At 35.7% G+C, this 282,258-nt stretch overlaps 32 protein-coding genes, 3 long non-coding RNA genes and 7 pseudogenes across 45 annotated transcripts in view; 18 read left to right on the top strand and 24 right to left on the bottom strand.

The window, feature by feature from the left end:
* The window catches only part of LOC132189723 (uncharacterized), a 7,681-nt gene extending 1,588 nt beyond the window's left edge, over positions 1–6,093 (top strand). Inside the window, exon 2 of the mRNA XM_059604501.2 lies at positions 2,769–6,093. Coding sequence (XP_059460484.2) covers positions 3,074–5,851 — 2,778 coding nt within the window. The 5' untranslated portion in view covers positions 2,769–3,073 and the 3' untranslated portion in view covers positions 5,852–6,093. The remainder of the gene's footprint in view (positions 1–2,768) is intronic.
* Positions 6,094–16,256: 10,163 nt separating this feature from the next.
* Positions 16,257–20,166, top strand: LOC132189808 (C2 calcium/lipid-binding plant phosphoribosyltransferase family protein). Its single transcript, XM_059604603.2, has 2 exons — positions 16,257–17,455; positions 17,555–20,166. Exons 1-2 carry the CDS (start codon positions 16,620–16,622, stop codon positions 19,821–19,823), a joined length of 3,105 nt encoding a protein of 1,034 aa, XP_059460586.2. The 5' UTR covers positions 16,257–16,619; the 3' UTR covers positions 19,824–20,166.
* A 226-nt stretch (positions 20,167–20,392) lies between these two features.
* LOC132189809 (Methylthiotransferase) lies at positions 20,393–28,786 on the bottom strand. 3 transcript variants are annotated; one of them, XM_059604604.2, is made up of 11 exons: positions 28,610–28,786; positions 28,476–28,514; positions 25,495–25,586; positions 24,984–25,233; positions 24,777–24,896; positions 24,627–24,702; positions 24,080–24,288; positions 23,757–23,865; positions 22,633–22,725; positions 22,131–22,291; positions 20,393–21,077 (listed from the first exon to the last, which is right to left on the bottom strand). In XM_059604604.2, the coding sequence occupies exons 1-11, from the start codon at positions 28,754–28,756 to the stop codon at positions 20,520–20,522; spliced, it is 1,854 nt and encodes a 617-aa protein (XP_059460587.2). In that variant the 5' UTR covers positions 28,757–28,786; the 3' UTR covers positions 20,393–20,519. The 3 variants fall into 3 exon arrangements, with proteins under 3 accessions (XP_059460587.2, XP_088375530.1, XP_088375531.1); XM_088519404.1 differs by lacking the exon at positions 24,777–24,896; XM_088519405.1 differs by lacking the exons at positions 28,476–28,514; positions 28,610–28,786 and having other exon boundaries at positions 24,984–25,225; positions 25,495–25,585.
* Positions 28,787–30,403: 1,617 nt separating this feature from the next.
* On the bottom strand, positions 30,404–50,841 carry ATSAC1 (Phosphoinositide phosphatase family protein). 2 transcript variants are annotated; one of them, XM_059603765.2, is made up of 17 exons: positions 50,431–50,841; positions 49,459–49,663; positions 49,200–49,365; positions 47,988–48,210; positions 46,474–46,550; positions 44,931–44,963; positions 39,300–39,487; positions 39,084–39,181; positions 38,276–38,409; positions 38,019–38,153; positions 35,693–36,077; positions 35,411–35,532; positions 34,977–35,087; positions 34,531–34,743; positions 33,476–33,667; positions 32,081–32,192; positions 30,404–30,825 (listed from the first exon to the last, which is right to left on the bottom strand). In XM_059603765.2, the coding sequence occupies exons 1-17, from the start codon at positions 50,572–50,574 to the stop codon at positions 30,580–30,582; spliced, it is 2,784 nt and encodes a 927-aa protein (XP_059459748.2). In that variant the 5' UTR covers positions 50,575–50,841; the 3' UTR covers positions 30,404–30,579. The 2 variants fall into 2 exon arrangements, with proteins under 2 accessions (XP_059459748.2, XP_059459750.2); XM_059603767.2 differs by lacking the exon at positions 44,931–44,963.
* Positions 50,842–51,675: 834 nt separating this feature from the next.
* LOC132190335 (SSUH2-like protein) lies at positions 51,676–53,263 on the top strand. The gene is made up of 4 exons (XM_059605291.2): positions 51,676–51,990; positions 52,674–52,733; positions 52,937–52,983; positions 53,104–53,263. The coding sequence occupies exons 1-4, from the start codon at positions 51,823–51,825 to the stop codon at positions 53,189–53,191; spliced, it is 363 nt and encodes a 120-aa protein (XP_059461274.1). The 5' UTR covers positions 51,676–51,822; the 3' UTR covers positions 53,192–53,263.
* Positions 53,264–53,636: 373 nt separating this feature from the next.
* On the bottom strand, positions 53,637–55,197 carry LOC132189444 (RING-H2 finger protein ATL57-like). Its single transcript, XM_059604183.2, has 3 exons — positions 54,987–55,197; positions 54,789–54,874; positions 53,637–53,859 (listed from the first exon to the last, which is right to left on the bottom strand). Exons 1-3 carry the CDS (start codon positions 55,182–55,184, stop codon positions 53,637–53,639), a joined length of 507 nt encoding a protein of 168 aa, XP_059460166.2. The 5' UTR covers positions 55,185–55,197.
* A 6,951-nt stretch (positions 55,198–62,148) lies between these two features.
* LOC148583542 (proteinase inhibitor PSI-1.2 pseudogene) lies at positions 62,149–62,718 on the bottom strand (annotated as a pseudogene).
* An 11,614-nt stretch (positions 62,719–74,332) lies between these two features.
* On the bottom strand, positions 74,333–75,029 carry LOC132190491 (proteinase inhibitor PSI-1.2). Its single transcript, XM_059605498.2, has 2 exons — positions 74,941–75,029; positions 74,333–74,718 (listed from the first exon to the last, which is right to left on the bottom strand). Exons 1-2 carry the CDS (start codon positions 74,984–74,986, stop codon positions 74,519–74,521), a joined length of 246 nt encoding a protein of 81 aa, XP_059461481.1. The 5' UTR covers positions 74,987–75,029; the 3' UTR covers positions 74,333–74,518.
* Positions 75,030–81,115: 6,086 nt separating this feature from the next.
* LOC148583541 (uncharacterized) lies at positions 81,116–81,493 on the bottom strand. The gene is made up of 2 exons (XM_088510423.1): positions 81,445–81,493; positions 81,116–81,321 (listed from the first exon to the last, which is right to left on the bottom strand). The coding sequence occupies exons 1-2, from the start codon at positions 81,491–81,493 to the stop codon at positions 81,116–81,118; spliced, it is 255 nt and encodes an 84-aa protein (XP_088366549.1).
* A 6,121-nt stretch (positions 81,494–87,614) lies between these two features.
* On the bottom strand, positions 87,615–88,275 carry LOC148583540 (proteinase inhibitor PSI-1.2-like). The gene is made up of 2 exons (XM_088510668.1): positions 88,204–88,275; positions 87,615–87,928 (listed from the first exon to the last, which is right to left on the bottom strand). Exons 1-2 carry the CDS (start codon positions 88,247–88,249, stop codon positions 87,732–87,734), a joined length of 243 nt encoding a protein of 80 aa, XP_088366794.1. The 5' UTR covers positions 88,250–88,275; the 3' UTR covers positions 87,615–87,731.
* A 392-nt stretch (positions 88,276–88,667) lies between these two features.
* On the bottom strand, positions 88,668–89,793 carry LOC132190613 (uncharacterized). The gene is made up of 2 exons (XR_009441151.2): positions 89,706–89,793; positions 88,668–89,068 (listed from the first exon to the last, which is right to left on the bottom strand). It is a non-coding gene; the product is annotated as an uncharacterized LOC132190613 (long non-coding RNA).
* A 2,283-nt stretch (positions 89,794–92,076) lies between these two features.
* Positions 92,077–93,023, top strand: LOC132190639 (V-type proton ATPase subunit G1-like). The gene is made up of 3 exons (XM_059605680.2): positions 92,077–92,164; positions 92,476–92,576; positions 92,880–93,023. Exons 1-3 carry the CDS (start codon positions 92,077–92,079, stop codon positions 93,021–93,023), a joined length of 333 nt encoding a protein of 110 aa, XP_059461663.2.
* A 2,078-nt stretch (positions 93,024–95,101) lies between these two features.
* Positions 95,102–97,588, top strand: LOC132189762 (uncharacterized). The gene is made up of 2 exons (XM_059604547.2): positions 95,102–96,481; positions 96,564–97,588. Exons 1-2 carry the CDS (start codon positions 95,140–95,142, stop codon positions 97,478–97,480), a joined length of 2,259 nt encoding a protein of 752 aa, XP_059460530.2. The 5' UTR covers positions 95,102–95,139; the 3' UTR covers positions 97,481–97,588.
* Positions 97,589–98,556: 968 nt separating this feature from the next.
* Positions 98,557–108,507, top strand: RANBPM (SPla/RYanodine receptor (SPRY) domain-containing protein). 2 transcript variants are annotated; one of them, XM_059603687.2, is made up of 10 exons: positions 98,557–99,150; positions 100,675–100,821; positions 101,039–101,125; positions 102,749–102,794; positions 103,961–104,037; positions 104,805–104,967; positions 106,004–106,072; positions 107,276–107,329; positions 107,744–107,830; positions 107,965–108,507. In XM_059603687.2, exons 1-10 carry the CDS (start codon positions 98,756–98,758, stop codon positions 108,244–108,246), a joined length of 1,407 nt encoding a protein of 468 aa, XP_059459670.2. In that variant the 5' UTR covers positions 98,557–98,755; the 3' UTR covers positions 108,247–108,507. The 2 variants fall into 2 exon arrangements, with proteins under 2 accessions (XP_059459670.2, XP_059459669.2); XM_059603686.2 differs by having other exon boundaries at positions 107,276–107,335.
* Positions 103,071–117,196, bottom strand: LOC132189437 (glucan endo-1,3-beta-glucosidase 6-like; annotated as a pseudogene). The gene is made up of 6 exons (XR_015909078.1): positions 116,911–117,196; positions 116,571–116,607; positions 114,016–114,530; positions 113,605–113,920; positions 112,816–113,569; positions 103,071–103,646 (listed from the first exon to the last, which is right to left on the bottom strand). The product of XR_015909078.1 is annotated as a glucan endo-1,3-beta-glucosidase 6-like (transcript).
* LOC132189438 (glucan endo-1,3-beta-glucosidase 6 pseudogene) lies at positions 111,567–112,811 on the top strand (annotated as a pseudogene).
* A 10,720-nt stretch (positions 117,197–127,916) lies between the features above and the next one.
* Positions 127,917–130,244, bottom strand: LOC148583539 (uncharacterized; annotated as a pseudogene).
* Positions 130,245–144,631: 14,387 nt separating this feature from the next.
* On the bottom strand, positions 144,632–147,347 carry LOC132190706 (large ribosomal subunit protein eL15z). Its single transcript, XM_059605750.2, has 4 exons — positions 147,236–147,347; positions 146,863–147,029; positions 145,458–145,655; positions 144,632–145,123 (listed from the first exon to the last, which is right to left on the bottom strand). Exons 1-4 carry the CDS (start codon positions 147,237–147,239, stop codon positions 144,878–144,880), a joined length of 615 nt encoding a protein of 204 aa, XP_059461733.1. The 5' UTR covers positions 147,240–147,347; the 3' UTR covers positions 144,632–144,877.
* Positions 147,348–148,761: 1,414 nt separating this feature from the next.
* Positions 148,762–154,446, top strand: LOC132189900 (uncharacterized). 6 transcript variants are annotated; one of them, XM_059604733.2, is made up of 5 exons: positions 148,762–149,378; positions 152,035–152,233; positions 152,793–152,886; positions 153,269–153,310; positions 153,841–154,446. In XM_059604733.2, the coding sequence occupies exons 1-5, from the start codon at positions 148,936–148,938 to the stop codon at positions 154,128–154,130; spliced, it is 1,068 nt and encodes a 355-aa protein (XP_059460716.2). In that variant the 5' UTR covers positions 148,762–148,935; the 3' UTR covers positions 154,131–154,446. The 6 variants fall into 6 exon arrangements, with proteins under 6 accessions (XP_059460716.2, XP_088366782.1, XP_088366783.1 ...); XM_088510656.1 differs by having other exon boundaries at positions 148,764–149,378; positions 152,017–152,233; positions 153,847–154,446; XM_059604732.2 differs by having other exon boundaries at positions 148,765–149,378; positions 152,017–152,233.
* Positions 154,447–154,830: 384 nt separating this feature from the next.
* LOC132190193 (uncharacterized) lies at positions 154,831–159,942 on the bottom strand. The gene is made up of 9 exons (XM_059605105.2): positions 159,829–159,942; positions 159,657–159,715; positions 159,447–159,507; positions 158,489–158,528; positions 157,486–157,724; positions 157,328–157,391; positions 156,449–156,540; positions 156,118–156,354; positions 154,831–155,214 (listed from the first exon to the last, which is right to left on the bottom strand). The coding sequence occupies exons 1-9, from the start codon at positions 159,862–159,864 to the stop codon at positions 155,062–155,064; spliced, it is 981 nt and encodes a 326-aa protein (XP_059461088.2). The 5' UTR covers positions 159,865–159,942; the 3' UTR covers positions 154,831–155,061.
* Positions 159,943–164,801: 4,859 nt separating this feature from the next.
* LOC132189073 (splicing factor-like protein) lies at positions 164,802–168,815 on the bottom strand. Its single transcript, XM_059603575.2, has 2 exons — positions 166,356–168,815; positions 164,802–165,147 (listed from the first exon to the last, which is right to left on the bottom strand). The coding sequence occupies exon 1, from the start codon at positions 168,730–168,732 to the stop codon at positions 166,387–166,389; it is 2,346 nt and encodes a 781-aa protein (XP_059459558.2). The 5' UTR covers positions 168,733–168,815; the 3' UTR covers positions 164,802–165,147; positions 166,356–166,386.
* A 2,686-nt stretch (positions 168,816–171,501) lies between these two features.
* ATG3 (autophagy 3 (APG3)) lies at positions 171,502–177,260 on the bottom strand. Its single transcript, XM_059604608.2, has 10 exons — positions 177,062–177,260; positions 176,905–176,975; positions 176,659–176,775; positions 176,415–176,581; positions 175,879–175,964; positions 175,625–175,676; positions 174,326–174,391; positions 173,511–173,638; positions 172,940–173,042; positions 171,502–171,801 (listed from the first exon to the last, which is right to left on the bottom strand). Exons 1-9 carry the CDS (start codon positions 177,220–177,222, stop codon positions 172,946–172,948), a joined length of 945 nt encoding a protein of 314 aa, XP_059460591.2. The 5' UTR covers positions 177,223–177,260; the 3' UTR covers positions 171,502–171,801; positions 172,940–172,945.
* Positions 177,261–177,910: 650 nt separating this feature from the next.
* LOC132190038 (GroES-like zinc-binding alcohol dehydrogenase family protein) lies at positions 177,911–182,186 on the bottom strand. The gene is made up of 5 exons (XM_059604916.2): positions 181,915–182,186; positions 181,635–181,776; positions 180,632–180,858; positions 179,589–179,846; positions 177,911–178,463 (listed from the first exon to the last, which is right to left on the bottom strand). The coding sequence occupies exons 1-5, from the start codon at positions 182,140–182,142 to the stop codon at positions 178,158–178,160; spliced, it is 1,161 nt and encodes a 386-aa protein (XP_059460899.2). The 5' UTR covers positions 182,143–182,186; the 3' UTR covers positions 177,911–178,157.
* A 3,477-nt stretch (positions 182,187–185,663) lies between these two features.
* LOC132189434 (expansin-B18-like) lies at positions 185,664–188,008 on the bottom strand. The gene is made up of 4 exons (XM_059604177.2): positions 187,843–188,008; positions 187,638–187,750; positions 187,321–187,514; positions 185,664–185,991 (listed from the first exon to the last, which is right to left on the bottom strand). Exons 1-4 carry the CDS (start codon positions 188,000–188,002, stop codon positions 185,664–185,666), a joined length of 795 nt encoding a protein of 264 aa, XP_059460160.2. The 5' UTR covers positions 188,003–188,008.
* Positions 188,009–190,749: 2,741 nt separating this feature from the next.
* Positions 190,750–192,825, bottom strand: LOC132189431 (putative expansin-B2). Its single transcript, XM_059604172.2, has 4 exons — positions 192,645–192,825; positions 192,448–192,560; positions 191,830–192,023; positions 190,750–191,114 (listed from the first exon to the last, which is right to left on the bottom strand). Exons 1-4 carry the CDS (start codon positions 192,823–192,825, stop codon positions 190,778–190,780), a joined length of 825 nt encoding a protein of 274 aa, XP_059460155.2. The 3' UTR covers positions 190,750–190,777.
* A 3,522-nt stretch (positions 192,826–196,347) lies between these two features.
* Positions 196,348–198,717, top strand: LOC132190141 (hexose carrier protein HEX6-like). The gene is made up of 3 exons (XM_059605039.2): positions 196,348–196,477; positions 197,233–197,555; positions 197,641–198,717. The coding sequence occupies exons 1-3, from the start codon at positions 196,348–196,350 to the stop codon at positions 198,715–198,717; spliced, it is 1,530 nt and encodes a 509-aa protein (XP_059461022.2).
* A 1,468-nt stretch (positions 198,718–200,185) lies between these two features.
* Positions 200,186–201,469, top strand: LOC148583538 (putative F-box protein At4g22165; annotated as a pseudogene).
* Positions 201,470–202,247: 778 nt separating this feature from the next.
* On the top strand, positions 202,248–204,820 carry LOC132189738 (hexose carrier protein HEX6). The gene is made up of 3 exons (XM_059604519.2): positions 202,248–202,591; positions 203,259–203,581; positions 203,667–204,820. The coding sequence occupies exons 1-3, from the start codon at positions 202,462–202,464 to the stop codon at positions 204,741–204,743; spliced, it is 1,530 nt and encodes a 509-aa protein (XP_059460502.2). The 5' UTR covers positions 202,248–202,461; the 3' UTR covers positions 204,744–204,820.
* A 2,124-nt stretch (positions 204,821–206,944) lies between these two features.
* On the top strand, positions 206,945–208,867 carry LOC132189432 (WAT1-related protein At4g30420-like). The gene is made up of 7 exons (XM_059604173.2): positions 206,945–207,123; positions 207,224–207,292; positions 207,419–207,535; positions 207,780–208,011; positions 208,086–208,244; positions 208,344–208,495; positions 208,618–208,867. Exons 1-7 carry the CDS (start codon positions 206,945–206,947, stop codon positions 208,865–208,867), a joined length of 1,158 nt encoding a protein of 385 aa, XP_059460156.2.
* Positions 208,868–210,248: 1,381 nt separating this feature from the next.
* On the top strand, positions 210,249–212,416 carry LOC132190614 (WAT1-related protein At4g30420-like). Its single transcript, XM_088510422.1, has 7 exons — positions 210,249–210,430; positions 210,505–210,573; positions 210,663–210,779; positions 211,385–211,613; positions 211,678–211,836; positions 211,932–212,080; positions 212,179–212,416. The coding sequence occupies exons 1-7, from the start codon at positions 210,249–210,251 to the stop codon at positions 212,414–212,416; spliced, it is 1,143 nt and encodes a 380-aa protein (XP_088366548.1).
* Positions 212,417–215,485: 3,069 nt separating this feature from the next.
* LOC132190189 (tetraspanin-8) lies at positions 215,486–218,694 on the bottom strand. Its single transcript, XM_059605100.2, has 2 exons — positions 218,116–218,694; positions 215,486–215,997 (listed from the first exon to the last, which is right to left on the bottom strand). Exons 1-2 carry the CDS (start codon positions 218,620–218,622, stop codon positions 215,698–215,700), a joined length of 807 nt encoding a protein of 268 aa, XP_059461083.2. The 5' UTR covers positions 218,623–218,694; the 3' UTR covers positions 215,486–215,697.
* Positions 218,695–219,773: 1,079 nt separating this feature from the next.
* Positions 219,774–220,973, top strand: LOC148583537 (uncharacterized). Its single transcript, XR_015909130.1, has 2 exons — positions 219,774–220,149; positions 220,658–220,973. It is a non-coding gene; the product is annotated as an uncharacterized LOC148583537 (long non-coding RNA).
* A 105-nt stretch (positions 220,974–221,078) lies between these two features.
* Positions 221,079–222,177, bottom strand: LOC148583536 (uncharacterized). Its single transcript, XR_015909131.1, has 2 exons — positions 222,083–222,177; positions 221,079–221,394 (listed from the first exon to the last, which is right to left on the bottom strand). It is a non-coding gene; the product is annotated as an uncharacterized LOC148583536 (long non-coding RNA).
* Positions 222,178–232,772: 10,595 nt separating this feature from the next.
* On the bottom strand, positions 232,773–233,210 carry LOC148583535 (EG45-like domain containing protein pseudogene; annotated as a pseudogene).
* A 5,939-nt stretch (positions 233,211–239,149) lies between these two features.
* Positions 239,150–239,932, bottom strand: LOC148583534 (EG45-like domain containing protein pseudogene; annotated as a pseudogene).
* A 3,246-nt stretch (positions 239,933–243,178) lies between these two features.
* LOC132190715 (cytochrome c oxidase subunit 6b-2) lies at positions 243,179–246,260 on the bottom strand. The gene is made up of 4 exons (XM_059605766.2): positions 246,153–246,260; positions 244,968–245,056; positions 244,779–244,860; positions 243,179–243,451 (listed from the first exon to the last, which is right to left on the bottom strand). Exons 1-4 carry the CDS (start codon positions 246,159–246,161, stop codon positions 243,398–243,400), a joined length of 234 nt encoding a protein of 77 aa, XP_059461749.1. The 5' UTR covers positions 246,162–246,260; the 3' UTR covers positions 243,179–243,397.
* Positions 246,261–247,642: 1,382 nt separating this feature from the next.
* Positions 247,643–248,638, top strand: TET15 (tetraspanin15). Its single transcript, XM_088510421.1, has 2 exons — positions 247,643–248,248; positions 248,339–248,638. The coding sequence occupies exons 1-2, from the start codon at positions 247,643–247,645 to the stop codon at positions 248,636–248,638; spliced, it is 906 nt and encodes a 301-aa protein (XP_088366547.1).
* Positions 248,639–249,316: 678 nt separating this feature from the next.
* LOC132189662 (protein FLX-like 4) lies at positions 249,317–254,684 on the bottom strand. The gene is made up of 4 exons (XM_059604423.2): positions 254,514–254,684; positions 250,658–251,211; positions 249,858–250,000; positions 249,317–249,762 (listed from the first exon to the last, which is right to left on the bottom strand). The coding sequence occupies exons 2-4, from the start codon at positions 251,209–251,211 to the stop codon at positions 249,536–249,538; spliced, it is 924 nt and encodes a 307-aa protein (XP_059460406.1). The 5' UTR covers positions 254,514–254,684; the 3' UTR covers positions 249,317–249,535.
* Positions 254,685–255,461: 777 nt separating this feature from the next.
* Positions 255,462–256,220, top strand: LOC148583533 (uncharacterized). The gene is made up of 2 exons (XM_088510639.1): positions 255,462–255,621; positions 255,823–256,220. Exons 1-2 carry the CDS (start codon positions 255,462–255,464, stop codon positions 256,218–256,220), a joined length of 558 nt encoding a protein of 185 aa, XP_088366765.1.
* Positions 256,221–258,607: 2,387 nt separating this feature from the next.
* Positions 258,608–259,297, top strand: LOC132190451 (uncharacterized). The gene has a single exon (XM_059605439.2). The coding sequence runs from the start codon at positions 258,650–258,652 to the stop codon at positions 259,115–259,117; it is 468 nt and encodes a 155-aa protein (XP_059461422.2). The 5' UTR covers positions 258,608–258,649; the 3' UTR covers positions 259,118–259,297.
* Positions 259,298–271,149: 11,852 nt separating this feature from the next.
* GAE1 (UDP-D-glucuronate 4-epimerase 1) lies at positions 271,150–273,505 on the top strand. Its single transcript, XM_059605148.2, has one exon. It carries the CDS (start codon positions 271,485–271,487, stop codon positions 272,778–272,780), a length of 1,296 nt encoding a protein of 431 aa, XP_059461131.1. The 5' UTR covers positions 271,150–271,484; the 3' UTR covers positions 272,781–273,505.
* Positions 273,506–276,018: 2,513 nt separating this feature from the next.
* On the bottom strand, positions 276,019–276,564 carry LOC148583532 (uncharacterized). The gene has a single exon (XM_088510420.1). The coding sequence runs from the start codon at positions 276,562–276,564 to the stop codon at positions 276,019–276,021; it is 546 nt and encodes a 181-aa protein (XP_088366546.1).
* Between the last annotated feature and the right edge of the window lie 5,694 nt (positions 276,565–282,258).

Genomic DNA, 282,258 nt, shown 5'->3' with positions numbered 1-282,258 from the left:
CCCCATCTTTTTTTCCACAACAATTTAAAATATCTTCTACTGTGTCAAACAGATTGAGTTATAATGGGACATATCTGTATGGTCATCTCTATGTCGTGCCATACAGTGTCTTAGTTGGCCTCTAAGTTGTGTCTCTCTTTGTCTGACACATATGTGGTATGATAAGGCAAAATATACCATATTAAGTTGTAAGTCTTTTGCCCGTTCCCCTAGTGAGTTTATAGTTGCTGGGTGTCTTGTTGAGCTGGTGCCTGAGCGGAAAGCTTAGGTAGGCTTGTATAACATCAAACCAAGGTTTAAAACTATAACCAAACTTCTTGACTTATACTGCTGCTCCTTGATTTTTTTATTATTCTAGAATTTTTAAAGATTGCATGGTTGCTTGGTTGTTCTTTTAATCATTTATTGATGGTAGCTATCATGTAAATGAAGGTCCAAAAGTTCTAGGAGTGCAAACTAGCATTGCTATTTCCAATAATTGTTTTAATCCTTTGTGGTTACTATGGAATGATGTGAACCAGTAGTTATTATTATTTCTAGCATATTGGCTCTACAAAGTTCTGTTTTTAAGCAGTTAGGTTTGAAACATTATTATTATTTTGTGCGTTTGATGTTTTCTTGTCAATTATGTGAAAATGACTTGACCCGTCCTGACCCGATCCGCATAATCTGTTTAATTAACAAAATTTTCAATCATTGAGTGTGAAAATGCCATTTTATACAAATATATTGGCACAATAATTCCCAATTATTGAATATGAAAATGAATTACATTACCCAAGTTATATCGTTACAACTAGGGATGAGACTGAGGGTATTTTTTTTTTTGTATTAGACTTTAGGGTTTTAGTTTTTTAATAATGGTAATACAAAAACATGTTTTAATTTATACGGGTTATGCGGGTCACTCGTGGGTGCAGTGAGTTGACCCGAAATTGACCCATTTATTAATCGTATCTAATCGGGTCGATCTAGCTTGACCTGATTTCTATTTTACTAAATCCTAGCCCGCTTATTTCACGTTGGATTTATGTCGAGTTCGTAGATCGTGTCAAAAATTGTCTGTCTTAAGTTCCTATATATTGATATGAAAGCAGCGCTTGATTTGAAATTGTAGGGAACCTTGATTTTACAATCCAAAATTTAAAAGATAAATATTCAACTTGGAGGGCTCGATAGATGGGAGTTCTAGATAGATTAAGACCTATGCAGAGGACAAAACTAACATTTTGATAATTTCATAAATTATACTTTATGTTAACCTTGTTTTGATGAAATCTAATTGGATCATGACTAGTGATACTATACTTTACCAAATAGCTGAGTTCCATATTTTCTCTCCTAATAATTTTGTCACACAAAATCGACTTTAACATTCTATTTAATTGATGGGTTGACAACCATGTCAATCTGCCACAAAATCATATGTATTATCTTTTGCTGCATAAAGTTTTAATAAATGAACCACAAGTTCAGTGATTGACTCCATTTGGTGGTGGTCTTACCCTATTGCTTTCCTAAAATTATATTTAGACCATCTACTATGTAAATTTGATGCTAATATTTGTTTATAATCACATTTGTTAATGAAGGCTAGGAAAATTACCAGAGCTTGGAAGGTTTATATATCTTAATCTGAAGTTAATATGTTGTAAGCTAAATTAATGGATTACGTTCATGTGTGTGCATCCGGATGTTGAATAGTCTTTGCCTATACATCACACTGATGAATTGTAAAATAGTCCTTTTCCTTTTTGGGTAAGATGAACTATTAAGGTACAAAATGTTCAGTGTGAATATATCACTCGTTTGAAGTCTGCATGTCTTGTATGACCTAATCATGGAAGTTTCTAAGAAATGTATTATATACATGCATGTCTTTCTCAACATACCTTTTGAGTTTACATCTATTAAGAAATATGTAAATGTGTAAATTGTTGACAGATTTAATAAGAAATCAGCTTTCTAGCATTTCAGATCCCAGAATGGTTGCTTTTGCCTTTCAGACTTCTTGATTAGGATTTTTGTCAAATCAGACCTCCAATATTTAATTTTGGGTCACGGGAAAGGAAAAGTTGTGGATGTTATGCTGGTTAAGACGGGTGTGGAAGTTAGAATTTCTTATGTTGCTAAGACTGGTAAATACAACTCAAGCACCACCTCCATGAGATTTGATCCCTTGATATCGCCCTTCACCCTTGTTTGTGGGAGGAGGAGATGCTATTTGGTGCAGAGGCTGTCAGTAAAAGTGAAACAAAGGCCACATATATATAGCTTTTTTTCGCCCCTTTTTTCCCCAGCTGAACATTGAGCATCATTGTATGAAGGTTGGTTCCTGGAGCTAATATTCTGATTAATGAAGAATTTGGCCAAAATGGTCTAGCAAGAAACTATGACGTGTTTTGACCCAAAACTTTCTTTACAACTTCAGTTCATTAAATTGATCCTTATTCCAGTCATCAATCAACACGTTATTTGCAAACAGCTTGTATGACATATATTAAGGATGAAATGAAGGTCTTTTGTGTAGAGTGATCTTTTCTCTTACCATACCTATTAAAATGAAGTCTTTTGGCATGGTTAGTGCTGCTAAATGGCAATTTTGGTTTCATTGTTGCTTAGATACTGAGCTAAAAGTGCCCTGTGGGCCATAATTTTTAACTAGCCTCTTGCCTTAAAGTCTTAGTATCTATATTCTTTCGCATCTCTGGCATTAGTTCCATAAAGTTTTAAGTAAGATAACTTACCTATAATAAATGCTCTTGCAGGAGATAGAATTGTCCATAGCTGGCTCGGTATTTGATTTACTAAAACTTGAAAATGTCATGCTGTGGTGTTCCGGTGTCTCTAATGACTGATGGGCTTGCTGATCTCTCTAGTATGCAAAGATGGTCCATGATACTGCAGAATCGTGTCCTTGTTAATAATTAGTAAAGCAGTTCGCCACTTGTCATTCTTCATGGTATATCTGTAGCTTTGTTTCTTAAAGAATTTGGAGGCTTTTGGTGGATTGAACCTTCTATACAGGTTATTCCAATGAGCGGATAAGCATCCCCTTACTTCTTTGAAGTTGATGATCTCAAAATACTTCAAGGCCCATATCAAAGTATCTATGGACCAGCATGATCTAAAAGCAAGTGGAATGGCGAAGAGAACAAATCATTTAGGGGAGGCAAATAGCTTATCTGATTGTTTTGGAACATGTACTGATGGAAATGCTGGACTTCAAAAACAAGATCATGAATCTGACCATGAAACAAGTGGTTGCAGAGCTGATAAACTGCCAGAAACGGCGAGGAATTATCTAACTTCTTCCACTGATTGTACTGCAGAAAATATGGATGTTTTGAGACAGTCTCCTGTTATTTCCACAATGAAAGAGTCAATACTCAGGAAAGAACATTGTGCTGAAGGTGCTTCTGCAGTAATATCCTGTTGTAATGGACTTGAAGGCCAGGGGAATCCAAAGCAGGGTGAAGTATCTGCACTTTCCCCGGAAGGGAATGCTTCTACAAAGAACATCTCCATGAAGAGTGATATTAGCTCAGACAGTGGACAACGTCTTGACAAAGAAAATAATGAGTTAGTCGATGGGAGAATAACTGGGTATTGGTCAAACGCTGGTGAAAGTGGATTGAAGTCTGTGATGCAGGCATCTTTCCATGATAAACCGTACAAAACTGAGTCTTCATCTTCAAACTCAACACATATAACTCTTCCAGCTTCTTCAAATGACAGCTGCCAGGTAACATCAGTGGATGTTAAAGCATGTACGAATAGCAAAACTAGTGCCATGGACACTTCCACTTGTACCGATTTCAAGAGTAATCTCGAAGAGCCTGCAGTCCGAATTTTAGCAGTGGGTATGGCATCACAAGCTTCCAAAGATGTGCTAGATTCTACCATCTTTCATCCTGGAAAACAACAAAATGCCTTTAAGGTTTCAGAAATTGTTAATGTCAGATCAAAGGATAGCTATAGGGTGCTGGGAATGATTTCGGACCATAACTCTCTTACTGTGGAAGATATTGATCTCCAAAATCCAAACCTCTTTAAGAAGAAAGTCACAGAAGATTCTAATCATGATAAAGCGCAGCCCTGTTATGTGCTGGATGATGCCCTGGAGGTGGCTCGGAGAGTTGCAAGAGAAGTGGAGAGAGAAGTTGGTACGTATAGGGAGGTTTCAGGAAGCTCCTCTTCTGTACATGAGAAAAATGATGAGGCAGTTCGTATGAGCTCTGTTGATTCTGCAGATTCAAATAAAAGAGACTGCTTAACAGAGACTGGAAGTGAAATTCGGTTTTGCAGTGAACAAGACAACTCTGATAGTTTTTGTTCTATCAAAGAGGTGGTGGATCTTGAAACGTCAGCAAGAAATGAAGGATTGTACTTGGAAGTCAAACAGCCATCACATGGCATGGATCCTAGTATGATGAATGTATCCAACGATTGTCTTCATCATCAAGAATCATCTTATGTACCTCCAAAACCTGAGGATGTAGCTGCCAGTGACCTGACTACTCATATCTTTGGATTTGATCTTAATAAAAATATATTGGCCAGTGAAGATGGATGCCCCGAACATTCAGTCTATGAAACTATATCTCATCATGCAAAAACTGTGATAAAGCCAGTACCTGTTCTGGCTAAATCCAAAATTCCTTTTTCCTTACCTATGCTCCAATCGAAGTGTGAAGAGGAAATAGGTGGCTGGAGGAGATCTGCTGCTAGTGCTTTCAGACAAATTTCTCTTTCCAAGAGTTGCAATAGGAATAAGTCATCATCCCCCAATGATAACAATGACTGCTCAAAACAATCACAGGTTAAAGGCATTGACCTCAATGTTGCTGCTGCAGGAGTTGATTTTGACATGGAATTGCTTCCAGACAAATGCGTCCAGGAACAGTCTAGTTTAGCTTCTGAAGAGTCTTCTATGGAAGTCAGTTCTAGACGAGCAAGGATGTTCCATATTGATCTCAATTTTGCGAGTGAAAATGATGATGGCTATCGTCAATTGTCTCCACCAGCTTCATTATCAGGATACTCTGTTAGGGATTTTGATTTAAATGACAACCCAATATCTGTGGATGCAAGCATTGATGCTCACCAGCCAGGTCAAGGCACACAAGCATTACGAAACGGTGCATTAGATGATGATCCTGCAGTTTCATTTATGGGCATTGCAAAGCAACCAGACTCGAGAAATGTTGGCACTGGGTATTTGACAGGTTTTAGTTCTTTCCATGGCTTTCCCCACGGTAATGCCAAATCCCTTCAGGTGGCTGCATCCAATGTGCTTCCCTCAAATGAACAAATGCAGATGATACATCCACTGCATCACAAGTTGAGTTATACAGCACCACCCCCAGCACCATCTCATGCCTTCCTCTATAATAATGGATTCTGCATTGACCCCAACAGCCACTCCTCAACTGTATACCCTCCTAGTTTCCTGCCCTACATAACAGATCCACGTGGAACCACTGTCATCCCTCAAGTTTTAGGTTCAGGTGCTCCGCATATCATGAGCGTTCCTGGTGGAATGGGTGCTCTTTCTGCCTTCTCGGGTGGCCGACATATGATGAGTTTTCCTGGTGGATCAGGCCCTAGTGACATTGCATTCATGAGGCCCAGTTTTGACCTAAATGGCATTGCTGCTACTTCAGAGAATGGAAGCAGAGTAGACAACGCCAGACCACTGTTTTTTCCTGTAAGCAATTCGACCCTTGAAGAACCAGTCAAGTCTTTTCAACAAGTTGCTTTCCCTGCCACATCCATGAAAAGGAGGGAACCAGATGGGGGATGGGATTCTCATCAGCTTAGCCATAGACAGGTGACTTCTTGGCAGTAGGTTTTGACAGGCTTCCATCACCTGATGCTTCATAGTGCGCTCTTAAGCTGAAGAATACTTATTATTTGCTACTGTAGTTCATTGTTTAACCTGACTACGGTAGTTACATGGAGTCAGACAGGCTTCCACAAATATGATTTGAGAATATAAGTTTTTGTCTATTATTCTTTGCCCTTTCTAATTTGATTGTCATTTTATCTATATGCAATTTCGGTTGTACAAAGGGCTTCTGTACATATCAACTATTTATTTAGCAAATAAGGAAATCAGTGTTATCATATAGTTACTAGACATATCACAATTCCTAAATGAGTGTTTTGCATGCACCTAGTTAACACTCTTTATGTTAATATTAGTTTTATCTTTTTTTCTCAATATTTTTGCAGTCATTTTGTCTGTTGAATTGTTTTTTTTTTTTAAAAGAGAACCACTGCCTATATCCCCATACGATAGCTGATAAGTAGACTGAATAATAACAAAAAAAGTTATATGTATAATGCAGAAGATAAGTAACAAGCTGTTAGCTAGTGCTTACCTCAAACAACTCTAAAATATGACCAACTCAACCTCAAAGAATATGTTAGCTCGAGTATTATTTACTCATTAAAAAATAAATAAATAAATCGATATAGTGGGTTTATTGCAACTTTTGAAGTATGAAAACAAAATTACCCTTAACTTAAGAATGACTATATTTCATTTTCAGAAAGTTTTTCATAGAGTGGGTTGTGATTTTGAAAGTCCAAGGGAATATCTTTAGCGTTTTTATATGCAGAAAATCATTTAGACAATGCATCTTGAGACACAGTTGCTTGTTTTAGGGTGTGATGGTCTATACTTTGAGGAGAGGAGATGCTTATAACTTTGAAGGTTCTATGGAATGCCCCTCTTTCCCCCTTCTCTTGTAAATAAATACATGACAGGGAAAGTTAAACATTAATCAGGCAAGGCATGATAATAAAGTGCTGTGAGCCTTAAGAATATGCTTAAAGAGTTAAGAAGAGATGCCATTATGAGGAAATTTTGGTGAATTTGGCTTATGGAGCCCCATAGCATCACTTATAGAGAAGGACAATTTGTGGTATGCATGCGTGAAGATTCTTATTGGTCCTGCTTAGTTGTGCTTTTGTTTGTATCTGAAAAATAGTCGGTTGTAGTTTGTTTTCTTGAGCATTTTGAGTGCAGCTACTGGTTTATAGTGTTTGACCTTTTAGACAGCTGAAGGCATTTTTCTTTAGGTAATTCATTCCTCCAAGACAAGACAGAAAACGGAAAGGCAAAAACAAAATAGAAAAAAAAGGGTTCTCACTAGACTGTACACAAACCAAGATAACTTTGAACTGAAATGTCACTAACAAAGGGAAGAAGAATGTGGATTGGCAGAAAAAAATATCTAGCCAATGCCTTGTGGCTTTGACAAGTAGAAAAAATATTTAGATAGCTGAAATCAGAGAGCAATACGATTTTATAATATCTCATTCCAAATGAAAAAACTAATTCATATATTATGCAAGGAATCGTAGGATATGACAGCTTAGTGTTGGGTTCTTTTGGACAATATTATCTGTTATGTACAATATATTAATATTTGTTGCATGTCGGAACAAATTTCATTGTCATAAATATAACTGTTGCATGTCACTTTCTTTAATAATTTCATGCATGCTCAATAGCTGTAACTTTCTTGCTAATACATACTTTGGACCACTCTTGGTGGTGCCAAAAGGACATCCATTGCATCTATATGCACATCAGGAGTGCATATGCAAGTAAGTACGTGCACATGCATATATGAACTATGGTACATGCATATATGAACTTGTGTACCATAGGAGAGTACTGAAGCAGCTTTTGAATGAATTATTAAGCTGATTTCTGATCATCACCTCTGTCACTTGCAAATCTTCCACCATTAGATTTTCCAAGCAAACTTAATATTTGAATCGTTTTGCTGCAGGAAGCTACTTAAGCTGTTGTGATGTCCAGGGAGTTGGAAGCTATTCAACAATTCCGTAAACCCTTTGGCGTTCAATGCCCATAGCTGAAATTGCAGAATTACGTAGATAAGGGTATCAATTTTTTGTTAGAATATTAATTAAATAATTAAATTTGCAGTTTCTTTTGTGTTCAAAGCACCATATCATAACAGAAGTCTTAAATTCAAACCTTAATTGTATTGTTTATCCTTAATTTCAGTAAAGTATCTCCTTAACTTTAGACTCCAAACTGCCCTTGTATATACCATCTGTGGTGGTAGTTTAATGACCTTAAGAAAATTTTCAAAGTAGTCAATCGTGTACTAGAGTGAGAGTTTGACTCTCGGAATGAGAATCTTTTTAGTATTAGTTGCCTTGAGGCCCATTGATATCTTAATAGAACCGAATAAGATTATGGCTCAGTCGAACTTAAGGGAGAGCCTGCAATTTTCACTGTCTAACCTCTCATGTGCAGTCCCCAGTAAATAAATACTATTATAGTCACGTTCAGATAAAATAATCACAATTAGTCTCTTTTGCTTGCAAGGCTTACAAAAAAAAAAAAAAAAAAAAAAAAAGGAGGTGCCCTCGTATATGAAAGAGTAGGTAGGTTGTCCACTGGAGGGCTGTTTGGCAAGCCTTTAAACATCCGGCAGGTCAAAACTACTAAGTTTTGAACAGAAGAAAGTAGTTGGAAAATTTTATAAGAGTGATAGCTACCTATGCCAACTAATTTAAAGTCCTTCATTGTTTCAACTCACGTGATACGTATCTCCTATCCATTTATTGGTGGAGAGCTTTATACAAAGCCACCTACATTTATTATTAACCTATTCATATCCCATATTATCTTGAACTTCTTTCATAAACAAACCCTCTCTTCTCCCGACCATACGCGTCCCTTCAAATTGTAGAATTTAAAATTACGACCTTTGAATTATTTTACATTTTAAAAAGACTCTAAAATAATTTAAAAACTCTCAATTTCATTCCTTAAATTTTTAATTTGATGTAATTTATCCCCTCTGCCACTTTTTAAACGTTAAAAGTGATAAAATAATCATTATAATCCTGATTTTTTTATAAAATTCTAAATTTACCTTTAATTTCAAATTATTTATTAAAAAAAAAAAACCACCAGGTGAGCCACGGTTGAGCCACGTTGTGACCCTTTTTTTCAATTTTTTTTTTTAAAATGAAAATCGAATGATAATTTTATCTTTTTAAGGTTTCCATTAGGGTTTAACAGCAAAAATTGATGGAGAGAGGTAAATTGTATCAAATTGAAAGTTCGATGGGTGAAATTGAGAGTTTTTAAAATTTGAGGGTCTTCTCAAAACGCGCGATAGTTCATAATAGATCCTTTGTGAAGTTTATTCTTAAAATTAAATAAAATTTAAGCTTTTTTTTTATTATTATCAAATGACTCAAAAATGCTATATATTAAAAAGGGAAATTTAGTTGTTTTCCTAGTCTTAAGTAAAAAAAAAAAAAAAATGACTCTTATTTTTCTCACCTAATTTTTAAAAAATAATATCACTTACAGAACCAAAAAAACACATAGCATTTTCTTATTAAAAATATAGTATGTTACTGAGTCATTAAAATTTAAGACTTTCTCCCCTTTCACCAACCACAACCCCTACCTTCACTGCCACCAAACCGAGGATATAATTGCTAGTTGAGCAAGGTTCAGGCCTTTACATAAATTATAAATATACAATATTTGAATGGAAAAGCTCAGGTACCAAAAGACTACTGTTTTTGTAAATTAATTATGCGTATGTGTCAGTGTCACCGTATTGTGTGGTGACCTGTGCAGCTATACTGTACGGTTCCACACAAGGACCTCCTCTATTCTTGACTCACTGCTGCAGCATGTTACTTTTCTTTTCTTTTTTTTTTAATTTTTTTTTTTTTTTAGAGATAAAACAAGAGAACAACTAACAACAACAAAAGGGCTGGACAATCTAACATTAAGCCTTAAAATGACCCCATCATAATGAGTAAACAGAAAATAATAATAATAATAATAATAATAATAAAAAAAAAAAAAAAAAAAAAGGGCAATGCATCAAATAAATGACGCGAGCTTATGCTTTCTTAGTACGAAAACCAAGAAAATTGACCACCAATTAAGATGGCTTGTAAAAAGAACCGTTGCAACACACCCAAAATATAGCCACAAAAAAAACACTGATGAAGAACGATTCAAAGCCTTTGGTAGGAGAATCCAATACAGAGACACAACAAAAAACAACAAAAAACAAAACCTAGAACAAACTAGACACAAGTTGCATCGAACGATAGAGGTGCATCGGAGGCGGAGCACTTGAGGTGCAGCACCTGAGAGGGTGGCGCGTGGGCTGCACGCGCCTGCGAGTGAGATCCACTCGCTGGCGCGTGGACGTCGTATGGGGGCGGTTCTTGTGGCAGACAGAAGCGGCGACACCCAGGAACACGATCGAGAGGTGCGTGTATGGCAATGACTTCCTGAAAAGCATAGATCTAATTTTGAAAAAATCAAACCCAAAATTTCCAAGAAGGGAGCTGATTCGTCGTTGGGAGATGCCGATGACGCCGGTGAACGGTGGATTTACAGTGAAGGAATAAGCGATGCGATTATTGGAAGAAGAAAAAACAACTAAAGTGTAAGATAGGGCCTCCGAAAAGATAGATAGGGCCTCCGAAGAGATGGGTTTGGCCTCAAAAGAGGCGAGAAGAATAGGAAGAGGACAAGGAAGAGGAAGAGGAAGAGGGCGGGAGGGGGAGAAGGAGGAGGAAGGAGCCAAGGCTCCCTCCTCTCATAAGGGCCGTAGGAGGAAAACCATGGGTTTTTGAGGAGAGAGAACATAGAGAAAAGGACGGAGAAATAACGTGAGGCATTAGAAACTACACAAATGAATTCAGAAAATTTTTTAAAATAACATGGTAGACTGTAAGTGACATTTAAAAAAAAAAAAAAAAATTGTATTTTTTTAATTTAAAAACTTTTGGCACGTTAGTTTAGAAATTTTTTTAAATTCATTTGTTTGGCTCTCTAGCACTTCTCTCAATCCACGCATGTTATATTAATTATTTGTTATTTCTTTATACTTATTAAATATATATTTTTTCTTTATTATTATTTTTCGCAAACCGATCATGCTCGTTACCGTCCCGCTGTGTACTCTTCGCCACCTCCTGATCTTTTTCTAACTCTCGGGCTTTCCCTCTTCTAATTATCTTTCTTTTTCTACCTCTCACCGCTCGTTTGAAGCTTGCCTTTGAGACCCCATTCATCCCCAACATAATTTAGAGATGGTAGAATGATTACACCATAATCTTACTACCAAACATCATCATCAAAGAAGTATATTAGCTGCTATATGATGCTAATCATCACAAGTTTTAGTAAATTTGATGGCCACTAGATCTTGAAAATATTGTATAAAATTCAGTACATGAAAACATATGTACCAAAGCTACTAAATCTTTCTTCCTTTAGTATATTCCATTGGTAAAGGCACCATCTTTAGAAAAAAAAAAAAAGGGTAAAGAATAAGAAGATGAGAAGCCAAAAGCTGCCATGTGCTCTTGCATGTGGATGTGGGCATGGTGCTTACAAACAAAATACTATGGAGAAGCAAAACACTTTCTGGATTCCATTTCATACTCTTCCATCTTTGTTTTCGTTTTTCTATTATTCTTCTTGCTATATTATTATTATGTCGTTGATAGGGTGCCTCAAATGTCAAATGTGGTCCGGTTGTGTTGGATTCACTAATTCCATCCACTTAGTCCTTAGATTATTAATTTATTATTACTACTATTATTATTCTAATTGAACACCCACCTCAATCATTGGTTCAATGAAAAATTGAAGAGGGACTTAAAAAAGAAGAAAGAAAAAGAAAAAAAAAAAAAAACAGTTAAAAATCTGGTTCCGGATCCAAATCATTACAAATTGAGATCTCTTGCAATCCTTAAGCAATTACAAGGCTTGCAATTCGCTCAATTTTTTTTTTTTTTTTTTTTTTAACATGTTCACCCAAGAGGGGAAGGAGAATTCGAATTAGTGACCTCCGCTTCATAAGGCGTGATTTCCAGCCGATTGAACTATCATCTTAATTAGCCATTCGTTTCCAATGAATATTTAGAAATGAGCCACATCATCAAGAGCCAAAAATACCAACCAAATATATATATCACTCAATCGTTTTGAGGTGGTTTGACTGCATCCAAAACATGATTTTGAGGGTGGTCCAGCCATTCTCAACCTATTTTGGGGGTAGTCGACCACTCACAATATCCTAGGGTGGACAGACTGCCCCAAAAGCATATTTTGAAAATAGAATCCACAAAAGTTTGTTTGGGGTTAGTCTAGCAACCATTTCCTATTTTGAGGGTAATCAAACCACTGCACCGCGGCAGTCCAGCCACCACTAACATATTTTGGGGTGGTCCATTTAGCCTTAACTTTCAAAGCCTTTTCTTTCTCTCACTTCCTTATAACGTTGCTCCAACTTGTTTCAGAGTGGTCAACAATTCTTTTGAGGTGGTCAACCACTCTCTCGGGCTTTTAACTTCCAAATCATTTTTTGTTTTTTCTCCTCCTCTTTATTTCATGACTTAATTCATTGTGAATTGCATCCCCTACAGTTCTTAAGAAGCAAAAGAGACCTCAATCTGAAGCATAAGTACTTCTTTAAATTATTGTACTTGAGTTGTTGATTTACTTTTATTTTTCTTTACCAAATCATAGAAGCACCTTTAATCAACTTTACCAGCCTCACTAAAAATTAATTAAAACTAAACTTTGATTTTTATAATTAGCAAAAGTAGAATGTGTACGAAACTCTGGTGAATCAATGCATCGGGATCACTGATTCACTGTGGATACGTAATAACGTACTCCATACGTAAAGTGGGTAGACAACATTATTTGAAGTTGGAATTGTTTGTTTCTTTTGTTTATCATGGTCAATGGTCATCCTATATCGTCTATACATATCTAATATAAATCCTATGAATCTCATGTGATCCAGAAAATTATATATAATAGTTTTTTTTTTTTTTTTAATTCCAAGCACAGTAATAAATGTGGGATATGGATTTTTTACAATTGGCTATCTAAAAGGTACTTATTCGGACAGGTGAGCCCTATACTTCCAATTACTTGGGGTAAGTTCCTAAGTGGCTCTATGATCCGTTTTATATGAAGTTGACCTCAAAAGTAAAAAAAATTTCAATGAAATTTACTTTTTTATTTTTATTTTATTTTTTGAACAAAAATAAGATAGGGCAGGAAGACCAATTATGACTATCCTACTTGAGTGTGACCATAATAGTACTTATTCATTGGGAGCTGCACAAGAGGGGCTTAGACGGTGAAAACCACAGGTGCTCCCTCAAAACTTAATTCAGCCTCACTAAGGTATCAATAAAAACTAAGTTGGTTAATACTAATCATGCATATTTGGAGATTCTCTATTGCGGAGATTTAAACTACGCCTTAGTACATGCCTAATCACTTTGAGGATTTTTTTGGGCCATTGAACCATCAACACCAAAAACATACATAATTGCATGGATTTTTCAAATTTAAAATAAAAAATTGAAGTTAAATCCATTTCCAACAAGGCCATTTTTCCAAATCCTGTCTCGAAACTTCTTAAAATATCAGTGAGCTACAACTATTAGACCTTTAACAATGAGACTTTTTGTTTGGAAGCAGATCTAGTATCTACCTGATAACTACAAGAGATTGGACAAAAAGTACTTGGGACCTAACATTCATTTGAAGCTTCTAGTTGCAAGGTGTTGAAGACTTTTCCGACCCATAGTAAATGCAAATTAAAGCTAAATCTTAAGAAAGCTATCTTTCAACCGAGTCGCCCAAGGCTTCCTTGAACGGGTGAATTTTATGACGAATGATATAAACCAACTTTTTTATTCAACATAAGTTTAATTTTTACCTTAATTTTTATTTAAAAATAAATAAAATAAAAAATAGAAAAAATGTCTGAAACAATTCTATTTATTTTTGGTTTTTTTTTTAAAATGAAAAATGGTATTTTTCTTCATAATAATGACATTTTCTTATTTTATTTTATTTTAAATAAAAAATAAGGTAAAAATTGGACTTATGTTGGACAAAAAAAGTTAAGCATTTAGCATTTGTGAATTTTATAGGGTTTCTCTTACATCTGTTGTTTATATTGTCATTTGTTGTTGGGATTTGAAAGTTTATACATTTTAAAATCTGATAGAGTGGATCCGGCTTACATGCTGTTAGTTTAATCAACGGTTAAGATTGAATCTTAAAGTTGACTTACTTTTATAAGCATTTAATAGGAGAGAGAAAATAAAAAGACATTTTGAGAAATTCAATCTTGACCGTTGATTAAATTACAGCATACAATAACAGCATGTAAGCCAAATCCGGACAGAGTTTTCCTCTAAACTGAATTTGAGGAACTTCATTAAACTCAATCTATAAAAATAACATGTGTCATTTAAATATGTGAGATGCACATATTTTTTTACAACAGGGACAAAGTTGAAATAAATAATATTAAAAACTTATGTACATCTCACATGTTATTAAAAAAATGGACACGTGTCATTTTTATAGACTAAGTTAAAAAAAAGTCTTCAAACCCAATTTGGAGTAAAATTTTGCCTTTTAAAACCATGTCAATTTAATAGACTAAATTAAAATAATTTATCTTTTAACTCAATTTTTTTTTTAATAAAAAAAAATTATCCATAAAGTAATATAAATTGAGAGGGTAAAAAGAGAAAAAGGTAACAAAGATCCTAAAATATCATCATCCAATACTCCAAAAGGTTGAAGACCAATCACGGAAGCCATGAAAACAACTCTCTCCCGCTCCACTCAGTGCCCTCCTTGCCCCACCGCATATTCGCCAAAATATTTTTGGACCATGCAGTGAAATTACTAAAATACTCTTCTGCCCTACCACCAGGTCCACCACCACTGAAGATCTTTAAATTCTCCATTTTTTTGTTGCATAAAGCTTATCATAATAAAGTTGGTCTACAGGATTTATATTTATTATCGTATAATTATTAACAAAAGTGGAAGATTTAATTAATGTTTTAAAATATTTTTCATTCCCTCTAATTATAGGTGGTGGTGTATAAGATTTTTAATAAGACTAAAAGATAATTTAACTAAATATCAAAATAAATATTCTTAGTTTTCAGAATTGGATATTTATGATGTTATATTTTAAAAAGAAATATTAATTTTTTAATTGATGTGAAATAGTAATAAGATTTCTACAAATAATTCTTTTGAGTGGGAAGTTTCAGTCATCCACATCCATTGATCCTAGTCATCAGATGACAGACATGATTGACAATAAGAAAGTAAGAAACAATGGATGGCAGCCAGCCATTCTACATTTGTACTGCTCTGTCGACTTGTGGGGTTTTATTATGCTTAATTCAAGTGCACTTAAACCAAGATAATTGTGATTAAGAAAATAATTGGACTACTATAATTTCTTTTACAAAATCATTAGATAATTTCTTTAACGACCCACAAACCCAACTAGACTTAAATTAAATTTGACACGTGAACACGAATTAGCATATGTTTAATAATCACGGGGTGCATTAGTACAGGCAATTAGGAGGCTACATGAGAGGTTTCTTAACTCTATACAGAGAAGATGGTTCCAGTGTTCCACAGCCACATGGGGCAACTTTTGAAAAAGTCAGGGGACCTTTGGACTTATCTTCAAAAGGTACCTTAAAAAATAATGCAAACAAACAAACAGAGAAACGAATTAAAGGAGAAAAAGGTGGAAGAAAGAGAGCCAGAGGTTTCCTCAGAGTTAAGGAGCCTCTCATCAGGCATACTTCCCAAGACAAAACCTTAGCTCTGAAGATATTTGCTAATTTTGTAAAACCAAGTAATTCTACATATTACAGGAAAAAAGAAAAAAGAAAAACATATTTTCTCCCTTCTTTTTTGGTTATATTAAAAAAAAAAAAACGAAACTTTGAGAAAATCCAGCAATCTGGTTACCTTTTGTCATGGTATAAAGTACATCCAAGTGAGGTCACAACACCCATGATTCAAACATTTGGGCTGGCTGATTTTTCACATAGGTTGGAGTTGAAAGAAAACTGTGGCCAAGCTTAAAGGGATGATTTTCCTGGTTTACAGAGATTTGTAGATTCTTCTTTATCTCTGGTTGGCAAAAAGGAAATTATCAAAATTGCTGACCTTTTAGACCAAAGAATAGACAACATTCACAGCAGTATTATTAATGAATCTGCCCACTTCTTGAAAGGGGTAGATCCTACTAAAAGTAAACATTGCTTTTGGATAAAAAAAAAAAAAACTATGCTTTTTCATGAATGAAGATGAAGTGATCTCTTTAACCCCTTCAAGATTAATACTTTTGCATACAATTCTCGCGTACCTAAACATTTTATCATCACTATCAACCCAACCATACGTCATAATTTCTCTCTGTAATAAACACAGATGTACTCTGCAGAATCTCTCCCCATCAGAGCCATATGAGTCATTGGGCCACCTCACGACACACCACCAAACAACATATGTTTCTGTCTTCATACTCCAAATGACAGCCATCTCATTATCTCCACCACCGCCTACCGCCATTTCTGTCTTCTTCTTCTTCTTCTTCTGCTTCACGCCTACTCTTTCAACACCCACCTTTCTTTTCACCCTCCTCCTCCTCTTTAGCTCAAAATACAGTACCACTCCACTGTGAAGCTACCAAGGAGACCGCCATTATATCACCAACATGGCAAAACTGGTGGTGGAGGTTCACGATGCAAGTGACCTGATGCCTAAAGACGGCCAAGGCTCCGCCAGCCCCTTTGTGGAAATAGATTTGGATGAGCAGAAACAACGCACGCAAACCAAGCAGAAAGATCTCAACCCTTACTGGAACGAGAAGCTGGTCTTCAATCTCAACGACAGCGGGGAGCTCCACCACAAGACCATCGAGGTGGTGGTATACAACGACCGAAAAGGCGGCGGCCACAAGAACTTCCTCGGCCGTGTCAGAATCTCCGGCGACTCCATCCTTTGGTCGGAGTCCGAAGCCACCGTCCAGCGCTACCCGCTTGACAAACGCGGCCTCTTTTCTCATATCAAAGGCGATATTGGGCTCAGAATTTACATTATCAATGACTCTTCTTCTGCTTCTGCTTCTGCTTATATTCCTCCTCCACCACCACAAGCTAGCGGGGTTGAAGAGATGGGCCACACACCCTTGCAAGAGATTAACACTAACAACCTCGAAGAACAAATGGAGGAAATTAGCAGGGTCGAGGAGAAGAATTCGAAGAAGAAGAAGAAAAAGGAAAAAGAAGTCAGAACCTTTCACTCTCTAGGAACCGCTCCTCATCCTCCTCATTCTCATTCTCATTCTCATCCTCAGCCTCCACAACCTTCAATGTTCCCTGGCTTCGGATTTGAGAAGGAAAAGGCAGCTGCAATGGAAACCAGGACCGATTTCGCACGAGCTCAAGCCGGCCCGGCGGCAACTATCATGCAAATGCAGGCATTTCCGACGAGGCCGATCCCGGAGTTCGGGTTGGTGGAGACCCGTCCTCCGCTGGCAGCACTGCAGAGGTACTGATAAATCACCACTTTATCACCACTTATATTAAATAATTTGAGCGGCGGATAGGAAACGATGAATTTATCCATATAATTTTTATATTGTAACAGAAACAGAGGAGTTGGGAATTACAAGACATCGAGCACATATGATCTTGTGGAGGCGATGCATTTCTTGTATGTAAATGTTGTGAAGGCCAGAGATCTTCCTGTCATGGACGTCACAGGAAGCCTTGATCCCTACGTGGAAGTGAAGCTTGGGAACTACAAAGGCATTACGAATCACTTGGAGAAGAACCAACACCCTGTGTGGAAGCAAGTTTTTGCATTTGCTAGAGAAAGGATGCAATCCAATTTGCTGGAAGTGACTGTGAAGGATAAGGATACGCTTACAAAAGATGATTTTGTTGGGAGAGTTAATTTCGATCTGATGGAGGTTCCTCACCGGGTGCCGCCGGATAGTCCTCTGGCTCCTCAGTGGTACAAATTGGAAGACAAGAAGGGAGACAAGACAAGAGGGGAGGTTATGCTTGCGGTTTGGATGGGAACGCAGGCTGATGAGTCGTTTCCTGAGGCATGGCATTCGGATGCTCACAACGTTAGTCATAAAAACCTCTCCAATACTCGTTCACAGGTTTACTTTTCTCCCAAGCTATTCTACCTTAGAGTTGGAGTAATTGAAGCTCAGGATCTTATTCCATCCGACAAAAGCAGAGCACCGGAAACATTTGTGAAGGTACAGCTTGGTGGTCAGATGAAATTTACAAAGACTTCCAGAATGCGGCAAAACCCGACTTGGGAGGAAGAGTTGATGTTTGTGGCATCGGAGCCTTTCGAAGATTTCATAGCCATAACGGTTATCGACAGAATAGCACCTAACAAGGATGAGAACTTAGGCATGGTGTTTATCCAGCTTAGAGAAATCCCACAAAGGCTTCACGAGTCCACCAAGCCCCCAGATCCCCGCTGGCTTAATCTCCATAGGCCATCTGTGGCAGCTGAAGAGGAGACGGAGAAGAAGAAGGAGAAGTTCACAAGCAAAATCCACCTTCGCCTCTGCTTTGAAGCGGGTTACCATGTTCTCGACGAGTCGACGCATTTCAGCAGCGATCTGCAGCCGTCGGGGAATCACCTCAGAAAACCGAAGATTGGGATTCTTGAAGTTGGGATTTTGAGTGCCCAGAATCTGCTTCCGATGAAGGCAAAGGATGGGAGGACTACTGATGCTTACTGTGTGGCCAAGTATGGGAACAAGTGGATTCGAACCAGAACGCTACTCAACACGCTGTCTCCTCGCTGGAACGAGCAGTATACTTGGGAAGTTCATGACCCATGTACTGTAATCACCATTGCTGTCTTCGACAATCACCACACTAACGGAAAAGATGATGATTCAAAGGATCAAAGGATTGGGAAGGTGAGAGTTCGACTGTCGACTTTAGAAACTGAAAAGGTTTATACCCACTTCTACCCATTGTTGGTTCTCACACCATCTGGTTTGAAGAAACATGGGGAGCTTCATTTGGCATTGAGGTTTACTTGTATTGCTTGGGTTAATATGGTGGCTCAATATTCAAGGCCTCTGCTTCCAAAAATGCATTATGTTCATCCCATACCTGTCATGCACATTGACAGGCTCCGCCACACGGCGATACAAATTGTGGCGGAGAGGCTAAAACGAGCGGAGCCACCGCTCAGGCGTGAAACTGTGGAGTACATGCTTGATGTGGATTACCATATGTGGAGTCTCAGGAAAAGCAAGGCCAATTTTTTGCGCATAATGTCACTTCTTTCTGGGTTTACTACTGTTTGTAAATGGCTCACCGACATATGTTACTGGAGAAACCCGATCACCACATGTCTCGTGCATGTCCTGTTCTTGATATTGGTTTGCTACCCAGAACTGATATTGCCCACGATTTTCCTATACCTGTTTGTGATCGGGGTATGGAACTACCGGTTCCGGCCGAGGCAACCGCCTCACATGGATGCTCGAATTTCACAGGCCGAATTTGCAAACCCAGATGAGCTGGATGAGGAATTCGACTCATTCCCATCATCTAAACCTCCGGAGTTTGTGAGGGTGAGGTATGACAGGCTGCGAATTGTGGCGGGTAAGGTGCAGACGGTGATAGGAGATTTGGCAACACATGGGGAAAGGGCTCAAGCTATACTAAGCTGGAGAGATCCAAGAGCTACGGCAATCATCATCATCTTCTCGTTGATCTGGGCCATGTTCATTTACATTACTCCATTCCAAGTAATTGCAGTGCTGGTTGGGCTCTTCTTGCTTCGGCATCCCCGGTTCAGAAACAGGATGCCTTCTGCACCTGTGAATTTCTTCAAGAGATTGCCAAGCAAGTCAGATATGCTACTATGAGATAGATGGATGTTACTACCAGTTTATCATTCATTTAGTTATGCCTTTCGCTTTTGGAACACAAAAAAGAAGAAGATTGTTCAGTAAATAAACCCCACCAAATTCATAGCAGCAGCATAAGACAGGATAGGAAAAGCAACAATGTTGCTCTTTTCCCTGCTACCCCCCACCAACACAAGAATTCTACTTTTTCCTGGATATGTAACGTTCTAGCATCCATCGATGTAATCTATGGAACCAATCATTCTTTTTGGCTCTATTTCTATTTTCTGTTTAGCGAATGAGTAATCAGTTGGTGTAATTACTTATTACTTAGTAAGCAATATCATCTTCTAGAACTGTATCTATGGCGCCCAGTCTCGAGCAGCTTTTACAACCAAATATTAATTGCTGTAGTTCGAAGAAGATTTCAAGTGAAAGAGGATAATTTCATGGTCCAAATTAGATTTTATAAATCTATATGTTGCTACAAGGTGAATAATGAAACAAAATCTCAACCGTTCTCAAGGAGACGACAGAAAAAGCATCCAAGAGTATGGTACGATTAATCAACTTACACGCATCAGAACTATCCATGGTAAAAATCATATAACAGAATTGACTTCCAAAAAAATCATTGAAAGAAAAGAATGATCAACTTTTTGGCAATCTTTCTTTGATGCTCCCAAAGAAAGGGACAAATACAATCTACATTCTTTAGTTGGATGACAGAGTCCTCACTCCAAGATGAATCAGTAAAGCCATGATTGTAAAGAAACTCGCAAGCATTCCACCCAGAAGAGCCTTATCGACAACACCCCACTCACCCATGCTTCCTCGGGCCCATTCTTGCTTTTTCTTGGATCCTGACGCAATTTCACCCTCCACTCTTTTGGTCAAATGGTTCTTCCGCTTCCTTAGCAACCATCCGATCAGATTTCTGCTATGTGGGTCTTCCGGAAACGTGGGATTCCTTGAAGCAGCACTTTCCTCTAAGGTAGTCTCTGCTCCACAGCTTTCTGGTCCACACGAAGCACAAGCTTCTGGCTCTCTAGTACATGCACATTCATTAGGGTCAGAGCAAGGAGAACATTTATCCTGGCTAGAAATATCCTTTCTTGAAGCTGATTTAACATTCATGGGGTTGATGGTCTCGATCACTTCTCCAAAGACTGACCACCTTCCCACAGATGTTACCTTCACAATAGCTGAAGTTCCCAGCATACTTTCTGGAGCAATCACTAGCACCTGCACGTACCCCTTGGTATGTCCAACCTTAGCAATGAAGGAAAATCCAGTTAGAAAAAGAAATATCAGGTAGTACACTGACACATTATAATGGATGTAGAAAATGCACTCCAGGTCAAAAGTATATAGCGCTGCTTCAAGGGCCTTTTTGTTTTCATCAAAGTAAATTGCAAGAGAATCATGACTACATTGCATTTTTTTTTCCCCAAATCTAATTTAATTGAATTGGTTAAGGTGATCAATAGAAGGCAACATATCAATCACCCATCAGCTTTACTTTTGTTGGGGAGGGGATGAGATTGCTGCAAATAATGTTTCTCCTAGGCAAGAGGACATCAGAATTTGGTTTCAAATTTCAGACAAAAGTCGGCATTGGCGTCGTGAACCATTTAGATTTTCCGACTTCTTCTGACCTAAGCCAACTTTTATTTTTTAAATAATTATAAAATGACATTGTTTTGATTAAAGTCCAAAACAGCATCATTTTGAAGAAGTCATACTCGTTCAATACCCTACTTGGCTACGCTTGCACCGTTTTGAGTCCTATCTCTTTCCCTCTCTAAGTTCTATTGAATCTTCTTGAGCAACGAGCTCTCTAAAACCTTCCTCTTTGACGAAGACGACACTGGCCAAAATGAAGAGATCGTTGTCATCTTTGTCTTTGACCCCGGCCAACTCCAACTATTCCGACTGACTTCAATTTTTTCGAGGCAGCTTGGAAATCACCTCAGTCGGAGGTGATGTCAGAGGTTTTCTGACTATTCCGGCTCCGGCAAAGGCGGAGGCGGAGGCGGAAGCTGAAAGGGGCATTTCCAACTCCATCAGAGTCAGTGCCCACCCTTAGTTGCAACATTTGTTTTATTCTTCATGCAAGCTGGTGCAAATTGAGTTCAAGACAAAATTGCGTTTTCAAAAACACTAGCAAAAACAAAGATTAACATGCCCCTCCGCACAAAACCTATGATCAAGTTTTGTGCCAATAGAAACGTAAGCTGAAACCAGTCTAACCCCACAGCAGTACAAAATGCACATATGGAATCCAGAAGCGCCAAAAATTTAAACACGTGTCCACAATCTTACCAAGTGAATTCCATCGGTTGCAATTTCAGTTATCCATATTCTTTCTATTCTGCCCTCCATTCCATCATATGGCATGAAAGCTTCAAAAACAGAGGTCAACTCACGGCTTCGTTTCTTCACGAGAGTACTTGGGACTTTTTTCATCCTTGCAGCAGGTGTCCCTATATTTAGAATGAAGATAAAATACAGAAAATGGTTACAAAATATCTCTAAATTGCTAACTACTTTAAGAATCAGAGTTCTAATCTTCACATTCAAACAAGTGGTTAATTGAATAATAATAATAATAATAATAATAATAATAATAGTAATAAAAAGGCTGTAAAATGCCTATGACATCAGGCTGTCAGGCAACGCATCGCCTCACTCCCACATGAACAAAGTAAGTACATATTATCTATAAGTTTTGTAATCATGAAAGTCTTAGTTACAAATACAATACCAGATTTTATTATTCTGCTTTAAACAATAAAAGTTATGTACAATGTCATGAACAGCATACCTGGTCGAGGATAAAACTGAGATATATGAACTTGAGGCAACTTGTACTCCTTAATAAGGCTAATTGTTTGAGCAAAGTCCTCATCTGTTTCACCTGAAAGAAGCCCAACAAATGAGTACTAGTTCCTTAAGCACAATCTAAGTAAACCCTACAATGTTCATTGATGAGTAAAGCATCATTAAATCCTAAAAAGTTTCCCAAAATCCATATTCTAAATAATATCATGTATAATCATTATAAGGAATTCCCACAATGACAATACTTTCATATTTCTCTGACAAGTACGGATATCCCAGTATATCAGTTGTTGTCGTTCAAGGAGTTCCAGCTTGATCAATAAATTGGCTAGTTGCTTCCTCAATGGCATATAATGCCATCATTATCAAAATGTTCTTACAGTAAGGTTGTGTTTGTTTTGGCATAAAATGTTTTCTAGATAACATTTTCTCCATTTTATAATGTTTCGTATGGACGGAAAATACTTATTAACAAAAAATGATTTGATCAACAACAAATTTGCTGCTATAAGAGAGAAAATGGCTTACACCTCTCAAGAGACAACCATTTTCGGAAGTTGTCTTCCCCTCAGAGGAACCCAACTGCCTCCCCCCACAAGAATATATATATATATATTCCCCGTCGCAGGCCCCCTTCCCTGTTTATGATGTGTTTTTCTTTTTCTCTCTTCTTCTTCTTCTTCTTCTTTTTATTTTTTATTTTTTATTTTTTATTTTTATTATTATTTTTTTTGTAATGAATTGTTAGTTGTGACATTTGGCATTATCCAACAATTTTGAGTGGTTCCTAGTTGTATTGGGAAAATATCTTTCATACCAATCAAACGATCAAAAACAGTTTTGATACTATTTTCAAGATAACAACAAACAACGAAAAATCAGTGAATTTTCCCAAAAATATTTTCAACTAAAACATTTTTCATTTTATGCCAAAACAAATATAGCCTAAATGCATAAGAAAATTATGATTTGGAGTACACAATCAACTCATTCTACTTCAGCAGTACCATGTAAGTTAGAAACATTAAAAAAAATAAAAAATAAAAAAATCAACATGCAAATGTAAATAAAAGGACCATGACATGGCAACCATGGTCACATACTAACCAGGAAATCCACATATGATATCAGTTGCTATTTGCATCCCAGGAACAAGCTCAGTCAAGGTATCAACCACAGTCCTAAACTCACTCACAGTATATTCACGATTCATCGCCTGAGAAAATACGAGTGGTGAGTAATCATTTGGATAAAAAAGCAACATGTACTGGAAATCTAGTCATCAATAGTTGACGAACCTCACCTTTATAACATTAATTTTTTGAAGGAAAAAGGGAGAAAAAAACAAAAACAAAAAAAAGGTGAAACATAATCAACAAGAAGAAACTGTGCCAATTTTCTTGAAGAAAGATACTTCTGTTAGAACTTACACTCAAAACAGCATCACTCCCTGATTGAACTGGTACATGTAGAAACGAGTATACACATGGATGACGCAAAACCTCTGCTATCTCTTTCAAGTGCTCAAGAATAAAAGGAGGGTTTGTCATCCCAATCCGAAGCATTGTGCTTGCATCAGGAGGAAGCTCAGAAACAATAGCATTTAACAAAGTTGGAAGATTGACCCCAATGTCACGACCTAGAAAATTTTCAGGAGACCATTGTTATTCAACAACACAATGTAAAGTGATGTCTTAATTTTTCTTTTAATTTGGTAGTCATTTGTCTGCCTCAGACCTAATAAAGATTCTTCTGCAGCCCTGGAGCACTACAACTCAAGCTAGGTAACCTTTGTTCCACTTAAACGGGTAGGATTAGGTAACATAAAAACTACTTTATCTAAGATAATTAAAAAGGTGTTTCTAAGAACTTCAATATTATCTTCATGAAAAGAATCTGCAGAAACAGAACTTCACATCGGCAAGTACTTTAACACAGTAACACAAACATGATGAGAGAAAGATCACAGTTATTTACCATAAGCTCCAGTATCTTCACTGCTCAACCATATCTCCTTAACTCCATCAGCTATTACAGATTTTACACGGCCGACCTGCAACATTAAAATTCTGGTAAAATAACCACCTAATTCAAGTAAATGATAAATACTTATGTCATGATACTTACGAGGCTATCAGTCGTGTAGCTACCTAAATGACCACGAGCATGCTTTGTCTTGCAATAAGTGCAAGCACCTAAACAACCAACATTAATTGGAAGAATCTCAACAAATTTGTTCTTTCTCACCTGTTTTGAAAATTAAGTTAAATACTCCATCCCTCTAAGCCAAATCATGGTAATTGCGGAAACAGATCCAAGGTCTATGATTTGCACCTTTGGGAGGTCAAGCGCTGGCAATGTCTTGCGGTTCAAAAGCCGCACCTCATGACCTTTAAGGGTCTCTTCCACAACTTCAACCACACGGTCAATTTGCTGGACTCCAACTATACTGACCCCTTCTAGCTCTTTCAAGTCTCGACTTCCTTGTGGCACACACCCAGCGACCACTAGGGGCTTTTTTGCACTTTTGCATTTCACTATTAAAGTATCCATGGCAGACTGACTTGGGGATTTAACTGTGCATCTGCATCAGTCAGTACATATCAATATTTTGGTAGTTCCAACTAAAGTTGATGATTAATGCTAGAATCTCAGAAAACAATCAATTCATACAAATATTCCTACTTTAGTGGAAACCATTATCCATTTTCTCTCAAATAACACCATTAATTAACATTTGCTTCATATGGTATTTGATTGGCATTCAAGTACAAAACAGGAATGCATATACACGTGTGTATATATGTTGCATGTCTGCATGTAGGGGGAAGAAAATGATGCTCACGTATTTATCAGCCACAGGTCTGCACTTTCAGGATTGTCACTGATCGAATAACCAAATGCTGACAGCTGACCAGCCATGTATTCACTATCACTCTGAAATAATGCAAAAAAGGAAGGAATAGATTAATAAGAATGAAAAAGAACTCCTTGAAGAACCATTGATGAATGAAATAAATGCAGGTGATACCAGCTTTGATCTTATTAGATATCATTACTCTTGGTGCATGTGTATATATTTGCATGAGGATATCTTTATATATATATACATACACTCATAGTGGAGACTTTGGTTCACAAAGGGCAAGATTAAAAGATAAAAGTTAAAAAAAAAATGATTAAATTTTTTAAAAATATATAGATAATGAAATAAATAAACAATTCAACAAAATTGCAATTATATATTTCATAGAAGATTAAAGGATCTAGTGGTAGATCTGCTAAATCTACCTCGATAAAGCTTGTTTAGGATTCAATTGTAACTCAATATAATCATCAATCTCCATAACCTCAGCTAACTACAACTATATATGTGCGTGTGTGTGTGTGCGTAAAAAAGGATATCAATTAACTACTGGAGCTCAACCATATAAAAAGTTTGGATAACAAATAAGTTCAACAAAATCTGGAAGAACACAGCAAACTGGAGTCAAAGATAGCTAAGTTTTTCTTAAGTCACACCTGTCATTAGAGATTCAGGCTTGGATCGCCTCAGTACTATTACTAGATATAAACCATGAATTGTAAATCTAATTGATGGAAACTCTCAAGGAAAAAAAAAAAAAAAAAGCCAAATCTGATTTAAAATAAAAAAATAATTCATACACAAAAACATCCAATCTGCAAGAAATAAGATGGGATATCAATGGCACCTCAATGCAAACCCCAAACTACTTTCCAAAATGACATTGTAAACTTTAAAAATGAGTCTAAAAATGTGGAGGTTGGCTCTATTGTATTTACTGTGGTGTATTTGAAGAGAACGGAATGCAAGAAGCTTTGAATATCGTGAGGCTGTGATGTTAGAATTGAAGAAGATGTTCCAATCCCTTTATACTTGGAGAGTAGCATGGAATAGTTGGTCTGTTTCTAATTTTTCTAAGTTTTATTATTCTTTTTCTACACTTTAGGGTTATTTTGTATACTTCTTCTGTACTAAGGTTACGATTCTCTGGGCTTTTAATAAATTTGCATTACTTATAAATAAAGAATGAGAGTATAGAAAGCTTGACCAACAATCATGAAGAAGAGCAAAGACGAGAAACCCCTCTTACACTGCTAAAAACCCAAATGAGATATTCTAATAACACACTACTTGAGATCCCCAAAAAAAAAAAAAAAAAAAAAAAACGCTATGATTATTATCAGTCGGTGCAACCCCATCAAGAAAGATATAGAAGCCTAAAACTTACTACCCAAAATACCTTCACCAAACCTATCCTACATATAACTAGGACAACCATAATTTTGAGTTTAACATAAATGCATTCATTTGCAAAACCCAAAGTTTGTCCCCATGATTTTTCTTTATTTTTTTTTTTTTTAAAAAAACACTATAGTTTGATTGGAGACAAAATAGATTTTGAACCACTAACTGTGGCCCTATATCTTTTTCCTCCACAAACCCCCGACAAAGAAATGTAGCCATCGGCAAAATCCATAAGTTCTCCATATACATTAAACTCTTCCATGACGGCCATCAAACCCCCTTCAACTACACACTAACATCTATTAAGTAATGGAATGTTGAAAACATTCACTAGTAGAAGACAAACCAACAATCAAGTCAAGAACTGTTTCTAAAACTTCCTATACCCATCCAAAGGGTTCTAAACTAATTCTCCAAGTCACCTGATAGCTTACAAGATTCTATACACACTGCAGTATTGGAACATGGGGTGGTTTCTGCGAAGAATGTTTCAGAATAAGTCAAGATTACTGATCCACTGAATTTCTAATATTTTATATCTTCTTCACAGTATGGATGGCACTTTGTCTACAATTAGCTTTGCAAGTTACCACGAGAAAAGAATTATGTTAATTATCTTTTCTGATACTCAAATTGTGACAATATTTGCACCAAATATTCTCCTACATTTTTTTTCATCCATTTGGAGTTATTGGGCTCTATTCTTAATCTGTTTGGTGTTGATTGGGTTATACCTAAACGGATGAGCGATTTTGTGGTAAGTTCGAGAGGTCAAGTAGGGCGTGGTAGTATTATGGAAGTATGGAGGTTGGCTCCATTATGTATAATGTGGTGCCTATGAAGAGAACGGAATGCTCGGAGCTTTGAAGATGTAGCAACTTCGATGCTAGCACTGTGGAGGATCATGTTCAACACTTTATATACTTGGATATCGGCATATCATAGCTTGCTTGTTTCTAGTTTTGCAAATTCTTTGAACCTTTGTTCATCTTTTTCCACCGATTAGGAGGTTCTCTTGTATACTTCCAGTGTACGAGGGTTGTGCCCCTTTGCACTTATTTAATAATATTGAATTACTTATAAAAAGAAAAAAGAAATGCAAATTTGTTTAGAAGAGAACAAATTTTTAGCATTTCTCTCTTCCTTTCCCACATTTTTTTAAAATCACCTAAAGCCATCAGATTCCATTAACTTCTTTAGAGTTAAAATAACCCATTTCCCAGATCATGCTCTGTTTTTCATTTTGCAACTCATAACGAAGCCAAAACTTTCCTTAGTAATTAGCATCGAGCTCCTTTATATTGAATTAAAATCCTTTTCCTGATTCTCAACCACCCAAACAATTCCCTCTCAACCTCTCAAATTCAAAACTTGTGAACACAAAATTATCTGAAACAGCAATCTCTCCAACATGAAGGTCCTATATGATGTAATTAGATTATAGAATCAGGCAAATGGTTGCACTAAAAGATGCACTGGAAGAAAGCATCTGATAAAGTAAATCGATATCTTCATTTAGATAGAAACCAAAGCAAAAAGAAAAAAACAAAACTTGCCTGGTTGTGTGAGCACCCAAAGGTCTTAATATATATTGTCTGCAAAAATAACAGTAAGAAAACAATAAAATAAATAGAAAGAAAGTTATAGAAAAACAGAACATAAGGAGAAGGCGAGAGAGAGAGAGAGAGACCTGAGTGCCAGGGATTTTTGGAGAGGGAGAGGTTTGAGAGAGCTTATTGCTCTTCTTCTTCTTGAGGTTTACTCCAACAGCAGTCAATGGCAGTCGAAACCCAGGAGGAGCACCAGTTCCCACTACCAAATCTTCTATGTCTTCCATGGGAGAGAGAAAGAGAGAGAGAGAGAGAGAGAGAGAAACGCAGAAGCCTATTCTCCTGCTTATTGTTTAGGCTTTATATGCATTCATATGGACTTGGGCTTGGTCGGTCCGGGCCTCAATCCGGTCTGTCAAAGTTGGAATTCGATCCAAATCCGATTCGTTTTAATCAAATTTGAAACCGAACGTTATCAATCAAACAGAATAATGAGATTAGGCATGTGAAAAATTTGGGGAAGCACTTTGTCAGAAACAAAGAATTCACCGGCTAACGACAATAAAAAAAATTATTTTATTCAAAATTAAAGTTAAGGACGAGCAGAGGCATCAATTTAAAAACTTTGCTTTAATCAAGAGTAAAGTAGTAGAGATTTTTTTTTTTTTAATATATATATATTTTTTAATAATCTTTCATTCTTATGTAAAAGAGCAACCAACTCTTTTGTAAGAATTATTGAATGTAAAATATTTTTTTATTTAAAATAATTATGTACATGACCAAAATGTTAAAATAATTTAGACCTTAAGAAATATACCTCCCCTTAATATTAATATTTTTCTTTTGAGTAATGCTATTTTTCATATCAGTTAACATATGTATTTTAAATGGCTTTCCATACTAGTAACTTAAAACGCGCCACATCACCCAATGTGTGAAAATGAATATGATAAATAAGTATGGAGAATAACATTACTCTTTTCTTTTTGGGAAATGCTAGACATCCCAAGACTTCATTCCCAAAAGTTGTTCCCAAATGATGTGTCACCAACTCATGAGATTGTGACACATCATTTGGAAATTAATTTTTGAAAGAAAAATTTAAAATGTGTAGCACTCCTCTTTCTTTTTTATGTTTAGTACAAGAAAAAAATAAGGGTGTGCCACATCATTTTTTTTTTTTCTCATTTAAGAAAAAAAAGCTTTAACCTAATAATTAAAAGCACTAATAAAATATAACTTGTTATCGTTAATGTTTAGAGGATTTTTCATTTCATCTCCAAAGTGATACCATTTTTTTTTTTTTTTTTTGACATGTACACACAAGGAGATGAAAAGAAATAAGTAGATTCGAACTATTGACCACTAATTCATGAGCGTGATTCACAACCGATTAAACTATTCCTTAAAGACTAAAGTGATGCCATTAATAGATGACAAAGTTAGTGAAATAAAATGAAATTCTACATGTTTTAATGGCAATCTTCTCTATAATTAATGAGTAAATCTAAAAACTTAACTCTCGTACAACTGAGCTGATATTAAGTGTTAATTTATGAGCCTTTTAAAGGTTAATCTAATAGTTTATGAACACTCCACATCAACCCACATATACAAAAGTTGTATAAGAGTTGAGTTTTATAGTATTATTCCAGTGTAAAAGGCAAATCAGATCTAGAGTATACAAATATTACTTGTCTACTAAGTCCAATAAAATAAAAGGAAAATATATATGCTAATATTTCGACTTTGAACCTCAAGTTTCTAATAACTTAACATCCTAGTTTACTAAGATGTAAATCTAAGACCTCCGTCTATTTTTCTCACAACTAAATAATAAAAATAACACTCACAAAAAAATAAAAATAAAATAATAATAATAATAATAATAATAATAATAACAAAAATAACATGAAAATACAATTACACAATACAAAGAAATTATATTTTCTCATCTCACATGAATAAGAAAACATCAACATGTTTCCATGCAGTCATATAATCAAATACGAGTATCATTTTCTTACAACTGACAAACATATTCACTAATTCAACACAAGTGAATTAAGAACATTAATAAAAATATATGTACACCGGATGGTTCTTTTCAGATTCTCTGCACCTTCTCTTCCCCAACTATCCATCTTGTCAACCAGCTCGGATCTTGGGTAAAGGATTTACATGAAGAAGGGATGATTCCAAGATCAGCACCAATTTGATCGTACTCCTTGAGAGCTGCTGTCATCTCTGCTTCAACGGCACCATCTACAATCTCAACCGTGCCCATGCATAGAGCATCAGCATAGTGCTTCTCCCTCTCAGCATCATTTTCGAAAGGTTCCATCGCAGGACCCTGCAGGTTTAAAAATGTATAAGAAAATTATGCCAATTAGATGAAATGTACTCACAACATGGACAGATATGAGACTGAATTGAATTGAATCGAATCTTCATATTCTCTACCGGCTGATGTGACGTGTTTTAAGTGATTTTTTTTTTTAAGTGACTGACATGAAAAACCATTTAAAACATATCACATCAACCGGTGTGATAAATGAGTGTGAAGAATAGCATTTACTCTTATTAGGCACCTCAAATTTGATATTTAGGTAGCAAACATGCCTCCAGTATATGGCATAAGCATCTTGTTCACCAGTAGATGCTTTTAGGTAGGAAGATATCAACTTAAGTAAAAGCTAATAATTTTTGACATGACATACGAACTTAACACAAAATTAGTGGATTAAAGTTTAATAAATTGGTCAATCTTGGATCAACCCGCTTAACCCATAAGTGACTTGTTTGACCCATATAATTATAAAATCAAAAAATTTTTTTTTTCTCAAAAAAAAAAAAAAAAAAAAAAAAAAACCCTAAGAAGTTGGCGGATGGAACAGGTTATTCATTTACTTGATTTAGTTTTCAAATAACAAGTCAAATGGGTCTTGTTTGAGTCAACCCAATACAACCTGTTTTATCAAACAAATACAACCCATTTATTAAACAAATCGTACCGTGTCAAAATTGAGGGACCTGCCATGTTTAATTAAATGGGTCGTGTCAAATTAACCATTAACAAGTTGGCGGTTCAAACCGGTCAACACAAACCTGACATGCCAACTCTGACTGACAGCCCTCTGCAAAGTTAACACTAGTAAAAATTGAACTTTGAAGTAAATACCAGCCAACCATTTATAAAGCCCTGTAAAACTAGAAGGATCAGGAGGCAGCCGCATGACTTTCAACTTGTGCTTACAACTGTCTAAAATTACATCTCGGAAAACACACTCCAAGATTTTTGCAAACTACAGGTGCCATCTTCTCAACATTTTGGAAAAAAGATAATGCTAAATTGCTTGCCTTTTATTCTTTCAACAGTAATTTAAAAAAGAAATAACCAATAAAAAATTGAGAACTTGACACGCATGAAAAATGTTTGAAATTCTGTTTCTCTATGATACAGTCGGAGATAATATAAAAATTCATATCATCACTGTTTGTAGAATGAATTAGAGCACCTCCATTTTGTTAAAAGTAAATTGGCTTGAATATTATAAGAGACACGTGACCAAAAGATAAAATTGCCGGAAAGGCCTAAATATTATTACCTGACATAACGCGGCATAATGCTTATATATCTGACTGTTTTCATCTTGATCACCAAGCAGTGTACCACCATACCAACCGTTGGCTTCATCAACTGACGTCACTGCAAGGTACCTTGAAATCAAGAACACAATAAATGCATTAACCATGAACTTGACAAAATGCAGATGAATAACAACTCCTTTTTAACAAACTGACAGAAAAACACTGGCAAAGAAAAAATAATAAATCAATTTTGAAATAAATTTTGTCATTTTAAAATGCATCTTCTATTTCAAAATTATATAAGCTAAATTTTGTCATTTTAAGCTAAATTTACTGAAAAGCTTAACCAAATCCAACTCTATCCAGTTCTGCCGTAGTCTCAACATGCTTAAACCTTGTTTTGTTTCGGTTCAGGTCAAGTTGGTCAAATTTCTAAATGATAACATCATTTTAGTATTGTCCTTACAAAAATAGCATAGCATGGCAATGACCCTTGGACCAAATGGCATCTCCTCTCCACATAAATAAGGAATGGAGGGTGAGATTATAGGTTCAATCCCACGCAGGTTAATATCATGCACGCCCTTCTTAGTTTCCTTTAACACAAGTGTGCAAATTGAACATGCCTCTGGCTGTGTCTTACAAAATCAGGAATCAAAGTGAGCTTACAAGTACTAGGAATGTTTTAAGGAACTTCTTAATTAATTATTACATAGATCAGGATTATCAAACATTGAAACCAAAATAAATAAATGAATGACTACACTGTATCTTTTAATGATATGAATGCAAAAAATGTAATAGAATATGAGATATAGTTTCCCTAATTTTGTAGTCTCATTTGTTAGGACAATTGGTGATTTAACATGGTATTAGAATAAAAATTCTGAGTTCTAACCTTAACTCCAAAGTTTACCCTCAATTTCAGTTAAATATTTTACATGTTGAACCTCACTTGTTGAAACGAAGTTTGAGTTCACATATGTGCAAGAGTGCTAGAATATTAATTAAATTGTTAAATTTACCCATTCCTAAGCTTTTGGGACAATTTTTTGATTATTGAACACCTTTAGCATAAAACAGTAGATAATTCACTATATTTTGTGAAGATAGATTGAACTTAGACAATTCTAAACACAAAAAGAAGAAACTGAATTACAATGTGTTCATTTGCTCAACAGCTCCAAGTGAAGCCTGCCATAGTATACCATTAATTATAGGGGATTTGCAGGAAAACAAGGTCTCCGATGTAGCAACCAAAAGTTGCAGACTTCTAAAACAATTTGGGAAAATTAAAAACTTAAAAACAAAACAAAGCAAAAAATTAAAAAAAAGAAGAAGCTTGCACTCATAGAACAAGAAAATGCATTTTCTATGAAAAAAGAGAAAATGCATTTTCTAGAGAGATATACCTCTGAAAGATATCCTCTTCATTGATATCGCTAGCAGAAGAAAGCCAATTTAGGTCACAAAAACTATCAACTCTTCTGTCATCCTGAGATCCTCCAATTGCAATTTCCTGTGAAGTTACTTTGGGAGCAGAGCCATTTTCTTCATACTTCCTCTGGCCAAAAAGCCAATTTGGGCTTTTGAGCTGTATTTCACTGAACAAAATTTACTAAGATTCAGTGAAGACACCTACGTTACTGAGGATACAGACTCTCTTTCCGCACCATTAACACCGCACAACCCATTGTGATGTGAAAACATTTAAAGGGGGTGAAAAAAAAGAGCCAATTATTTCAACTTTTCGAAACTCAGAGAGTGACAGAGCGGGAGTGAGAACCGAGAGGACATACATCAATACTGGCACAATCCTGTGTAATTACATGTTCTTTACTGTAATAAAATGAGATAATAATTGCGTGTAATGAACTTTAATTAGTTTAAACAAAACTGGAAGCTGAAAGGTATAAAGAAAAGGAAGATCTTTCCACTTGTCCATGTAACATTAAATTCAAACAAGCATTTTAAAAAAAAAGTAGCATAGTCAATAATATGGAGGCGGCAAAAAAATTTAACCAAGGAAAAATGAAAGGAGACAAGTGCATGACTTTCTTGGGTAAAACAAACGGGTCAATGACATGAAACAGCACAAATTGCATGCAAACAACGGACTTGGAAAAATAATAGACTGCGTGATAAGCAAGAAATTTGATTTAACTAATGAAGCATAATCGAAGCTCAATCAACAACTATGATACTCAGACAAACTACAAATATTTCTAATACAAAAAATCAGGAAACAGTTGCAAGTATTTGAGTATTGTAGATATATGGCAGCAGAAGTACAGAACAGAAACATCAGCAGTAAATGAGAAGCATGAGAGAGAGAGAGAGAGAGATGAGTGTGCAAGTACTTGGCATGCAAGCAAACAATTTAAGAGTTGAAGGTGAACAATCATAGAAGGTAAACATAGGATATAAATCATCAAAAGAGAGCTGCTAAAGCCAAGGAAATAATTACGCTGCATCAGGTGCCACACTGGAATTTCCTATACCAGCACCATGTCTTTGATACGGTTCACCATAGAGTCTTACATCCTTTATTACACTAGATGTTCTCTCTATCAATTTATCAAATGCTGTCAACTTCATCCTTGAGAAGTCTTCCCTCCAAGCCGGAATAGGGGCAAGAGTAACTCCAACTCCCGCAAGAGGCTTGGCATCAGATTGTGGACTGCAAAATCAAAAAAAATATTCATCAAAGAAAAAGTAAAAAAATAAAATAAAAATAAAAAAGACTGGAGGAGGAACACATAAATAAGAACCTTAACATCTATGGAGAATGAACCCAGAAAAAGAAAAAAAAATTGGATGTACGATGTTTGCATGTGCACAGGCATACAAGTGTACACGTGGGTGTAAATGCGTGTATGCAGCAGCTTGTAGAGGGAGAACATGGATATTTACCAGTGAAATAGGAAAAGGTCATCTCCAATCCCAGATACATGGAGATAGTAATCCGAATCTAGCTCCCAAATAGCAGGTTTCCCTTCTCTTGGTTGGAAGTAACCCAAAAATCTGGCAAGCACACCAAACGATGATAATTTGAGAAGATGATGTTAAAGAACCAAAAAAAAAAAAAAGGAACAAAATATGAAACAAAACAATCTTTTTTTGGGTCAAAAAAACAAAAGAATGTTAGATAAACTAGGAATTTAAAAATGCCAGTGTCAGCAAAACTAAAGCAACCCAGCTTTCCAAAGATACTGGGTTATTATAAGCAAAGCTAGTAGCTACAGAATGACAATTCAAAACTTCAGAAATCTCATTAGTCGGAAAAAAAGGGAAAAATAGTATTCCAAAAAAATAAGAAAGAAAGTATAACAGGGAGAATTAAGTACAAATTTATAGCATCCTGCTTTTCACCATCAGTGTAAGTATTGCTGTAGTAGCGCTTGATAGACTTCAAAAACTCTCTAGATTGAGTGGTAGCTTTCCACTTTCCTTGCCTCTCTGTAAACACCTGATGCTCATAATAAAGCAGCGATTCACAAAGTCAAAACCAAAGCAGATGAAGTAATATCAAGTTAGTTAACAAAAATGAACAAACAGATGCACAAATTAATGGCATATAGTGATAGACAAAAATCATACAAACTATGATAATGTAGGATATAACTTACTGTGTTGTGAGCTTCAGACCCACCATACTGCTGGGCAAGAGCATCCCCCATGCTCTGATACATATCCATTAGAGATGCAGCCATGGTACTATCAGGGTCCACTTTAGGCACATCTGTTAAACCCATTGCACGGAGCTGGCGGCCCAAAGCTGCAAGGCCATAGGCATACTGGGCAACGTTTGTGCGATCCAAGCAGTCAATGCAGTTAGTGCGCAGAACTCCACTTTGAAATCGTGGCCCTTCACCGCCAGAATTATCTTTTCCATTTTGTTGACTAAAATCAATCTCTCTGTCACGATTAACTAAAGAATTTAGATTTTCATTACTGCTTCCAATCCTAGCAAGATCCCCTGAATTAGTTGTCAGATCTCTAATTGAAGCATCCCTGTAAGAAATGAAAATGAGCTATATAGAGAACACCTGAAGCCTAAACAAAAATAATTTAACAATAGATCATCATCAAATTTATTATTTCAAAAGAAATCTTCAATGTTAAGCCCCAGTGTTGAAAAAGTACCACTAGGTGCCATGAATGTGAGATTTCACAAGGCTATGTATTTAGAATGATGGAAATACCAAAATACCCTTGTATTAAGAAGGGTCACTCAACTAAAATCACATTCACATATTCATGAATTTATAAACGGTCAATAAATTGCTGTCACAGAACTTGTTACAAAAGAACAAAAAAACATCATAGGATCAATAACACTAACAAATTCAATGGTGGTTAGGCTCTGTTTGTTTCAACGTAAAATCTTTTCTAGAAAATGTTTTCTTTATTTTCTGGTGTTTGATACGACTGAAAAATCATAGTCAAACTGAAAATATTTTCGGTTGACCAAAAAAACCTTCTTTAATTTTTGTAAAATGGTTTTTCTTTTTTAAAACCGTAAACCATTTTCCAAGTTTGATCTTCTTCTTACACGCAGTCTCTTGTGGTTCATTCTCTGCTGCCACCAGAGTTTGCTGGAATCTGCCACCACCTGCCGGAGTTCACCGGAAACCGCTACTAGAGGTTGTTGGAACCACTGCCAATTGCCACCACTGGAGTTCACAAAAAACCGCTGTTGGAGGTCACCAGCCATTTTCCACTGTTGGAGGTTGCCAACCATTTTCCGTACAAGCCAAACACCGAAAAATGCTTTCAGTGAAATTTGGTTAAAAATATTTTCCAACAGAAAATATTTTACGTCGAAACAAACGGAGCCTTATCTATCATTTTTGTTGCACAATAATCGTTCAGTCTTTTTTCATTGTCAGTAATAATGCATTCAATCTACAGAAATTTCTTGGAATGCCTTCAACACCACGAAGTAAGATACTCTAACACCTGATATTACCATCATCAATGTTTTCAAAGTTCTCAATAATTTGTGTGGGCACATAACATAATAGATTTCATTATAGATGATGTTGGGAGTTCAGTGAAGAACTTAATGTCAATTTTAATAGGAGAAAATATACTTTACCCTCCTGAAGTATGCTCACTTTTGTGTTTTGGCCTCAAATGTTTAAAAAGTGACATTTGACCCCACAAATTATTAAACAGTGACAAGTTGGCACCTTTGTCAACTTTTTTGTCTTTTTGGACGGAATAGAAGTCATGTGCGTCACACGAGACTTTTTAGCACCTATACTCCCAAAATGCCTTGGGGGTTAAAGTGTTAAAAAAATAAAAAGGGGGATGGCCGAGCCACCACCCTTGTTCCATTTTTTTTTAATTAATTTTTTTATTTATAGTTTTTATATATTGACAATTTTTTTTTCTTTTATTATTATTATTATTATTATTATTATTATATTATGGGTGACACGTCATAATTTGATTGGTGTTGATGTAGCATTAAACAGTTTACGTAAAAAAATTAGACGGAAATTGGGTGTGTAAATCTATTTGTTGTTTTTGCATACCACAAAGAGCTTATGGTAAATTAGTGTAACCACAAAGACTGATTTTACATTTTTCCCAAACTTATATATTATACAAGACATCATTGACAGTGGAGCAAATATGATATGCCAAACCTCATTCTAAATGAATCACGAAGGTAATTTTGGCACCCTAAACAAGAGAAACTCCACTTCAAGAGTCTAGCTTTATCATATTTTTTATGTTTTAAAATCTTAAATCCTAAGACTTGATCATTTGCACAAATGTTCCTCAAAAAGCAAAATAACATGGTAATTTCAATTTTTTTAATCTATCCAATTCTACTTTGTAACCAAAAACTAAGACAGAAGGTCGGACAGACTTTTGCTATCATAAGAACACCTTAAATTCTTGAGTGGATATAGATCAATAAGTTTAGTAAAAAATACAGACCTTCCTGTGCTTGTCCGACTAATGTTTTTGCCCCTCCTCTTAGCAATGGTAGGTTTACCACTATAGTAAAAACCAGTCAAATCAAGTGCCTCACTTGCCACAGCACCTAAAACTGCCAAAACATTGGCAGACTTGCTTTGGAAACAGCAGAATAACAGAATGATTAGCTCAACATAAAAAATCATACAAAAATAAAATAAAATGAAAGAGAGGGAGCAAGACAAAGAGGGAAGAAAAAGAAGAAGCAACCTACTTACCTCTTCGCAAACTTGTGAAAGTCCCAATGAATAAATTTAAGATGGTTTTCTTCTGAAAGAATCTGGTTGAGATACCCAACCGCATTTGCGAACTCACGCCTAAGCATCATTTCTCTTGGCCTTTTTTCAACAGTCTGCATTTGAACATTTAAGTTAGTTCCAAGAATATTAGAAGTGAAACTCGAACTAAATAGCGAGTGATTCAAAAATAAAACGCTGAAAGCATATATATCAATGTTTGTATATATGGGCATTAAAAAGCAGAAGATAAATTCATAAATTTGTTAGATATTACAATTAAATCTGGAGAAAGTTTTCATTATTCCTAAATATTGGCGATAGCCACTTCCCAGAGAGAGAGAGACCCACACAGATAATCAAAAACATACGAATAATGACCCTTGAGCACCCAAAAACGTCATCGTAATTGTACATTACGTCCACATCAACAAATGTCATTTTAATCCCAAACATTAACTCTACAGTGATGCAAACATGCAACAACAGCATGTTGGAAAGAAAGTGATAAGGAGTGTGCCAATTCTTGAAGTTTCTATAAAGAAATTGATACAAGAAACTTTACAGGGAGAAAAAGAAGTAGCAGATTGCACTAGGCATTAAATCTAACATCAGATAAATGGAAGCAAGATCCCAATTTAAATTCTTTTTTTCACCCCTCTTTTTCTTGGCCCAATGTGAAAATAATTCAGTACTACTAACAAAGCCCCACACAAGAAGAATCCAATATCATGTAATCGGAAACTATAGTTTTTCTAATGGCAGCCATGAAAATGAATTTGAAGATGACCTTAATTAAATTAAGCACTATAATTGGATTGCCATATCTCCGTGCCAGGTCTTCAAAATGTAATCTTGTTGCCTCATATGTGGGGTCATATCTCTGTACTGAAGTCAAAAAGACAACATTCACTCTATGTACATGAAGCTAAAAGTATAACACCCATAAAACTCAACAAAAGATCAGCAACAAAGCAAATTAAATTCGTAAAATAGATACTCTTACATATTATATCCGGTTTAGGACTAAATCTTGAAGCTTCTTGTGACCAGAAAAGAGGAATCGAACCACGCATCTGCACAACAGAACTCATCCTTCCCTTGCATGACCCAGTTTCCTCATCAATGACAATCTGCTCTGTCTCAACATCATTTGCAACCCTTCCGCGATCATTAACTCCCCTTTTCAAATAACTGCAATTTATGAAAACCACTAAAATAATTGAAGCAATGACACGAAATCACTATAACATTTCCTACATACACACAGAGACAAACAAGTTCTCTGTATTATGAAACTGAACAGATATTTCCTAAAATTGAAATTAGTACTCTATACAAGGAAACTCAATAGAAAAGGAAACTATTCTTTTTCTCATCAGCTTCAATCAACCAAAACTAAAGGTAGTATGTGTGAAGAGTTTATGTTTCTAGATCCCTCTCTGGTTCTCAGGACTACTCCATCTTATCTGTGTGCTTTTCAGTTGTAAAAAAATTAAAAGGCAAATTCTTGTTCTATAACTCACTCCAATTTGCAATTCGGTATCTTAAAAAATTCAAAAAAACAAAATAGTCAACAAAAACTAATTGATGCAGTTATTGAAGATGGCTTTGTTGCTGTTTCGTGTGCTACTTTCCAATTTATACAAACTCGAGTTTAGTGGAAACACATGCAACATCAAATTAAGATAATAAAATAGTTTTAAAGTCTAATCATAAGTAGTCAACAGTTGAAACAGTTTTTAATTTGGCTCAATGGTTTAGTAGTCATAAGTAGCTCTTTTTTGGTGCTTTTTAATAGTGTGGCAGAACCATAAATTCCCACAAATCTTGTGCCAGTACTTTTAGGGTATTTTCTTAATTATGCCTATCCTAGAGTTTTCCATTGATATTAGGATTGTTTTGCTTGAATGCTAAGTAGTTATGTGTTTATTAAGTATTTTACGTATTGAGGAGTCCAAGTCCTAGCCCTAGTAAGATAAATAAAACTGAAGAGTCTTTATAAATACGCTTCAATTTACTCAAAGAAATCAGAGTTTGAGTGTTAAGGCAAGATTGTCAAGCATGTTCTCCCTCCTTTTTCTGCATTATCCCCATTCATGGGATACTGTTACACAGCCAAAGAACAGCCTTTAAGCCTCTCTTTCCCTCCATCTTTACAACCCAAAACCATATTTCTCCGATATCTTTTAAGACCCTTAAAAACTGAAGTTTCCCTTTCCTTTAGTCACTTGATGAGCACCATACCTTAAAGCACTGTGCATTTGTCTAAAAACTTAAGCTAATAGAAATGATGAATTTAATCATTTATACATCATTCTAACATTACCCATCGCGTATAGACCCAAACACCAACTCAACAAGTGAGGTCCAACATACTAGGAAAGTTTGAATCCTATCTTGCCTGGCTAGAGTAGAAACAAAGCTTGAACTTAGGATCACTTGTTCCAATACTATGATAAAATACCACTTTAGCAGAGCTTAAGATATAGCAACTAATGAATTTAATTACTTAATTAATAGTCTGATAATCCCTATATTGTTGCTACTAGAATTTTGTTCTCTTCAACAAATAGCCCTCAATTTTCCTAACTTAACTTAAAAATTAAAAAAATTAAAATTTTTTTTTAAAAAAAGTGAAACCCAGTTGCTCTCTTTTTTATATCCAAACTTATCTAACATAGAGTCGATTGTGAGCAAGCTTCCAAATCAGTTCTACATCACTTAATCACAACTTCTAATGATTAAGGATAAGTTCTCCTTGCAGCTTGTCCATAAAATAAAAAAATAAAAACAAAACAAAAACAAATAAAAAAAACTCATGAAAACAATGTACTGGTAACACTTTTCATAAACACAAAAAATAAAAAAATAAAAAATAAAAAGATAACAGTCCCATCAAATAAGAAGAACACAAACAATGAGCGCAATGAGAAACAATTGCCTTAGAAGTCCCAGACCAAACTACAAAAGATTGAAAAAATTCATACAAAAGGAAAGGTTGCCACATAAGAGTTGAGAAAACAACGTTTTTAAATTAATTATTCTACCCGTAAAGAAAGTTAAATAGGTATATTTGGGGAGAAAAAGAGAGAGATGATTTGATTTTGCACTTTGATGAAAGAATCAAGATTAAAAACTTTTTAACTTTTTTTTTTTTTTAATAAGTAATCAAGATATCATTAAAAGTGTAATGCACCCCATGTACACTAACACAAGAAATATACAACCTAACTAGCAGGCGCAAAAAGAACAAGAAAATCACCAAAGAAGAAACATAAGCAGAAAAATAAAGACTTAATTTCCATCAAAGTACTCATACGATCCTCAAAACTTTTTTTTTTTTTTTTATAAATAAGTGATTCATTAAAAAGCGCAGAGGGGCACAACCCTATTACACAGGAAGCATACAAAGAAAGGCCCTACTCAAAACTTCTATAATTCATTTCCCTCCAAAGACAGTAAAAAAGACACGAAGGCACTATTTTCTACACAGCAACACACTGAGTGCCACTGGAAGTCCACCAACAAGCATACAAATCCCAAGACAACCCAAATCAACTGAGAAAAACATTCCAAATGGCACAAACAACCTCAAAATGAAGAAGGAGATGGTCTACAGACTCCTCATTCCTTTTGTACATACAACACCTATCAACTACAATGATGTGTCGTTTCCAGAGATTATCCATAGTAAAGATCTTTCCAAGGGCCACCAACCACATAAAAAAGGCCACCCTCAATGGAACATTAATCCGCCAAACACTCTTCCAAGGGAAACGTAACCCATCATGACAACCCAAGAAGGATTTAACGCCAAATAACCCTTTTTTGAAAGGGACCCACCACAACTTGTCTTCCCCTTCCCGTCTCATTCTCGCTAGATACAACGTCCGGAAGATCAAAGCAAAAGCATCCACCTCTCAATCATGAGTCACTCTAGCGAGGCTCACATTCCATTGAATGGAACCTCTTAGAAATTCCACATGAAGAGTTCAAGTTTCATCTGGTCAGTTGGAACAAGGTCTATTCTCCGATCTCTGAGGGAGGTTTAGGAATCCAGAGTTTGTGTTTGATGAATTAAGCTTTGTTGGGGAAATGGTTCTGGAGATTTGCTCATGAGAAAGAGGCTTGGTGGAGAAAGATCCTGGTGGCAAAGTATGGTGCGGTTTGGGGTGGTTGGTGTTCTAGGGAACCCAGTGGATCGCATGGGGTAGGGTTATGGAAGCACATTTGTAGGGGGTGGAAGTTGTTCCAATGCCACAATAGATTTGACCCTGGTCTTGGGTCCAATATCAGGTTTTGGGATGATATCTGGTGTGGTGACATGTCTCTCAAGGATGCTTTTCCTGGACTTTTCCATATCGCCACCAATAAGGATGTGTCTATTGCAAATAACAGGGAGTGTCTAAATGGTTTTGTACAGTGGAATGTTACCTTCATTCGTAGGGTTCATGATTGGGAAGTGGAGGTCTTTGCCTCTTTTTACGCGCTCTTGTACTCGCATACGATGCCTGGGGAAGGGGAGGATAGGATGTGGTAGATCTCTTCACATAAAAGAAAATTCGAGGTAAGATCTTTTTAAAGGATCCTTGCCTCTAAAGATCTCATCCCTTTCCCTTGGAAAAGTATTTGGCGCACTAAGGTTCCTTCGAGAGTGGCTTTTTTTGCTTGGACGGCCGCACTTGGAAAGACTCTAACCTTGAATAATGTTCGGAAGAGAGGTATTGTTGTGATAAACCGTTGTTGCATTAGTGAATCGGATGGGGAGTCAGTTGATCATCTCTTTCTTCATTGTGGGGTTGTGCGTATCTTGTGGAATGCCATCTTCACTCGGTTTGGCTTGTGTTGGGTTATGCCTGGTAACATCAAGGAATTGTATGCTACTTGTTGGGCGGGTGGCAAATCTCGTAGTGCTGTTCTATGGAAGATGGTTCTTTTTTGCCTCATGTGGTGCATTTGGAATGAGAGAAATGCTAGATGTTTCAAGGACTCGTCTAGGAACATTGAGGACCTTATCCACTTCTTCTAGTACACTCTTTTCACTTGGACTGCTGGCTGGCTAGCACCCTTAGTGATCAGCTTCCCTGATTTTCTTTTTATGTTCTCTTCTTCTTTTTCTTCTTCTTAGTCGCTCTCTTGTATACTTCCTGTGTACTAGCGTTACACCCTTCTGCGCTTTTGATTTATCCATCTTCACTTCTCAAAAAAAAGAAATTCCACATGAGCCGCAACAGAAGCATCCTTTGTGCATGCAATACCAAATAAAATTGGAAATGCATCCTTAAAGGCAAGATCCCCACACCAAAGATCATACCAGAATCTAATATTTGAGCCATCTTCTACCTCAAATCTGATTTGACTACAAAACTTCCCCCAAACTCCTAATAATAAAAAAATCCCTCAAGCTGAGTCACTCATTGCCTCTCATTTTTCTATAACTTCCTGTGACTTGTTTTCTCTCCTATCCCTCCTCTAGCGATGGAGCGTGTAGGCACATTCCGCTAGTCACCAACTTCACTTCTTCTTCTAAACCCCTCTCTTGTGATTTCCTAAGCTTTTTCCCTTTCCTCAATCTGTTTTTTCCAATCCTTCCTTTCCTAGAGGTGGTGTGTGGAGGCACGTCCCGCTAGGTTTAAGCTTCAGGTCGTTGTCACTTGTCGTATGAGTTGGAGTTGGAGTTGGAGTTGGGCTGTCTCGGAGATGGATCTTTTGTCTTTGAGAGTTGTTGTGGCACATCTTGGTGCATGCTCTTCTCTTTGATGTTGAGTGAGCGGAGATGGAGAGATGCTTCTTTGTGGAGGCCAAAACGTTTGAGTTCTCGGTGGTGGAAGGGTCTTCGGTGTTCCGGCTAGAGGAAAGGAGGAAGGAATTTTCCAATGTCGTGTTATTGAGCACACTGTACTGCGTGGTTGACGTCGACAGGGGAAGAGTTGCTGCGAAGTGATGGTGCTAAGGAGTTCACCAGATATTTTTGTGAGGGTCTGAAGTTGTACACTAGCCGAAGCGATGGAAATAGGTTCTGGCCGATACTTGGAGATGACGGTCTTCGTGATGGGTGGTCAAAGAAGGCTAGTTTTGATTCCTGAGGGTTGCAAAGGGTGGGGATGCAACTGATTTGCCTCCGAGTTGAGGAAGGTGAAGACTTTTTTTGATTATGGGTTGGGTTTCGCCATTGTGGCGATGTATTCTGGGAATACCTCTGGGGCAGAGAAGAAGACTGGGTCTGGGTTGGGTTTAGTCTTAAGGAATGATTTGCATTCAAGGGGATTCGAACCTTAGACCTGATGGAAACGCCACCAAAACCAAGGCCCTTACCACTTGAGTCAACCCCTTGAGGTTGACTTTTTAAAATCAAAATAGAAACTGCATAAACCACAATCCGTGAAAAGAGAAGGAAAGAGCATACAGGGATCAATTGGGGAGTGAGAGAGAGAGAGAGTAGTAAAAATAAAAAAGAAAGAAGAACAAAAATTAAATTCCATTTGGAAAAACATAAGAAACAACAACACATTCTCTAAAAAAAAACCTTTGAAATTCTTATTGGAAAGGGGGAAAAACGAATCTCCTGCTATAATTCTGCCACAAAGGGTTACTGCAAGAAAGGAATCCAATGTGCAGAGAGAGAAAGTCTAACCTGGTTTGTTGCTCCTCCTCCTTCAGTCCTTCCCTGAACAAACCACAAGAGATAAACGCCTATGGGGGTAAAAGTTCATATAAACTATTTACGGTATCCAATAATTTGTGGATCACACACGCACACCCACCCATATACTCATATTGTTAATAGCTACATACATAGCCAAACACCCAATATCCAATTGCGACCTATAGAAGTAAGTAGGTGCCTCAACATCCAGTAAATCACCTGCATCTTAGTTTTGGCAGTTCAGTGCCTTAACTTTCTATTGGGTAAATTGCCTAACCCATAGGTATTGAACAGAGTTATAAATTTCAAAAATACCAATAAAAGGCTGATTTGAACCTCCAGTGTCCACCCTAGCTCATATAAAATTAAAATATAGAAGAACAGAACACCAATGGAGACTAACTGACCTCACAAAAGGCCATAACATTGGAGGAGCAACTTTTAAGCGGGGGAATTTCGTTTCTTAGGATTAAGTACTTTTGATCCTTGAAGTACTACAACAATCATAATTGGTTCCTCAAAGTTTAAATATGAGCAATTAGATCCTTCCAGTTTTTTAAAGCATGTCAATGTCACCTGGTCGTTAATAGGTGTTACTGTCATGGTAGAATTTGATAATGTTGCATGTTTTCTGTCAACTTGACCAATAAATAGATGACATAGCATGCACAAGATCAGAACGTGTGAGCCACATATCCACTTTACAATTATTTACTAATTAATCATTTAAATCAGAAGGCTTAATCATTATACAATTAAATTATCATATTTCTGCCTAATGTAAAATAATATAACCAGAGTTTGTTAGTTGAAATACCCAACAGGTACATGGCTTATCCTTGACAGCACAGGGAAAACCATCTTTCCTTTCAATGCAAATACATTTTAAGCCTTCTCACATTCAGGAGTTCAGTAGGTACTAAAGATTTCCTAAGCTTCAAATGCATATGTTACATGAATGTCATTCATGCACACAAATGCATACATCAGCACCTTCCTAGCAAAAAATATACCAATAACTAAGAATAAGTGACTGCACAAACTCTCCCAATTATTTACCTGATGAATAGTACCATATTACCATTGTATTTATGATGTGAATTGTCAAACACAACAGCACAACAAGGTTATTTCGTAGGTTTCCAAGCACATGTGATGCAATTTGAGACTCTTAAGTTGCTTCTGATGTATTTCCAGAGTTGATCCAGGCTTTAACTGAACCAGAGCAACAATTTTTATTTTTTGTGATCTCTAAACTAATTATAAGCTGGAAGAAAAAGGCTACAGGTTAAAAGAGCATCTAAGGTGATACTCAAAGCAGCTAATTGAATGGAGTTTGAACCAAGAACAGAAGAAATTAAAGGGAAGGTCTACAAGGTCTGGAAACTAGAAAACTAATGTATGTAATCAATTTTCTTTCAGATCTAATGTTTTGGATACAATTTCAGTCAACTTGTTAAATAAAAGCTATTTTTTATAAGAACTTGTTAAATAAAAGATATAAGATGAACCAGTTCAGTCTAAAACATACCGTGTCCCTGCAAAATGACGAGAGCGTCTTGAAACCAGAGAAACACCAAAGTCCCTCCCAAAAATTGATAGCCTCATCTGCCACCATCAAGTTCAAAAGAGTTGAGGGAAGTACTAAATACACGTTATGCTCAATTAAATTGAATTACAGGACAATAGGATGAAGCAATCATGTACTATGATTGAATTCTAGAAGGGGGTGAAATAGTGGAAAAGGGCAGAATCACCTTTAAAAGATAAGTTCTGCTTCCATTAAATAATATTTCAGAAGGTATTTACAGCTGAAGGATATAGCATACCTAGTCACTCATAATCACTAAAAACAAAAGGCAGTGGTAACAGTAAAAAAAATGAAATTACATAAAAATGAAACTATGTTGCATACCATATGCCATGTACAAGATTGTACACATTGTGTCACACACCAAGATGCTATGTTACTATCTAATGTTACCATCTGCACATCGCTTTTGCTATCACTAAACTATCTAATGTTACTATCTGCACATCGCTTTTGCCATCACTAAACTATCTAATGTCACTATCTGCAGATCACTTTTGCCATCACTAAACTAATTGCACCATTAATCCCTCAATTGATCTCAGTTACAAAACTTTGCAATTTGTAAACCAGCAGTAGATGCAAGCAGAAATAGAAGCATGGATTTAAGTTCAAGGGGTCAAAGGGAATTTTTGTAATTCTGAAAACTGCTGAGCAGCTGACTTATGATGGCTATGATGATGAGGAAGAGAATGTTGATATTTACCCAGTACAAGGAATCTTTGGCAATACCACAAGTCATGACTGCATTGAGAGTATAGGAGGAAGATTGGAAGCGGCATAATATTTTCCAAACATGAGTTCTTTGTGGTAGGAAGGTGTGTGATGTTGTTCTCGATAGGAGTAGCAGTGAGAACATTATTTCCAAAGAGGCAGCCAAAAAGTTGAAATTGCCTCTTGAAAAGCATCTCATCCTTTCAACATTGTGTGGCTTCCAAAGGTAATGAAGTGCTGGTCACATCTCATTGTTTAGTCAATTTTTCCTTGGGTGACAATGTTGATAGTGAAGCTGTGGTGATATTGTACCTATGGATGCATGTCACATTCTATTGGGTAGATCATGGTTATATGACAATGACATGATCCACCGCACTAGAGCCAACACATTCATTCCGAAGGGGTAACAAAAACTATACATTGCATCATCCTCTTAGGGAAGATGACACTAGTTCCTCTAAATACAATAAGGTTAATGGCTTCTTGACTGCTGCAAAGTTTGAAGCTGAGAGTCAAGATATGGGAGTTATGTATGCACTGGTTTGCAAGGTTGAAAAGGATAAGGAGCTTGCAGATTCATTAGAATCAAATGTTTAACATATATCCAGACAACACCCAAATGGACAACAGGATCTTATGTGTAAACTTCAAGTATGGTATATAAATTTCAAATTTACATGTGATGAAGTGTAAACCATTAAAATACAAAGAGATAATAAAGAGAAAGTCTCTCATACCTGTTTAAAATGCCCATGAACTAATGCTATAGTCCAGATAGTGTTATTGCATCTTGATCTAATTGATTGTGTCAGATAAGCATTCCACACAAATATATTGTCATATGGCATCCCTTCATCACCCATTGACAGCACATTTTTTTGCAAACTTTGCATTATTGGATACGTATAGCTATAGAAAAAATCTTTGGTGAGATCAACACTAGACAAAAGCTTTTTGTACCTGCATTAGAGGAAACATTTCAAAATAAGTACAACTACAATGTGCTTTTACAAACCCATTGGCGGGTGGGCACCAGGGATTTAGTTTAGACTATCAAAAAACAGAAAGATTTTTCAATAATATTCAACAATATTAAAAAATATATATATTCTAAAAATTATTGGATATTTCTTTTAAGTCCATCAAGTCCCAACATAGGTAGAGTCAGCTCAGTAGTTTCTACGACCCAAATGGTTTATAACATATAAACACATAGCTTCACGCATATTTAGAATGCCCAGCCACAACATTCAATGCAGGTCTGTTACGGTTTCTACACCTAGTCACATATTAATTCAAATAAATTCCTCCAAGTAATATATTAAAAGACTACACAGCTCTTGATTCCAGATACTTCCTAAAGGTTATCCTGAATAGAAACAGGCTCGCCAAAAATTAGAAAGTAACTCAATGTATTTATTGTGGAAAATTTCAGCCAATCAGTTGTGGGGTCATTTGCAAAGACTATGTCTTTCCTGTGTCTAGCCAACAGGGATAGGTAAATCTCCCTAAGAAATAAATGAACTAGCTATAGTATTGGATGGAACTTCATCCTGTTAAATTCCTCAGTTTTTTTTTTTTTTTTTTTTGGCAGCGGAAGGGGTTAAGTGTATTTTCTTTTTTGGTAAGTTCCCTAAGCCAAAGATGATTGATTGTCATTCACTAACCAAAACAAGTGCCACAGATCCAAGTGTGCAGTCTGAGAAAACTGACGGTGGCAGACATCTCCTCTTTTCCCCCTAACTAAGAGAACCTTCACTAATATGGTGGCCAAAGAATTAATGTCACCATAAACATTATGCCCCATGACAATCTACTAAGTCGTTGCATAATAATCTATTCGACAAGAATTACGCAAGGGCTATATCTACAATTTATGGAACTACTTCATCTAGATACACAAATAACAAAAGTTTGATGAAAAAATTGTATAAGAAAAAAACAATTACCTTAGCTCTGTTTTAGAGTGTGCTACATCAGTTTGAACTGAGACATGAGGGATCGTAATTAATTGGCTCTCCTCTATACTGTAAATTGCGTGACCACATAGACATCCAATTTGCCGACGCTTAGTGACCAGAATCAAATAATACGACTCCAGAAACTTAATGCAACCTAAAACCATAAGAAGCATATATATATTACTATTTTGGTACAACCCCCAAGTGTTGGAACACCCATATGGGCATAAAATTGTAATACTCTTACCTGCAATACCAAAAACCTTTGCTACAGGGGTTAGCCCCCCGGTGGCACGATTGCCTTCATCAATGCGCTGAAGCAAGTTCTTGATTTCCTTCGGAGAATACACCACTGGGTCTTCACTGATATTGAGATCAGATGGCTCACTACGGTCAATCTTCAACACCCGGAAGAGCTTCTTATTACGATCGCTCCCAATCAAATAAAATCTCTGATTATAGAACCCAATACCCAATTGTCAAAAGAATAAAAGAATAATATAATAAGAGTAATGCTAAAAACTACATTTTTATCCTACAATATTGATGTGACACTTCCAACTAAATTTTGGTTTTTTTTTTTTTGTTTTACCAATGACTGATCAAAGGATTGGTTGGTACTGCTACATTAGCATTGTGAGATCTAAACGTACTTCTTAACATTACACATAGAACAAGAGTAATGCTAGAAACTATATTTTTATCTCACAACTATCCCATAATGCAGATTCAGACATGTAATTTCATATTCTCACATCTCAAACAATCAAAAACTAATAAATTCAAGATGATCCAGACATGTAATTTCATATTTTCATATCCCAAACAATTAAAAACTAATAAATTCAAGATTCTCTGTTCCTTTTTCTTTCCTTTTCCAAAATTCTCTAGGCAACCAAACGAGCTCAAGTTTAAGAACGGAATTTCCATGGCTCAGGTTTTAAAAATTCTGAATTAGAACCTCTATTAGACGCAACTAATTTTTTTTCCTAGGGTTCAATAAACGTATAGATCTCCGAGACCTCACTTAATCTTATTCGGCGAATAAAAAACTAAATTCTCCGTTATGTAGGTTTAAGAAAGAAACGGAACTCTCGTATACCATATTAATTTGTCCGGTCCCAAACATTCAATAGAAACAGAAAAGAAGTAAAAATTTTAAAGTCTTTCCTTAGAATTCAACTATTTTCTCGCATTTTCCCAGCAATCAAACAGTTACCTGTCTGGTTTCGTAGAGTCTGAACTTCTCGAGAGAGTAGGAGCTGGGATCGACTTCGGGGTCGTTGGCAGGGTGCACTTTGGCGGAGGACGGAACGTAAGGCGGGATGTTGGAGTTGGGCTTCGAATTCTCGGATTTCGCCATGGAAATTGGAATTGGAATTGGAATTGGAATTATGAAAACTCTATACAAATAGAATAAGCTTCTGGTGGGTTTGGCCTGGGCATCCGATTTGGTTTGGGGTTTGAATTTCTGGTGGAAGAATGGGGCTGTTTGGGTAGTTCAGGCGGTTATACAAGACTCCACTAAACAACATTCTTTTTCAATAGCTTGGTTTATAATGATTTTAATATTGTGAAAGCATCATGCAGAACATTGTGCCGAGTTGCGAAAGCACTACAAAATAATGAATTATTTACTCTTGCGACTTGAATGAATAAATGAATATAAAGAGATTGGAAAATACTTATTGGAGTTCAAAGCATCTCTGCCAAAGGTTATTATTTTAGCTATTGAAAATACTTTTTCTTTTTCTTTTTTTTTTTTTTCATTTTAGTTACTATTTTTTTATTACATATTTCAGCAGAATATTTATTTTGACTCTCTACTATAATTAAATAATATTTTTTAGTATTGTTTTTATTTTAGAGAAAAAAAAAAAAAAATCTTACAAGTTGTTATAGTGACACCGTAGCAGATTTTAAGAAAACTTTTATTTTAAAGTATTTGCTAAAGCTCCAAAAAGAGTTATACTAGCTAAATTTTAACAAAAAATCTATTTCAAAGTGACTTTTGGAGATACTCTTAGGGATGTACATGCAAAATACATATGCAGTTATTTGCAATATCCTCATTCACAAAATAAGTATATCAATTATTTTAGGGCTCTAAGAGGACTCAAGCCGTATCCGCTACTAAAATCTTGAGTATTCATTAGTTTATTCATTGATAACATTGTTATTTATTATGAGAGTTGCGATATTTACTGTTGAAAGAGTCCTTTCAGCAATAAATATTGCTAAAAATTGTTTATGTAATTAAATAAAATATTAGTGGATGAGTTCACAGAGATATTTTCAAAAGTATCAATAAATAAAAAAAATGCAGCGATTTAATTAAGGAGCAATTTCAGATATTTCAAAGTATTAAACTTTTGCCAGGCAACTAGATTTGTGTCCCTATCCAATTGGGTACACGTGTTAATGAGAGGGAGAGAGAGAGAGAGTAGTGGCTCTGCCTTGAGCATTTGTGGGTGTCACGAGCTCACTGTTATCCGATCCACTCATTCCAACTTCATACTTCTAAAGGAGAAGAAGCAAAGCCACCGACCATAATAATTGTTGAAGCTAGCTAGCTAGATAGGTGAAAAGATTATCATAAAATTGTGTTTCAATGGCTGAGCTCTCTTTGTGTTGCAATCGCTTGACTCCTCCAGCATTGCCACCACATCTGCTGCATCCTCAGTTTACTCCAAGAATACCGATCATAGGCGGCATAGAGCAAACACGGAGAACAACAACAGCTTGTGCTTCAAAATCTGGAGGATTTTCGATTGGTTCGGTAAAATCTTTCTATTTATTGCTCTTATTTATTTACCCTTAACTTAATTATATATTTAAGCTTTTAAGTTGAGTGATATAAGATGTTGTGGTTATCTTCGCTACCTTATAACCATAATACATGTTAAGGTGGTGTTCTATTTATAAAGAGATAAATATTACAAGAGTTTAAGTTTGAGAGAAACTCAAATACATAAGACTCATCAAAATACATAGTGATTATCAATCACAAGATATAGCTATCTATCTTATCTATACATGAGAGTTCAAATACAAAGATCACAAGATAATTATCTATCCTTATTAGGTTGTTTATCTTCATGTTCACGTGATATGTGAGTGGAGTTGAATACGTCTCCAACAAGTGATATAAGTTTCGTTTCAATATATTATAGTCTCTCTAAAAGACACCAAATTATCAGTCTCTCTATCAACTCTTTTATGAGAGAATTTTTATTATTATTATTTGTTTTTATGAAAAATATCTTAAACAACTTCAGGGAGCTTGATTGACTGGGGATTATAAAAATTTGTATGAACACAAGGGAATAGGACCTACAAAGCAAGAGATTAATCTTCAAGCCTTTCTTAATTGCTAGTGCTGGTATGTTGCATATATATATATTTGAACTTAGATGATGTATATATATTTACATTCTTTTTCTTTTTCCAAACGTTCTGCAGCTTTTGAAAAGTTGTGAAACATGTAGAGGAAAAGGTGCTATAGAATGTCCAGGATGCAAGGTACATAATTCATTTTATAAAGCAATTTATACTTTATATATAATTAATTTCTAAAAGATTGAAAGCTTAAACTAATAAAAAATTTAATTATTTAATTAATATTCTAACCGTTAACGCATATACTGATATAATGAATTATATACTTCATTCTCATATTTTTGTAGTTTTCTGAAACTAAAACAATTTCTCATATATATATATAGGGCACAGGAAGAAATAAAAAGAATGGAAATATTTTTGAGCGGTGGAAGTAAGTTGATTTCTATTATTTTTGAAGAAACTTCTTTGCTTATCTATGAATTTGAAGAATATATATGTCATCTGCAAATTTTTCTGGTGTAAATTAGTTTTTATCGTGCATTGCTTTTAGATGTTTTGATTGCCAAGGATTCGGGCTAAAGAGTTGCCCCAGCTGTGGGCAAGGTGGGCTGACGCCAGAGCAAAGAGGAGAGAGATAATACTACATGCACAAAGTAATTAAGAATTTTGTAATTATTTAAAATGTTGAACATATATAAACTTCTTGTATACTGAAAATTTTTAGTAATTAGTACATTGTATTTGTATATTGTACTTATTAATTAATTAAAAATCTATGTATGTTTGATGAGACTACCATAACATTAAAATATTAAGTACTGTTATATACTCGACTTCTTATCTTATTTTCTTTTTATAATTAGGCTGATATGAGCTTTTGAATCGTCCTTTATTAAAAAAATATTCAAGAACTAATTAAAGGTAGGAAGAGATAAGTTTGTGTACGTAACATTGTCAAATTATAAAAAGAAGAAAAATTAAACAAGATAATCCACCAGTATGCTTCAGAGCTTAATTGAATTAATTAACAATTAGATAGCTTTTGTTTCTTCACAAGCTCTTGAACTCTCTTCAAGAGATGTTCTACTGCTGGCTAGTATCTAGGTGGTGATGATCAACATCATCAATTGGCTCAAGCCTCAATTCTGGAGTTTCCATGGAAGAGAGGAGGGAGAGGCGGCAGAGTGGGCAGGTGGTGTGGGTGGTGAGCCAGCGACCAATGCAGTCGACGTGAAAGATATGACCACATTCTGGTATTTCTTGAAGCTTATCATCTTCTTGGTAGTTTCCAAGGCATACTGAGCATCTGCAACATAAAGAGGGTTCCAAAATAGACAGGAGGGGAAGTTAAATATAAGCTCTATTGTTTTTACTGTGTACAACCATGATGAATAATATGAAATCGAAAAGAGAGATTAAGAGCGAGTCGAGACACAGATTTAACGTAATTTAGCAATGTGCCTACGTCCACAGAAAGTGTGGCTGTATTTTTCTATTAATGATTCATGGTTACAACATAACATATACATACATATATATATAAGGAAAATCCTAATTGTACGGACGTCTCCCACTCTGTCAACACCGCTTCGCTCCATTTACTATGCTCCGTCTACTTGGCCAACCACTGGTGTTCTAATATGAATCACTAGTTCCAACATCTACTATCTCACTCCTTAATGCAAGGAAAAAGATCACACCCTTGTATAGGACAACATGAAGCATTTCTCTCATTTCAATGATATTGAGACATGTTTTACTTCGGACAAAACAAAACAGAAACAATCTACGGAACTACCATGAGATGAACATTCTCTAGAACTATCAGATGGATGAGTAATGCTAAAAGGATGATTTTGTGTCATCTCAAATATGACATGACGTTTAAAATTACTATTGAATTTGAGATACTTATGATTAGATTTTGATATATTGGTGATTTTAAAAGACACGTCACATTTAGTAGGACACAAAGTGAATTCTAGTCCGCATTCTAGCATTAGATAGAGATATGTGTTTGTTCGAATGAGATATTTGGCAACTGTTAAATTCAAACTCTCTCTTAATAGGTAAGATCTAACACACATAATATTTAATTGAAATGAGAGGTAAATAACAGAGACAGAGTTTAAACTCACGACCTTTACTCTAATACCATGTTAAACTGATCAAAAGAGATGAATTGAATCACCTATGAGACATAAGGAAAAGTAACAGTAGTGTAAGTGTACTCACTGTGGATCTCTTGAATTGAAGCTGTCCTTTAATGCAGCAGCGGGTAGCATTGCTGCCATATCTTTCCTCAAGCCGAATTCAGGGGGCTGAATCACAAACAGATCGAAAAGATGTAAAGAAAGGCACACTCAAAATGGATAAGATATATAACTTTTTGAAAGCTAGAAAAACATGATAATATTAATTAATTAATCCTACGTTTGACATGTCATTATTGTTCTCTGTAGATGCTCTCCTTGCCCGAAGGCCTCCTCCACGACGAAGATAGAAAACGTAGAATAAGAGGAGAATGATAGCAGCAATGGAAACAGGTATGAGGACAATAAGAGCTTGGTATTGCTTCTCTATAGTTACAGATCTTGAAGTTGAAGATGGGACTGAATCAATCTGAGGCATCTCCAATTGTGCTCCGAAGACAGCTTAAATTTTATAGACAAAAAAAGAAACACAAAGATGAGAAATTAAATCAACTTTGTAGGAGAAAATAACCAGATCACATGAAGAGAAAGAGAGAGAGAGAGAGGGGCACAGACATTATTAATCACTCTACTATATAAAGAATGAGATCATATAAAATATTTTTAAGACTATGTTATAATGAAAGTATAAAATATATAACTAATTAGTTATATATAAAATAAATATAATGAAAGAGCTCTTTATGTTACTTCATATTTGTTTTTGTTTTTGTTTTGTTTTTTTTTTTTTTTTTTTGAAAAAATATAAAATTAGTCATTGTGGTTTACCTGATTTACAATTAGATCATAATTGTGATATTAAAATGAACTCAAAGGTCATTAAGAATGCGAAAAAAAAAAAATTAGTCTTTATAGTCAAATTTCATTCACTAATTTAATAGATTCCGTTAATATAACGCTGGCCTAAATAGAACATGAATCACAATTTTATTGGCTCTAATATTTTATGTTATCTGAATCTGTGAATTGAGTCAGTGAATGAAATTTGAGTGGAGGGACTAAATTGTTTTTTTTGGCATACTTCATAAACTTTTTAGTTTATTTTGATATCAAATAGAGTTAATTGCAAATTTTCAGGGACTAATTTTGCATTTTTTTTTTTCTTTTTGCAAGACAAATATATTAACAATCTAATTACAAAATACTGTTAAAAACACAAAAATAATTATCTCATTTATGTTAATAATTTTTCAAATAAAAAATAAAAAAGTACTCCCAAAACAAATATTTGATTAACAAACATACCCTAAATATATTTGCTGTACGACGTAAATATTTTAAAGTTTTTAAGACCCACTTGCTTTAAGTTATTTCTTCTTGTCAAAATCATAATCTTCAGTAAGATATGTTGATGATTAATATATAATTAGGAGCCTAATCTTGGTGGCTTTTTGGTACAATGGAACGATTGTTAAGAATTAAACTTCATAAAATGATGCAAGCAATTTAAAATTACATGAGTGCATCTCCAGCCAATAAATGATCAAATTAGAGTTTACATATGATCAAGAGCTTAAAGCAAAGCGTCTTCTGGTGTAATTGGAGAGAATATTTACTCCTTGTCTCTAACTTTTGGTGCAGTGAAAGAGCTCTCTCTTTGTAATTTATTTTGGTCTTAGTTGATCAGTAATCACACTTCTTAATCTTTTGATGAAGGGGTCCAAAACTCCTCCAGTCGCAGAAAAAACACAGAGACAAGTTATGAGTAAACACTAATCAGCCGCTCTAAAAATATATATATATATATATATATTTTCAGTTCCGATTCATTCAATCACAAGTTGTGGCTTTGTTCATTAAAAACAGTTGTGTTATTTAGTAGACAGCTATACAGCCTATACGACTGTTTGCGATATAATTATGATGATGTGCCAGTGAAAATAACTAATTATTTTTTATTTTTTACAAGTACTAATCTAATGACTGATTTTTACTCGCACATGTGCCAGTAATTTGATGTACATCATCAAATTATATGATAGTTGTATAACAATTTATTAAATATATAAAATTACTCAAAATATAAACACTAACAAACAACCAAAAAGCACATAACACTTTTTTCACATTTATATCACGTCAAACACTTTTCAAACAAAAAACCAAAAAACACTCCCTAAAACATATTAACAAACACGCCTATCAATGTATTTACATGGTTCCAACAAGCACAATATTTATGTTCAAGGTCCAGGGTTAGCCCATAAAAGAAGCTTCAATCAAAGACGATCATTAGTGGTTCAGTTGCCTAAAAAAATTCTCAAACTAATTGAAGATGTACTAAAGTGAGAGTTTGACTCCCGAAATGAGAATTCTCAATCTTATTAGTATTAATTGTCTTAAGTTTCATTGATGCCCTGATACTATGGTTTAGTCGGACTTGAAGGAACTCCTGTGGTTTCCACCATTTAAATCTCCCTGTAGGGTTCTAAATCCCAACGGACTAGAAAGTAGAATAGCTACAATTAATTTCATTTTTGCTTAAAAAAAAAAAGAAAAAAGAAATCAAAGACAAGCCCATAAAGACGACACAATCAAATCTTGGACAATATAACACCCAGCCATCACCAAATCTTTCACCATTTATTGGCCAACCACCATTTATTGGCCAACTAAATCATCCACAAGCAATTTACTGTTTATCTTTCTATGATTTTGATTTGGAATTGTGTGTGTTTTTAATTGTTTGAAAGGTATATGATTTTATATTCAAACCCACCCTCTTCTAGGAGAGTTTATATTCAAACCTAATAGTTCAGTTACCAAAAACTCAAAGGTTATTAGTTTTTTGGTGAGTGACCTATAAAATAAAAGTTCATATAAAAAGAAAAAAAGAAAAAATATACTTAAACTCCCGGAATTACCGGCCAATTTAAAAAGAGCCATGCGAATTGATAGGTGCAACACTTAAATACATCAAACTATAATTTTATGGCAAAAATATCACTAGCTCTATTAGTGTTGACTGTTAAATTAGATGGAAAACTGGTTATGTGCCTTGCATATGACCGATTTGACTAAAATATTTTGAAAATCACTTTGACCATTGAAAAATCATATTTACCATTTAGAATTATCAAAATTAACCTTTAAAAAATATATATATCGAAGATAGGGGTGGCGTAACCACCCAAATTTTCTTTTGGAAAAATTAAAATAAATCTCTAACTCAAAGCACTATTTTAAATAACAACTAATTAAAGTTCAGCATAAGTTTTTTGGCAAATTTGAAATGAGTCTTTAGGTTGAATTTCCGGAAAATTTTAACATTCATTGGTACCACTTCATATTGGTACCACTTCATATATATATATATATATATGAAATAAAAAATAAAATCTTAAAAAATAAAAATTGAAAAAGGCAAGGGGAACTCGCCCCTTGTGGGGCACTGCTAGGGGTGGTGGGTGCCCCCAACGAGTTCCCAAGGTGGGAGTGGCCTATAAGCCACCCCAGTGGGGGGGGGGGGGGTCAACTCTATCGAAGTGGCATTTTTGCTCTTTTCATTTATATGTTGGTCCTAATTATTGCTTCTTCTTTTTTCTGCCTATTTCGCCTAATGGATTGGTTTTCATTGGTTTACAGGCACAACACGAGAAAGGTTCAAGTTGTACGTTCAACTCCTTTTGTGGCCCGAATATAATTCTTTAAGAGTAATGCTATCATTATCTGTATGCAAATAAGTAGAATCCATATCAGTGTTACTAGGCCCAGATCTGATCACCCCACTCATCTGACACTCAACTTTGTCAAAAGATCAACAGATCATCTAATAATAATTAAACAAAAATTGATCGACTTAGATTTGTACTATCAAAAATTTTTGTTGAACTACCCCCACGGGCTCTTGATGCAAGTGTTGCGCTACTTTCATGAGTCATTTCGAAACTCGGTGGTGAGAAGGGTTCTCCATGAGCCTATTAAAACTTTCAATCCAACTGTTAAATATATTGGAGAGCGGAAGAATGAGAGAGAAGAGAGAGAGCGGAAGAATATAATGTACTACATTGTATTAAAAATGATATTGATGTGATTACAGAGTCCTCTATTTATAGAAAGGCTATGAGTAATAAGCAAGAAACCCTATATTAATTAAGGTAATGAATAAACTCTAATAAGAAAATTAATAAACCTTAGAGAATAATATAAAATATTATAACATCCTCCTCAAACTCAAGGTGTAACCTTGAATTTAGGATAAAAGAAAGGGAAAGAAGGAAGAATTCGCCAAAAACAAAAATGCCAGAGTGACGCCATAAAAGTTGCTTGAGCCATGCATTTGAGCTAGAGCATGGTTCACTTGGTAGTAGTTTGACTTGAAAACTATATATTAGTAATGGACTAGCTTGCTTGGTCGACTGAGCGGAGAGAAAATGACTAGTTGAAAGAGCTATTATGGCCCGAAACCCTTGAACTATCTCGCCTGGTTAGCTGAACTAAGAGAAAAGGGCCGGTTGAGGGGACTAATCATGCCTAAAAACCTATGGATTGTTGAAAGGATCGGTCTGACCAGCAAATTCTGACTAGTAATGGATCGATAGCCTGGGTAGAGGTTGCAGTGACCAGTGATGGCGGCAGTTGGGAAGGCATAAGTGGGTCAGTAGAAATGGGATTCTTTGGCCCAAAAACCCGTGGATCGAATGAAAGATTAGTCTGACCTGAGAGTACCCACCACAAGAAGATTGAACCGGGTTGAATTGTGCCGAAAAAGGCTGTGGAACCAAATTTAACAATGCATGAACCAACTTGAACCGCATAAAACAAACGCCTTAACTTGGTGAAGAATCTCATCCTGCGCCATATAATGATGCTAAAAGCAAAAATAGACCACAAATATGAAATCAGGACGAAAAATTGAGTAGGAAACACCTGGTCAACTATGAGAGTAGTCAAAGTCAATAGTCAACACTAAAAAGTCAAGTCTGACAAGGTTCTGATGTGTCACTAGGGCTGACATGGCTTTAGGTCTGACGTGGCGATCTCTTTGAGTGACACGTGGTTGCAGCAAGGGGAGCTTCGTGCGTGTAATGCAAGCACGGCAGAAGAGGCTGCCCTGGGTGCGTATGAATCACGCACTGATGGCTAAGAGGTGAGTGAGGGCACAGTAGGTCTCAAACAGTGGCGTTCGCGGTGGATTTGGAATCGCTGGAGGAAGAGTTATTGAACAGAGGTCCTGCTGACGAGATTGGATGATGGTGGCGGCCTGTGGCTGAAGCGGCAGTGGCGAAACGACAGTGACTTTGGGCGGCGCATGGAGGTGCGTCAGGAATGTTATGGCGACGTTCTGCGTGGATATGAGGCGACCAATGGCAAATCTATGGAACGGTCCAACAACTTGGCTGATCGAGTAGACATGGCAGTGTGTGGACAACACGGCCGCAGCTTTGGGCGGCGCCCAAAGTCACTGTCATTCCGCCATTGCTGCTTAGTGACTTAATAGAGCGTGCTTAAACAATCTTGAGCTAGAGTTTTTGTTAAAGTGTCCAACAGATTAGAGAAATGTTAGAGAAATTGAGATGAGAAAAAGAGAAGAAATAACACACATTGGATTAATGTGATTGCACGCATAAAGCACAACAGGGTAAATCTTTATTGTACAACATACGACCAAATCGCTTCAGGGTTCAAATAGGAAATGATATGATAGTACTGTGGAAGTACAAGTACAAAATATAGGCAATACAAAAACAAATAGGATAATACGACAGTACAATTAATTGTCTTTATGTAACAACACACAGACAACTTTTATGTTGCAAACCAACCAAATATGAATAGTATAAAACATGTCCATATCCATCGATCCCTTCGATCAAGTGGTAGTACAGATTGGAGATCCAGAAGCAGTGTAAATGGTGCAGCCCCTTGGAGCATAGCAACAATTGCATGGCGGACTAAGTTGCTTAGCAGTAGTACTGGCCGGAGATGGGCAGTTCATATACCCTCCTTCATTTGCTATGCATGGATAAACTGGGCATATTGTTCTTGCGCTCACAATTGTTGGATTGACGCTCAGTAGAATTGCACCTACTCAGCAAATCATCATCTCGACAAAAATTGAATAGGAGTAGGAGTTTACTGCACAAAATGAGAAGATATATTGCACCAACTTTGTTGCCTGTAGCCATATTAATTTCCTCTATAATTTTCAGGTGTTAACATTGCATACTTATAGTACTCCTTGGAAGAAATTAAAAATTAAAAGTTGGTATATATATATATTCAACTCTTCAACATCAGGTATGGAATCATCCAACACATGGTTTGCATGCACCAAAGTCAACTTTGCAAGATGCTTTTGAACACTAATTAATTATGGCAATGGTCAACATGTTAGAAGCCAGCAATGGAGGAATATATATCCAAGTTCCTCATTTGCTAATAAATCTCCAACTTAAAAAAGCAGATGCTGTTTTTCATTGAAATCGATTGGAGTACTCTATTTGATATATATATACTTGTTAGTTAATTAGTCTATGTATGTGATTAAGATTTTTAGTTTTCAAACAGCTTATCACTTAATTTTCTGGTTCTTTTGCTTCTCTAAGAGTTTTGTTAATATGCTTTATTTGTCTTATTATCTTTTTCGTCATCCGTTTTTATTCTCTCTTTACTTTTCTATTTTATCCAGACTCTTCAAGATTGATTGAATGAACCCGTACTTTTTTTTGCTAGAGTGTAAAACATATTCATAATCTCATATACTGAAACGTTTAGCTTAATTACATTTTCCTTGCTTTACTTTATTTTTACTTTCCATTTTATTATTTTGCTAACCGTATTCGATCTCCCACTAATTTACACTGGGTTGTTAAACATATTCACGCACGTAACGAAAGATTGCTAGTCGTATTCCCACCCTGAGCACTTAACGATAGGTTGCTAATGGGGTGAAATGATATAGATTGTGGTGTTCTAATCCTAAAAGGAAAATCAAGCGGACATGTTGACTTAAGCCATTTCCAGCTCTCATGTTCAAGCATATTATTTGGACTTGATTGGTGTTTGCACTTTATGATTACCCTTATGGGTGTTAGATGAGTTTTGAATGGTTTTCTTACTACTCTTAATTTGTACTCCTTCTCCTCCTCCTGATAGTGAAATTAGTCTTGATTGTCTCCTTCAAATATTCACTATCTGCATCACATCTCCTTCAAACAAACTTTCTGACTAAATTCTACAGCAAAACATAATGAGACAAATAGAGTAATATACGAAACCACACTATAAATCACAGCATCATCCATTGGATCCACTGTATTTTCAAATATACTATTATAACAAACATATTTATTGTATTATAACATATATAGAGACAATGAATTAAGTCTCTATTGTTTTATTTAATTAGATATTATTATCATCTGTCAACTCCCCCTGCTTCAAGCCGCAGTGCAGATTAAACTTCCATCAGCCCGGTAAAGGCGGCAGCCCTTTCCAGCCAAGCAGCAATTGCAGTTTTTATACGTAGGCTCAAGGGGTTCATTGCCCGAAGATGGGCAGGTAATATACGCTATATCCACATAGCAAAATTGTGGGCATATTTTCGCGCTCGCAGTTTCTGGATTGAAGCTCAGTAGAATTGCACCTGGTCATCAATATGTTGAAGAAGATAACATTTGAGAAACTTTTATATGAAATTGAAGTAAATAACTTGAAAAGATAGATTTTTGTAAAAGAAATTATATATTGTTTTTTTCTTATAACACGTTTTCATTCTCAATCCCTTTCATTTGTTTTTGATTTTTTCAAAAAAAATAAAAAATAAAAATAAAAATTTTAACAAATAACTCAAAATTACTTTCATTTCTTTGTCGCATGCATCAAAAGAAAAAAAAAAAAAAAACACAAAATTAAGAAACAGACGGAAGAGAATATAACTGAAGAGGAGTGGAAGCTTGATTACCACACAAAAGGAGAAGATGTATTGCACCAACTTTGTTGCCAGACATATTTCCTGTCTACAAATTTTGAGGTGTTAACATTGCATATTTATAGAACTCCTTGAAAGAAAGTTAGAAATAAAAATAAAAATAAAAATAAACAGGTTTGTACATTCAATATTATGAGCTGCAACATCTATCAAGGTGTGGAACAAATTTTGGCTTAAAGAGCGACTAGGATTGCGACACACGGTGTTTTAAAGAGTGAACAAATTTTGGGCATTTAAAACGTAGGGATTTTATTTGTAATGCATTTAATTGTCTTAATGAAGAATACAAAAGGTTTCTAAATTCTTTGTCTCTATGTAATTTTATTTTGAAAAATGCTAGAATCTAATAAAACCCTCATATTTTGTCCATCAAAATCCTAGGTGGCAAAGGGCACATGACCCAAGTTGATGGCAAATAATACTTTGTATTTCTCTGTGGCATTTTAAAGAGTGAACAAATTTTGGGCATTTAAAACGTAGAAATTTTATTTGTAATGCGGTTAATTATCTTAATTAAGAATACAAAAGGTTTTCAAATTCTCTTTGTCTTTATTTAATTTTCTTTTTATATTCTCTTGATTTCTGTTTATATATCAATGTGAGATAATTAAAACGTAAGGATTTTATTTGAAATATATTTAATTGTTCTAGCATTTCTCTTTTCTTTTTATATTCTCTTGATTTCTGTTTATATATCAATGTGAGACAATTAAAACATTTTATTTGAAACATATTTAATGAAGAAAACAAAAGGTTCCCAAATTTTCTATTTCTCTTTCTCTTGTTCTTTTTATCTTCTCTTGCTTTTTGTTTATATCATCAATGTGAGACAATTAAGACGTAGGATTTTATTTGGAATGCATTTAATTGATGTCTTAATGAAAAAACAAAAGGTTCCCAAATTCGGAAACGAATCCTCTCCATTTCAAAATCCTTCAATTTCCTTCATTTAGTGCATTTTGAAGGGTAGTATTATCCAAAAGTTTTAATGATGGTAGTGTATTAAATGCAATACCCTTCAAAATACACAAAATAGAGGAAATTGAGGGATTTTGAAATGGAGAGAATCATTTTCCCCCAAAAATTCTTTCTTTATCTCTCTCTGTGGCGTTTTAAAGAGTGAACAAATTTTGGGCATTTAAAACATAGGAGTTTTATTTGTAATACAGTTAATTATCTTAATGAAGAATACGAAAGGTTTTCAAATTCTCTCTATCTTTATTTAATTTTCTTTTTATATTCTCTTGATTTCTGTTTATATATCAATGTAAGATAATTAAAACGTAAGGATTTTATTTGAAATATATTTAATTGTCTTAATGAAGAAAATAAAAGGTTCCCAAATTTTCTCTTTCTCTCTTTATTTTTCTTTTTATCTTCTCTTGCTTTCTTTTTTTTTTTTTTTTGAAAACTTCTTGCATTTCATTTCATAAAATCTAGAGTATAAACTCTAAACAACAAGAGCAATTTGCTCTAAAAGAACTACATCAGAAATGCATGAAGGAATCTCTTCCCTCCAAACTTTCTCCGTATGTTCTTGCGCCACTACCTTCGCTAGACCATGGGCCGCAAAATTTGCTTCCCTTTTCACATGAACGACCCTCCAATTTTGATATTGCAACATCACTACTTTTATATTCTCTTGCTTTCTATTTATATTGTCAATGTGAGACAATTAAAACATAGGGTTTTATTTGGAATGCATTTAATTGATGTCTTAATTTAAAAACAAAAGGTTCACAAATTCTCTTTTTATCTCTCTGTTTATTTGTCTCTTTTTTTTTCTCTTCTATTTATATCTCAGTATTATTTTGTAAAACATAAGGTTTTATTTGGAATGCATTTAATTGATGTCTTAATAAAAAACAAAAGGTTCACAAATTCTCTCTTTATCTCTCTCTGTTTATTTTTCTTTTTTCTTCTCTTGCTTTCTATTTATGTCTCAATATTATTTTGTAAATTTTACACTCAATTTAGGAAAAATAAATATACTATAATTCCCCCTTCTTTTCTTTTTTTTTAATAGTTCTTTTCAATTATATTAGTATTTTTTTTTTTATTATATTTATCATGTGGTTATGTTCTTCCATTTTTCGTTTGTGTCCCTTATTTTTTTTTCGAATTTATATATTATTTTTATTCAAATTGATTACTTCTCTTTTGTAAATTTTACATTTGATTCAGGAATTCGTACAATTAAAATACATGCTTAATTATTTGTAATATATTTAATTTTCTTAATAAAAAAACAAAAAGTTTCCAAATTTTGTCTTTTTGTCTCTATTTTTCTTTATGTCTTCTCTTGTTTTCTGTTTATATCCTACAATAATTAAAACTTATGGGTTTTATTTAGGATGCATTTAATTGATGTCTTGGTAAATAAAACAAAAGGTTCCCATTATCTCTCTTCCTCTCTCCCTCTCTTTATTTTTCTTTTTTCTTCTCTTACTTTCTATTTATATCTCAATGTTATTTGTAAATTTTACACTCAATTTAGGAAAATAACGAGAGAGAGAGAGAGAGAGAGAGAGAGAGAGAGTTTCCAATTGTTGTTTTCATTTTTATTTTATTTTTTAAATTTTTTATCTTTATCCTGTGGTTATGTTCTTCCATTTTCGTTTTTGTTCCTTATATATATTTTCCTTCTAATTTATGCATTATTTTTATTCAAATTGATTACTTTTATTTTGTAAATTTTACATTGAATTCAGGAAATGATAATGAGAGATAGTTCTCTATCGTTATTTTTAGTTGACGATTTTTTAATTTGCATTGTTGTTCATTGAGAATGCATAGAATTGCGACACGTGGTGTTTTAAAATGTATTTAATTTTCTTTTTACCTTCTCTTGCTTTATGTTTAAATATCTCAATGTGAGACAATTAAAACGTATGAGTTTTATTTGTAATATATTTAATTGTCTTAATAAAGAAAACAAAAGATTTTTAAATTATCTCTTTGTCTCCCATTATTTAATTTTCTATTTACCTTCTTTTGCTTTCTGTTAATATCTCAACAATTATGATAAGTACCTCGGCTTGCCGGCGTTGGTGGGAAAATCTCGGACAAAAGAATTCCAGAGTATTCTTGACAGAGTGTGGAAACGTCTGCAAGATTGGAAACTAAAACTTCTATCGCAAGCAGGGCGGGAAATACTACTTAAGGCGGTGATTCAAGCCATTCCGACTTATTGTATGAGTGTCTTCATGCTTCCCAAGGTATTGTGTTCTAAGATTAATTCTCTAATGCAACAATTTTGGTGGGGAGCTTCGAACATACGGTGGATGAGTTGGCGAAAAATGGGTATCCCCAAAACCCATGGAGGAATGGGATTTAGGGATTTCATTTGTTTTAATAAGGCACTCCTTGCCAAGCAATGTTAGCGGCTTTGGCGGACGCCTGATAGCTTAGTCTCCCAAATTATGAAGGCCAAGTATTATGCTAATAGTTCAGTTATTGAGGCGAAATTAGGGAATAAGCCCTCCTATGCATGGAGGAGTATATTGGGCTCTTGTGACCTGCTGAAGGAAGGATTATTTTGGAAGATAGGAAATGGCAAAAATACGAAGATATGGGGAGATAAATGGGTACCAATTCCCACTAATTATGCAGTCTACTCGGCTCCAAAGGTGCTTAGTCCGGATGCTAAAGTCGAGGAACTCATTGACCGAGACTTACATGGGTGGAATACACGGTTGTTAGAGGCATGTTTTCTCCCTGAGGAGGTAAATGCCATTCTCAAGATTCCTGTCTCTATATACCGTAACGATGAGATCATCTGGAGGGAAACCCCCAATGGTTCGTTTACAGTTAAAAGCGCATACCATGGGGCTATGAGACGGGCGGTTCAGGTGCACGCTAGCAGCTCTTCTAGCGGTGAGCCGAAGGCGTTATGGGGTATTTTGTGGAGATTACAAATCCCGAATGCGGAAAAGACTTTCCTTTGGAGAGCATGCCATGATATTCTTCCAACAAAATCGAATCTCTACAAGAGAAAGATCACCAAGGATGCCTCATGTCCTATATGTACTCTTGAGGAGGAGACTTGCTTCCACACCTTGTGGGGCTGCCCCTCAGCGAGAGATGTGTGGTGTGGGAGCATCAAGAAATTTCACAAGAGTTCTCTTACTGGACCTACATTTGGTAGAGTGGTAGAAGCGATGATCCAATTGTGTGACAAGGAGGAAATTCGGCTGTTTGTTGGGATTACGCGTCGTATATGGCTGCGCAGAAATATGTTTATTCATGAGGGCATTTTCACTCACCCGGATGTGCTGGTTCACCAAGCTCGACTGGCGGTAGAAGACTATTCTGCAGTAAATGGACGAGCAGTAGCTCCTGTGTCCATTCTCGAAGAACCTATCGGGGACAGCAATGAGTGTAGCCCTTGAGGTGGCGCTCATTGCTGTCTGCTATCTGGTAGGGAGAGAGTGGATAGAGGGTATTGGATGTATTACTAGTCTGATTTATTGGGATGTAATGGTTGAGTTTTAAACTCTGATCTATTAATAAAAGTGCTACTTTTCTCAAAAAAAAAAAAAATCTCAACAATTAAAACGTATGTATTTTGGCTTAGAGGGTGCTTAGAGTAATATACCAAACCACACTATAATTAAATCAGAGTATTACGTGCAGAAAATCACGATAATCCATGATTTTAATCATACAAATCATCATACATTTGGATCCATTTTATTTTCAATATAATATTCTAACAGACATATTTATTGTATTAATTATAACATATATAGAGACAATGAAGTCTCTATTGTTTTATTTAATTAGATATTATTATCATCTGTCAACTCCCCCTGCTTCAAGTCCCAGTGCAGATTGAAGTTCCATCAGCACGGTAAAGACTGCAGCCATTCCCAGCCAAGCAGCAATTGCAGGCAGTAGGAGTAAGGTGCTCATTGCCCGAAGACGGGCAGGTCATATACGCTATATACGCATAGCAAATTTGTGAGCATATTTTTGCACTCGCAGTTTCTGGATTGAAGCTCAGTAGAATTGCACCTGGCCATCAATTTGATGAAGAAAATAACATTTGAGAAACTTTTGTATGTAATTGCAGTTCATAACTTGACTTACAATTAAAAACAAAAAACAAAACAAAACAAAAAACAAAAAACAAAAATATTAATAAATAACTCAAAATTACTTTGATTTCTTTGTCGCATCAAAAGAAAGGAAAAAAAAATACAAAATTAAGAAACGGACAGAAGAGAAGATAATTGAAGAGGAGTGGAAGGAAACTTGATTTAGATACTTTGCCTCTGCTCACTCCCTAAAACTTGATTTAGATAAGGTTTAATAGGCCTTTATTTATTTGTTGCCCACCCTACAGAAAGAAAACTTGCACCCTAGTATAAAAGGCAAGCACTTTAAGAGTTTCATTTCATTGTACTATTTATCCACTTAATTTGTCAAATAGTTAAAGCAGGGTTGCATGAATATTTATTAGGGAAAAATGTAAAATTTGTCCATGTGGTTTACCTGATTTACAATTTACTCCCTATGATATCAAAACGAACTCAGAAGTCCCTGTGGTATGCAAAAAAAAAAAATTTAATCCCTGCAGTTAAATTCCACCCATTGACTTAATGGATTCCGTTAGTATGTCACGTCACATTCAATAAAAGTATGACACATGTTATATTTTATTTATGACTTTTAAAAACGAATACAGGACAAGAAGAAGAAGAACAATTTTGATCTCATCTGTATTCCGATCTCTTGGACACTGGTTAAATGTGGCCCTCTCATTCCTTAGGGAGTGAGAGGGGCAAGGGGATTTCCTTTCCACCCTCCCTCTAGAGACTTTGTGTCTTGGGGCGTCTTTGGCTTTACGAGAGAAAGCCCACCGGAGAAAAAAGTCTTTCTCTTCCCGTCCTAGATCATATTCTAGTAAGTCCACAACGATATGGTCTCTCAGGTAGGGCACAACACAATAGTTGTTGTTCTCTTTTCTGTTGCATAGGCATAGATGGGGTTAGGGGTGTCAACCCGGTCCGGTTTCCCGGTTTTTGGCCTAAAACCGGAACCGGAACCGGGGTACCCCGGTTCTCAATTTTGAGAAACCGGAACCGGAACCGGGACCCCGGTTAACCGGGGTCCCGGTTACCGGCCGGTTCCGGTATTACCCGGTCCGGTAACCGGTTTTTTTTAAAAATTGATTTTTGGGCTTATTTTAGGTATTGGGCCTAAAATAAGCCAATTTTTTTTTTTATAAGTTGGCCCATTTTTTTTAAAATCTATTAGTTTCTTTGTCTAAATTAAAGGGGCTTTGTTGTGATTGTTCCAAATAATTAAAAAATAAACCTTAAAAAGTCCAAAAATCCTAAAAAATCATTATTTTTGCCTATTTGAGCCTTAGACATAAAAATTTAATTTTTTAAAATACCCTAAACCTAAACCTAAGTGTAAAAAATATTAATATATATATAATATATATATATTAATATATAAATATAATAATATATAAATATTATTAAATAAAATGGAAACCCGGTTCCGGTATTCCCGGTAAAAACCGGGTACCAAAAACCGGTACCGGAACCGGGGTACCCGGTTTTTAGATTTTTCAAACCGGAACCGGAACCGGGACCCCGGTTTCCCGGTTTCCGGTTTTCCGGTTTCCCGGTTTTCCGGTTTTCCGGTTCCGGTTCCGGTTCCCCGGTAATTTTTGACACCCCTAGATGGGGTAGGCAACTAAAGCAATCAACACTTGGAAACAGGACCACCCATGTTTCCACTCTTTGGTATACAAGGTCTGCGAATCCTCTAGCTTCCAGCCTTCCTCCCCTCCGTCAAGGCTATGGGCCAGGAAAACGTGGGTAGGCTTTTTAAAAGTATGTTACCTGTGTTTGATGTGGAGTAAATCTGAGGTGAGAATATTAGTTGGCATAATAATATGACATGAAAATTCAAGTATGCCTTTTAAAAGTTATAAATAAAATATGATATGTGCCATATTTTTATTGGATGTGACGTGACACATTAACAGAATCTGTTAAGTCAATTAATAGAATTTAATTGCAAAGACTAAATTATTATTTTTGCATACCACATGGACTTCTGAGTTCATTTTGATATTACAGGGAGTAAATTGTAAATCAGGTAAACCACATGGACTAATTTTACATTTTTTCCTATTTATCAAGAAAATCCTTAACTAAATGAAGGAAAAAATAATAATAATAAAGACTTAAAAGAGCAATCTTATTGGGCTAGGTAAACTCGGAAAAAAAAGTAGCCACATTCGATTCGTTACCCATTTTAACCGGAAAAAAGAAAAAAGAAAAAAGGAGGCTATCTACTACAATTTGTTGAGCACTATAGCTCAACAATGCATAAATTAAACTAATTAATAAAAAAATCAATTTGATTTTCTCTTCTCTTTAATAATAGCAAACCTGGATATAAAGAATGAATTTTTTATAAGAAATAACAAAATTAGATACCTAAAATAGTCCACTGAATTAACAGATTTCCATAGTGTGACATGTTATATCCAATAAAATTATGATACATGTCCTATTTTAAGTCAGTATCACATTAACGAAATCTAGATTAGTTAATGTGAAGACAGTCTCCCTCTCCCGGCCCGAAAGTTTTATTTTTATTTTTTAATACTCTCTAAGCCAATCAACTCCATGTAATTGATTTCTAAACAAAGGAAAAGAAAAGAAAATGGGACTTGTGGGCTGTTTTGGAATCCTAACCAAAGACTTGTTCTATCAATATTGATTCTATGATATTCCAATCAAATAGTATCTCCCCCTTCTATAAAGTATCAATGGAAGGAAAGTCGTGGATTTGATTTTGTATGATGCATGAGTTCTGCTCGCTCCAGGAAGTTAAACTCAACAAGAAAACTATGTGTGAACAATGTGGTATTCACACATAACTTAGACACATCCTAACAATCCCCTAAAAAAAAAAAAGAAAAAAAAAGATTTTTATATTATTTAACTTAACATGATGTACATCACGTTTGGTCAGAAATATATATATGCCTCATAAACTACTATAGTTTGCCCCCTTTCACTCCCTAAAACTTGATTTAGATAAGGTTTAATAGGCCTTTATTTATTTGTTGCCCACCCTTAAAGGCAAGCACTTTAAGGGTTTCATTTCATTGTATAATTTATCCACTTTTGTCAAATAGTCAAAGCAGGGTTGCATGAATATTTATCAAGAAAATCCTTAACTAAAGGAAGGAAAAAATTAAAAAAATAATAATAATAATAATAAAGACTTAAAAGAGCAATCTTATTGGGCTAGGTAGAACTTGGAAAAAAGTAGCCACATTCGATTAGCCATTTCAAACAAAAAAAATAAATAAAAGGAAGAAAGAAAATCTGTAGGCATTATTCCAGAATTTAGGATATCAATCACAACGTTACATACCTCATTCCTATAGTGCTCCAATGTTTTTGGAAAAAACCAACGTGAAGCCATCCGGCCCCGTAAAAGCAATGTCTTTTATGGGGCCCATTTGAAGGAGGGCATCACTTATTTCACCTTTTGAGAATTCTTTTAGTAGTTCTACATTCATGTCCCTAGTTACCCCCAAATTAATGTGTTGAAGGCATTGCTCCATGTCTCCAACGTCCCCAGCAGAAAATAAGTAGGAGAAATATGTAACAAATGCCCATTCCACCTTCTCGGGAGTAGCCCACACCTACCCCGTGTCATCCATTATTTCACCAATAAAATTTTTCCTCCTCCTTTCATTAGCACATTCATGATAGTAACGTGTATTTCTATCTCCATGTTTAAGCCATGCAACTTTTGCCCCCTTACTCCAACGGACATCTTCTTGATCAATCAGAACTTGTAAATCCTTCATCAAATTTTTCCCCTCCATACCCGAAGATCCCCCTTCTCTTCTTTGGAGAGTCAGTAGTTTCTTCTTCATGCGATTGATGGTGCCCAAGGGGTCTCGCAGGGTTTGCTGCCATTGCAAAAAATAATTTTTACAAACACTTAATTTTGCCTCTAAGCTTTCCCACAAACTGTCTTGCGGTGGAGCTTCACCCCATGCACGTTGGACCACTTCGCCATATTCCTCTTCAAGGGCCCAGCTAGCTTCGTACCTGAAAATTTGACCCTTTTTTCTCATCCCAGATTTTCCATTTAGTAGCATAAACACAGGGAGATGGTCCGATCCCAAGGCAAACTCCACCCTTAGTTCAGCTTCAGAAAAAAGATCCCTCCACTCCTAATTCCCCCCCCCCCCCCCCCTATCAAGCCTTTCTTTTCTTTTATGAAATCCTCATCCTCCCGACAATTATTCCAGGTGTATTTAGGCCCCGAGAAGCCTAACTCCGTTAAATTACACTCCTTCAAAGCTTCCTGAAAATTCCACATATGGCTTCTGCTTCTTGTATTCCCACCCCATTTTTCGGATGGAAATAAAATTTCATTGAAGTCCTCAATGCATACCCAAGGTAAAGGTGAAAAATGTGCCAAATTTTTTAGCAAGCACCATTATTCATGACGTTTACCCACATCTGGTTGGCCATAGAAGCCAATAAACTTCCATGGCACACTATTCGGTCGGTTGCGAATCACGCCATTGATATGATGCTGACTATAATTTTGTATTTTTACATTGATCTCCTCACCCCAAAGCAACACTAGTCCACTACTCCTACCAATACAATCCACCACAAATAATCCATTGTAGTCAAGTTTACACCTAATGTGCTCCATTTTATTTTGACGGACCTTGGTTTCCATAAGGAAAACCAAAGTGGGTCTCTTCTCCTTTACCAAATGGCTCAGGGCTTTAACTGTTCGGAGGTTCCCAATTCCCCGACAGTTCCAACTTAGAATTGTCATAGCGGTCGGCGGGGCTGTCCCGCAGCTTTCGCCACTCCCGATCCAGAAACATTTGTCACGTACCACTAACTTTCCGTCCCTTCTCAACAATTCGACCTTCTCCCCCATGTCCCTTTCTTTTTTTAGAAACTAGCGCATCATCCTTTTCCCCATACTTCCTTTTCCAAGTGACCAATGCCTTCTCAGGATTACGGGTTGCTTCTTGGGCAGCTTTGACTGTCTAGGCCACATCTGCAATCAATAGGCCAGGGTAAATAGATCCGCCTGGGCTACAATTCTGACCCAAACTTTCTTTTGTTTTCCTAGGCATAAAAACCCCTGTATTACCCTTTGTCACGTGAGAGTTTAAACCTTCAAAAGAATTTTGAAATTCTCCCTCCAGCTCACCGGTCTCGCCTAAAAGGGAAATTTCCTTATGCGACAACCATGATTCACTCCCACGTTTCCTATTGTGATCACTTCCTTGCAACTCCGAATCAGCTCCATTATTTCCTCCCCCAAATCCATCTGTTTCTATCATATCCCCCATAATAGGAGCGCCATCATTAATCCTGTGATCGTCGCCACTGATTATGCTACCTTGTTGAAAAAATTTGCCAGGTTGGCTTGCCGGAGTCTCTTCCCCGGACTCATCCATCCCCCTTGTTGTCTCCGGTTTAGATTTCTTCAGATTGTGATTCCACGTACTGGCCTAGAAAGACCTCGCCTGTCCCGGTCTAAACTTATGCCTCACTAGATTTCGATCGCCTCTCCGGGTTGGTGACGACGCCCTCAGTCCCGAACCAAACTTAGCAGGCTCCAGATTTTTCATGCTACTCTTCTTCTGACACCCCCGCCTTCCATGTCATATAACGCCACAATATTGGAAACAATACTTCGGAAGCCTTTCATATTGGAAAGCGATCCATGTTAATTCCCCTTCCAGCTTCCGCTTGCATCCCCCAGAAAGGGGCTTGGATAAATCTAACGAGATTTTAACTCTTAGGTATTCCCCCCAGCCAGTATCAACCTCTCCCACATCTCCGACAGTAGCCCCAATTTTCTTTCCCTCTTCCCTGCCCATGCAAACCAGTGGCAGATGGAACATTCGTACCCAAAACGAGGCTCTATCGAATGCTATTTTTGACGGCCATCAAAATCTTCCACCAGGAACAAGTCACCTTCAAACACCCAAGGTTGACCCTCAAGAACCTTCTCCTTATCCTCACTGTTTTCGAACTTAATCAGAAAAAGGTTTTCGCCCAACACTTTGAAAATAATTGATTCCAAAGGTTTCCACCATTTCAACAGTGAATTCTTGATGGTCTCCTTGCTTTCATACCTATCAGCAAACAATTTTCCCACTACACATAATTGACCCCTGGTCGCTACCTTATACACTTCCTCCTTGAAAACTTTGACTTCCTCATCTTCTTCCTCTAGCAGTGGGTGACAAGGCCATGGATTGGGCATGTCTCCCGCCATTACTTCAGTCTAGAAAAAAATTCTTTCACATGCACGTGATCCTCCCTCAATCTTCAAGAGACGAGGGAAACAAATCCTTCTCCTCTAGGTTAAACGCCTAGCGAGAAAACATCAGAGTAGCATCTCAAATTCTCTCTTTAAACAAAAGGTTTTCAAATTCTCTCTTTGTCTCCCATTGTTTAATTTTTTATTTACCTTTTCTTGCTTTCTGTTTATATCTTAGACAATTAAAAGGTATGAATTTTATTTGTAATATGTATTTTGGCTTAGAGGGTGCTTAGAGTAATATACGAACCCACACTATAAATCACAGTATTACGTACAGAAAATCACGATAATCCATGATTTTAATCATACAAATCATCATACATTGGATCCATTGTATTTTCAATATAATATTCTTAACAAACATGTTTATTGTATTAATTATAACATATATAGAGACAATGAAGTCTCTATTGTTTTATTTAATTAGATATTATTATCATCTGTCAACTCCCCCTGCTTCAAGTCCCAGTGCAGATTGAAGTTCCATCAGCACGGTAAAGGGTGCAGCCCTTTCCAGCCAAGCAGCAATTGCAGGCAGTAGGAGTAAGGTGCTCATTGCCCGAAGATGGGCAGGTCATATACGCTATATCCGCATAGCAAATTCGTGGGCATATCTTTGCACTCGCAGTTTCTGGATTGAAGCTCAGTAGAATTGCACCTGGTCATCAATTTGATGAAGATAATAACATTTGAGAAACTTTTGTATGTAATTGAAGTTTATTACTTGACTTACAAAAAATAAAACAAAAATATTAATAAATAACTCAAAATACTCAAAATTACTTTGATTTCTTTGTCGCATCAAAAGAAAGGAAAAAAATACAAAATTAAGAAACAGACGGAAGAGAAGATAATTGAAGAGGAGTGGGAGCTTGATTACCACACAAAAGGAGAAGATGTATTGCACCAACTTTGTTGCCAGCCATATTTCCTGTCTACAAATTTTGAGGTGTTAACGCTTAACATTGCATATTTATAGAAATCCTTGAAAGAAGAGTTAGAAATTAAAAAAAAAAAAGTTTGTACATTCAATATTATTAGCTGCAACATCTATCTATCTAGCTAGGTGTGTAAGGAATTGAAGTACCAAAGTCAAATTTGAAATAATCAAGTGTGGCTTCATTCAACATACACAGCTAATTACTTATCAAAAAAACATACACAGCTAATTAGAGGTGACATGATGCATATCTTAATGGAGGAGAATATTGTAAAAATAAAAAAAATAAAAAAGGAAAAAATAAATATTGCAAATTACTAAAAGAACCTTAGAAGTCAACAGTGGCGGAAATTATATTAATATATATATAAATGATCAAGTTCCTAATAATTTCCTTAGATATATGATGATTTCTTACTTAAGAGCAATGCTTCTTTTCATTGAAATTTGATTAGCTAGCTTCTTTTAGATTTGTCCCATCGTGTAAAATAGCTTTTGGTCGATCTGCTTTGATACAAGCATGCGAAACTAAGAGGCTTGAGCTAATTGGCCAATGTTGTTACTGTGCACAATAATTGATGAACAATATAGAATCAAAAAGAGATAAATTAAGAGAGTCGAAATACAAATTTAACGTGGTTCGACAATTTGTCTACGTCCACATAGAGGCGGCTGTATTTTTTACTCTTAATGATTTAAGGTATCATACATATATATAGAAAAACTCTAAACCCTATTTGTACGGACTTATTAAGAAAATCCCCAAAAATACTCCCGCTCCTGTCTATTTGGCCTTCCACTGGTATTAATATGAGCTACCAGTTCCAACAGCGACTAATCTAGATTAGTTAATGTGAAGACAGGCTCCCTCCCCCAAAAGTTTTATTTATTTATTTTTTTTTTTTTAATACTATCTAAGTGTCTTGTTTATATGATTTTATTTGTCTTATTATCTTTTTCCTTACCTGTTTTATTTTTTATTTTTTTTAATACTCTCTATGCCAATTGCAATAAACTCCATGTTGATTTCTAAACAAAGGAAAAGAAAAGAAAAGAAAATGGGACTTGTGGGTTGTTTTGGAATCCTAACCAAGACTTGTTCTATCAATATTATCGATTCTATGATATTCTAATCAAATAGTATCTCCTCCTTTTATAAAATATCAGTGGAAGGAAAGTCGTGGATTTGATCGATTTTATATATATGATGCATCATGCATGAGTTCTGCTCGCTCCAGGAAGTTAAACTCAACAAAGACAACTATGTGTGAAGTGAACAAGGTGGTATATATTCACACATAACTTAGACATATCCTAACAATCCCTTAAAAAATATGAGTTTTATATTATTTAACTTAAACATCACTTTTGGTCAGAAATATGCTCCATAAACCACTATACTTTGCCTCCGCTCACTCCCTAAAACTTGATTTAGATAAGGTTTAATAGGCCTTTATTTATTTGTTGCCCACCCTACAGAAAGAAAACTTGCACCCTAGTATAGAAGGCAAGCACTTTAAGAGTTTCGTTTCATTAAACCACTGTACTTTGCCTCCGCTCACTCCCTAAAACTTGATTTAGATAAGGTTTAATAGGCCTTTATTTATTTGTTGCCCACCCTACAGAAAGAAAACTTGCACCCTAGTATAAAAGGCAAGCACTTTTAAGAGTTTCGTTTCATTGTACTATTTATCCACTTAATTTGTCAAATAGTCAAAGCAGGGTTGCATGAATATTTATCAAGAAAATCCTTAACTAAAGGAAGGAAAATAATAATAATAATAATAAAGACTTAAAAGAGCAATCTTATTGGGCTAGGTAAACTCGGAAAAAAAGTAGCCACATTTGATCGATTACCCATTTTAACCGAAAGAAAAAAAAAAAGAAAAAAAAAAAAAAGGCTATCTACTACAATTTGTTGAGCACTATAGCTCAACAATGCATAAATTAAACTAATTAATAAAAAAAAATCAATTTGATTTTCTCTTCTCTTTAATAATAGTATACGTGGATATAAAGAATGAATTTTTTATAAGAAATAAAAAATTAGATACCTAAAATAGTCCACTGAATTAACAGATTTCGATAGTGTGACATGTCATATCCAATAAAATTATAATACATGTCCTATTTTAAGTCAGTATCACACTAACGAAATCTGTTAAGTTGGTAGACAAAATTTGACTGTAAGGAATAAATTATTTTTTTGGCATACCTGAATGACCTCTTAATTCATTTTGATACTACATAGAGCTAATCGTAAATCGGGTAAGCCAAAGAGATTGATTTTACATTATTTTTTTTCCCAAATTTAATTTAGAGAAGGTGATAATATTGTGCATTCAATATTATCAGCTGCAACATCTATCTAGCTAGGTGTGGAAGGAATTGAAGTACCAAAGTCAAATTTGAAATAATCAAGTACTGTGGCGACACATGATGCGTATCTTACGGGAGGAGAATATTGTAAAAATAAAAAAGGAAAAAAAATATATTGCAAATTACTAAAAGAACCTTACAAGTCAACAGTGGCGGAAATTATATTAATATATATAATGATCAAGTTCCTAATAATTTCCTTAGATGATAATTTCTTACTTAAGAGCTACGCTTCTTTTCATTGAAATTTGATTAGCTAGCTTCTTTTAGATTTGCCCTATCGTGTAAAATAGCTTTTGGTCTGCCTTGATTCAAGCAGACGAAGCTAACAGGCTTGAGCTGATTGGCCTATCGATGACAAATCTAGATTAGTTAATGTGAAGACAGGCTCCCTCCCCCAAAAGTTCTATTTTTATTTTTTTAATACTCTCTAAGCGTCTTGTTTATATGATTTTATTTGTCTTATCATCTTTTTCCTTTCCTGTTTTTGTTTATATTTTTTATTTTCTTAATACTCTCTATGCCCATCAACTCCATGCATGTTGATTTCTAAACAAAGGAAAAGAAAAGAAAATGGGACTTGTGGGTTGTTTTGGAATCCTAACCAAAGACTTGTTCTATCAATATCGATTCTAATAGTATCTCCCCCTTCTAGAAAATATCAATGGAAGGAAAGTCGTGGATTTGATTTTGTATGATGCGTGAGTTCTGCTCGCTCCAGGAAGTTAAACTCAACAAGAAAACTATGTGTGAACATATCTTAGACATATCCTAACAATCCCTTATATATATATATATATATATATATATATATGAGTTTTATATTCTTTAACTTAACATCACGTTTGGTCAGAAATATATATGCCCCATAAACTAATATAGTTTGCCCACTCTCACTCCCCAAAACTTGATTTAGATAAGATTTAATAGGCCTTTATTTATTTGTTGCCCACCATTAAAGGCAAGCACTTTAAGGGTTTCATTTCATTGTATAATTTATCCACTTTTGTCAAATAGTCAAAGCAGGGTTGCATGAATATTTATCAAGAAAATCCTGAACTAAACTAAACCAACAAAAAATTAAGAAGATAAATTCAGATAACAGAAATTGAATAGGAATAGGAGCTTACTGTACAATATGAGAAGATATATTACACTAACTTTGTTGCCTGTAATCATATTGATTTCCTCTATAATTTTGAGGTGTTAACGTTGCATATTTATATATAGTACTTCTTGGAAGAAATTAAAAATTAAAAGTTGGTATATATATTCAACTCTTCAACATCAATTAGTATGGAATCATCCAATACATGGTTTGGATCGATGTACCAAAGTCAACTTTGCAAGATGCTTTTGAACACTAATTAATTATGGCGATGATCAACATGTTAGAAGCCAACAATGGCGGAATATATATCCAAGTTCATCATTTGCTTAGATAATAAATCTCCAACTTAAAAACAGCTGCTATTTTCATTGAAATCAGATTAGAGTACTCTATTTGATATATATATATATATATATGTGTGTGTGTGTGTGTGTGTGTGTTAGTTAATTAGTCTATTTATGTGATTAATAAAGCCTAATAATTTTCAAATAGCTTACTCTTTTGGTAGTTCTTTTTCTTCTCTAAGAGCACGTCTTGTTAATATGCTTCAATATTTGTCTTATTATCTTTTTCCTAGTCCGTTTTTATTCTCTTTACTTTTCTATTTTATCCGGATTCTTCAAGATTTGATACTTTTATAAAACGCCTACTTTTTTTTTTTCTTTTTCTTTTTCTTTTTTTATCAAATAATGATGGAAAGCAATGCTTAGATCAAAACATGTTAGAATGTAAAACATATTCATAATCTCACATTCGGAAACATTTAGCTAACATTTTCCTTGCTCTACTTTATTTTTACTTTGCATTTTATAATTTTGCTAGGCGTATTCCTCTTCCTAGCACTTGGTTGTCGAGCGCATTCCTCCACCTGACACGGGATTGCTAGCTAGCCGTATTCTTCTTCTTAGTGAAGAAATTAATAATCAAATAAATAAATAGTGGAATAAATAAAAATAAAAACAAAAATTTTTATATGAGTTGGTCTTACCTACGTCCACTTGATAAAGCCTAAAAGGCTACATTTGGCTATTATTAATTCATTAATATTTTTACACTACATGAGACTTCTATTTATAGGAGAATTGGGGTAAATAAGTATAATTAACCTGGTTACAATAAATCTTATAAAAGGTAAGTACCGTACAATATCATTTTAATATACTTCCTTTCAATATAGGAAATATATTCTCTAACACTTAGTAATTTTTGATAAAATACTTGCATGTGTAATTAAAACAAAGTTGATGTGGTTGGAAATTTTAAATTTTTTATTTTAAAAAGCGGTTAGCAATTATTAGAGTTATTAACCACTAACCGCTTAGGCAGTAAGTGAATTTTGCTAACCGCCTAAGTGTTATAGTTAGCGGTTTTAGTCATTAGCCAATAACTATTAACCGTAACCGTTTTTTCATCCCTAATTGGAATTGAGGTTTTACTTACAATTTTTGGCTAATAATTAATAATATCCTTTCACCTAAGCCTTAATTCAGTCCATAGTGACTCATACTATGTATTCATATGCATTTATGTTCGGTTTATTAGTTAAATTTTGTTCCTTTCGAGAACCCTAAAACTTCTCTCATACCAAAATAGCTTTTTTTTTTTTTTTTTTCTTATAGTCATAATTTTTCATATATAGTAGTCCTGTTCAAACAGACTAAAAAACGAAATTCCAAACAAAGCTCTCTGAACCTAGCTCGTTCGAGCTTCGTTCGAACGGGCTTCAAATGCAACTTCGACTGGTAATTAACTAATAAATAACCTGGAGTGTTATTACTATCCCTCATAAGTGAGATTTGCAGAGAAAAAACTGGATATATTTTTTTAAAAATAAAAAATAAAAGTAAACTATTACCACTAGTAAGCTAATTAATTAACCAAAGCAATCATAAATTATCAACACACATGATCTCATAACACATAATAGTAGTGCGCATCTATGGCTTCCATAAGAAGATCCTAGCTAGCTAGGTAGCTGAACATACTTCACACCATATCAATCTATATACGTGAGGTGAGGTTTATTCATTTTTAATAAATTTAAATGTGATCTGGTGTCTTTGTTTTATTTTCTTAAGTTGTATTAAATTGATGTGTCAATTTTTCATTAGAGTCACAAAAAGATGGATTTGTGCCACAACCCCATAGAAATTATTCTCTTAATATATTTGTCATATTTCATATAGTTAGAACTGATGTGTTGGAGAGTGTGCTTAAACAATATTGAGCGAGAGTTTTTGTTAATTAAAGTATCTAACATACTTGAGAAAATTTTAAAGAAAGTGAGATAAGAAAAAGTTTCCAAAAAAAAAAAACACAAAACACAAAAAACAAAAAGAAAGAAAACACTTTGAATTAACGTGATTGCACGCATAAAGCACAAAAGGCTAAATCTTTATTGTACAACATACCAAACCGGTAAAGGGTTTACATAGGAAATGATACAATAGTACTGTAGAAGTACTACAAGTGCAAAATATAGGTAATACAAATACGAACAAAATACGACAGTACAATTAATTAATTGTCTCTATGTAACAACACACAGACAACTTTATGTTGCAAACCAACCAAATGTGAGTAGAAGCAAACGTACATGTCCATATCCATCCATGGATCCCTTGATCAAGTGGCAGTACATATTCGAGTTCCAGAAGCAGTGTAAATGGTGCAACCCTTTGGAGCATAACAGCAATTGCATGGCGGACTAAGTTGCTTAGCAGTACTGGTGGCCGGAGATGGGCAGATCATATACCCTGCATTTGCTAGGCATGCATAAGGGCATACTATTGCGCTCACACTTGCAGGATTCACACTCAGTAGAATTGCACCTACTCATCATAATCATCAACGCAACACAGCATTTGAGAAACTATTAATTGTATGCTAAACCAACAAAGAAAGAGAATATGAATAGAGAGGACAACAGTATTTGGAAAGGAGTAGGAGCTTACTGCACAAAATGAGAAGATATATTGCACCAACTTTGTTGCCTGTAGCCATATTGATTTCCTCTATAATTTTCAGGTGTTAACAATATTGCATATTTATAGTACTCCTTGGAAGAAAAATTAAAAGCTCATGGTATATATATTCAACTCTTCAACATCAGGTATGGAATCATCCAATACATGGTTTGCATGCACCAAAGTCAACTTAATTTGCAAGATGCTTTTGACACTAATTAATTATATATGGCGATGGTCAACATGTTAGAAGCCAACAATGGCGGAATATATATCCAAGTTCTTCATTTGCTCAGATAATAAATCTCCAACTTAATTAAAAGCAGATGCTCTTTTTCATTGAAATGGGATTGGAGTACTCTATTTGATATATAAATTTGTTAGTTAATTAGTCTATTTAATTATGTGATTATGATTTATAATTTTCAAACAGCTTATCACTTAATTTTCTGGTTCTTTTGCTTCTCTAAGAGTCTTGTTGTTAATATGCTTTATTTGTCGTATTATCTTTTTCCTCATCCGTTTTTATTCTCTTTTTATTTGTCTATTTTATCCAACCTCTTCAAAATTGATCAAATAGAAAAATAAACTCATTCTGGAGAAGCAAAGCTTGCCCACTCGATCTATTGCTTAGACGTGGAGTACGTATATGACTTGTCAATGGCTTAAAACCATTTGAAGAAAGATATCTTAGTTTGGATGTTGAGATTTTCTTTAAGAAAAAAATTATTTATTCCCCAAAAATTCTTATTCGAAAGAGCTATTATATGGCTTTCAAAATATATAATATTCCAGTTAATCAACTATTGATTCAAGTGATCGTATGTTTTGGCCACAAGCAAAAAGTTTCGCAAGATTATTTACGTAATTAATTTGTGATTCTTAACAAAAGTAAAGAAACTCATAAAAAAGAGTATTATAATCTGACAGTACAAGATTTAATTGTCTCTATGTAACAACACACAGACAACTTTATGTTGCAAATCAAATGTGAATACAAGCAAACATGGTCATCCCTTCAAGCGGCAGCCAATTATAATTGCTTCTTAATTTCTTATAGCTTTTATTAAAGTATATGACAATTTTTTTTTTGGATGTTGAAAGCATATGACTTAGTTCAAGAGACATTAATAAAAAAAATAAATAAATAAAGTCTCTAACAAAAAAATATTATACCAATAAATTATACCTCCTCACTTGCTTAAGAGATATATATATATATATACCAATTGAAATCTTTGGAGAATTATATTAATACACGAGTTTACTACCAAAACTTACTTCTCAATTACTTAAAAGCTTTTATGGAAGCCTGTGACCTAAATCAAGAGGTATTGCTTTAAAAGAAACAAGTCTCTACACTTAAAAAAAAAAAAAATTGTCAAATTTTAATTTGATAGAAATTAATTAGTATTCTTATATCAATGAGTTATACCTCTTCATTTTTTTTTCAACAAATACCAATTGAAATATTTGGAGAATACACAAGTCTATTGCCAAAACTTAATTTGTAATTACTTGTAGCTAATTTTGGTCTGGAAGGAAGCATGTGACCTAGTTCAAGAGACACATTACTTAGGGGAAAAAAATAGTCTCTAAATTAAAAAAACTTCCAAAATTATTTACTATGCTATGCTTAACACAAAAGTTTACCATTTCACATCTCACAAGAAGTGCAAAGTTAATGTCTTACACGTCAATGTGAAGCAACATGACGGAGGCTCGTATGGCCATTATATTATTACAAATATTTTGAATAATCATTTGTTTTTTTATGATAATATAACCTTTTTAATGTTCTAAACATATGGTTATTTATATTTTTATTTGATGATCTCTAATTGTTATATCTTTTTGCAAAAGGTAATGAATTAAGTGAATTGTTTACATCATGCTTTGAATTCAATTCATTCCTATTGGCGTTTCAAATGTCTTACCATAATTTATAAGAATTATTTGTTTTTACTTTTATGATTTTTACTTTGTTACGGCCTTACGTACGTGTATATATCCTTTTTAACCTTTTCAAATCACTTCCATTTGTAACTTTAATTGTATATAGTACTTTTCCATAAGAGGATAACTTCTATAAGGAGCTGGTGTAAACCAGTTCCTTTGTGCCCACCAATTATAATTGGACAACTAAGATTATCACACCAAATCAAATGAGGTGAAAAACACCGGATTAAAACACCAACTCCCATCATCCACAAATCACAATACCCTCATTTTCCTCCTCTTCCTCTCCCTCTTTCTCTCTCACTAGCGGCGCCATGCATCCGAGAAAAATAATAATTTTTCTCCTCAAACCCATAAGCTAAGAACTGGAATTTTCTCCACACACTGGATTTTGGTGGGTTTCTCTCCTCAAATCAGCTAAGAACTTCTCCCGGTGCTCTCTCTTTCTCTCTTGCCGGCGGCATGACAGAGATCTTGCCGGAACCCAACCTCTCTCTCTCCCACCGGAACCCAACCTTTCTTTCTCTCTGGATTTTTGTCAAATAATCTGGTTTTAGTGTCAAATAATCTGGTTTTAGTGTCAAATTATTTAGTGTCAAATAATTACTTAAATGTCTGATTTTTTCTTACATTATAAATTGCTTCTTTAAACTAAGATCATTAGTGACCAAATAATTACAAGCTACTTTGAGGTTGTGTTGGCAGGACATTGTAATTCCTGCAATTGAAGCAATGGAAAGAAGAGACATTAAAGTTGTGATTGTTTTCAAAATCTTTTGTTGATCTAAATGGCAGGGCACAAGCCTCCAAACAAGAATATGTCAAATTAATCTTGTGGTGTCCCTTAGCAATATTGATGTTCAAAAACGTTGACGTGGAGAAAGCACTGGGCAGCAGAGAAATTTTTTTCTTTGCTGCCGGTGTGTGTCTGTGAGAGTGAGAGTGAGAGAGGGCAGCATGGGTTGGGCTCTGTCATCTTCTCCGTCAAAATTTGGGCTGTCCTCCGGTGTCGTCAATGGCAAGCTCTGGGCTGGGTTGCACGGCGCCGCTGGAGAGAGAGAGAAAGAGAGAGGGAGAGGGAGAGGAGAAAAATGAGGGTTTTTGTGGATGATTGGAGTTGGTATTTTAATCCAGTGTTTTTCACCTCATTTGATTTGGTGTGATAATCCTAGCTGTCCAATTCTAATTGGTGGGCACAAAGGAGTTGGTTTACACCAGCTCCTTATAGAAGTTATCCTCTTTCCATAAATGTAGAGTATGATTGTTTGCGCTTCCATAGTTCCATAAACTCTAGCATTACGCCCCTCCAAAAAAAAAAAAAAACTCTAGTATTACATGTTTTTGCACTCTTTTCAATTTCAAGCCAATAGTTTCTTTCAAATTACAAGTTAAATAGATGCTTTGATCTAATATCTTTCTTGTAATAGATGCCCTTTCACTTCTTTTTAAATTGCTCTTTGCTATGAGCTACTTAACTCTCTTTTAAAATCACAAATTATTTACGTAAATCATCTTGTGAAACCTTTTGTCGGTAGCCAAAACATATATATCACTTGAAGCAATTATTGGTTAACTGGAATATTATATATTACAAAAGCCATAATCCTTAAACAGCTAGCTCTTTTCGAATAAGAAGATTTGTGGAAATAAAGAAGTTTTTATTTTTTATTTTTTATTTTTTAAGAAAATATTAACATCCAAACTAAAAATACTTTTTTTTTTTTTTTTTTTTTTTTTTCAAATCGTGTCAAGCTACACATTTGTGATGGTGCTACAGGGTCTAATCCTTATATATTGTTTCTCTATTTACATTCTAAACAAGAAAATTTTCAAAGTGATACTAAGAAACCGATGGCCTAGAAATCTCTGCAAAAAACTATGATTTTACTAATGGAGTTGATTATCCTTGGAATATTTGAAGCTCAAGCCAATGACCTTAATCCTCCATTTCTTTATCCCACTTCACTCTCCATTCATCTTCTTCAATCTTCTCAACTTGGCAATGATGACAGACTTCATTGCGTTGAAAGCACAATTGAAAAATGCAAAAATATAACAAATCCCATTGGAATGGGGTATTGTCTTCATAATAATTTTATCGCTTGCATTGTTAGAAGGATTGAGTTTCCGACCAATCCTACCAAAGTTGGTCGGGCACAAAAATTTCTTGCCAAATTTGGTCGGAATGAGAAGGAATTTCTTGCCGAAGTACAAGTGAAAGAATTTCTTGCCAAAGTTGGTCGGTTTACAGAAGAATGCGAAAGGCTTTGCTTCATGGATGAGAAAGTTGTTGGCCATCAACATGCATCTTGTTTTGTACATTGTCTTGAAAGAAATACTCGCATTTGAGATGTCTCCAAGGTGAAATCTCGGCTTTCATGATGAATTCGCACACTCATGGGCAAGATGTCTTATGTAATACATACTTATCAATTTTCTCTCCTCCAAAGTTATTTGCATGTTTCTTTTAATAAGCGCATGTGTACGTAACTTCTTTCTTTCTTTCTTCCTTTTTTTTTTTTTTTTTTTTTTTTTTTTTTTAACAATCTGTAATCCAAATGTTAGTTGGGAGTCTCATGTCACCATTGTCTGATTTTTAGTCCTAGTTTATTAAGTTGTATAACGGTCGATTAAATATAATTATTTAAAAATAAAATTTCTAGCATTACTTTATATATATATAAATTAATATTTGAAGGAAAGTATTTTGCAACAAACAACCACCGCAAAATGTAAAAAAAGTCTTCAAAGGCATGCATGTGAAGAAAGCATCCCCGACACCAGCGGCCAAGGCCTTCCCATGATGAGAAAATTCACTGGAAGGCCTCAAAATTCAAGAGAAAGTTTTCTACAATTTTACGGAATATAGGGAGATATGTTACACATCATTCTTTTAACCATCTTTCAACCTTTTTTTTTTAACAAATTTAATAGATCCACGATTGATTTGTGGACTTATGTGGGTCCTACAAAAATTCAATGATAGATTCATCCATTCACTATATGGAGATAGTTGAAAGATTGTTGAGATAATGATTTTTATCATTTATCGAATATAGGAGTTTCCGCTAATCACTTAGGGGTATTTTGGTTAAAACGTAATAATATAAATTAAAAAGTCTATTTTTTTCCCTTCAAAACTAAACTTGTGAAGGGGTGAAGTTCAAATAATATAAATTAAAAAGTCTATTTTTTTCCCTTCAAAACTAAACTTGTGAAGGGGTGAAGTTCAAATAAATAAAATTTTGTGACCAAATTGGGGCCCCCAAATATATTGCCAGTAAAGTTGTTGTTGTTGTTGTTTTGGGTAGTGTACTCATCATTATTAGAATAAATATGGCCGAAAAATCATCAATTCTCGTCAAAGTGAAAATATTTGGGGGTATTATAGTTTTTATTAGAACTCCTTTATAAATTGATGTAGTAGTCTACATGACATTGCCACATCAGCCATAATCAAATAAAATTATTTAATGGTTAACAATGATAAGTATAACGTGAACTATTATGTTAGTTTGTAAAGGAGTTGTGACACTTATTTTATCAACCACAAGCAATTAAATTTACATCAACAACCTAGAGTTAGTGTTTGGTTTGCGTCTTGTTTCCTATGAGAACAAAATGTAAGTTGCGGGTGCGACATTAATAATTGAAAACAAGTGGCACCAACAGCTTGTGTCATGTGTGCACAAACTTATGACACAAACCAAAGCCTTGATTTAGAGTATGGCTTGCATCTTGTGTCATGTGCACATTAGATACAAGTTGAGGGTGCAACATCAGTAATTGGAAATGCGTGGCATTCGCAGCTTGCATTTTGTGAGCATAGGTACAAGACACAAACCAAAGCCTTGAACTAAAGTATGGCTTGTGACCGTATAATGCAAGTTAAGAGTGTCCACATTAATAATTGGGGATATATAGCACTCCAACTTGTGTCTTGTGTGAATGGACATTTCTGTTTTTCTCTTCCTTTTTTTTTGGGGGGGAGGGGGGGATCTCGAGGGATCGGTGCGGACAACAATAAATAAAATAATAATAACAATAATAATAAAGAAAAAAAGGATGCCTAACTCACTTTCACTCACACACATACCCTCTAAAAGCTTTGATAAGTCATTGAGGGACTCATTTATTGGTAATTATCAAGTAAAAAAAAAAAACATAAATAGACAACAAAATCTAATAATTTTTCTCTTTACCCATCAATTATAAAAAAGATCCCATCAAAACTCGTCAACACAAGTGCAATTCCAAACATGTAATTAATAGCAAAAGGATAACTAGAATCGCCCTAGCTTGGATCAATTCAAATATTATTCACAATGGACCGAACTCCCATCCGCAAGGTGAAGCGTGCAATTCTTTGGAGCTAAGCAGCAATTGCACTTTGGATTAAGCTTCTGTTCACCCGAAGATTGGCAAGTCATATACTCCACGTCTAAGCAATAGAGTGGGCAAGCTTTGACGACGCTCCTTGTCTTCTCCGGAATGATTCCCAGTAAAATTGCACCTTTAATTCACAAAAGAAATTAAGAAAACGGCTTCAAAAACTTATAAGGCAACTACAATCTACATTAGATCTGCTAATCTTTTTTATTAATTAATTACCCTTTTAACTCGTTTACTGGCAAGTGTTGTAGATGGCCGGCCCTCAGCCCCATCGGGATCCCAACAATTCCTCCGCCAGTATAAATTAATATTTGTATTTTTCTCATCATGAAGCTAAACAAGAAAGGGGAGAAAAGGAAAACTAATATGGATGGAGAAGAGAGAGCTGGAGCTTACCATACATAAGCAGAATAACTGTTACCCCAAAACTGCATTTAGCCATGTTTTTCTATCGTTGCTTGCTTTGTAGTGTTAAAATTTGTATTTATAAGAGATTAAAAATGAATTAAATTATTTTTGTAAAATTCAACTCCAATTTATCTATATGTCATCAACTGGACCCGTGTGTCCTGTGATATATGCAGCAATTATTGACTCGATCGGATTGTGCAGCAAAGATTGACTTAAATTGTTATTAAGTCAAAAGTCAACCTTTTGCTCTACAAGATAATTAATATAATGCGCAATTCGGTATTTGAGTTGAAATGGATTGTGACAATTGTATTAATTACAGCCGTTCTTGGTGGGAATTAATCATGACTATTGACTATGATAGTTATGTAAATATCTCAGTTTAATTTGAATTGTTGACCAATATCGTTTAGTTTAGGTGACTATGATAGTTGAGTGCTTTCAATGCGTATATATAAATAACGGATTTATTTTCAAGAGGTAGCTCAATTGCACATAACATTAATAGAAAGACAATTAAGTCTCTTTAGTTTTATTTTTAATAACATTATATATGATTAGTTTTGATGTCTGTTGCAAAACAAACGTCCCATTATTTGCAAAAAGACTATAATAAAACACAAGGGGGGATATATATATATAACCGGCCTTCAATTCCCATCACAGAGAAGTGTAGTATTGCTGCAGAGGTGAAGAGTGCAGCCCTTTGGTGCTAAGCAGCAGTTGCAGCCATTATAAAGCTTCTGGTCTGAAGAGCCACAAGTCATGTACTGTACGCACAAGCAACTCTCTGGGCAAACAGGACTCGCACTCACATTCTTCGGATTGAATACTCCCAGCAGAGTTACACCTAACAATATATATAATCATCAAAACACCTTTCAGAATTGTCAAAACGCACATAAACAAAGAAAATAAAATATGTAACAATATGTTTAACATAATTGTCAAAACACCTAATTAACAATATGTTTAACCGTCATTGTTCATCTAAGAACATAAACAAAGAAAATAAAATAAAATGAATGGCCTTAAATAACATACCAAATCCAAAAAGGAAATAATATATATATATATATATTTGAAGGAATTTATGATTGCATGGAAAATAGCCTAATATATAAAATATTCTAATATGGAAAATATTCTAACATCCTCTCAAGATCAAGTTTGAGTTTGGAAAGAAAATGAATTGATTTTTTTTTTTTTTTAAACAAGCACATGAGGAGAAATTTTAAAATATAATTAAATGATTAAATCAATCATTTCGTATAAGCTAAAAATTTTGGAATAACTAGTAATTTACACTATTAAACTAACATCTAAATGAGTATTAAAAATGTAATTAGTAATTAGTTTTGATGTCAATTTAATAGATTATGTTGGAAATTTTTCCTCCAGCGAGCTTAACTTTAAAAAAAAGAAAAAGAAAAAAAAAAGAAAGAAAGTAAAGTTTATAACAATTGGAGAGTGGTCGGAGCAATTACCACACAGTACCAGGAGAAGAACCACAACACCAAGTTTGCTGCTAGCCATATTAATTTTCCCTGTAAGTTTTGAAGTGTTAACATCCCATATTTATACTAATTCTCTAAAGCAAAAAAGCAAAATTAAAATTAAAAAAAAAAAAAAAGAAAAAAAAAAGGCATTATGTGGTGTAGGCACGCATAATAATAATTATGGTTGACACAGAGAATTTCATAACATCAAAGCTAGGAATCTACATGGAATGACTTACACGTTTGTTAAAGGTATTTGAAAATTTATTTTCAGCTGTATTTTTCAAACTTGACGGAAAAGAAAATGAATTTCAACTTGCTTGTATAATAATTAATAAGAACTCTTCTAATTAATCTTGAATAAATAAAGAAAATATTTTTTCCACATCTATTTTGGAAAACATTTTCTTACATGTACAAGTATGTCTATCTCAGGATTCAAAGTTTCATAGCAATACCAAAAATACAATGAAATTTGAGAAAAATAATCCTCTTCTCGCTTTTTGGTTTCTTTTTCTTTATTTGTTCATGAAAGATTTATCAATCAATCTAAACAATCCATTTTAACTGTACTAATGAGATGTGGGCTCGTGAGCTTGATAATGGAAGCCCAAGCTTTTCGTTTGGGCCTTAATCGTGGTCCTTTCCGACCTACTTACATAGTAGTCTCGGCCCGTACATGGTCGTAGCCCAAGCTTGGCCCTTCGCACATGGTTTTCTTTTATTTATGGGAAAAATGTAAAATCCATCATCGTGGTTTATCTGATTTGCAATTAACTTCATGTGGTATCAAAATGAACTCAAAGGTCCCTGAGGTATACCAAAAAAATAATTTAGTCTTTATAGTCAAATTTCGTTTACTAGCTTAACAAATTATGGAAGAGTGAAACGTTAGAGCCAATAAAATTGTGAACAGTATCTGTTAAATTAGTGGATGGAATTTGACTGTAAGGACTAAATTATTTTTTTGTCATACCTCAGCAACATTTGAATTCATTTTGATATCACGTGGAACTAATTATAAATCATGAAAACTACAAGGACTAACTTTCTATTTTTCCCTTTATTTATTTATTTTGGTAGTTTCTCTATATGGGTTTTGAGGCAAGGAAACAAAGGAGATCCTTGGAAGATCCTAAGAGGAGTATCTCTTAATGTCCTTTGAGCAGCTTTGTGTAATGTCTCAAAAAGGTAACACATATTACGTAAGATGTAATTTTGACTAGGAAAACAAACTAATCCCCGTTAATCATGGAGAAGAAAGCTCTCCCTCTCTCATTCTCTCTTCTACAATCACCCATCCTTCTGAGGGCCTAGCTTCCAACTACATAACTCTTCTGCAATTTCATTCAGGTAATTAATAAATCTTACATTTTCCTATTTTCTTTTTGGCCTTCTCATACTATTTTGTCTTTCTCTTTTTTAAATCATCATGTCATGAAGTGTCATATGCTTACCCTCTCCCTCATGTGCACAATCAGATAATACGTAAAATATTTAATTGAAAAAAAAGGATATGGTTTGAACTCAGAATTTCTGCTTTAATATCACGTTAAATCACCGATTTTTTATCATTTAATTAATACTTTAACAAAGAATTACCTAGAAACAAAGTGATTCCATGAACAGTAATTTGAGTTTGAAAAAAAAATTCTAAATTATAGACGGGGACATGGATGTTCTATGTATATTAAAACAGTTTGTCTTGTTCTAGAAATCAATATTTGTGGAATGTTTAAATGCCCCTCTTTCTGCATTTGTTTGTACTATTATACTTTCTTTAGTTACAAAAGATAAGTGTTGAATGATTTCATGAAATTCATATCTGTTTTTATTAATTAGCATCCAATTCTTTTTTGAGATGTTTTGGCCTCTGAAATGTTCATTATTTTATCTCTCCCCATAGTTTTTCAAGATTACATATTTTTTTTAAAGAATATTGACAAATTTTTGTATTTCTTAAAAAAAAAATAAAAGAAGAAGAAGAAGAAAAACTTTCCCTGTTAGAAGGTTAAAATTTTCTTGAAAGGCCCATGCAGAAAGGTAGTTAATTGAACTAACTTCCTAAGATGACAATATTTTTGAATAACAGTCAATAGGAAATTCCTAACAACTGAATTTTCTATATTTTAATGCATTTTTTTTTTCAATACTTTTTTCTTGCAGATTGTTACATTTGATTATATTCCTTACGATAATTTTTTTTAAGAAATTTCATATAATGCTGTGATAATTTCTTTTAGCTGTTGTAAATAGATAATTATCAGTTGTGTAAATGCATGCTGCCTGATTTTGTTGTGTGCTTATCAAACTTCTTCCTTCTGTAGGCTAAGCTTGCATAGCTCCTACATATATATAGATGGATTCCTTGAAAGGACAAGGAAGCATTCAGCTGCTGTTAACTGCAGAGCAGGAGGCCCAACACATTGTTTCCAGTGCTAGAAACTGTAAAATCTAAATTCAAATGTTCATTCTCCAAAATCATGAACTTAACATAAGAGTTCCATAATACTAAAAGGTTAAACTGATTGGAAATTGTGAATTAAATCATTTATTCAAATACTTCCTCTAACATAGAGGCTCAAACTCTCCATACCATGTGAAATTACTATTTATTCCAAAAGTTTATATGGGTTGAAAATACTGAATGTAAATCATTTAATTAACATTCTTAAACATGTCAGTGTTTTAAGCTCCCATCTCACTTTTCTTCTTTCCTCTGTTCTCATATGGATTCTCACTTGACGTTACATGTCAGTGAAGATAGCAAGGTTGAAGCAAGCAAAAGAAGAAGCTGAGAAGGAAGTGGCACTATATCGCTCTCATATGGAAGCTGAGTTTCAAAAGAAAATCTCTGAGGTATAAATATCTGTTCACTGCTGTCTTATTGTTATAACTTATAACATATAAGAACTGTTGTTGCCATCAACCCGTGTCAATCGCTTCAAGGCCGTGCCATTTCGTGTCCATCCATGTTGAACCGTGTGTGGGTTAAGAACTCGAACAATCAATCTCGTGGTATTAACCAAACGAGTCGATCATTCGAGCTAACCTTTGCAGGCTTTGTCAACCACTTTTTGTGCAAGCAAAACATGAGTTTTTGTGTTTAGCTTGATTTGAATCTTTGTTGTTTCTCGTATTCGGTTCTAATCTTCTTCATAGACAAGTGGGAGCTCCGGGGCTAATGTAAAACGACTTGAAGAGGAAACAGAAGGGAAGATTCAAAACTTGAACAAATCAGCATCAAGGATCTCCAACGAAGTTACTGGCATGCTCATCAAGTATGTCACAACAGTGAAAACCTGATATGTAAAGGTAAGTTGAACTATTTTCATCGATCATATGTATAGACTATAACTCCCTTTTCTATATATGTCTTTGAAGCCTTGGCTTTTGAATTAGTCAATATATTGAGTAAAATTGTATCTTATAGGAAGCAAAGCCTTTAACTCTTGCAAACCTTTCTTAAGGCCAGAGAAAGGAGACTTGCATAGGTAAACAGTCACCTAAGCTTCAAATTGTGAAAATGAATCTGAAAGCCACCAAAAAAAGAGTCTAAAATACAGCTTCTTCAGTTTGTTTATGGACTTTTCTACCTAAACCTCAATTTCCAGCATAAGCAGAAATGTTATGCAGCAATGGTATGGTTGTTGAGTATACGTGGGTAAGTGTAAAAGGATTGAGTCTTACATTAAAAAGATGTCACGAGTATGATTGACTAATATAGTATAGTTGAACCCAAAGTCATAAGCTTAAGCTTTTGAGTTGAGCATAATGTCACAAATGGTCTTCCTGAAAATATATGTTCTTCTGCCATTAGTATTAATAATGAACTATTTTTACAGATTCTAATTGTTTTCTTGGTAATTCTAATTAATTTGTTGCATGTTATGCAGTAACATCATCTGGATCGATAGAGAAGCCTGGCAGAGAATAATCTGCAATAAGAGAGGGCATAGCTCCCAGATGTATCCAATAAGCATTTGCAAATCTTTCTTCTAACCCAATTTTAGTGTTCTGCAATATTTGCTCTTATTCTTAAAGTTCTTGCAAAGGGCCTAGCCTATCTTACTTGATTAAGCAGTCTTCCTTCTGTTTTTCCCAAGGCAAATGGAAATCCTTCAACCATTTAAGAGCAAAAGTTCTTGATTCTGGCTTAGGATCAATAGTACTATCTTTTGATATCAAGAAGTCTAAATAGGAGATGTATTCTGTGTTCTATAAACCCACCCAACAAATCAATAGAGGGGGAAAACATAAAGGAATTGTATGCCCCTCAATCCATCCATTTATATATTTCTTATAGAGATAATAAATTGTTCTGCTGATGTAATAGAACTTTTGAAATGTTGAACTTAAAAAAATCTTCACACATCATTAAGGGCAATACTCAACTTGCAAGCTATGATGCAGGGTGGGTCTCATGTATCTAACCAAACAAACAAAAATCAATCCACATCACTCCAAGTTTAGCTTAAAATGACCAGTCAATGGCCAACCAAAAGAAGTGACTTATAATGATGTCCACTTAATAAAAAAAAATTAAATTCTACCCACTCCACTACCAACAGGATAAGGATTTTTTATATTAACCGGTTCAAATTTGACAAAAATTTGGGCAGCGTGAAAGAGGAGGCTGCGAAATCTACCTGCTCCATAGGTAGGCACATCCTAAGGTGTCCAAAGTATATGGACCATGCAGTTCGTTTTCTTAAGATATTCAAATTTCAGTAAAATTTGAAGAATATAATAACGGATATCCGCATCCTTACTAGATACAGAAAAGTTTAGGATTTGTTTGAATTTGCGATTTCAAAATATGCAATTTAAAAACGTGTGATTTTAACATATGATTTTAAAAACAGAGCTAATGTTTGATAAAATTACAATTTAGCTTTTAAATCGTAAGTTAACCTTCAAAATCTTACAATTTTTTTCTTTTTTTTTTTAAATATGCCTTATTACAATTTTTTTTAAAAAAAATAATTGAATAGTACAAACAGAGTCAAACCCCATCACACAAAATAAATATATATGACATATCATAAAAATTACATTAGTTTTTATTGATGCTCTAGTGGAGTTGAGTTATGCTATGATTTAGTCGGACTTAAGGGAATATATGCATTTTTCACTATCTAGGCTTCTCCTCTACATCTTCTAGTGAATAACTGGATATGTGCTATTATCATCGCCCCTAGTTAGAATAATCACAGTTGATCTTTTTCGTTGGTACTTTTTTATTAGAGAAAAAAATGATAAATAAAAAAATAAAATAACAAAAAATATCTCATATTCTATGAGAAAAAGCCCACGTGGCGGTCAGGAAGCAAATGAGCAGGGCCTTTTCTTATCAGATGGAGAGAGCGTCCACAGTCTCAGCATTTTGAAGCAACGCAGCGATCAACAACACTAGTATCTGATGGGTAAGATCGGCTGCAACAATGATGGAAACCTGGATAACACAAAATTCAGCCAGCCAATGCCATGGATTGGCATCTACGTTGCAGCAGCATCGCTGGCCTGCCTCATCGGAATGGCTGCGGATGCCATCCACGGAATCCGCAACCGGAAATTCTGGTTCCCCTGCAAATTCTCCTCCCTCAACGCCACTTCCCTCACCTTGTTAGCCGTAGCAATAAAACTGTCAGTGGATCTAAACACCTCCATGCCTGGCCGCCACGATCAGCTTGCAAAGCTTAGCAGCACAGTCTTCATGTGCACAGTAATGGGTAATTCTATGCCTTCTCTTGCAACCATGGAGAACAAAGATATGTTTATGAACATCATAGCCTTGGGAATACTTGTTACTACTGTTATTGTGAATATCTGCATCCAATTATCTACTGGGGTAATCTATATTTTCTGGGAAGAACATGCTTCCATCCTGTTCATCATGCTTGTTTTGCTTCTTATCTTGAGTTTCTCTGCTTTAACCGTTCCAACCACCAAGCAGTATTTGGAACACAAATACAACAAGAAATACGAATTAGCTCTGAAAGAAGGCTCAAACGACAACCTTAGAGGGGATATTATGAAATATTGGATGATGGCTCACACATGTAGCCCCCAGTTTGTGATGGCGCGTTCAGTGACGTGCACTGCTTCTGGAGCATTCTGTCTTCTGAGTGCTGCAACTTTAGCAGAAGCCATGCTTAGATCATACTTTATGCCATGGTCGTGTAAATTCTGCAGGGGAGAGTCTGATTATAAATGGTCGACAACTCTAGTTCTCGTTACACAAACTGTTGCAGTAGGAGTTGGAACAATAGCCCCAGCATGCAGATGGTTCGTCGCCATCAATTACAGTTGCCCGAAACGACGAAATCAAAGCTGCAGATACAGAAAATTTAAGGTAGAGCGCTACTGGGTACAGAGCCTAGTAGAGATGAAGGAGTGCCCGTTAATTTTGGGAAGAATCCGAAGTCGGCACTATAGGAAGCTTGTCCATGATGGGAAAAAACGATTCTTGAACTTGTGTATCAGAGTGCAGATGGGGATTGTGAAAATGAGCAAATTGATTTGCCTTATTTCCATTTTCTCTGTGAGCCAGATCTTGTTATGCTGCAACTACTGCAAAGAGTTGAAGAAGAGATTCGAATTCAACAAGAGTGTTTCAAACACTGATCAATCAGCTTTCGAATCACAGCCTTTCCCAAAGCTGGATCTTAGCCGTTTTGTTCTGCATCTTGAAGGGGAGGATGAATTGGTTGGATTGATGATGAAATGCAGCTGTGACCCCACTGATCATTGGATTCGGGAAGGTGATGTTCACCCTCCAATTCTTCGTATAATTCGAGTTAATAAATATAGATGAATTTAATAATTTAATTTATATTTTAGCAGGTGACAAGAGACGGCCTAAATACCTCATAGAACTGTTGGAGATGTCGACACAAGGATTCAAGGGAGTGGGGGAGTTTGACAGTAACCAAGTTCCATCTCTAGATTCTGAAGAACCACCAAATTGTTGGGTTCTTCCTGTGGTGACACTGACAAGTATTGCAGTAGCACTTCCAAACATTAGCCCTGGATTAATCAAAAGCTTAATATGTAGTGTGAATGAAGGTTTGATGTATGCAAGGCTCATAGATAACCTGGAGGCAAAAGGAGATTTGACCAACATCAGAAGTGCAGCAGACGTTGTCTGGCTAGGAGTTGAACTCTATCACAAGTGGTTGGATGTGGATCTCCGCAAACTGTCCCTTCAAGAAAAAACCATGAAGGAAACACTTCAAAAACTTGCAGATGCTGCAAAGAGCAGGCTTGTGGAGTTCCACAAGGAACAAAATAATCCTCAATGTTTAATGCGAAGAGCTTCCAAGTGGCCCATCAAGGTATTGGCTGCAAATTCCATGTACAGAATAACTCAAACTTTGCTGCTGAAAAGTGAAAGCAGAGATTATCAGATGAGTGAGAAATTATATGAAACAGTAGTTGTCATGATCTCTGATATACTGGGTGCTTGCCTCACTAACATACACAGACATGTGTCCATGAAGTGTTTGAGCAGCGCCATTGAAGAGAGGGAGGAGAGTGTGAGGAATGCAGTTTCCATTCTTGGTAAAACTGAAAAGATTATGGAACTCCTAGAAAATAAAGCTCTTCCCAGTTTAGATCATCGTCAATGTCCAATGACATGCATTGAAGAGTGGCGCTCGTTATACATGCAGAAGAAGAAACCCTTGCCCTTCATTTCCTCTCCATCAGAGAGCGAGATAGATTCTTCCAAGTCAGGTGAATTGTTCCTAACCATTGACTAGAATCGACAAGCCTGGAGTTCCAAAACAGAGGAAAATAAATTGTTTTGGTTCATAGATTATGATTATGTAAATACTTGTAACCACTCTCACTATGAAATAAAAATTTTGTTCAAGTAATTTTTATTTTTATTTTTTATTTAAGTAATTCAATCTTGTTAAAAGCGTAGAAGAGTAGTGTAATCCAATAATCTACCACCAAAATCTCATTAAAATGAGATATACTTAAACAACTCCCGAAAAACTACCTTTAAAGTTTGATCTACATATCATACATTGTTGAAACTAACGGCTCATATTAAAATACCATTGGAAGGCCAAGTAAAATTTGTGTTTCAACTCTCTCTTAATCTCTCTCTTTTTGATTCTATATTGTTCATCATTGTTGTGCACGGTAACAATACACATTGTGCCCAAATTTGAGCTCAGAGTCATCGTCTACCTCAAATTAAATAAATTTAGAGAAATCCCCATTTTCACATTTTATACAACTTGTTTTTAGAATGTCAATCCAACCCAATTTGAAGATCCTAACATTGGATTTGAGATTCCACCACTTCCAATTTCTAAATGTAAAGCCCAATACAACTATTGGACCAATCTTTATTTGAATTTAGATCTCTTAAAAATTTTGCCCAAATTTTAAACAATTTTGGCAAGAAATAAGAGAGAGTGTGTCTCAGGATGTTCGAGCAAGCGTGTTCTAGAGCTATTCGGATGCATAACCCAATTGCTCGGCATTTTGGATCTACATTCTCTCTCTTATTTAATGCCTAAATTCTCTAAAATTCGAATAGATTTGACTAAAAAAAATGCAAATTCAAGCTAATTATAATCAAGCTCATTAAGTTGATTTAAAAGTGAGAAAATATGATGAACCAATAAAACATACAAACAAAGTTTATTTTTCCCAAATATTTAGAGCATGAGATTTTTAAGTTCATTTTAAATAACGCATGTAAAATCCACTTTAGATACCAGCAATAGCATCCTGATATTACCACGTCATCATCGAGCACCAAACGTGGCCCAATCACAGCACACTACAGTGTCTAAGACCCCCCATGATCAACGATAACAACACCCAATCTGAAGAAATTTGTGTAGGATTATTAAAAAAGATTCTTCATTTGTTCCAACAAGCAAAGCGAAAACACAAGAAAACAATCTTTTTTTTCTCTTTCGTTTTCTCAATTCTCACGCTTTCGTAAATCCCTCTCAATTTCCCAAATGAATATTTCTTGAAGATTCTAGGGTTTCATTTCTTCGATTCAGAAAATGACCAACAGCAATAGCAACAGCCACAGCAACAGTAACAGCAATAGTAGCAAGAATCAGAAGCAAGATCTGGGGGCGTACTTCCTGGAGCTGGCGCGGCTCGGCGCGGCTCGGGGAGCTAGCGGCGTGGAGGAGGAGGAGGAGGAGGCGCCGAGCGAGCTGAACACGATCAACAGCTCCGGGGGGTTCCAGGTGGTGTCGACGGACAAGCTCTCGGTGAAGTACACGACCCTAGCTCTGCACGGGCACGACGTCGGCGTGGTGCAGGCCAGCAAGCCGGCTCCGGTTAAGCGCCTCGTCTACTACTTCGAGATCTTTGTCAAGGACGCCGGGGACAAGGGACAGATCGCCATTGGCTTCACCACCGACTCTTTCAAGATGCGCAGGCAGCCCGGGTAAGGGAACCGGTTTCGGTTTTTCTTTTGTTGCCTTTTCGTTTGAGTTAAGGTTTCTGTTTGGTTGCCGAGAATATGGAAGAAAGGGATAAGGAAAATATTATTGAAAAAACTTCCTTCAAATTGTTATTCGAAGTTATTGTAACCTAGCACTTAAAATTTTTGAACTGAATTAGACTCAAGAAAAAGGATTTTGCAAATTAAATGGCTTAGCATTCGGGTAGAGGGTGAGAATCATTGTTTAAATGGTTAGCTTTTGAGTTATAGTTCGTGACTGGTTCGGTTCTGGCATTCATAATATACTCATGTGCTTTAATCATGACCTCTATGACAAAATCTGACGAAGGTTGCCAGTGTTAAAGGAAGGGTCTTACTGGTGTTTGTTAAACTTTGAAGTGGGGGTGGGGTTGAATGAGCTATCATATGATGGGCACCAAAAACTGTTGTCTCATTTATATGGAACTGTCTGAGGATGGGTTATGAAGAAGAGGAATATCTGGATGCAATTATTTTTAACTTTTTTTTTTTTTAATGAATAGCAAGAATACAAAGTTAGGTCTATGGTTTGTGATCAAATGGTTCGGGGTCTTAGGGATAATGTTGGCCCCTAAATGGGGGTTTACAAAGCTATAGGGTGTCCTTAAATCTCACTTGAGCCTTGTAGGAGTTCACTTGAAATAATTTCAAATGTGGTAAGTGTGAAAATCTACAGCTTGCTTATCTCTCTCTTCTTTAATGAATATTACTCGTGTACTAGCAGAAGTAACATGTCTAAATTAGATATTCATACTTAGACTAATAACTAACAGTGTTCATACTGAACCAAAATAAGAATAACATAAAGTATACTCAACCCCAAGAGGTTGGCTCGAGTTGTAATCCACTTGGCTCTGGTGCCTCATAAAGCATAAGATCTAAGGTTCGACCCCCATTGGGTGCAAACAATATCTCAGGAGTATGCCCGTGGGTGAAAGCCCGAACTTTACCCGACCTGTGTAGAAGGGGCTCTTTGCACGGTGTTCCGGGGATCTAGTTGGAGCGAAGTCTTGGACCCCGGTTATCAAAAAAAAAAAAAAAAAAAAGACTAGACTCATCACTCCACACGCTATAGATCACTAAGTCAGATTTCTTTTAGTTTGTGGAGGCCAAAACCTCATAAGTCGAGCCATACCTCATGTTATCTACCTCATAAATACCACCAAAAGTAGTCCTCTAACTCTTTTTGTTGGACCCACCATTTAACCGCATTAGCTTTGGCAGCTCCTTTAGAAACAACATTCTTCAGTGAACTTGTATTGTTTAGTGGGATGCATATTGCTTAAATCTGCCCATTCGAGGAGTTATCTAGTGGTCATTGCATTTGCCCTTCCCAAGACATAAGAAATTTAAAGAATAACCTTGGTGATATGTAGCCTTACATTGTACCATTGTACGAGTTTCAAAATCTGTTTTGTCTGAATTTGCATGCCTTGTTCGTTTTAGTTATTGCCATATATCTAAATATATTTAATTATTATGCGGTAGGTGGGAGGCAAACAGTTGTGGATACCATGGGGATGATGGAATGCTTTATCGTGGACAAGGAAAGGGAGAGACTTTTGGCCCAACTTACACAGCTAATGATATAGTTGGTGCTGGAATTAACTATGCTTCACAGGAATTCTTTTTCACGTAAGTCATTTGTCTGCTATGTTCAGTTTATTTATTGTTTGAATCAACAGTGTTTTATGTGGTTATATCATTGAGTCACTTATCAAAAGAAAAGAAAAAAATGTTGATATATCATTTGATTCAACTGTCTCATGTGTGGCTTTAATTCACTTTCTGTTGTTGTCCCCAATTAATAAAGGATTTTGGTTGTTACATGCGCTCTCTTGATTGATGGCAGTAAAAATGGGGCAGTAGTAGGAACAGTGTACAAGGACATGAAGGGACCCTTATTTCCAACCGTTGCTGTTCACAGCCGAAATGAAGAGTATGTTGTCAATTTTCTTTAAAAAAATTATGCACCTTCTGTCATCATTTGATTTGCTTGTGCAGTTTATTGTGAGATTCAGACAGTGCAGATATCGATCTATAGTTTGGAACTTTTCCCTGCTAGTAGAGATTAGTTATTTAAGTGATGTTTTATCATTGAAATGTACTATTTTTACTTCTTTTGCATGGATGTGGCATAGTTTTGCTGTGTGTTTGCTGCTGTATAGAATATCGTTGCTGAAAACATCATAAAACAATCAAGTCCCTACTCTTTTTTTATAAGATATAGAAAGAATTATTTTTGGTAGTTAGGTTAGAGGTTTCCATTCATGGTATGTTAGGGTTGAACTAGAATGAACTCACACTTTTAAAAAATTAAACAAGACATCCATTAGTGACTGAATATAATTATATAACTGTTTATAAGCTTTCATACTATCTAGTTTTGGTCCCTAAAAACAAGGTAAAAGAAAAAAAAATATGGTGAACTTAATTAATTGAATCTTCATGCAACTATCACTTTATTGTACTTCTTCTGTTTGTAACCATGTGTTCTAGATCTATTTGTTACACTGCTTGCAATACTGTATTTGTTTTTTGGATAGTCTGCAAGACTGCAGTTGTGTCATTATTTCTTCATTATTTATTTGTATGAATCTCTTGTTTGTATCTCTGATTGTTCAACTACATGCCAGATTGATTGTGTAGCAGTAGCAATAAAGAATTAGCCTTCTTCCTAGAAACAGAAAACCCTAATTTTGTTCACTTCATTTACCAGCATAGTAATTTTTCTAATAACTCAGCAATTTGAAATATGTGTAGAAATAGATGCACTGTGTGCTTCTTATTATGAAGATTGTGTGCTAATAGTCTAGATGTTTAGATGAAGAGAAATGCTACATGTACTTTTAAGTGCTTACTCTCTGATGTAGCAGTGAAAATCATTATTAGATTATGGACGGTTAATCTATATATTTATGATTTTCACTGTAACACTTGGAAGTACGTGTAGCATTTCTCTTGGATGAATTAGTGCATTTAATTGTTTTGTGGGTATCATACTCGGTGTCCCTTCTGATCATACGATACTTTTTTTTTTTTTTTTTTTTTTTTTGTGTATACAATAGTAAATAAGGCATACTTTGGAATATTCACAATTAAACCTGTAAATAAAATAGAATTTCTTTTCACTCTGCTTCATAAATGTCTCAGAAGTTTCATCAAAGGGTACCAATGTTGGTGCTCATTGTGGGGCACTAGTAAAGAGATTGAACTATTGATAGCTAGAATAATTGTGATAATTTGTGCCAAAGTCTCCTCTCTTACAAATTGGTATTGTTTTCTACTTTTATCGGTTTTTGAAGAGTCCATGATGCTCAGTGGAAGGTTTCCCCCCTCCCTCCCCCTTTCTTCCTGGCCTAAAAGAAAGAAACAGATACTTGGTTGAAGCTATAGAAAAGTTCAACCCCTTTCTTTAATGCAATTGTCAGAAATGATAAATCGCCTCTTGCACTTACAATTGTTCCATTACATGTTGGATAGTAATCGTATATTATAGTTTCTTTTTATCATAGTGGCACTGGTCCTCCTCATTTTCAGATGTCTTTATTGAATTTGGCAGGGTTCATGTCAACTTTGGGCAGAAACCATTTACTTTTGATCTTGAGGCAAGATATGATTCTCCTCCTTTTGCTTCTTTTTGTTTATGTGATATATTTCCTTTACTTCCTTGGTTATCAATCTCAGCCTATTATTGTGTTAGGTGATTACCTAGGCTGGTGAATGTGATGTATAAAATGTATATAATAATTACAGGAACAATAATAATACATGCAAAACACACAGACACTTCAGCTTAGAGTGTAGCTTGCACACTCAGAGTGTCCCTCAACTCTCTCTCTCTCTCTCTCTCCCCCCTCTCCCCCCCCCCCCCCCCCCCCCCCTTTCTTTCTATCTTTGCACACCTTTTCTTTCTTTCTGTTATTCCTTAAGCATTCCCTGTGGTTTGTGATAATAGCAGGGGTAGGTACTAGGAGGTTGTTTGGTAGGTGGTTATGGGTGTGACTAGGATCGAGGATGGCATAACATTCCAGTGGCTGAGTTCTTCCAGAAAGTTGCAGTTAAGAGGGGTGGAAAGAACAAGGATGGAGGGGAGGGAGGGTCATAGAGGCCAGCAGCTTTGGGAAGGAGAGAATAAAATCATTGTTATTTACATAAAAATCTAAAGGGTAGGACTGTATCCAAGCCATTCTTCGATAGGGAAAAGGATAGGACAAGAAATGCAAAATTGAAAAGAAGCTATCTTTCCCAAGAATCACGAGGGACTATTTGCCTTAAACTAAGGGAATGCAATTGAGAGAGTGACACAATTTGCCATGTAGTTCAGTGCAAGACCACATTCTACCCACTTTTAGGATGCATGTGGATACACGATCATGGTGCCGTCTCCTATCATATATGTGTCAAATTCCCATTCTCTAACGAACTAAAGTCAGGCCAAAGAGAATCACACCAATATACTACCTTGGATAAAGGGCGTCCCAGCAAAATAACATCTCTACTAATATTGACTCATTGTTTTGCTTTACTTATTATTTGTTTTTTTTTTTTTTTTAATTTAATCTTGTGATGGATTTCAAAGCCATGTAAGGTTATTGCTGTAAGATGCAAGTAACTAATTGAATTAGGAGTCTTGTGAATTGAAATTAAGATGACAGATAAAAAAATTTTAAATCATGCTTTCAGTCTTTGTATTCCTGAAAATCACTCAATAATATTTCTTGTAATTGTTGATGTTATTAATTTTTTTTCTTCTATTGTATCATTTGATTAGGATTTTGAAAAACAAGAGAGGATGAAGCAACAAACGACTATTGAAAAGATATCTTTGATGCCAAATGTCAGTTATGGGTATGTTCACATCAAATTAAATCTTATTCGACCAAGACATTATCTGCTTTCATGGAAATCTTTTGGGTTCTTATGATACATGTGTAGGGAATGGTCTGATTTATGCTGAAAGAGCGAGAAATTTATCTTACTTTTGAGTACTCCTTTTTCCCTCAAAATCTTAATGATTGATACTTGTAATGTTTGGAGACCAAATCCAGCAAATGTGGGTTCAAATCCTAAATGTTCTTCAGATAGAGTTTGGATTCCAAATTTAACTAATAAGATCATTGGAGGAATGGCAGCTTGTTGCTTTTTAAGGTCCTGGTAAATGTGATCCAACACATACTGGTCTAGCTAACAGTTGATTGTAGAGTGTTGGCCATGAACTTTTCATTTTTCTTGCCAATATCCTGCTGAATGCAAAACTGTTGAGATTGATTATTGCTGAGAACTATATGTATTAGGGACACTCAGTGTTCTCAGATAGAGTTTGGATTCCAAATTTAACAAATTAGATCATTGGAGGAATGGCAGCTTGTTGCTGTTAAGGTCCTGCTAAATGTGATCCAACACATACTGGTCTACCTAACAGTTTGATTGTAGAGTGTTGGCCATGAACTCTTCATTTTTCTTGCCAATATCCTGATGAATCCACAACTGTTGAGATTGTTTATTGCTGAGAACAGTATGTATTAGGGACACTCATTTTATGTTCTGAGAAGTCACCTTGCTGTAATTTTGTCTACAACTGCTTCTTTAATTACTCATATTTTTATTTGAAACAGAATTGTTCGCTCCTACTTACTACATTATGGCTATGAAGATACTCTAAATTCGTTTGATATGGCTAGTAAAACTACTGTGCCTCCTGTCTATATGGTTCAAGAGAATGGCTTTAGTGAGCAGGATATCACGTATGCATTGAACCAGAGAAAGACTCTTCGACAGGTATAATTTTAGAGCATGGCTATGCCCATATGAGATTTTGGTTGAGAAATCAGTTGTATTGTTTCATTGTTCTTGTCTAATATATGATTGTAATATGAGGATTACACTTAAATTTTGATATACATGTATATTTATATGAGTTCATTGTATGAGGGGTGATGCGATCTTATCCATTCTCACATGAATGGTGGAATACCAGTTTAGGCTGTTAAATAATTAAGTGCGTTTTGCATGAGATATAACATGGTATGAAACAAACACTCCTTTTCATAAAAATAACACAATTAATTAAGAGAAGTTTAGTATTATGAAGAAGTATCAAGAACTGCAATGTAGTTATCAGCGAACCCTCAAATGAGTTTGAGGTCAAAGGGCACCTCCTTCCTTCATGAGAACAGGGTTAATGGTGTTGTTGTGGGTTCAAACTATTAGGTGTGTGTACAACTTACCAATCAATCCAAAAAAGAAAAAAAAAAGAAAAAAAGGATATGGCCCAACCCACAGGTTGTGAGAGCGTATATATAATGAAGTTTTTAAGAATCGTGTGATCAGGACAAAATGAGTTAGTTTATAAGAAAGACCAGGACAAACCACGTTAGTCCAGCATCGTGTGTGTTGGGTGAGAGCTTCACCAAAAATGCATATTGGGTTGTTGGTGAGGTACCTGGGTTTCAAGTTCTCATTACCAAAATCAATACAATGGGCTTGCAGTTTGTTACATTAAAACATTATCCAGTAATCACATGCTTTAGGGGATTGCTATTTCTTTCCAGGATTTGTGAACTCCAGTTCACCTGACCATTTTATTTCAGATTTAAAATGATGGATTTTTGCTATTATCTTGATACTGCTTTGTTTTCTAGCTCTGGTGTTTTTGCTTTTTTTTTAGTTGAACTGTCCTCAATTTTGCAAATATTATTGTACTTGGGGCACCTAATACTTTTAATGATATTTTGATTACTTATCATTTTTTTTTTTTTTTTTTGGATGCAAATATCATTGGTTTGGCTGAACTATTTTTTTCCTGGGCATGAAGCTAATAAAGAGAGGGGAGATTGATGCTGCACTGGGTAAACTTCGTGACTGGTATCCCCAGATTGTTCAGGTGGACTCAAACTTCTGTGTGTAGTTTTGATATTCATTGATTCTTGTTAATGTTAGCATACTGCCATACAAACTCTGATATTCAGAAGTTATATTTTGTTGTTAACATGCAAGAAATTTGGTTCAATACTCATCCACAAGGCATGTCTGTTTAGGTTACTTATCCATGTATTCCTAGCACTCCCTGCCTCTTTTTTTAAAAACACCTGCACTCCTCGCCCAGGCCAGGCTTTCCATTTCTCCAAGAATATGTCATTGACTATGATTGTTATCATGCGTAGATATCATCACCATTTCATAAAGCATTCAATCTCAGCTGCTTCACTGCCTTAATCTTGTCCTTTTTTCTGTTCCAACTATCTTTGAATTTTCAATGTGCTCTCATCGTTTTGTCAACCAAATATTAGAATGGGGAGGTTCACTGGGTGCAGTCCCCTTGGCATGGAATTTTTTTAATGGGGCTTGAAGCATGAAACCTGACTTGCTTTTCTCCATAATTTTCTACGTGTTTCTTGTTTTTGGCTATTTGTGAAAGTGCAAATAAGGCTTACTTCTCCATTTGAAAGACAAATCCTAAGGTAATCTTTTTTAAAAAAAAGTTCTTCCAAAGAAGTTCAAGTAGTCTCTAACAACTCATCATTGATGCTGTTTTTACAATTTCCTTAAGAAAATGTACATTTGCACTCTTTCTTTAGTATTTTAACCAATTACAATGCCTTTTTAACCACTTCAGGAGAGTGTTAAACTTTCATAGAAATTTTTTTTGAAAAGTAAGATCTAGTGGTCCTATTATAGTATTTTAGCACTTTTCTTTGTGGGGAAATTATTTACTTTTCCCCTTCTACATTTTGTCATAATGGGTTTTTCTAAGATATATGATATACTTTGTAGTTCACCCTTGTTGTAGTTGAGGTTATTCAGAGAAATATGTTGGAGACTTCAGTTGGGATGTGGTTGGAACATATAAAATTGGGTTCTGAAATGCATTGTGGAAACTGGGTAGGTTAGGATGAGATACTGAGCAGGTTGTCTGGTTTGGGTTGCTCAGTCACAAACTCCTTTGTCGGGTGCATCCCTACACATGGAATATTATATGTGTGTGTATTCATATTTATTTTCACCCTTTTGTCAAATGATCATAATTAACTTTCGTCGGAACAACTTTACTAACCCAGGCCATGACAACCGGTTGTGCTTTCTGCAGGATGATAAATCAGCTACGTGCTTTCTTCTTCACTGTCAGAAGTTCATTGAATTGGTTCGTGTATGTTCTCTTCTTTGCCCTATTTACGTTGCTTGCTAGTAGCTTTGCACAAATCCAAGCTTCTTCCATTTTAGAAGGTTTTGTTTATTCGACAGAAATGAATGCAAGTTACAATTTGAAGTCCACTGGGTATGATTTAAACTATTGACAATGAACATGAACATGAACATAGATATGGATCTGTGTTGTGTGGAAACTGCAATGTGCATGCGTTTTCAAGTTTCTTTTCGCTTTATCTGATGGATTAAGTGTTCTCATATCCTGACTTATTTTAGGTTTGGTTAGAAAACCCTTAATTGTTTGACTTGTCACGAACAATGCTAGTCTTAGAACCTACAAATTCATGACCCTGTGCTTAATTAATTGACTGGTTTTTTTATAGTTTGAACACTTTTCCCTGATGTATAGGTTGGGGCACTGGAGGAAGCTGTGAAGTATGGAAGGATTGAATTGGCGAAGTTTTTTGGGATGGCTGGGTTTGAGGATTTTGTACAGGTACTGGAAAATTATTTGCCAAGCATAATTAAGTCCGTTGCGTGTGGGAAATACTAACACACTTGAACAGATCCTTACTTTTTTTTTGGTAATTTTGAGCTGAATAATAATTGTAACTGTCTGTCTCTCTCTAGGACTGCGTTGCCTTGTTGGCATATGAACAGCCACGGGAGTCATCAGTTGGATATCTGCTTGAAGAGTCGCAGCGAGAAGTTGTGGCTGACACGGTGAACGCCATGATCTTGTCAACAAATCCCAACTTGAAAGACTCACATGGTTTCTTGCAATCATGTCTTGAGAGGTTACTGAGGCAGCTAACTGCTTGCTGCTTGGAGAGAAGGTCCTTAAACGGGGATCAAGGTGAAGCTTTCCGTCTGCGCAGAGAACTGAACGTGGATAAGACGTCCAAATGCTAGGTCATATGTTGACCACTGCCTCCATCTTCCCCTTGTTAATATAGCCAGTTGCAAGTGATGAGAATGGTTTTAGGGTATGGTATACTGTATAGAGGCACCCTTGATACTTAGGTGATCCGCAGTAGTAATGCCTTCAGTCCATGGGGAGAAATGGGATGTTCTCTACATACCTATAAGCTTGTAACCTTACCAACTTTATAGCTTGAACCAAAAAGTTTAATTCAATTGAGTGGTGGTTCCAATATGAAAATTCTTAGATAACATAGAAGATGTTTCATATTATGACGGACCTGTCTGCTTTATGTCAAATTTCACAGTTGTAGAGGGAGATAGTATTTTCACGTGCTTGTTCCATTTTTTTTTCATTTATTAGAGTGATGATGGGCTTTAACTTGGGGTGCGCTTTGGTTTGGGTTTTGGGGAGTGCGTGTAATGGGGAAATTTAGAGAGAGAAAGAGCTAGCTGGTTATTTAGTCTTTTGAAGAGGAAGAGCCGAAGAGAAGCCCGCAGGTCTTTTGAGCACGCAATATTAAAAAAACAAGAACATCGGTGCAGATATCATGCGCAGCTTAAATTAGATCCCAAGTTGGTTGCTGGGACATGAATGGGCTGATAATTTGACATGAATGGGCTGATAATTTAACTCGTTAGCCTGATGACGACACCCTAATTTTAGGGTTAGGGTTTAGGTTAAACGTGTTGGGGTTATCAATGGGTCACCCGTTTAACAAATGAGTTGGGTCGGGCTGACCCATATATATATATATATATATATATAATAAAAAAATTTTAAAAAAAACTATTGGTGTCATTTGGGTCTTGTTAACCTGACACAACTCGTTAATTAAATGGGTCACATGGGTTGTGATGTGTCACCTGTTTAAATTAGCGTGTCATGTTTGGGTTAACATGCTTTACTCGTTTATTAAACTGGTGGTCGAATTCGTATCGATTGAAACAAGTTGGCGGGTCAAGTGGGCCGACCCGAACTTGACACACCAACCAGTTTTGCCACCACCACGGGTGGGCAGTGCCTGTCCCATGATGCTGGCCAGAACGTGGCTTTTGATGAATTGATGAGCTGGAAAAAAAAAAAAAAAATCAGGCCAATAAAATAAAATAAAAGGTGCGTTAATTAGATGCATGGCATAAATGAGATCCCAAATATATTAGTCATTTTAAAGCTTAATTCCCAAGTAAGCCTGCCCATAAAATATAAAGCAAGCATGCATGATTGATAAGGAAGGAATATGCATGTCAGAAGTGAGATTCCGATAGAGATAGAAGATGGTCCCAACTCTAATGTCTTTGAATTGCGAAGTGGAATTGACTTTTTCCATAAATGTGCAAAGATGGACGTAGATATCTTTCATGTAGACAAGCCCAAAAAGGTAGGAGGAAACTGACAAAAAAACACAATCACATGCATGAACACGTCTCCCACTCCCACTTATGAAGGCGATAACCCCCTACCTTTCTCTTTTTATTTTACGTTCTTTTTAATTACAACAATGCCCCGATTATATATATGGGCCGGCCCTCAACCTACAACCATCTGATCAATTCACAACCTCGATCTTTAAGCTCCATTAAACGTACACCCACTGTCATGAGGATTTATTTTGTATTTTGGTGTTCATTGTCACTGATGTGCACTTCATTGGCATTGAAGTTAGACGTAGTGCGACATGACCAAACAATTCCCTCCCTCCGCTCTGAGCTTTTTACCACTGACCGTGCAGCCTATTTGATTCCAGTTGGGATGGGTAGCCCTCCAAACAGTCTCTACTTGGTCCTTGACTTGAGCATCAGCGCTTTGTGGGTTCTGTGTACTCAGCAACAAGTACAACCTTCGCCATCTTTTGCTGAAATACTGCCCTGCGGGCTTGAGAACTGTGAGCGCTTTCCCAACACCGACTGTCATAAGGGCGAGTGTCGTTACAAGCTGAAGTCGTCTGATAAGTCCTACACCCAAGGAAAGGTAGGATTGGACACAATAACAATCGGGGACATCGTCATTCAGAACGTGGCCGTAGCATGCGGACTCAAGAAAAACAGCTTTTTCACCGCAGTCCCCGGAATTATGGGCCTCGGACGGGGTATGTCATTCTTGGATCAGATTTATGGGCTATCTGGCGGTGTTTTCAGCTATTGCTTACCGAGTTTGGGGCCCAAGTCCGGGTGGGAAGAATTATCTGGCAATCGCCCTACCTGGGTGCGCTCGTTGTACAAGCAATGGAACCCAACTGTGTACTACGTGGAGCAGTCGGGCCTTGGAGTAGGAAGCAGGTGGGTGTCCCTCCCTGAAGGCATTTTCAGGTTGACCCCAAAAGGTGATGGTGGGGCTATTATTGACATCATTGCCTTTGTAACCACCCTGCCCAAAGTGGCTTATGAGGTGTTTCGCGATGCCTATGTTGCAGAAGCAAGCAACCTCCCCCGCACCTTCGAAGACTGTTTTTGATACATGCTTTAGAGCTTGTTTGTGATTGTATTTGAGGATCTTAAAAATGCTTTTAATATTTAAAAAGCTCGTTTGAAGAAAAAAATATTCGTTTAGTAAAAACATTAAAAACGCTTTTAAGGATTCAAAAAGCCTAAAAATGGTCAAAACGCACTTTTGGCAAAAGCTTAAAAATGAAACTTATATCCAAAAGTTCTTTTCGACTTAAAAACCCTATTTCTCAAACGCAATCCCAAACAGGCTCTTAATCTAATGGGGTTGGGGACGGTTCAAGTGCCAATTGTCACTTTTTATTTCGGTGTGATTGAGACCACCCTCACCCTTTCGGCCAAAAAACATTTTGTATTTGACCCACAGAGAGGGGGTTTATTGTTTTGCCTTCAAACCATCCTCTTCCAACCTTGTTACTATTGGGACCTTCCAACAAGCTGGGATCCAGATTTGGGTTGATTCCATTGGAAACAATATTGGCTTTGGGCCAAATTTTTGTTAAGTTCTGTACGTTTTGGAGAAACAATATTAATTGTATGTTAGCCTCTTTTTTTTATTTGCACACCTTAATGCCCTTTCGACATAAATGTAGTCTGATTGCTTAGTTGATATGTAACAAGTGGTTAATTAATGAACTGTGTTAGAAGAAATTATAGCATCTCCAGAACTCAGAGTTGGGAGGTGGCTGACTAAATTAATTCAGAACCCAATATTATGTGCTTATATAGAAATATGTTTAAAGGAAGTAAGCATAGATATATTCAGATCCGACTTAAAACTACAGCACATATGCTTTTAAAAAAGCAATGGTCAAGATTTAATCAAAATCATTTTAAACGAAACTCTGTCGTTTTATTAACTAAAGATGTCAAACATAAGGTACTGATCAGCTTCCTTCGTTTTTTCTTATACTTTGTTAAATATCCCTACAAATATAGAAGAATTCTGACCTTGGCATGTTTCATGAATCTGCAGGTATGTTGCTGTAGGAAATGAGCCTTTTATCGAGGGCATACCAAGAAAGCTTCTTGGACGTAATTTTGTCAAGTCTAAACAATGTTCAATTGGCACTGACAAAGGCTCATATCAACGACAAAATAAAGGTAACAGTCCCCATGAGTGCTAATACATATCAGACCTCAACGGGCCTTCCCTCCGGGGGTGACTTCCGCAGCAACATATATGACCAAATGCCTGGCATTGTCAAGTTCTTGACTGCCAATTCCACCCCATTTACCCTAAACATCCACCCATTCATAAGCCTTTATACAGACCCACACTTCCACTAGAGTATGCTTTTTTTTTTTTTTTTTTTTTTATGGTAACAATGCAACACCTCTAAATGATGGTGGAGTATTGTACTATAATTTATTTGACGCCAGTTTTGATACTCTTGTGTGGGCTCTAAGGAAGAACGGGTATGGAAATATGCGGATAGCAATTGGGGAGATTGGATGACCAAGTGACGGAGATCGAAATGCTAACGTATTGTATGCTCAACGGTTCAACCAGGGCTTTATATCACATGTGACAGCGGGCACACCATTGATACCTGGGCTGCCGATTGAGGCATACATGTTTAGCTTGTTCGATGAAGATGCCAAGAGCACTGAGCCAGGCAAGTTCGAACGCCACTAGGGAATTTTTACATTTGATGGCTTGCCCAAATACAAACTGAACCTTGGCACAACACAGCAAGGATCCTTGGTTCCTGCAAAAGATGTGCATTATTTGGAGAGGAAGTGGTGCATCTTGAAGACATCTGTTAAAGCTGATGAGCCGAATGTTGCTTCAAGCGTGAGCTATGCTTGTAAGAATGCTGATTGCTCTAGTCTCGGATATGGGACGTCTTGCGGAGAGTTGGACGCTCGGGGCACCATATCATGCCTTCAACTAATATTATCAATTAAATAACCAACTGGAAGCAGCTTGCACGTTTAACACAAGTTCCATGATTACAAAATTGGATCCATATGTGGGTAGTTGCCAATTTGAGATAATGATTGATCCATATTATGGAGGCACAGAAGGAACACATAGGTGTTTCCCAAGGTCAGTGGCTATGGTTTCTACCATTGTTCTCTTTTTGCTAATTATAAACAAACTATAGGGACCATAGCCACTGACCTTGGGAAACACCTATGTGTTCCTTCTGTGCCTCCATAATATGGATCAATCATTATCTCAAATCGGCAACTACCCACAGATGGATCCAATTTTGTAATCATGGAAGTTGTGTTAAACGTGCAAGCTGCTTCCAGTTGGCTATTTAATTGATAATATTGGTTGAAGGCATATGATATGGTGCCCCGAGCGTCCAACTCTCCGCAAGACATCCCATATCCGAGACTAGAGCAATCAGCATTCTTACAAGCATAGCTCACGCTTGGAGCAACGTTCGGCTCATCAGCTTTAACAAATGTCTTCAAGATGCACCACTTCCTCTCCAAATAATGCACATCTTTTGCAGGAACCAAGGATCCTTGCTGTGTTGTGCCAAGGTTCAGCTTGTATTTGGGCAAGCCATCAAATGTAAAAATTCCCCAATGGCGTTCGAACTTGCCTAGCTCACTGCTCTTGGCATCTTCATCGAACAAGCTAAACATGTATGCCTCAATCGGCAGCCCAAGTATCAATGGTCTGCCCGCTGTCACATGTGATATAAAGCCCTGGCTAAACCGCTGAGCATACAATACGTTAGCATTTCGATCTCCGTCACTTGGCCATCCAATCTCCCCAATTGCTATCCGCATATTTCCATACCAGTTCTTCCTCAAAACTCACACAAGAGTATCAAAACTGGCGTCAAATAAATTATAGTACAATACTCCACCATCATTTAGAGGTATTGCATTGTTACCATAAAAAAAAAAAAAAAAAAAAAAAAAAAAAAAAAAAAAGAAGCATACTCTAGAGGGAAGTGTGGGTCGGTATAAAGGCTTATGAATGGGTGGATGTTTAGAGTAAATGGGGCGGAATTGGTAGTCAAGAACTTGACAATGCCAAGCATTTGGTCATATATGTTGCTGCGGAAGTCACCCCTGGAGGGAAGGCCCGTTGAGGTCTAATATGTATCAGCACTCATGGGGACTGTTACCTTTATTTTGTCGTTAATATGAGCCTTTGTCAGTGCCAATTGAACATTGTTTAGAGCTGGCAAAATTACGTCCAAGAAGCTTTCTTGGTATGCCGTGGATAAAAGGCTCATTTCCTACGCACCTGGAGATTCATGAAACATACCAAGGTCAGAATTCTTCTATATTGTACGGGTATTTAACTAAGTATAAGAAAAAGCGAAGGAAGCTGATTAGTACCTTATGTTGACATTATGTTTGGCAGCATGGTGGGTGACGTTTTTAGCAACCCATTTCTCAGCAGCCTTGATGCTGCTGGCGAGCGATTGAAGCATGTCATTTGGAATTCCAACCATGACTTCAATCCCAGAGTTGCCAAGAGCTTTCATTGCCCCATAATCCGTATCGTAAAGCTTCACCTTCTTAATTTCGTTGTCCATGAGCAGCTTCACTACGGTTTTTGAAGCCAAATGATGGGTTGCTTGAGTGCCCCAGTTGACACCAACTTCACCACTTACCAAATAGGTGATAACGAAACAGAAGAAAAAGAACAAAGCAATTTTTAAGCAATGACACTCAGCCATATTGACCCAATATAGCAAGCGTTAAGTTTTCAACCAAAGAAATTTCTAAATGATCCCAGTCTACGCACTCCCCAAAACCCAAACCAAAGCGCAGCCCATCATCAGCCAAAAAAACTTCACCAATTCAATCCTTCCATACTTCACAGCTTCCTCTAGCACTAGTGCCCCAACCTGTACATTAGGGCCAGGAGAGGTGTTAAAACTATTAAAAAAAAAAAAAAAAACAGTCGATTAATTAAGTACAGGGTCATGACTTTGTAGGTTCCAAAACTAGCATTGTTTGTAACAAGTTCAACAATTAAGGGTTTTCTAACCAAACCTAAAATAAGTCAGGATACAAGAACAATTAATCCATCAGATAAAGCGAAAAGAAAGTTGAGAACGCATGCACATTGCAGTTTCCACACACTTTATCTAGTTTAAATTTTTATTTTTATCTTAACAAGGACTGATTGGCCTTGCCATGTCAACATGGTGAAATAAAAATATGGTTTCTAGTATTACTCATCTCAAAAACTTAAACTAAAAACAAATCATAAATCTATTCATTTAATTAATATTCTAACAGTTTCTCTTATTAATTTTCTCTTCTTAGAACTCATAAAATTCTAAAGTAAACCCTCTAAATCAAATGTATCTTCTATTCAACTTCCTTATGTGGAATTTTTATTCAAATTATATATGTAGTACTGATTTGTTCATTGACATAGAAACTCCACCCATGCATATTGGTTTCGAATCATCTATTAATTGCAAGAAAATTCGAAGTCATTACACGTATATGGCCAAGCTTAAGGGAGCTTAATAAATAAAGACTCCATGATATTTTGGGAGTCTTTATTTAAAGCTCATTTTATTTAGTTTACATAATGAATTTTTAAAGGCTTCTTACATCATATTAATTATATTTTTATCTATATTATTTAAATATTATTTTTTTACTCATTCTATCTTTATTTATTTTCTAAAATTTGTATTTTACTATTTACTTTTATATTTTTTTTTTCATGATAATTCGTTTAGCACAATAATTTTTCAAATATCAGTCACCACCATAAAATTCAACCATATAGGAAGAGACAACAGAACCTTGCAAACAAGTCAAGTTAATTGTAAACCATTATTCATCACTTCGTTGAAAATCTATGTCAATCAAATACACTTTTTTTTTTTTTTTTTTTTTTTTTTTTTTCTATTCAAATAAGGTAAAGCGGGTTGAAAGACTGACTAATTGATCACAAAAGGGGTGACACAGCTCAAAAGGTAAATGCAGGACAAATTCAAGAACGAAATTTGGATCTGGTCAGAAAGGACCAAACAGTAGGCAATGGCATACAAGCCGGGCCTATTCCAGGCTGCACAAGACGGTTACAAATAGCAAAAATATTCAATAAAGAGTCCGATGCGGCAAAGGCAACAACAATGTTGTTGCAGGACAAACACTGCATAAACCCAATCGGAGCCTAGATGGCCAACCACCGGCAACAAAAAAACCCCCATAAAAGATCCATCCACTTAAGTAAAAGGGGGTGAAAACCCACAGAAATTAACAACAAAGATAAAAAAAAAAAAAAAAAAAAAAAAGCTTCAAAAAAGCTTCAGCAGAAAGCCAAACAAACAAAATCAACAAACAAAAAGCAAAGGGAAAACAACCACAACCAGATTCTGGGCCGCGCCGAAGATCGGAGGGCCAGAAACAGATGAAACAAAAAAACCACACAGCACAGGCAGGGGCGGAGATAGGTGGGCGGAGGGAAGATCGGAGGAGCCACGCGAGGAGGAGAAGGCGGATCTGAGGTGGAGATGGGGCGGCGATGGCGGATCTGTGGAAAGCTCGACCGATCTGAGGCGAATCTGTGGCGGTGAAGGGATGGCGGAGGCGGAGCAACGAGATGGGGCGGTGATGGTGGCTCTGAACGGAGCTGGCTGAGGAGCAGGGGAGAAGAAAAAGAGAAAAAAGAAAACCAAGAGAAGAGGAAACAGGGAGAAAGGGAAAAAGGGGGAAACAGATAGGATACACAGGGGGATGGGAGGAAGGGAAAGGAGAAGCCTTTCCCTCCTCCCAGGAGAAACCGCACTAGGCGGTGGGCAAAGTCTCACTGAAGGAGACGGTATGGAAAAAAATTTCCAGAGCTTCTCTCTCTACAAAATAATTAAGAGGTTTTATTATTGGGATCAATCAAATAGACTTAAGTCCAGAGAGGTAGTTACCATTGCCGGCACGCCTCGCACATGGCACAGGGTCTCCCTGAAAAAAAATAAAAAAAAATAAATAAAAGATCACTAAATAATCAGAACCCATAAAATACAAGAACTTAAACTCCGAAATCTCCAAACAATAGACCTCCATTTCTTTCGAATAATACTTTCTTTGAAATACGACTACAGTACTCTATGAAAATATGTTAGTTTGCAAGTGTGTGTATATTTATATTATATATACGTACATGTAGCCAGCATAAGAGATTCGATTTCCGGGAAAATATCAAAATTTAATGAAAAGAAATAGAACCCCAGAACTGAAATGAAGTAAAAGGAGCAAAAGTGTTACCTTGAGACCAAGAACAAGAGAAAGAGCAATGGCCGGCGGCAAGGAAAGTTTGGGTATCCAAGGGGCTATCAAAGCCGGTGAAGAGCAAAACGGGGTGGACGATCGAAGAGCCTCGTGGGTCGAATGGCTTTGAGTAGTCTAGAGGAGCAGCGGGACAGTGCGGGGATTTCTGGCTTAGATAGGGGTTGGTGTGGAAGAGATGTCGTTGAAGCTGAGAAAAAGAGGAAGAGGAAGAAGATGATAGAAAAACAGATTATGTGGGAAGAAAAGAGAGGTGCGAAGAAGAAAGAGCTAGAGAGGCAGAGATATATAGCCGGACAATGAAAAAAACAAAAAACAAGGTGGAAAGAGTTTTGGGAAATAGTGAAAACAAAAAGTGGGAAGAGTTTTTGAGAAAAAGAGAAAACTGTGAGCGAAACAATACAAAATTAAAATGACTCATTTGAAAAGTACCATACATGTATAACTTTTTTTTTGTTTTTTTGGTTAATTCAATAAAATATTTATTTTGCATATTTTTTTTATTAATTCAATGTCAAATTTTTTTATAAATTTGATTAACCATTTTAAATAAAAATACCATTTACTCTAAGTAATTATAATTATATATAGCAACACTTTTTAATTATTTTGTGAACTCGTACTTATTCGGAATATAGGACCTGTTGTAAACACCGTCATTAATAATTGTCAAATGCTTCGTATATAGATGTAAAATAGTTAACGTTTTTACTTTGTCTGATCTTCTTAGTAAGAATTGTAGACTAGAGAGAATTATATGATTGTAGTAATTCTTTAATTACCTCCTCTGGTCGGAATTTTATATGTATAAAATGTCTGATTTTGATATTTTAAGGCGTGTAATTACCTTGGGCTTGGGGTTGGGGTTTATTTTACCTAACTTTAAATGATAATACTCAGGTTTTGCATGAAATGATGATTAGGTGATGTGGTTGTTTTTTTGTCGGTTTCCTCCAACCTTTTTGGGCTTGTCTACAGCAAACACATCTACGTCCATCTTTACATATTTATGGGAAAAGTCAATTCCACTTCGCAATTCAAAGACGTTAAAGTTAATTATGCATGGGGTTGGGAGTAGGGAGTAGGAAGTTGGGAGCATCTTCTATTTCCTCTCCTGAGTTCTGACTTATTCCTTCCTTCCTTATCAATCATGCTTTCTATTTTGTAGGCAGGCTTATCTTACTTAGAAGCTTTAAAATCACTAATACATCTAATTAACGCACTTTTTATTTTATTTTACTGACCTGATGTTCGTTTTTTGTTCTTTTTGCCCATCGATTCATCAAAAGCCACGTACAGACCAGCATCATGTGACGGTTGCTATCCACACATAAGGTGGTAAAACGAGTTAGTATGTCAAATTTGGGTCAAACATGTCCACTCGAACATGATACGCTAATTCAAGTTATTCAATGGGTGATACGACACAACCCGTGTGACTCTTTTAATTAACGGGTTGTGTCAGGTTGACATGATTCAAATGACACAAATGACCTACTTGATTTTTTTATTTTTTTTATTTTACCATTTTTATTGGCTATTTACTTAAAAATAATAATACTATATATATATATATATATATATAAACGGGTCAACCCGTGGGTTGATGCGACCCGACAAATTTAATAAACAGGTCATAAATGAGTAACCCATCTGTGACTTAAATCCGTTTAACCTAAACCTCAATCCTAATTAAAGTTAGGTGTCAGGTTAACTGCCAGCACATGCATTCACGTCCTAACAACCAACTTCAGATTTGATTTACGCTAAGCACGCAATCTGCACCTATGTTTTTGTTTTTTTAATATTGCGTGTTCAAAAGATCAGTGGGCTTTTCTTCCTCTTCAAAAGACTAAATTACCAGTTCTCTCTCTAACTTTTCTCATTCTACGCACTTTTCAAAGCCCAAACCAAAGCTCACCCCCCATCATCATCAGCTCAAAAAACTTAGCCAATTCAATCTTTTCATAATTCCCAAACTTCTTCCGGTACCGAGTAATGGAAGAAACTATCTTTTTATCTTTTTAAAGTTGATATACTTTTTAAAATCACCAGTAAAAGAGAAGCATATATATGATATTATTTCTTCCACTCCACCTTAATTTCTTTTTGGTTTTAGACATTCTCTAAACTCCTCTCAGACGTATCACACGTATAAACGAGGGATTAAACAAAGTTTTAATAGGCCTGAATGCTGAAGTAGTCCCGGAGACATATATATTAGACTTTGCCAAGATGAACATAATTAAATTATCTAAGCATGGTCATGATCATGATCCCCAGACCCCACCCACGCCTGCCTCTCTCTCAAAGCGTAAAACAGCTCTCTGTGAACCTCAGAAGCTTTCTCTGGCGTCACCTCTCTCTCTCTCTATGAATCGTTTAGCTTTCCTCCTCTCTGTGGTCATGGTGATCCCAGACCCCACCCACGCCTGCCCCTCTCTCTCTCTCTGGTCATTGTGATCCCGAGACCCCACCCACGCCTGCCCCTCTCTCTCTCTCTGGTCATGGTGATCCCCAGACCCCACCCACGCCTGCCACTCTCTCTCTCTCTGGTCATGGTGATCCCCAGACCCCACCCACGCCTGCCTCTCTCTCTGAGAATGTGGAATATAAATTTACGATTTTACTCGTAAATTTATATACGGAATGTAATTTATCTCAGTAATTAATTACTATGATTTAAATTTACGATTTTACTCCATTAATACAAGACGTACGTCGGCTGTCCCCAATAACATCTCACAAAATGTGATTCCATTTAAATTGGATTCAAATTCGCCAAACACTCTCATTAACATCATGCCACATCATCATCTAATAACTCATAAGGAACGTTTTGGCTCCTTGCCAAAAATAGCAACCCTTCCCTTTGAAAAGGGAGGAGGGAAAGATAACATACGTTGGCCATGGCCTTGATCATGACGCTGGTTAGCTAGTGGCTGTCACTGGCTGAAAAAAAGAAAAAGAAAAAAGCAAGCGTTTTGGCTCCTTTGGCAGAAAAGGTTTGAGTTCCAAAATTAGAAACCTTGCTCACTTCGAAAGAAATCGACAAACATAATTAGTGGCAGCCTGCCATGCATCATGCATGCCATGGGAAAAAGAGTTAACATACATGCATGGGAGCCTGACACCAGATCGATGGAAAGGTACAGCAACCAAAACGTAACTCCATACTAATCATAAAACGCTATAATTAATTACGTGTAACGCATCCTTATCATTAATTACATAATACAATGATTTAACTTTATTGCCTTATTAGGAATAATTAAGATCAATATATATATATATATGCCTCATTTAACTTCTTTTTTTTTTTTCTTTTTTTTTTCCCTTGAAACATGGGGTGGGTTTGTAATTTTGTATCTATCTGCATGCCCCTAAAAGGAAAGGAATGGAAGAATATCTCTTCAGATTGTAAATTGAATTTGTAACGTCTAGTTTTCATTAATTACATGCCTTCAAATCTTAAAATCAGATGCTATATATATAGAATTTCGAGGAGAGCAGGGTAAAGAATTACTACAAATTACTGAAATTAATTAGCATATAATTCTCTAGTACTACGTACATACAATAATCAGCCAAAAAGTCCACAAGAGGTAGCTCAATCGGCTAGGGATCACGCTTCATAAAGTGGGGGTCACTAGTTTGAATCATTCATCTCTCTCTCTTACATGTGTGGACATGTAAAAAAAAAAAAAAAAAAAATTAGTCAAAAGAAGAAGACGATGGAGAAGATTTCTTTTAAGATGGCTTTCTTGTTCATCTTGTTGGTTATAACATCTTAGCAGCCTCTATTTCTCTTCATGGAGGTATACGATTAATGGTAGGTTATAACATGTTAGCAGCCTCTATTTCTCTTCATGGATGTATATGCTTAATTACCATTAATTAATTATTTGACGTTTTATTAATTTGATGTACTAATTATGACAAGTGTCCCATTCTCATGCGTGGCACGAAATGTTGGAGTTCGTTGGGTTGATGATCTTGAATATATGTAATGTTGTAATTCATTGTCCGTCCTGAAGCTACTGCGTAAACGGGTATTGTGCGCTCAGACGAGCTAAAGGAGTAGTCGAACAACAAGCTACAGTTGAAGTTAATCATTAGAAGTTATGATCGAGCCATATGTTCCTCTCAATTCTCAACTAGCTAGCTAGGGTTCGATTCTGTTAAACTTATCTAGCTTGGCCAATAAATACGAATACAGGGTGATCGAGGACATGGTCCAGTACTATTGATGTATGCATGATGTTTGCAGCTTCCTATATATTAATAAAAATAAACATTTCTGATCAATTTTTATCAACTTGAATATATTCATGGTTAAGCTTACTATATAGAGTATAGGGTTCTCATATATATATATATATATATATATATATATATATATTTTTGACATGTCCGCACAAGAGTGGGGAGAGGGGGTTCTCATATATATATAAGGTAAGGGTTACCGCCTTGATAAGTGGGAGTGGGAGACGTGTTCATGCATGTGATTGTGTTTTTTTGTCAGTTTCCGCCGGCCTTTTTGGGCTTGTCTACACGAAAGATATCTACGTCCATCTTTGCATATTTATGGAAAAAGTCAATTCCACTTCGCAATTCAAAGACGTTAAAGTTATGCATGGAGTTGGGACCATCTTCTATCTCTATGGAATTTTCACTTCTGACATCTTCCTTCCTTATCAATCATGCATGCTTGCTTTATATTTTATGGGCAGGCTTACTTGGGAATTAAGCTTTAAAATGACTAATATATTTGGGATCTCATTTATGCCATGCATCTAATTAACGCGCCTTTTATTTTATTTTACTGGCCTGATATATATATATATTTTTTTCAGCCCATCAATTCATCTAAAGCCACGTACTGGCCAGCATCATGGGACAGGCACTGCCCACCCGTGGCAATGGCAAAACTAGTTGGTGTGTCAAGTTCGGGTCGGCCCACTTGGCCCGTCAACCTGTTTCAGTAGACACGAATCCGACCGGTTTAATAAACAGATCAAACATGTCAACTTGAACACGACACGCTAATTTAACTGCAAGTGACACGTCACGACCCGTATGACCCATTTAATTAACAGGTCATGTCAGGTTGACAACTTGACACTACCCAAATTGCACCAATGACCCAAACTTGAGTTTATTTTTTTAGTTTTAGTTTTCATTTTACCATTCTTATTAATTGGCTATTTACTTATATATATAAAATGGGTTAATCCGCAAAACCGGTAGGTTGATAGGACCCGACACGTTTATTAAATAGGTCACTGTTTAGCTTAAACCCTAATCCAAAAATTATGTGTCATGTTCGTGTCGGCAAGAAAAATGAAAAGATTTGCAATAATCAATCTCAACAGTTTTGCATTCAGCAGGATATTGGCAAGAAAAATGAAAAGTTATGGCCAACAGTACTCTACAATCAACTGTTAGCTAGACCAGTATGTGTTGGATCACATTTACCAGGACCTTAAAAGCAACAAGCTGCCATTCCTCCAATGATCTTATTAGTTAAATTTGGAATATTCCAAACTCTATCTGAAGAACATTTAGGATTTGAACCCACATTTGCTGGATTTGGTCTCCAAACATTACATGTATCAATCATTAAGATTTTAGGGAAAAAGGAGTACTAGTACTCAAAAGTAAGATAAATTTCTAGCTCTTTCAGCATAAATCAGATCATTCCCTACGCATGTATCATAAGAACCCAAAAGGTCTCCATGAAAGCAGATTAGTCTTGGTCGAACAAGATTTAATTTGATGTGAACATACCCATAACTGACATTTGGCATCAAAGATATCTTTTCAATAGTCGTTTGTTGCTTCATCCTCTCTTGTTTTTCAAAATCCTAATCAAATGATAAAAAAAAAAAAAAATTAAAAAAAAAATTAATATCAACAATTACAATAAATATTATTGAGTGATTTTCAGGAATACAAAGACTGAAAGCATGATATAAATTTTTTTATCTGTCATCTTAATTTGAATTCACAAAACGCCTAATTCAATTGGTTACTTTCATCTTAAGCAATAACCTTACATGGCTTTGAAATCCATCACAAGATTAAATAATAATAATAATAATAATAAAACAAATAATAAGTAAAGGAAAACAATGAGTCAATATTAGTAGAGATGTTATTTTGCTGGTACGCCCTTTATCCAAGGTAGTATATTGGTGTGATTCTCCTTGGCCTGACTTTAGTTCGTTAGAGAATAGACGAGTAATTAAAGAATGGCAGTTGCAAACAAAATTACAGTAAGATGACTTCTTAGAACAAAAAATGAGTGTCCCTAATACATATAGTTCTCACACTTCTCAGCAGGTTATTAGCAAGAAAATTAAAAGTTCATGGCCGGCCAACACTCTACAATCAAACTGTTAGCTAGGAACACCAGTATGCATGTGTTGAAGCCTTAAGTCAAGACATTTTATCAAACACTTTACCGGCCAGTGGCGGAGCCACATTATAACCAGCAATAGCCGTGGCCCCCAAATTCATTTTTCTGGGTTTTTTTTTTTTTTTTTTTTTTTTTTTTTTAGTGGCACGGCACACCGTCCAACTTCTCTAGTTTTTTTTATAACATAATTTTTTCTTTTATTGAATTTTGACTTCCACGATAAAATAAATAAATAAAATTAAAAATTAAAAAAAAAAAAGAAAAATGAATTTGTAACTTTAGATTGATTTTTTTCTTTTTTAATACTATGAATAGGTCTTCACTTCTTCTATTTGTTGTATTATAAGATAATTTTTAAATTATTGTTGTTTCTTCAAATTTTTTTGCTTTAAAATTATTTTGAGTTACTAATGTGTTGCATCATAAATTAAATTAGCTAATTTGGCCGTTTTGAATATGTTCTTGATTAAAAAAAATGGAAAATTTAAATAAGGTTGGAGGTCTAATTGTTGTCTGTACATACTAAGGTTGCCCGTTAATTTTTAGGGATAAATGAAAAATCAATCCATGTGATTGGTCTAAATTACAAATCGCTCTCTGTGGTATCAAAATAAATTTAAAGGTGTATGCTAAGACAAATTCTGTTAAAACATTTAACGGATTCCGTTAAGTGACACATCAGCGCCAATAAAATGAAAACACATGTCACTCTTAATAAAAAAAATATAAAAATATAAACTTAAAACAAAAAAGTAAAAAAATTATTATTCTTTTTAAAAGAAAAAAGTACAAAGAACAAAGAAAAAACAAATCATTACCCAAAAAAGATTTAACCAAACACATTTACATAACAGCGCAAAAAAGAGAAAATATCACCTTGAAGTCCTGGGCAATTTCATGAACAAGCCTCAGGAAGGGAAGCTTTCTATTCAGGAGCTCGGTCCTCTTCTGATACTTATGGATTTCACTACATAACATTGAACGAAAATCACTTGTTAGATTAGACAAAAGCAATCTCATACCCATAACGCAAATTCACTAAATAAGATCAAAGAAGGGGAAAACCAACTCACAAAAGAGCAACAGTACCAGGGCAGTAGCAATGGGGGTTCTTTACACCACCGGAGGTGGGAGCTGACCTACGGGTAGCACTTTTTTTTTTTTTTTAAAAAAAAAAGAATTAATTAATTGTTTTTTTTTAGTTTTATATATTTATATTTTTAATATGTTTATATTTTTTTTTATTAAGAGTGACACATGTCATCATTTTATTGGCGTTGACATGTAACTTAACAGAATCCGTTAATGTTTTAACAGAATTTGACTCTAAGGGCTAAATTGTTTTTTTTAGTATACCCTAAGAACCTTTAAGTTTATTTTGATACCACATAGAGTGATATATAATTTAGGCCAACCATAAGAATTGATATTGCATTTATCCCTAATTTTTATTTCAAATTATGTTACCATATTTTTTGTTGGGCCCCTCCAATAATATTAATTATTTGGCTCCACCACCACTGCAATTCACCGTCACACATGTTCCTCCACCCATACAAAACATCCTACTTCCACCCACATTCGGCCCTCCCTTCTTCTAGCCCATAGTTGGTGTAATTTCTGACTTTGAGGTAAAGTTGAAAACCCAGCCCTTCTCTTCGTTGGCCCATATTGGCACTCTCTCTTTTTCATTTCTTGGCATTTGAGAAAAGTTTAAAACTCAGGCCTTTCCCTTCTTTGACCTATAGTTGGCCATCTCTTCTCACCAAAAAAAAAAAAAAATCTCTCTTCTTAGCCCATAGTTGATCCTCTCTCTTCTTCCTTTTTTGGTGTAAAGTTTAAAACCCGGACCTTTCTCTTCTTTAGCCCATTGCAGGCGACACTACAACAACAACAACAAAAAAGTCTCTCATTTTCTTTTAGGTAACAAATTGAAGGTTGCTCCGCCTCCATTGTTTACAGGGGAGTGTTAAAGTGCATTCAGTCAAGCCCACAACAGCACACCTAAACCCTTGCTTGAATTGCTAGCAATTTAGACCGACAATGTGAGAGAGGCCACACCCACTCTCCAAATAAATTTAATTTGAGTTATTTGGCCTTCTATATATTCGAACAAATTGATTCTATATGAATTCTCTTACTTTACTTGTCCAAACCACTAGAAATTCGAGTAAGTAATTGTAGTCCCTCCAAGGCGGCCTTATCAAATCTTTGTTGGTAAGTGTTTAAATTTACTGACGTGCCCTTCACTGCATTGTTTAAGTTTTAACTTTTCATATTTGTCCAAAAATATAAAAAGAAGGGGAAACTTCAGAAAACCCCCCTGAAGTTCCAGCCGATTTGAAAAAGCCCCCCTGAATTTCCAAATCTCTCAATTAGCCCCCCTGAACTTTGGTTTTCTCTCACATAACACCCTTCCGTCCATATGAATCGTTAAAGCCTAACGGACGCCCACTCACGTGATTTTCACGTGATAATTTTCGGCTTGCTTACCCATTTTGCCCTCATTAGTGTCTTACTAACCCTTCACTCTCACCCTTAGACACGCTCACTCGTCGAAGCACACCAAACTGGAAGACGAAGACCCACGGCCGAAGCTTGCGGAGAAAATGTGGAAGCTGATGGGTTGATTGGGTTCCAGCCATCGATTCGAAGGCTTAGAAAGAGAGTCGAAGAAAGAAAGCTGAATATAAGTACATCTGGCGGCGAAGAATCCCCCACGACGGCGAGACCCAGACCGGCGAAAATCATCCACCGGCAAACTTACTCACTGTCCAGTACCGGCGAGGTGACGACGGTTAAAGATGGAGCACTCCGAGGGTGAGCTAAGCGATTCAGGATCGAGCTATCCAATTTGCAAATGTGGGAGCAAAACCGTTGTCAAAACAGCATCAACAACTAAAAATCATGGAAAAAGGTTTTATGCCTGTGTAAATTATGTGGTAAGATGTGTTTGAGAATTTATTTATTTATTTTCACATAAATTTGCTGCTCTTCCCGTTATGCCTAAATCATTTAATGATGGATTAAACTCTAATTTGTATGACCCTAATTTGTGTGATTATGCAGAATGAAACAAATCGTGGTTGCAATTTTTTTAAATGGGTTGAATCAGATTTTTGTGTGTGCGGTGATCGACTGATGTCAATGTTGTTGGCGTGGCAGCACGATTTGAAGTCCGAAAGGGCAATGGAAGTGTTGAAATGCAAGATTGAACTTGCTGAGTACAAGTCAAAAATTGAAGTTGATGCTGCTAATTTTGCACTTAAACTTGAAAGGGTTGAGAATAAGTATCGTTCGATGCAGCTGAAGTTTCAGGTTGCACTTGCATGTTGTTGGTGTCTTGTTGCTGTATTGTTGTGTTTCCCTTTTTCTAATGGACTTGCATCAAATCTGATGTTAAGCAGCTGAAAAAGACAGTTTGTTGTCTTTATTTGTATCAGACTTGTATCAATTGACCATATGGTTATGTTTTTTGTACCCAACTTTTGTGTAATATTTGGCATGGTTTGTATGAATTTTCTTGGTACAAATTTAGAAGCATCCAAATTGATTGGTTCACTAAACTTTCCAACCCACTTGTGACCGCAATTTCTCTTATTGGTTGATGCTGTGTTACCTTCACTTGGGAAATAAAACATTGGCAAAATGTTGTCAATTGAACTCAATTTAAATCCAAAAGTATTAAAAGTTACATCATCCACATGTACTCAATTTAACGTAATTAATACCACAAGAACACTAAATGTATAAGCACTTGTAAATTAATCCAACTATCAAAATCATAGCAAACACTATGTATAGATAGTGTTTACTACTTAAGAAATTATACCTCAACTCAATTCCAAAAGTATTAAAAGTTACATCATCCACATGTACTTAATTTAACCTAATTAATACCACAAGAACACTAAATGTATAAGCACTTGTAAATTAATCCAACTATCAAAGTCATAGCAAACACTATGTATAGATAGTGTTTACTACTTAAGAAATTATACTTCAACTCAATTCCAAAATAACAAGTAGTAAAGAATTTATAGCAAAAACTATATGTAGATAGTGTTTAGTACTTAAGAAATTATACCTCAATCTAAATCCAAAAGTACTAAAAGTTACATCATCCACATCCATAAAATACATGACCATCATCTACAATGTGTCCATTACAATGTATACACAATACCCCAAATACTTACAAGCTGTAAGTGGTCAAACACAAAACACAATAAATTTTACACCAAACAAGTACATGACAACCATCTAGAATTCATCCATTACATTGTTTACAAAAATAGCCCAAAGAGTTACAAACCGTTGGGGTATAATTGTTTACATTGTTTACAAAAAATAGCCCAAAGAGTTACAAACCGTGAGTGGTCAAACACAAAATAAAGTTGACACCAAACCGGCACATGTCCAAAGAGGTCAATGATTATAGTGTTTACAAAATACATCAAACGGCTACAACGTATAATAAAGTTTAGGGTTTACAATGCTTGCATACCACCCCAAACACAAAAAAGAAAAAGGTTAGTTCACACATTCTTTCATCTTGTCATGGTCAATGCATTTTCTTCTTCCCTTTGTCCATTCTTCGAACATGTTCATCAAAACCTGGTGGATGGTTATCAGCTGTCCCTTGGCCCTTTTGTATGTCGAAATCATGCGGGGCTGTTCTAAATGTCATACCGCCAACTCTGGGAGGACCCCAAGAGCATAATGGTCCACCCCCTGGAATTGGTGGTGGCCCAGTAGGACTGCCAGTCAGATCAACAACAAGCTTCTGCCTATTGCCAGGTTCTCTTCCACTTCTAACATGTTCCCTCAGCCTACCACTTGCTCTCGTCCTTGTTGCCAACCCTAGGGTTCTTTTATCCTTGTTCCCAAAAATGGTAGATGCCTGCATTTCAGCAAAGTATACAATTAGGCCCCTATATTTTGTGTGACTCTTAATTACATGGATATGAAGAATGACTCACATTTTGTTTGTAGGCATAAGGTGTTGCTGTTTTGGCTGGTTGGGTGGCAGCAGGTGCATTTCCTGGTTGGGTGGCAGAGGTTGCTACTCCCACAAGCTGTGATGCAATATCTGAACATGGCCTTAATGCAGCCTGTGTTGCAGGATGGGATGCAATATCTGATGCTGCCCTAAATGCAGGCTGGCATGAGCTGTGAGGTGATGCAGGGAGGGATGCTGGCCTAAATACAGGCTGGCAGGAGCTGTGAGGAGATGCAATATCTGATGCTGGCCTCAATACAGGCTGTGAGACATGATCTGATGCCGGCTGTGAAGGTCTTTGAGTTGTGGTTGTTGAACAACCACCAGTTGCTGATCCTCCTGCCCTTTGTGAACCTGATGGTGTGTTCACTCTTCCCCTTTTCCTGCTGGTAGTTGTAGTGGCAGGTGAAGATCCATCCTGCATCAACTGACAGGAAAAATGAAGAAATAAATAAGTATGCAAATATGTAAATAAATTTAGTGAATTAAACAATAATCAGCAATTGAGTAGATACCATGTCCAAATTCCAGTCAGTTGATGCATTATACCTGTAGTACTTTTTGACACGTGCCCTTCTTTCATCTTGTCTCTGCCTAGCAACACATGACCTCTTGTTGTGGCCAAATTTCATGCAGTACCCACATTTATTTTTCTGCCCCCCCTTTCTAATTGTATTAGGATTTCTTGGTTCATCAACAGACCTATCTCTTACTTTCTTAGGTCTACCAGGAGGTGCCCTAGCCTTGGGTGGCTCAATCTTTGGTTGGCTGCTTCTAGGCCATTGCTCTTCACTTGGCACAGGATAGACAACGTGGTCATAAGCCTTGAGGTACTTTTCCTTGCCATAGTACTCACTTACATACTCAGTTGGTTCCCCACCTTGGTGTAAAATGGCAGAAATTGCATGCGCACAGGGGATACCAGTCACATCTCATTTCCTGCAGCCACAAGTGCCAGCTTCCATATCTACAACAAATTTTCTCCCAAGGCACTCCACCTCAAACATACCCTGACCGGCATATGTACACCAACAATTACTGCCTGCATCCTCTTCTTTTTCTAGCCTCTTCCTAATCTTTGGCCCTAAGGCCTCCTCCATTGAACTTATCAACTCTTTCTTCCTCACATACCTTCTCATCAACTTACATCTAATTCCTTCCAACATGCTCAAGATTGTCTGGTCACGGAATTTTTTGATCCAAGAATTGAAACTCTCACAAGTATTGTTGTGTAAGAGGCTGGACTTACAATGTGTATTGAACCATCCCCTACACCAAGTGTTAGGATCTATCTTCTCTAGGTAAGCATGCGCATCCTTGCTAACCATCTTCAGCTCATCCATTACTCCATAGAACTCATTCTTTGTGTATGATGCGGCAGCTCGCCAAAGAAGGTCCTTCAATAGCACCCCCCGATGACCAGCGTACAAGTGCCTAACACATGTACGATGCTCAGACTGCGGACATACTTGTTCTAGGCTTGGAATCATGCCCTGCACAATAGTTGAAAAAAATAATTAGTTGCATTACAATAAATACTAAATTGATATGAATAATAAATGAATACAAGTATTTTACCTTTTATCGATCCGAAATGAAAGTCAACCCATGTGGAGTAGGGCCAAGATCTGCAACAAGTGCCTCAAGAAACCATGTCCAGCTATCCTTCGTCTCAGCCTCCACGACAGCCATTGCAATAGGGTACATGTTGTTGTTGGCATCCCTGCCCACAGCAGACATCAACTGCCCCTTATACGTTCCCTTCAGAAAACATGCATCAAGACCCACAACAGGCCTACACCCTTCAAGAAAACCATTCTTCATGGCTGCCAATGAAATATAAATCTTCTGAAATCTGCATGGCACCTGAGGCATTGGTCTCTCAACCATCAATAGCAAACAACTACCTACATTAGTGTTCCTAACCATGGAGCAATAATCCCACAACCGATGGTACTGCTCATCAAATTTTCCATAGATTGATTCTCTTGCTTTTTTCCTAGCCCTATACAGAGAACTGACATGGACATCCACATTATATTTGGATTTCGCTTTTTTTTGCAACACATCTATGGGCATGTTTGGCTGCTCCCTAAAAGAATCCATGCAACAATCAGCAATCCAACTTGAAGTGACCATATGATTGTGGTACTTCCTGGAACAACTGTGTTTGGGCCTAAGGGATACTAAAAGGAATGTCATCTCATTCTCCAACTGCCTCCCATATACCCTATACCTACAATTTGTATCTTTGCAAACAACCACAATCCTCTTCTTTTCATTTTTCTTGAATTTCAGATCCTTCCCTCTGATAATATTGTACTGTCTCACGGCTTATCTAAATTCAGCTGCATCATGAAATGTATTCCCTACAACCAATGTCGGATTAGCCATATCAGTGGGATCAAAAGGAACTCTAGTGGTTACATCCCTACGGATTCTGTGAACTGTACTATCATCATCACTAGAAGGGGGTGATTCTAGATGATCACTACCATAATTCTCTACATTATCATCACTTTCTTCCCCACCCTCCACAGCCCCACCCTCACCAGCATCCTCACCAGCATCACCCTCACCAGCATCCCCAACATCCCCAACATCCCCATCCACATATGCATCTTCAACAACCCCTTCAGAATTTCCAACCCCCTCATGGATGTCCCCACTAGGAACAGTAACATCATCCTCAGAATCAACACAATCTGTATCATCACTAAGCACTGAATCCCAGAAGGCATCCTTCCTAAACACAGCTGCCCTCTCATTCTCTGAATCCTCCTCTTCCTCTTCATCAACTACATCATCCACTACACCATAACTTACTATATACAACACTACCAGATCATGATCTAAATGTTTGGAAACCATTTCATTCACATTGTAGTCAGATGACATAAGTCTTAAGCCTTGGTCTAAAGGCAATCCTGGTAAACTATAATACACAAGGTCCCCAGACCTATAGCCATATCTACTACACACATCTTCTATGTCAGAAAATTTCATCTTGTGCACATCATACGAGTTTGGGTCATGACTAACATTACCCCCAACATAATGAATCCTACATTGCCTGTTAAAAACACCCCCATAGTGCACCTCAAACATGATATAACGTGTACCCATCTCGTATCCTGCCACATTCATTACATTGAAATGTAGTTTAATATTATAGCCATAGTACTCATATTTAGGGTTTATGAATGCACACAAGGTTAGACATTTGAAATAAACTAAACATGAATTTTTTAAAGTAATCATTAATTGTTGTAAGATCCATCAAGGTAAAAATTAAACCAAAGTAAAAACCCAAAACAGCACACAAATGACCCAACCCTAACTCAAAGTACTCAGCATATATTTAGGGTTTATGAATGCACACAAGGTTAGACATTTGAAATAAACTAAACAGGAATTTTTTAAAGTAATCATTAATTGTTGTAAGATCCATCAAGGTAAAAATTAAAGCAATGTAAAAACCCAAAACAGCACACAAATGACCCAACCCTAACTCAAAGTACTTAGCATATATTTAGGGTTTATGAATGCACACAAGGTTAGACATTTGAAATAAACTAAACAGGAATTTTTTAAAGTAATCATTAATTGTTGTAAGATCCATCAAGGTAAAAATTAAACCAATGTAAAAACCCAAAACAGCACACAAATGACCCAACCCTAACTCAAAGTACTCAGCATATATTTAGGGTTTATGAATGCACACAAGGTTAGACATTTGAAATAAACTAAACAGGAATTTTTTAAAGTAATCATTAATTGTTGTAAGATCCATCAAGGTAAAAATTAAACCAAAGTAAAAACCCAAAACAGCACACAAATGACCCAACCCTAACTCAAAGTACTCAGCATATATTTAGGGTTTATGAATGCACACAAGGTTAGACATTTGAAATAAACTAAACAGGAATTTTTTAAAGTAATCATTAATTGTTGTAAGATCCATCAAGGTAAAAATTAAACCAAAGTAAAAACCCAAAACAGCACACAAATGACCCAACCCTAACTCAAAGTACTCAGCATATATTTAGGGTAAAAATAACTACCCAGCCCACAATTCCAGCAAAGTAAAAACAACCAACCCCAATTCCAGCAAAGTAAAAACAACCAACCCCTAAGTTTCATCAAAGTAAAAACAACCCAACCCACAATTTCAGCAAAGTAAAAACAACCCTAAAGCATATATTTTATCCTAATAAGCATATATTTTATCCTAATTCATATCACAAACACATCTTTTAATACAATTGTCCCTTTAATAAAAATTATCCATCTTACCCCTGTACTCATAGCAGCCACAAACAAACCACAAGGTTTAAGTAGTAATTTCAAAACCAAATGTAAGAAGTGTGGTCGTGGTCACGTTTTTTCCTATACCCAAATGACTACATTACCCCTAAACCAAATGCAACAACTCCACAACTGAAACTCTCTGCCAATACACTAAGCACAGTTGTCCCTTATAAGGTCAGCAACCAAAAATTCTATGTTAAAGCACGATCACTTCATTCCCTTACAGGTAATGGAAGGGACCACTTTACTACTTTATTCATAGTATAAAATCATGCTGCTACTCACATGGCCAACACAAGTCGAACCTAGGGGACCACATCTACATCAGACAAAAGAACAACAACTTCCAACAAAACAAACGATCCTAAACAATAAACACATGACAACTTTAAACGTATTGTCTGACAAACACCATAAATAATGACCCACTTCAAATAAATAAAACCCTAAACTAAAATCTCCACAAAATCCATTCCAAACGCGTTACATGCAAAACCCCCAAAACATCCGATACAAATTGTTGGTCAAACACAAATCTCAGAAAATTTATAACAAACCCTAAATGTATATTTTCGGGATAACGAAACTTACTTGATTATCGTGGATCCCAAGCGATTTAGATGGGATTTCTGACTAAACCGTCTCAGATCGATACCCAAACTCCAGCCAAAATGGTTCACCGACAACGAAGACGATGGTTCGCACGAGCAGACCCTTCTAAAAGCGTTTGGGAATTTTGGCTCGATAATCTGCCGAATTAGGTTTTAATTTTTACCACTTTTCGAATGCGGGCAGTTTGGGAATTTCGGTTAGCACTAATGAGGGCAAAATGGGTAAGCAAGCCGAAAATTATCACGTGAAAATCACGTGAGTGGGCGTCCGTTAGGCTTGAACGATTCATATGGACGGAAGGGTGTTATGTGAGAGAAAACCAAAGTTCAGGGGGGCTAATTGAGAGATTTGGAAATTCAGGGGGGCTTTTTCAAATCGGCTGGAACTTCAGGGGGGTTTTCTGAAGTTTCCCCTAAAAAGAAAGAAAGAAAGAAAAGCATATATATAATATATTAGACTTAGCCAAGGCCCAAGATCAAGCCTGGGTTGTAAAAGTGGCCCGAAGGCTAAAAGTTGTTCTAACTTAGTAAATAATTTTGGCCCAATAATTTACAGCAGGGAAAACCCTTTCCATCTATGTTGTGAATAGTACTGATCGATATCGGAAAACTTTACCAAATAGAAGTAGGTTTATGAGGCTAAAACGCTTTTTAGAAATTCTATTTAAGGTGGAAGTAGCATTAGAAGTGGGAAGAAGAGATTTGATGTGTGATGATTTATGTTTTGTGTTTTGCTTCTCCAATGGGATTAGGATTTACGTCGTTTTTATATATCAAAACGCTCGAAAAATACCTCATCTTAAAAAGGTGACATGTTATCAAGACAACCATAAAATAAATTTGGGATAACTTCAGAAAACCCCCCTGAAGTTCCAGCCGATTTGAAAAGACCCCCCTGAATTTCCAAAGCTCTCACTTAGACCTCCTGAACTTTGGTTTTCTCTCACTTTGGACCCCTTTAACATTAAACTACGTCGTTTTGGATGTTTTATACCCATTTTACCCTTCCTCAAAACTATGTCGTTTTGTGTCCTAAAATCACAACACATATCCAGCCCAAAACGACGTCGTTTTAAGCATAATTTTTTTTTTTAATTAAAAAAAGTAAAATATATATATAATAAAAAAAAAAATTAAAAAAAAAAAAAAAAAAAAAAACGGGGGTGGCTTCAGCCACCCCCTTGGCCAAAATGGGGTGGCCGGACCACCCCATTTTTGGCCAAGGGGGTGGCTACAGCCACCCCCTGGCCGATCTGGGGGTGGTCGAGCCACCCCCATGGCCAAGGGGGTGGTCCGGCCACCCCCTTGGCCCCAAAAAAAAAAAAAAAAAAAAGGGATGGGGTGTTTTTGGGGGTGGCCGGACCACCCCCAAGGGGCTGGGGTGGTTTCGGCCACCCCATACCGGCCGTATGGGGTGGCCGAAACCACCCCCAGCCCCTTGGGGGTGGTCCGGCCACCCCATATGCACCCCCCCGCCCCCCCGTTTTTTTTTTTTTTTTTTTTTTTAACCCTTTTGGGGGTGGCCGGACCACCCCCATGGCCAAGGGGGTGGTCCGGCCACCCCCAGACCGTCCAGGGGGTGGCTCTGCCACCCCCTTGGCCAAAAATGGGGTGGTTCGGCCACCCCATTTTGGCCAAGGGGGTGGCTTCAGTTTTTTTCTTTTTTTTTTTTTTTTTTTTTTAAAAATTTTTTTTTTTTAAATTTTGAATTTTTTCTTTTTTAAAAAAAATAAAAATTAATGCCTAAAACGACGTCGTTTTAGGCTGGGTAATTTTAGGACACAAAACGACGTAGTTTTGGGGAAGGGTAAAATGGGTATAAAACATTCAAAACGACGTAGTTTAATGTTAAAGGGGTCCAAAGTGAGAGAAAATGGAAGTTCAGAGGGCTTAAATGAGAGTTTTGGAAATTCAGGGGGGTCTTTTCAAATCGGCTGGAACTTCAGGGGGGTTTTCTGAAGTTATCCCAATAAATTTCTCCCAATTAAAAGGCTTTTTCATCACTTTTGTAAAGACGCTCACTCTCTATAAAATCGAAATACAATTTTTTGTTCAAAGCTTTTTTTTATGATGGAGCCATATCTTGACCACTAAAAAGGAATAGAGGGTGAGGACATTGCCTAATATTGATGTATGCATGATTTTACAGCTTCATATTAATAAAAAGAAACATTTGTGATCAAATTTTATCAACTTGAATATATTCATGGTTAATTAAGTTTATGACTAGAGTAGAGGGTTCTCATATATCAACTTTTTCAACAGATTGATTCTTTATAAATAGACCATGTTTAATCATGAACTATATATATATTGATATTATAGATCCAGCCAAAGAGGAATTCTTTTAAATATGAAGTAATTAATAGGCCAGCGAAAGAATAAAGACAGGTACGTACAATATTGAATATTGAAAACAACTAAAAAGGGTCAGAATGTAGTTAATTAGGATTTCTTCATTCCCATGTTTTGGCCACGTCATTGTACATGTGTTTCTCATCTATAAGATACCCCAATTGCTGATCCATATGAGATCATCAGCTTCTTGCATTTCTTGGGTAAAGCAAAACAGCACGCTAGCGTGCGTGCCACGTCAGTGTAAATTTTATTTTATTTTTTAATTAAAAATTTTACACGGGCGTGGCACACACGGCGCGTGCTGTGTATCACGGCCAGCATTTCTTACTTGAGGATAGAGATGAAAGGCAAGAAACAACATACTTTTTCGATGTATTTTGTGGACTTGGATCGAGCAATTGGACCAAATTCGATCGGCACGCTTTTATGATCATCATTCTTAACTTATCTGCAGCTGTTGCAATTTAAGCCCACAGGCACGAGGTCTCTTGAAAGGGAAAAACCGGAAAAGTGGTCGTTTTGTCTATTGGTTTTTTTTTAAAAAAAATAAATTAAAAAAAAAAAAAAAAAAATCTAGTGCTTTCATGGTTATTGTATTGTATTTAGTATTTTTTAGACGATGTGTCAACACCACATTGGTGGCTAGAAAAATTAAGATATTACAGCTCGTCCTAATATGTGGTAGTAGAGCCGGCTCTCGTTGGAATATTGCACACAAGAATACATACATTAAAAATAAGGTGAGAGAGAGAACGACCGGCTAGTAGCGAGCTAGCTAGTGAGAGAATGCGTGTGACTGTGACGGAGACGAAGCTTGATACGGCCGGCGGTGAAAAAAAAAAAGTGGCAGACAGGAGGGCTATGGCGCGCGGGGAGAAAGAAAGAGAGGGAGGGAAAAAGAAAGAAGAAAAAAAGAAAAAGAAGGAGAACCCAGCGATAGCTGGATTCACGCCTTCCCGAGATGTACTTCTTGACGTGTCAATACAGGACACGTCAAGAATTAATTTTCTTGACGTGTCATATGTGACATGTCAAGAATTGCAAGATAAATTTTTAAATTTTTAAATTTTAATTTATATCATTTTTTTTTCTCTTATATCAATTTTTTCTCTTATATCATTTTTTTTTCTCTTATATAACACATTATACATACAATATATACTTAAAACTAATTAGAGAATAAATAAATTAATATTTTAGATGTACAGATAATAAAATTTATTTTTTCGTGAGGGCTTAATAATCCACTCACTGAACACATATTTTGTGTTGACCGAGTTCATGTGGGGTTTGTGGGTCTTATAAAATAAATGTATTCTGTATGTCCTATTTTTAAAAAATTAATATGGCTATCATATTAATATTACTAAAATGATTTATGCATGATAATATTACTAGAATGATTTATGCTAGAATATTACTAAAATGATTTATGCATGATAATATCATATCATATCATATTAATATGGCTATCATTTCATTTCAAATTAATATTAATGAAATGTTTGATTCATATGTATGATAATATTAATTGGTATACAATATGTATATACCAATTAATTTATACTAATATGATAAAATTAATTTTTCATACCAATTAAAATTAATTTACTACCTAATTTTTTTTAATACATATTGTATAATTAATTTACTACCTAATTATAATTATAATTAATTGTAATTTTTGACGTTCCATTATGACACGTCAAAAATTTTTGAAATCCTACACGTCAATAAATTTTTTATTGACATGTTTATTTAGACACGTCAAAAATTATTGACGTGGCAAACATGAGTTACTGTTTGCCACGTCAATAAAGTCCCTATTTTTTGTAGTGATTGATTGGGGTGGTTTTATCATACAGATTTATTACCTTTTTTATTAGGATCAAGAATTAATTAATAATGCCTCATTTAACTTCTTTTCCTCCAAACATGAATGCATGAGATTTGCATATTAAATTTGTAACTTAATTACATGCCTTAAAATCTTAAAATCAGACACTATATATAATTTCAAGTAGAGGAGGTAAAGAATTACAAGCATCAAATAATTCATAATTCTCTAGTACCAAAATAATCACTCAAAAGACGTACTCCAATGGAGAAGATTTCTTTCAAGATGGCTTTCTTGTTCGTCTTGTTGGTTGCAACATGTTAGTCTCTACTTCTCTTCATGGATGTATATGCTTAATTATCATTAATTAATTATTTGACGTTTTTATTAATTTGATGTACTAATTATGACAGGTGTCCCATTCTCATGCATGGCACGAAATGTTGGAATTCGTTGCGTTAATAACCTTCAATGTAATGTTTTAAGTCAATGTCCGTTCAAAGGCTACTGCGTAAATGGGTATTGTGTGTGCGGACAAGCTAAAGGAGTCGAACAACAAGCTACGGTTGAAGTTAACCATTATGAGTAATAGTGCACTTAAAGTTATGATGGAGCCATATCTTGGCCACTAATAAGGAAATAAGGAATAGAGGGTGAGGACATTGCCTAATATTGATGTATGCATGATTTTTACAGCTTCCTATTAATAAAAAAGAAACATTTGTGATCAAATTTTATCAACTTGAATATATTCATGTTTAGGTTCATGACTAGAGTAGAGGGTTCTCATATATCAACTTTTTCAACAGATTGATTCTTTATAAATAGACCATGTTTAATCATGAACTATATATATATTGATATTATAGATCCAGCCAAAGAGGTATTCTTTTAAATATGAAGTAATTAATAGGCCAGCGAAAGAATAAAGACAAGTACGTACAATATTGAATATTGTTTTTTTTTTTTTTTTTTAACAAACCGAAATCCATTAAAGCATAAGAAAGTTACAGGACAGACACTTAAAGCTAAAAAGCTTAGACATACAAACCCAATTTAAACAGACTACAAACTCCTTAAAGTAGATGAAGATAGAAGTCATCTGCGAATGTAGCCCGAAAAAACTCTTGCTGCAGCGCAATCTAATGGATACTACCATCGGGAGTACGAATACTCCTATCAAGCATCTAAACAGACTTTCAAAAAAGCCATGGAGATTTAGATACTACAAAATGGTTATTTTGTAGAAATTCAATCCCTCACAAAAGGTTAAAATGGTCAACTTTTCATATTTCATAAAAGATTAAAATGGTTATTTTGCAATCAATCAAAACACTGAAAGACAAAAATAAGCCTACTTAATTTAAGTATAAAGAACAAAGAGTAAGGGCAAAATGGTATTTTTAGTCTCAAACAAAAAATCACTATGAGTGCGGTGCTTATTTATAACTTATTAGGTAAAGATCTCCTGCAATATTAAAATTAATATTATTTAATTAATATTTAAATATTAAAAAAATAAGGCTTCGTTTCAAAGTTTTGCCTAAGACCCTCAAATACATTGTGTTGGCCCTGTCTGGTATGAAATTTTTTCGAGAATTGAATTCTTTGAAATTTTAACAGTAAGTAGAGGACTCTGAAACAAACAAAAAGGGCTTTCATTTAACTCAATTAGAGTTCGTATGACCCAGTTTTCATCCAGTCAAAGTTAAAGGTCAAAAAGTCACCATAAGCTAATATATCTTTAAACTTTGCAATAAAATTCACTTCTTAAAATTAAATTTAAACTTCACCGAATACTAATATTAGTCACTTATTTACTCAATTGAGTTTACTTATGTCCAAAAACATATTTGTGAAGCTCAATATTACAACTAAAGTGACATTCTAAAAACGTTGTTTTCGAATTTCGGTGTTTAAATAATGATTTTGTACTAGTATGAAATTTTTTCGGAAACCAAATTCTTTGAAATTTTAAAAGTAAGTGGAGGATTCTGAGACAAACAAAATGAGCTTTTATTTGACTCAATTTGAGTTCACATGACCCAGTTTTCATCCGATCAAAGTTTAAAGGTCAAAAAGTCAACATAACATTGAAAATTGATAATAGAAAAAAACAAAGACGCCTCCATGAGAGCTTCTTCGAAATCAAAAGAAGTCTTCTCTCTCCTAGGTACGGCGGAACCTGGGTTTGGGTGGATTGGGTCCGGCGGAACTCACTGGCGTTTCGGTGGTTTGTGTCTGGCGAAACTCACCATTTTCTAAAGCCGACTGTGACGGCTTCATCACTGTAAGGGCTTTTTCGAAATCAAAAGAAGCCTTCTCTTTCCTAGGTCCGGCAAAACTCACTAGTAGAACTCTTCGGCTCACCGGCGTTTGTGTGGTTTTGGTCCGGCAAAACTCACTAGCATTTTGGTGGTTTGGGCCTGGTGAAACTCATCATTTTCTAGAGCCGACTGTGACAGCTTCATTACCGTAAGGGCTTCTTCGAAATCAAAAGAATTCTCTCTTGGTTCCAGCAAAACTCAGCATCTGTTCGATCTCTCTGAACCTTACATGGTTTGGTCGCCTCCACCTACTGAACGACGCCCACACCTTTCGCCCACCACTAGTATGTTTCTCTTTTGATTCTTTGATTTTTTTGGTTTTGCTCATCTGGATTTTGGTTGAATTTGTGCATCATTGGTTATTTGTGGGTTGTGTTTTAGTGAGGGTTATTTGTGGGTTCTCTGTTTTTGCGGTAAACTAGGGGAGGGAGTAAATGGTTGTTATTGATGAGGTTTGTATTTTAGTGAGTTAACGTAATGAAATCATTATTTAAACACCGAAATTCAAAATTCAAAAATGACGTTTCTAGAATATCACTTTATTTATAATATGGAGCTTCACAAATATGTTTTTGGACATAAGTAAACTTAATTTAGTAAATAAGTGACTAATACTATTGTTTGGTGGAGTTGAAATTTAATTCTAAGAAAAGAATTTTATTGCAAGGTTTAAAGAAGCTTATATTGACTTTTTGACCTTTAAACTTCAACCGGATGAAAACTGGGGCATACGAACTCAAATTGAGTAAAATAAAAGCCCATTTTGTTTGTCTCGGAATCCTCTACTTACTGTTAAAATTTCAAAGAATTCAATTTTCAAAAAAATTTCATACCAAATAAACAAATTCATTATTTAAACACCAAAATTCGAAAACTACATTTTTAGAAGGACAAAGTTTTCCTCCAAATTAGGTTGGAAGAATTTCCTTCAACCTAATTTATAAAAGTGACATGTATCTTTTTTTTTTAATAACATGTGAGATGCACATGAGTTTTTAATAAAAGTTATTCCAACTTTGACCCCGCTATTAAAAAAACATGTGCATCTCACATGTTCAAGGGACACATGTCTCTTTTATAGATTAGGTTGAAGAAAATTCCTCCGACCCGGTTTGGAGGAAAACTTTGTCCTTTTTAGAATATCACTTTATTTCTAATATTGAGCTTCATAAATATGTTTTTGGATACCACACATGCTGACTAATACCCCACGCTGATCAGCATATGGGAAAACCCACTCCCTATAAGGAGAAACCAAGATCCCTACCAACATGCCATGGGGGGGGGGGGGGGGTTCCCACTTAGTTCTTTTTCTTTTATTTACTTTTTTTTTTTTTTTTTGTGTGTGTTTATTTATTTACTTCTTTCTTTTCTTACAGAAATTACATGCAAGTGTGTTTATTATTCTCAATAACATTACATGTCAACATGTCCTTTATGGTCATTTTTGCAACTAATAGTTTTGTTACCAAACATCAATAACTTAAAAAAATTAAAAAAAAAAAAAAAAAAAAAAACTTAAGACATGCAATTACCAAACATGTAAACAACTTTTCAATAAAAGCGTTTTTCACAAAAGCTCACAAACAAAGGGCTTGTTTGGTATTGCGGTGGGAAATAGAGCTTTTGTCTGTGAGTTTTTGTCAAAAGTGCTTCTACTTAACTGCATGTCTTAAGTGTTTTTTTAAATTTATTAATGTTTGGTAACAAAACTAAGAAAATGCTTTTAGTTGTAAAAATGACAGAAATAGGATAGAAAAGAAAAATGACAGAAATATGCTTTTTAAGCTGTTACATATTTAATCTTTCTCTATTTTAATTTATCCCAACTCCACTGATTTCTCGATTATAACTTACCAATTTTGGCAACTTTAGCAGAAATAGGAGAGTAAAAAAGAGAGAAAGATAGTTTCTTTTATGAATAAGAAATCCAAGAAATAAGATATAATTGAGTTTGATTTCCAAAAATAGACAAATTATTCAGTTTGTGACAGCAAAGAAAGAAAAGAGCAAAACCAGAGAAAAAGCCAAACCCCTCCGGCCTCATTTCCTGCTTGCTTACCCGGGTATTTCTTTTGTTTTTTTTTCAGAGTCACATAAAGAGTCAAAAGAAAAGGCACAGCAAAAGAAAAGAAACCAGAAACCACTATAACTTCTCAAACACCTTGGTCTTTGCTTTTTAAAATTTAAGTGTAGGGAACCTTGATTTGAATAGATTGGGTGTTATTATTATTATTATTATTATTTAAAAAGCAAAACAAAGATAATTGGGGTTCTTTTATAACAAACTTAAGGCCCGTTTGGGAGTGCGATTTCAATAAGTGCGATTTTAAAAATTGTGTTTTTAAAATCGCACAAGGGTTTGATGAAATATGCTAAAAAGTATTTTTTTTTTTTTTTTTTTTTATCAATTGAGTGTTTGGATAATATTCGCATATAATTGCGGTTTTATGGCCAAATTACCAATAAGGATCTGTCACTATTCATAGCGCAGTGCATAATAATCGAAAATCAACTATGAAAAAAAAAAAAAGAGAGGCAATTTTTACTCATAAAACCGCATCAAACGATTCAAACTACAAAAGCACATATACAATAGACATAGAAAACACAAAACCACAAAAAAGTAACTCAGATTCTTTTTGTTTTACAAGCTCAAGCTCCTCCACGCCGGGGTGTGCCATCCACCATTTTTGCTGTGTCTTTTTTTAGGGGTGATGGGGCCCTTGGATCGGACTGTTCAAAGCTCGATCTATGTCCCTCCGTCGAACCCACCTCGACACGCACCCCTCCACTGCGCGCTCCGGCCCCGCCCGTTTCCAACGGCTTCCGCTGCTTTTGATTTCAGCAACCCGCGACGGATCGTGTTTGGCACGCGCCTACGCATGGTTTCTTCGCACTCCGGCCAGAATCCTCCGGCGGTGTTTTGTTGGCTTTACTGCCTTTGCTTTATTTTTCCTTCCTTTTTTTTTCGCTGTATTTTATGGTCCTAACATTTTTGGTTGAGGATGTGAATAATTTATTGGCTTGCGAGTCGAGGAGGATGGATGTTGCTATCTATGGATCGGTTTGTCTGTCATGAGCAGACTTGTTTTTACAACTAAAGATTAGTCATAGGTTAGCGGATATTGATGTCATATATTGATCTTAAATGTAAGACTATTATGTATGTATTTATAATATTGTAACCTCGTAATTTCGGCTATGATTTTCTCAAACCTTTATGCTTTGTGATTAAGAGCTTTATGCTCGTAATCCTTCTTTTATTAATGAGATCAGAATGATTTCTTTTCCAAAAAAGAAAAAAAAGTAATAGATTAGACTATTCATGTTCCTTGTAAACGACAAAAGTAAGGCTACCGTTTTCCCGTTTTGGCACAAGGCTAGTACAATAATACTAGGGTTAACTAGGTCCACTTCCTCTTACTACCATTTATAATGTTCCCTTCTACCACTCAAAATAATAAAAATATTCTCCATTTTGGCTTTTTTATTTTTTTATTTTATAGATGATATTTTAGTTAATTTGGGTTTCTGAATAGGATATTGCTACTTAAATGATAGATATATTTGTGAGTTATTACAAAAATTGAAACATTATAGAGAACACTACAAAAAGAATCGTAATTAAAAGGAGTAAATATAGTTTTCCCGTTATATTAATCGAGATTTGTGTAGAGAGTAGTGCTACGTCACATCTAACCAGTATGTAGGAATGGTTGGGACAACTCAACCTAGTGGTGTTGACTAGTTCGAAGAGATCTGATAGTCGCGAACATCAAATCACACGTTCACAATAACTACAATCACCTATAATAACTCATAAAGATTAAAGAGTAGTGTGTACTAAGCTTTTTTTTTTTTGGCTTATTACATCACTCTTACGCAACTAGAGTCCACACAAAGTCTATTGCAATACAAAGTGCAAGTAGAACCCTTGGTTGAATCACCGAGCATTCAATAAATGAAAAATGTTACACATACGTGTCTGAGAGTTCGTTAATGCTTATAAATAATAATTTTTACAGTAATGTTAAGAATTGAACGCTTAAAAATATATTTAACACTCCGATTCACTAAATTGGTATACTTATTCCCGTGAGTTGGCCGCTCAATCTCCCAACAATAGCTGACATATTTTTATACCCAATAATCTTCCTTAAGGCCCACACAAAAGACACATTGACAATAAAAATATTTGGGTCGAAAGACACATCATCCCTAAGGCCCCCACAAAAGGCACACCCGCCTTCGGGTCATGATACAGGGAATACTGGCATGCATGGCACTCCAGCCGAATTTTTTTTTTTTTTTTTTTTTTTTTTTTTTTTTTATATTAAAAAAAAAAGAAGAGGCTTGCGTGCCATGCAGACCAGCGTTCTCTTTAGCATTACCTCCCATCTTCTTAAGTCTCTTTTTTTAAAAATAAAAATATTTTTAGTTTTTTTTTGTTGAATAATATTTTGTTAGGGTATATATTGACAATTTTGGTTGTTTGAGAGAACATTGGCACCGGAAGTTCGGAAGTTTGAAGTGATAAATGAACTTTTCCTTTCTCTTCTTTTTTTAATGCATGACGCAATACGTAAGTGAAACAGATGTGATGTCATTTTGACGGATGTTACATGATAAATTGTTCACGTCACATATGGATCGTACATTATTTGAACGAAAAAATAATTTGAATCACATGAACAATTTTAAGAATTATTGTCTAAATTAAAAACTCAGATAACTAAATTGGAATTGTGACCCAAAAAAAAAACTAAAGAGTAGTTGTCCTACCCAAAAGAGTAGTGGGGCTTATGTTCTTTGCGTCCAAAAGGCTTATCCTTCAAAAAGAATCAGCAAAAACCATTTCTTTAACAAAAAGAACAGAGTAAATCCAGTTTAAAGAGGTCTGCAAGCTTCAAATGCTGCTATGTGGTGACAGATCCCAAACCAATTCAACAAGCTCAAAACACTGAAGTTTGAACATAACTAGAATAACCATGTTCAACAACTCTACTTTCGTAAAACTAAAATCTTACAAGCGATAAAGCTAGGACAATGATAGAAGCACCAAAAATGTCTTGCAAATTACCGGTAGCGGCGAAGAGAGAGGGTGTTGTTCCTCTTCCAATTTGCCCTTCTTGAAGGTCGTGCCTTGTGATGAGTGTGTCCCTTCCCACGGAGACCTCTGAATTTCTTCCCAGCAGAGGTGAGTCCTCGAAGTTCCCTGTGCTTGTGAACCGGTTTGCAGATCCACGTGATCCTTGGGTCATTGCGGATTGCATTGTGGGCAGGATCAACCAATATAACCTCATAGTATTTGTAAGTAGAATCCTGCAAAAATTAGATTACTAAGCATCAAAATGCGAAAAGCAATCCATCCAAGAAAAAAAAAAAAAGGAAAAGTGAAATTATAAACGTGACCACAAATGGCATGGCTTGTAGCCTTGTAGGTGCTAATACGTTATACATTGATGGGGAAGATAATCCAAAATTTTACAAGAAACTTCCATGTCCAAACACCAGTCCACAACCCATTTACTCAGTGTTTTACCAACAGTTTATAAGACATATTCAATTGATGGGTTCCCACCATCATTCAGAAGTCCTGAGTATTACAAAAATCGAATGACAAGTTGTTTGGAAATACAATACATTTTATACATACCTCATTCAGCCAGTAAGAGTTGAGAACCCTAAGACCGCCCAGTTTACGTCCAGCACGCTCCTCTGCAACTGAGCGCTTGCTGCGTTGGAATTTCAGTTGTGTGACACCCTGGTTTGTGGGTTTGCCATACACAATACCCTTAGGAACTGGTCGCTTCCGTCCACCACGTCTTACACGTACACGGTATATCACATAACCCTAATGAGAATATAACCATTGTCACTAAGTGCAGAGTGCAACAGGTATATTATAAGTACATCACCAAAGCAAGTATAGCAAAAGCTACTGCAGCATAATACCCGAGAAAGAGATGCAACTTTTCTTACTTTTCACAAACATTGTAATATGGCATTCAAGTAAAATGGACAATTTAGTGCATAAGTAGATTGTACTGACAACTGTAATTTTATTTTTTCATTTTTACCTTCTCGTTTTGTTTTAAGCTCAGCTCTAAAAGGAGATCATTAAGTACAAAAGATCTCTTTTGGTGTACTCGACAACACCAACACCTACTTCAAACATGGTAAGCAAAAACCCAGAGAAAATCATTCAGTTGGTAGCAATACCATCACCAATATCCTCAAATATATCAATCAAGCAGAAGCTTTTTGCAAGAGCGAATGCTATTCAGTTAATGAAGAACAAAACGCGCAGATGCCCTAGGTAAAAATGCAATGGAAAACTAAATCTTATAACATTTATGATTCAGGACACTTATGATGCAGCCATTTTCTGAGCAACAGTTAGAAGGATGTTTTAAGAATTCGTGCACAAAAACACAAAAAATGATAAGTTGAACAATTAGTGTATGTGTGTACATATATATACTTTCTATCAAACCCTTTCACTCCATCTGATTGCTGAGATTAAGGGATCAATGCAAATTAAAACTTTCCTGGTGTCAAAGTCTTTTCGAATTTATAGACCCCGTTTTCCAAAGCTGAAATCATAACTTACGTCAGAAACCAAGAAAAGAATAGCATTTTCTGAAATGCAAGTTCAATTCGCACTCGGTGCCTTTTGAACTTATATGGTAAGCAAATGACAGATGGCAGCTCGTGAAGTTCGATAGGAGGGATGAGTCACTCACGAAACAAAAAGCAACTTTAAGATCTTATGTATATATCATTCTAACATAGCATTGAAGTTTGTATCCCTAATTAATGCAAGCTAATGCAAATTAAGTCATCACAAAGAAGTCTCATCATGGTGTTCAAATCAAAACTAATATCAAACAAAAGAATTCCTCAAGGACTTAAAAAAATAAAATAATGAAAGCAGGGCACCCCCAAAAACAATAACCACACAAATGTGAAGCAAACAAATCAAGTATGTAAATGTGGCAAAACTATGAGGAAGGAGACAATGAATCTCAAAGGTCGAGAAGATGTATGTATAAAGAAACCTGCTTGGCCTTGTAGCCCAAGCGGCGAGCCTTGTCGGGGCGGGTAGGATGCGTGACGCGCACAATGGAAGGGTGCTGGCGGTACTCCCAGCATCTGACCCTCTGCAGAAACCTCATCACATCCGACTGCTTCTTCCTCCATAGCTCCGACACGTACTTGTATGCCCCTATTCACACCAAACCCACAATGTATCAACCCCACATAAACATTGAACAAAATACATTCTCAATTCACGTGTATCATCCCCACATAAACATTGAACAAAACCCACCACAAACTTTATGAACACCAAACAATAATACCCATTTTCAATTTACAGATAAAGATGGTAAGAGAAAGTGTAAATCAAGCAAAGAGGATGGAAATACATACCCATTATCTAAAGAAGCCTTTTTTTTCTCTCTCTCTCTCTCTCTCTCTCTCTCGGTTTCGAAAAGAAGGCTGCGTGGGAGGAGAGAATATGGGAGACTGCGGTGCCGAGGGGGTTCAAACTAGGGTTTTAGAGAATATCATATCATGTCACTGTGGTGGGTTTCTGAAAGACCAAAATACCCCCCATCTTTGACATTTTGGGCTGTGTTTTGGTGATGTGTTGAAGGGCTTCTTTGCCTTTTTGATCTTCTTTTTTTAATTTCCTTTTAGATGTTTTTTGGGAGGATTCTTGGGCCTGAAGGTCTTTTGGGTTTTGTACATACGACATTTGGGCTGCCACGTCAGTGTTTTTTGCACAGTGCTGACCCAGGCACAAGAGTTCTATCTCACCCCTCTAGAGGACTCCAATTAGGTTGGCCTTTTCTCTTTTGTCTTATTTCTCTGGCCGCCTGGGTTTTTTGTATTATTATTATTATTTTTTTCTATTCAAATGGGGGAAGGGAAAGGAGAAATTACAAGAATACAAACAAAAACGATGGAGAAAACCTAGTAACAGTAAAAAATGGGTCAAATAAATGACCCGAGTTATCAAACAAACCAAAATGGCCAAAATAGGCTGTTATATATAACAAAATTCCGTAAATGGAACAAAACCCCAAAGGGTTGCCGACACAACCATAATTATGCAAATTGATTGTTCAATTGCATAATTTTGATCTGTCAATTCAATAAGGCCTTCAATAAGATCTATTTATCTTAATAAGTGGGCTTTACGCCTCGAATTGGAGAATAAGTGAGCCCATCAAGACTTGACTCGGATAGGTTACAATTTGGTCAATGAATTAGAGCCAATTCCGATCTCTTTTTCTTCTACAGGATGAATTTGTTTATTTGTTTTATCACCATATGGATTCGTGATTGTAAAGACTGTTTAAGCTTTTTAGTCTTTTTAATAAGTAGGCCTTTAAGTCTCTATTGGGCCCAAAACTTATGACTTTGAAATCAGAAAGATTATGATGAATATCAGTAATGATAGTAAAAACATTTCCATTTTGGCTTGTGTGGCTGAGGACTAAATCCCCTAAATAATAGGCATCAAAATTAGTATGTGCTCAGTAAATTAGTACCATTGCAAAAGTTTGTTAAGAGTTTGTGCTCGTGAAAGTTCTTACAATAAAAAATATACTTCATAGTCCACACGCAAAACTATAGGGTAACTTGTAAACATGTCACATGGCTTTTTTTAAGTGCCCATTAATTATTAAATAAAAAATAATAATTCAATTTAATTACCACTAATGTAAAAATCTCACAGGAACTAACACGGCACTTTGCAAATAATTAACGTGAGAACTCAGAAGTCAAACAATTATGAGAATTTAGAGGAGACGTTATAATCAAATTGAATTGGAAAGTAAAATGTCACACAGAGTTGACAAAAAGCACCTCAATATCAATTGATTGATAGATAAAAAAGTAATTTATAGTTGCAACACTCGAAGAAGACTCGGGCGCTTATTAGACAAACGGAAGAATCTTTCTTGAAATAGACTGGTGACGCCAATGGAACATTTTTTTGTTGCAATCCTGTGACCCTATCCATTACTCTTTCTCGAAAACATCATCAGTCGGTCGGTCGGGGAGATAAGACATCTAAAGGCGCGGAGAGTGAGAGAGAGAAAAGAGAAAAGAGAGAGTCCATGTTTGGTGGCAAAGGCATGGGAGGTGGAAGCGGAGGAGGAGGCATGTTGAGGACAGTTGGAAGAGCAGTTACTTCTACAAGAACAACCGGCGTGGCTGCCGGCGGTGCTCTTCAGGAACCCATTTCGTCATCCGCTAACACTCACAATACTTCTTCCACTACTGCTACCAGTCCAACCTCCAGGACTACCCATAAGCCCGGTTCCTCAACCCACCTTTCTCTCTCTTCCACTTCTTCACCTTTCGCTTCACATAATATTCCCATTTCTGCAGCTTCTGGGGTACCCACATGGCCTCCTCCTTTGTCTCAGTGCGATGAGTTTGACTGGGTGGCTGTGGATGGGGTCGAAGATGAGAAGCCACATGGGTATTTTGATGATTTTGTTCTTGGCCCTGTTCCTTCCAAGGATGAAGTCCAGGACGCTGTCTCTGCTCTCCAACAGTAAGATTCTAATTTTCTTTCCCCAGAAAACAATTTTATTTAAGTTTAATTCTAGGGTTTCCTTTTTGTTGTTCATTATTCTTTATATGCATAAGCGGGTAATTAGAAGGGGAAATATTCTAAATTTGTTATTTGGAAAATCCCATCGATTTTGTTATTGTTGTGTTGGAGGTTTTGATTTTGATGCACTGGGTGGAGCAAGTACCTCTAAAAAGATCGATTTTTTTTTTTTTTTTTTAGGCTTGTCATTAAAGCATCAATTGCTTCCAGTATAATTATTGTCATCGTGGTTATGGCGGTGGGGTTGCTGATGATGGTGGTAGAATATGACAAGTGCATTGTGTTTAGTCTTGCACTCAATAACGTTGTAATAATGTTGATGGCGATGGCGATGGCAATGGGGATCGCTATGGGCCTATGGCATTAGAAATGGTGATGCTGAATATATATGTATATAGCACATAAAGGGAAATAATGAAATATGTGGCCTGCAAGTAAGGGTAAATGGAAGTAGATCAATAATTTATAGGCAGATTAGTCATGGATTTGATATGTTTGCTTCGCTGGCAATCGAAAATGACTCATTTTCATATTAGTTTTAAATGTAGTGGAAGAAACCACACACGTTTTGGCAACAGTGGTCCACTTTATTCTCATTTGAAGTCACTTCTATGCTTCATATATTGTTCAATTTATCAGCAATTCCTTGGTTTATATACATGTGGAAAAACAGAACAGAAACCAGAAATTTCCAAAATTACAGCGTCTATGCAGTCTCTATTGTAGATGACTTATTCATATTGATTGCAGGACCCTTAGAAACACAATAAACCTACACTAGAAATTCCTGTCCAAGAACAAGAAGAAATCTTCAACCCTAAAGAACTATGAAAGTTTTAATTAATAAAATTATGAAAATAGACTCCATTTTTTTTTTTCTCAATCAACTCTTTCTATGCTCGATTTGTGATTTGAGTTGAAGACAAAGATAATTGTACTTCATTCTTATAATATGTTTGATTGCTAGGATTAAGTACTGTGACCAGTCCAAACAAAGTATTAAAGGGTTTATAATCTAAAGAAGCTTACTGATGCAGTGAAGGATATAAACTTAAACTATTGGCTAATCTTGACCTGCACCGCATAGGAAGAAAGAATAGTATAAACACTTATCTTATTTTGTTTGTCAAGTATGTTGTGGCTGATTTTAAGATTTTAGAATGAACGACTTTATTTTAGATTCTGAGGTAATTGATGGTTGGAAACTAGGTATTCTGATAGACCAAGTTTGTTTCAAGATAGTTTGTAGTCTATCTGCAATAAAACTGTAAGTCCTAGAATTTCTTCCGAAACCTTTGAAATGTGATCTGGTATAGGAGTTTCATGGTATGACCTATTATGAAGGTTCATGCAAATAAGGTTGGAATTTGTCTCCGGTACACCTCATTGGGTATTGAAAGCGCCAATGAAAAGAAGTGCAAGATATAGCTGTATCTGTTTATATGACTTGTTTGAGTTACTACTAACTTGGTAACTTAGGAGTGGTAAAACATGGCTGAAGCATGATTTGGCTCGCTAAGTTGTTAGTAAGATTCCAACCCAAGAACAGCATTTCCTGTATCATCCAAACTATTAATTCAGGAGTACCTCTCTTATTTTATTTCTAAATGCTATTAAGTTGATTATCTGGCATATAATACACCCTATTTGAGACGTCAACTTAGTGAGCTGATAATTTTCCCCATAAATGTTCTTCATGCCTTTGAATCACGTTTTAAGAGGACCTGCTTATTAAATTTTCGCCATGCTCATTAGTTTGTATTTGTTTCAACATAAAATTGTTTTTGGAGGAAAATGTTTCAGTCTAAGATATTTTTGGGGAAAATTATTGATTTTCTTTGTATTGTTAAGACTGAAAATAATATCGAACAAATTTTTGTTGGTATGAAAATTATTTTCCTGTTGCAACTGAAACCCAATTGGAATCCTTTTGAAGATTGTTAGACGAAGACAAATATTGCTGCTAACAATTCAGGGAAAAAAAAACTCTACAAAACCCCCAGACAGACAGGAAATGGAGACTACAATTTAGGAAGTGTTTCTTTTTCAAGCCAAGGGGGAGAGAGGAGTTGATGGGGAGCTACAATGCATGGGAGACGAGGGCAATCGTGAGGGTTGGTTGGGAGGTTATGATGGAGCAGGGGTATGATGGGTGACAATTGGAGGATGGTAGCATCGGGGGAGGGGGCACCTGGGTTCTTTTGTGGAGGTGGGGTTTGCTGCACGAGAGGAGGGTTAAGACGGGGTATGGAGAATCGCAGTCGAGAGGGGAAATGGGGGGCGGGGAGTTTGGGTTCCTCTATGAGGGTGGGTGGTATTGCAATTTGAGGGGTGTGTTTTATGTCAAAAACAAATGCAGCCTTACATAGTATGATAATGCTATGTCCTGGAAGATGTTTAGAATATGATGCAAATGATTCAAAATATAATTTTCATGAGCTGTTTTCTTCCATAAATGTTGGTTCGTGACTTTAAATACATATTTTTAGAGGATTACCCAGTCACTTTTTCACTATGACTATTATGACATTGTATAGTTGTAACATTTGCTGTTTCTGGAATGGTTTTGTATTTATAGGGTGTTTGATCCTGCCAGAAACTCCAAGCTTGTCTGGGACAAATATGCTTTTGATTTGGACAAGGATGTAGCTGATCAAGTTAAAACTCCTACTGGGTCAGAGTTAGACTGGATGGAGCCCTCGCCGCATCTCTGTAATTCAAGAACATTGCAACCTCACGGATCTGATAGAGTTTATGATGCTTTTCATTTATTGCATACCGAACCGTCTGTTCAGGTGCCTTCTACTTGCGCCAAATCTAGGTTTTCATGTAATCTGTGTGGATGAATTTAACATGAACTTACCTAAACTCTTTTGGTTCTTTTTGGCGAAATATTGGAGGTTGAGACTGTGTAGCAGAAGATTGAAGATCATTGAAATCTGAGATTTAAATCAATATCTTTTTAAGTGCCAAAAATGCTTTTGACAAATTTTATAAGAAATTCTGATCAAAGTTGATTGAAACCAACGCACAATATCATCATCATTTAATTTTTGACCATTTGACCATTTATGTCTATTGAACGTGGTTTTTGGAATTAATGTTAGATGCAAGAATAGATAAAGCTATATACAAGATAGCATGCATTTGAATTGGAGACTTAACAACTGGAAGTGGCAGTGCTTGTGATCTTGCTTTAATGTATGGAACGGCTATAGTTGTTTTTTTCTTATGTTTTAGACTAAACTATTTCAAAATTAGACATGCATTTTTCTTTTCTCTATCAAGATTATTTATGTTTCTTTTTATCAAAAAGGATTATTTATGTTTGTAATAAGGGTATTTCTTGTGTAGAAAATGGTCATATCATTATCATCAGATAAAGCAGTTTGGGATGCTGTTATGAATAATGAGGTGGTGCGGGAGCTCAGGGACTCATACTATGCAGGTTCTGTGGATTTTAGTTTATTATGTTAAATGTACTTGATTAATACATTTCAAGTTATAGAGGAAAGTCATATTTATTATAATCAGTGTTGCAAAATATTTGCATTTCATTTGATCATAGCATTCATATTCCATATGGATCTTGTATTTCGGGCTTTAGTCATTAGTTTTTCCTTTAACTGAAAGTGCAAAGTCCATGAAAGGTTATATTTTGCTATATAGGAACATGTCATCTGATAAAATGGGGCCGGCAACATACTATTTTTTTCTTTTGAAGTATCACATATTTAATCTAGAATGATTAGCCAATTTTTAAATAAATTTTTAGTAGTAGGGTACATACTAAGTTCTGAACTTTGAATGCTCTAAGCATGCTTTAACAGGCTGCGATGCGCAAACTTATGTAGGACTTGAACATAATCAAGGTACTACTTTTACTCTTTCAAAGGTACTGCTGTTACTATCCATTGCAATTGTCTTTCTAAGGTCTGGCCTTGTGTGTCAAGGCTAGAGAAGACTGGAAAACTGGTAGAGCCAAATTTGTTGTACTTTCTTGTAGGTCGTGAAATAGTTCTCTCACCCCAAATCGAACCACCAAGCTTTAATATAACATTTATTTAAGTTCATGAATTTTCTTTTTCCAACTTTTATCTTGGGTTTTTATTTTTATTTTTTGCTAATGTGGTTGCTGCTGCCATTTTAATCATTGTAATTGGGAGGATGTTGGTGCATAGCTTTAAAATTCAGTCCACCTCACATTGGATAGTCTCATGATTGGATATAGTGTCATGTTGATTATTGTGCCTTTAAAAGCATTACAGCCAAATAACCTATCAATTTATTTATTGTTATTATTTTATTTTTTTTAAAGTTTGATTGTTTCTCATTGAGACTTCAAATCACATTGAAATAATGCATTATTACTGATATTTTGGACATGAAATTTTCATGAAAGATGCAGTTGAAAAAATGACTCCCCTGGATCCAGATGAGAGTTCTGGGAGTTCCGATGACTCCAATGAAGCAACGAATATATTAAGGTGGATTTTTGACAACACCAAGGCTAAGTTCATGGAGGCGATCAATAAAATCACAACGCTCATGAACAACTTATTTCAGTCTGCCGATGACGAGAAGACAACGGCAGGAGCCACCGATCCCTTCAAGGAAAAGCTGAAGACATCGTTCCTACTCTCGGTTATGGTCCTGTTGGTTGTGGTGTTGGGTCGAGCCGATAAGGCTTGACCGGAATTTGACGACATGACGGGTCCTTTTCTTTTTCCCCGGCGGGAACTTGTATAGGTAGAAGTTTCCCTCTGGGCAAGTTATGCTTGGTATATAAACAATGGAAGTGAAGACCTTTCTGCTGGCAGGGCATGCATGGAGTTGGCCAGTTGGGGTGTGTGAGGTCGCCAAGCAGGGATGTTGGATGGTGTACCCCTCTCTGCTTGGATATGTGTATATTAAGTTTCAATTCGTTGCAAGAGTGTGGAAATTCATTTACTGATAATGTGCTTGATTTTCCTGAAACAATTTGAATTATTCTAGTCCCATATTATCAGCTTCGATGTAGAAAGATGAGAGAGGCCTCCATTAGGGCATAATTTTTTATATAATCTGCTAATTCGACACAAATCCAATAAGAAATTAGCGGTTAGGGTTGAGAGATTTAATTTGTTCAATTAAATGGGTTAAGTTAGAGTTTGCATATATAATTTTATATTCATGTCTTAACACAATTTTAATTTGACACGTAATACTAAGGCTAGTAATTTTTTATATACGATATATAAACATGACATGAACATAATATGAAATTAGTGAATTATATTTGAGGGGTTAGACTTTTTTAATTAAATGAATTGAATTAGGGTTGATATATAGTTTAATACCTATATTTTGAGAACTTAAACTTGAAATATGAACACGAGTTACCACCTGGAGGTAGAGAAAAACAGACGTATTCCATTAGAGATGCTTTGTGCACCAAGAGATTAGATTTTCTGAAGAGAAATGTAGTTCTGGAATTTGACATCCTAAGCTCGGCACAAGCCGCCTTGTCAGCAGTTGCAGTTACATATTTACTCATTAACTAGTCTACCTATATGCATATGATAGCTCTATAATGCGCCATGGATGGAAGTGTTTATATTTCAGGCAAGGTCTTTGCGTTGCGCTAGTCCAAGTTAATTACGGCATCCAACAGGGAATCAACATCAGGATCTACGACAGCCCTCTTGTCAAGCTTTCCCAGAACACAACAATGTTTTTCTGCAAGGTTGATTGCTGCAACATCTTGAGCATATGTGCAATCTGAACCAGGTGAAACCTGCACATAAACCACAAGCCCCAAAACATTATTTATTTTATTTTTGTTTCTACAGATGATCAAAGCTACTAGTTTTGAAAGTAAAGGAAAATATGTAAATAAATAATTCATGGCACCAATCAAATCAATTAAGACAACAGAAGAGGAACAGAGAGGGGGAGGAGCCTTGATAAGATACTACAACACAACAATCAATAATCCCTCAAAAATTTATGATCACAATATATGGCACAATATCTATTTATTAGGGAATAATGCTATTTAATTGACTATTCTACGACTATCATACGAATAGGATAATGTGGTAGTGAAAAATCAGCCTTCAGATTAGCAAAAGCTTGTAAAAAGAAAATTCAAAAGCTGATTTTCATTGTTACATCATTACAATCGTATATCAGTCTCTACTAAATATCATTTCTTTTATTTTTTAAGATGCAACATACATTTAAATTCTCCAAAACTGGAGTTACACAATGACCCCTACCTAGGGAGGTTCTAAAACAAGTCACAGACATTAACCTATCTGGCAAACAAATGAAACAGATCACCTGATGTAATAAACCAAGACCAAAAATCAGTTTTAAAAAGAAAAAAGCAGACTTTCTTCTCTCAAGTTGAAGAACAGAAACAAGAGAGTTTTAAATTTCTTCAGGATTCTGTTTGAACCAGCATAAATCTGAATTGATCATTAATTGAGGCCCAAAAGCTGCATAAAAAAATATTAAGTTTTGGCTGGACAAACCATCAAGAAATTACTGGAGTTCTTAGGCAAAAGTAAACTTGGCTTGGCCCTTCCGACTGCAGGTAAGGAAACCAGAGAGTGTCTGTGTCAGTGTGTGCATGTGCACTTCATGTGTGCTAGTGCTTGTATCCTAGTTTAAGCAAGCTCATGATTTGACTCACATCATACAGGACATCTCCAAGCTTTAATTTGATTGCTCCACTCTTGTAAACCAGCATTTTGCCCATATATCCACCCGGCAACTCTTCCAACCTGCAGCCCTTGTTCAAAACGCCTCCTCCATCTGATGATGTATGGGCTTCAACTTTCTCTTTCCCCTTTCTACTAGACGATCGCTTGAGCAATGGCAGATTATCAGGAAGCTTAAAGAGAAACATCTTTTCTTCCTCACTTTCCTCCTGTCACCAATCATCAGTTTGTAGTAAATATGGCTAAATATGTTGCTCTAGTAAATATGAAACAATATCTAAAACATTTAATTTGACTACCAACCATCAGCTCAAGCTCTGAAGCAGGGTTTATTGCATTTTCATTGTACTCTGCATTTGCTGCAGCCTCCCCAAATTCTGCTTCATCAAGAAGTTCTGAAAGCAAAAGAAGCAATTGCATTTAGCATTACAGAATTAGATGAGTTAAATAAAAATTAAGATAGGAATCACTGAAATAATCACGCTACACCCATTACTGAAAATCTCTACTACAATAAATAACCACTTAACAGTTAACACAAGTGCCATTTGTCATGAACAGAATCCTTTGATACAAGATTGCTGTTGCCTTTTGTTATCCTTTAGTACAATATATGTACATCTGATGAAGCATGTTTTCTTAAACTTCCAAGAGAAACCAGTACTTTTGAGCTAAGTCTTCTGGCTAGAATGTTTAAGTGCATTAAACCTGAGTTAAGTCTTCCTATCACTTTTGAGCTGGAACTGTGGAGATGCTGACTTACTGGACTACGTTTTTTTTTTTTTTTTGGTATATTGTTTGCATTTCTCCTTTATTAGCTTTTTTAGCCTTTAGCTATTGGTTGCAGCAAGAATTTCAGTTTTGCAGACTTCTCACTTCATCAACATTATGCCAAGGAACAAAGAATGATATTGAGAAGTATGCATTAATATCAGTCCTCACTGCCTGCAGACCTTTAGGTTAGAGTTGCATGTTCATCGATGCAAATGAAGATTAACTAATATAGATTGCAAAGAAAAGGAAGTTCTCATTTATTGAAAAGGCCGAGGGTCACATTCACTGCCAAGTATTTTAGAAGATCACCATAAGTGACAAGGAGAATTTATCTTTCTTCACAAGGACAGGTAATTGATGTTCATCTGCAATTAGAGCCATTATTTCTAGATGCACTTAAAGGCATACCTGGGTCACCAGAGTGAGGTCTCCTCCAAGGAAGAGTAGTAGGATAGTAAGTGTTGTGATAATCCTGCAGCAGCATGAGGGACATTAGATGCCGAGTACACGTGAGAGAGAGAGAGAGAGAGAGAGAGAGAAAGATCTGCATGGCAGTGATTTCTTACCCAAGGTTCTCTATATTCTTTCTTGACAAGCTCCCCAGATTTACTGGTAGAATCTGCAGAACATGCTTCTCTGACATTTTCATTGGCAGCTGAAGGTAAAGATAAGAGAGTTTGCCCATAATCAGAACTTTTTGTGTCCGAACCACTGCTTTTACTACCATTCCCATCCTTAACACTCCCGTATCTCTTTATCTGAGTTGATGGCGTCTCTCCAGGACCAAATGCAACTTGAATGGAAGCTGCAGGTTTGCACACCAACATGAGATGGATCAACAATGATGATGATCATTACGATTCACATTTCCTCATATATTTTATATTGATGGGTAATACAGACTCTTCCATCTAGTTCGCCCATCTAAAGCACGTGGTTTTCTTCCAATTATATGGAAGGGTTTACACTAACTGTTGAGCTTATTGAGCAACTCCATTCTAAAAAGTTGTACTTTTTATTTAACTCTTCATAACTTCTACTAGCCACTGTACTGACGTCCTTAATGTGAATCTTCTCAGGACTCCAGAATTTTCTATCTACATATTTATTTCTAGAGGAGCAAATCTTGCACATCAAAATACATACCAGTCTATCAAATCGTAAGGCCACATTTTAGACCAACATTGTCATCTTGTTAATTTGGCTCCCCAATCAGTGGGACGAGCTTCTCCATAAACAATGGGTGTTGGATAACTTGTGCCTAAAAGAAATGGATATGAATTCGTTTTACCTCTAGGGCAAGAAAAAAAAATTTCCCACGGGACAGATTCAATGAGCTCATTGCTTGTAAAGATGCTTCTCAAAACTGAGAAGTTGAAGTCACAGCAATTGAGTCACATCATCTATATATCAACAACTGAACGCGGAAGCCTTTTTACAAACAACATATTTGCATCTATGCATGTTCACTTCTAGAACGGATTGCAATATAGATAAAGAAATGAATGTTCAAGGAATTCAAATGTAAATTTGGGAAAATAATAATGAAAGAATATGATGAGAAATTACATTTCTTTTCGTCTTTAAGCCTCCGTCTTCCATGATTCTCCTATAAACGAGAGGCAAACAAGTCAGTATTGATGGCAGATACTATTTCATCAAAACAACCAAAAAAAGAACACCTTAAGAACTGTAAAGGATTTTCAACAAAAATAGTAAATCTCATACTTTAGGTTGTATTAATCTCTTTAAAAAATATAATAAGATCAATGATGAAAATAAGTAAAGAAAGAAAACCTTTTCACTAAGCTAAATAATTGCATTTGGGCAATTTGTTCTTTCTTCCACTTGCCCAAAAATAAAATAATTCCTGGCCGACGTCACACCTTACATGATTATTAAATTAGCATATGTTTCTCAACACGTTTTATTTTAGAGATTGGTTTGTAATATCTAGTTTGTAAGAAATTTATGTCTAGTGGTTAGTGGTGCTCCTTTCTATATCACGGTACTTTTTTTTTTTTTTGCATCTAACATTGTATATCGTATTATGTTATTTAAAAATTTTAAATAACGTGGCAACATATTCATCGTATCGTATGAGAACATAAATACCATTCAATTTGTAAAATATAATCTAAGCCATGTATTAGATACTTTCTAAATTAGCCAATTTCACTTAATACGAAGAATGAAATTGACTAATTTAGAAACTGTTTTTTAACCATATAAAAATAAACATTAAGGAGTTTTACTTCCCAAGTCCTTCCCATTACGTCTTGTTTCTTCAAATTATATTAATAAAAGTATCCATCCAAAAAAAAAGAAAAAAGAAAAAAACCCACTTGATGACTTTTAAAGTCTTTAAGAAATGTAACCAAACACGAGCTAAGAGTCTAAGACCCCAAACTCCGATATCTTTTTTCCACGCCAACCATTTCTTGGCAGCCAAACAGAGCCTTAAAAAACATTTGTTATTAAAAACAGAGAGCCAAATATGTGTTTAAAAGTGGAAAGAAATACACACATTGAAGCGGCGGAGCAGATGCTGGACCTGCTCAGCTTCTCCATCTTCGTCATCCACTTCACTGCATCGAAAAATTCATTAAAATTAAAAATAAAATAAAATTTCATTTGATTTAAATGATAATTACTACTATCCACAACCAGAAATAAGACTAATGTGCAAAATTAGAGAGAAGTATAAAAGCGAAATGGAGGGAGATTATCAGAGTACGTTTTGGGAGCGGTGGATTTGGGCCCTCTGCGAGGAGGGGCTTTGGGTGCAAACTTGTGCTGCAGAGAGAGATTTAATCAGACTTTTCAGGTCGAATTGCAAAGATTTTCAGAACCCAGATCCATTTTCGAATTCATATTGATATTGAGGGCGTGAAAGAAAACGCTTTTACCTTCCTAGGGGCCGAAGAGGACTGGTCTCGTTCCATGGTTTTCAGGCTGAAAAGGAAGAAGACGACGGCGACGGCGACGGCCAAAAATGGGAAAAAAAAAGTAGGTGCGGCGTTTCGAACAAGAGACCGCAGAGACAACCGGGGAGGTCTTTACCACTAAGCTTATAATGATGCTTACGTAGGATTCGCAAATTATAATATTTATCCATATTATTGACTGTATAAAGATTCCTTTCATTCAAATGTAAAAGTAAAACCACTTCTTGAAAAGATTTTTTTTTTTTTTATTATTATTTTTTAATTTTTTATTGCATTTGGTAAGACGGTTAAATTGAAAATATTTTTGGTTGATTAAGAAAATATTAAGTAACGAAAAATGGTTTTTTTTTTTTTTTTTTTTTTTTTAATTTTATTATTATTATTATTTTTGTAAACCATTTTATGAGTTTGAGCTAATTTTGTATATTTTTTATTTCTTAGATATTTTGTCATCATCACGGATTTTATGTACGAACCAAATGTTGAAAAATATTTTTATCGAAATTATATTTTAAAGAAAATGATTTTAATTGAAAACAATTTTTAATACAAAACATTTTACGTCGAAACCAACGGAACCTAAGCTACGAACGTACTTAAGAACAAAGAACAAATTTAAGAATGTAATAAACATTTAAATCTTGCTTCTTTTTAGAATTTTTTTTTTTAAAAAAAAAGTAAATAACCATTTATATATGACAATCATACAACTAGAATGATGTGACAATAAAAATTATCCATTATTTTTTTTTTTTCCAAGTGATGATCTAAAGGTTGAATTTTACTGTCACATCATCAAATTATAAGACAATGTTTAGTAGTCTTCTAAATATCTAAGAGTTGAATTTTAGTGTCACATCATTAAATTTTAAGATAATGCTTAGCAGTCTTCTAAATCAGCCATTGTTTTATGGCCTATTGGTACTTCTGCTTTCAAGAATGAAGCTTTGAGGTTCAATCCATAATAGATGTTCCCCCTCTCCCGCTTTGAATAGAACACGTGGCACAATAATACACTAAGGAACATCGAATCATTCTTTATTTGTCGATTACTGAGCTTTGAGAGATAATGAAATTGTGACATTTAAGATTAGTGCTACTATTTAAGATTAAAGCTTTAATCCAACTTGGCTTCACATATGGGCAGCAAAGTATAACTTCGTAGGATGAGTTTTGTCAACGATCAGATGACCACTCAATTGAAGTTTGAATAATTGTACAAAGAGAATAATTTGCTTATTCCCTGCCTCCCCTTATGAGACCCAAATTCCTTGCAATTGCTAAGTCCCACCTTCGAACAGAAGCTACCCGAGAACTTGTCCCAAACAGCCTCTCACATGAGATGAGGATCTAAATCCTAAATTATGGAATGTTTCCCACTAGATGATGCCTCCATACAACCAGACCATCAAAGTTCGTCTATTACTCAACTCAACTACATCTCACCTACCCATCAATATAGCCACGCTTCCTAAATTCATAAACATTCATATAATGCATAAATTTATAAGCACTTCTATACTTCTATAGAGACACCCCACATTGAAGAAAACAGACCATCAAAGACAACCAAGTAGCCAGAGTCTTACAAAACATCCACAGAATGTGCATAAATATATTGAACCAAAACAAATCAGCAATATAACAAAATGGAATTCAACCAACAATATATTGGATTAGACAAAAAAAGGCATACCGGCAGCCATAAGAACACAATACCCAACTATGTGTTTGGTACAGTATAGTTGATTATTGCCCACGTTATAATAGTACCGTCACCATCAGCATAATGAAAACAATCAGGCCCGAAATGTAGGAAAGAGTACTAAAATATAATTGCAGTTGTACAATAGCCGCATACATAAGAAAATTCACAATTCAAACTACTCATTGGCACACCTAAACTAAAGGACAAGAATTCTGGTTCAAACTCCCAACCAACACCCCCGTCCCCCAACCCTCCTCTCTCTTTTCTGGCAAAAGAAGCAGAAAAAAAGCCCTAACAAAAAACACTAGCTTGAGAGCTGTAGCAAATCTTCACTGATAAGGATCTGCAGAGCTTGCAACAGCAAAAACACCTTTCAGAACTTTATATCATCTCACAAAAGTAATCCTGACCAATTTAGTCACAATCAAGTAAGCACATTGATAATAGTTACAAAAACCTGGAGGACACTACTTGACTTCGTACAATCTCAAAAAATGAGTCTACAACTAGGGGCGAAGGTTACATGCCTGCCCAAAATAGACCAGCTTTGTGGGCAGTAATGGGAGCAAGCAGATGTCACAGATGGTGCAAAAATAACCATGTGCAAGTCAAAGACTCATTAGTGGCAGTGAAATGTTAGTGAACTTGTGAATGCCAGATAAATAAATACCACACTACCCACATATTGATAGAATCAAGCAACAAGTAGTTCAAGCTAACAGATTCTCAGATATGCATGATTGTATTGACACATACACAATAACAATCAAAAATCCCATTGCTGCTTCAGAAATCCTTCAATGCAGAACCTATAGATCTAAAGGAAAAGTGGAGTTATACAGAACTTCTTACTATGATTTCTCACACAAGGAATCAGAAAATGAGGGTCCTCCACCAAATTTAAACAAATTATTGATGAATTGACATGTTTTTTTTTTCCTCATCATCATTTGGGGAAAACAACAATATCAAGATAGCAAGCAAACATTCTCTAGACTTCTACTTAGATGCAAAGCCATAAAGCTGATGATTTTGGTCCCCACTCACAAGTTAGCAAATCAGAAGTAACGCTCATAGGATAGAAAATTTTGAGACTACACCTCATGAAGTTGAGGTCCCAAGTTTATGACTGAACATGAGAACAGCCCCACAGATTGTCCTGGGTTTACCTAAGACACGGGTTGGGGCATCTGAATGTGGCTGGGGGAATAGTCTCACAGGGATAACCTCATTAACACCATCCCTTCTCCCCCCTCCCCCACCCATGCCCCAGGAGGTTGAAAAAGAAAAGAAAACGCTAATCAACATAGTAAAAGAAGAAACTGCAATTATTGGTTTTGGTTATTATGAAGATACATGACAGAGAAGGCAAAATGCAAAAGAGGATCAATTGAAACAAAAGCCAATAGCAAATCATGCTTAAAATGTGTCAACAAAGAGCCAAAAAGCCATCATCCACGGCTCAGAAAGTAGAAATTTGGTGTTAAAAAAGGATGCAGTCCAGATATAACAAGTAATATATACAGATAAGTTCCAGGTTGTTCAGACAAGTATGATAAATCAAAACTAACCCTAATCCCTTTACTTGAAAACTTCAGGAAAAAAATATATACTTAATTGTATAGCAAACATTATCATTAGGATCCGCTGTCAAAATTTTGAATTTATTCAATAGGAAGAACAATATCAGAATTATCAGAACATGCAAAGCTCATTATTTAGGAGCAACTATGTTAAGAAAGCTCACCACACACAAACTACTACTACTACAAACTTAGTCTTCTATACAAAAGGCCAAATGCCCCATGCAGTGTTTCAAATATGCAAGGCGTTGCCAGTTAAATGGATATATGTGACAGCAAAAGCAATCAAAGAACTTGCGGTTATTATTTAAAAGGGTATGCATGTGTGTAATATGAAGACCCAAAAATTTCTACACAAAAGGATTACAGACCACTAAACATGATACAACCACTAGAAGAGTCGGGTTAATAAAATGTTCCTTTTGACACCATCATATATAGACTATCGACTCTTGAGTTGTACTTCACTATCATAATAATCTATTAAAAACGCAACATTAGTACTTTTAAACTACACACATCCTAAAAATCCACTGGCAGTAGCTATATCTTAGTAAGAGCACGTTTGAGATTGCACTTGAGAAATAGATTTTTTAAATCAAAAAGCGCTTTTTGGCAAAAACTTCATTTTTGAAGCTTTTGCCAAAATTGCATTATGGTCTTTTTGGACCCTTAAAAACACTTTCAATTTTTTTTTACTAAATGAGCACTTTTTTCTTCAAACGGACTTTTTGAGTGTTAAACGCACTTTTAGGCCCTTCAAACGCACACCCAAACAACAGGCCCTAAGAAGAGTACCTAGTTATTTTCATGTAAAACCCAAACTAAATCCATACACATGTAAACCCCTGAAGTACCTACCGTTGTTCCTGTTATGTGCAACAAGCACAAACAAACAGCTGCACGACGCTGGCAGCTAACTGTTAATCCCAAAGTGGGAGATGCATATGACATGATCCCATATTTTCTTCCATAGATTGCCAAATAATGAGTTCAAAAGAGTGATGCTCTAAAATTATTTTATCCTTCTTTTTACCATGCTAGACAGATTTGTCCATATTTGATTATGTTACTTATTGTAGCAATAAATATTGGACAATATCACTACTTCCTAATCAAAGTCAACCCAAATCATGAAAAACTTAGGAGCCAATATGTGGGGGGAAATCCTACAACCTCACTTCCTTGCTCATACTCCAATTAAAATGGTCCGCAAACTCAGCCCACTGAAATCAAAGCCTCATCCATCCTATTCAGAGACTTGACCAACATTCATCTTTGCCTCAAGCCATTTCCTTCTAATGACATTAAAAAATCATTAAAAAAAGCCTGTGCTAACCGATACATGTCTGAATTCTTGTACCTGCCACATAACTGAGAGAAGACATCAAAAGGGATTGGGTACACATAGAAACACAATGAAAATAACGAAAGTCATAAGCAAGATATTCTTCCACCTACCCCAAAATGCCTTAAAATAGAAAGGCATAGTTACCTTCTGGACAGAATGAAACAAGGCGTCCAAGAGACAGCTTCAACACCAAGGCATTAGGATAATTAAAAACCCTTAAAATAAAAATGGGAACTAATACTCAAAATTAAAACAAGTTAGGAGAAGCAATCAACAAAGTTAGGGACCCAAAAAGTCAAATGAAATGTAACATAAGATGTCAGAAACGTATACTGAAAAAAGTTCAGATAACTGACAGAAAGAAAACATTAGGAAACAGACATTCTGTAGAAGGCAATAAGCAGCCACCAAAAGAAAAAAAGAGACTCCTACAAGAGCACCCATGGATTAATAATAATAAAAATGATGTACTTTAAAGTGGCTTCTCCAATACAAGACTCTACGATCAGAACTTCTCCTCCAAGTCTCTGCAAATGTCATAACAGTACAGCAAGGTTAAAGATGTGAGTCCCAACTTCCAACAAAATCATGGCAAGAGGTAAGAAATCAGGTTCACAAGATCTCCTTGAAACATCAGCCTGTCAAAATTTTACATCATAACAATGAAGAAGAGTTAAGAACTGCAAAAACAATATAACAAACAAATTATGCAGTGGTAAGGTGCATGCAGTTTACTCTAGTCATACAAATCAAATCTATTAAAAGTAGAAAATTATAAAGAAAGCGTCTCTTACCCAAAACAACAAGTGGAAACTCTTAAGTGTAGTTCTAGATATATGATCACGTCCCTCAGTGCAAGATAATGCTTACAGATTGGTTCAAATAAAGATAAAGCAAAGGCATTACCAACTTTGGTACTGAAAATATGCTCTCCAATTCTTTTGTTCTGTCAGCACTGTTTAGATGTTGTGGGGGAGAAGGGGGGAAGGGGGGGTACTAAACAAGGATGTTAAGATTTATTTACATCGTATTTGGATGGCATAATGTGATATGGTGATAATTCACATTAACAACCAAACAGGAAATAAAGATGAAATCAAAATAATCTGTAATGTATTTTTTTTATAAGTAAAATAATCTGGAATGTAGCCTCTCCTTCCTTTTAAAAAAAAAAAAAAAAAAAACCTTCATATAGAGAAAAGACCTAGAGAGAGTTCTGGTCTAAATATACTCTGTTTCCAAGTATCATAGGCCACATAACTACTGTTTTATAGATCAAAATGCCATAGAGTTTCACACTCTTGGAACTCTCTTAAAATGCTGCACAATCGTTGCATTGTTTGTGTTACCTTTGACCAAAAAACCAATAGTCAATCAGACGGGGAATTTACACCTAGACACACACACAACTATAAACAGCAACTGTAAATTTTTTTTCCCAATAACATGTGACTTAAGTCTTACTAAGATCCTCATTTTTCTTGTCCAGGTATAATACTGATGAAGTAAAAATTAACAGCTGTATATGTTTAACAAGCTTTTGCACGTGAAAAATAAATCCCCTTGCCACAACAAATTGTTACATGCCTTTCATACCTAGCTCCAATATGAGGATCACTGGATGCTGCAGAGACCACTTGTTAATCAAAATAAAATTAAATAAGCAGCAGAAACTAAACACCACTAATTTGAAGTGACAACACTAAAAGATCAAACTGTTAATGACCAAATCAGGTTCAAGTTTCATCCGATGGCAGAGCAGCTATCAAGATTAACCAACATAAAAAATCAATCAGAACGACAATGAATATGACCAAATTGAAGCAAATGGATTTGGTCTGCATACCTCTCAAATTGTTGCTGAAAAGGGACCCCACTTATTTCATCTCTGACATGAATTTCTCATACTCAGCATCTGCACCATATGTTGCCTTCTCTGCAGAAGAAACAGGAGGGGGCAATGGCGGATTTGCAGCCCAAGGCATGTTCCCAGTGCTCTGTGATTGGTCACCAGTTGAGCCAGGAACAGATGCAGGAGGAGGTGGTGGCGGAACTGCACTGTAATAAGTTGAATAGCCATATGAAGTTGTGGGATATGTAGGTTGTGGCATTCCAGCTAAAGAATTCCCATATATATTGGGCGGTAGAGATTGAGTAGAAGTACTATTTTCAGATTGCACTCCTGGAGGGTAACTTTGTTGTGCTTCACTTGAAGTTGTCGGCTGAGGCTGAGAACCAGGTGGCTGCATAGGTGGAGGATACTGTACACCATAAGGTGGCATAGGTTGACCCTGGACAGGAGGATACATGGCTGAACCAGGAGGGGCGGGTGCATAAGGAGCATAGGGTGGAGGAACAGGAGGTCCCCATGGAACTGGAGTGACCCCATAACTTGGAGGCGGTGCATTCCCATAAGGACCACCTGCAGTAAATTGCTGAGATGGATAGGCGCCAACAGGCTGGCTTGAAACAGGATATGTGGGCATTGCCGAGGCTGGTGGGCCAGGGGGCACAACAGGCTGAGGAGGCCTACCAGCAACTCTTACAGCAATAGTTCGCCCCTCTAGCCGATAACCATTCATGCTCGCAATAGCATTATTGGCCATTTGAATATCTGCATACTTGACAAAACCATAACCTTTGCTCAATCCAGTAACACGGTCCTTGATAACCTTAGCCATCACAATATCGCCAAAAGGGGAAAACAAACTGATCAAACCATCATCCTCAAGAGTAGGTGGCAAGTATCCAATATACAAGTTTGTATCATCAATTTCCTTAGCAGGTTTGAGTCCAGTTGCCCCTAACCCTGCTTGTGATGCACCAGCAGCATTCCCAGCATTACTGGCCCAAGGAGGATTGCTTCCCGAATTACCTGATCCCGAACCAAGTGCCAATGTACTGTTTTGCTTAGTGGCTGACTCAGGCACCGTCCCTCCCAACTCTGCCAAAAAATTCTGATACTCATCATCCATCTTCTTCCCAGCAGTCCCTTTCACCGGACAATCAATAGTTGGGTGCCCACCATCACCACATATCTTACACAACACATCGCTCTTAAAAGTTGAAGTACGCGAAGGGCAGGCATACTGGCGATGCCCTGGCTCACCACACAACCTGCAGTACTCTTCATCCCTTATGGTTCCATTCAAAGCTGCCAGTTCCCTAAGCTGCTGCCTCTTATGCTCATTCAACACCTCATCCACTGGCTGCAGCAGCTTCTCCACCATCCCAGCTGCAGCTTCAAGCGCATCCTGTGTCTCCGCCTCAACCAGCACGTGTAAATCCTCATTCTCAGAAGGATCTGGCATCTTCAGATCCCTCTTCTGCTGCAACCTACCCTCCTTAACCGACCCTTTCCCCCGAATCACAATCTTGGCACCAGTCTCCCTCTCCATTCTCTTCTGGGTATTCCCTCTCGGCCCAATAATCAAACCGATGAAATTATAACCCGGGTACTCTTTCATCGGTATGTAGAGCTTCTTCTGAAGCTTTGGTGGCCGATAATCTGCCGGCGGCTTGAAAGCCGGGTTACGCTTTATAATCTGAGAAATAATCTCAGTCCTCTCTTTGTTCAATCTCTCTCGCGCGCGATACTCCCTAGTATTAATCCTAATGCCCATATTATCGTATATCGGTTCGGGCGAAGGGGAACGAGCCCCTTCCGCTCTGTCGTCTAAAGGCAAACCGGACGATAACATCCGACTAATTTCTAAAAGCCTACTATTCAAAGCTTGGATTTCGGGATCAAATTCGATACCTCCAGTGAGCTCCTTCATGAAATCGGGGAGCTGAAGCGGCAGAGACGATGGCAGCTTCGGCTCGTCGTCGGCCCACCGCGACTTCCTCTTCCGCGCTCCGCTGCCCGCATCGTCACCGTTTTGGGTGTTGTTAGCGTTGTCGGTGTTGGAGTCCGGTTGAGGGTCCCATCGACTGCGACGGCGGCGGCGGCCGCTGGTGGTCTCCTCCTCGCCGCCGGATAAGTCCTTGTCGGGGGTCCCGCTGTGGGTATTGGTCAATCCGTTCTCAGAGAGCAGGGGTTTGAGGATCTCAGGCTTGTCGCCGGTGGGTGGATCTGAGGCGGGAAAAGAGGGCGGAAAATCGGTGGTTGGGATGTGATCTAGGGTTTCTGGTGGTGGAGCAGGAGGGGGAGAGGAGGGTTGTTGCAGAGGGTCGTCTAGGGTTTCGATTTGGGGATTAGGGTATTGTTGAAGAGCGTCCATGGATTTGGTTTTGATTTTTGGCAAACAAGAGGCGTGTGCTTGGCTTTTGGTTTTTCAGTGCTGCGGACTGAAGAAAAAAGCTGTGAATGTGAACCTCTGGGTTTTATATCTGGCGGATTCACTACTTTTACACGTATAGTGACGGCTTTTTTTAAAAAAAAAAAAAATTTAGAAACAACTATCGAAAAGTTTATCATTCTTTTAGAAAAAACTATTGAAAATAATAATTAATTAAAAAAAAAAAAAAAAAAAAAAAAAAAAAAAAACCTCCATGACATTACTCCTATAATTAAACTAAATTTGTTAGCAAAACTATACGATCCGACTTACATAATAACAGCATGTATGTTGTAGTTTAATCAATGGTTAAGATTGAATCTTAAAGTTGACTTATTTTTATAAGCTTTTAATAAAATAAAATAAAATTAAAAAAAAAATTTGAGAAATTCAATTTTGCCCGCTAATTAAATTACAACATGTAAGCCGAATCCAAACCATACATCTTATGGTAAGCAAGCTTATCATAACATTATTTGGTCAAGAAAATTTAAACTTGAATTTTGTTTTCAATTTTGTGCTTTTCAAATTAAACAGTACATCCTCAATAATGGTATTAATTAGTACATCAGCCACATAAATATGATAAATTGTTCTCTAAAATAAGAAATATTGAATGAATGGAGGATAGTAAATTATATTATATGTTACAATTTATGTTCCTTCCAAAGAAGATATTAATTGAAGAGAACATAAAATTTTCACAATGACCTCAAATTCTTATAATATAATTTGAAAATACAAATTCTTCTTATATCCCAAAAAATTAATAAGGATTATAAAACATTAATTTCTTAGCATATACAATATAAATTGGAGCATCTTTGAGTAAAACTCGAGCTGACTAAATACTTTTCCATGTATAAGACGGTCTCCAGCCCAATTTTGCTTATAGGAGTGTGTCATTCAGATAATATAAAAAGCTTTTAGTATCTTGGTATTGAATTTATACAAGGAGACTCTAAATCAAGATGCAAATTGTATTCAATTAACCGGGAGTAATGGACTCTAACCATTGCGCCAGCAAGCCTGTGTAATTACTTGGCCACCTGGGTCATTTTCATAATCATCTTGTGAGCCCCGAATCTTCAAGCATAGGGCACGATGAGAAGTGAAGGAACATGAGATAAAGACTCCAAAGACCATTATTGTGAAGGAAATGACAGTTAAAAGCATGTCATTATAAAAGGTAATCCATAACCAATTAAAAAAAACTTTTGGTCTTTTTCCTAAAATCCTAAAACTTTGCCCTATTTTTATTTCAATATATATATATATATATATTTTGTTAGATACAGCTAACTTAAGCATTAGAATTATCTTCCACCTGCCCACATTGGCAAGCTCCTTTACTTACTTGTCTTATATTTTGCAAGTGCTTTCTATTAATGTTCAAGCATGAAGTAACCATTCTAATTGTTTGATGTCATTTGTGAGAACAAGATATTGTTCCTCAACAAAATCCAAATGTCAAATACTCAATCAAGGATTGCCCAAAACAATGGTGGTGAAATCATTAATATTGGCGTCAAGATGTCCAACCTACCTAGGGCCAGAGCTACCAGAGCTACCATCAGGACAACTAGGAGTGTTCAAACGGGGCGATTATAATCACTCCGCCAACCGCGGTTTTAGGAGTAGGAAAAAGCGGTTAATAACTAATAACCACCTACCCTTATATATAATAATATAAATATAAATATTTTATATTTTATATTAATAATTAATATAACATCCAAAACGACACTGTTTGGGTGTTAAACACCAAAACGGCGTCGTTTTAGTCGTGTATGACTGTATGTTTGTGAAATATAATGTGGTATGTAATGTTTTGCGGCAAGCCTTATTCAAAAAAACATTGCTTGACCCAAAAAACATGTTCTTTTCATCTTTTTTAGAACACTTTGACCCAAAACATTTAAAATAAGCCCAAAAAATAGGTACAATGATGGCCCAAAACATTAAAAAGCCTAAAAACCGATATAAAAAAACGTTATAAAACCACTAGTTATTAGTTTGAATAACCGCTAACAGCTTAGACGATTGCAGTTATTAAAAATAGATAATTGCCCAAGGTAATTGCGGTTAGCAAGTATAGCCAATAACCGCTTATGCAACCCTAAGGGCAACTATTGAGAATGAAAAATCTAACTCATCATTACAGATACTCTCAGCATCCACTACTTTTAGTTATGGTCAAAAAAGTATATAAAAGTGCCCATAAAACTATCCACAATTTAATAAAATGAACCATCTCTCTCTTACTGTATTTGGTTCCATTAGTAAAAGCTAAACAAAATTAGGATCAACCATTGGAATGGAAAATCCAACCCATCATTACCGATATCCTCAGCATTATTTACCTACTCTGCAAATAATTAGACTATCCTGTTTGGACAAAAATTGTCTAAAAAGTTGTACAGGACCGAAAGAGTTTCTCTAAAGTAGATTAAAAGAATTTTCTTTAACCTATTGTATAAAATTGCAATGTGTCCCTTAGCATTAAAAAAACTATATATTTTTTTAGAAACACGTAAGAAGCACGTGCCTTTTTAATAAAATTTCCTTCAATGCTATTAAAAAACCACGTGCTTTGTGTGGACATGTCAAAAAAAGAAAAAAGAAATACACAAAAGACACATGACGATTTTATAGATTGAATTGAAAAGAAAATTCATTTCAACCTAGTTTGGAGGTGTTCTTTACGACTAATCTAGAGAGCTATTTTCGATTAAAACAATCTTGTCATATGCCAACAATAAGCAGTTCCACTTCACCGCTGACTTATTGATCATGGCACGTCAACTATACAATTATAAACTGATAGCCTCCGTTAATATACAGGAAACTGTACAAGGATAATTACAAAACACATTATAGCATATAATTATTAATAAACAGTTTCATTTATATATTATTTACAAGAACGGATGGCTGTGCAGTACAGTGGACCGATTGCAGTAACCAGAGGATATTGCTGGAATTTTACATGAATTTTTAAAGCTTCTCCATCTGGCATATAAACATTGAATGAAAAAGATGTCAGACACCAATATATTTCACTAATCACAATCAACAAATTATCAGTGACACTGGATATATGCAAGAAAGAAAACAAAGCATGGAATTTACTCATAGCCAGGCATACTGGTGAACCAATGCAATTTGAAATGTTACACCTTAATATAAGTTTGGCCCTTATCATTGTTGTTGTTATTACCTTATTATTCTTACTATTATTATTATTATTATTATCAGAACCAAAAGATCCCCAACTTTAGGAGGTTCTGATGGGATTACGCATACTTCTCCAGATCTATTGGATACTAAGGTCATTAGTTGCACACCTACTCCAAAAGAAATGAACTCAAACACCACTAATAAGGTTTGCAGACGTGCAAGCACACCTAACAAAAGAAAGGGCATGCTCAATGTTTAAGAATGATTCAAGTATGTATTAAAGGCCTAACCATTGATCCAAAAGTCCCAAGACTGTTAGATACTGATTTGGTTAAACCTTTAACCCTTAAGATCGTAATATTCCACCACGCTTCTGAATATGACGCCTATAGCGGCCTGCTTTATCAACTCTAACTCGATGGTAGTCTTTTCTCTTTTAGAGGCATCACAGAGAAGGATTTAGTCAATATAAGGCACAATCGATGCCAAACAAGCAAAAGGAACAGCAGGTTTGGGACCCAAAGCTGATGCAGGGTCTTACTAAATTGACACCAATATTGGATGTTGGGACTGGTTTATTGATTAAGGTGAAGACTCAGAAATATAGCTGAAACGTGTCTGCTGGTGAAAAACTCTGGAAAGTACATCATAGATGAAGGGAAAATCAAGAACGGGAAGATGGGGAACCTAGGCATCCCTAGGGTTCCCAGGTACCACTCCCAAGAGAAGATACATTACACAATGCAGTAGCAAGGTCTTTCGAATACTTTCTTTGTTAGCTTCAGTATATGTCAATAATACAATGATGGACCTAAGACTAAATCCAAAGAACCACCAAAACTGACCCAACACAAATAACATGAACACACGGTAAAGCTCAAACACATATTGAAACCCAACTAACCAGAAGAATATCAGAAATAAAATTATGGCCAAAAAACATATTAAGGAGACATAAGAGAGCATTTACCTCTCATCAGTTGCTTGAGCTGCCAACATCAAAGTCCATGGTGTTATCATATTCGATAGTTGGAATTACGGAGGCCATGAATTTCAAGAATAAGAAGAGGTACCTACATATTTAGGTGAGAGATTGAAATATATGAAGGAAAAATATAGAGAAAAACCGGGAATATTGAAAACCGAAACATACACAAGGTTCAAAAATTTGTATAGGACACTATATTCTTCATGTACCAACGGACATATTGCTATATGGTCTCTCATATATAACAATGTCAGAATATTAGCAAGCATAAAATATTTGCTTGATTTTTCATTTATTAGTTTTTTTTTTTTAGTTATGAACAATTTCACAGAAAAAGTAATGATGGGAAACAAGATATGAAAAAAATTAATTTAGGGGTTAGGTCGTGGGTAGTTTAATCCAATCCAACTTCGCATTGATTAGTCTCAGTTTGAGTTGGTTCAACTTGACAGCACGAATTTTGTCAAATCACTCAAAGACAGTGCCAAGTTTCAGAAGTATGGAGGAATCAAATCTTAATATGCCAATGACTGATATGAGGATGGAAATTTACTTGTCAACTTCTGGCTCAACCCCATGTGAGATTAGAACATCAATAATCTTTTTCATCACGGCTCCATGTCGACATGGATGAACAGATGCATGCTTCCCAGGCAAGTGAGGATGGTCTTCGATGGTTACCTGTACATTATTGAATTAATAATAACATATAGCCAAAAAAATTGAAAATAAATATATCAATCACCGAAATCAAAAGTAAACAAACAAGAAATGTCTACAGAAGTAGATTCTTCAGCAGAAGAGACAATTAGGAAAGCAATCACTGTGAAGTGATTTTGGAAGGACATTGGAATCACATATGGCCAAAACCATGGTAAGTAGGACATTCTATTCTAGAAATAGAACCACTAAGTATTCTTGTTGGAAGCATAAGAATAACCTCTGAGACTCATAAATGGACTTCTCCGGACTAGCATCCACAACTATGATCCACATCCAACAATAACTGAATTACTAAACTACTTTTGACTCACAAAACTCAAATAAAAGCTGAATTTATCCTAAAATTCTACCGCCCATGTCCAAAAATACCAGAATTTACTAAACTACCTTTTACTCACAAACTTAAATAAAAGCTGAATTTAGACTAAAATGAGAAACTAACAACTAATAAGCTACAGTGGATGCTTGTCTCTGTAACAAAAATCCTTACATAACATGAACTCATAACTTGAGAGTTTGGCTTCCAAAGAGGACTTGCAAACCACTCACAGTTCCAGTAATTCTGGTCAAACTAAGATTTGGTAGACATTATGACAGAACACCAAACATGTATAAGAAATAAAGAATTTCATTGTCATATCTCACCGTTTTGTGTGCATGGTCTTGACTAACATCTTCAAGTACAAGTTCTGGTTGCAAAAGCATCCTTGACTGCCACAAAACACCGGAAAGTGCTCAATGATGAGGTTAAATAATCACGTGGAAAAACAGTTGATTTTACACTGATGCTCATGATTAAATGATCAATACATTGACAATTCCTGTACATGCTTGGTTGCTATAAAAACAGTTAAATCCACTACCATCATGATAAAAAACATATTTCTGTCAGCATGAGAAGATATCGAGTTTTGCATTTGCTGATAAGCTACAAACACCAAATATACCACTAAAGGGGATTTAGGGTTCAAGTGTAAGAAAATTTGGAAGTAATCAGGAAAACATGTCGCTTCTCATAGTTCTTCTAGCCATCATGCATTTGGCCATTCTATGAGAAAAGCTTGGAAACCATGTCATTCATGAAAAGAAAAATGAAAAAAAAAAAGAAAAAAAAAAGAAAAAAAAGAAAGAAAAGCTTGGAAACTGTGGAAGAGAGAGAGAGGGGGATCTTGGATTTTTTTAAGTAACATATTTTCCTTTTTCTTTCAAAAAGAAAAACGAAAAAAGAGGGTACATCTCAAGTACATGGTAAGAAATTTTGGAAAAATATCTAAAAAAGGAAAACTTAAGCGACTGAAAGCAGAGAGTTTTCAGAAGGTGATGAAAAACACTTCTATTATTTGGATAAAAATCATATAGAAAGGGAATTGTGAAAAGGATTTGGTAACCAGTTGCAAAGTCAAATATGATTTGGAATGTATTGTTCATTTACACGTTAATATATGAGCTCATCTTAGCATAAGTTAAAGTAAATGAACTGTTAAAGTTTTTACCTCTATAGTATAGTATCAAACAGGCTGACAGTTGGTTAAGCACTAGGAAGTTATATCTGAAAGACATATATATTCAACTTATGCACCCTACATGAACAATATTTGACGAAGATCCAAATATTAGGTAATGAAGAAATGACCAAAGTATTGTAATTCATTTCTATTTTGTTCTTTTTAAGTTTGATTTCCTCATTCTTTTTATTAGATTCTAGCAACCTAGAAGATCTGAGAGCATTTGAATCTGACAATCACTACAGATGTCGATTAGGCCACAAGACTGGAAGAAAACATCTTTCCTGCATATAACATGCCTATGCTACATTTATGAAAGGCATGCTCATGCTCTGCCAATGCCATAATTAAATATCAAAATCAAAATCAATGGATCAAATTTTCGCTACTTCCAATTATCCAACACATAGAAGCTACAAAGATAAATTAGGTGACAAACCTCATCATATCCAGTAAGCCATACTCGGGGTGTTTGATAATATTTATCATACCTGGAAATAAAGGAATACAAGATGTAAAAACCAGCTAGGATTCAGATCTGCAAAAAGTAATTTCCAGCAAGGATTTTTGAATCATTAAAGAAGAGCATGTTCCTATCAATAAAGAAACTTGCTTCCTATAACAATTCTACTAAAAGATGACTAAAGATCATCAAAGTCCAAAATGTAATTAATTTTTTTTAATTTATCTTACGTGATGCTGACATCATAAGTTCGAGTGCGAATAATATTATCCTCATCAGGTTCTTGAGCCACAATATATGTAGACTGAAGGGTTGCCTGCATTGAGTATATAGACAAATAAATCACAATGATTATAACTCTCCTAATGCATGTTCAATTCAATAGCAATAAGAGAAATACTTGTTCATGGCCATCAAGCAAATGCAAGTACACTATTAAATCTTCATTATTACTTATGTGATACACATCATTATGGCCATCAACATTTAAAAAAAAATGACACATATTAATGTGGTAAAATTCATGCAATATTTTATACATTAATGTTTCCATAATCAAATAACTTCTAAGGACGTGTTTTAAGTTTAAAATCTGATAAAGGCTAGAATGCCACAGCCTCCTCTATCACTTCTGAGGAACTTCAAGATTTGCTAAATTTTACGAACTCTAAGAAATTACCACGAAGGGAGCTACCAAGTAAAAATTGGAACAATTCAAGCAATTCTAACAGGCTTTTGCATGATAGTTAGAATAGTAACAACTTACTGGATCATTTTCAATAAGGTTGTCAGGTTCATCATAGTCAGCCATGTCTGGAATATCTTCTTCCTCCTCACCCCCAAAGTACGAAGGAATTGACCGAATAGGATTCTTCCTGCTGATCTCTAGGGTCTCCATTGTAGGTAAGTTATCATCCTCATCGCATTTATTTTCTAAAGAAAATACAAGGCACAGATCAAAACGGGTACACTGAGTCAAAAAATTCCTAGCTCCAATTAGAAACACACACCTTTTGGTTTACCGTGAGTTGCCAGCCAACCATCATTATCTTCCCCATCAAGTAGCACTTCACCTCCAGCAGCTTCATAGTCTTCTTCTACAGACGCAGCCCTTCGTAGACAAGGAACTGAAAAGAAGTTTATAATTCCTAATGATTTGCATGTAGAAAAATAAAATACATTGCTTTTCATCAAAATCGTGAAGCTTAGAACGAAAGGAATTGCTCAAAAGGCCCGAAGCGATGACGTTTTTTTACCATTTCTAGTAATCAAGAACTGCTTTTCCGGGGGTAAGTACGGTTTCCTCTTGCTTGACTCACCGGATTCCCTACCGAAAAATAGTTCATCAAATTAAATTAGATTGAAATTGATATAATTTGAAGTGGCAAAGAGGTAAATTTTGACATCACCGACCAAGACCAGGTGGGGCATTTGGAGACGAGATTATCGCCGGCGACGATGAATTCGGAGACGCTGAGAACTCCTTTCTCCTTGAAGGCGGAGACGGTGCGAGGACCTGTGATTCTCTCTACCGTGCCTTTGAAGGCTTCGTGAAGCTTCTGCGTTTGCACCATCTCTTTCTCTTTCCTTCTCTCTCTCTCTCTCTCCCTCCCTCCCCCGTAAGGAATTATGGTACCAATAAAGTGTATTCTTTAATCTTTATCAACGTTTTGACTTTATTCTATTAGGACTTTCTCAATTTTCACAAATTTAAAAGAGTTTTTATGATTATTCAAATTATTAAAGCAAAATTACTGCGATTTTATTTCTTTTATCATTTTTCAAATGAGAGTGAATTTCAAGTAATGAGAACCCTTTTATCATGAGTATATAAGTTGATTTCTTCTACCATTGTAAGTTGAAGTTGATTAATCAAAGAATACATTTCAATTCTCTCTCCATTGCATTCATCTTTTTCAGCTTGTTTGCTTTGCATTCTTTATATATCGTAAAACTTGACACAGTTGCCTATAAATTTAGATAATATAAAGAGAAATATATACAACCAATCATGTAATTTTTCTGAATTACAATGAGCTCGCGTTGTACTATCAAAATGAGCTTAAAGGTCCATGTAATATATCAAAAGAACAATTTAATCCCGCTAATCAAATTCATGTTGCGACAAATTCCCTTAGGTGTCACTTTAGCAATAGAGAAGCTGAACATATAGGCAGTGGGGTGCGACCGTGAGGACGACGAGCACAAGAGAAGAAACAGGAAGGAAATTAAAAAAAAATAATAATAATAATAAAAAACAAATGTGAGAACACATGATCTGTTTGCAGATTTATTATATTTACATCAAAAGCATGAAAATTACACACGAAAGATACAAGTTCAAATCCTTTTATTGATCTCACAACAGCTCTCTTGATAACTAGTTCATAACATAGAGTTTGCATCCAGCAACCCGGCCATATCCAGAAGACATTCAAGTTCTTTTCACACAGACTAGAAGGAATTTCAAATATGGATAACCCAATAAGATATTTGGAAGTATCATGCCTTATGGTATCAGCACAACAGATCCAGTAGTCTTCCTATTTTCAAGGTCTGCATGTGCCTGTGCTGCCTGAGACAAAGGGTAGGTATGATTTACTCGAACCTTCAAGACACCTGATGTGACATTAGCAAATAACTCCCCAGCAGTTTCCAGTAGCTCATCCCGAGTTGTATTGTATTGCATGAGGGTAGGCCGGGTCAAGAACAGGGATTTCACAGAAAGAGCTGACAATGGAACTGGATCTGGTGTACCTGATGACTGCCCAAAACTCACCATGTACCCACGAATCTTTAAGCATGCCAATGATCCCTGTATATGTAAACTTCCCAATAAGGAACTCCTTTCCAGGACATAATGGATGAAGCGGACCAATGTAACAATTTCAGCAGATTCAAGTAAGTTTTAGGAATATCTCGTTTGATTTTGATTATTTTATTTTGGAGGAAAACTCTCCGAAGTATCACCACTTTGGCACTTGTACTTCCAAAGTTTAAAAAGTGGCACCCAAATCCCAACAACTACCTAACTGTAACACTTGATACCTTTCGTTAGCTTTTTCCATCAATTTGGATGGAACTCACGTCACGTGCGCCGTGCGTGACATTTTCAAACCAAATCTTCCAATGATGCCCCCCGTTCTTGGATTTTATATGAAGTCTTAGAACCTTTTTAAAGCCACATGGCTTTTGGATAAGTCCCAGAAGCTCTTGCCTGACACTAGGACCTTCAAAGTATTATTCACTGTATTGAACATTTGGTTCAAAAATCCATGAACGAGGGCATTTTGGAGACATTTGGTTCAAAAATGTCATGTGCAGCACATGTGATGTGAGTTCCGTTCAAATTGAAGAAAAAACTAACGGCGGATGGTGTCAAGTGGTAACCATTAGATAGTTGGTGGGGTTTGAGTGTCAATTTTTAAGCTTTATAGGTACAAGTGCCAACGTGGGGTTTTTTTTTTTTTTTTTTTTTGGGGGGGGGGGGGGAGTAAGTGTATTTTCTCCTTTATTTTGAGCCTTCTCAAGCTTGGATGGTTTTAACTTAAGCTGGCAGAACTTGATTCAGAAATTATCTTACATGTTTTATAATTTTTCAAAATTTCATCTGAAATAGAAATACCTGGGTTTGGCAGGTTGGTCCTAGAAAATCTCGGGGTTAAAATAATAGCTGATTGTTAACAGTTTGATGTGCTCGGTTGGTCCTCAAGTTGATACACCAAACCCTTACTTGTTTTAAGTTCAATAAACCAACCTAAATAAATTTGCATCCTTGGCTACCATATTGAGATAATGCAAGGAGCTAACCACGAAACCTAATTTAAATATATCTGAAATGCGTATTTGATGACACATATGCAGAAGATGAAGCTATCTCAATACAGAAAATGAGAAGAGTGGGGGGAGAGAGAGAGAAGAGAAAAAAAGCAGCCAGTACCTGGAAGGTATCTTTTCCTACAGAATCGTAGACAACATCAACCCCATTGCCTGATGTAATCTCATTGACACGAGCAACAAAATCCTCTTCCTTATAGATTATAACATGGTGACACCCATCATCTTTGGCTTGAGCTGCCTTCTCTTTGGTTGAGACAGCTCCAATGACAGTGGCACCTAGGGCATTAGCCCACTGGCATAGTAGAGATCCAACTCCACCAGCTGCTGCGTGAACAAGGATTGTGTGTCCAGGTTCAACCTGTATACAAAACAATTATTTCACATCTAGTAGTAAATGTAATTAAGGCTCTGTTTACTGAGCTGGCATTACAGTGAGGACAGAAAACCAAATTTAGGCATACTATCTTAGCAAGATGCTAGCTTCTGAGTGTTTTACAATTGCAACTTTGAAGAAAAAGGAACATGCATAGAGATACTTGTGAAGAACAGTTTTTCAAATGATTGAGAAAGAGACACCATTAGATCAATCTTAAATTTATAGTCAGTCAACTTAAAAAAAGAAAAAATCTAGTCAATCAATCTTATATCATTTGGACATTTATCTCTTATTTTATTTCTCAGACTGTCCAACCGAGTAGGATGGTCAACCCACTCGATTCAGACCAAAGAAGCCATGGAATGTGAATTCAAGGGTTCAATCCCATATGGATATGTGAGTTGTATTTCGCTATCAGAAAAAGTATTTAGCAAAAATAATGTCAACACCACAACACAGTTTGGCCATAAACTAGAATCATAACTTTGGTGTTCATCATAGCTGTGCATATACATTCACATTCATATTCAAGCCAAGCACTCAACAATGTTGACGAAGATCGTTCATTTAGATATCAATTACATTGGTAAATACAAGCATTAGCAGGCTGCATTTGTATAGACATACGTCAATACATATTGATGGAAGATATTAACTAACTTAATGTAAGATGACATTCACAATTTATCGAGATTTCCAGTCCTAATATTTTCACAGGCTAAATTTAATATAAATTACAACTTTCTGCGGTACACAATATAACCTACCTTGAAGCATCGGCGGAGTAGAAATTGGGCCGTCATACCCTTCAGCATAACGGAAGCTGCAATGATAGGATCAATAGAGGGAGGAACAGGCACAACTTTGTTCGCAGGAAGGATCTGCTCTTCAGTATACGAGCCCATTGGGCTACCAGCATAAGCTACAAGGTCTCCAACTTGCCTGCCAGTCAGTCCAGGACCCACAGCTGTCACCACCCCAACAGCCTCCATACCTGAATTAGAATATGATATTAATAAACTGTATCCCACCTTAGGTCCTAACATCGTATTTAGTAGGAAAATCCATCTCTATTCCCATTCTAAAAAGAAATTCCAAATTGTATCATAACTAATGCAAATTCCAGAAACTGGCAAATACTTCAATAGATCTCTAAGACCACATTTGTACTATAGTTGTAAAGAAACCACTTTTCAATAAGCTATTATTCCAAGGTATTTACTTTCCTCAAAACAAATGAAGCTTTTGTTGGTGTTAACTTTTTTGTGATCTTGATATGCATCATTAGCCTACTTCCTGACAAGTTTAAGCTTTTATGATTACAGAGGGAATGCCAATAGCCTTCTCTAGTTCTCTTAAGTAGCAAAGAGTTCGAATAGGATGTGTCGCACACAATTTTCTGATGAGACTGACAATTCCCACAAGAGGATGATTTCCAACTTACTTGCTCACACTCTGACAATTAGTGAGCTGGAATCCGAACTCCATATTGAAACTTACATAGTTGGAAAAATTCATATGATTCTGTTATCAGTAACATTTGAGAGCTGTATATTACATATTTCCTAGAAGATGTATTTCTAAGCAGTACATAATTTCTGAAAGACTGTTTTAATCATCGCCCAAATCCTTATTTTGGAATTCTTGCAATTGCCAATCATATAAATTCTTTTTCATAAAGCACGCACCCAGAAGTTAGTAGAGACATCATTCCTGCTTGAAACAAAACTCTGTTTTACTGCAGAAACAACTAATGAAACCAAACCAAACCTGGGGTGAAGGGAAATGCAGCGGCCTTATAAACTCCTTTGCGGAAATACACATCAATGAAATTAAGCCCAATGGCCTTGTTTTTCACACGAATCTCCCCCTCCTCTGGCTCTCCCATTTCCACGTCCTCCCATTTCAGAACCTATTCTCATAACCAAAACAGATTCTCAGAAAACAGAGTATAAAGTTACATAACTCTATACAAAACCTAAAACCCAGAAACCAGTTTACTAGTTTAGACATATGTGCTAGAATCTGCTTTGGGTTCAAGAGCCCTGACCTCAGGACCACCAAGCTCGTGAATCCTGATGGCTTTGACCATTTTGGGAACTGCTGACGACGATGCTCTCACCGGTGGGATTCTTCTCGTCGCACGTGTAGATGGTACGGGGTAAGAGGAAGTTTGTGGAAAGGGTTTTGGATTTTGATGGAAATGGTGGTGTGGAAGAGGGACAACTTGGGATTGAAAGAGTCGACGATGCTGAAATCCTACTCTTAATAATCCCATTTCATGTTTTCTAATTATATATTTTTACGGACTGTATACAAGTCTTGATGGGAATGGGAAAATCATGGGATAAAGAGAAACAGTAAAATACGGAGGAAAACGTCGTAGTTTTGCTTTTGCTAGAGGCACTAGCTTTTGAGTGGCGGAGCCGCATGGAGGTTAGAGGTGGCCACGGCCACCTACGTGGGATTTTAAAAAAAAAAATTCTACACAGACCCCTTTAAACTATTAAGAGAAAAATATATAAGCGGCCTCTACGTGAAATTTTTTAAACTCCTCCATTACTCCTTGCTTCTCAAATCTCGCACTTCAGCCTTTTTCTCCTTTTTTTTATTTTTTATTTTTTTTATTTTTATCATTTTTTCTTCTTTTCCCACCTTCTCCGCCAACTTCCTTTTGTTTTTGTTTTTGTTTTTTTTTTTTTTTTTCACCAGTCACTTTGTTTTATATTATTTACTTTATTTCTTTGTCTCCCACTATCCACTCTTTTGTTTGTTTTTTCCTCCATTTATACTCTATGGGATAGTGGTGGAGTCACATGAAGGCCAGAGGTGGCCACGGCCCCTACGGGGGATTTAAAAAAAAATTTACACAAACCCTTTCAAACTATTAAGAGAAAAATATATAAGCAGTCCTACGTGAAATTTTTTAAATTGCTCCATTACTCTTTGGCTTCTTAAATCTCATACTTTTGCCTTCTTTTATCTTTCTTTTTATCATTTTTCTTCTTTTGCCACCTACTCCGCCAACTTCCTCTTTTTTTTAGTCACCACTCACTTTGTTTTATATTATTTACTTTGTTTCTTTGTCTCCCACTATCCACTCTTTCTTTTGTTTGTTTTTTCCTCCATTTATACACTATAGGACAGTGGCAGAGCCACATGAAGGCCAAAGGTGGCCATGGCCCTAAGTGAGATTTTTTTTTTTTAAAAAAAAAAAAAAATTCTACATAGGCCCCTTCAAACTATTAAGAGAAAAATATATAAGCGGCCCCTACCTGAAATTTTTTAAACTCCTCCATTACTCCTTGGCTTCTCAAATCTCGCGCTTCAGCCTTCTTTTTCCTTTCTTTTTCTCATTTTTCTTCTTTTCCCACCTTCTCCGCCAACTTCCTCTTTTTTTCTTTTTTTTTTCTTTTTTTCTTTTTTTTTTAAATTTTCTTCTTCCCCACCGCTCACTTTGTTTTATATTATTTACTTTATTTCTTTGTCTCCCACTATCCACTCTCTTTCTTTTGTTTTTTGTTTTCCTCCCTTTCTCAAGCTTCCGGCTTCTTTTCTCCCTTTCTCTTCTCCCTCTCTCTCCCTTAATGGTTTACTCCCTCTCAATTTCTCAAATCAAATACTCTCTCAGGTTTCAACTTTATTAAATTAGGGCTTTCGGTATGTAAATTTGATATTAGTTCATTAGAGTTTGATCTTGGATTGCGCCATCACATATGAGAATATGATGTTAATCAACAAGATGCAAAATAACTCAACGCATGTTACACTTTTTGAGGTTAGTACTCTAAGTTCAATTCCTAATCTAAGTGGTCTTGTAATTTGAATATTTTTGTTATTAACTATTGAGAATATTGGTTGTTAGAATTTAAACATTTAACTGGAGAATTTGACATAATTCTAAGCTCAATTCATCATTGTATTTAAGTACCAGTGATTAGAAAAAGAAGAAAAAATAGAAAAAAGTACCGGTTCATTACACGTTGAAAAAAAAAATTCCTAATAATAAAAAGAAAGAAAGAAAACTTAGGAAAAAAAATTTTAGTTTAGCGGCCCCTTCAATATGAAATGGCTGGCTCCGCCACTGTTTATGATGTTCTCATTACAAAAGTAAAAAACAAATACTAAAAATTAATAAAATAAAGTTATACGAGCTTAAATAAATACTTTTTGTAGTTATTTAATTGATTTTCACTAAAGTGCTTCGTTAATTTTTATTTTTTTACAAAATTTTCAGATTGTTGTTTTTCTTCTTCAACTCATCTCATATGAATGGTGTGTTTGAGATTGCGATTTCGCAAGAATAATTTATGTTTTGAAAAGATATTGTAAAATACAAGGCGTTTGACATTGCGATTTAAACAACACTTAATTTAAAATAATAATAAAATATGCAATTTGTATAAGCAGAATAAGAGTGCTTAAAAACACCCAAAACTAAATCCATATATAATTACTTACACTTAACCAAGGTTACAAGGTAGCATGCAGTAATAAACACTATTAGTTTTGTCATTTACTTAATTTATTTTTATTTTTATTTTTTTTTCTAGAGTAGGATCGCTTGAAATTTTTTGCCCGAATTGAGTGTAGGCCTACAGGATAGATGGGCCTTGTACTTGTCTTCACACAATTCGGGTAGGAAATTTCCGAGGATCCTCATCCATTTTCTCATGATCGAGTTGAACAAATGAACTTTTGGATTGGAAGATGGAAATTAATCAGTTAGCTATTGATCAGTTTATAAGCTAGGTGTTAAATTTTTATGTGCTATATGTAAGCATTAATCTTTCTTTATCATAAGGTATACTTGTTGTTTTCTTTAGAACTATTTAAAATTAATCCATTATAGTAATAATTAGAGAAAATCAATTTGAATCATGCGGGGGAGAGTACAAAATTGAAATAATTTTATCACGAATTAATGTAATAGCATGTTTAATTGTCTTTAGCTTTTTTTTTTTTTTTTTTTGACATGTTTGTACAAGAGGGTGGAGGGGTATTCGAACTAGTGACCTCCGTTTCATTAGGCATGATCCCAACTGATTAAGCTACCTCTTGGGAACCAATTGTCTTTAGCCTTTATGTGCGACATATGCGCATGAGTGTTAACTCATCACGATATTTTGTTACCAATTTGTGGTAGAACTTAATTAAATTAAGTAACATAAAAACCAAACTATTCATTAAAATAAAGAAGTTCTTATTTTATTTTCACTTAATTAAATTAATACACGTTTACAAGCATAACACAACATCTCTCAAAAGGATTAAGGCTAGCATACATTTTGTTTTCTATTTACTAAGATATCAATCTAATGTTAAAGCTAACCTCCCTTCTTCTTCTTCTTCTTCTTTTTTTTCTTTTTTTTTTTTTTTTTTTTTTTTTTTTTTTTTTTTTTGTCTCGAAAAGTAATGCTAAGAAACACAGTTTTATTCCAAACTGTGCCGAAAATTTTTTCTCAAATTCAAACTATTAAACTGACATGTGTTCAAAATGCATGTGATTCGTACATGTTCTATTATACATGCAGTACTCACATGTATTTTGGACACATATTAATTTAATAGACTGGATTAAAAGAAAATTGGTCAACCCAGTTTAGTGAAAACATTTATAATGTAATCTTAAGCCCAATGTACATTTTGTACATAGAATAATGCTATATAGTATGCCTCATTCATTTTACCCTTATCGGATTGATGTAGCAATGCACATCGGTCGATCTTGATGGGCATAGTCACATTGGCTAAATAGAATGAAGGTAAAATGATGTGCTTTGGACGCCTTTCCGTTCATTAGTAATTAACAATAGATCTATAGCTTTTACCAGCTTGCCACCCTTCTGGAATCACATTTTTTGCCACAATTTTATGGCCGCCACCATTGGTCAGTCGAATGGAGAGTGGAGGATGTAGTTCTCCGCCGGCGTCTAGCTTCCAAGTTGCACCCCATGATTGCTGCAGGGCGCGCCATTCACCGGACCCTGAGCCCTCCTCCTTCAGATCAATACCAGAAAGATCTCCTTCTCCGTCTTCATATTCAACCACCACAGCAAAGTAGTAAGGGTTTGAGCCTTGATCCACATGGAATGCTATTTTCTTTCCTGGATAGTCACATGTCACCCTGCAAAGCACAGAGAGATATGTAGCCATAATATCTTAGAATATATAAGCCATTAATTCATATCAGATTCTTAAAGGTAGATATATAACTAGAAATACATCAAATTAAACTAGGAGGAAAATGTAATTAACGTGGGAGCTAGGTTTCTGAATTAGGTGTTTAAAATGTTGATAAGCATGGATATAAGGTTAAGGTCAGTTTCAACCCTAACTCGTTAACTTCGTGTTGGATTTATGGATCATGCAAAAAATTGTAAGTCCTTAAACATGTCAAACCTTTTACCCCTAACCCAATAATTTTGTGTATGGTTGGTGTTGGATTCCCAGATCATGTTAAGATTGTAAGCGCTCTAAAAAAAGTTTTGCCCTAATTAAGTGACCTTGTTGGATTCAGATTTGGATTCCATCAAAATTTATAAAATATGAGATTCTCATGTTCTAAAATCTGAGTCATCCATTTCATTTAACGGTTTCATCAAATGCAGAAGTTTGTGTTATCAAGGCAAATGGATTTGACATATTGAAAACTAAAATTAATTACCTCGCTAACACCTACACAAACTTTTGCATTTGTTTTGACCGTTAAATGAAATAGAGAACTCAAATTTTTAAATATGAGAATCTCATATTTAAGAAAATTTGAGGGGATCTCCATCCATTGGATGCCTGTCTTGTTTCCCACCTTTTTGCCAATATTGGTAAACCCACATTAATGCAATGAACATGAGTGTGCGGGAACACAACTCAAGGTTAGAGGTTTTTTGAAAAGATAAATGTTATTATTAGAGGTATCAATTTACGAAGAGATGGATATCAAGATGATGTAGAGCTTATTTATTGGTAGCTGTAATATTTTTCTTTATTAATTGTTTTGATCATTTACGGCAAATAATTTTCACATCATCTTGATATCCATATATATGTTGATAAGAGATTTAGTACTCCTAACATTTCTCTTTTAAAAAATGATGTTAGTTGGAAAGAGCAATCTCTCGGCTGGCTTGTGTCACATAATGATAAAATATTATTAAATTGTTAAAAAATTATTTTCTATTACCATAAATTTTTGAAAAATTGATGATTTAACATGTATCAAAGTAAACATCATAAGTTGAAATTTTATTTCCGTAATTCACTTTTAATTTCAATTAAATATTTTACCTTATGTTTCTCCCGAAAACAACATTTTCATAATAATAATAAAAAAAAAATTTAAAGCTATTACAAAAGTATATATAAGGTTATTTGTTAAAAAAGAAAAGAAAAGACATATATATATTATATATAATAAAATTGAATATGTGTTGACAATGAGTGGAGTAGTGTATACCGTGAATATTTAACTTCCAAGACTCCTGCGTCACGAAGTTTGCCTTCTTCACCAGAAACTGCCAAGGCACCAAATGCAGTCCCACTGAGATCAAAATGTGCGGAATCCGACGCACAAACACCTCCGGGGCAATAATCCGTTATCACCACCCTTACCGATTTGCCGGAGCAAGCTGGGTTTGACGTACATTTGACCTGATCAGAACGGTCTAAACTATTAATTTACATCTTCCTATGGGATAACTGATAATTTAACACAAACACCATAAACTATATATATATATATATATATATATATATATAATTATATATATACACCTTATAACAGGCTCCACATTCTTTGCCGTTGTTGTACAGAGATGGGCCAATTGCCGTAATCATGGAAGAGAATGGAGCTTGTCCTACTGCATTGCCGTATCCACAAGCCCCTCCTGCATAATAATATATATATATACAATTAGCAAACAATACAAAAATTCTCTCTCTCTCTCTCTCTCTCTCTCTCTCTCTCTCTGTACATTACCATCGCTTCCATAGCCATCAGGGCTGCCATACCAGGTAGCTCCAGCAGAAGACCATTCGCCTGTAATTGATGACGAGTCTAGGTTTTTTGGATTTAAGCAAAAGCACAGATTAGAGAAGAAAAAGAAAGCTAGAATGCAGGATATGTGAACTCTGGCCATGGATGATGAAATATTAACAGAGAAGGAAGGAACGTAAATGGAGAAGATAATTCTTTTCTGTATATATATAATATATATTGCAATTGCTTCATACAGTATTGTTACTATATTTATAATAATAAAGAAATAGAAGTAACAGACTGAAAAACCGAAAACATAACTAATTTATTAACTAATTCTGGCCATGCCAGTTCGTTATTGTTCTCATTAACTAACATTAACTGATATAACTCGAAACATGGAGAATGTGGATAACAAACAACTGAATTTTCTCCTAAATTGGATGGAAATCATTCTCGATGTTTTTTTTTTTTGTTCTTTTATTGAAAACCAGTTAGCAGCAATGTGCATGTAAAGCAGAAAGAATATGAAATATCACAAAAATGGGTGGTTTGGTGTTAGACACCTACACCCATCACTTTAAATGGCCTCTAAGACTACATTGTGCTGTCATTGACTTGATTTTTTATAGTACATATGTCCTTATTTATAGTTGGAATAAGTCTACTTATACAAGGATACATAAATTGACCTATACCAGGAAATATAAATCATTAATATAAATATCAAAATATATTATAATAATTAAAATGATGATTAAGTGATTAAATTTTCTCACCTATTAAAAATGAGTTTGAATCCACACGTGAGGGGGAGCATTAAAGTAATGATTAAGTGATTAAATTTATTTCTTCCTATCAGCTTAAACTTTTGGGAACATAGGTGATTTAACACTAACAACAAGCAATATGAGAAATCAATTGTATTGGATCTCAATCCAACCGTGGAAAAATGTTTTCAACTTAAATTATTTTCTTGAAAAATGATTTCAGTTGAAAATGTTTTTTATTTGAAAACATTTTACGCCGAAGTAAATAAGATCAAATTCATCATTTTGTACCACCAAGGGTTGTAGTTCAATGGTCTCAAGAGAATCCCCATGAGGTTGGGCATGCACTAGGGCCTGAGCAATGAGAATCCTTTAACCTATTAGTGTTAACCACCTTAAGTCTCATTGATGCCCTAGTAGGGCGAGTGTTCCTTAGTGGTACAAAATGATGAATTTGATCTTGTTTGCTTCGGCGTAAAATGTTTTCTACTAATAGAAAACATTTTACGCCGAAGCAAACAAGATCAAATTCATCATTTTGTACCACCAAGGGTGGTAGTTCAATGGTTTCAAGGGAATCCCCATGAGGTTGGGCATGCACTAAGGCCTGGGTTCGACTCCCGCAATGAGAATCCCTTAGCCTATTAGTGTTAACCACCTTGAGTCTCATTGATACAATGGTGAGGTGGATGTTAAGTTATAGCTCAGTTGGTCTTGAGGGAGTGCCTGCGGTTCCTACTGCTTAAGCTCCTCCTAAGCGGCGTCCCGTGGGTTGGTACCACTATCGTTACGCTCAAGTATGATAGCTACAATTGGCCTCCCCCTCCAACCTTTTTTGAATAGGAAAAAAAAAAAATCATCATTTCGTATTAATTTAATATTTTAGAATAAGTGGTGATTCAAAGTTAAGGTCCCGAGTTTAAACTTTGATTTCACAATTTATTTTTTTAGGAAACTAAGACAAACAATACAAAATTGTTGCAATACACACCCATATGTTTCACAATTTTTTACCTCAAGAGGAGGAGCACTAAGAAAGATAAGGCGAGTCTCCACTGAAAGGCTAGAATATGCATCAAATTACGAAATTTATAATACACGTTTACAAGCATTACACAACTTTTCTCTCAAAAGAATTTTGATGCTAGCATACATTTTTTATTAACTAAGCAAGATATTAATCTAATGCTAAAGCTAACCTCTTTTGTTTTTTCCGGAAAATAATGCTTAGGGACAAAGTCTTTCTTTGTCGGGAGAATTTTCTCTCCAAACTATTAAACTAATTATATATATGTCTAAAATGCATGCAATTCTTAATAGGTTTTTAGGGCTAATTCGATATCCAAAACACTTTGGTGTAATATGATTTCAATTATACAAAACAAAAGTATGCTTACGATTCTTCATAAAGTTCAAATTTTTGTCTCAGTGTTTCAATGACTCTGAAGCTTTCACAAAACCTTTCGTTCCAAGTTAGTTCAAAATATAGTCTTTGACTCTTAAGCTTTCTTTTTATGTCTTTGTTTTTTAGGGTTGTAAAGTTGTCTGCATGTTGCTTCTTTTGTGTATTTGAAATTAGTTTTGTTTCTTTTGTTACACACACACACACACACACATATATATATATATATATATATAAGAATGCTTTAGGCTAAATTTCAGAATTTTGAGATTTGTCAATATAACTTTGTATAATTGTACGTTGTTGTAAGTTGCTTTGAAGTAACTTGAGTTCGAGCATATTCCTGCTGGAAGGTTTTTGTAATGTTTGTGTTAAAGAAAATTTCATTCACCCGAAAAGAAAAAATAAAATAAAATAAAATTCCTCCAACCTAATTTTGTGAAAAAGCTATACTAGAGGCAAAGCCCAACCCCAACCCCAACCCCACTTTGGAATACTTGTTGTTCATTGGCAATTGATCCGGCCAGGATCTATAGGTTACAATCATGATTTAATATAGGTTACACATATATATTAAATCATGATCACCATTTATTTCAAAACTTTAAGCTGATAGAAAATGATCGATAGACTTTAACCATTTAAATTAATATTCTAACACTTCTTTTACGTATGATCTCAAACAATAAGTGATATTCGACACGTTAAATATTTAATTGAAATATAAGTGAATGGTGGAGATCGATAAGATTCGAACTCCTGTTTAAAGGTAATTAACTAATGATCTATAGGTTGCACCAGGCTGCCATCCATCTGGAATGACATCTTTTGCCACAAGGGTTTGGCCTGAGTATTGGGAGGTCAAGCGAATGGAGAGCGGAGGTTGTAGCCTTGACCCAGCGTCCAGCTTCCAAACTGCACCCCACGATTGCTGCATGGTGCGCCATTTGTCAGACCCTGTTGAGCCGGCCTCCTTTAGATCAACACAAGCAAGATCTCCGTCTCCCTCTTCATATTCAACCACCATGGCAAAGTAGTAAGGGTTTGACCCTTGATCCACATGGAACACTACGCCTTTACCTGAGTAATCACATGCCACACTGCAAAGCATAAAAGAGATCCAGCTTAATTAACCTGTTCATTACTCATGTACTATATTTAAAGCATGTTTGAGATTGTATTTGAGAAATATGGCTTTTAAGTCAAAAATCATTGTTTGGAAAAAAGCTTCATTTTTAAGCTTTTGCTAAAAGTGCGTTTTGACAATTTTTAGGCTTTTTTGACCCTTAAAAATGCTTTCAATTTTTTTTACCAAACGGGTACTTTTTTATTCAAATAGACTTTTTGAGTGTTAAACACACTTTTAGGCCACTCAAACACACACTGAAAGGTCCTTAGAGCATGTTTAAATTTGTGTTTGAGAAATATAACTTTTAAGTCAAAAAATATTTTTTTGACAAGAACTTCATTTTTAAGCTTTTGCCAAAAGTGCGTTTTGCCCATTTTTGCGCTTTTTGGACCCTTAAAAATACTTTTAATTTGTTTTTATTTTTTACCAAATGGGTATTTTTTCTTCAAACGGACTTTTTATTTTTTATTTTTTGAAATAGAATTTTTAAATATTAAACGCACTTTTAAGTCTCTTAAACGCACACCCAAACCTGCCTTTAAAATATTAAAGTTCAAATTTAAAACTTGTACGGAAATTAATTAAAGATATATTACTTGGTAAAAAAAAAAAAAAAACATAATTAATTATAAGAATAAAAAATTGAGTATATATATGCATGCATGTTGACAATTAGTAGTGTATACCGTGCAAAAAGAACTTCCAAGACTCCTGCGTCACGAAGTTTGTTTTCTTCACCAGAAATTGCCATGGCACCAAATGCAGTCCCACTGAGATCAAAATGTGCGGTATCCGACACACAAGGACCTCCGGGGCAAAAATCCGTTATCACCACCGTTACCGGTTTGCCGGAGCAAGACTGGTGTTTGGTGCATTTGACCTGATAATTTTGTGTTATATGATTATACTGGTCCAAATACTATAAATTTGTTAAAATATAAATTAAATGATTAAATTCACTCATTTATATTAAATTAAAATTTTATAATAGGTAATAATTTAAAGTTGTCTCTATAATTCTTCCTTTCAATTCAAGTGTTGGGGACGAAACTTTTTTAAGAAGCTATAAAATGCTAGAGTTATTGTATAAATAAAAATAAAAGAATTTGCACAAGTCAACCAGGAATTTGAAGCATGTATATAGACTTGGAAAAAATAAATAGAAAAGGGCATATTTGCTTTTGCGAAAAGGGCATATATATATATATATATATATATATATATAGTTTTTCTTGTATGCTTCCAAAAGAAATAAAAAATAATAAAAAAAGCTCTGAAACTGCAGCTTAGAACAAAAGTTAAACCTGATAACAGGCACCACATTCTTTGCCTGAGTTGTACAGAGATGGGCCTATTCCCGTAACCATGGAAGAGAATGGAGGTAGTGATACCGTATTGCCGTACCCACAAGCCCCTCCTGCATAATATATATATATTTTTACATACAATTAGTAATCAAAAATTCAAAAACTCTCTCTCTCTCTCTCTCTCTGTACATTACCATCGCTTCCATAGCCATCAGGGCTGCCATACCAGGTAGCTCCAGCAGAAGACCAATGGGTTGTAATTGTTGAAAAGTTTAGGTGTTTTGGATTGAAGCAAAAACAGAGCTTAGAGAAGAAGAAGAAAGCTAGTATGCAGGAAAGGGATAAGCCTAGAAAGGACACGTGAACTCTGGCCATGGATACTCTCACTATTACTAATGCACTACTCCTGCTTACTTGGATTATGATTATTGTTGGCAGTATTTATAGAGGGTCCGAAAGCATGTGCTCACAATCCTCCTTCAATATTCTCTTTTGTTTCTTATTATAATTGTAATCTTTTTGCTTTGAGAGTTCGGGTCCTAATTAAACCCACGGTAGAATTCATCTCACAGAAATTACACCAAAATTAAACAACGCTCTATATGACTAATTGACTATATGTGTTGGCTGTAAAATATGGAGAGCTATATATAAGCATCGCTGTTCTTAGAATATATTCAGAATATATTCTCACATTCACTGTATTTTTTGATTGATATATATATATATATATATATATATATATATATATATATAATTGATTTGATTCTGTAATATTGTTCATTAATTGTTGATTGTATTCCGGCCATATGCCTTAGAGGCCTGTTTGAGGTTGCGTTTGAGAAATATAGCTTTTAAGTCAAAAAAAGTTTTTGGGAAAAAACTTCATTTTTAAGCTTTTGTCAAAAGTATTTTTTTAGCCATTTTTAAGCTGTTTTAACCCTTAAAAACGCTTCTAATGTTTTTACCAAACAAATATTTTTTTCTTCAAACGGACATTTTGAGTGTTAAAAACACTTTTAAGCATCTGAAACGCAATTCTAAACAGACTCTTATTCAACTATAAATATGTCTCTTTGTATACATTTCAATATATACTAAAATTCAATATTCAGTTCATACATATATTCTCTAATTATTTTAAAGGGTGTACGTAAAGGACAAATGAGGTTAATATATATTCATAGTAATAATGTTATATACAATAATATATATAACATTCTCTCCAAAAAAAAAAAAAAAAAAATTACAAACCAATGATATATATATATATATATATATATATATATACACACACATTATGTGTAATTATATATAGTACGTATCTTTAATAAGACTAGCACATATATCCTCGTAAATGTCAAGGAAAATATGCTTAATTGGGTACTCTAACTCTTATTGCAATTACTCCTACAAACTAATTAGTACGTAGTTCATAATTGATAAAATAATTAAGAGTATCTTATAATTGAAAACTAAAATACTAATTAATTAATTAAGTTGAGATGTCAAATTTTTAGCTTAATAATTTTACCAATTATAGAATTTCATGTCAAATTTTTTGCTTTATAATTCTACCAATTTCTAGATTCTTAAATGACTGAATTTAGGCCGTTTCTTTACATCGCTTGGAAAATGTCACCTATTAAAAATGTGACATAATATAGTTGAAAATTGAGTATATTTTTATCATATTCTTGCTCTAATGTGAAGAATAAGCATTTTCGGAAGAAAATTCTTTCAAATTGCCTCAATAACATGCTACAATTTTAATAGATGACATGTTTCAAGCGTTCCGATGTAAAAAGAAAAAAAGACCCTAAATTCTTGAGAAATGAAAACTGTACATACCCTTTTTAGGAACACTAAAAAACTTTAAATGGTTCACATATGCTTTATATGTCATTCAAAAATAATGTTTTGCTGAAATGCAAACTTTCCCAAGATTCCAATAAAACTTGACGACAAAATCTTGGCTGTTTTTTTCCTCGTTGGTGTATGCACGTTTGTCGCTCAATCTAACCTATAAAATAATAGAGAAAACAAAAATCTGAAAACCGAACCAGAGGTCCCAAAAGATATATAGAACTGACCCAATGCAACACAGCCATTGCTTCTCGACTATTTTCTCATGGCTTAGATAAGGCACCTAGCTATCACTCAATCATATTATTAGCCAGTAGAAAACAATTTCTTGTCGGTAGAATTGGGTCCCGGTCGGCTAATCTTTCATTATATTTAAATGTTTCCATGGATCCTGCCGTTAATGGTGGTTATTGATGTTAATCCCTTGAGATTCTCACAAATCATTTGCTCATCCAATGGCTATAATTGCATATATATATATTTGATATTATATTGCTAATTGCGCAGATTATGGTTCTAGGCTAGCTAGGATTTCATTTGGGTTGATATATTTCAACCGTACTCAGCATATTGATGCTTTGGTTTTTGGAATTATTCTGATGAACACTAGTGTTAAGAAGTTAGGAAATCTTATTGAGAATGAAATCCCACCCACCGAATCTATCATGATATTAAGCTTAATCACCTCTATTTTTTGCAGATAATTAATCATACTTTTGAAATTTTAAAGAGATAAAAAAACCAAAAAAAAAAAAAAAAACCAAGAAAACAAAGAACTACTATGCAGTCAAAAATAACTTATTTAAAAAACATTTTATAAGTTATTCGGACTAAAAACACTTTCCATGTTGATCACACTACACACACACACAAAAAAAAGGGGCATTTTATGCCCCATTTTTAATGTGGTTCACAATTTATTTATTATTTATTTTCTTAATAATCACATGCCACAATGCAAAGCATAAAGAGATCCAGCTTAATTAACCCATTTTAATTTTTTTTTCTATTCAAATAAGGGGAAGCGAATTACGGAAAATCAAAACAACTACAAAAGAGTGGGCACCTCGACTAGGAGCGGACCCATGTGAAGGTTTGGGGGCCACAAAATTTTAAAACCCCCTCCATAATTTTTTATTTATTTATTTTTTTTTTTAAATATACCTTTAAATAGTAGGTGCATGGTTCCCATGGGGGTTTTCATTGCCAAGATTTCTTTTGTTTCTCACCCGGACCACTGTCTTTGGTGGCCGGTTCTATTTTTTTTATTTATTTTTTTAATTTTTTGGTGGGGTGGGAGTGTAATGATAAAAAATATGAGTGACAATTTATGTTTACGTGTCGGGTTTTAGTCATATCAAAACATAAGTATAAGACTATACAAGTAAATTTTAACCGAACCCACCAATTATAAAAAAAAATTACAGCTAATCAACCAAAGGGGCTGCTGCATCATCTGGGATTGATCTGATCTGGGAAAGATTTTGGGCTGTACCAGGCTTGGCCCCTTTTGCATTAACTAGATAATAACATAAATCTGGACTTGATATTTGCAAAAAGTGCTCAAACTAGCCCGCCCAAAGTTTCACCCCTTCCTTTTATCTAATTAGATCGACCAAAAAACAGACAGATATTAAATGATTTTCTTGGTGTAGGACTGATAGAATATTTGAATGATGTTAAAGTTATAGATTTGAATATGATTGATGAAGATTAGATTAACTTAATTTAGGGATTTGATAATGATTTGATCCCTATAAATTATGGGATTTGATTGAGATTATATTTATGTGTACGCTCTATACAGCATTCTGTATTATAGTGTGTACGAGTTTGGAAGAAGCAAGCAAGCAAGATTACATTTTTGTTTTGACTTTCCCACCCACATTGATAAAATTTTTCAAACAAGACTGCGCTTAGTTATTGTATGCTCAGCTCAACCCAAAAACTTAGATCGATCTCTTTCTATCTGGTGTTCGAGTGTAGTGTGTACGAGTTTGGAAGAAGTAAGCAAGCTATCAGCTATCAGCTATGGCAGTTGGGTTATCCATAACAAGTGAAGGCGGGCAATATAATGGGAAGATGACCCGCTTTGTCGTCCTATCTTGTGTGGTTGCTGCCACGGGAGGCCTTCTCTTTGGCTACGACATTGGAGTTTCAGGTCCCTTTCTTCTCACTTTCATATTCATTAGGATTAAAGGAAATAAGTTTTCTAGCTTCTTCTTATTTTTCTCCTAGCTATAAAATGGTAGCCACCACCCATTGAGGAACCATATATATGCTCATCTGTAATAACTTGCAAATTGTGGAAGATGATGATCTTAATTACTGGTTTGGCTTCTGTAATAATTTGCCATCAAAATTACTGGCCAAGGCCAGGGGTGGACCTAGAACTAGAATGTTTAGTTTGGGGAGGCAAAATTAAAATAATAATAATAATAATAATAAAAAAAAAATAAAAAAAAAATAAAAATTTGGGGTCATAAAAGTTAATTTTTAAAGGTATATTAAAAAAAAAAAAAAAAAAAAACAAAAAATGGAACCACCCAATGGCATGGGGTTTCCGCCCCTGGCTTAGACAATATAGGGAGAGTTTTAAGCCCGCACGTGCTAGAATATTTCCTATTAGCAAGCAATATCGATCATGGTCTAATAAACTGCACATATACAAAGCCTATATAGGTTACGGTCGCCCCCCCTTCATGACTCAACTACAAAGTCGCAACTCTTTTAATTTTAAGCTTGATGTGTTGATTACCTTAGTACCAAATGATACAAATTTTAAGTAGAATTTACCCTTAAAAACTAATTTGTAAGAAATTAAATGGTGCCTACAAATTTATATACATATAATTACGATTGCAGTAACACAAACCAGCTGCAATAAGTTTAATTTCAAACAATTTGACTGTGAAGGTGGAGTGACCTCTATGGAGCCATTTCTGAAGAAGTTCTTCCCAGAAGTGTACAGTAAGATGAAAGAAGACACAGAGATTAGCAACTACTGCAAATTTGACAGTCAACTTCTGACCTCCTTCACATCCTCACTCTATATCGCTGGCCTCGTTGCTTCCTTATTCGCCTCATCAATCACTAGAGCCTTTGGGCGCAAGTCATCAATTCTTGTAGGAGGCGCTGCATTCCTTGCTGGTTCAGCCCTTAATGGTGCAGCTTTTAATGTGTACATGCTTATATTTGGTCGCATTTTGCTTGGAATTGGTGTTGGTTTTGCCAACCAGGTATACAAACTTTCTCTTTCTTGAGTACTCCTTAGAGCAAAAAAGACAAAAAGAAAGGTCCTAAAATATCTGCTTGTTTTTGCAGTCAGTCCCTTTGTATCTCTCAGAAATGGCGCCACCAAACTACAGAGGAGCAACTAACATTGGCTTCCAACTCTTCGTTAGCATAGGTGTCCTGTCAGCTAATCTCATCAACTTTGGTACAGAGAAGATTAAAGGTGGCTGGGGGTGGCGAATCTCCCTAGCCATGGCTGCACTCCCAGCTTCACTCCTTACAATAGGTGCACTATTTCTCCCCGAGACACCCAATAGCCTAATCCAGAACAGCAAAGACCATGAAAAGGCCAAGCTAATGCTTCAACGTGTCCGAGGCACCGATGATGTCCAAATGGAACTCGACGATCTCATCAGAGCAAGTGCCATATCAAAATCCATTAACCACCCATTCAAGAAAATCATGCAGAAAAAGTATAGGCCTCAACTGATGATGGCAATAGCAATTCCATTTTTCCAACAAGTAACTGGAATAAACGTCATCTCCTTCTATGCTCCACTACTTTTTCGAACAATAGGATTCGGTGAAAGTGCATCACTTTTGTCCTCCTTCATAATCGCCGGGGTTTTGGGTACTTGTGCAACCTTCATATCCATGCTTTTAGTGGATAAACTTGGCAGAAGAGCTCTGTTCACAATTGGGGGAATTCAGATGTTTCTCTCACAAGCCATGGTTGGTGGGCTGATGGCAGCTAAGCTTGGAGATTATGGTGGGATGAGCAAAGGGTATGCAAGTTTGGTCATATTTTTTATCTGTATATATGTTTCTGGGTTTGCTTGGTCTTGGGGGCCGCTAGGATGGTTGGTTCCAAGTGAGATTTTTCCTCTGGAAATTCGATCAGCAGGGCAAAGTATTACAGTGGCGGTCAGCTTGCTGTTTACTTTCATGGTTGCTCAAACTTTTCTTGCTATGCTTTGCCACTTCAAATATGGGATTTTCTTCTTTTTTGGGGGATGGGTGGTAGTGATGACTGGATTTGTGTTCTTGCTGTTGCCGGAGACTAAGAACATGCCCATAGAGCAGATGGATAGAGTGTGGAGGGAGCATTGGTTTTGGAAGAGAATTGTTGGGGAATTGAATGAAGATGGAAAGATGGAAGTGCCATGATACATGGTTGCATTTCTCATACATATTCATGATTACTATTTGATGCGCATCTTTTTTCTCTTATGGTTCCTGCTTCTTTTTTTTTTTTTTAATTTTATTATTATTATTATTATTATTATTATTTTTTTTTTATGACTTTTTCTTTATTGCTATGATGGAAATGGACTATCTAATATGTATAGAGTTGAAAATTGCTAATCTTTGTGAGTACTGCTTTTATTGAATGACAATTTGTTAACAATGGCATTGGTATATTATTAATTTATTACATTATTTTTTCCATTTTTCATTAAGGGTTTTTTAATGGGTCGGGTCGGGTGACCTTTTTAGAACACAGGTTGTATCGGATCGTGTCTACCCGATATGACTCGGTTATTTTAAACAGGTTAAGTAGGTCGTGTCGGGTTATCCGGATTTTTTCCGTGTTATAATCGTGTCAAATCCGTTAACCCGTTTAGCTAAATGGGTTGTGTTCGTATCTAGGGTAATCGGGGTCACGAGTCTTAACAGATCGTAATCGTGTCTACCCGATTTGCCAGCCAGTGATGGCAGTGCCACTTTCAAATCAAATCAAGAGGGTTTTGTTAACTAGTAGTATTAAATTGCTACATGTCAAAGAAAAAAAAAAAAAAAAAGTATTAAATTGCTACATCGATCCCTGATGGTAAACTAATTACATGAAGAGAAACCAACAAAATTCAAATATAGCAACGGATGACTTATCCAAGTGATCCTTTACAAGTAATTAAGAAAGAAACCTGGGTGAAATTATCAGCAAAAATTAGTGGAAATTGAATTCTATATATATTGGACAGGATTCCTATCCGAACACAACTTCTACTGTTCTACGTACACCCCTTAATTAGGCTATATATATGAACGCTAATGCTATGCATCCTCACCTTCATATATATATATATATATATATATATATATATATATATATATATTACTTTCTCTTTTCTTGTATTCCTTAATTTCAGACTTGCTTCTTCGACCTTGTATTTGTTAAAAAAAACACCCCACGGTTGTTACTTTAATTTTCTGCATTAATATATGGAGTTGAAACGTGTTTTTGTTGCTGACGACTCTAGTCGGAAAGTCTTATTGCTTGATCCTTAACTATGATGGGATCAATGGGTTCTTAATTATGAGCATTTGAAGCCACAATTTACAAACTGCGCGCTTTACATTTCAATTGAGAAATTTAAGAGATTAATTAATTAATTTGCTGTCTCATTTCTCCGATTAATTTATTGTTTGATTGGTGTTTCCCTTTTGCTTTTAAAAATGTTTTTTTTTTTTTTTTACTTCTTTCAATATAGACTTTATTTATTCAAGAATTAATGGATTTGCACCCACCATCTTGATTTAGTAGTGACATGAAAAGTACTATGAATTGGAGATAATTTTTCTCCAAATTGAGTTGGAAGAACTTTCTCCAACTCAATCTATATATAAAAATGACATGGGTACGAAAAGCAGAATCATAGAGATTATAGCTTCAAATACTTTCATATTTGTTTATTGCTTTATTTCATTACTTAATTTAAGAATTTAGGCCAAGGAACATTCATATAACTCCTTTTTCATAATGCAGAAGAAAGTCAACTTGAAGGGCAACTGGCAGAGCTTTCACAGGATTTGATAAATGAGATTGGAAAGAGATTGATAGATTATGCTAATTACGTCCGATTGCAGTCAACTTGTAAGTCATTGAAATCCATGCTACCAAAGATGCCAAACCGCCAACTCAGTTTAAGTACCATGGCTTATGCTCCCACACGACAATGGGAGGGAAAATACACGTTTTAGTTTCCTTAACCCATTAGAAAATAAGATGTATAACCTTGACATTCCAGAAGTAAAGGGAACGTTGTTGCGACGATCATCGTATGGTTGGATACTAGGTGTTGATGGGTATCCGAATTTGTGTCTAATTAATCCGTTTACTAGGGCTCAAATTCAGCTGCCACCTCTAGACACCTTTCCAGATGTTTTGAGATTTGATCCTAACATGCCGAATGAAGAATATTTGATTTCTATAGATAGAATATATTATGATAAAACACATTCATGGGGTTTGGCTTTCTTTCGAAGATATTTTGTCCATAAGGTTGTTTTGTCGTCAAATCATGCTTCTAATGAATTCACAGCCATGGCCATTTAAGGTGAGCTTCGAGAATTGGCTTTTTGTAGAAGTGGGGATAAGAAATGGAGTAAGTTAATGGTTCCACGATTTGCTGAAGATGTCATGTCTTATGAAGGAAAATTCTACGTTTTAAGTCGTCCTCAAGAAATTTGGATTGGTGACGCTACTTCACTACCAAAGATGACTAGAATTGCTCCGCCCCCTTCACGCTGTGTCCCAAATGATTGCTGGTTGGTGCAAATGACATCCAAAGAGATAAAATATTATAAAACGACCCACTTTGTGGTGTACAAGCTAGATCAAAGACGGTTGAAATGGATTAAGGTAACAAGCATAGAAGACGATGCTTTCTTCTTTATTGGAAAGAATAACTCATTATCTATCTCTTCTCAAAATCTTCCTAATGGCTGGAGAAAGAATTGTATTTACTTTTCAGATTCCTACATTGAAGGCCACATAGATGGAATTGTAGGTGGTTATGACAATGTTATGTACAACTTAGAAAGCAAAAGAATTGAGTCAATACCAGGATATGTAGCAAGTGATTCTTTGCTGGCGTCGCCTGCACCAATTTGGGTTATTCCTAACCAAACCCTTTAAGGAAATAAATATATGTATTGCCTAAGATCTAAACGATCGAGGATGCTTAAGCTGTATTTGAATAAAATTTTGTTTGAAATTTTATTAGTTTTTGGATGTAAAAGTTCTATTCGTTTGCATTAATTCAAGGAACTCTATAGATTTTGTTTCCTTGTAACCCTTTTTTCCATATTGATTAGAAAAGAAAAAAGAGAGAAAGAAAGAAAGAAAAATAACTCCATAGAATGAGTTCCATACAATACATAAAAAAAAAATACAGCTATTCAACCAAAGGGGCTGCTGCATCATCTGGAATTGATCTGATCTGGGAAAGATTTTGGGCTGTACCAGGCTTGGCCACTTTTGTATTAACTAGATAATAACATAAATCTGGACTTGATATCTGCAATAAGGGCTCAAACTAGCCCGCCCAAAGTGTTTCACCCCTTCCTTTTATCTAAGAGCAAAAAACAGACAGATATTTAATGATTTTCTTGGTGTTGGACTATTAGAGTATATTTGAATAGCCTTAAAGTTATGAATTTAATTATGATTGATTAAGATTACATTTCTGTGAATGTAAATCATAGACCATAAAAATCTTTTGTCTCTTTTATTTTAATTCCGCTATTATTTTATTTTTCCATTTGATTATGAATTTCTTCATGGACAACGTAAATTTGTCTTCATGTTGTATTTCTATGAGAAGATAATGTACACCTACAAAAAAAAAAAAAGGACCGTCTATAGCAGATTTTTGAAGCGAAGCCCATATCACTCCAAACCAAACCCCTGCAATTGTCATGCTCAAATCCACATGCTTGGACGAGTAGAGAAAACAGAGATATTTTGTTTTGACTTTTCCACCCACACTGAAATTTTTTTTCAGACAAGACTGCGCTTAGTTTTTGTATGCTCAGCTAGCTCAACCCAAAAACTTAGTTCGATCTCTTTCTATTTGGTGTTCGAGTGTAGTGTGTACGAGTTTGGAAGAAGCAAGCAAGCTATCAGCTATGGCAGTTGGGTTATCCATAACAAGTGAAGGCGGGCAATATAATGGGAAGATGACCCGCTTTGTCGTCCTATCTTGTGTGGTTGCTGCCACGGGAGGTCTTCTCTTTGGCTACGACATTGGAGTTTCAGGTCCCTTTCTTCTCACTTTCATATTCATTAGGATTAAAGGAAATAAGTTTTCTAGCTTCTTCTTATTTTTCTCCTAGCTATAAAATGGTAGCCACCACCCATTGAGGAACCATATATATGCTCATCTGTAATAACTTGAATATTGTGGAAGATGATGATCTTAATTACTGGTTTGGTTTCTGTAATAATTCGCCATCAAGATTACTGGCCAAGGCCAGGGGTGGAACTAGAACTAGAATGTTTAGTTTGGGGAGGCAAAAATAAAAAAATAAAAAATAAAAAATAAAAAATTTGGAACTACCCAATGGCATGGGGGTTCCGCTTCTGGCTGAGACAATCAAGGGAGAGTTTTAAGCCCACGCGTGCTAGAATATTTCTTATCAGCAAGCAATATCGGTCATGGTCTAATAAACTGCACAGATACAAAACCTCTATATAGATCACGGTCGCCCCCTTCATGACTCAACTACAAAGTCGCAACTCATTTAATTTTAAGCTTGATGTGTTGATTGGCTTAGTACCAAATGATACAAATTTTAAGTAGAATTTACCCTTAAAAACTAATTTGTAAGGAAATGGTGCCTACAAATTTATATACATATAATTAAGATTGCAGTAACACAAACCGGCTGCAATAAGTTTAATTTCAAACAATTTGACTGTGAAGGTGGAGTGACCTCTATGGAGCCATTTCTGAAGAAGTTCTTCCCAGAAGTGTACAGTAAGATGAAAGAAGACACAAAGATTAGCAACTACTGCAAATTTGACAGCCAACTTCTGACCTCCTTCACATCCTCACTCTATATCGCTGGCCTCGTTGCTTCCTTATTCGCCTCATCAATCACTAGAGCCTTTGGGCGCAAGCCATCAATTCTTGTAGGAGGCACTGCATTCCTTGCTGGTTCAGCCCTTAATGGTGCAGCTTTTAATGTGTACATGCTTATATTTGGTCGCATTTTGCTTGGAATTGGTGTTGGTTTTGCCAACCAGGTATACAAACTTTCTCTTTCTTGAGTATTCCTTACAGCAAAAAAGACAAAAAGAAAGGTCCTAAAATATCTGCTTGTTTTTGCAGTCAGTCCCTTTGTATCTCTCAGAAATGGCAGCACCAAACTACAGAGGAGCAACTAACATTGGCTTCCAACTCTGCGTTGGCATAGGTGTCCTGTCAGCTAATCTCATCAACTTTGGTACAGAGAAGATTAAAGGTGGCTGGGGGTGGCGAATCTCCCTAGCCATGGCTGCACTCCCAGCTTCACTCCTTACAATAGGTGCACTATTTCTCCCCGAGACACCCAATAGCCTAATCCAGAACAGCAAAGACCATGAAAAGGCCAAGCTAATGCTTCAACGTGTCCGAGGCACCGATGATGTCCAAAAAGAACTGGACGATCTCATCAGAGCAAGTGCCATATCAAAATCCATTAACCACCCATTCAAGAAAATCATACAGAAAAAGTATAGGCCTCAACTGGTGATGGCAATAGCAATTCCATTTTTCCAACAAGTAACTGGAATAAACGTCATCTCCTTCTATGCTCCACTACTTTTTCGAACAATTGGCTTCGGTGAAAGTGCTTCACTTTTGTCCTCCTTCATAATCGCCGGGGTTTTGGGTACTTGCGCAACCTTCGTATCCATGCTTTTAGTGGATAAACTTGGCAGAAGAGCTCTGTTCACAATTGGGGGAATTCAGATGTTTCTCTCACAAGCCATGGTTGGTGGGCTGATGGCAGCTGAACTTGGAGATTATGGTGGGATGAGCAAAGGGTATGCAAGTTTGGTCATATTTTTTATCTGTATATATGTTTCTGGGTTTGCTTGGTCTTGGGGGCCGCTAGGATGGTTGGTTCCAAGTGAGATTTTTCCTCTGGAAATTCGATCAGCAGGGCAAAGTATTACAGTGGCAGTCAACTTTCTGTTTACTTTCATGGTTGCTCAAACTTTTCTTGCTATGCTTTGCCACTTCAAATATGGGATTTTCTTCTTTTTTGGGGGATGGGTGGTAGTGATGACTGGATTTGTGTTCTTGCTGTTGCCGGAGACTAAGAACATGCCCATAGAGCAGATGGATAGAGTGTGGAGGGAGCATTGGTTTTGGAAGAGAATTGTTGGGGAATTGAATGAAGATAGAAGGATGGAAGTGCCATGATAAATGACATATTCATGATTACCATTTCATGTGCATCTTTTTTCTCTTATGGTTCCTGCTTTCTTCTCTTCCCTTTTTTTTTTTCTTTTTTTTTTTTTCCCCTAAAATAACGAGAGTTTAAAACAGAGTAGAAATTAGAAGATTTAGGTACAAAGCCGAAAAAGCTATGCAGGCAGCCCATTTGGGTGCAATATGGGGTCTTCTATTGCCCTTTTTCTGTTGAAATGTGTACTTGGGAATGCGTGGGCCTTTTTATGATGAAGAAAGAAGGGTGTAAGAGTTTGTAAGTATCATCACAACTCACAAGCATGAAAACTCATTCAAATTATTCCTTCTGATGAGGTCGAAACAGACGGACAAGGTATACATACATGGTTGTGATTATCACAGCACGATGCATACGTGGCAGTGCCAGCAAATTTTTATTTTCCAAACAAAAAGGTTTATTAGTAAATGAGAGAGAAAATGAAGGATAGCATATCCATGGTATAACAACATTAAATTAACCCATATTTTCAATGAAGCCATGAAACAGAAATCACAGTACTCCTAGTCAGCCCATATGGTTTTGATTTTGTGATTCTTCTTCAGCAGATCCCATTGAATCCTGTCACATGAACACCCTGGCTTTTAATGTATTATAATTTATTTTTTTACTTGTATATGATAAGATCTTCCATCTTTATGAGGAAAGCTCCAAAACCCATTACTCATTATGCCAACTAATTTAGTAAGCTAGCTAGGTTGACAACACATTTGTGAGCTGTGACTTGAGCATCTCTTTAATAAACGAATAATGACCAGATGGGAATCAATGTCTCCACGTATAATAGAATCACATGCTTGATACAATTTTTGTGTCTTATATGGTTTAAGTGCAATTAATATTAATAATATGTATACAAATTCTTAAGCACTTTCTTCTTACAAGCTGGTTTTAAAATGAGATTTAACTGAAGTTTGTTGAGTATGGGATCAAACGTAGTTCGTCGAGTATATGATTGAATGAATTGCAACTTTGTTGCCGAGCAACTAAAACTTTGTGAATAAAAAGATATTTGAAAATAGAGGATCTCGAGGGCCAAAAAGGGTTTCCTACTATTTGAGGAAATTCAAAGCACTTGTTTAGAGTAATAGGTATGGGCTCAAATAATTTTAAAAGTCACTTTTGTGTCACTCTGAGTGACACAAGAAGGACACAAGAGTGACTTCTAGCATTACTCTATGAGCCTAACTACTTCTTTGTTTTTTTTAAAATCGTGTTTTTAAATCGTACGTTTTGAAAATCACAAATCCAAACGAACTTAAATCAAAAGATAAGAAAGTAAAATATTGAGTCTTAACGGCCATAAGGGGTAGGATATTCAAGATTGGGGTGAGTTGTACATAGTTGGCCTTCACATCTATGGTTGGCCCTCACTTCTAATTCCTAAAGAAACCAGCTTTATTTCTATTTTTAAAATCTGCACATATCACCACTCTTGTTTTTTTACAACATACTTCTCAGAATTCACATAAATATGCATTTTTCATAAACCCTGTTTTTCCTAGGAAAGTATTTGTCAGTAATAGGTATGGGCTCAAATAATTTTAAAAGTCACTTTTGTGTCACTCTGAGTGACACAAGAAGGACACAAGAGTGACTTCTAGCATTACTCTATGAGACTAACTACTTCTTTGTTTTTTTTAAAATCGTGTTTTTAAATCGTACGTTTTGAAAATCACAAATCCAAACGAACTTAAATCAAAAGATAAGAAAGTAAAATATTGAGTCTTAATGGCCATAAGGGGTAGGATATTCAAGATTGGGGTGAGTTGTACATAGTTGGCCTTCACATCTATGGTTGGCCCTCACTTCTAATTCCTAAAGAAACCAGCTTTATTTCTATTTTTAAAATCTGCACATATCACCACTCTTGTTTTTTTACAACATACTTCTCAGAATTCACATAAATATGCACTTTTCATAAACCCTGTTTTTCCTAGGAAAGTATTTGTCACAACTCACCAACTCACATCCTTTATCAGTCTATAAAAATACAAAGCAGCCTCTCTCTCTCTCTCTCTCTCTCTCTCTCTCTCTCTCTCTATATATATATATATATATATATATATATAGATATGTTGCTGTGTCATGCAGCAGTAGTTGCAAGAGGTCAGAAGCATTAATTCTAATGATTTGAATGCTAGTGTAGGTAGTTATGGGTATTGCAGATGATTACAAGCCTGCAATGGCTATGGTGGGCTTACAATTTTCTTATGCAATTGTTGCTCTTACCACCAGAGCTGCCCTACTGCAAGGAATGAGTCCCAGGGTATTTGTAGTTTACAGGCAAGCCATAGCAACTTTGGTTATAGCACCCGTTGCTTATTTCTCAAGGTACCTCCTCTATATCTAAATTAACTCTTCTCTCTCTCTCTCTCTCTCTCTCTTTCTTTCACCCATGCTAACATGCATATAACTTGGCCTTTTGTTGCAGGAGAAAGTCCAGTAGGTGTTCTTTGAGTTTGAGGAGCTTCTCTTGGATATTTTTGGCCGCTCTTATTGGGTAGATTTCTATCACTATTTGTTTTCTTAACTTATATATATATATTTATTTATTTATTTGGTTAATGATGAAAGCCTACTAATTAAGATTTTCTTTTCTTTCCTTTTTTATTTGCATCTACTGCAGTGTAGCAATCAACCAGAACATTTATTTTGAGGGTATGTACTTAGTATCATCATCCATGGCAAGTGCAATGGGCAATCTTGTTCCCGCAGTCACCTTTGTACTTGCATCTATTATTGGGTAAGTAAGTATATAAACCCGATACGATTAACTCAACATAAAATTAATTAACAGATTAGAATCGTCCCCGTTTAATTAAACGTGTCGAATTAGGATTTGTCTATATATATAGTTTTATTACCTCGACATGACATGAAGCAACATATGAACACAAATTGCCACCCCTAGTAGGCTAGTAGCTAGGACGTATTATTCATTTCCAAAGTTTTGACATGTATATGTTTCTTAATTTGATCATCATTAGATTGGAGAGGATCGAGCTTGGAAGCTTGAGAAGTATTGCAAAGATAGCAGGGACAATCTTGTGTGTCGGTGGAGCAGTGTCCATGGCATTGCTTAGGGGCCCAAAGCTACTCAACGCTGAATTAATGTTGCCGGCAAATGCTGTCTTTGGTTCAGGAGTTGAGAATTGGTTGCTGGGTTGTCTTCTTCTCTTTGGAAGCTGTTGTTGCTGGTCTTTATGGCTGATTTTGCAGGTATTTACCTCTAAAATTCTCTTCAATGAGATAAACTCGGATCACTAAATCTATATATACATTATTTTTAACAGGTTCCAGCTTCAGAAAGCTGCCCTGATCTCTTATCTTTATCAGCTTGGATGTGCTTCTTGGCCACATTGCAATCAGCAATGCTTACAGTTTTTACAGAGCCAGAGCCAGAAGCATGGCACATACATTCAAATCTTGAACTTTCTTGTTGTTTATTTTCGGTACGTAGTTAACTTGATTTTGATTGCTTATTATTTGAAATGACATTAATTTGACTAAAAATATTAATGGTACTTGAAATTGGAATATTATATGAGTAGGGAATTATAGGATCTGGGCTTTCCTTCTTTGTTCAAGCATGGTGCATATCACAAAAGGGTCCTCTTTTTTCTGCAATGTTCAATCCTCTATGCACAGTTGTTGTGACCATATTGGCTGCTATCTTTCTTCATGAGGAGATCTATACCGGAAGGTCAGTTTTTCTTTCTCCCTTCATCTTCTTGGCTATTTGATGTGTTTTTCGTTTGAATTATCAATGCGGATAAATTACTTTTGGAGATCCACTAAGATCCAGTAGTATGGCTTAATTTTCAGCTTGATAGGTGCCATTGGTGTGATTGCTGGTTTATATGTTGTGCTATGGGGTAAAGCCAAAGACCTTGTAGAAATCAAGGGAGAGAAAAAGCTCCAAAATGATGAGGCCATGGCGAGGAATGTGAACATCTTGATGGATGATTCTTCAGAGAAAACAAGTTGTGAACATGATTTGGAGGAACCCCTTTTGACTGATAAATCAATATCAAATGGTGATGCACGCGAGGAATGTGAACATCTTGATCGATGATTCTTCAGAGAAAACAAGTTGTAAAATTGATTTGGAGGAACCCCTTTTGTCTGATAAATCAATATCAAATGGGATATGTCATTAATTAATTCTTGTTTTATTTCCTGGTTTTGGCTAATCAAGTGTTGATAGGTAAGAGACAATTTGTATTCACATGTCGGGTTTTGGTTGTATCAAGGTATAAATATAAGACTATATATGTCAACTCTAATCCAATCAATTTAATTAAAAGGATCAGACTTTTCAATCCTAACCCTTTAATTTTGTGTTGAATTCGTGTTGGGTTCATGGGTCGCGTAAAAAATTGTCGGCCCTAGCGATAGGTCTGTGTGGACAATGACTTTATCATGTTATGATTGAAATGATTCACATATTCAGAAGGGCCTCGAAGCTCATATGATGGTTCTTTGTTTTCTACTGGATGTGTGTTTATAGTGTGGAATGTGGAGAATATAATGTGTGATTTTGTGTTGGGATCAAGTCAACAAGCTATCTCTTTTCTCTTTCAATTGGCTACAAGCTTCATGCCCTTTCAAGTTCCTATTGATATTCACAGGCAAATTTATAAGGTAAGAAGATTAATAGAGGAGCTTGAGATATTCAACTACCAAGAAATGAAAAATAACATAAACCACCCCCCCAATAATAGATGGGGCCAAGGTGGCTGCACGGCAACCCCGGGCCCCTTCCTAAATTTCTGTTCAAATTTAATTTGTTTAATAAATGAATTTAACTCGAGTCTAGTTTATACGAGTCGATTAACTTGAACTGTTCATTTACAATCCTTTGACACACTTGATAGATAAGAAATCATTCACTTCGAAGGTAAAATGATAAAGAAACTTGTTTGAAATCTAGACAAAACCTAAGAATTTGATTGTTGAAATTGAAAATTAATCAAGAACTAACTTAAAATCAAACAAAAACCCAAGGGTTAAATAAATATGAACTCATATGACACTATTCTCCCTTAAAGATAGACTTAATGGAGACCCATGCATGTTTTCCTTAATTTAAAATGCTCACTCCAAACAAGAAAAGAGGAAACATTAACACAGAAAAAGACAAAAGAAGCACTTAAAAAGTATAATATCATCAAGAGAGTAGCTCCAAATTTACGTCGTGTCAATGCCAATCCTTGCCCCATCCACAAAGCTTTCGAAATCCCATTCTAATCTCTCCAACTCAGACGCCACAAATTAAACTATTTTATAACTTTCTAAAGATGCGGCTACCGATCAATGTATATATTGCATTAGTCTTTTCTTGGTCCCTTCTGTCTCTCCCTCTCATGATTGTTTGTTGCTATATTAAGGGTGTCAAAAAGGTGCTTTGAATGTTGCATAATTTACATTACTCCAAATCTTTTGACAAGAAAAGTATGGGTGTGTTCGATGATTACAAGCCTGCAATGGCCATGGCTGGGTTACAGTTCATTTATGCAGGGCTTGCTCTCTTTAGTAGAGTTGCTTTAGTGCAAGGAATGAGCCCCAGCATCTTTGTGGTCTACAGGCAAGCAGTCGCAACTTTGGTCATGGCTCCTATAGCCTGCTTCACAAGAAGGTAGTCACAAAATACACACTCTCTCTCTGCAGCTAGCTCTCCTCTGTGTCTTTCATGCTTGCTTCTGTTGGCAGGAGGAACTCTGGGAGGATCTCGTTGGGATTAAGGAGCTTTTCTTTGATATTTGTGACTTCTCTTTTTGGGTAGAGTTCTCTAGGAATTTTTGTTCTTGATTTAATAACATAAGGTGGTAAGATTACTGACATTTTGTGTCTCATGTTTTTCATTATAGAGTGACAGCAAATCAGAATGCCTATTTTGAGGGCCTATACTTGGCCTCTTCAACAGCAACAAGTGCCATGACTAATCTGATCCCTGCAATCACCTTTGTAATGGCAGCCATTGTGGGGTAAATGCACAAACCCAACTTGAGTTCCAGAGCATTTTGACAAGAATAACGCTATACACCATACTTTTATCCTACTTTGCTGATGTGACACTACTAATCTATTTTTTGGAATTTTTTTTGAAACAATGGCGGATTGGAGACCACATCAGTAAAGTGGGATAAAAGTATATTACATTTCTCTTCTGACAATGGACATGCCTGAAATAGTGCTTGATGTTTTCCATAATACTATCTTATCCATCATTAAGATCAGCATCCCATTACTATGGAATAAAAAGAGCAAAAAAGGTACCTCAACTGAGCCTTACACTTCAAAATGATCTCATTTTTATCAAATGCTTGAAGTCTAATTCAAACCATGCTACCCAACAGATTTGTTTTGTTTACTTATTGGAACAGAATAGAATGATTTTGTACGGTTTCACCACAAGCTAAATCATATCATACTCAATTAGCTTAAAGTTATGATTTCTCTTAGTATTCTGAGTTCAATCTGGGTGCCAACTGATATTATTATTGTAACGGATATTTCCTTTCAAATTTCTCTTAAATCAACTGTAGAAGCTATTTATTTACATGTTTTTAAAAGTCTCTGAATTGATTAGAATGGAGAAGGTTGATATCCGAAGCTTGAGAGGTATTGCCAAGATATTAGGGACAATCTTCTGCGTTGGTGGAGCCATTTCCATGGCCTTGCTCAAAGGACCAAAGCTATTAAACACAGAAATATTGCCACCATCAATAGCTGCCTTTGGCACTGGCGATAATTGGCCGCTAGGTTGTTTATATCTCTTTGGATGCAGTTGTTTCTGGTCATTCTGGGTGATTATGCAGGTATTTTCTAATCGAATTCACCAAATTATTCATTTTTTAGAATTCTGTCTAAATTTTCAAACAGGTCCCAATTTCAGCAAACGTTCCTGACCATTTATGCTCATCTGCTTGGATGCTTTTCATGGCTATGCTACAATCAGCAATGTTTGCATTACTATTAGAGCATGACCCAGAAGCATGGTATCTGCACTCAATGGTTGAATTTGGATGTTGTTTATATGCAGTAAGTAGTGAGTTTTTCATGACTATCATCACTCATCATGTTGTATACATTTTGATTTCCATCAAAATAGCTCAATCTGATATTTTTATGGATAGGGAATTGGATCTGCAGTTACCTTTTTTGTTCAAGCCTGGTGCATATCACAAAGAGGTCCCCTCTTTTCTGCAATGTTCAATCCTTTGTGCACAGTCATCACAACCATTCTATCTTCTTTGTTTCTACATGAAGAGTTATATACTGGAAGGTAATATATCACTATTTTCTGTTGCTTTGTAGACGAGGAAATGTAGAATATCTAACCAAGTTTTGGTTCGTTTTGTTCTAAAATTGCCTTGGCTGCAGCTTGCTAGGTGCTGTTGGTGTGATAATTGGTTTGTATGTTGTGCTTTGGGGTAAAGCCAAAGACCTTGAAATGATCAAACAAGAGGCTGTTCCAGAGCTGCAACATGATCAGGCAAAGATCGTGCAAGTGTTGATACATGAATCTTCAGAGAAGAGTAGTAGTAAAGTTGATATGGAAGAACCATTACTGTCAAGAAAATCAAGTGATGTTGATGAAACTAATATGAATCAGAAATGAGTAAAAATCCCTTCACTTTTTATGTTAGGCAGAAGAAAAAACATCTGTTAAGAGATAAATTAAATCTGTTCTCTCTTTTAATTATTTGATATGTTTTGGAATAATATTTCTTCCTCTTAACATTAGCAATAAGACAATTTACATACCTGACATGAATATTGAAATTAGTGAATTATGCTTAACGGATTTGACCTGTTTAATTAAATGAGTTGGGCCCGAACTTGATACACGAATACAAATGACTAATCCCACTCTTATGCGAGATAACCATATTATTCTCAAAATATTGAATAATTATTGATGTCTTTGCAAAGGGAAGTTCTGATCCTAGGCAAGAACCTGAAAGTACAATGCTTTTTGTCACTTTAGGTAGGATCGATCTGTTCACTTCAAAGTTAAGAGGAGCTTGGGCCTTTACTTTAGGCATGTTTAGTCCCCTTCTGCCTCATTTGTTTAGTAAGGAAAACTAGTGCTTCTACAAGCCTCTAAAAAATCAATTGAATGCTGTGGAATGGGAAGGGCGTTAAGAGAAGATAGGCTTGTTTGAGCACGGAACCCATGGCTGAAAATTTGGGCCAGCATTTAGCCAGCAGTGCCCATCCAACCAAAAGTAACAGGCCTTCGGAGGTTACTTGAAATGTTAATATGTGATGAGCATTGTCAAAATTGCAAGCAATTTGAGCAATTAATTTCGATACAACACGCCATGGCTTAATGACTAGTGGTTGGGTGCAATGAGGCTCCGATGGAGACTACCTATCCAAGCAAGTGGGCTCTATCAAATCCTCTCTCGTAAGTTATTGTTTTGCACATAATTAAGGTGACTCATTGCACTCGATCTTTATTTTAGCTTGTATGGGACATAAATCTCCTGTAATTAAGAATTCATCCTCTTATTCATGTCGCTTTTTTTTTTTTGAGCAAGGGTATGTGAAAGGTGTTCTTGGAGCTCTATTCTTAAAATCCTCAGCGCGCTGGCAAGAGCTTCCCTGCTCCCATGCTCCACTCTCTCTCGTTCTCGTTATTTTTTTTTTTTTCTCTTTTTGGTAATAATAATAATAATAATAATAAGAAGAAGAAGGACCCAGACATTTTAAAAGACAAACATAAAAATCTAAGGCGCAGATTTTTCAATAAAGAAGATAATTAGAGCACATAAACATTCATTGGTCCCAATCATGGTCATTGTGAGAAAAAAATGACCCTGAACGTGATGCATGTCACGAATAAGAAAAAGATGGTTTGGCAAGTAGAAAATGAACACACAGTGCCAGGTCAGATGCTGCTACATTTGTTCGATCGATTGGATTTCTCCACTGAAAATCAGTAGCTGGAGTAAGAAATAAAAATAAGGCCCACATGCCCACATGTACCAGTCAAGCGAGTTGTGATGACAAGTGCAAGAAATATCTTGGCCAGATAAGTGTGTTTTGTTCAACCAGTCTCCTATGCAATCAACCACTCGTTTGCTTTTTATCCCACATTCGGAAATGTCCAGAAGAATGATGAAACATTACTACTCATTCTCAACCACAAACTCAACAATCTGTTACAGTGACATCTTCATTACCCTTCTTCTACTTCATTCCCTTAACCACAGGAAACCATTTAAGATTACAAATTAGACCCAAAATTAAATTCAAACAGTCTTATCCGTTTCATTATTTAGTTTTATATTTATTCCTTATTAAAACAAAGGCCTGTAATCATTATGTCAGATGCAGTACAGGAACTTTATGATCACCCAGCTACTGGAACTTGCTCTTGTCACGTCATACCCACCATTGTCAGACACGTCCACGCAACAAAATACAAAAGTATCTATCTCTCAACCCATAAGCTACGTTTGGCAAGGAGAAGTCCCGTACCGTAGTTGGAACGGTACTATTACGTTTCAGCTACAGTGCAATCTGACACCAATCTTGACTTTGTAATTTTTTTTTTTTATAAAAAACCAAAGTATTAAAATTGGGTTAAAAATTGCTGCACGTGATTTTTTTTTTTTAATTTTTTTTTTCAAATCGAAAAAAAAAAAAAAAAAAAAAAAAAAAAAAAGGAGGAGAACGATGGAGCCACCCCTTGGCCAAAATGGGGTGGCCGGACCACCCCATTTTTGTCCAGCCACCCCCAGGCCGATCTAACCACCCCCATGGCCAAGGGAGTGGTCCAGGACCACCCCCTTGGCCCAAAAAAAAAAAAAAAAGGAAGGGATGTATTTGGGGGTGGCCGGAGCACCCCCAAAGGGATGGGGTAGTTTCGGACCACCCCATACGGCGGTGTGGGGTGGCCGAAACCACCCCAGCCCCTTGGGGGTGGTCCGGCCACCCCCAAATACACCCCTTCCTTTTTTTTTTTTTTTTTTTTTTGGGCCAAGGGGGTGGGCCGGACCACCCCCTTGGCCAAAAATGGGGTGGTCCGGCCACCCCATTTTGGCCAAGGGGTGGCTGGAGCCACCCCATCGTTCTCCTCCCTTTCTTTCTTTCTTTTTTTTTTTTTTTTTTTTTTGGCTTTGAAAAAAAAAATTAAAAAAAAAAAAAAAATCACGTGCAGCAATTTTTAACCAAATTTTAATACTTTGTTTTTTTTTTAAAAAAAAAAAAAAAAAAAAAAAAAAAATTACAAAGTCAAGATTGGTGTCAGATTGCACTGTAGCTGGAACAGTACCGTTCCAGCTACAGTTCGAGACTTCCCCTTACCAAACGTAGCTATAGAGATTCAAGTTGGCTTGTAAACGATTTCGTTATGATTTTGGCTCACCCTAACAAAAATTATTTATATGACAAAAATAAAATAAAAAATAAAAAAATTATTATTTAAATAATAATAAAAAATAATTAATATGATGTAAAAAATAACAAAAAAAATAAATTAAATTAAATTAAATAAATAGTATTATACCAAAATCATGCCAAAACCATTTACCAAACAGACCCATCAAGAAAACTGGTCAAGTCAGAAATTTTCACAATTTAAATTGCTCGTCTGGCTGGCTTGTTATTGGACGGACAGGTTCATCATTCCCTCATTTGAAAATTTTCAATTTAAGCAAGAATCCTTGAGAGACAAACGTTGAAGCAACGATGCACAAAAGCAATACTTATTACACTAGCAAGGACAGAAACAACATGTGAGTCATGACAAACTGTATGAATATAACTAAGAATAGCCAAAAAGCTTTACAGAAAGCAAATTACAAAATAAAGAGGGAGGCAGCCCACCTAGCTAACCACTCTACAGTAACACACTCAACATATAATAAATTAATAATCCAGCAGCAGCCTCTACTGCCGGTTCCAGTAACCATTGTCTTTCCTGTTGTTTCTGAAGGCACAGCACCCAACAGAGTAGACAATAATGAGGAACACAAGGAAGATAACGTTGAGAACAGCCACCTTCTTCCAGTTACTCTTAAGGTTGTCTAACAATCCAGCCTTGCACGACTCACAACTGAAGCACAAAACAGCCGGGTTATTATCCCATGTGTCGCAGTCGGGGTTAGAATAACTCGTATTCTTCTTGGTCCATTCAGTTGGGCTCACATAGGTGAAATCACAGTCATTTGATGGCTTACAGCAACCAGACTGAGGATCAACCAACACATTGGAAGGCAGGTTAAATTTGTGAAAAATCACTACAACATATATAAATTCATCAGTACAATGAGTTAAGCAAGCCACTCAGTGCAATCTAAATCATGCAGAAACACACATGCCACATTCTTGCACACATCTTCATTTAATCTCTTAAAAATGGAGGCTAATAAAAAAAAATATATTAATAATTAGCACCACCTTTTTGGAGGGTGTTATGTTTTCATACAAGATCTGTGCATTAGTTCTGGTCCCTAAAATTTCCTTTTGGAGGGTGTTACTAGGAATGACTGGATTATATTTTCTTAAATGTCCATATGCCCAATTAATGTTATATGAACACAAGGGAACCATCTAGAGCTTGACCATCCTTATAACAAAATATCTTAAGGGGTCCTGACAGAACTCGTTCTATATGCGATGAAATTCTAAACCATGGCTCCAGCATTTGAGTAACCCTCTAATCTAGCTAATAACATCAAGTTTGCCTCATGGAAGCTACAACTAGTTTTACACAAAATTCTTTTTAAATATGAAATGCATTGGAATAATACCCAAGTCAAGCAGTATACGAGATGACAACAAGAAAGGTCCCAATGGGTGAGAATAAAAACTGAATCCGTGATAGTTCTAGATAATCATACAACAGTTAAGAGTTTTCTTTGGGGCAACAAAGGACCAAAATGCATTTAAAGATCCAATTCCATCAGCTTGACCAATTAATACCTCTACAGAGATATTAGCTTCTACAGACCACAAGTCATGATGCAGTTTGATGAAGTAATACCGGAAATTAAAAAAAAAAAAAAAAACTTTGCTAATAGAAGATAATCCAAATCACAATTGAGCAAACACGCTAAAGGGGAAAAAATCTGTGTAACTTGAGAATTTATATAAATTAGTCCTAGGCATCATCAACTGCATATAGATTTCACATTTTCCAAGAAGCCAATTAATCAACCCAACTCAGTAATTCATAAACTTAGTCCCAGGCATCATCTACTAAAATAGTTTTACAACCCTTTCAGAAAAACAATGGCTCAAAAAGATGGAATTATGAACTATTGTGCCACTAGGGACGACAAATTTAAGTAGCAGCAGAATTCATTAGTTATAAACCATAACAATGAACCAAACAGTGCACAGTTGAATTAAGCAAATTGACTCCTAAACCCACCATAGGATGGCACTGATTGTAAAAAATAACCAATGAATATGTAAATCTTCTGTGTACAGTAATATTTCCAATTTCAAAGATCGAGCACCCAATTTTGATTAGTCAAATAATTAAAGCTACAATTATATTATAATAAAGGTGATGATAATTCAAAAGAAATCCAAGCAGGTGCGTGTTCATGAACCCGTACAACGTAGTGACGCTTCAGAAAGTCTCAAGAGCGGAACAGTTTTTGGAAAAAGATAAATAATAAAAGAACACTACAAAGTTTTATTATCCTATAGTCAAAAGTCAAAACTTTTGCTCAAAAGGCCTCTAACTTTTTGAAAAGATTTATTTATTTTTTCAAACAAGTAGCAGATTTACAAAACAACATCAAACCCTTCACAATTTCAGAAATATGATCCAAAAGATGCCGAATTTATAATGCAGTCAAAACAAAAGGTTGAAAAAAAGAAGAAAGAAATTCACTCTCCTATATTAGGAGAGTACTGTATCTTTTTGGGCAGAAACCATAGAAACCAAGACAAAAGAAAATCGAAACTCACGATCCGAACCAACCAAAATTCAGATAAAAAGAGAAGAGGTAAAGAGAAAATAGTCTCAAACCCAGTTCAACTAAAAATTCATACTTTTAACAAGCACATGAAAGATTTTAAAAGAAGAACATCGCAGAGCCCCCAGAAGAAATCAAACAAATTAGCTTAAAAAGTTAAATCTGAAACAACCACGTGCAAAATCAGAACACTGCAAGACATAAACTTGTGCTTAAACCTACATAAATCAGATCTCAATCAAACAGATTCAAAAAAAAAAAAAAAAAAAAATGAAGAAATTGAACCCAAATCGAAGACCGAAATCCCACACCCACTACCCAAAAACAAAAAGATAATCAAAACCCATTTGAAGAAAACACCAGCAGAGAAGTATACCTGAAGCGCGGAGAGATTCTCGGTGTAGAACTTAGTGACGCTGACGTTGACGTACTTGTTAGCGAAGTCGGAGCAGACCTTGCTGTCGTGCAAGCAGCTCTTGATCTTGTTCCAGTTCTTGGTGTTGTTGACCCTCTTCTGGAGCCAGTTGGAGTAGTCTCCGAGGCGGTACTCCTTGTAGCCGCGGTTGGAGACGACCTCTCCGGCGCCCTTGTTGGTGACGGCGAAGGCGAAGATGGTGAAGACGGTGAGTAGGAGGATGAGGAGGAACATGACGAGCAGGTAGAACCAGAGGAGCCAGGAGACCTTGCAGCACGCGCCCACCAGCCCCGCCAGGGACACCACCATGAGGAAGACGCCGAGCACGATCACGGGCTTCTCCAGCCAGCGCTCGCACTCAGAGTTGGCCTGGTGGCTCAGCCATATCCCGCCGGCGAGGATCGGGATCGAGAGCACGAAGGTCAGCAAGTTCAGGAGTCCCACCAGGTTGTTGCTAACGCGGAACATAGCGCTTCACCGCTTGAGAAATTGAAGAAGAAGAAAGTAAGAGGCGTATCTGAATAATGTATACTACGCGTCGATATATTATCATATATATATATATATATATATAGAGAATAACTTATATAGGGACAAAAGTCACATTTTGTGCCACTAATAAAAAGTTGACACATCACTTAATTTCATTAGACTTATATTTCAAACAAAATTTCAACTACACCAGATTATACTCTAAAAAAAAAAAAATTAATTTATTTTTATTAAAAAAAAAAAAAAAAAAAAACAGATTTGAAGGGGTGGCCAACACCCACATTGGGTGGCCGGCCGCCGCCCCCAGGCCATGGGGGTGGCCGCGCGGCCACACCCATGGCCTAGGGTGGCTCGCCGGTCACCTCATAGGCTGGCCGCCACCCCCAGCCCAGATCTGAGGTGGGTGGCCGCCACCCCCAGCCCATGGGGGTGGCTCATCGACCACTCCCATGGCCTATGGGATGGCCGGCGAGCAACCCCCAGGCCATGGGAGTGGCTGCGCAGCCACCCCCATGGGCTGGGGGTGGCAGCCAGCCACCCCAGATCTGGGTTGGGGGTGGCTCGCAGGTGAACCCATAGGCCATGGGAGTGGTCGATGAGCCACCCCCATGGGCTGGGGGTGGCGGCCAGCCACCCCAGATCCGGATCTAGGGTGGCTGGCCGCCACCCCATAGCCTATGGGGTAGCCGGCGAGCCACCCCAGGCCATGGGAGTGGCCGCGCGGCCACCCCCATGGCCTGGGGGCGGCGGCCGGCCACCCAATGTGGGGGAGGGGTGGCCAACCGACCACCCCTTCAAATCTGTTTTTTTTTTTTTTAAATAAAAAAATTAATTTTTTATTTTTTTAGAGTATAATCTAATGTGGTTGAGTTTTTATTTGAAGGATAAGTCTAACGAAATTAGCTGATGTGTCAACTCCTTATTGGTGGCACAAAATTTGACTTTTGTGCAACCTTCCTATGTAAGTTATTCTCATATATATATATATATATATGAGTCGTGATTGGCACCACGCCTGGCGTGCATCAACAGTGATGCACGCCAGGCACAAAATTTTTTTTTTTTTTTTTTTTCAAAAAAATTAAAATAATAAAATAATAATAAAATAATAATAAAATAAGAGTAAACCTCTTATGCGGTCGGTCTGCAAAAGTGTTATTTTGCAGCAACAAATAAAATTGTTACACCTCAGCTAGATGCACTTAACAAGATAGGAACAGAAACACAGGATCTTAAATCCAAAGACTCATGTTTCATCTTGGAGTCGTGCTATCCAGCTCTCCCTCCCTCGCTCACTCTCTCTCCGGTGATGGCGAAGAAGAACCAGCAACCAGAAAATCCCTTCGGCCAAGATGAGCTCGTCCCCCTTCTACCGTCGTCGAGGCAACCCAGACAACCCACGAGCTTCTCCCTCTCCCGCCGTCGTTTCCCTCCCTCTCCTCCCTTTAACCCACAACCCACGAGCGCCTCCCTTCCGACCGACGAGTCGGGCCACCAAAAGAGGTAAGCTTTTTTTCTTTATTCTTTTCGTTTCTCGATTTTAATTCCCTCTGGTAACTGATTTTCGATTTTTGTTGAATGATTATTGCTGGGACTTGCTTTTATTTGATACTGATAGACCATAGATGGTGAAAAAAATTTGTTGGCTGTTTTTTGGATTAATGGCCGAAGAGTGGAGACTATTTTGTGGATAAGTTGTTGCTGGATTGTGATTTGGGATGAGGAAAAAAAAAATCGGATTTGTTTTGGTACTCGGTTTTGAGTGTGGGTTTTGATTTTTGCTGTGGTTTTTGCTTGGCTTTTTCCTCATGCATTCTATATGTATGATGAAATTTCCATGAAAAAGCTCTTTTTCCTCATGTAGTTTTTGAGCTATGTTTTTCAAAGAATGTTAGCCCTTTCTTTCTTCTTGTCATTTGATTTTATGGTTTAACAAAATTCTTCTTCAAATTTGTTAAGCTGTTTTCCTTGTTATTAACAAAATTCTCCTTGTTTTCCTTGCTTTTGGCAGGTATTGTGTAGGAAATACTTTTGGCAAGCACTTGCTGCATTTGTTGCATTGCCTGTACTGGATTTCTTACTAAGGAGAGGAAGAAGTGAATATGTGTTTATGGTTTAGATTATCCTAATGTAACCTATGAAGAGATGTTTAAGACACTTCCAATGTAGAATTATTGTGTAAATATCAGTTGGCTCAAGTTGAGCCAAGTATTTTGTTTATAGATTTTTCATGTTTCTTCTCTTTTTTCATGTAACTTGGCAATTGCCATATTAGGTGGTTATTGACAGAAATGAAAATTGTTTATGAAAATAGAAATCAAATCTTATTGTCAAATTGCTTGTTTTGTTTTACTTGAATAAGAAACTACCTCTTCATTTCAAATGAAATGGAAATATTTCCTTCTCCGTGGTAATGATCCTTCTCCATATACTTATCAAAACTGGATACAATAGCATAAAAAGTAGTATCTCCATAATTGGATACAATAGCATTACCAGCTAGTATGTATCTCCACAACCGGATACAATAGCATAAAAAAGTGCAAAAAACATTACATCAGAAAAATTACATGAACAAAAAGGAAAAAAATACAGCACAAGGCACTTCCAAAACAGCAACTCAATATGTTGCAAATGTAGATGTTCCATTGATCTTCGACTAAGTTCTCACTTTGGTTCACATTCATGAAGGTCATCTTCAATTTGAGCAGGTTCAACTTCAAGTTGAGCAGGAAGTTCATCTTCAATCTCAAAAACAAAAATATAACCACAGTTTAAGATAATAAGGCATTATCAATTTTAAAACTTCATTTAGGCAACTCATCAAACACACGGTATGCACCTAAAATTGAGCATGTTATAACCATTCAAGCATGTTGCATTCAACTTTTGTGACAACATTCTCGTATCATGCATATTATTTTGAAAGAAAAGAAAAAAAAAAAAAAATCAACAAACCACTCATTCTCATGGAAATGTCATCAAACATATAGAATGCACGAGGAAAAAGCCAAGCAAAACTATCTAATTTTTTTGTGTAGTATACAACCTCCAATCGGCCAACACTTGCAAAACATCACTTAAGTCACACACCTAAAATTCATTCTCATCCTCACAAACCCATAACTGAAACCCAGAAAAGAAGGCTTCTTGTTAACAAACACAAATCAGCCACCTAAATCAAAACCCAGATTTACAACTCAAAAATCAAGACACCCAATCCATCATTGCAATCAAAACTAACAACTCAAAAATCAAGAAATTTCGCTAAATCGAAGAAAATGAAAAAATCTACGAAATCGGAATCGAATAGAAAAAAAAATATCGGAACCCATTCTATGCAAAGAATAACCCAAAACTCACAAACAACAAAAACCCACAATCGAAACCCACGAACGAGTTGGATTCTTAAAGAGATAATCGCAAGAGCAATTACTGTTGTTTCAGAGAGGAGGACTTCGGAGTATTTTGGATTTCTTAAAGGGGAGACCAATTTATTTGGTGTTTCAGTTTTATTGTGTGTCTGTGTAATAAGCATACGTGTCTCTCAGCTATTGGTTGCTGTAAAATGCAAGGTTTGCAGACGGACCGCATAGTAGGGGCTCCCATAAAATAAAAATTTTGTGCCTGGCGTGCATCACTGTTGATGCACGCCAGGCGTGGTGAATATCTTTACCCTATATATATATATATATGGGATTTAATTTGGATGGCAAAAGGTGATTGGTGGGTGGGTGGGTGATGCAGGTCGACAAAATGTTTGACCCCCCTACTGGCTACTTCTAGCCTTCTATCTTTGTGGGCTATTTGATTTAAATAAATAATTAAATAATTTTATGTGGTGTGGTATGTTTGTAATAAATAATTTTCTATCAAGGAATGGTATAAAGATAAAGTCCAAAGTATCGTATCAGCATTTTGAGATTGATGTGATAGTGGCTATGATCATTGGAATTTTTTTTTTCTTTTTTTTTTTTTAACAAAGGTTAAGAGAATCATTCTTCTAACCATTGAATTTAAATTCACAATTAAATTTGTAAATTTATGTGTGGTATTACCTATTTAATGGTAGATTTTTTAAAAAAATATGCATAGATATGGTTGATGGATGGTTAAGAGAATGATGCCTAACATTTCTCCTACTGTGATGCGTTTATCAAGATTCAAATTACATATTGATTTGCTTCATTGTATCAACATTGATGTGTTGTTTATGGAAATGGAAATGTTTAAAACAATGTTTCCCTTAAAACAACATACTTCTACCATCAAGGGTGGCGGTTTAATGGCCTAAGAAAAATTCTCTAAAGTGATTAGGGCATGAGTTCGAATTTTCGTAATGGATAATCCCTCATGTATGCTTGATTAGTATTAACTATCTTGAATTCTTGATGTCCTAATGGGGTTGGGTCAGGCTATGGTTTAGTCTGACTTTAGGGAGTATTTGTGGTTCCCACCGTTTAAGCTCCTCTTGTGGGGCTCCCGAGGGTAAGTATTACTATAGCCATGTACATGTAGGATAGCTACAATTGGTTTCTTTGCCTATTCTTTTTATTTTTTATTTTTTATTTTTTTAAAAAACTTCTCTTATAAGGATACAAAATGTGTAATAGTAGATCTTAAATTTTGTTTTCATTTATATCAAAAAGAAAACATCGCTCAATTCTTGAAAGAAGTGGTTCAACTACCCTACGTGATGGAACAATGCTAACTGAGGTGGCGACATAAGAGCTTAATGGTGTGCAATTGTTTTTGTTCATGTGAAAGATGCCATGGTAGATTTAGGATCATTCATTTTAAATGACCACTCCACATTAAAATTATTTCACCCTGTACAAAGGTGCACAAAATCTCAATCCATAGTTTTAATAGAGAACTAATAATGAAATTGCATATGTTATAACTAAAGGGTAAGGACCCTTGTGAAAGAAAAACCCTCCTCTATTCCATCAATCACATATATATTTTTCATCAAATTGGTAACCTTGATGAACAAGTTTTCCCAGATGTACGGGTACTTTCACTAGCTATCATCATAACTTGCCCTTTGTAGATCTTATTCCCACCTGTGTACCATAAACAGAAATAAACATAAATAGTAACTAATGAATAATACTTTGTGCACCATATGTACTAGAATTAATGTTAATTTTGAGCACTTGAGCTTATGATACTCAATCTTAATTCTTCGAGCATTGGGAACAGCAATCGCAGAAAAAGCATCTTCAGAAAGATTGATAGTTCCACGACATCCTGATGGACAATAATCGACGATTTTAACCACAATACTGTCTTGCTTACAAGGTCGTGGTCCTAGGTTTGTGGTACCAATACACTTAACAAGATAATATTTTCCACATGCACTCTTGTTCATCTATATTTTATCACTAGCTTCGGCTATAAAATTACCATTATCTTTGTATCCGTAACAAGCAGAGGCTGGCAAAAGATATTGTCCACAAATCAAACCCGACAGAGGTACAAGGTTCTGTTATTAGTGATTTTAATTTTACAGGAAAATCCTTATGAAATGAAAAGAAATTAAGAACAAAAGAATAGTTACATTATTAAACACAACTACACAAGCATATATATACAATTTTCACTGTGCAAATCAAGCAAAGAATTCACCATATACTGTAGCATAAGGTGAAATACAAGTATAAATTAAATTAAACACACATATATGTGAAGAATTAATGACATAATACAAAAGCAACCAATAATTGAAGCAAACTTTTATTGCAAAATGGTATGGAAAAAAATTACAATTGCTCTCTCAAACTAGCTAGCACCCAATTTTCAATATCCCCAAACAGAAGTTGTGATTATATAACTCTCAAAACTACCTTACCCTTTTAATTAACCCCCTCCCGTTAGGGTTTTTGTTAAATTAATTCGACGGTAAATGAGTCACATGCAATACATGTGATAATTTCCCTGCATTAAATAAAAATACGTGTGATATAAGTATTTTTAGTTCTAATGTAGTTCTAACTTGATATGTGAAAAGAATGTGTTTGAATTTATACCACAAAACCAAACGGATTCTTTTAGGATTAGCAAACCTTGTAACAATCAACATATACAATGATACACAATATATATATATATATATATATATATATATATATATATATATATATATACTCACGAACATAAGGAGCTTTGTAGAAAGTGGCAGTCCCTTTCTTTTTCTCTTGGGCAGCATATGAAATTGATGGAAAACATGTTATAATATTACATTATACTTTCTCAATTCAACATCATTATTGAATTGTTTCCAAGACAAAGACAATCATAGTTTAAAATATTATTATTATTATTAAAGAATATTACATGAACAATATCTTAAGAGGCGGCTTTTTGTAAAAGTCATTCACCAAGTCTATTTGGCATTGCAATGACGTGTAACATAAGTTATCCCTTTTTTTTTTTTTTAATTCGAAAATGTTCAAAAAGATGAGTGTATTTTGGCCCATTTGAAGGGGAAGAGAAGTTTCTAACTTTGATCCTTATTATATATATAGTAAGATCATCCTTCAAGAGTCGTCTTAAGTTGGCTAATTTTTTTATTTTTTATTTTTTATTTTTTACTGTAAATCATGTTGAACTACATTAAGAATTGGTAATGAGTTAGCTGGCATAACAATGCCATCAGGATATGCCACCTTCATAGCTTTGTCCTTATGTATTAATTAATCTCAATATGTTTTTGAACATCGTGGCATCCACCTACCTTCTATATTTTGCAATGGAAGGTAGCATACATTAGGTGATTTCAACATGATCATCATAAGTACTTGTCCTTCCTACACCTTCTTATTTCTTCCACCTGTATGAACATAAGCACCAATAGCAACTAGCTAGTTAGTGAATAACGTTGTTTATGCACATTATGTACGTACGAGGATGTTAATTATTTTGATAATTTGAGTACAACTTACTTTTTGTAATCTGTATATAATATAGTTAACTTTAATTATTCCAGCACTGAGAAAACAATCTCAAAAGAAAGCATCTTCTGAAAGATTGATGCTTCTACGGTATCCTGGTAGACAGTAATCGACAATGGTTACCCAAGTGACGTTCTTTGCAAGGATATGGTGCTGGGTTTGTTGCACCAATACATTCTACAAAGTATAATTTCCCACATGCTGGCTGCTGCTCCATTTTCCCATATACTATCACTTGCTGCGGCTATATATATAAATACCATCGTTCTTATAATGTCCATTAATTACATGCGGAGGTTGTGGCAAAAGATATTGAAAATCCATATTTGGGGGTTTAATTTTTATATTAGAACTCAGGTTTAACTAGTAGCTATATAGAAAAACTGAGTATATATATATACACATGTTGACAATGAGTGGAGGGTATATGTATACCGTGCAAAAAGAACTTCCAAGACTCCTGCGTCACGAACTTTGTTTTCCTCACTAGAAATTGCCATGGCACCAAATGCAGTCCCACTGAGATCAAAATGTGCGGAATCCGACGCACAAGGACCTCCTAGGGCTTTCTGTATATATATATATATTCACATTTGCTCTTATCTTCACATTTAATTTGTGAAGATAGATTTCCAAATTCCTTTAATATGTGTTTAATTAAACCACACTAAATCACTATCGATCAAATTATGCACTATGTTCGATCAATCATTCTAAAGTGTCCAGTTCAATTGATCATTTGACCGTATCATGATCGATCATACTAATGTACAAGGATCAGTGATGTCTAATCGGAGGAGAGAACATAATGAAACCCCTACATGATGTTCAATCGAACCTTCGATTGATCGATCATTTAATCATATCATGATAGATATGATTGATTAGGCGTTCTTATATAGGTCTGATGGAACTAATGAAAAATGATAATACCAAATCCATAGAGTTATGCTCGATCATACGATCCTATCCTATCACGATAGGTTGGACTGATGCACTAAGATCAATTGGATGGACTTATCATGATTAATCATACTAATGCAGTAATGCACAAGGATAGTACAAAATTCATAGGGTCATGATCAATCCGACTAATGCACTAGGATCATTCAGACGATCGATTGGATGTTTGATGGATCAAATGATCCTATCAAGGTCAATCAGACTAATGCACTAGGATCTTTCAAATGATTGATTGGATGTTCGAATGATCCTATCAAAATCAAACGAACTAATGCACTAGGATCGATCATATGTTTTTATTATGATTGATCGAACTAATGCACAATGATAATATCGGATGATCAATCGGATGTTCGAACGATCAAATGATCCTATCAAGCTCAATCGGACTAATGCACTAGGATCATTTAATATTGTAAAAATGATCAATTAATTGTGATTTCTTCAAGCATGTCTCTCTCAGGCTATATATAGACGAATCTCGTGCACAAAGCTGTTACATGCAGATTTCTTACGAAAAATGCCGCCCTCGCTATTTGTCCAAATCATCAACCATTTCCTTTTTGCAGAAGTGGGGATAAGAAATGGAGTAAGTTAATGGTTTCACGATTTGCTGAAGATGTCATGTCTTATGAAGGAAAATTCTACGTTTTAAGTCGTCCTCAAGAATTTTGGATTGGTGACAGTACTTCACTGCCAAAGATGACGAGAATCGCTCCGCCCCCTTCACGTTGTGTCCCAATTGACTACTGACCCACTTTGCGGTTTACAAGCTAGATCAAGGACGGTTAAAATGGATTAAGGTAACAAGCATAGGAGTGGATTAAGGTAGCAAGCATAGGAAACGATGCTTTCTTTATTGGAAAGAATAACTCATTATCTATCTCTTCTCAAAATCTTCCTAATGGTTGGAGAAAGAATTGTATTTACTTTTCGGATGCCTACATTGAAGGCCACATAGATGGAATTGTAGGTGGTTATGACAATGTTATGTACAACTTAGAAAGCAAAAGAATTGAGTCAATACCAGGATATGTAGCAAGTGATTCTTTGTTGGTGTCGCTTGCACCAATTTGGGTTATTCCTAACCCAACCCTTTAAGAATATAAATATATGTATTGCCTAAGATCTAAATGATCGAGGATGCTTAAGTTGTATTTGAATAGAATTTTGTTTGAAATTTTATTAGTTTTTGGATGTAAAAGTTCTATTCGTTTGCATTAATTCAAGGAACTTTATATATTTTGTTTCCTCGTAACCTTTTTTTCCATATTGATTAGAAAAGAAAAATGGTATATATATATATAAAAGAAATCAAGAAATTAAAGGTATATAATTTTTCTTTTTCTTTTTCTTTTTTCATTTGATATTGATTTTATGAACCATCGAAGATATGTGATAAACTCCTCGACCACATCTAAAAGCTTAATCTAATTGTGAATGCTTTATTCCTCCCCCCACCACCCCCTCAATTATTGTTCTTGTTTATTTGTTCTTATAATTGTTTTCTGCAAAAACATTATTAACTATAATCAACATACCAGCATTTGAAGTTGAGGCTAAATATATATGATGACGCATACTACACAATCAAAACTTGAATATTTGTTCCCATTCGATCTCTTTCCCTTTGAAATTCCTATAAAGATAGGTTTCATAAAACATAAGGTTTAATTCATTAGTGGACCGTCTCCAAGATAAAGACTATAATAATTAATTTGAAATTTCATTTATTATTATTATTATTATTATTATTATTATTATTTTAAAAAAACATTATATGAACATTAATATCTTAATTAATACGCAAAATTTGGGATTTCTTTGACGGCTTTTGGGTGAACCGGCTTTTGGTTAAAGTCATTCACCAAACGTATAATCCAAGGTTTTCTGACTACGTACAACGTAGGGACGGTATATCAAATTACATGATGATTTATTCCCTCGTATAAGCAGTGATATGTTATTTATGGGAAAAAAAAAAAAGAAAAAAAAAAACCATTGATTCCATTTACATTAAGAGAAAACCTTTCTCAATTCTTGCTTCTTTCGAAAGAAGCAAGCCCACTATAATATATGGGTATTTAGTCAATTACCGAAAAGAGTAAAGGTAAAACTTAAAAGAGAAAATAGTTTTAGGATCTAGATCTCGTGCAATAACTTTATTAGTTATAGGTACCGGACGAGCGCAGTAATTTTAATGAACGGTCTAAAATCTACAACATCATCTATCAGGTTTTTATTTATTATTATTATTATTTTATTTTAGCCACCTCTCCACCAACCACTGCCTCTCCCTTTGCTCCACTGCCACCTCAACCACTATCGAGCTCCTATTCCGCCACCTCCCTCAATACATGTCCTGTCTTGCACGCTAGCTAGACCACCTTGGAGGCAGCCAAACCACCTCATTGGCTAAGAGAGTGTTTAGCTACCTATGGGATGGGACGGGACAATGGTGAGTAAGGTGGTAACATTAGAGCTTGATGCTATTCGGGAGGTGGTGAAAGAGCAAAGGGAGAGATGCAATTTTTTGAGTAATTTTATATATCACATTTTTATCTCATACTATCATACACTGTTAATGTGGCAATCCTAACTAACCATTGATTTTTTATTTTTTAAAATAAGGATGAGTCTAAGGGTTAGTTGTTATTGTCACATGGCATTGTAAGACAGTTGTGGGATAAAAATATAGTTTATAACATTACTCAATTTTTTATTTCACCTACTATAGATGACGTGGCCGATTTTGGGTTACTCATTTTAAATGAACACCTCAAATTAAAGCTATTGCACACAGTAAAAAGGTATAGATGGAATCTCAGTCTACCGTTTGTATAGAGAAATTTCCGAGACATCTCTTTCAAATTTACTCACCAGATGTATATTTACAACCCTATTCTCACATGAAGGGCCGACTTATCTAATATATCATGTTACTATGCTTCCTCAGTTGAACATCATTATTGGACCGTTTTCAATATAAAGACTATCATAATTTAAAATTTCATTTATTATTATTGAAGAATATTATATGAACAATATCGTAACACATGCAATACGATGACTTTCGGGTGATCGAAGAGGCTTTTGGTTAAAGTCATTCACCAAGGCACGGGCAATGACAAGTTGTATAAGTTATGTACTTATAAGTTTACCATCTTGTTCATGTCTGACATTACATGCATAGGCTGGCAAAAGATATTGAAAATTAGTCTCTAATTGGGGTTTAAGTCTTAAATTTAGAATCAAATTTAAAATTAACTCGTAAGTAAGACGCATTCTTTTGGTTATACTAGTTCGCATCTATATATACTTGAGTTTATGTCTACACAGCCTCACCCAAGTTACCCAACAGAGATACAAGTTGTGTTATTAGTGATTTTAAATTTTACAGCCAAATCCTTATAAACCGAAAAGAAATTAAGAACAAAAGAACAATTATATTATCAAACACAAGCATATACAATTTTCATATATATATATATATATAACTCAAACTTAGTGGCTTCTGGGTGAAGCAAGTTTTTGTTAAAATCATTGACCATATATGTCCCTCTGCATGTGCTAGCTAGCTAGCTTCGACTTGTCACATAAGTTATCCTCATCTTGTCTTCTTTTTTGTCTTTGGTTTTTTGTTTTTGTTGTTTTTGGGTGCTCGGAATTCGCAAATGGTCACAACGTTGTAACCCTATTCTTATACAAAGGATTATCCAACCACAATGTTATGATGTACTTCCTCATGATCAGTCAAAATTAAGCCTTTGGTACAGGAATAGGGTTATTGTTATTGAAGAATATATATTATATAAATAATTTATTAAACTCAAAATTAGTGCTTATGGGGGAAGCAAGTTTTTATTAAAATCAGTAAGCCTCTTTTTTATTTATTTTATTTAATTTTATTTTTTTAAGATAGTGAGTATTATTCAATCACCAAATGAATAAGAAATAATATAAATTTTCTATCTCCTTCCCTATTCTTTGAAAAAGTAAAAAATATATATAAAAAAGTATTTGAAAATAGAATATTTAAATGGAATAGTGAAAGTTGATGGTTAAAATAGTGAGATTGCTGGGGGTGCTTTAAAAAAGTGAGTAGTTAAAGTAGAGAAAATTGTACTTTTGGTTATTTTGATAAGTAAAATCTGATGAGGTTGGTAAGAATGCTCTTCAAGCCCATGTAACCAAAATGCAAACCCAATGAGCACTATTGGTAGCATCACCAAAACCATTTTTTTGTTATTTTGGTGAGCTAATTTGATAAAAAAAGCCTTAAAACATTCATTTTCAGTCTCACCAATTTGACAAAAAAGGAAAAATAGTGAGTAAACAGCACTCACTATTTACAGTACTCACTATTAATAGTGAGTACTATTCACTCACCAAATCAATATAAATAAAAAAATGGTTTCTCTTTCCCTCTTTTTCTTTCCTGCTTCTCTCGATCTCCTCCTTTAATAGTTAAAGAAATAATAGACAAATTTTTGAAAAATAATATTTAAATGGAATAGTGAAAGTGGATTGTTAAAATAGTGATATCGTTGGGCGTGCTCTAAAAAAGTGAATAGTTTATAAAATAGAGAAAATTATACTTTTGATTAATTTTGTGAGTAAAATTTGGTTCGAATGAGATAGGCAGAACCAGTCACACTTCTGTTTCGATGGGAGTGCCACCAGAACATTTGGGAAGAACGGCCAAGTAGCCTAATCGCACCCACGTTCGAACAGAGTTGTGACCAAGCCTCTCATAAGTGCTTCAAGAAATTTATTGAACGTGTAGAATTTGGACAGAGTTTTCCTCCAAAATGAATTGGAGGAATTTCCTCAAACCTATATATTCTATAAAAATGACATATGTCTTCCACATATGAGAAACACATGCTTTTTTGAAAAATTTATTATTAAAAAAAGCATTTACTTCTCACATGCTATTTAAAAATCATGTATTTCTCACATGAAAAGTGACATGTCATTTTTACAAAATAAGTTGGAAAAAATTCCTTTAGCCGAGTTTGAAATAACAATCTATCCGTAAAATTGGATTATCAGCCAAGTGAATACGGAAAGTAAAATAATATGATAATGGATTTGCTCTTGTATTAAATTAAAATTTCGCCTTCCTTGTAATTTCCTTTTTGTAAGTTAGATAGCAAATTACCTTTTTTTTTTAAGGAGAGTAGTAGTCATTAGTTCCTTTTCTTTTTCCTTTGATCGAGTAATAAGTAGCAGGTTTATTTCTTTTACTTAGGCATCATTGAATAATTTTTTTTTTTTCCTATGGTTTCTTTCAAGCTTTGGCTTGCGTTTCTTTTGAATAGAAGACGTCAAGTGGTATGAGGCAAGTGCAACGTACAGTCACTATGCGGGCTGCAAGAGGCGTTTGTTAGAATATTGCAGGCATAACCCGTGTTAATGATTCTTATGGAATCATTAATGAAATTATTGCCTACTGTATGTTATTGTTATTGTCTCTATACTGCGTTTTTCTTTGCGTTTTGTTGTTGGGGTACCCACTCTTTCGTTGTTGTACGATCCATTGTAAACGTCTTTCTCATATTTTAATTTTTTTTTTTTTAAAAAAAATGTTTGACGGAGTGTGACTTATTCATCACCGTTATCCTTATCATATAAATAAATCAAAGAGTTTATTTGATTATTCACGAAGACCACAAGGTGAAATTGGTGGCGTAGAAAGTAAAAGTACACCAAATTCAACTTTAAACCAATAATCCTTACACACGACCCGGTTCAGACAAGTGTTTCAAACTTTCAAGTGAAACCCGAGTACCAATCACATCAATGTCCTATGAGGCAAATGGGGAACTTAACACATAATAGATTCATGTGAGGATAATTTAGGATAAAGAAGCTCAAATTGATACAAGCAATACAGCTAAAACTTCAATTTGCGAATCAACAAAAATCCTTGAACTTGTATAGGTAACGAAGAATAAGGATCTTTTTATTACATCATGACAGTATCACATATATAGATATTCTCTCAACAACTTGGAGGATTCTTCATGTGGCATACAAGTTTTTCTAGATGTAAAGGTGACTTCAATATCATCATAATTTGCCTTAATTTATTAAACCTTCTTCCCTGTATATTATCAGCACCAATAGTAACTAGTTAGTGATCGATCAATAACGTTGTCAATATGTTTTATGCATATTATGGAGTGGAATCTTGAGCATAACTTACTCTTTGTCGCACTCTGCATAGTCAACTTTAATTATGCCAGCACTGGGATCAGCAATCATAGAGAAAGCATCTTCTGAAAGATTGATGGTTCCGCCGCATCCCGGCGGACAATAATCAACGATTTTTACCTCAACAAGGCCGCTCTTGCAATCAACTGGTACAACTTAACTCATAATGTTTTCCACATGCCGATCGATTTTCCCATATGGCATGATCACTTGCTGCGGCTATAAGAACACCATCATCTCTATATCCATTACATACAGAGACTGGAAAAAGAGATTGAAAATTAATTTTTGGGGTTTTGCTATATATATATCACGAACTTAAGGAGGTTTGTAGAAGGTGGCGGTCCCTGTTTCAGCGTATGAAATTGAAGCAAAACATATCATGATGGTGCCAAATGCAAGCAAAACCAGAGTATTTAGTCCCATTCTTTTTCCCTTAGAAATGCCTAATGAGAAAATTAATACATACATACATACATACATATATATATATATATATATATATATATATATATATAGCATGAAACTCCTTCGTGGTGCAAGCTACAAAAGGTTTACTCCATTTTATAGAGACATAATAACAAATGATGAGATTACCATAACATACCTTCATCCAATTATCTTCTTTAAATGTAGTAAAAAACATTGTACAAATGTTTGAGGTTTCACCTGTTATCAAATTGATTCTTCAGCTTAATTTAATCCATCCGTTATCAAATTACTCTTTCATATGTAATAGTTTTGCAACACATGTATACGCTGCAATATCAACTTCGTCAAATCATACAGTACTAGATCGTGACGTTAATTAATGACATGTCATTAAAAATTGAGAAATGTGTGAGTGCAATAAAAAGACAATTTTTTGCCCATAAAAGTCTTAGGTGGCAAGAGGGTATAGGCTTTATCCTTAATTGTTGTGGCCCCACCCACTGATGAACCTATGGCCTCTTGCCAACTAAGACTTTTATGGGCCAAAAATGGACTTTTTATTGCTCTATAGCATATCTCTTAAAAATTAATGCCCAATCAACGAATATTGTGTTAATTAAGAAAAAAAATTTAATGCCCAATCAACGAATATCGTGTTGAAAAATAAATAAAAGTAAGAGAAGACCGTAGCCACGCAGTCAGCTCTCTACTTCGGGAGGGGGTGGCCACCCCAACTATTTTGGGAAGGGGTGAAGCAAGTTATTTGGTCAACCCAATCAACGAATGTCTTATTAAAAAAATGGATAAATGCAAAATTGATCCATGTAGTTGGCCTAATTTACAAATTACTCACTGTGATTTAAAAAATAATTTATAGGCCCCTAGGGTCGGCCAAAATAACATTTTACTCCCTTAACTAATTTTCCGTTAAATGACTTAACAAAAACCGTTTCATTGCCACTTCACACCCAATAAAAATAAGACACGTGTTATTTTTTATTTATGCTTTTAAAAATGACAAATAAGTTTTTCCACGTCATTTTGAGGATCCAGCACACACTCCATGTCAAATTAAATAAACCTAATCCCTTTATATCCCACTGTGTCGCCGTCGTCTTCATCTTCCCCACCGATTCACTGTCCATGATGTCGTCTTCATGTCTGATTCTCAGAGTTGAAAATCCATAAAAAAACAAAAACAAAAAATTGACTGCCAGCCATCACCCAATTTTTTCCTCATTTATTTTATTTTATTTTATTTTTCCTTTCTTAAGACACTCTTTTGTGGTATCCACCATTCGTACTTTGTGCCTGATGTTACTCCAAAATGATATCTGATGTTCATCATTGTATCTACTAGTAGACATCACAATTGTGCTTGCCATAGAAAAAAAAAAACACAAAGAGAGAGGGATAGATTGTTTCTGATACCCAGAAACTATTTTTGAAGGTGCTTCAATGCCCAAAAACAAATCTGAATTTCCATAGAAAGACTGTGCAAAAACGCACTACTCCAAAAACGTAGATGTCCTAAAATATCAGAGTAACTCACAGATCAAATATGGCCAAAATCTTAAAAGCAGAAGTAAAAAAGCTCCAAAGCAAGGTGGCTTAATAACCGTCATGACGTTTCCGGTGATTCTCTAGCGGCGATTTCAGTCATGCTATGAAACCTAATAGCTCACCTAGAGATGGATGCAAGAATCGGTGGGGGAAGATGAAGACGACGGCAGCACAGGGGATATATAGAGGGATTAGGTTTATTTAATTTGACGTGGAGTGTGTGCTGGATCCTCAAAATGACGTGAAAAAACTTATTTGTCATTTTTTTTAAAGTATAAATAAAAAAAACATGTGTCTTATTTTTATTGAGTGTAAGGTGGCAATGAAACAGTTTATGTTAAGTCATTTAACGAAAAATGAGTTCAGAGAGTAAAATGTTATTTTAGCCTACCCTAGGGACCTACAAATTATTTTTTAAACCACATTGAGTGATTTGTAAATTAAGTCAATCACAAGTACCAATTTTTCATTTATCTCTTAAAAAAAGGACAGAGAAGGTTGTGGCCACGCTGTCAGCTCTCTACTTCAGAGGGAATAGCCACCCCATCTATTTTGGGAAGGAGTAAAGCAAGTTCTTTGGTCAGCATATGAAATTTAAACAACACTTATTAGCATTTATTCCCATTATTTTTTCCGTAGAAATGCAGAATGATATATATATACCCATTTGTGGTGCAAAGCAATGGTTTACTTCATTTATAATTAAAATCTCATTGTTATCGAAGAATATTTTATGGATCGAGAACATATTAAAACTCAAAATTAGTGGCTTTTTGGGTGAAAAGTAAGTTCTTGTTAAAATCATTGATCATGTCCCTTCCGTGTGGGGCTAGCTAAGACTTGTCGCATAAGTTATCCTATGTACCTTTCTTTCTTTTTTTTTTTTTTTTTTTTTTGATATGTCCGCACAAAAAAGGAGAGGAGGATTCGAATTAGTGACCTCCGCTTCATCAAGCATGATCCCAATCAATTGAACTACCTCTTGAAGACTATCCTATGTACCTTTCTTTGTTCTTTTTTGTTGCTCAAAATTTATCTCTTAGACGAGAGAATTTGGCCTTACAAGAGTTATATTTGGTGTAAATTGGGTACTTGGAGATGCTATCTGTATTCAATCAGCTAATAAGGACTGATTCTATCCAATAGGTGTTGTTTGAATACTTCAAACACTGATTTACTCGATCTTATTATGTTCAGAGCATATATATGACTCTAATCTTGATCCTTTATATATAGATATATATCCCTCAAAAGCCTTCTTAATTAGTTGGCTTCTTTTTGGGCTATAAACCATGTTAAACCAAGGATCCGTTTGTTTTGACATAAAATTGTTATTCATCAGAAAATGTTTTCAAGTAAATCATTTTTCTAGAGCTGAAAACATTTTTCAGGATTTGGTGTGTACGAAAAATTAATTTTTTTTTGAATATTTTAATTCAATCATATTAACGTATAATATCAATTTTTAGTTGCAACATAAAAATATTAATATAAAAAACTTTTACAAAAATTAACTTAAAAAATTTGAGCTCCGGCGAAGTTTCGGCAGTTGTGCAGTGGTGGTCCGTTGGAGGTTCATCGAGGTTCTTGTGGCGGTCTAACAGGGTTAACGTCACGAAGAAGGGCTAATAAATTTGGAATCCTGTTAGGGATAGGATTTTTCCTTGGGGTGATCTTGGATGCATGCAAGAGTTTTGAGCGTTTGAATAATTGTAAAATGAGTAGAGGTTGTGTTGATTGTATGAGCAGCGTGTGAAATTGTGTGGTATGTTAATATGTTCGAAAAACATTTTGAATAAGTTGGGAGAAAGGCTTCATTGAATTGAACTAATGGTCCGTTTAGGATTGCGGTTTCAATAAGTGTGATTTTAAAAATTGTGTTTTTAAAATAAATCACTACTTTTTAAAATCGCAAAGGCGTTTGGTAAAACGTGTTAAAAAAAAGTAATTTTTTATCAAATATTTGTTATGGAAAATTGTAATTTTGGTTTAAATTCATGCTATTGAGATTTATGGGTAAAGGTGTTAGAAAAATAAGAGAAACAAAAAATCAAATTTGCTCCTAAGTTGAGGTCACCCCATGGAAAATCCTACCCTAACAGGTTTCCAAAGAGGCTCACACCCACCAAAATCATTGAGCATATATGTCCCTTTTGCATGTGCTACAACATTCCAATATATAAATAATAATTAAAACTCAAACTTAGTAGCTTTTGGGTGAAGCTAGTTTTTTGCTAAAACCATTAATTGACCATGTCCTTTTGGTATGGGCTACGACTAGTAATGGCAGAGTCAATGAGTCATGGCTAGGGTCGAGGGGACACACGACCCTTGGCCCGCCTAAAATTTTACGTACATGCGGCTCGGAGCCACTGATCATTTTGTAGCCTTTTCTTTTATAGGCTGGTTAGGGATTGTATTGTCTGGTTTTAAAAGATAAAGTTCCAAGAGATGAGCTAATTCTTCAATACTCAATCCACCCAAAAGCCAACCTCCAATATAATTATAATTTTATATTCACATATTTCTTTATTAAAGCTTTCCTAGAATAAACAACTTAATTCTTCCTGATATGCTGCGTTACCATTTTTCGTTTAAAAAGAAAACACAACAATAATTAAAGTTCATGCAACAATTTCAAAATATAAAAACTCATTGAGGTCAACTGAATAAATTAACTCTTGCGGTGAAAATATAAATTACAATTTACAATTAGTTACATTTATATGTTGTAAATGATAATTAAACTTTGTTGAATTGTTTCTTACTCGATCTCTTAAAACCAAAATCCTAGCGTAGATCTCGAAAATATGAAATGAAAAAGCAATTCTCCCCGAATGGACATAGAGTTAAAAGTGCTAATCTTCTGAAGTTTTTAAGGTTTCCTATGCGAAAAATGTATTTCTCTGATTTTTTTTTTTTCTAGGGTTTTAGACATTATACATAAATACACACGTGTACATATATAGTACATCGTATTCATATTTTAATAGTATACACATGTGAATACATTTTTTTTTTACATATATAATGAGTTCTCTTATGACTCTCATCCTTGAATTAATTAGTTAGTAAATTTTGTCTTGAATTAAAAAATTCAATACATTTTTTTTTTTTTTTTGTTATTGTTTTCACTTTTTTACTAGTAGAAGAGGGTAGAAAAGGCTGGCCATTCATCCTAAGAAGAGATAGATGGATGGAAAGCTTAAAACAATTCATATGAATTCGTTCTACAGAGAATCTATCTGCGGAAATATTCCTGGTTCGGTTTCTAAGACAAAATAGTATTTGCTCAAAACAAATTCATATATTAGAGAAAATAGGAGTACATGGTATTGCTTTGGACGTGTGCATTGGGAAAGATTTTAACATTGGATCATCTTTCATCGAGGAATATGATTCTTGTGAATTGGTGTTGTATTTCCGCAATTGCTGCTATATATGTAGGTTGTTGTATTTACAAGACTTTGCCTATGCTTATTGCTTTAAATGGCGGTGGCGGTCACTGCTCGTTCAATGAGCCTGGTCATTTATTTGACATATTTCCAATAAATTTGAGTTTAACACTAATTTATGGTTACTTTAAAGCTATTGTTAGGGTTGTCTACCCTTTATTTTTACTTTTCATGTGATCAACCTCCTTTGTGGTGCAAAGCAAAAGGTTTACTCCATTTTATAGAGACATATGTGAAGAAATGCATAATGAAATTACCAAAAACAAAAAAAAAGGCTCGATTGGAGAGAATACAAATTTGTATGGGAGATCAAATCAAATCAAAATAAAATGTATTCAAATCTGATTTAATTTTATTATAATGAATTACAATATCAAATCATATCTCACAATATACTCGATCTAACATATATCCCCTCAAACTCAAGATGCATGGAAGATTTTGGAAGCTTGAATTTGATTTTTCCTTTTTTTTTTTTGGCTGAAAATGGCAGCGGTCGACGGCGGTAACTAGACGTGGTTGACGGCAGTGATCAAAGATGGACCTTTAACAATGATGATAGGCCAACTATCTCTCGTTTATTTGTTCTTTTTCATTTTATATATATGTATACTAAACACATATCAGGCCTATCGACCATCATTTGGGACTCTGGGGAAATTGGTAAAAAGTTCAAGTAAGGATAATTTATGATTTATAAAAAAATAAAAAAAAATAAAAAAAAGAAAGAAAGAGAGAGAGAGAACCTCAAATTCATACCGGCAATTAATACAGCTAAAACAATATCATGTATCCCATAGATATTAATATTGTCTCAACAATTTGGAGAATCCTTTGTGAGACATATATACAAGTACAGTAGTACATGATCATGTCTACATCTTCGTACATTAGTTTTGAGAATTTGAGCATAAATTACACCACGGTCTCTGTATAATTAACCTTAATTCTTTCAGCATTAAGATTAGCAATCACAGAAAAAGCATATTCTGAAAGATTTATGGTTTCGCATTCTGTTGATGGACAATAATCAACAATTTTAACCACAACGGCGTTGCTTTCGTAGCAAGGTTGTGGTGCATGGTTTGTCCCACCAATACATGCTACCATATAATTTTTCCCACATGCTGCCCTATTCTTCCACAAAGTATCACTTGCTGCGGCTATAAAAACACCATCATCCGCATATCCATTACATGCAGAGGCTGCCAAATTATTATTCCAACGACAAATATTAATTTAGTATGAAATATTGCAGAATTAACATCAAACTATACATGAAAACAAAGCAGTATCTAATATGTAAGTGAGATCTCTATATATATATGGATAATCAGATTCCGAGATCATGCCAACAAGGTAAGTGTCCAAAATATATTCAGAATATATTTTAACATTATTATTCTTGCATTTTTATTTTTATTTTTATTTTTTTGTGTTTAATTCTAGGAACCTTTTAGCCTTTGGATTAACAGAACTTTGGGTAAATTTAATGACGGAATTTTCATTCCTAAAATAAAATTGTTTTCCAAAAATTTTACTCATCAAAATATACAATGATACATATATAATTAATATATACTTACGAACATAAGGAGGTTTGTAGAAGGTGGCAGTCCCTATGGCAGCATCTGAAGTTGTTGAGGAAAAACAGATGATGGTGCATACTACAATCAAAACTTGAATAATTGTTCCCATTCTTTTTTTCCCTGTGAATTGCCTATAAAGATATGTAGTAATTCATAAAACCCAAGGTTTAATCCATTTTATAGAGGCATCCTAACATGTTAATAAACTATAACCTTATAGCAGGCCTTTTCCCACTAGTCATGCAACTATTTCAAATATTTTCTCACCAAACAACCTTATTCGTATACGAAGGGGTTTTTTTTTTTTTTTTTTTGACATGTCCACACAAGGAAAGGGAAGGGGGGACTCCAACTAGTGATCTTCGCTTAATGAGGCGTGGTTCACATGCAGCCGATTGAGCTATCCATTAGGAACATACAAAGGGGCTTTCTAACACTATCATGTTATATTATTCTTCCTTAGTTAAAGGCAATTATATATAGGACCGTTTCCAAGATAAAGACTATCAAAATGAGAAATTCTATTTAATGTTATTGGCATTATTATGCTAGGGATAAAAGCACCAATGAGTCAAACAATATCACATTGATATACATATTTGAACACAAATTTTAGCCCAAAAGCGTAAGCTAATGGGCTAGGATCCACTTAGGTATATTAATTTTTTTTTTCTTTTTTTTTAAATATACTTTACCAATGTGAAACACAATACTCACAACTACACTCACAAGTATCATCACACTCTTTTTACCAAAGTCAAATCAAACGCATCAAACCAAAACACTCGTATAAACAGGGAAAACTAATGGCTCTAGTACCAATTGATAGGGAGAGAAGCCCAAGGGAGGCAAACAAGAGTATGTTAATTAATATACATATTTTGACACCACTTTTAGCCCAAAAGTGTAAGCTAAGAGGCATAGGTCTACTTAAGTATATTAACTACTATTTTTCTTTATATTTTACTAATGTGAAAACATTGTAGAGGTATCAATACGGTTACGGTTAACGGTTATTGCCAACCGCTAACCGTAATTGCCTTAGCGGTTAGTAGATTTTACTAACCGCAACCGCCGGTTAGCAGTTAGTGAAATAAGTAACCGCCCGCTAACCGCTTTTTCAAAATTTGGCTTTTTTTTGGGCTTTTTTTTTTTTTATTACTGTAGTATTTTTTACCCTCATTTTTTTTTTTCTTTTTGTATTTTTAGTGTTTTCTTAGGCCCAATTTTTATAAAAAGAGTCCAAATTGAAAAATCCAAAATATTTGACCCCAAATTTACATTTACTTGTACTTTAAAAAAAATTCCTTAAATATTAAATCATAACCGGTTAACTTAACTTAACTTTAAAAGAAAAAAAAAAAAGAAAAAAAAAATCAACACAACATATAAAAAAAGTTCAATACAACATATAAAAGAAGTTCAAATAAAACATATGATATATATGATTATATGTCATATTATATATGATTATATGTATTATTTGTTATTATAGAATCATATGGTTTAATAATCAATTTATCATGTGATATAATCATATCAATTATAGTGATAATATTACTAAAATTAGAATGATAATACATTAATACTTCAATTGTGTTTATAAGTAACACATTGTTTAATTCAATGTTAATTACTTTATTTGATATTATATGAATCACATTATCATTGTACATTAATAATATGATTCACTTGAATAAAGTATTTGAATTGTCATTGAATCATATGATTAAGTATTGATATTATACATTTATATTATTCATATGCATATATGTATAATTATAATTTATAACATATATAGACTTATAAGTTTATAACATATATTGGAACTAAGTCTCTAAGTACTTAATTGTTGTATTAGTATGAATTGGTATACTTATGACTTATGTCATATTATATATGTATAATTTGTTATTATATAATCATATAAATTAGAATGATAATACATTAATACTTCAATTGTGGTTATAAATAACACATTATTGAATTTAATACCAATTACTTAATTTGATATTATATGAATCACATTATCATTGTACATTAATAATATGATTAACTTGAATAAAATATTTGAATTGTCATTGAATCATATGATTAAGGATTGATCATATACATTTATATTATTCATATGCATATATGTATAATGTTAGGAGTATGATGTGCAGTAGTTCAGTAGGAATCTATGTTTAATTGCTTCTATTTACTTTATGTCAAGTAGTTAGATAAGGATGGAACTCTTATTGATATAGGTGTTTATCTTCTAACAAATAGGAGTTATCATTTAGTAGGATAAGGAGAATTATTAGAATAAGGAGTTATCTCTCTTTGGTAGAGGATCACGTATCCTAGTAGGTTTAGAATTCCTTTATGTTTTGTTCTTTATGTTTTGTTAGCCTTGTATTTAATGGCAGGGTCATTCAATAACAAAGCATGCAAATTTTAATCCTCAAACCTTGTGTTTGTTACGAGACTCAGGAATCTCTAATTTCCTACCGCTAGTTGTTTCAATTAGCAAATATAGGGAATAATAAGAAGCAGGATCCTGCTTCCTTCCCGTTTCTACTCGAGTTACTAGATCTATTACGCATTCACGTAACATATAATTATAATTTATAACATATATACACTTATAAATTTATAACATACATTGGAATTAAGTCTCTAGATGCTTAATTGTTGTATTAATATGAATTTGTATACTTATGAGTTATGTCATATTATATATGCATAATTTGTTATTATATAATCAAATGATTTAATGATCAATTGATCATGTGATATAATCATATAAATTATAGTAATAATATATTACTACTCAAATTGTAATTTAATTATCTAAAAAAAATAATTGTGATTTAATGATCAAGTGATTATATTATATGTATAAATATAATTATAATTATAATTATAAAAATATATTATATAAAAAGCCAGTTAGTAGTTAGCGGTTACGGTTAGTAAACCCAATAACCTCTAACCGCTAACCGCTAGGCGGTTATAGCGGTTAATGGTTTATACACGATTAGTGGTTAGTGAAACCGTCCGCATTGACAACCCTAGAACATCACATGCCGCACACACATATAAACAATATCTTAATTAAGACGTAACAGTACCATGGCGTTTGGGTGAAACAGCTTTTGATTAAGAATAATGTTACTCTTCATATCCATATATCACACATTTCATACAGGTTGACCTTGCGCGTTTTACGTGGCTTTCTATGCCGGCTTCTTAAATACAAAAAATCAAAAAAACAAAAACAAAAGCGCACACAGAATTCATATGAAGTGGTTCTACAGGGAATCTATCTGCGAAAATATTCTTGATTCTGTTTATGAGACAGGAAAGTATCTGCTCAAAACAAATTCATATATTAGAGAAGATAGGAATATGCCAGGCATTTCAAGTCATAAAGAAACATGCCCACATGCAATAATCAACACAATTAAATGTTCAATAAATTCAAAGAAAACTCTATTGCCGCCTTATTATTCAACTAGGGAAAGACATTGTAACCAGCTTCAAGAAAATGAGCAAGCAATCCATGTTGCAGGTGCTGATGCGACATACATCAAAGTGGACCTGGAAAAGCCCCGTTCTCCCTTTGCTCGTTCCACCTCTCAACCTGCAGCAATTGAAGTAAAAAAAGTATAGTCGCATAAAATGGCAGATATTTTCCAAATTTCCATTTCATAGGTAAACGGCTACCAATTCCACGCACTGGGGTAAATACACAAGGTAAGAGCTGCACGCGAATACTGAAAATGGTAGAATAAAAATGACCAACCAAACGACATGATACTTCTCTTGAGATACACAACTTATGTCCAAGGCGCTGAGTTTGTTATTATACTAATTTTGGTGAACAACACAGACACACAGTACTGACGAGCCCTGTCTTAGGGCACAAAGGGTTTGTTTGGATGGCTTAGTTAAGGATCACTATGGAATCTACTCCCCTATGAATAATGTGGACTATTTGGAGGGAAAGGAACACTAGGACCTTTAATGCTATTTATTGAACTTTCCACACTTCAGCTTAGGTCTTTAATCTTTGAGATCATTGTATGAGCGAATGCTTCTTTTTGGGTGCATCCAGTTTTCTCCTTTTTCTAGACTTCAAGGACAAGATGAACTTTGAATTAATTACTCAAATAAACCTTTTGTCTACATCCTGTATGCTTGAGGTATCTCCTCTTTTATAATAAAATTTCATTACTACTTACCATTAAAGAATAAAGAAAAAGCATTACTTGAAACAATTGACCAGTAGAAGCATGAGTTTAAAAGCACAATTCACTATCATTGTTTCAGAGACCCTGTCAGAGTATCATAAGTTTGTGCAAATGTTAAGATGCACGAACATTGTGAACATGAATAATGAAAATAAAGCAAACAGAGGACTATAAGCAGCTCAGAGTGATCATAAAACTAGAAAAGGCTGGTTGTATAATCAATGTGTACATGGGGTGCCCTACACTTTTAATAATATCTCAATTACTTATAAAAATAAAACTACAAAAGGCTGCTTCACTTGGTCTAGACACATCAAAAGATGATAATTGATGACACAGTCAAGGGGCACAAGGCTAAAAGTCTTGACAGTTGACATGGCAAAGAGGCTTTGCATTGCCATTCCAAGTTGGTACAAAGCAGAGACTGGCAATAGTTTAAAGTTATTTCAAGTTCTCCAATCATACCAAAATTCATGCAACTCAAATGTTAAATATAACACTGACTACTAACTGAAGACAGTCTCCTTACTGAACCATTCAAGTTATTAAACCAGACAAGAAAAGTTCAAAAGAGTGTGATTATGTTTTATAACACACTTCACGATTTAAAAATCCAATGTCTATTAATCATTTGTAGCTATAAATTATGGTATATAAGGAGCATACAAGTAAATTTTTTAGTCAATTGCAGCAATACAATAAGCTAGGACTACTCACCCATTCACCCGGGCAGAGGGCACGATAATACTTCGCAAATTTCTCACATTCACCAGACTCTTCACCTTTTGCTGTCAAGCACCTGCAATTGAAGTTGCCTTTTGAAAAAGAAGAAGAGGAAAAATAAAAAGAAAAGAAAAGAAAAACTGTGCTAATAAGTTTTCATTTGAACACAATAGTAAAATGTACCTGTGAAACTCAACGTAACGAGTAAAACAGTGTCTGGTTTGATTTGTTGTAGGGAATCGAAAATCTGCAGGGGCTGTTTTCAGCTCAACCTGAGAGTAAATAGCAGAAACAATGAACAAGTCAAAAGTACGTAACAAGTAAGAAAACAATGATAAGCTTGTAACAAGCTTATCAATACAGTTGAAAAAAGTTGATTCAAATCAGTAGTTTGACTCATATATGACCATGGCAAACAGATCTAAACCCTAGCACCTCCGATCAATATAATCACTGTAAAACAATAATTTTGATTGTCAACCAGCAGTAAGCTGTACAGGACTAAATATTTAACAAAAAATCACATCTTTAAACTGCCACGGACGAGCATACTATTTGTTAAAAGTAATACATTGAAATTTTGGATTCAAGGTATTCAGGAAATTTGGATAAATCTTTTATGGGACACCTTGAAATTGGACAAAGAAGCTCTAGCAGGAGAAATGCAATTAGAACTGAATTTTCAAGTACAACCCAATTTGAAAATTTCCTCGACGCAGTTCATCAACATTTTCAGGTTGACCATTTTAAGAAAAATTGAGGTATATGACAATAAACAATGCTAATAACATGCCATGCATTTCAATCTGAGATTCTCAGTTCTTTTCTGTAAGGTTTATAACCACAAACAACCACTACAAGCCCAAACAACTTAGTTGAAAGCTCAAACCCACATCATCTAACATGTCCCCCAAATTAACTTTAATCTCAATTTCTTTTATTTTTCTATTTTGAACGAGAAATCTTAGAAAAATAAAAGACCCTCATGCATCCAATGATTAATATTGAAAATACATACTGGATAATTATCTCATAATTTCATAGCAATTATGTTAAGAAAATTTTCACCTAAACCAAGCAGACCCAGTTCTGGTTAAAATTAACAGCTACAAATCCGGGTATACTTTTTAAGCAAACACTAATAAGTAATAAATCAATACCCCAAAAGAGAAAAAGAACAAGCAAAGATTCACAAAACCATAGACATGAAATGAAAATCCCAATCGGCAATCACTGTCAATCAACAAAGATTGAGACTTTGAAACGACCAATAAGAAAAGAAGATAATTTAACATATTTTCTCACGGTTTCTCGGCAACCAAACAGAGACAGACGAAAAGAGAAATAGAGAGAGAATCGAAGCTTTACCTCCGCCATGAGTGGTCCAATGAGAGAAAAGCACACGAGCGAGAATTGATGTGAGAACGGGAATATAAGGAATGGGCTGCCTACGAGTCTCTACGGTTCGTCCGGTAGGTGCCGCCGCACAGGACACAATTTTTCTTTTTTTTTTTTTTTTCTTTTTTTTTTTTTCCTTTCAAAACATGAGAATCAATTTTTGGAAGAAAATTTTTTTTTTGAAAAATGCAATATTTTTGCTATAGAAAAATACTTTGATCTTTTAATATGTTGCGAACATATCCAAATCAAGACAATCAATTAAGATTGATAATTTTTTACACAAACCGCAAATTAAAAACAAACTCAACATAAAATTAGTAAATTAAAATTTTATACAATCAAGTTTTAGTCAACTCAAATTAACCCATTTAATAAATGGATAATCACGACTCTAGAACTCTGGCCTTTTATGGCACCAAATTTTTAGACCTATGTTGGAAGCCCATTTTGACTTAATAAACATTGGAATTTTTTTTTTTTTTTTTTTTTTTTTGTCTGAAACAAAAAGTTGTAGCCGTTTGAATTAACTTTCCAAGCCACTAAATTCGCCTTCATCTGATATATAAATCAAAATATTTTGGCAAAACTTCAATTCCAACTATAGTATGGTGAACTCTAAGGATGGTTCAATAGCTTCCGATGATTTGAGAAAGGGAAGGTCAAATTCAAAAAATGGTTTACAATTGGAAAAAAAAACATTTTAAGGAAATTAAAGAAGATTTTCCTAGTCAACTGAAAATATTTTCGGTTTGACCAAGATTTTCGATCATACCAAACACTAAAAAATACTTTTTCAAAAAACATTTTAGGTCAAAACAATCATAGCCTTAATCTTTGTTTTTCATCTATATATATGATAGCAAGGAGAGCTTACTAATTCGTGCAGGTCAGAAACATGTGAACTGTTGAAGCATCTTTCATATGCATATAATTAGTATAGGCTTAAAAATAGTTCCCCATCATAATTTGTTGATACAATTGGTTTCATTGATTACTTTGTTATCTATCAGCTAGATAAACCTAATAATTATATCAGTTTGGAAAATTTTGACAAAAATAGTTATCATTTCTTTCTTTTGTACATTCAACTTATTTTCGGATTAATAATATATGCAATTTAATAAACTTAATAATTTGATATAACAGTTGCCACATTTAACTTTGTATTTTTTGTGAGATGAGATGAGAGAATGACATGTATATACAATATTTGTTTATAAATTAATTGCAAACATTTAATTTAGACAAGAATTTTGTCTAAATATAGACAAGCTTTACAAGATTGACTAATTCGTTTTTCACCATCATAAGTGCAGTTTAGTTAGCAATTTGACTTCGTTTGTACAAATTAAAGATCACAAAACTTTCCCTAAATAATCTCTCTTCAACCAACAGAATATGCACGTAGAATTAATAAGACATGCAAAGGTTTGAAGTACGTAGAGTTGAATATGAACATGGCACCTGAAAATGCTGGTCATCCTGTTGAAGCAGTGACAGTGACTGTAACAGAGAAAGAGAATCAACCCAAAGCAGATTCGATGAACATAATTACAGAGAAGGAAAATCAATCGACGAGGGAGAAAGTAATAATCCAAGTAAAATTCCTCACAAGGGTATTGACTATTCTAACTTTCATTCTCTCTCTTCCTGTTCTTGGCTCAGTTATATGGCTCTTATATATGAGAGGCTATGACTGTGAAATTCTTCTAAGGCTGCCAAAATTGCAGATGGGGATTGGGATTTCTCTGCTCTTTGTTTTCTTAGTTAGCAATTCTGTAGCCTTCTTGGAATCTCGATTTCCAATGCCAGGGCTTGTTCTAGCTATGGCTCCTTTGATTGTTATGCTCACCATGGGGCTTGCCCTCACTGGTGCCTATAAGATGGAAAGCAGGACAATTCCAGGCTCACCCATGTGGCTCAAGCTCAAGGTTCACAACAACAACAACTGGAACAATATCAGATCTTGCATTTTTTATTCAGGAGATTGCTCTGACTTGGTGTCAAGATCCTTTATGCTCAAATCATATGACTTCAGCATTAAAAGATTGTCACCCATTGAGGTAATATTTTTATTTTTGTTTTGCTTCAGATTTCCAAAAGAAAGAAGAAAAAAGTATTTAAGTAAGTTCTTTATGTTGACATTTGTGAAGGGAGGCTGTTGCAAACCACCATCAACATGTGAAATGCAATATGTAAACGCCACTTTTTGGGAAAAGGGAGATGGAGTGAAAGATAAATCATATCCATACGACAGTGATTGCGATTCATGGAGCAACGATCAAAACACTCTATGTTACAACTGCAACTCCTGCCAAGAAGGATTTTTAAGAACAGTACAGGGAAAATGGCGGAAACTTGGCTTCTTCTTGGTTGTCATGGCATTAGTACTCATTATTTCTCATTTCTTGTTATTCCTCGCTACGATTTGGGAGCATTTTGCGAGAATTTGATGGTTGCATTTTCTTTTTCAATTTGTCTTTAATTTCCTTTGTTCTGAGATGTACGAATCTTGTTTTAATAAAATTTGTTTTTGTTATCTAAATAAGAATCAAGTAGTTGCTTTAAGAAAATTTAGATTTAATAACTGTTGATTCAAATCTCCTCTTATAAGTTTGACATGGCTTGCTTCTTACTAGGTTAATTGACATTCTTTATTCTTTTATTCTTGTTACAAAATTTTTTCCAAGAGGCAGACCGGCGAGAAAATGATATTTGGTCACCGAAAATCATTTCGGTTACAGGAAACCAAAAACACTTTGATGCTTAAGTTAATACATTATTTTATAAAAATAACTAAATTACAAAAAAAAAAAATTAAAAAAAGTTTTGAGAGAGTATCAGAGCTCCCTTCTTTCTATTTTTGGAGAAAGCAGCCCTTTTTAACATGCGATGCGAGATCAATATGGCCTTTGAATGCTTGCCATTTGGCATGGTTGTGAATTATCTTGCCAGCTTAATTATTAGAGCCTCTATTTGGGAGATAAGCTGATCTAGATCGAAATGAGGTTGTTGCATAGTAGGATGGGGGAAAGAAAAGGTTATAGCGTGAAGAAGAAGAAAGAAGAAGGAAGGACACTGTTGTAGAGGGAGGAGTCGGGGAATTAATTGTATTGCTCAGAATTGTTGGCATCTGAAAAAGGTAATACTCGTCTTAAGCAATATGAGAGCAAAGAATTCTGTGAAAAGCAATATAAGTTTTATAATCTTGTATGGAAAGATTAATTAATTATGGAGAGAGGACCCTAATCTACAGCTTTTAACAACATTGCTAAACCAACAAATATAAATTGCGAGAAAAGGCAGAAAAGCTTATGAACAGCAGCCTCTAAATGGCAGCTTCTTCATGTTCACCTCTGAGTGAGTGAGGGATCATATGCTCCTCCAGAAACAGCAGCACCACTGACAGCTACAGCATTGCTGCGGCTATATGGAATCATCCCCTCTCCTGCAGGCCCAACAGCCAACTGAACAAGAGGCCTCCCATAGCCATCAATATAGGCACCAGCACCAAGTATAGGAGGTGGGTATAAAGAATCTGGCATATTCATGTGACCACCACCATATTGGCTTGTTGCTATTTCACACAGTTTCATCAGGGGCATTAGAAATGAACATCTAAACAATCTATCAACTACTAAGACCATCATATATACAGCCAAGAAAAGTTACCAAGTGCTGCCCTATTCTCGGCATTCAACACCTCAGCACGCAACATTTCCACTTCTCTTGCCATCCCAATCAGATTCTTCTCCATTGCTTTCAATTGCTCCACTTGCTCTATGTTTATTCCTTTTTCATACTCGAATGTAGCACTGTTCACCCAAACAACAGATTTAAAGAATTATATCAAGCCACGTTAAAAAAGATATATGTAGATGTAGAAAGAAAATTGAAGGCAGAGATTGAGAATATTAGGCATGTAGTGTATTGTGTCTCTAATGCTCATTACCATTCCTTCATTGCTCACTGCATGATTAAAGTGTCTAAGCACAGAAAATATGACTTGTGTTAAGACGTTTAAACAATTTTGATGTCATGCCACACTTATATTCCAACACAAGTTGATTTAACTCATATCTTAGTCTCTTAGATATATGGATAAAGCAATGGGGCACAAAGTAATTCTAATCATTGAGAAATTCGCTTGAATGCCAAAATGTCTCTCTGTTATCACGGAATGGCCTGGTGAAATGAGTAAATGGGTGGTTGGAGAAGATCCATTCCTAGGCTATATGACTGCATTCATTAGATTCTGATTATCTGAATAATAACTACAAAGCTATTTGGTCCTACAGTATGCAACATTATTGAAGTTTGATTATTAGCATTCGACACCATGTATTTTTCATTCTTGCTATATCAAATTAAAGGTAAATTTTGTGAAGGATGTAGTAACAACCTCTGTTCTTTACATGGATGTTTAAGGGAGGGAAACAGCCATGAAATATACTTAAAAAAGCATGACTCACCGTATCCTTTGGTGTTCCAGATTCAAACCGTCAAGTTCAGCATGCAAATCTGGTATAGTCTTTATATCCATACGGGCTTTCTGCAATTCCTGAGTAGCCTTCTGAACTTTTGCAGTCAGCTCTTGTCTGGCAGCTACTAAGCTCTGAGCATCCATGTGGGCCTTTTGCAGGTCCTTCTTTACACCCTCACCAGCTTTGATATCTGCTTGCATTTTTCTGATCTTATCCACCAAGCGCCTGTTTTGTATATCATGTTCACTCTGGATGCTTCTTATGTGGTCATTGGTTCTATCTACTTCCTGATGAGTAGCAACAAGCTCCCGCTTCAAAGTCAAATGGGTGGCTGCCAACGTACGGTTATCCCCTGCAAGCCGTTCTATTTCTGCTGCCTGAACAGCAATTTTATTCTCCAACAGTTCGGGAGGAGGCAGTGGCTCCAAGAGGCGTTGGCCAGCAGCAGTGCGCAAACCAGAAAATGCACTTTGCCGCATCATCCCTGAAGTCTGGATAGGACGTCGCTCAAAGGTTGGTGGAATTTGTCCTCTTGCAGCCATCTACAAGAAGATCAACTCAGACGAGGACAAAAATCAATAATGTACACATTCATAGTCCTTAGGTGCAGCCACCTACACTTTTATTGAGACAAGATCACAGCCATAAAACGAAATAAGTCCATAATGGATATGTTATAACAGAAATATCCTAGCAGTGACCAGCCTTCTGTGATATCTACAGAAGAGAAGGCCCTAAGGTAACAAAGATTCAGTTTATTTTTTTCTTTGCTAAGTAGCTGCAGTTGGATTGAAATAAGTTTCTGAAGATGTTTATGAGGATCCTGTGATAAAATTAATGACCAAAAGTAGATGTTTTACACTGACAGTCAAGCCTGCAGAATTCCAAGAATGCATTACAGACATATCGAAAAAAGCTAAAATCATGCTCCTGTACAAACTTAAAAGAAATAACCAGACAGCCCAGTAAACTAACTCAAATGATTACCCAGACAAATTGGCAACCTATGAAATATTATAAAGGTCACAAGGCATTAGCCGTCTCTCCAAATAAGATTTACTAGGACAAGTAAGAGATGCTCCTATGAGCATCCTTGCATATTTGCATCATCAACAAAGTATTAGCTACCTGAAGATAAAAGGCTCCTAATATGCTCGGCCAAGAATCATTACAAATACTTTTCTATTTGTTTCCAATACATGCATTTGACTTAAGAAAGCCCCAAAATCCACCTACATGAAATTGGCTCCATTTCAATTGATAAAAATCTGTTGATTTAAATTGCTAATGTCATTGACAATGAATAGTTTCACTACCACAGCAATGGAATGAAAGTCAAACATAATACCAACATGCCTAAAGATCATTAATGAAAAATTTGGTCAAAATCTTGAAACATCTGGAAGACAAAATCAATGTTCACAATTGCCAAAATTGGAAAATGAAAAGACTCCAAAAAGGAACAAAATCTATGTAGTAAACACTTAGTCACCATTATCAAAACCAAAAAAGGGGAGGGAAAAAGGCTTTTACAAGAAAATTCATAAAAGAAAGAAAGAAAGAGGCATTACCCCAAGCCTCATGAAGCAAATGTCACTAATTTGAATCTCTCCTTCCTCTTCCCCTTTAAGTCAATTACTTGAAAAAAAAAAAGAAAAAAAAAAAAAGAAGTATCTTCCCTTGTAGGCTGATGACTCGAAATTTGTGAGACAACAATCCACTAAATGCAACAAAGAAATCCATTTTGAATTTATCACTAGATATAGCAACCGCACAAGCAAACCACATATCTAATTATAGTACAATGATATGTTGTATCTTGTTTCATATATGAGCTTAACAAGATCCCAACCAAAAAGTATAATTGCCCATCTATATCTACATAAACCACATAGCTTACTCAACAATTGGTTGTAGACACCAAACTAAGAAATTCTAGTTAATACTGAATTGATCTGCACCCACGCTCACTGTAAAGCTGTTGAGCTGAGTTCTGTTTATTTATGATCTAAAATTCACTCCATAATAGGATTGCAATTGCAACAATCACAGCAAATTAGGATGGCAGTAATATAATGTAGATAATTCATCTTTCATGGTGAAATTATTCAAATTAACAATAGTTTCTTTCTTTATTCCTTCTTTATTTATTACTCTCTCTCTCTCTCTCTCTCTCTCTCTCTCTTTATTCCTCAAATTATTCATCTTTATTCCTTCAAATTACTCTCTCTCCCAGTTGTCCCTTTTCCCATTAGTCAAAAGAAGCTATCTCCCAGACAGATGTTTTACCCCGACAGCTATGTGGATCCTTCTAAAAGTCAAATTAAGCATTGAAGTTTTGGAGTGAGGAGCTTCACAGTAATTTCCTAGAGAGGGAAAACTTTCACCAGCAGCCAGTAATGATTAAATTTCAAGTAGGTCCATATCATCCAAAAAATCCACTGCCCATCAATCTCTTATGTTCTGAGAAGAGCACACGGCACAATAACATCTAGCATTTCCAGTCATACAAATTTATCCTAGAAAGCTGAAAGCAGGAGTAGGATCTATTTTTTATGAAAATTATGGCAAACTCAGATAAGCCAAACATAGAAATAAGAGGTGCCGGATTGAGGAGCACCTCTAGATACTGAAAATCCTTCCTGGATATGACATAACCCTCTAGCTAATAGTGGAGTGCACCTTGATATAGATTATGCTTGCAAACAGAATTAAGAAATAGATTTATATCCTTACATGAAAATAAAGCAAACCACATCGTTCCTAGTAACCATACAGCCATCTTAGTCTTTTTATGAAAAACACTTTGCAGCAACGCCTTTGTGGTATAGTGGAACTTAGTTGCCCCCTACTTGAATGGATTCAAGCCTTTTAGATTCAGCACTAGTAGCTAAGGCCACTTCATCAATTTGTCAATGATGATACATATTTGTAGTACACATTGGATCCAGCATGAGTCCCAAACTCATGGATGCATGATTTAATTTTTCTCTTAACCTCTCACTACAGAAACGTCAGGTACGAGAATTACTTCTGCAATGCATTACTTATTCCCGTGTATCACGCACAAACCTTCTTGCTTAATATCTTTTTTTTTTTTTTTTTTGTTCTTTTAGAATAACCTGATTGCTTAATCATTCATGAATAGGAAACTATAAAATAGCTCTTTCTTCTTGTAATTCCCTTGTATAGGATTTAATGCTGATTTAAATTATTTTATTTAAACGACTCATGTTTTCTCTCTCTTTAACTGCTTTAACATCATACAATAATCATACAGAAAGCAAGAACTAATACAGGTGATCCAAACAAACAAATCACTATATTGAAAGTGTAACATCTTCAATGAAAGTGGTCTAAGAAACATATAACTGGAATTCACATTCATATCAAATCCTGATTTTTGGACAAAAGAACCCCAAAAAAAAAAAATAATAAAAGAGTTATTTGATTGCAAGCGAATAAGAGCTGAATGGCTTTGAACGCCCCAAAAATTACATATCAAACAAAAAAGTGATTGAAATGAACTTCTGGGTCAAAATTGATTGAAATGAACTTGTGGGTCATGCTACATTTCATGAATTTTATACTCTAAATTCATACGCAACCTGAGACCAATAATTGATGAGCTTAATACCTTCCCAAGGAAACATCTTTATGCGGAATATAAGCCAGAATCAAAATCACACATCAGATAAAGATCATCAACGACAAGCAGTCCCATTTAAAAATAGAATAAAAAATAAAAAATTAAGTGAATCAAAAGCATAAAACTCTAAGATATACAGAAAAGAAGAAAACCCAAAAACGATAAATTATCAGTGAAAGAAAGAGAGGTACGTACGAGGTAACAGTGGGAGGGAAAAGGGTACTTTAGTAAATAGAGATGAACATCAGGCCGGTGATGGATGGAGAGGCTCTGCAGACTGCAGCCCACGGCCACGGAGGAAAAGGTGGTGGGGATGGGTTCGAGACACGGAGCGAGTCTTTAACAAAACTGTTCGCTGTTTCTGAATTCCGTGTTTTGGGAGTTCAGGTCTTCCTGCCTTGCTGTTGTATGTTTCAAGGCCTTAGCTTATGGGCCTTGAAAAAAGAAGCCCTTTTCTTCTAATTTTTTTACGTATGGGAGCCCACTTAGCTTATAAAAAACGCCCATGGTTTTTTTGGTCCCATATTTGGTGAAACTTGGGATATAGACCGACCAAAATAAACATAAACGCATGCTCAAAGGATACTTTTAACGTGCCCATATGGTATCTCAATCAGCTGGAAATCATGCTTTATAATATGTCGGAATGGTTTCTCTTAAAAAAGGAAATGACACTTTTGACTGCCTCATTTATCATTTACGACGGATAAAGTTTTTTTCTAAATTATTATTATTTTTTAATTGTATTATTAAAAATCACGTGCATGTTGCAGATTGATATGGTGGCAATATCAGAAGGTAGGAAACTTCAAAATTTTGTTGCAAAATATTTGGTCAACGTACGCAAACTGCCACTAAAGTCCACTACGGTGAGTGGGTCGGCGATTTGTGAACACCTGTCTACAGGTTGAAAAATCGGAGCTCTCAGCCACAAAGTTTTGTCCAGCAAAACCACAAAGATCGCCACATCGCCAATTCCACTTCACTCAAACAGCAATAACATCATGAGTATCAACGCTATAAGTAGCATGAGTCTCCCTGCGACCTCTCCAACAGGCAACAACATAGTAATAGATTAAGAAATCAGTTGCATTCACGTTTTCAAAGGCTTCTTACTCTAGCTACTTTTGTTCTTCACAAACAATGGCAGCATTCCACTTATCTCTCTCACTTCTTGCTCTGATTTTTGCTGTATCTGCCATTGTTTCTGAGAGTCGAGTTGCGAGGAAGGACTTGGGTGTGGATCTTGGTGGCGTTGGAGTCGGAACAGGAGTAGGCCTAGGTACAGGTGGCAGTGGCTCAGGTGTGTTAAATCACCACTTATCCTAATATATAAAATATTTAGTTGAAATGATAAAAAAAACAATATTAGAAATAAAGTTCAAACTTGCGACATTTGCTATAATACCGTGTTAAATCATCACTTATCTTAAAAAATAGTTAAGCTGGTAGAAAATTGTTTATTTAATCATTTAATTAATATTATAACAAAGTGCTGCTGCAGGGTCTGGCTCAGGTTCTGGCTCTGGATCTGGTTCTGGCTCAGGTTCAGGTTCTGGTTCTGGGTCTGGTTCAGGGTCTGGTGCAGGCTCTGAAGCAGGTTCATATGCTGGGTCTCGAGCTGGATCAAGCTCAAGCGGAAACCAAGGACGAGGAGCAGGCTCCGGGTCAGGTGAAGGTCGTGGGAGTGGTTCGGGTTCAGGGTCTGGTTCTGGACATGGTGAGGGTTCTGGACACGGTGAGGGTTCTGGCAGAGGAAGTGGTGAAGGCAGTGGTGAAGGCTACGGCGAAGGCCATGGCTATGGTGAAGGTTCAGGTAGAGGAAATGGGTCAGGCAGTGGTGAAGGCTACGGCGAGGGCCATGGCTATGGTAAAGGTTCTGGTAGCGGAGATGGCAACTAAGAATATGCCACCAATGGTCCCGTAAAACTGAAAAGCTTTGTCACCATCTTTGTTACATAAATAAGTAGATGCATGGTGATATATGTATCATTATATGAAATATCGTTGTTATGCGTTCCCTACCTTTGTCTTCCAATAAATTTTATTTCATCTGAATTAACTCTCTCTTCCACACACACACACACACACACATACATATATATATATATATATATATATATATATAGATATATGGGGTTAGTCTCAATTAAGGAAATAGACATTTCCATTTCACTTGAAATGTAGATGAGATATTTTATGATTAAAATTTAATGTTAGTATATCTAACAGCAAGAGCGGAATCAAGATCTTTTTTGTGTGGGCCCGAACTTACGTAAATACATAATTAAATACATATAGTCCTTCTATATGTGTGCGCGTGTTTATGAAAAATAAAAGCAAACAATAAGTTTTAAACTTTAGTTTATAGTACTAACTCATAAATCATATCAATATGGAAAAGTTACATGTTTATAAAATTATTCTTAAAAAGACCTCTCCTTTCGAATACAAAATTTTTTTAGTTTGCCATTGACATATACAAGTATACAACTATAGAGGAAGCTAAAGTATCTATATATAGTCATCTAGGAGTGAAAAAGTCATTATTGATGAAGTCATGGTATAAAAAATAATATATTTATAAGGATTTAAAAAAATTAAAAATTAAAATTAAAATTAAAATTAAAAAAATAAATAAATAAATAAATAATTGGGATTGTCACAGACTCCAATTATATATATATATAATTCCCACTTGATTTTCAGCACCTCGGTAGTTTGACATACTTCCTTTGCATGCAGCAGTCGCAGAAGAAATTCCTTGAGAGTTTATTGAGATAGGGATGCATCATGGCATCATGCATGCATATATAAACCATATGTGTGTATGCATGGTGAAGAAAAATTGCTTGTATAGTTGTATGATATATATACTTTGCCAAATCCATCAGGAACATAAAGAACAGTGAGGTAAAAATAGAAATAAAATCGTATGCAGAGTTTTATTACTGCAATAATTTTCTTTTAAGTGTAATCTTTAGATTGTGATGCAACGTGGATGTAGTGGATTACAACACAAGACTCACAACTTGTTATGGGCCTCCGTAATGAGGGATGAATAATCAACTAGATAGATTTTGATTTTGATAGCATTTAGTAGGATAATTCAAGGAATCCTGGATGTTCTAATTTTAGGGTAATTCAAAGAACCTTAAACCTCCCAAAACAACTACTAAAGTTAAATATTAAACTTTAATTTAGTATATTTTATTGATCACTTTTAGGTTTATATAAACTATTACAAGGCAAAAATAAAAATACATGTAAATAGAAAATATAATTCTAATGGAACACAAATCTTATATTTCCTATTAGAGATATTATTTAATGAGCAAGTCTACTTATTTTCTTAATAAGAGTAGTAATACATCATTACCTTATTTAATAATAATTCTAATATATATATATATATATATATATATATATATATATATATATATATTCACCGGGTTATGACCCGTATCACAACTCATCAACAAATCAAGAAAACTCAAAGAATTTGTAGCAAAAGAAGAAAACCCTTTGAATAACAAATACAACAAATTGTTAAACAAATTCACGTTTTGATCTAATTATAAAAGTAGGAATTGAAAAATCTTCATAAAATACGAATTTGTAGTATCCCTTTGCATAAGATTTTCAACCCCACTAATTTTGTGTTCATCCGATACTGAAATCTCTATATATATATATCTGGTTTCTTTAATAGGCTGTTGAATTTTTTTAGTGTCTTCTACCTATATGATTCCTAATATTGCACTAAATGTATTGGATCTCTAACATGTTTTAGCATAAGAGAATTCATTTTTTATTTAGTGAAAACAAAAAAGGGAATGATATCATATATATATATGATAGAGTTTCTAGGAGCCAACTGTACTCGATCTCCACTACTACCCTTAGTGGGTGATAAGAACATATGGGTCGGCAGCATCCTAATAATATTATAATATTGGGTCCACCCAGCACCAATATTACGAAATGAAGTTGAATAATAATAATCATAATCATAATAATAATTTTAAATTCCAACCTCTGATACTCGAAAAGAATGATCTCCACCTAAAACCCCCCTCATCATTCTCATCATATCCACCAATTTTGCTCAGCCAGCTCGATCGATTTGATAAATTAGCAAGAGCCACATGTTCCCCCACTTTCCTCTTGCTGCAGTACACAAACGCTTACCACTTAACGCACATGATGATCCACCACCCTCACTATCTCTAAATATTACAATAAATAGCTCTGTTGTTCACTCACCCCTCTCACACAACTCACAACACAAACACGTACATTTGGTACGCTTTTGTTGCCTTGTATACAACATGGGTAGTTTGAAGCCCCTGGCTCTTGTTGCTTTGCTTATTTCAACATTTGCTTTGTTGTCTGAAAGCCGAGTGGCAAGAAAGGACCTAGGATTGGACCTTGGTGGGATTGGAGTTAGTATTGGTACTGGGATAGGCCTTGGACTAGGAGGAGGAAGTGGTGCAGGCTCAGGCTCGGCTTCTGGGTCGGGCTCAGGCTCGGGCTCAGGCTCAGGTTCGGGTTCAGCTTCTGCCTCAGGATCAGGTTCTGGGTCAGGCTCGGGTGCAGGGTCAGAAGCAGGTTCGTATGCTGGGTCTAGGGCCGGATCAGGATCGGGAGGCAATCAAGGATCAGGCTCTGGCTCGGGACATGGTGAGGGTTATGGTGAGGGTTCTGGCAGAGGCAGTGGCAGTGGCTCCGGTCAAGGTTCTGGTTATGGTGAAGGTCGTGGCTATGGCTCAGGATCTGGGAACGGGCATGGAAAATGAAGACACATGCTCGACCATTTTCTTTGGAACGAAAAGAAGTCTTAATTAATTAGTACTATATATATAAGAATAAATAATTAAGTTGTGAGTCTTATATTATATGCAGCATGAAGTATCCTTCCTTTGTATCCTATTTAGAATCCTACGTCAATTCAAGAAATGTTGGCCCATCTATCTCAGCTATCACAAATTTACAGTAAACTTTGAATCATTACTTGTGTGTTATATATGTTCAACTCAAGAACATTTTTAATCACTAGTCATAATAACTCGAAATCTTTCTCATATACATACAACAAGGAAAGGGACAGTTTTTGTTGACTGGTTGGGTTTGGAAGCACTGCAATATCCAACCTATGATGCATGATTAATTAAGTTCTTTATTTTCTTTATTGTTTATATAATATTAATTATTAATACAGATGATCCATGCATGGTCTCAGTTATTCAAGAGATAAGCCATGCATGTTAACTCAAAATGGCTCTCACTCTGATTATATATGCTAGGTTTGAAGTTCTAAAGAAGGTTTGTGTGGTGTTTAATTACATGTGATTCGTATACTTACCCCTTTTATTTTTCTTCTTTTTTTTTTTTTTTCACTTTGGCACTTCTGCAAAAGAGAGATCGAGGTTGAATTCTGAGTTCAACGTACATTTCATTAATCAAATATATTCATATATAATATATTGTGAATGAAGTATAAAAACACTCTTATAGGTGCTAGGCTCCATAGTAATTCTTTAATTACCACATAAGAGAGAATAGAAAGAATCCTATTCATTTCAAGATAAATGAAGAGGATCAGAGCCACTGGTACATATGTAGTCAATATTTTATTTCACATATATATGTAATGGTGAATAGAATGTCACGTGGTGAATATCTTATCCCGTTATTTAAATTTTTAAAATGACATATCATTATATATACCGTTAAATATAATAAAATAAAATCGCTTAGACTGATTCCATCCGTCCTTTTGAAAAACGGGGAAGGCAATTTTTATTTTTTTTATTTTTTGCTTTCTTTTTTTTTCGTTTTTTACTGTTTCTTTTATCTCTGTTGATGTAACTCATTTTCAAATATCGTTTATTAATTACTTACAGAAACGACTAAAATAAAGAAAATTACAGGGTGTAGAATTTGTAAGAGATCGAATTCACACAGGGCTCACAGCAATGGGAAAAGGAAATTAAAGGTCACCGACTCAGCCAGCCATGGTAGGTGGAGCCAATTATTGAAAAGCCATGATGATGATGATGATGATTGATGATCGATGGTGGTGTTTTGGGATGAATGCGGCGCACTCGCAGCACCACAAAAAGAGACATGCGCACATGAACCTCCACTTCGACCATTTTTCTATTTTTTTGGATAGTTTGAGTGCAACACAAGACTCCAGTACTTGTTTACCACGTGTTTTTATTGGCATCATTATTGCATATAGGAGTCGTCATTTCAGGACATCTATTTAATTAAATTTAATGCATTCATCCAATCGTCTGTGTATATATATACACAGTTTTAATTTAATAGGTTGTAGATCACGCCTTATGAAGTGAAGATCAATGATTTAAATTCTCTCTTTCTCTTTTCTTATGTGAACATGTCAAAAAAAAAAAAAATTACTAACACTAATTAATTTTCAGATAAGATGGTAAAAAGACCAAATCCCAACACTAGGAGCACTAGAATTTTTACCACAAAATTTCTTAAAAACCTATATGACAATCTATAATGAAAAATCAATAAAACATCAAATAATTATTTCTCCATTATCTTCTGTGACTATTGTAGACTAGAGAATTGTCCGCTTGTTATAATTCTTTACCTCCTCGATCTCTGCTTATATTTTCTGATTTTGTGTTTTTTAAGGCATGTAATTAATGGATCCGGCTTGCTAAATAACAGCATGTATGTTGTAGTTTAATTAACGGTTAAGATTGAATCTTAAAGTTGACTTATTTTTATAAGCTTTTAATATGAAAGAGAAAATAAAAAGAGATTTTGAAAAAATTCAATCTTGACCGTTGATTAAACTATAACATGTATGCCGAATCTGTAATTAATAGATTAGGATCTCCTAAAAAAATTTTAAAATTATAGATTCTCAAATTACACAAATTTGGCATTTTTAGGCATTGAAATGCTTGAAAAATGCCACCTATTAAAAATGTGATATGTTACAATTAAAAATTAAGTATATTTTCATCAACTTCTTGCTCTCTATGTTGTAAAAAGGCTTTAGGCCAAAAATTATCTTTTGATTTTATAAATAAGAAACGCCCCTATAAAAGTGAAAAAAAAAAAAAAAAAAAGCATTTAATTTAAAATAAAAATTATTTTTAGTTATCTCAATTAACATGCCACATTTTTATTATGTATCGTTTTTCAAGTGTTTTAATGCTTAAAAACGCTATAAATTACGTAATTTGAGAATTTAAAACTTTAAAGAAATTGTAGGAGATCTTCGTAGAGAATGGAAGTTACAAATTTAATATACTACTACTTCCTTTAGATTTAGGGGCAGGTAGATGCAAATCCCGTGTTTCAAGGAAAGAAATTTAAATGCGGCATTCTTAATTCTAATAATTTAATAAACCTGTCTATTAAAAAAAATTAAATATCAATCAATTTCTCTTACAAAATTTATTGTTTTTAAGATTCAAATCGAGAATTCATCCCACTCTTCTTGTTAGTATAGCAATTAATTCTTCATAAAGAAAGAAAATCCACCTGATAAAGATGGGTTATCCACTTATCCCCCTATATTCTCTCTAAATTTTTGTAAAGAAAAGAAATCCTTCTTTCTTGTAAGGTGATTAAATTTTAAGGGTGCCTTTGACATTGTGGATATATAGACAAAAAAAATGCAATTTTAAATCAAATTGCAAAAAAATATAGGATTGGGGATTACGTTTTTAAAAAATTATAATTTGAAAACCTAGAAAATCTGTGTTTTCCAATTGCAGGTAAGGAAGTATTTTTTTGAAAGCGCATAATTTTAAATGCTAAAATGCAATTTTATTCAACGCTGCATTTTTAAAAATCGCGTTTTCAAATCTCACATTTTAAAATCACTCTTTTTAAATCACACTTTTTTGAAAATAGCAAATCCAAACCGACCTTAATTAACTCTTTAGAACCCAAAAAAAAAAAAAAAAAACCTATGGTAAAAATTTGAAAATCTTTTATTGAATTTAGAAAAGAAATCCCTTCTTAGAGCATTCACATTGGTTTATATATATTTTAATGCAAAATGGCTTATCAAAACCCACTTTATTTAGTTTAGCTAATGAGTTTTAAAAGACACCACACATCCGATTATTTATTTATTTTTTATCTATATCATTTAAATTATTTATTATTTTTTTTATAAGGATTGAATTTTTCCTAAAGATCATATTTTTCAACTTTTGGGAAAAAAGAAACGTGGAGAGAGAAAATTTTGGGAAAAGAGAGATGTGGAAGAAACATAGTAGGAGAAAATTTTGAGAAAAAGGGAGATGTGGAGAGAGAAATAGTATATTAATGAGATGGATATGTGAACAATGCCTGCTACATGTAGTGGTGCACTATTCACAAATACAACAAAAATACATTTTGCATTTGAGGTGCATAATCCGATGTAGAGGGTTTTTTTAGTGTTTTTCTTATATATTTCAAATAAAAGTAATAAATAGTTAAGCCATTGAAAGTGCCCTTAGAATTATTTACTTATAATTTAAAATTTAATTGCAAAAGGTGTTAGAGCCGAAGATAACTCAAATGCATTTAAATTGCTCTTAAAACTTGAATGGTGACTCAATCAAACAATCAAATAAGAAATTTCACCAACAAAATTCTGAAAATCTCTTCAAATTTGAAGGACTTTCGTTGCTAAAACAAGCATAAATTAAGGAGTAAGTAATGAGAGTCTCTTCTATCAAGATGTAGTATAAACTTTATTTTACAGCCTTCAATAAAAATTTGATACATTGTGTAAAACTTTATTTGGCTTTGCTTGCCAAGCAGGGGCGGAGGCTTTTGCAGTATCCAGATTCATTAGTGGCTAAAGTGCTACGACAGAAATACTTTCCAAACGACACGCTCCTTAGTGCACAGTTGGGGCGGAACCCATCCTACGCGTGGCGCAATATATGGAATGGAAAGGGCTCTTCTTAATGAAGGTTTACTTTGGAGAATACGGAATGGACAATCAGTGAGCATTTGGGGTGACCGTTGGATCCCAACTCCTCTATCCTTTGCTACCCAAACACCGAATCAAGTTCTAGCACCAGATGCCAAAGTTAGTTCCCTCATCGATGAAAGCACTAATTGGTGGAATCTCTAGCTTATACATAATATATTCAGTAAAGAGGAGGCGGTGGTCATTTGTGTTGATAATGGCTCAAATTGTCAACAAGTGTGAAGATAATTGCTGGAAAATATCAATATTCAAGTTGGTGGGCTCAAGTCATATTTATCTATAAGAGGATAAGGTTAGTTTTAAAAGGAGTCCAAGAACAACTTGGAATTGGATTTTTGGAGAAAACGTGTGTGGATAAACATGTGGGCTGCAATGCTTATCTTCATCATGGAAAAGACTTTGTATTCATGATGGTTTCGTTTTTCTATGAGCAATTGTATTAGAATTGTTTCTCCTATTTTTTCGTGATTAAGCCTTTATAAAAGGACATGCAGTCCTTGGTTAAGGGGGGATCCGGAAAATCCAAATTGGTGAGAGCACTTTGTGGCATTTACAAAGTGTAGAGAGTTTTTCTTTACTGGGTATTTGAGAGGGACAGTTGAGTGTGGTGTACAAGGGGTTAAGGGCTTGGGTTTGAGATATTAAATTTGAGCAGTTCAGGCTCGTACCATTGTACTCAATATTTCTCAATAGTAAAGAAGGAGACCGGATCAAGCCTCGTGGACGTACGCATATTGCCGAACCACGTAAACTCTTTGTGTACGTGAGTGATTGGTATGTGTTCTTGTGTGTTTTCTTTCCAAACTTGTCTTTCGCATAAAAGGCTGGTGGGAAATTGGTTGTCAATTAATTATCAATTTTTCCAACAATTGGTATCAGAGCTTGGTTGCAGATTTCTACCCGTTAAGAAGAAATGCAGTCTTTGAAGTTTGAGATTGAAAGGTTCGACAAGAGAATGAACTTTGGCTTGTGGCAAATACAAGTCAAGGACATCCAATCTGGACTATACAAAACGTTGAGAGAAGCAGGTTCGGCAGATTGATCGAAAAACGCTAATAGTGTTTCTCTCGCTGCAGTGAGAGGTGATTATGATGATGCTCTTTGATAAGGGCATGTACATCCTCTGGCATGACTGCTAAAAATGTCAGGATAATGGATGTGTTCTATTAGCGGGTCCACATTTGCATACAAGACATTGGTTTGGTTTTTTTCATGTTGGGTATGTGGTGGAAAAGGGTGTCGATGGCTAATGAACTTCCAGGGGAACCAAACATGAAAGTTGCACCATATTTTTCAGCAGGATTTTTTCGACATGTGCCGAAAATGAAAATTATTAGAATGGTTTAATTCTAAGTGCATGTGCTCTTTATGGTGGAGCATGATAATTCTTGTAGAATTATTACTGTTGGTGTAGACAGTGTTTTGTACGACATCCCAGGGCGTAGGGATGGGCATCGGTCAAGACGCGGACCTGAGGTCTCAAGTGGAGGTTGCCAAATTTTCGCCAAGGTGGAAATTGTTGATAATGGCTCAAATTGTCAACAAGTGTGAAGATAATTGCTGGAAAATATCAATATTCAAGTTGGTGGGCTCAAGTCATATTTATCTATAAGAGGATAAGATTAGTTTTAAAAGGAGTCCAAGAACAACTTGGAATTGGATTTTTGGAGAAAACGTGTGTAGATAAACATGTGGGCTGCAATGCTTATCTTTATCGTGGAAAAAACTTTGTATTCATGATGGTTTCGTTTTCCCATGAGCAATTGTATTAGAATTGTTTCTCCTATTTTTTCGTGATTAAGCCTTTATAAAAGGACATGCTGTCCTTGGTTAAGGGGGATCCGGAAAATCCAAATTGGTGAGAGCACTTTGTGGCATTTACAAAGTGTAGAGAGTTTTTCTTTACTGGGTATTTGAGAGGGACAGTTGAGTGTGGTGTACAAGGGGTTAAGTGTTTGGGTTCAGGCTTGAGCGGTTCAGGCTTGTACCATTGTACTCAATATTTCTCAATAGTAAAAAAGGGGTCCAGATCACGCCTCATGGACGTAAGTATATTGCCAAACCACGTAAACTCTTTGTGTACGTGAGTGATTGGTGTGTGTTCTTGTGTGTTTTCTTTCCAAACTTGTCTTTCGCATAAAAGGCTGGTGGGAAATTGGTTTCCAATTAATTATCAATTTTCCCAACAATTTGCAATATCCCAGTTTGCCCCCAACGACAAGTGGATAAGCTGGTTTGGGTGGGGACACAAAATGGGGAATTTTCTGTAAGGAGCGCCTATCACTTAGCAATGACTAGGAAACAAGGAAACAAGGGGAGCTGTTCAAATGAGGAACAAAGCCGGAATTTATGGAAAGCAGTATGGAAGATTCATGTGCCGGCAATGGTCAAGCCTTTATTGTGGGAAGGCGTGTAGCAACATCCTCCCAACTAAGCTCAACCTATGTAAGAAGGGTATAACAACGGATGCTCTGTGCCCTATCTGTGGTTTAACTAAGGGAAACGGTGGAGCATGTCCTTTGGACGTGCGAAGCTGCTAGGGATGTATGGGCAATGTGTAAGGTAAGAACCCAAAAGTGTACAACGATAGAGGTTGATGTTGTCACGTTATTCCTGCATTTGATGGATAAACTGGAGGAAGACAAGATGAAAAAGTTGGTGACTGTGGCGAGACTCCTCTAGGTGAGTCGAAATAAAATCGTTTTTGGAGGGGATTTTCAGCCACCATCTATTATCTTGGAAATGACAACAGTCCAGATGAATCACTTCAACAAGGCAGAACAAGGGAGAAGGGTGGGGGTCCCTAAACCACCATCAGGTCCTGGAGGTCTAGTTTGGAAGCTGCCAGAAACAGGAATCATTAAGCTCAACTGGGACGCGGCGCTAGATGATAGAAGTCAAAGAATGGGGTTCTGAATTATTGCAAGGGACCACGAAGCAAAGGTGGTTGCTGCCATGAGTGGGTCTAGACCTAACATCACAAGCCCTTCTGTAGCTGAAGCATTGGGGGCGTGGAAGACGGTGGATTTGTGTCACCAACTAGGCTTTTCCAAGATCATTCTTGAGGGCGATGCATTGGAGGTGCTTAATGCTCTGAAGAATTAAGGGCTGTGTTGGTATAGCTATGGAACGATGGTTAACGACACCAAGGCTTTGTTATCTACAATTATAGAATGGAAGGTGAGTCATACTAGGAGGGTAGGGAATGTGGCGGCTCATGAGCTTGCCAAGTTGGGGTTAGGTAGCACGGTTGACCACTTGTGGAGGGAGAGTTATTCTTCATGCATCCATGATGTTGTATTGGCTGATCTTCGTTTGATGTGATCTATAATATCGGAGTCTCAATTCAAAAAAAAAATATATATATATATATATATATATACTATAAAGATGAAAATACTATATCTTTAATTCAAATCAATCTCTTAGACTTTTGCATTCATTTTAACCTAACACTCACGGCCGACCATTGAACCTCTCACTCACCTTCGAGCCCCCAACACCGGAATCTATAAAACCAACTAAGATGCTAGCTCCGGTGGTTTCGTCAAGAAAAAAAAAAAAATATATATATATATATATATATATATATATATATATATATATATATAGTGTGAGTGATTATATTATTTTGTTGACATTTCAAGCTTAAATGTTTGTTTCATATTTGATGGTGCAAAATACCTAATTTACACCACAACCTGATTTAAGTTATTTTCGTAAGGAATACTAGAAATCTGACTAAAATAACTAAAAACACATCAATTTTATATATGCTTCAAGATTTGTCCATGTTAAAAGGTATATTAAAAAAATTAATATGAAATTATATTATAAGAGTCGAACTTTAAGAAAATTTGAGATGGGGGTCCCTCCTCCCCCCTTCTCCCATCTTCTTTCCGCCCCGCCCCCTTTTTATTTTTTAATTTCTTTTTTTAATTTTTTTTTTTTACCAATCCAGTTGCTCTAGCCATTCCTTTACTTATGTTGCGCTGGCTCCGTCCGCTCTCCGCCGTGTTGCACCGCTCTTCGCCTCCCCAGAATTTGTTGAGCTTTAAATTTAGTTTTTCAAAACTAGATATAGTCTCCTCTACTGGTTTCCCTTAGCCACACGCCGGCTCACCGTGCTCCTCGGCTGCTCATCAACACAAAACAGCTCCATCTCGTCCACCATGCACAGGCCAGTACGCTTCGCCTCAGTTGTTGTAGCTGTTTCCGAGTTTTTATTGTATTTTTGGTTTTTTTTTTTTTTTTTTAATAAGGGTTTGACTTCTCCTTAGATCTGTTTTTACGAGCGATTTTTGAATCGATAAGAATTAGTTTCGGTGTGAGGGTTTTGCTCTTATGACTGGGAAAATAAAAGTTGAAATATGGGCTACGTATGTATTAGATTGAATCTGCTTGGAGCAGATCTGTTCTATAACTGAAGTTTGGATATGGATTAGCGGATGTTAAAGTCATAGATATGACTTGATTGTAAGATTTTTATATTTGGTTCTATGACGATATAATCTCATAGCCTTAGCTATGATTTATCAGAACTTTATGCTCTCTGATATAATGACTTTATGCTTTTAATTTTTCTCAATGAATGAATATGAAAAATTCCTAAAAAAAAAAAAATTGAGATAAAAGTCTCATCAACCCAATCCTGATGGGTGGCTGAAAAAAGGCCACCGTATTTGGGTTTCACCGTTTTCAAATGGCAGACTCATATCAGCTTTGTCATTAACGTCGTACAGGCTTGCACATGGGCTTCCTGGGCCGAGCTGCACAGTACCACGCAGGGAATTTTTTATAAGGATTTTAAATTTAAGTATTTTTTATAAGGATTTTCTTCAAATTAATAACAAAAATAACATAAAATATTATTATATCATTCTAACTATAAAAAATTAAGAAAAAAAAAAAGGTCGGTGAACCACCCCCAACAGAGGGTGGTCACGACTCACGACTCAGGAGCCACATCTCTGATTTTTTTATAATTTTTTTGAATGAAAAGGATATAGTAACATTTTAATGTAATTTTTGCTATTTATTTTAAGAAAAAATGGCTAAAGGTCTTAGATTTAAAATATTTGGAAATTAAGGTATTAAATTGACAAAGCAAAAATCACAGAAACAAAAAGGTATGCTTGGCTTGCTTTATAGCTGACTATAAAATAACAATGTGAAGGAAAATTAGGAGTAAAGGCAACATCTTAACTAACAACATTAAATATTGTTTCTACTTTGTTGGCTATTAATTGTGTTTAAATATAAACAAAATAGTATGATCCAACTATGAAGGCAGATGGGTTTTGTTTTGTTTTTATAATTAATTTAATTCAAATAGTTAATATTTGCTAATCGGCATGGAAACCATGAAAGCAGACGCGGTTATGGAAAAAGATGTGAATTAGTAATGCCAATTAATGAAAGAGTGAAGATAGAATTAATGATGGAATTATATTGTTAACGTCAAAGAGTGTTAACAGGATGAAATAGGATCTTCTCCAATTCATAATAGACTAAAGGGTATCTAGTTTATAGCTGAATTTTTTTTAGAAATACTAGAACCACAAATGGTTCTACTAATGAAAAATAATAATAAAATATTATTTAAGATAAAAATAAATAAAAAAATCAAATAATAAAAAAATAAGGGTGGATGACCACCCATTTTGGTTATAAGGGTGGCTAATCACCCATTTTGGCTATAGGGGTAGCCAGACCACCCCATTTTAGCTGGGAGTGGCTTTAGAGCCACCCCAATGGCCGGCTAAGGGTGGCCAAACCAACCCCATGGCCCACACTGGAGGGGGGTGGGGGTCCGGCCACTCCCAACAGTGAAACAATTTTATTTTATTTTATTTTTTCGTTTAGCCTCTGGAGGTAGCCAGACTATCCCATCCAAAAGCAGCCTATATATGTTTGCCATATATATAGTTGCAACTAGTTATTGATTTCTTTCATTGAACAACGGGATCTCCACTCGCAATGCTTCAATTTTCTATGCCCAGTTAAAATATTCATTCTGACCAGACCCACGAATTAAGAAGGGAATTAAAACAAAGTTATATTATATGTTAAACCTAAGACTTTTTAGTTTCCACACGCTATTTTGAGGCAAGGCTTTTGAGTAATATAGCTATTGGAAGACTGAAACTACACCAAACTCAACTACTAACTAGTCTTTAGTCCTTCCACGATGGACCAAGTTTGTGTTCGGTTCTAGTTAAAATTCGAGTACAATAATACCCTTATCCTATTACAATGTAGAAATTAAAGCTCGACGCGTTCGAACCACGAACAAGTAAAGCCCTCACTTATATATACTCACATATCTCTGCCTTATTACACAATACAATTAGGCAAGAACATTGCACCAATCTCTAACCAACTTATTAATGTGGGCATGTGAGCACTTAATATGAATATATAAATGAGTTCCTCACATCATCAACGGCCACCATTGACCGATCGATACATTCCAAGACGGTTATTATTTCACAAAATACAAAAGCTTTTTCAAAAATAAATAAGAAAACAAACTGCAATTTCTATAAAAGAAATGAAAAATCCAGAAAGTTCGACGAAGCACGAGAGGACACGGAAAAAACAACGTAGAAAGAGAGATAACACGTTGGCATGATGTGATGTGCCAGCCAAGAAGCTCTCCTCCTATTCAACTCACTCGCTTTGGAATTCTAATTCATTAATCTCTCCCTCCTACTCACTGACTCACTGACAAATCTATATTTTCAATATTGCCACTTTTTAAGTCGATTTTTAAATCCTTCCCAACAATAAATAATTAAATAAACTCATCATTAAAATTAATATTATGTGACCCCAAGCATTTTCCTTGTTGTTAAGAATAATGTTATCATTTAGCTTTTAAAATTATTATTGAATTAAAATATAATAATGATATATCTTAAATTCAATATTAATTTTAAAAGTCATATAAAATTTGAACAGATAAAAAAAAAAAAAAAACTCTTACAAATAGTTTTATAACACACAAGTGAGGTAGTGGCGTGGAGTGTAGTATTATTGTGAAGAATTGAAAGGTGGGTATCGTTGAGACTTGAACTGAGCTTCTTTGAAGTTGCCAATTATGTCAATGTTAGATGGTTTATATATGTGTAGATAAATGAGATTGGGATCTGCCACCGACTGCTTCGAAGTTCAAACTCTAATTAATACTTTTTAAATAAATAAATAAATAAACAAAGAAATGTCAAGATCTTAAGATTCGTGACGTGGAACTTTCTTTTTCTGGTTTAGAAATGGATGGCAGCCTGAAGGGTAACGGAAATTAGTAGGAGGAGGGGGGGCCGGGGTACCCCACCGCCCATTTCTCTCTCATTATGCCTCAACAATTACCAACTTCCGCTTCCGCTTCCGCCGCTGTTTTTCCTTTTTTGGTCTCTCTTTTATCAACTTCTCCCCAGTCAAGACCGCTTCTTCCGGTGATGGGTAATATTGTATCATCCATCCTCTTTTGGTCAAGGGAGAAAATAGGACAAAAAACAAAAAACAAAGTGATGACAATATTCGAATGCACCCAGCTCAAGCTTTCCCTTTTCCAAAAGACCCAAACAACCCTATCTCTAATTTCATTTTTCAATTCCACTAAATCACAGACTCCTCCAAATGCACAAAATATAATATGATCAGTTTACTAATTTCATTATTAAAAAAAGAAAAAAAAAGAAAAAAAAAAAAAGAAGAGTAGATTTTACGGTCACTCCCTTAATTAAATAAAGCAATTTCTTGGAGACAGTTAATTAAAAAAATAAAATAAAATAAAAATCCCGCGTATATATTTATATTACAGTGGATACACTCTGTTTGTCAGAAAGTCCAAGAACACGTCCCTTGTTTCTTTATTATCTCTCATATTCCGATCTGGCCGTCCTTTAACGCGTTCACGCGTAGAGTTGTCGTTTCTTTGCGGGGCTATATATAACCCGCATTCCCCTCCCCTCCATTAGCAGGTGCAGCAAAGTGAAAATCCTTCCCATTTTGTTTTTCCTCATCTGCATCTGTTCCTTCCTTCCTCTCCAATCCAAACTCCTACATCCTTTTTTTTCTTTTTTTACCCAAATTATACAACAAAATTCTCTTATTAAAGAAAAGAAAAGAAAAGAAAGATAGTACAAATTATATATCCCCATTTTCAAAATAAAATGCCTTCATTGCAGGAAGAACTGTTCCCGTCAACGCCGGGGAAGTTCAAGATCGAGCGGTCCAACGCCATGAACCGCCAGTTCCACCGATGTTTCGCTTCCACCAGTACTATGTTCTTGTGGGCGCTATTCTTGATCGCCCTCACGGCCTCGTATTTGAGTTTCCAGAGTTTCGTCGATTCCGGTAGCCGGTACTTGTCGGCCTCCTGGGGCGGCATCCAGTGGGAGAAGCAGGTTCGCTCTTCCGCCCAGATCCACCGATCCGGCGGCATGTCCGTCCTGGTTACCGGTGCTGCTGGTTTCGTCGGGTCGCACGTGTCGCTCGCGTTGAAAAAGCGCGGGGACGGCGTCGTTGGGCTCGACATCTTCAACAACTACTACGACCCGTCGTTGAAGAAGGCCCGCAAGTCCCTTCTGAGCAATAACGGGATCTTCGTTGTCGAAGGCGACGTGAACGACGCGAGGCTGGTGGGCAAGCTCTTCGACGTGGTGGCCTTCACCCACGTGATGCACTTGGCGGCTCAGGCGGGTGTCAGGTACGCCATGGAAAACCCCCAATCGTACGTACACAGCAACATAGCAGCACTCGTCACGCTCCTCGAGGCCTGCAAGACGGCGAACCCTCAGCCGGCGATCGTCTGGGCTTCGTCAAGCTCCGTATACGGCCTCAACGAGAACGTACCCTTTTCGGAGTTGGATCGGACAGACCAGCCCGCCAGTCTCTACGCTGCCACCAAGAAAGCCGGCGAGGAAATCACCCACACGTATAACCACATTTACGGCCTCTCGATTACCGGTTTGAGATTTTTCACCGTGTACGGTCCCTGGGGGAGACCCGACATGGCGTACTTCTCTTTCACCCGGAACATTCTTCAGGGCAAACCGATTACGATATACCGGGGCAAGAACCGGGTCGACTTGGCCCGAGACTTTACCTTCATCGATGATATTGTGAAGGGTTGTTTGGGGTCATTGGACACGGCCGGAAAGAGTACCGGGTCGGGTGGGAGGAAACGGGGGCCCGCCCCGTACCGGATATTCAATCTGGGCAACACGTCGCCGGTGACCGTACCGACGCTTGTGAGCATCCTAGAGAAGCATTTAAAGAAGAAGGCGAAGAGGAACTACGTGGACATGCCCGGAAACGGTGACGTCCCCTACACGCACGCGAACATCAGCTTGGCCCGAAGAGAACTCGGGTACAAGCCGACGACCGATTTGCAAACCGGGTTGAAGAAGTTTGTTAGGTGGTACCTCTCGTATTACGGCTACAATAACGGCAAGCCTGTAAATTAATTTCTATTCCTTTAATTTTTTTTTTCCCTTTTTTTGTTATTTTATAGGATTTTCATTCCCAGAAAAAGAAAAAAAAAATGGGAAAAGAAAACCTGGTAATTCAAGGAAAAAAGAAAAGAAAGACACAATATTCTTTACTTTTAGTTTGGGGAGATTGAGTTAAAGTTATTAGTATTTAGTAGTGGAAAAGGACTCGCCCTCCCTTCTTGTTAGTTAGTTTATTTTTGTATAAAGGAAAAGTTTGGTATTTATTTTGGTAAAATATTTTTTAATTTTAATTTCACATAATCGAATTGTCCTTTTGTGCTCGCTCTTTAGAAATTTGATAGGAGACAGCTAAGAGAGGGATACTGGGGATTAGGGACAGCTGGGACAGCCGTGATATACGGGTAGCCTGTGATAATAAGGACCCAAAAAGATCGCACGGCAAACATTGGATTCGTCGAAGTGGCCAAGTAGATCCAGCTGTAAAGTATAAAACACGCACTGTAGCACGAGTTTTTTTTAACTTTAGTTGCCGACAAAGATGATTGGGGGGGTAATGGATCGCCGCCTATTGTAAGATATTTACGAGATCGTTCACATTAGCTTTTGTTTTGTTTAGGGTAAATATTAAAATAGATTTGGACATTAGTGGGATTAGAATGAAGGAGGAGGGCAATAATTGATTTGGATTTGTAAATTACTAAATTTGATTTAAACTAACAATGATTAATTTTCAGCTTTATTTGGAAGCAAAGTTGGAAGAAGAATCCAATAAAAAAGATTACATCTCCACCGACAGCTAGTAGTTGTGGGTGGCCACGTTAATTGAATAACATGTGCATTTGTTTGTTTGTTTGTTAGTTAATTATCGAAGATGCACGCAGCAGGTAGTGACTCATAATTGTTAAGTTATTATCAAATATGAGTTTGGCTGGACCCTGGAGAGATCTTTTTGGTCTTCCTGGTACAACATGTGGAATAATCAGGTTGCTGTTGTGGAATAACATAATTTAGATGTTGTAGACATTGCTGAGAATGTAATGTACAGATTGGATGATGGTGAATTTGAGCTAATGAGGACTGTGGTAATAGAAAATATATATATAAAGGTTAACAGGGATGCTGTTGCGGGATTGAAATTGTCATTAGAGACCATGAAGGAGGGGTTTCGGCAGCCATGCGTGCGTCCAAACCATACATAACTGACCCAACAGTTGCTGAGGCTTTGCTGGCTGCTATGCTTGACTGAGTTTCGGGGCTATATAGTGGCGGAGCCACGTTAGGCATTGGGGGTGCCGCTTTTTCAACAAAAAAAAAAAAAAATTGCTGTTTTCCTAGCCAAATTAGAAAAATTAGCTTTTGGGACTGGTGAGAGAGTGAAATTTCAAGATAAAACTTTGGAGAAAGAAATCAAAATGGATGCAGTTCTTACTGACTATGAGTGTCCTTGTGGCTGCCCAAGGAGATGAAGACAAGAAGGCGTTGCTGGAGCAATTGGCTGAAGTCTTGTGCTGTTGGAGGAAGCCTTTGTGAAGCGTAGCAAGGGAAGGGTTTTCTTTAGTGGAGATCGAATTGGGTTCCTAGATATTGCTTTTAAGTTCAAAAAAAAAAAAAAAAAATTCATAAATCGTCAGAGTTTAAAACTATTAATTTATTCTTCAAAAGGAAAGAAGCCAACATTTCAAAAAGTAGTACACCCATCTTAAATCTCTAAAAGACTTTTAAAGTGTAGTTCTAGACACTTTTTTTTTTTTTTTTTTTTTGGTATTTCCGTCTTTTTGATATAGTGCCAACATACTACATTTCTAATATATTAATTTGGGCACATATTTATGAACTTTTATAAATATTTTTTTGTGATGTATATATTATGTAAATTACCAAATTTTTAGAGTGAAAAAAATTTTTTAAGAAGCAAAAAAAAAAAATTTAGCGGCACCCCCAATATGAATTGCCTAGCTCCGCCACTGGGGCTATAGATGTTAAACTACTATTTGTTTCAAAAGCTTAAGTTGATAGGAAGAAGTAAATTTAATCACTTAATTATTAAATTAACAACATAAAATTATACTTTGAAGGTCTAAATAGTGCAGATAGAAATTAAAAACAAAACAAAGAATAGGAGTGTGGTAAGTCAATCCTGATAGAAGGTTATTAAATCGAAAATTGGCTTGCAAAGAGGGTGTCCAATAACTTATAAACCCATAATTAAGATTGTACATAAATCATTTGGCATTCTAGGATCGTAACACAAACGCTACTTCCCACTATTAGAACAACAATATGTTGTTAATGAAAGTGAAAGATTTTCAGAGGAAGCTGATGTTATTAGAAGCATAATAATAATAATAATAGTAGATGTTGCGAATTCTGCAATCTTTACATGAAATCAATTCCTCACTTCCTGCCTTCTTTTCTCCTTTGAATACATGCTAGGAACAATATTTGATTAAAACAAGCCTGCGTTGTTGGATACAAACAATGTTAGGGTCATTCTAGTGGACTCTATGTCTGGTGTTTGTTCTTCTGGGCTGGAGTGGGAGCCAGATTGGGCCAATTATTATACATAATTAATAATTGAGAAAAAAGCAAATTCAGTCATTGTGGTTTACATGATTTGCAATTAACTTCTTGTGGTATCAAAATGAACTCAAAGGTCATTGAGGTATGCTAAAAAAATAATTTAGTCCCTACAGTCAAATTCTGTTCACTGACTTAATAGATTCTAATAGAGTAAAACATTAGAGCCAATATAATTGTGATACTCGTCTTATTTAAGTCAGTGTCATATTAAGAGAATTTATTAAAGTAGTGGATGAAATTTGATTATAGAGACTAAATTATATTTTTGGCATACATCAGGGACCTTTGAGTTCATTTTGATATCATAAGGAGTTAATTGTAAATCAGGTAAACCATAAAGACTAATTTTGCATTTTTCCCTTAATAATTTAATTATTTCTTCAATTCTTTTTTTTTTTTTTTTTTTCCTTCGATAAAGGTAGTACTTTCATTAATAATCAGTTCTTAAAAATAGAACGTTCAAGAACCAAGAGGTTCTGAATACATGTTGGTGGGTCAACTACCCACATCTCGTCCAAAACCTGGTTTTTTACCCTTTTCGCAAGCTCATGGGCTGGGCGATTTTCCTCCCTACTGGTAAACGCATTCTTCCATTGGGAGAACTTCTGCAGCTGGATGCATAGGTCCTAGATAAGCGGGCTCCTCCTACTCCCATTCTTCTCCCCAGAATTTATCGCATCAACCACACTTTCGCATCCCCCACAAGCAGCACCCTGTCAACACCCCAAGCTCGACAAGTTTGAGTGGCTACAATGGCTGCCATGGCTTCCGCATCTACAGGGCTGAGGTACCCCATCCGTGCGATGCATTTGGAGATTATCATATGCCCTGTATGGCCCCGCAACAGTATTCCCATACCTATACGTCCCCTTTCCTTGTTGAGAGCAGCATCCCAATTCACCAGGACCCATCCAGTAGTTGGTGCTACCCATCTGACTGGTCTTGTTGCAATCCCATCCGAAGCCTTCCTCTCATGGGCGTGTTGGTAGTCCAGAAGTGCCTTCTTCGTGCGTATAACCAACTCCCTCAGGGAAGAGAAAAAACCTCCATGTACCACCTCATTCCGTTGTAACCATATCCTCCTAGCCACCCCCACAAAAAATCGCATTTCATCCCTGTCACATAGATTGAACATACTTTCCACGACCTGAATGAATTCGGGACCTTTAAAGGATCTTTTCTGAAAAATCTGTAGCCCTTCGCACCACACGTCCATGGCTGATGGACATTGCCTTAGAATATGTAATGTTGTCTCAGCCCCTAAACCACAAATGGGACACGTCAGATCATCTATAATTTTCCTCCTGTGCAGATTTTCTCTAGTAGGTAAGATGTCATGGCAAACCTTTCATAGAAAATTGTTCTCTATATTCGGCACCGACAGTTTCCATAGCAACCTCCACAGCTCACAGCTAGGATTCCACGATGAACACTCTGCTTGATCCTTCTCTTCCACCTCTTTTTGCATGTGGTATGCACTCCTAATCGAGAAATCACCCTTAGCTGTGCCCCTCCACAATAAAATATCCTCCTGGTTTGAACTGCTAATGGGAATGGAAAGAATGAGCTTCACTTCAGCCGGGGAGAAAATCTGTTCAAGCAAGCTATGGTTCCACCACCTTGTATCTCTATCTATGAGCTTACTCACCGTTGCCGATGATGCTAGCACCGCTTAGAGCGAATGAACCCTGTAAGTGGTGTTAGGAAATTAATCCTATATCCCAAGACTTGTGAGATGGAAAAAATAAGAAGAATGTGGAATAACAAAGATAAACAATCACACACGACACAAAGATTTAAGTGGTTCGGCTTAACAAGCCTACATCCACAGGCGGAGACGACCCGGAGAAAATCCACTGTCAAAAGATAAAGTACAAAAATAGTAGAGAGAAAAACACTCAGATCCCAAAGCCCCAATACACCCAAATCTCACTATCACAAGAGAGAGATTATTCACAAAATAGAATGCAAAAGACAGATGTACAAACTCTTCTTTTGCTAGAACAAATGGCGTTGATCTTTATTTTCTTCTCTCACTCTGCAACACCTTTTTCTTCTAATCACTTGTTTTTGGCTCCTCCAAAAACCACTAAGAAGAAAACACCACACTTGGCTTTTCTAATTCCCTTGTGCGGTACCCCCTTGTGCTTGTTGCCCTTGTACTCGCCTGATATCCCTATCTCACGTTTTGTCCCACACTGTTTTGGCATACCAAAACACAAGCAAATATTACCTTTCTTTTTTGCTCTACACTTTGCCATACAGCACCATGCCATTATATATTGGGCAAAGACTCCAACTCCAAGTCAGAATAGTACTCCTTATACAAGTTAGAGAAGTACTCCAAAACCTCCTAGGGCAAGGACTCAAAGTCAGTGTGTAAATGACACCACATAAGGAATCCAACTAGGAAAAGTATTCCTAGGCTGAATAGCAACTTGCAATGGGCCCCACGTGTATTGACTTGTCTTAATTCAAGTCACAAATATCAACAATCTCCCACTTGACTTGAATTCCATCAAGTCTAACAAAATGTGTCTCCTCCGGATGTCTCCGCCTAAGCCCCTAAGGGCAATTACACTACACAAGTGTCACTCAAGTCCAAGCACCTCTTGAACTTGAGTATAGAACCTGGTTTAGACATAACAACATTCTTTTCTACCAGTCCCATAGACCATACAACTTTTTTTGATGACTCTTTCTTCCTGTAGGCCTATCTGCACTCTTTAGCCTTCTTTCCCTTGGGTAATTCTATCGATTCCCAAGCTTTAACTCTCCATAGTAACTACACCTCTTTCGGCATACCATCTTGAATAGACAATGGATCTTCACTACTAGCTGTCAGAGCAAATAAAACCATATCCTCAAAGTCATACGTCTCTGATGCCTTTTGATCACGTTTCTCTTTGCCTCTTGCTAAAGAATAACATTCTTCCCGGTGTTGTAAGTCTCTTGAAGATTCTCTGTCATCACATTCATCCGTGAATGAATACTGTTCATCAAGTTCCACCTCCACGAATTGCTTCTCTTTCTGCACTGTACTTTTAGAAAGATCATCTAAGCTAACAAACTTAGACTTCTTCGGTTCTTGCTCTGTAACATCAGGTTCTGCACTTGACCTATCCTTGTACATAGCACACTCATTAAAAGTCACATTCCGACTTCTAATGATTTTCTGATTTTGATCATCCCAAAATCGATAACCTAAGGACTCATCTCTATATCCAATGAAGAAACACTTACTAAATTTACCATCTAGTTTACTCATAGCATCAAACTCAACATGGACATACGAAGCACAACCAAAAAGTTTCAAATGTGAAAGATTAACCTCTTTTCTACTCTAGACTTCTTCTCGTAGTTTATGGCTTAGGGGAACGGAAGGCCCCCTATTTATCAGGTATGCAGCAGTGCTCACTGCATCAGCCCAGAAAGTCTTTGGTAACCCAGCATGCAATCTCATACTCCTGGCACGCTCATTAAGAGTCTTATTCATGCACTCAGCCACGCCATTCTGCTGCAGCGTTCCCTGGATAGTTTTCTCCATTCTAATCTCATTCACTGTGCAAAACTGTTTGAACCCTTATCTTCGTATTCTCCTCCATTGTTTGATCTTAAACGCTTGAGCTTCAAGCCTGTTTCAGTCTCAACCATGGCCTTCCATTTTTTAAAAGTCTCAAATATATCAGATTTACTTTTTAAGAAATAAATTCATACCTTCCTGTTTGAGTCATCAATAAATGTGATGTAATACTGCGAGCCTCCAAGAGATGTCATTAGTGCGGGACCCCACAAATTCATGTGTACTAGCTCCAGCTTTCCAAGCTTAGGTGCTTTGCCAACTTCCGCGAAACTCACCTTCTTCTGCTTCCCTAGGATGCAGCCTTCACACAAATCAGACTTAACTGACTTCAACTCCTGTAGTTTCCCCTTTGACATAAGTTCGTTCATCTCTTTCTCGCTCATGTGCCCAAGCCTTAGGTGCCATAATTTTGAATCAACACTCGTATCTGCAATAGCAACTGTATCTTTATTGTTCGTAGTCATATAGAGAGAACCCGTCTTATGACCACGAGCCAAAATCCTAGCTCCCTTGCTGACCTTCCACTTTCCACCATGGAAATGAATTGAATGCCCTTCCTCATCAAGCTATCCCACTAAAATCATATTCTTCTTCAGTTCTAGAACATGCATGACCTTCTGTAGCTTCTATACCGAGTCACTATGAACTCTAATGCGAACATTGCCTAGGCCCACAACATCTAGCGTCGTTCCGTCAGCCAAGTACATCTTCCCGAAATCTCCACCAACATAGTTCTCGAGAATTTCACGGATCGTTGTCGTATGAAAAGATACTCTTGAGTCTAAGACCAAGAATCAAGGGGACTGTCAACAGAGAGAAGTAAGGCATCATATACTTCTTCTATTACTACGTTTGTATAATCATTCTCAATCTCCTTCCGTAGTTCCATGCAATTCTTCTTGTAGTGGCCAGTCTTGCCACAATTCTAATACTCAGGTTGTTGTCCGAATCTGGTTTTGCTTCTCCCTTTTCTGGAATTTGATCTACCTTGACCAGAGTTTGTATCTTGTCCTCTGCCCCGAGTCTCGAGGTTTAAGGCAGCACCAGAACAAGAGGCTTCACCCGCATCTCTTCTGCAAACCTCTTCACTGAGAATCAAATCTCTGATGTCTTCATAGCTCAGTTTACTCTTTCCTATAAAGTTACTCACAACCATCCTCACTGCTTCCTAGCTATTTGGCAAAGATGCCAAGACGATCAACGCTTGAACATCATCATCAAAATCAATTTCTACCGAGGACAATTGATTTGTGATAGTGTTGAACTGATTGAAATGATGTGTCACCGAAGCCCCTTTTGCCATCTTTAGGTTGAACAATTTCTTCATCAAATGTACCTTATTGTTAGCCGACGGTTTTTCATACATACTTGATAAAGCCTCCATTAGACCTGTTGTGGTCTTTTACTTTACAACGTTGTGTGCAACTGATTTTGACAGTGATAACCTAATAACTGTTAGGGCGTTACGATCAAGCAGAGCCCACTCGCTATCATCTATGTCGTCGAGTTGTTCTTCCAAAAGAGGTTGATGAAGATCCTTCCCATAAAGAATATCTTCAATCTGTACCTTTCAAAACTCAAAATCTTTGCCGTCGAACTTCTCGATTCCCATCTTTCCTTCTTCACCTGCCATTGCTCCCACTCGAACCAAAAGCTCTGATACCAATTGTTAGGAAATTAATCCTACTTCCCAAGACCCATGAGATGCAAAAAATAAGAAAAATGCGGAATAACAAATATAAACAATCACAGACGACACAAAAATTTAAATGGTTCGGCTTAACAAGCCTACATCCACTGGCGAAGACGACCCTGAGAAAATCCACTATCAAAAGATGGAGTACAAAAATAGTAGAGAGAAAAATACTCATATTCCAAAGCCCCAATACACCCAAATCTTACTATCACACAAGAGAGATTATCCTAAAATAGAATACAAAAGACATATGTACAAACTTTTCTTTTGCTAGAACAAATAGCGACTAATCTCTATTTTCTTCTCTCACTCTGCAGCGTCTTTTTCTAATCACTTGTTTTTTGCTCCTCCAAAAACCACCAAGAAGAAAACACCATACTTGGCATTTTTAATTCCCTTGTGTGGTACCCCCTTGTGCTTGCTGCCCTTGTACTATCCTGATATCCCTATCTCACGTTTTGTCCCACACGTTTTTGGCACACCAAAACACAAGCAAATATTACCTTTCTTTTTTGCTCTACACTTTGCCGCACAATACCATGCCATTATATATTGGGCAAAGACTCCAACTCCAAGTCAAAATAGTACTCCTAATACATGTTAGAGAAGTACTCAAAAACCTCCCAGGGCAAGGACTCAAACTCGGTGTGTAAAGCCACAACACCACATAACGAATCCAACTAGGAGAAGTATTCCTAGGCTGAACAGCAACTTGCAATGGGCCCCACGTGTGTTGACTTGTCTTATTCAGGTCACAAATATCAACAGGTGGATGGGTTGGGCAGCCACTTATCATGCCATAGGCGGATCGTTTCTCCATTCTCCACCCTCCAAAGTCCAAATAATGCCTTCCCAAATGAGGTCACACGCACTTTGGATGCTCCTCCACGCAAATGACGGTTTCTTTCCCCTCACGGCTTCAAGAATGGAACAATTTGGAAAATATTTGGCTTTCATAATTCTTGCGATTAGGCTATCCAGCATTTGCCATATTCTCCAATATTGTTTCGCCAAAAGGGCCTTGTTGAAACAATGAAAGTCCCGAAAACCCATACCACCATTCCTTTTAGATAACCCCATTCTACTCCAACTCATCCAAAAAATGTTATTCTCCTTCTCCTTATGGCCCCACCAAAACCTCTACACGAGGGAGTTTATTTCTGAACATAAGGCCTTCGAAAATAGGAAAACGCTCATGCAATAGGTTGGTATTGCTTAAATTACCGCCTTAGGCAAAACTTCTTTTCCGGCTTGAGAGAGGAAATTTAATTTCCAATCTTCGAGTCGCTTCCATATCCGTTCAATGATGTTTCTAAATGTCGCAGTTCTCGATTTCCCCACAAGTGCAGGGAGCCCTAGATTTGTGTCTTATCGTTGGGTTTCTAGTATCCCAGAGATCTCCATAATCTGCCTCCTATCCTACGTGATGTATTTTCGCTGAAGAATATGGAAGTCTTGCTAGCATTCATCTTTTGTCCGGATGCCTCCTCATACGTCTTCAATATATCAATCATGGTACTCCATTGGGATGGGCTAGCTCTGCAAAATAGTAAACTGTCATCTGTAAAAAAGATGTGACTAATTTGGGGGCCCCTTTTGGAAGTAGGGACACCCGTCAACAGCCCCTCACT

This window comes from Corylus avellana, chromosome 9 (genome assembly GCF_965113065.1).
Source record: "Corylus avellana chromosome 9, dhCorAvel1.hap1.2, whole genome shotgun sequence".
Classification (NCBI taxonomy): Eukaryota; Viridiplantae; Streptophyta; class Magnoliopsida; order Fagales; family Betulaceae; genus Corylus; species Corylus avellana.
This window is presented reverse-complemented; position numbering and strand designations above follow the sequence as displayed.

Excerpts from the sequence above, each read along its gene's own strand:
- LOC132189808 (XM_059604603.2), top strand. The coding sequence starts at position 16,620 with ATGGCAAAACTGGTGGTGGAGGTTCACGATGCAAGTGACCTGATGCCT. Across the intron at positions 17,456-17,554 it reads CCGCTGGCAGCACTGCAGAG|AAACAGAGGAGTTGGGAATT; the intron begins GTACTGATAAAT and ends ATATTGTAACAG.
- LOC132189809 (XM_059604604.2), bottom strand. The coding sequence starts at position 28,756 with ATGGAAGACATAGAAGATTTGGTAGTGGGAACTGGTGCTCCTCCTGGG. Across the intron at positions 22,292-22,632 it reads TCAGTTTTATCCTCGACCAG|GGACACCTGCTGCAAGGATG; the intron begins GTATGCTGTTCA and ends TTCTAAATATAG. Across the intron at positions 21,078-22,130 it reads CAACCGATGGAATTCACTTG|GTTGGACATACCAAGGGGTA; the intron begins GTAAGATTGTGG and ends TTCATTGCTAAG.
- ATSAC1 (XM_059603765.2), bottom strand. The coding sequence starts at position 50,574 with ATGGCGAAATCCGAGAATTCGAAGCCCAACTCCAACATCCCGCCTTAC. Across the intron at positions 38,410-39,083 it reads TAGTGCTTAATTTAATTAAG|ACTGTTGAAAAAAGGCCAAG; the intron begins GTCATCTTCAAA and ends GTTCAAATGCAG. Across the intron at positions 30,826-32,080 it reads ATTATGCCGCGTTATGTCAG|GGTCCTGCGATGGAACCTTT; the intron begins GTAATAATATTT and ends TTAAACCTGCAG.
- LOC132190335 (XM_059605291.2), top strand. The coding sequence starts at position 51,823 with ATGGCTGAGCTCTCTTTGTGTTGCAATCGCTTGACTCCTCCAGCATTG. Across the intron at positions 52,734-52,936 it reads TAGAATGTCCAGGATGCAAG|GGCACAGGAAGAAATAAAAA; the intron begins GTACATAATTCA and ends ATATATATATAG. Across the intron at positions 52,984-53,103 it reads AATATTTTTGAGCGGTGGAA|ATGTTTTGATTGCCAAGGAT; the intron begins GTAAGTTGATTT and ends CATTGCTTTTAG.
- LOC132189444 (XM_059604183.2), bottom strand. The coding sequence starts at position 55,184 with ATGCCTCAGATTGATTCAGTCCCATCTTCAACTTCAAGATCTGTAACT. Across the intron at positions 54,875-54,986 it reads ACAATAATGACATGTCAAAC|CCCCCTGAATTCGGCTTGAG; the intron begins GTAGGATTAATT and ends TTTGTGATTCAG. Across the intron at positions 53,860-54,788 it reads TTCAATTCAAGAGATCCACA|ATGCTCAGTATGCCTTGGAA; the intron begins GTGAGTACACTT and ends TTTATGTTGCAG.
- LOC132190491 (XM_059605498.2), bottom strand. The coding sequence starts at position 74,986 with ATGGCTGGCAACAAAGTTGGTGCAATACATCTTCTCCTTTTGTGTG. Across the intron at positions 74,719-74,940 it reads ACATCTTCTCCTTTTGTGTG|GTGCAATTCTACTGAGCTTC; the intron begins GTAATCAAGCTC and ends ATTGATGACCAG.
- LOC148583541 (XM_088510423.1), bottom strand. The coding sequence starts at position 81,493 with ATGGCTACAGGCAACAAAGTTGGTGCAATATATCTTCTCATTTTGTGC. Across the intron at positions 81,322-81,444 it reads ATATCTTCTCATTTTGTGCA|GTGCAATTCTACTGAGTGTG; the intron begins GTAAGCTCCTAC and ends TATGATGAGTAG.
- LOC148583540 (XM_088510668.1), bottom strand. The coding sequence starts at position 88,249 with ATGGCTAAATGCAGTTTTGGGGTAACAGTTATTCTGCTTATGTATG. Across the intron at positions 87,929-88,203 it reads AGTTATTCTGCTTATGTATG|GTGCAATTTTACTGGGAATC; the intron begins GTAAGCTCCAGC and ends TGTGAATTAAAG.
- LOC132190639 (XM_059605680.2), top strand. The coding sequence starts at position 92,077 with ATGGATTCCTTGAAAGGACAAGGAAGCATTCAGCTGCTGTTAACTGCA. Across the intron at positions 92,165-92,475 it reads TGTTTCCAGTGCTAGAAACT|TGAAGATAGCAAGGTTGAAG; the intron begins GTAAAATCTAAA and ends GTTACATGTCAG. Across the intron at positions 92,577-92,879 it reads TTCAAAAGAAAATCTCTGAG|ACAAGTGGGAGCTCCGGGGC; the intron begins GTATAAATATCT and ends TCTTCTTCATAG.
- LOC132189762 (XM_059604547.2), top strand. The coding sequence starts at position 95,140 with ATGGGTAAGATCGGCTGCAACAATGATGGAAACCTGGATAACACAAAA. Across the intron at positions 96,482-96,563 it reads TGATCATTGGATTCGGGAAG|GTGACAAGAGACGGCCTAAA; the intron begins GTGATGTTCACC and ends ATATTTTAGCAG.
- RANBPM (XM_059603686.2), top strand. The coding sequence starts at position 98,756 with ATGACCAACAGCAATAGCAACAGCCACAGCAACAGTAACAGCAATAGT. Across the intron at positions 100,822-101,038 it reads TCACAGGAATTCTTTTTCAC|TAAAAATGGGGCAGTAGTAG; the intron begins GTAAGTCATTTG and ends GATTGATGGCAG. Across the intron at positions 104,038-104,804 it reads ATGCCAAATGTCAGTTATGG|AATTGTTCGCTCCTACTTAC; the intron begins GTATGTTCACAT and ends TATTTGAAACAG.
- LOC132190706 (XM_059605750.2), bottom strand. Across the intron at positions 145,656-146,862 it reads TGGGCTACAAGGCCAAGCAG|GGTTATGTGATATACCGTGT; the intron begins GTTTCTTTATAC and ends TATTCTCATTAG. Across the intron at positions 145,124-145,457 it reads ACTCTTACTGGCTGAATGAG|GATTCTACTTACAAATACTA; the intron begins GTATGTATAAAA and ends TAATTTTTGCAG.
- LOC132189900 (XM_059604732.2), top strand. The coding sequence starts at position 148,936 with ATGTTTGGTGGCAAAGGCATGGGAGGTGGAAGCGGAGGAGGAGGCATG. Across the intron at positions 149,379-152,016 it reads GCTGTCTCTGCTCTCCAACA|GGTGTTTGATCCTGCCAGAA; the intron begins GTAAGATTCTAA and ends TTGTATTTATAG. Across the intron at positions 152,887-153,268 it reads CAGGGACTCATACTATGCAG|GCTGCGATGCGCAAACTTAT; the intron begins GTTCTGTGGATT and ends ATGCTTTAACAG.
- LOC132190193 (XM_059605105.2), bottom strand. The coding sequence starts at position 159,864 with ATGGAACGAGACCAGTCCTCTTCGGCCCCTAGGAAG. Across the intron at positions 157,392-157,485 it reads AAGAATATAGAGAACCTTGG|GATTATCACAACACTTACTA; the intron begins GTAAGAAATCAC and ends ATGCTGCTGCAG. Across the intron at positions 155,215-156,117 it reads TTGGAGATGTCCTGTATGAT|GTTTCACCTGGTTCAGATTG; the intron begins GTGAGTCAAATC and ends GTTTATGTGCAG.
- LOC132189073 (XM_059603575.2), bottom strand. The coding sequence starts at position 168,732 with ATGGACGCTCTTCAACAATACCCTAATCCCCAAATCGAAACCCTAGAC.
- ATG3 (XM_059604608.2), bottom strand. The coding sequence starts at position 177,222 with ATGGTGCAAACGCAGAAGCTTCACGAAGCCTTCAAAGGCACGGTAGAG. Across the intron at positions 176,582-176,658 it reads AACTCACGGTAAACCAAAAG|AAAATAAATGCGATGAGGAT; the intron begins GTGTGTGTTTCT and ends TATTTTCTTTAG. Across the intron at positions 173,639-174,325 it reads AAGACCATGCACACAAAACG|GTAACCATCGAAGACCATCC; the intron begins GTGAGATATGAC and ends AATAATGTACAG.
- LOC132190038 (XM_059604916.2), bottom strand. The coding sequence starts at position 182,142 with ATGGGATTATTAAGAGTAGGATTTCAGCATCGTCGACTCTTTCAATCC. Across the intron at positions 181,777-181,914 it reads ACGAGCTTGGTGGTCCTGAG|GTTCTGAAATGGGAGGACGT; the intron begins GTCAGGGCTCTT and ends TTATGAGAATAG. Across the intron at positions 178,464-179,588 it reads TAGGAAAAGATACCTTCCAG|GGATCATTGGCATGCTTAAA; the intron begins GTACTGGCTGCT and ends TTACATATACAG.
- LOC132189434 (XM_059604177.2), bottom strand. The coding sequence starts at position 188,002 with ATGGCCAGAGTTCACATATCCTGCATTCTAGCTTTCTTTTTCTTCTCT. Across the intron at positions 187,751-187,842 it reads TGATGGCTATGGAAGCGATG|GAGGGGCTTGTGGATACGGC; the intron begins GTAATGTACAGA and ends ATTATTATGCAG. Across the intron at positions 187,515-187,637 it reads AATGTGGAGCCTGTTATAAG|GTCAAATGTACGTCAAACCC; the intron begins GTGTATATATAT and ends CGTTCTGATCAG.
- LOC132189431 (XM_059604172.2), bottom strand. The coding sequence starts at position 192,825 with ATGGCCAGAGTTCACGTGTCCTTTCTAGGCTTATCCCTTTCCTGCATA. Across the intron at positions 192,024-192,447 it reads AATGTGGTGCCTGTTATCAG|GTCAAATGCACCAAACACCA; the intron begins GTTTAACTTTTG and ends CAAAATTATCAG. Across the intron at positions 191,115-191,829 it reads TTGGAAGTTCTTTTTGCACG|TGTGGCATGTGATTACTCAG; the intron begins GTATACACTACT and ends TATGCTTTGCAG.
- LOC132190141 (XM_059605039.2), top strand. The coding sequence starts at position 196,348 with ATGGCAGTTGGGTTATCCATAACAAGTGAAGGCGGGCAATATAATGGG. Across the intron at positions 196,478-197,232 it reads CTACGACATTGGAGTTTCAG|GTGGAGTGACCTCTATGGAG; the intron begins GTCCCTTTCTTC and ends TTGACTGTGAAG. Across the intron at positions 197,556-197,640 it reads GTGTTGGTTTTGCCAACCAG|TCAGTCCCTTTGTATCTCTC; the intron begins GTATACAAACTT and ends TTGTTTTTGCAG.
- LOC132189738 (XM_059604519.2), top strand. The coding sequence starts at position 202,462 with ATGGCAGTTGGGTTATCCATAACAAGTGAAGGCGGGCAATATAATGGG. Across the intron at positions 202,592-203,258 it reads CTACGACATTGGAGTTTCAG|GTGGAGTGACCTCTATGGAG; the intron begins GTCCCTTTCTTC and ends TTGACTGTGAAG. Across the intron at positions 203,582-203,666 it reads GTGTTGGTTTTGCCAACCAG|TCAGTCCCTTTGTATCTCTC; the intron begins GTATACAAACTT and ends TTGTTTTTGCAG.
- LOC132189432 (XM_059604173.2), top strand. The coding sequence starts at position 206,945 with ATGGGTATTGCAGATGATTACAAGCCTGCAATGGCTATGGTGGGCTTA. Across the intron at positions 207,124-207,223 it reads CCCGTTGCTTATTTCTCAAG|GAGAAAGTCCAGTAGGTGTT; the intron begins GTACCTCCTCTA and ends CTTTTGTTGCAG. Across the intron at positions 208,245-208,343 it reads TTTCTTGTTGTTTATTTTCG|GGAATTATAGGATCTGGGCT; the intron begins GTACGTAGTTAA and ends TTATATGAGTAG.
- LOC132190614 (XM_088510422.1), top strand. The coding sequence starts at position 210,249 with ATGGGTGTGTTCGATGATTACAAGCCTGCAATGGCCATGGCTGGGTTA. Across the intron at positions 211,837-211,931 it reads TTGGATGTTGTTTATATGCA|GGAATTGGATCTGCAGTTAC; the intron begins GTAAGTAGTGAG and ends TTTTATGGATAG. Across the intron at positions 212,081-212,178 it reads GAAGAGTTATATACTGGAAG|CTTGCTAGGTGCTGTTGGTG; the intron begins GTAATATATCAC and ends CCTTGGCTGCAG.
- LOC132190189 (XM_059605100.2), bottom strand. The coding sequence starts at position 218,622 with ATGTTCCGCGTTAGCAACAACCTGGTGGGACTCCTGAACTTGCTGACC. Across the intron at positions 215,998-218,115 it reads AGAATCTCTCCGCGCTTCAG|TCTGGTTGCTGTAAGCCATC; the intron begins GTATACTTCTCT and ends GTTGATCCTCAG.
- LOC132190715 (XM_059605766.2), bottom strand. Across the intron at positions 244,861-244,967 it reads CGTTACGTTGAGTTTCACAG|GTGCTTGACAGCAAAAGGTG; the intron begins GTACATTTTACT and ends CTTCAATTGCAG. Across the intron at positions 243,452-244,778 it reads CCCTCTGCCCGGGTGAATGG|GTTGAGAGGTGGAACGAGCA; the intron begins GTGAGTAGTCCT and ends CAATTGCTGCAG.
- TET15 (XM_088510421.1), top strand. The coding sequence starts at position 247,643 with ATGGCACCTGAAAATGCTGGTCATCCTGTTGAAGCAGTGACAGTGACT. Across the intron at positions 248,249-248,338 it reads AAAGATTGTCACCCATTGAG|GGAGGCTGTTGCAAACCACC; the intron begins GTAATATTTTTA and ends ACATTTGTGAAG.
- LOC132189662 (XM_059604423.2), bottom strand. The coding sequence starts at position 251,211 with ATGGCTGCAAGAGGACAAATTCCACCAACCTTTGAGCGACGTCCTATC. Across the intron at positions 250,001-250,657 it reads CTGGAACACCAAAGGATACG|TGCTACATTCGAGTATGAAA; the intron begins GTGAGTCATGCT and ends TTGGGTGAACAG. Across the intron at positions 249,763-249,857 it reads CGAGAATAGGGCAGCACTTG|CAACAAGCCAATATGGTGGT; the intron begins GTAACTTTTCTT and ends TGTGTGAAATAG.
- LOC148583533 (XM_088510639.1), top strand. The coding sequence starts at position 255,462 with ATGGCAGCATTCCACTTATCTCTCTCACTTCTTGCTCTGATTTTTGCT. Across the intron at positions 255,622-255,822 it reads TACAGGTGGCAGTGGCTCAG|GGTCTGGCTCAGGTTCTGGC; the intron begins GTGTGTTAAATC and ends GTGCTGCTGCAG.
- LOC132190451 (XM_059605439.2), top strand. The coding sequence starts at position 258,650 with ATGGGTAGTTTGAAGCCCCTGGCTCTTGTTGCTTTGCTTATTTCAACA.
- GAE1 (XM_059605148.2), top strand. The coding sequence starts at position 271,485 with ATGCCTTCATTGCAGGAAGAACTGTTCCCGTCAACGCCGGGGAAGTTC.
- LOC148583532 (XM_088510420.1), bottom strand. The coding sequence starts at position 276,564 with ATGGACGTGTGGTGCGAAGGGCTACAGATTTTTCAGAAAAGATCCTTT.